Source organism: Diplotaxodon limnothrissa, linkage group LG20 (assembly GCF_057381915.1).
Source record: "Diplotaxodon limnothrissa isolate DT_005_m linkage group LG20, D_limnothrissa_male_GT1.1, whole genome shotgun sequence".
Lineage (NCBI taxonomy): Eukaryota > Metazoa > Chordata > Actinopteri > Cichliformes > Cichlidae > Diplotaxodon > Diplotaxodon limnothrissa.
The window spans coordinates 32,228,483-32,498,129 of NC_140615.1; the positions used below are offsets into that span (position 1 = coordinate 32,228,483).

General features: G+C 40.3%; 19 protein-coding genes, 1 non-coding gene and 1 pseudogene across 24 annotated transcripts; 14 read left to right on the forward strand and 7 right to left on the reverse strand.

The window, feature by feature from the left end:
• Window positions 1-11,434: 11,434 nt before the first annotated feature.
• Window positions 11,435-12,388, forward strand: LOC146611254 (P2Y purinoceptor 1-like). The gene has a single exon (XM_085344704.1). The coding sequence runs from the start codon at window positions 11,435-11,437 to the stop codon at window positions 12,386-12,388; it is 954 nt and encodes a 317-aa protein (XP_085200830.1).
• A 3,848-nt stretch (window positions 12,389-16,236) lies between these two features.
• Window positions 16,237-17,229, forward strand: LOC146611255 (P2Y purinoceptor 1-like). Its single transcript, XM_085344669.1, has one exon. It carries the CDS (start codon window positions 16,237-16,239, stop codon window positions 17,227-17,229), a length of 993 nt encoding a protein of 330 aa, XP_085200795.1.
• An 8,459-nt stretch (window positions 17,230-25,688) lies between these two features.
• On the forward strand, window positions 25,689-32,059 carry LOC146611256 (P2Y purinoceptor 1-like). The gene is made up of 2 exons (XM_085345595.1): window positions 25,689-26,518; window positions 31,909-32,059. Exons 1-2 carry the CDS (start codon window positions 25,689-25,691, stop codon window positions 32,057-32,059), a joined length of 981 nt encoding a protein of 326 aa, XP_085201721.1.
• A 2,609-nt stretch (window positions 32,060-34,668) lies between these two features.
• Window positions 34,669-35,670, forward strand: LOC146611257 (P2Y purinoceptor 1-like). Its single transcript, XM_085344721.1, has one exon. It carries the CDS (start codon window positions 34,669-34,671, stop codon window positions 35,668-35,670), a length of 1,002 nt encoding a protein of 333 aa, XP_085200847.1.
• A 3,636-nt stretch (window positions 35,671-39,306) lies between these two features.
• On the forward strand, window positions 39,307-40,287 carry LOC146611258 (P2Y purinoceptor 1-like). The gene has a single exon (XM_085345596.1). The coding sequence runs from the start codon at window positions 39,307-39,309 to the stop codon at window positions 40,285-40,287; it is 981 nt and encodes a 326-aa protein (XP_085201722.1).
• Window positions 40,288-47,696: 7,409 nt separating this feature from the next.
• LOC146611259 (P2Y purinoceptor 1-like) lies at window positions 47,697-48,710 on the forward strand. The gene has a single exon (XM_085344720.1). It carries the CDS (start codon window positions 47,697-47,699, stop codon window positions 48,708-48,710), a length of 1,014 nt encoding a protein of 337 aa, XP_085200846.1.
• Window positions 48,711-59,162: 10,452 nt separating this feature from the next.
• On the forward strand, window positions 59,163-60,131 carry LOC146611260 (P2Y purinoceptor 1-like). Its single transcript, XM_085344724.1, has one exon. It carries the CDS (start codon window positions 59,169-59,171, stop codon window positions 60,129-60,131), a length of 963 nt encoding a protein of 320 aa, XP_085200850.1. The 5' UTR covers window positions 59,163-59,168.
• A 5,543-nt stretch (window positions 60,132-65,674) lies between these two features.
• On the forward strand, window positions 65,675-67,148 carry LOC146611261 (UDP-glucuronosyltransferase 2B17 pseudogene; annotated as a pseudogene).
• Window positions 67,149-74,790: 7,642 nt separating this feature from the next.
• Window positions 74,791-85,993, forward strand: LOC146611262 (UDP-glucuronosyltransferase 2B4-like). Its single transcript, XM_085345598.1, has 3 exons — window positions 74,791-74,806; window positions 77,368-78,153; window positions 85,632-85,993. The coding sequence occupies exons 1-3, from the start codon at window positions 74,791-74,793 to the stop codon at window positions 85,991-85,993; spliced, it is 1,164 nt and encodes a 387-aa protein (XP_085201724.1).
• LOC146611263 (6-phosphofructo-2-kinase/fructose-2,6-bisphosphatase-like) lies at window positions 85,036-96,427 on the forward strand. Of its 3 annotated transcripts, none has more exons than XM_085344774.1 (14): window positions 85,036-86,705; window positions 91,484-91,609; window positions 91,698-91,794; window positions 92,029-92,095; window positions 92,217-92,291; window positions 93,027-93,083; window positions 93,198-93,319; window positions 93,418-93,625; window positions 93,811-93,957; window positions 94,534-94,638; window positions 95,591-95,720; window positions 95,839-95,901; window positions 95,997-96,061; window positions 96,368-96,427. In XM_085344774.1, exons 1-14 carry the CDS (start codon window positions 86,654-86,656, stop codon window positions 96,425-96,427), a joined length of 1,374 nt encoding a protein of 457 aa, XP_085200900.1. In that variant the 5' UTR covers window positions 85,036-86,653. The 3 variants fall into 3 exon arrangements, with proteins under 3 accessions (XP_085200900.1, XP_085200899.1, XP_085200901.1); XM_085344773.1 differs by lacking the exon at window positions 85,036-86,705 and adding an exon at window positions 86,714-90,362; XM_085344775.1 differs by lacking the exon at window positions 85,036-86,705 and adding an exon at window positions 90,373-90,898.
• A 790-nt stretch (window positions 96,428-97,217) lies between these two features.
• On the forward strand, window positions 97,218-108,946 carry itih6 (inter-alpha-trypsin inhibitor heavy chain family member 6). 2 transcript variants are annotated; one of them, XM_085344771.1, is made up of 17 exons: window positions 97,218-97,753; window positions 98,462-98,497; window positions 99,219-99,373; window positions 101,065-101,175; window positions 101,328-101,578; window positions 101,798-101,967; window positions 102,067-102,183; window positions 102,310-102,481; window positions 102,604-104,178; window positions 104,324-104,356; window positions 105,581-105,598; window positions 105,710-105,757; window positions 105,848-105,868; window positions 105,955-106,050; window positions 106,141-106,254; window positions 106,336-106,719; window positions 107,864-108,946. In XM_085344771.1, exons 1-17 carry the CDS (start codon window positions 97,634-97,636, stop codon window positions 108,124-108,126), a joined length of 3,684 nt encoding a protein of 1,227 aa, XP_085200897.1. In that variant the 5' UTR covers window positions 97,218-97,633; the 3' UTR covers window positions 108,127-108,946. The 2 variants fall into 2 exon arrangements, with proteins under 2 accessions (XP_085200897.1, XP_085200898.1); XM_085344772.1 differs by having other exon boundaries at window positions 106,006-106,050.
• A 2,082-nt stretch (window positions 108,947-111,028) lies between these two features.
• On the reverse strand, window positions 111,029-117,033 carry gdi1 (GDP dissociation inhibitor 1). Its single transcript, XM_085343847.1, has 11 exons — window positions 116,812-117,033; window positions 115,729-115,836; window positions 115,451-115,550; window positions 114,554-114,688; window positions 114,270-114,468; window positions 113,959-114,090; window positions 113,757-113,856; window positions 113,440-113,611; window positions 112,643-112,787; window positions 112,479-112,533; window positions 111,029-111,491 (listed from the first exon to the last, which is right to left on the reverse strand). The coding sequence occupies exons 1-11, from the start codon at window positions 116,854-116,856 to the stop codon at window positions 111,339-111,341; spliced, it is 1,344 nt and encodes a 447-aa protein (XP_085199973.1). The 5' UTR covers window positions 116,857-117,033; the 3' UTR covers window positions 111,029-111,338.
• Window positions 117,034-118,709: 1,676 nt separating this feature from the next.
• LOC146611266 (V-type proton ATPase subunit S1-like) lies at window positions 118,710-124,241 on the forward strand. Its single transcript, XM_085344690.1, has 10 exons — window positions 118,710-118,839; window positions 119,838-119,958; window positions 120,781-120,855; window positions 120,949-121,142; window positions 121,236-121,273; window positions 121,413-121,498; window positions 121,596-121,822; window positions 121,945-121,980; window positions 123,043-123,280; window positions 123,388-124,241. The coding sequence occupies exons 1-10, from the start codon at window positions 118,721-118,723 to the stop codon at window positions 123,598-123,600; spliced, it is 1,347 nt and encodes a 448-aa protein (XP_085200816.1). The 5' UTR covers window positions 118,710-118,720; the 3' UTR covers window positions 123,601-124,241.
• Window positions 124,242-124,835: 594 nt separating this feature from the next.
• Window positions 124,836-130,255, forward strand: LOC146611267 (ciliary microtubule-associated protein 3). The gene is made up of 5 exons (XM_085344570.1): window positions 124,836-124,985; window positions 126,299-126,397; window positions 129,565-129,698; window positions 129,778-129,895; window positions 130,190-130,255. Exons 1-5 carry the CDS (start codon window positions 124,836-124,838, stop codon window positions 130,253-130,255), a joined length of 567 nt encoding a protein of 188 aa, XP_085200696.1.
• Window positions 130,256-130,428: 173 nt separating this feature from the next.
• On the reverse strand, window positions 130,429-137,435 carry taf8 (TAF8 RNA polymerase II, TATA box binding protein (TBP)-associated factor). Its single transcript, XM_085344569.1, has 8 exons — window positions 137,306-137,435; window positions 133,801-133,960; window positions 133,414-133,512; window positions 133,266-133,328; window positions 133,036-133,160; window positions 132,775-132,922; window positions 132,521-132,663; window positions 130,429-130,854 (listed from the first exon to the last, which is right to left on the reverse strand). The coding sequence occupies exons 1-8, from the start codon at window positions 137,351-137,353 to the stop codon at window positions 130,714-130,716; spliced, it is 927 nt and encodes a 308-aa protein (XP_085200695.1). The 5' UTR covers window positions 137,354-137,435; the 3' UTR covers window positions 130,429-130,713.
• A 403-nt stretch (window positions 137,436-137,838) lies between these two features.
• On the reverse strand, window positions 137,839-138,697 carry g0s2 (G0/G1 switch 2). Its single transcript, XM_085344790.1, has 2 exons — window positions 138,631-138,697; window positions 137,839-138,500 (listed from the first exon to the last, which is right to left on the reverse strand). The coding sequence occupies exon 2, from the start codon at window positions 138,480-138,482 to the stop codon at window positions 138,129-138,131; it is 354 nt and encodes a 117-aa protein (XP_085200916.1). The 5' UTR covers window positions 138,483-138,500; window positions 138,631-138,697; the 3' UTR covers window positions 137,839-138,128.
• A 3,165-nt stretch (window positions 138,698-141,862) lies between these two features.
• On the reverse strand, window positions 141,863-154,500 carry camk1gb (calcium/calmodulin-dependent protein kinase IGb). The gene is made up of 13 exons (XM_085343813.1): window positions 154,377-154,500; window positions 152,384-152,495; window positions 148,999-149,124; window positions 148,747-148,821; window positions 148,512-148,650; window positions 146,951-147,074; window positions 146,736-146,811; window positions 146,423-146,535; window positions 146,257-146,335; window positions 143,345-143,432; window positions 142,628-142,977; window positions 142,442-142,540; window positions 141,863-142,306 (listed from the first exon to the last, which is right to left on the reverse strand). The coding sequence occupies exons 1-12, from the start codon at window positions 154,498-154,500 to the stop codon at window positions 142,483-142,485; spliced, it is 1,464 nt and encodes a 487-aa protein (XP_085199939.1). The 3' UTR covers window positions 141,863-142,306; window positions 142,442-142,482.
• Window positions 154,501-160,860: 6,360 nt separating this feature from the next.
• Window positions 160,861-179,379, reverse strand: mical1 (microtubule associated monooxygenase, calponin and LIM domain containing 1). Of its 2 annotated transcripts, XM_085343873.1 has the most exons (23): window positions 179,087-179,379; window positions 178,021-178,228; window positions 177,468-177,575; window positions 177,194-177,289; window positions 176,844-176,999; window positions 176,040-176,140; window positions 175,513-175,770; window positions 174,429-174,544; window positions 173,638-173,764; window positions 173,247-173,325; window positions 172,943-173,090; window positions 172,635-172,825; window positions 171,458-171,564; window positions 171,078-171,140; window positions 170,728-170,959; window positions 170,008-170,069; window positions 165,471-166,284; window positions 165,274-165,383; window positions 165,076-165,189; window positions 164,232-164,325; window positions 163,107-163,200; window positions 162,767-162,840; window positions 160,861-161,472 (listed from the first exon to the last, which is right to left on the reverse strand). In XM_085343873.1, the coding sequence occupies exons 1-23, from the start codon at window positions 179,342-179,344 to the stop codon at window positions 161,279-161,281; spliced, it is 3,804 nt and encodes a 1,267-aa protein (XP_085199999.1). In that variant the 5' UTR covers window positions 179,345-179,379; the 3' UTR covers window positions 160,861-161,278. The 2 variants fall into 2 exon arrangements, with proteins under 2 accessions (XP_085199999.1, XP_085199997.1); XM_085343871.1 differs by having other exon boundaries at window positions 165,274-166,284; window positions 170,008-170,084; window positions 170,731-170,959; window positions 172,629-172,825.
• Window positions 179,380-186,520: 7,141 nt separating this feature from the next.
• Window positions 186,521-217,101, reverse strand: src (SRC proto-oncogene, non-receptor tyrosine kinase). Its single transcript, XM_085344741.1, has 12 exons — window positions 216,747-217,101; window positions 198,212-198,473; window positions 197,994-198,093; window positions 194,562-194,660; window positions 193,335-193,438; window positions 191,329-191,478; window positions 190,996-191,151; window positions 189,950-190,129; window positions 189,507-189,583; window positions 189,271-189,424; window positions 188,857-188,988; window positions 186,521-187,601 (listed from the first exon to the last, which is right to left on the reverse strand). Exons 2-12 carry the CDS (start codon window positions 198,462-198,464, stop codon window positions 187,393-187,395), a joined length of 1,614 nt encoding a protein of 537 aa, XP_085200867.1. The 5' UTR covers window positions 198,465-198,473; window positions 216,747-217,101; the 3' UTR covers window positions 186,521-187,392.
• On the forward strand, window positions 200,272-200,375 carry LOC146611273 (U6 spliceosomal RNA). The gene has a single exon (XR_014905048.1). It is a non-coding gene; the product is annotated as a U6 spliceosomal RNA (small nuclear RNA).
• A 3,041-nt stretch (window positions 217,102-220,142) lies between the features above and the next one.
• kcng1 (potassium voltage-gated channel, subfamily G, member 1) lies at window positions 220,143-223,870 on the reverse strand. Its single transcript, XM_085344703.1, has 2 exons — window positions 223,088-223,870; window positions 220,143-220,922 (listed from the first exon to the last, which is right to left on the reverse strand). The coding sequence occupies exons 1-2, from the start codon at window positions 223,868-223,870 to the stop codon at window positions 220,143-220,145; spliced, it is 1,563 nt and encodes a 520-aa protein (XP_085200829.1).
• Window positions 223,871-269,647: the final 45,777 nt, after the last annotated feature.

The window sequence follows — 269,647 nt, forward strand, 5'->3', positions numbered from 1 at the left end:
GTTTTTCTTGTCACTTGGTTTAGCTTCACCGCTAATCCGAGAAGCTTATTCAGTTCTAGGGTCAAATGGTGGAGAGTCACAGAGCCCCAGTCCAGTATTTGACCCTAGAACTGAAGAAGTCTCTCGGATGAGAGGTGAAACGTCCTCAAGCAATTTAACGAAGTCCAGATGTTTTTTTTTCCATGCTCCTTAGACTACGATGACCTCGATGACGGAGAACCTTCACAGACAGCTTTGAGATGCATTTGTAGATAAAAGGTATGTCCCAATTCATAGGCCGCATCATTCGAAGGCCAATTACGTCACAGCCAGGCGACGAAGGCTGTCCCATTTTAAAGATTCCTCCAAATGCGGCTGACAAATGCGTCCTTCATTTCCCTGAATTTGACGGATGGGTCGAGTGTGTCCTTCGTGGCCCAACCTATCCCAGAATTCATAGCGCAGCCCAGCAAATTCCAGTCTCTAACAATGGCGGCAGCTACTTAGTTTCAATATTACTCCTATTACTGTTTCTGGGTCACAAAATACGCTTTTAGCATATTTTCAGGTGAGAATGTAGCTGTGTAAACTTCAAATATCTGTTCGATTTATTAAGACATCACATATTTGCAAAAGTGCTTCGACGTTTTCTGAGACGTCTGTTACCGACTAGCTCGATAGCTGGTTATAGTTATAGTTTTCACACAGCTGAATAAACGTCAAACAGAAAACTATTAAACAGAAGTGTGAGATGGTCGAGTATTTACTCCAGTGTCCTGTTATATATATCAGTGAGCAAGGAGCAGATGGCTGAGTTTATTAAACTCCACCGAGACAGCTGGTGATGCAAATCTGAAGGCTTGACTGTCCCATTTCACAGCCTCGCACTTCCAGCCTTCTCGGTCTTTGAAGGACAGCCCGTGCAGACCGCAAAGGCCGGGTCCTTCGACCTGTGAACTGGGACATACCTATTATTACGTGTTTTACCATCTTTAAGGTGCTAGCTTAACGTTATGGTGTAAACGTTACCTTATATTGTAATAAAGCAGTTACTGTTTAAACAATGTTAGGACAGAAATATTAGCTTCTGTCATGACTAATTAAGTTACTAGTTAATAAAGTTACCAGTAAAATGATTCATCGCTGCCACAAATTCACAGTAAAGTTTCAGTTATCACTGTGGGACTGCTGAGTCACCTGAAGAACTGATTTCATTCATAGGGGAACTCCAGTAAGTAAGAATTCTAAAAATAGGAACCCAGACAGACAAATGCAGAATTGTGACATAAATGTCAACGTGTTAGCTGACATAGGAGGACAGCTGCATATATATGGGGTGCCGTTTGTAAAGTGAAACATGCTGACATTAACGGCAACATTTTTCTACATTTAGCTCAAAACCTTACAAAAACATGTTTTTTTCAAGTCATGTTTTACAACATTTAGTAAAAATATTTGTAACTTCTTACATTTAAAACACAATTTTAAATGTTAAATCTAAATTTTAAATCTAAATATTATATTTAAATCTAAATGTTAGATTGCCTAACAGCATGTCCAGCGATTTAGCTGGACATGTGCTGCGGCGATTGTGAAATGGAGACTAAATTTGCTAAATGTTAGCTAAATATTCAGTTTCCTGTAACATTTAGATTTAACATTTAGATTTAGAGCTAAATGTGGAAAAATGTTGCCGTTAATTTCAGCATGTTTCACTTTACTAACGGCGCTCCATACAGTGGGGCAAAAAAGTATTTAGTCAGCCACCGATTGTGCAAGTTCCCCCACTTAAAATGATGACAGAGGTCAGTAATTTGCACCAGAGGTACACTTCAACTGTGAGAGACAGAATGTGAAAAAAAAAAATCCATGAATCCACATGGTAGGATTTGTAAAGAATTTATTCGTAAATTAGGGTGGAAAATAAGTATTTGGTCACCTCAAACAAGGAAAATCTCTGGCTCTCACAGACCTGTAACGTCTTCTGTAAGAAGCTTTTCTGTCCACCACTCGTTACCTGTATGAATGGCACCTGTTTGAACTCATCATCTGTATAAAAGACACCTGTCCACAGCCTCAAACAGTCAGACTCCAAACTCCGCCATGGCCAAGACCAAAGAGCTTTTGAAGGACACCAGGAAAAGTATTGTAGACCTGCACGAGACTGGGAAGAGTGAATCTACAATAGGCAAGCAGCTTGGTGTGAAAAAATCAACTGTGGGAGCAATCATCAGAAAATGGAAGACATACAAGACCACTGATAATCTCCCTCCATCTGGGGCTCCACGCAAGATCTCATCCCGTGGGGTCAAAATGATCATGAGAACGGTGAGCAAAGATCCCAGAACCACACGGGGGGACCTGGTGAATGACCTGCAGAGAGCTGGGACCAAAGTAACAAAGGTCACCATCAGTAACACACTACAACGGCAGGGAATCAAATCCCGCAGTGCCAGACGTGTTCCGCTGCTGAAGCCAGTGCATGTCCAGGCCCGTCTGAAGTTTGCCAGAGAGCACATGGATGATACTGCAGAGGATTGGGAGAATGTCATGTGGTCAGATGAAACCAAAGTAGAACTTTTTGGTATAAACTCAACTCGTCGTGTTTGGAGGAAGAAGAATACTGAGTTGCATCCCAAGAACACCACACCTACTGTGAAGCATGGGGGTGGAAACATCATGCTATGGGGCTGTTTTTCTGCCAAGGGGACAGGACGACTGATCCGTGTTAAGGACAGAATGAATGGGGCCATGTATCGTGAGATTTTGAGCCAAAACCTCCTTCCATCAGTGAGAACTTTGAAGATGAAACGAGGCTGGGTCTTCCAACATGACAATGATCCAAAACACACCGCCCGGGCAACAAAGGAGTGGCTCCGTAAGAAGCATTTGAAAGTCCTGGAGTGGCCTAGCCAGTCTCCAGACCTCAACCCCATAGAAAATCTGTGGCGGGAGTTGAAAGTCCGTGTTGCTCGGCGACAGCCCCAAAATATCACTGCTCTCGAGAAGATCTGCATGGAGGAATGGGCCAAAATACCAGCTACTGTGTGTGCAAACCTGGTAAAGACCTATAGTAAACGTTTGACCTCTGTTATTGCCAACAAAGGTTATGTTACAAAGTATTGAGTTGTATTTTTGTTATTGACCAAATACTTATTTTCCACCTTGATTTACGAATAAATTCTTTACAAATCCTACCATGTGGATTCATGGATTTTTTTTTTCACATTCTGTCTCTCACAGTTGAAGTGTACCTCTGGTGCAAATTACTGACCTCTGTCATCATTTTAATCAGAATCAGAATCAGAATCAGAATCAGAATACTTTATTGATCCCTGGGGGAAATTATTTTTTGTTACAGTGCTCCATTTTAAACCAACATTAAGACAAGACAGACAATACGCTAACTAAGAATAGTACAATATATACATATATATACATACATACATACATAAGTCACTTATAAATATTTGGAAAAGAAACATGTGTAGTTGTAGCAGCAAACAGTGTGTTAAGTGGATGCGTTGTACAGGGAGATGGCCACAGTGGGGGAACTTGCACAATCGGTGGCTGACTAAATACTTTTTTTTGCCCCACTGTACATGTAGTCTGAAAAACAGTTTTGTCAGGTTTGCAGGTATATCAGCATGAGACATTTTTACATTGACGAGATTATTAAAATCTCTAATTCAGTGAAGCATTATTGGTCCAGTCTGTTTGGATAAATATAGTAAGCTGATGTATGTCCATTTATTCACACATTTTCTTAAGTGCTTATCCAGTTCAGGATCACAGTGGGGTTGGAGCTGGATATGTTAAATAAATACACCTTACAAAAGTTAACAATAAACCTCCATCCATGTATGTTGTTATCCACAGGATGAGAACATCAAAATGATCAAACTGGAAAACTGTGGAACAGAAGTCTTTCAGAGGAGGCTGGAGGCACTGAAAGGCTTCCCTTATAGTTCCTGGTGAATAAAAGCAGAACCGTAAAGTTTACTGGACTCCTTTACTGAGAAGCCATCCAGTAACGGAGGAACTGGTTAGAAGCTATTTTCTCGACATCCAACTCTAAATTCTGGACATATTTTTCATGCTCATCCAGCTATTTAGTAAATTCAATATCTATCAGCTATAAACTATAATACAAATATAATAAAATATAACTATCTCCTGGTATTTATAGTTTATTGATGTAAGACCAGACATCTGTTATCATATCCCATTCCTCACATATCAATGAGATGCTTTACAGGTTTGCTGTGCAGATGCATGGAAACTGTGAACCAAATGGCGTGACGAAACAGACATGAACATGACCTGCACGGAGCCTCATCGTGCGGCTGTATGAAAAACAACATAAACCAAATGGCAAACATGAACTGCACAGAATCCTGAAAAACACTTAACTTGACTAGAGGGGAGGGACACAGACGACGCAACAATGAACAAAGGAAGACTGAGGACTTAAATACACACATGAGGTGATCGGGGGAAGTGGAGACACATGAGGACACAGCTGACTCGAATGAAACACAATGACAATACAGGGGAGAGTAACACTAACTACAATGAACAAAGAACACCAGACTCTTAGAAAATAAAACAGGAAACACGGAGACATAGACATGGAGATAAAACATGACATGAACTTAACGTAACCACATAGACATGAAACGTAGACGCAGGAACCAGGGAGACTGAGTACAGGCGGAGATGACAGAAATAACTAAGAAATAAGGTCTGAACAGCAACCTAGAATTTAACTAGATTGAAAATGACTACAAAAAATACATAAAACTCAAACACTGGGTCACACGACCCAGTACCATGACACATACATTATGAAATTTATGTATCCCAGAAAATTGTTTTTATCTTGTCATGGGAGACCCACACCTTCCTCCAAAGATAACTGTTAGTGCATGCTAATGTTTGTTTTTGGAAATTTTTCAGTTCTGTTTTCTATTTCGATGACCACCTACACCCCACAATACTGTTTTAAAAGTGTTGTTTTCAGTTCCTTTCTTTTAACATCTATGAAGTGCCTGTTCATTTTTTATTTAAATTCGTTTGACATAAATGTTAGTTTCCTTTATGATCTTTTAATGCTTACACTAAACTGTACAGGTCTACATTAGAGACATTTCTGTTATCTATTTCTGAGACTGGGCTGCTTGACTACAATTTGGAAGTGGATGCAAAATCACATGGAGTGTGCTGTAGTTTCTTTTTTAATATGATGGAATGCAAACAGGAGGTATCCACTTTTGACTATGCAAAGATTATTCTGATCCCATTTCTACCCGTATCTACTGTTTCAAGATTTAACTGAATTTTGCTCAACTATAATTGTCAGGATATATATGTATTCCAGTTCACATAGGGCACAGGAATATAACAGACTTATCAAATGTTCTTTGATTGGGTACACAATATGAAGTTAATAATTTTCTTACAAATAAAACTACACTGACAAACATGAACAGCTGTGCTTATTTTTGAGACATGAATGTTTGTAAACAACTTTATCTTTCAAATGTGTTAATATTTAGACGGTGTACATTTGTAGGCTGTAATGGTGAACCTGAGGTGACGGCCAACAGAAAGTAAATAACAGAAAGAAAGGAAAAACAAAATTGAACGAGTAATGTCTTTACCTTGTGCGGTGTGTGAAGGCTGTGCACACAATCATCCCATTCACTGTTGTAAACAGTCACTGCTAGCTAACATGACTGACCCTGTCTCCGTGGTTACGTCATATCATATATATATTTAAGATAAGATCAGATAACTCTTTATTGTCATTGCACAGTCACACATAGTACAATAATACAATCAAATTGGAAAACTGTCCCACGTCGGCACTACATACAACACGACACGACACAGTAACTTAACTTAGTAATAAAATGAAGAATAAATGTATCTATATTGCACAGTGTTATTATTGCACATTAATTTTTATTGCACCTTGTTCTTTTTGTAAATATAAGTATTATTATTGTCATTGTTGTTACCCCCCCAAACAAGTCCAGGGAGGTGGCCAATCAGGTCCGCTGTTTGCATTGATTAGGGCTATTGCCCTGTTGTAAAGCTATCCTTGAGTCTGTTTGTCCAGGACCTCAGCAGCCTGAATCTCCTGCCAGACGGCAGCAGCTTAAACACCTGGTGTCCTGGGTGTGTGCAGTCCCGTAGGATACTGCGTGCCCTCTTGAGACAGAGAGTACTGTACAGGTCCTTCAGGGACGGAAGAGGATGCCCAATGATTTTATGGGCCATATTAATGACCTAATGCCTTTTTGTGTGCCGTGGTGCAGGTGGAGAACCATACACAGATGCAGTATGTCAGTACACTTTCAAGGGAGCAGCAGTAGAAGATAATCAGCAGCTCCTTCTTCAGGTCCATTTTTCTGAGGATTCTCAGAAAGTGGAAATTCTGTTGGGCCTTCTTCAAAACCGCAGAGGTGTTTGAGCTCCATTAGAGGTCTGTGTCTATGTGCGCACCCAGAAACTTGAAACTGGAGACCCTTTCCACACACTCCCCGTTGATGCTGACAGGCTGCAGCCCAGACTTCCTCCTTCTAAAGTCAACTACCAGTTCTTTTGTCTTGGTGGCATTGAGGTCCAGGTTGTTGTATACACAGCAATGTGACAGCCTCTGAACTTCAGTTCTGTACGCCGTCCCGTCTCCCCCAGAGATAAGCCCCACCACGGTGGTATCATCTGCAAACTTAATGACTGCGTTGTCTGGGTTGGAACTAACACAGTCATGTGTGTACAGAGTGTACAGTTGGGGACTCAACTGTACACAACCTTGTGGGGAGCTAAGGCTGAGGGCTGAGGAAAGATGAGGCCCCACTCCAACTCTCTGGACACAGTCTGACAGTCTCTGATCCAGGCAGCAGGTGGTAGAAGGAAGTAGGATATCCAGCAGTTTAACTATTAGCCTGTCTGGGAGTGCTGTATTGAAAGCAGAGCTAAAGTTAACAAAGAGCAGCCTGGCTCTTAGCTATGGAAACAGCTTCCAAAGATACCACCATAGCTCTCTGCAGCTGTAACAGATTCACTGTTTGCTAATCATTTCATATTTTTGATAGTTATGAGGAAAGACAATGTTTTTTAGGTCATGCTAGGTGGTTGCTGTAGACAAGGGTGGACGGTGAGTCCGATTCCTGTTATTTGCTGTCTGTGGGCTGTGTTGCAGTGGCGACAGCCTGCTGTAACTCAAATTCAAACCCAATTTGTCCTTTAAGAAAAGGCATTTTATAGCTGCTCATGACACACAGGGACATAAAGCACTTTGCCTCACCATGATAATGCAACTTTACTAAAACCTTTAAAGTATCTGATTTAAAATAGAAAAAATGAAGCAACCAGAGGTTTAATGATAATGACTCAGGGGTCTATAGTTCACATTTTATAGTCTCTTTGACTCTTTGTAGATTCATATTATTCACTGAAGTGGGTTTTAGAATGCAATTCGCATTTAGACTCTTACTGCCACAAACTGGAAACATGAGGGAAGTAGACTGAATTGCACAAACTATTTACATGGTAAATGCTGCTCCACATCGAAAGGAGCCAGCTGAGGTGGTTCGGGCATCTGACAAGGATGCCCCCTGGGCGCCTCCTGGGTGAGGTGTTCCAGGCATGTCCCACCGGGAGGAGGCCCCAGGGCAGACCCAGGACACGCTGGAGAGATTATATCTCTTGGCTTGCCTGGGAACGCCTTGGTATTCCCCCGGATAAGCTGGAGGAGGTGGCTGGGGAGAGGGAGGTCTGGGCCTCTTTGCTTAGGCTGCTGCCCCCGCGACCCGGCCCCGGACAAAGCGGATGAAAATGGATGGACGGATGGATGGATATTTACATGGTTTATATATATAGAGGAGTGATCACCTTAAACTAGCTTGGATATTAACAGAAACTATGAACAGGTACCATGGGAAACCAGGGGATTGAGAAAGGTTCAGGCACATGGAACACAAGGAGAAATATGTGGGTGAGATGGATCAAGGCTCCAGGGGGTCCAGAGGGGACAGATAGCCACGATTGACATGAGAGGCAGGGCGAGGTGAATGGTGAGTCTAAAATCCTGAGTCTGCAGGTAGACCAGAGAACTGGGTGGAAATGAGACCAGCGCTGCTGATAAGCACAGCAGGAGATGGATCTGGAGAGAACCAGCGAGCTAACGGCGGCTACAATGCTAACGCTAACCTACCCCCGAACAGAGATATGCACAGGTGGAGAAGGAGGCGCTTGGATTAACATGGGAGTGTGAAAGATTCAAAGATTTCCTCATCGGGAGACACTTCTCCTTAGAGACTGACCACAAGCCACTCATCAGCCTGTTAGGCCAGCAAGCCCTAACCGAGCTTCCACCCAGGATCCAACGATTCCGCCTAAGGCTTATGAGGTACAGCTACACCATCTCACACGCTCCTGGTAAAGCACTCCTCACAGCAGATGCACTGTCACGTGCACCCGTTAACCAAGACCCTGATTCAAAAGCTACAGCCGAATTTCTGGAAGACACAAATATTTATGTGGATGAAATTGTCAAATGCATGCCTGCTACCTCGACATACATCACACAGGTAAAAGAACAGTTAAAAACCGACAGCATATGTTCAGAGGTCATGACTTTTTGTCAGAGCAGCTGGCCAGAATACAGCCATCTCATAGGCCCAATTAAAGCATATTGGCCACACAGAGAGACCTTAACTGTACATGACAATCTGCTACTGAAAGGCACCAGACTAGTAATCCCCACTGCTATGCGCCACTCTGTCCTAAGTGCCCTACATGAGGGGCACCAGGGAATGTCTAGATGCAGAGAGAGAGCCAGAGAGGCAGTGTGGTGGCCTGGTCTGAGTGGGCAAATAAATGAACTTGTGAAAAACTGCACCATTTGCATCAAAGAGCGTACTAACCCAGTACAACCTTTAATGCCAAGCCAACTCCCGGAGAGGCCATGGCAAAAAGTTGGTGCAGACCTTTTTACACTCAATGACAGCAACTATGTGCTTTTGGTGGACTACTACTCGAAATTCGTGGAAATAGCCAAACTTACCCCCACCAGATCGGAAGATGTTATAGTACACCTAAAATCTGTCTTTTCCAGACATGGAATTCCAGAGCTTTTCTACACTGACAACGGACCTCAGTTTTCAGGACAACAGTTCAAAGACTTTGCAGCAACCTATGGGTTCAGACATGTAACAAGCAGTCCTAGATTTGCACAGAGCAATGGCGAGGCTGAGCGTCATGTCCAAACTGTGAAAAACCTGCTAAAGAAGGCAAAAGACCCATATCTTGCACTCCTAGCTTACAGAGCAACACCATTGGCTAACGGATATAGCCCGGCGCAACTACTGATGGGACGGAGACTGCGCACGCCAGTTCCCCAGCTTCCTTCCCTACTCAATCCCAGCCTGCCCAATAAGAATACAGTGTTGGCAAAAGCGAGAGAGAGAAGGGCGAGGGACAGTGATGCGTACAACAGGAGACATCGGGCGACTGAACTTCCTCCACTCGCACCGGGGCAACCAGTGTGGATTACAGACACTAGGCGTGAAGGGACTGTCATTTCCTCTCACTCCAAACCCCGCTCTTATATGGTTGAGACTCCTTCAGGAGCCATCAGGAGAAATAGACGTCACCTCCAGCCATTGCCAGAGTCCACACCAAAGTTACAGACCCCATCTACCCCCATCAGTCCCAGAGAAAATACCCTGCCAGCTCCCAACCTATCGACGTCTACAACTCTGACTCCCAAGACAGAAGTCCCAGGTCTTGTCAGAACTAGAGCTGGCAGAGTTGTCATAAAACCACAAAGATTGAACTTGTGAGATTAAATAAAGCAAAGCTTCTCGAGTTAAAAATAGAGTAGCTATGTTTCTGCAATAGGTTCTAAGAAGTAACGAAAGTACAGTTTCCCTTACGCAGTAAATATTTCAATAAGTTGTTGTTTTCTGAGAAAGGAGGATGTGGTGTTATCTGTTTAAGTATATCCAGTTTTATGTTGAAAGTGTGTTGGGTACCGGAAGTGACAAATAAAGGTCGAAGTTGTTTGCTCTACAAGGTGTCGTCTCTTTCCCTACCGAAAACCACGACAACACGTGTTAACAGAAAAAAGGCGGACATTGAAGTGAATATATACCTGATGCTCAGTCTGTAGCTTTTCGTCACACCTGGGGGAACACGGTGTTATTTCAAGTAGCTATTTCTTGTGTTGTCGAGTTTCAAAAATGTCAGTTTTGATTTTTGACAATCAGTCGCTCTTATGACTCATCGAATGACTCTAGTGACCAGTCAATTGGTAGCATGCAGTCTGACGACTTACATCTTAGGATCTGTTTAGATTACTTGTAACCCAGATTCCAAGCAATTTAAACAGTTTCCCTGGTACCAGATTCTCTGGTACCTGGTACCAGGTACTATGACCTAATGGAAAACCCATTAGTCCCATTGGTCGATCCGAGTGGGTACTAATGAAAAACATTTGCTTTAGTATGAGATTTTTGTGGCCTATGTGTGTCTGCCCACTGTTTAGATGAACTGCTGGACTTCCAGACCAGCAGGTTTAGGGAAGTCTTTATGGGGTCACACTCTGACCACACACACACACACACGCACACACACACACACACACACACACACACACACACACACACACACACACACACACACACACAGTATGTGTGAGTATTGAGTATTCTTTGTTCACATGTATACCTATGTAAGATGTTATATGTTAATGACCCTATGCATATTCATGTAACCACAATAAAAGGAGTGCTATGGGGAACCTGGCTGAGAGTCTGACGGAGGTCAAGTGGTGGAACGACACTTGGCTCCAGGCAGGTCTCCCTCATGCATGAGTAACAAGAAGAACTTTGCCTACTTGGTGTTCAATGCTTTTGCTGTGTTTTTAAATTGTCTCGTTCCAGCGGTGGGCCTGTGCTAGACAGACCCAACAATGTGTTAGAGTAACATCCACGCAAATGATTTTCTGGTTTGTTAATTTAAGTTTTGAAACTGCTTTTTACAAGCTAATTGTGTGGTCATTTTCTGTTGCATAGCAGTCTCATTGTTGCTAAACAGGCAGGACAGAACCACGCTGTAGAACAGGCATAAGATAAATGTTGAAAACCCAGAGATTCAGACTGTGGAAGCATAGGCTAAAAACTAGAGCTGAACTTATTTCACTTTTCACTTCTCATATGGCTTTGTCAGGATGAGAGCAAACAACAGAGTGTATAAACGTGTGAAAACTGCCACTTCTGCATGGTTATATTTTCCTGTTTTCAGTGAAAGAGGTGAGTCAGTTATCTCATAGCCCACAGATGCAACTCAGGAAGTGTATAAATGTGTGTGTGCTTTGATCTGTGCAGTGAAGGCTCTCACTCATCGAGGAGGAGGAATTGTACCGACTGCTATCAAGGACGCAATGAACAAGTCTTCTTGCATCAGCTTTGACTTTACAGAAAAATTCCTGCCACCTGTCTACATTTTAGTATTCATCACTGGCATGGTGGCTAACGGACTGGGATTGAGGTCAGTGCTGCAGAAATGGGAGAAACTGGGGAATGTCTCTGTTTTCGTTTTCAACCTTGGACTTGCAGACATTTTGTATTTGCTCACACTCCCTTTTCTGATGGTGTACTACTTCAAGGGTGATCAGTGGATCTTTGGAGAAGCCTTTTGCAAGACAACAAGATTCTTCTTCAACCTGAATTTATACGGCAGCATTGGATTCCTCACCTGTATCAGTGTGTACAGGTACTTGGCTATTGTCCATCCAATGAGGATGATGGGGAGAATAACTGTGACTCATTTTGTGGCTATCTCAGTCATGGTCTGGCTGTTGGTGAGTGTTCAAAGTCTTCCAGACACGTTCTTCCCCAAATCACCCATAAACAATACTAAGAAGTGTTTTGATACCACCTCTAACGAGTATGTTAAAGATTACCTGAAATACAGTTTGGGACGGACACTCACTGGATTTTGCATCCCCCTGTTCATCACCCTCAGCTGCTATGGACATATGATTGCTGTTCTCTGCCACAATGATAACATTGATGAAGTACTGAAACAAAGAAGCTTAAAGTTGTTATTCATCTTGATTCTTCTGTTCTCTGTTTGTTACATCCCCTATCATATATTAAAAAATCTCAACCTCTTGTCAAGACTAAGCGTAATCAAGGGGACATGTCATAAATGGTCTAATGGAGTCTATATTTGTCATCAGATAAGCCGTGGCCTTGTGTGTCTGAACAGTGCGCTCAATCCTCTAGTTTACCTGCATGTAAGTGAAGATGTTTGTTCTCAGCTCAGACAGCTACTCCAACAAGTTCGCCAAGCTGTCACTAGTCTGTACACCTCTAACCTCACGGATACTTGAAATGTGCCGATGAACATGAGGAGTACGCCTCATCTGAGACTCATCTGAGACTTTTGTAAGAAACACAAAAATGTTGCTTTTTACTAAAAAGCAAAAATAATACTTAAAAAACACTTGAAAGACGAGTTATTGCATTTGTGATGCTTGAATGTTTGAAGAACAAACAGGATATGATGCTGCATGCTTCACTGCTGATAGAAGGTTAATGTTAACAGCATGTCACATGTATGTACACACGCTGAAAGTAAAGGTCAGTTTTGATTATGTTGTATATACTGTATGTCTATACTTTAAGCATTTGAATTCAAGCCTCCTCATTGTTGTTCTGCTGTCTAACTATAATTAAAGGCTTTTTATTCAGATTTCCCTTATTTTTGATAGTAAGTGCATAGTGGATGTTTTTTTAAAGTCTGTCGTTTAAAAGTAAAATAAACTGCTTTGTCCAGATCTCATTTATGTTTTAATGTACTTCCCTTAAAGCCCAACACATTTTCAGCAACTGAAGATAAATGTTCCAAATATTTGAGGAAAATCAGCTTTGCAAATATTTTTAAAGATGGTAAATCAATTCAAGAATACAATTCAAGATTGCAAGAATACACAAGAGTTTTTGTGAAACAGTTAACTGCACTGCAGACAATTATGATATCCTCTGTAAATGCCACAGGATATCTCATATAAAATCATTCTAACACCGTTTTTCCGCTCTCACCATGCCAGTAAATGTTACACAGATGTTCATTTACCACAGACAGCGAAGTAAATACACTCCTAATAAAGGTTTAAAGCCTCTGAGGTTTTATCAGAAGCAATACTACTTTATAGTTTGTTATTAAAGTTAAGATATTCACAAATGTGTTATAATTAGCAGGTTATTTGCTTTAAATTAGCAGAATCATGTTTGGAATAAAGAAAATGCTACATTCCAGCAAAGGAACCTCATCAAACACCAGTGGTAAGTAAAAGTGGTGGGATTATGTTTTTCTCAGTCAAAAATATGGCTTTTAGTCAAAATTTTAGGAGATATCTGTTATCTGAGGTAAATAGGGGCACAGAAAGAATAATCAGTAAATAAATGAATCAATTTATAAGGGTTCTTTTTATTTAGAAGTGTTTATTTATCATTCACACCTCGTTAATAATAACATGTAGGAGAGATTTAAATCTGGTTTTCACTCATGTCACAGTACAGAAACTTCTTTACTTAAAGTGACTAATGATCTTCTAATCGGAGCCGACTCTGGTCTTCTCAACATTCTCATCCTTTTGGATTTGAGCTCAGCCTTCAACACTATCTCTCACTCTGTTGTCTCTTGGCATCTCTGACACACCTTTAGCTTGGTTCCAGTCATATCTTCTTGACTGCTCCCATTTTATTCAACTTAAATCATTTCTTTCTAGTCTATTCCCAGTCACTTCTGGTGTACCCCAAGGTTCAGTGTTAGGCTCTCTTCTCTTCATAATATACATCCTCCCTCATGGTACCATTTTCTTCAGATTTGATCTTCACTTTCACTGTTTTGCTGATGACACCCAGTTATATCTCTCCTCCAGGCCTGATTCCTCCCTCCCACCTTCTTCCCTTATAGAATGCCTAACTGAATTAAAATCCTGGTTCAACTGTAATTTTCTAAAGCTTAATGAGGATAAAACTGAAATCCTTCCTATTGGTACTAAATCCAACCTTTTGAAGGCAAATCATTTCTCTCTCACTATCGATAACTCCACAGTTTTCCCTTCACCTCAGGGTAAGAGCCTTGGTGTCATTCTAGACAGTTCACTATCCTTTAAATCTTACATCAATAATCTCACCTGCTCTGCCTATTTCCATCTACGCAACATTAACAGATTACGTCCTTCTCTTTCCACCCATTCTATGTCCTATCCTATGTCCATTCTTGTCCATAGTCTCGTTACCTCCCGCCTTGACTACTGTAATTCTCTCTTCCGTGGTCTCCCCCAAAAATCCCTTCATAAGCTTCAACTGGTATAAAGCTCCGTTGCCCACATTATTACCAGAACCCCCTCCTACCAGCACATTACCACTGTTCTTAAGGAACTACACCGGCTCCATTCCAGATAATATTCAAACTTCTTCTGCTAACCTTCAAGGCCATTCAGAACCTTGCTCCTCCTTACCTTTCTGATCTGTTAAGCACTACGTCTTCTGCCCACTCACTTCAATCCTCTTCTTCTATCCAGCTTGCTGTGCCTTCTTTCCGCCTCTATTATGTATTGCATGATGAGGAGCTAAATGCAGATTTCTAGGTGAGTTCAACAAAAAGAAAAAAGTAGTTCATTAAAAAAAAACCCAACATAAGCAAAGAGTCCATAAGCAAAAAACACCACCACAACAACAACAAAATCCCCCCACAAGACATAAATGACTACAAAAATAACAGGAAATAACACAACAGGGGAATACAGGCAACAGTAGAAAAACACAGAGACAACAGCTAAACCAAGTGACAAGAAAAACTATGGAGACTCCATGAAAACAAAAACATGAATGAATTCAAAGAAGATGATCGAATATACAAATACAGGCCATTTACAATAGTAATTAAAACTAAAGCTGTGGAATAATAATTAAAAGCAAACTGAAAACTTTCAACAACAATCAGAAATCACAAATAACCCATCAAGACTCCCAGGCAATGACATACTTTGGTCCTGGGTCGTTGACCCAGCGTTTTGTGTTTATTCTGATTTTGTATTGGTTTAGGGTTGAACCTGAAGTTTGGTGTATATTCAGCCCTACCTGTGTCTGTCCTTGGTGCTCTGTTCATGTCCCCGTGTTGTGTTGCAAATCAGTCTGTGTGTTTCCTGCTTTACTTTGAAGGCTCGTGTTCTGGATTTCCTTCTCTATTCTGAAGGTCTGTGTCTGTTATCATTGTGTTCAGCTTGTGTCCTCCAGTCATCATGTGTATTCATGTATACCCGATTACCTTGTGTGTGTATATTTAGTGGGTGTCGGTCTGTGTTCCTTGTCGGCTCGTCTGCATTCATCCATGTATCACTGCGTTCATCTGTGTTTCTTGGTATCCTGTTCCTTAGTCTGCGTCTCTCTGCCCCGCACCCCTTTCGTATGGTCTCAGGTTTGTCAGTTAGTTTCTCCCAGTTTAGGTTTCCGTTAGTAATCTCTCACGATTCGTTGCCTGTTTCTGCCACTGCCACCTTGTAAATAAACGTCACTCGAATCATCAGTCACTGCCGCATTTTGGGTCCTCCTTTTCCTCCACACCACACGGCTCACTCCGCCAGCCGTGACATACTTACTTATGTAAAATGATGTTTTAGGTCATAAATGGTTTAAAATACAGCTACCATCGTGTGCAAAACAACCACAAACGGAGGTTATTAGATGCCCATCTGTTTAGATCACAAAGCTTTTCTGTCAAACAAAGTGTTTACTGATAAATAATAATATGCATCTGCATTTCATATGCTAAACTAACTTTCACACAGAATGTTACATGCAATAAAAATAACCTTGTAATCCAAGTTATAATGAACATTCAATGTCTAGGACTTGAAAATGCGATCTTTTCTGAAAGTTTTAGTTAAAAAAATGTTTTGAATGACACAAATGATAACAATACAATAACAAACATGCTTTTGTGTGGTGCATTGATAGAAAGGTAAACAGTATTTGTGCGCTAGCAAGCAAACAGACAGTTTCACAAGCATGTATAGACAAGGTGTTGCACAATTATTAGGAATCTCTTTCCAGCTTCTCGGTGCTGGTTTACAAGCAGGGACATGACCGATCACTCTATGAACTTGTTTTCTTTCACTTGCCTCATTTGTAATTCTGCCACAGAGGAGTGAGGTTGTACAGACACACAATGCCTGATAATTGTACTTCTGTTGAATATGACTTCGAACGCAAAATTCTACCGTCCATTTACACCATGGTATTGATCATTGGTCTGGGAGCTAATGGATGGGGGATGAAGTCGATCCTGCAGAAACAGAAGAAAGTTGGAAACAATGTGTTTCTTTTAAACATTGGAATTGCCAATTTTTTGTTCCTTCCAACACTACCATTTTTGTCAGCATACTATTTTATGAACAGTAATTGGATATTTGGAGATGCCTTCTGCAAGATCACAAGATTCTGCTTCAACTTGAATTTATACGGCAGCATTGGATTCCTCACCTGTATAAGTGTGTACAGGTACCTGGCTATTGTCCATCCACTGAAAGCGATGGGAAGGATGACTGTCCGTAACACTGTGGTTATCTCAGTTGTGGTTTGGCTGTTGGTGAGTGTTCAAAGTCTTCCAGACATGCTCTACCTCAAAACATCCACAAACAACACCACCAAAACAAATGAAACCGCAAAATGCTACCATACCACCTCTACAAAGTATGTCGAGGATTACCTGACATACAGTCTTGGACAGACACTCACTGGGTTTTGCATCCCGTTCCTTATCCTACTTGGCTGCTATGGACATGTGATTTTGGTTCTCTGCCAAAGTAATACCATTGACAAGGAAGTAAAACAAAGAAGCTTAAAGTTGTTGTTTATTTTGATTCTTCTCTTCTCAGTTTGTTACATCCCATATCATATTTTTAGGAACCTCAACCTTCATGCAAGAGGATTATTAGAAAAGGGGCAATGCCCTACATGGAATAATGGAGTCTTCAGTGCTCATCAGATAAGTCGTGGTCTTGTGTGTCTGAATAGTGTTTTGAACCCCCTGGTTTACCTCCATATCACAGATATTTCTACTCAGTTCAATAAGCTTCTCCTGCGATCTTGTCATATGTTAAATCGTCTGACTGTATCAAGATATGGCAGTGTGCAGGCGACACAGTATACACAAGACTAGTTCATTGTTGACTTTGATCTCATCTTTTACTGCTGTGCTTAACAGCTACACTGTTCATTTGCTGTCCTTTTTTTTATTTATTACATTCTTTTTTATACTATATTATACAATGTTTTAAATAAACTATGGATTCAGAGGAAACAGCTCCATGTGTCTGTGTTATGACAGATCTGTGAAAGGAAGCTAATGTCAACAGAGAATGACTAAAGCTGTGACTGAGAAAAAAAATCAACAGCCAGTTCCTAATGACATTAGATTTTTGATGTAAATATACTCTTATCCACATTTATTCACATATATCACAACAGCAACACTTGCACACAATAAGGTCAGGGCAGAGCACTGGGAGATGATTATCATGATTTATTTTTCAGTGCAATCATTAACAAGTTGTGGTTAGTAGTTAAAACACTCACAAGCAGCCCCTGGGTCATTGGTGTATAAGTGTGTGTATACAGATAAAAAGACCTAAGAGCATAGAGTACAACTGCTTTGTGAATGGGTTCATATGGCTTGTACTTGCATCTTTTTTAAAAGAAGACCGCATGAGTTCACACAGTGCGTTCTAGTGAAAGAAAATAACATAAATCATATAAAACAGATTTTTCTTTAAACCAGATAAAAAACAAAATATTTTGACAATATATTTAATTTATTCTCTAACGAAACTTTGCTTTTCTGTTCTCATATTGCATGCACATGTTGCACAGCGGCAATGCAAATGCAGTTCTAATACAGTGGGGCAAAAAAGTATTTAGTCAGCCACCGATTGTGCAAGTTCCTCCACTTAAAATGATGACAGAGGTCAGTAATTTGCACCAGAGGTACACTTCAACTGTGAGAGACAGAATGTGAAAAAAAAATCCATGAATTCACATGGTAGGATTTGTAAAGAATTTATTTGTAAATTAGGGTGGAAAATAAGTATTTGGTCACCTCAAACAAGGAAAATCTCTGGCTCTCACAGACCTGTAACGTCTTCTGTAAGAAGCTTTTCTGTCCCCCACTCGTTACCTGTATGAATGGCACCTGTTTGAACTCATCATCTGTATAAAAGACACCTGTCCACAGCCTCAAACAGTCAGACTCCAAACTCTGCCATGGCCAAGACCAAAGAGCTTTCGAAGGACACCAGGAAAAGTATTGTAGACCTGCACGAGACTGGGAAGAGTGAATCTACAATAGGCAAGCAGCTTGGTGTGAAAAAATCAACTGTGGGAGCAATCATCAGAAAATGGAAGACATACAAGACCACTGATAATCTCCCTGGATCTGGGGCTCCACGCAAGATCTCATCCCGTGGGGTCAAAATGATCATGAGAACGGTGAGCAAAGATCCCAGAACCACACGGGGGGACCTGGTGAATGACCTGCAGAGAGCTGGGACCAAAGTAACAAAGGTCACCATCTCCATGCCTGCTTCATGCCCTGGGGGACGGGGCTATGGCTCGCTACATCCTCTTGCAGACCATTACATGTGGAAACCATTTGAATACAAGCGCGCTGATCCACACAGGTATGCACACGGGTGTTCACTGCTCGTAGACTTAAATTACACCTTTCTTGGCTGCTACTTCAAAGCACATTGTGCGCTGTCTGTCCTGCGTGCTGCACAACAACATTGAATATTTAGTATTTACTGCTGTTTACACTTAGCTAGATTAATGCGATGGTGTTGTGTTTAGTATGTTGCTTTGGGGTTTTTTTTTTTTGCTTGTTTTCTATTCTTCTTCTCTCAACAGGTTATCCAAGAGATTTTTTTTTCTCCCCCCCTTTCTCACTGTCCCTCTCCCTTTCTGTTTTTCTTTTCCTTCCTCTTTCTTTCTCCCTTTCCTATCCCTCACTCATGTCTGTCCCGTCTGTAACATCTGAAAATAAAATATAATAAATAATAAAAACGGCAGCACGGTGGCACGGTGGTTAGCACTGTTGCCGCACAGCAAGAAGGTCCTGAGTTCAATTCCACCATCAGGCCGGGGTCTTTCTGTATGGAGTTTGCATGTTCTCCCCGTGTTTGCGTGGGTTCTCTCCGGGTACTCCGGCTTCCTCCCACCGTCCAAAGACATGCAGCTTGTGGGGATAGGTTAATTGGATAATCCAAATTGCCACTAGGTGTGAATGTGAGTGTGAATGGTTGTCTGTCCCTATGTGTTAGCCCTGCGACAGACTGGCGACCTGTCCAGGGTGTACCCTGCCTCTCGCCCTATGACAGCTGGGATAGGCTCCAGCGCCCCCCGCGACGCTGAAAAGGATAAGCGGAAGCGAATGGATGGATGGATAAATAATAAAAACAAAGATCGATCAAATGGACCAATACGGCAATGCCACGATGATCCATTTGGCAAAGTAAATCCATTGGGTATCCTTGTTGGTCTTCAGACAACAATTCTGATGGCTAAAGAACCAAATGGGACAGGCAAAAAAAAACAAAAAACAAAGGTCACCATCAGTAACACACTACAACGGCAGGGAATCAAATCCCGCAGTGCCAGACGTGTTCCGCTGCTGAAGCCAGTGCATGTCCAGACCCGTCTGAAGTTTGCCAGAGAGCACATGGATGATACAGCAGAGGATTGGGAGAATGTCATGTGGTCAGATGAAACCAAAGTAGAACTTTTTGGTATAAACTCAACTCGTCATGTTTGGAGGAAGAAGAATACTGAGTTGCATCCCAAGAACACCATACCTACTGTGAAGCATGGGGGTGGAAACATCATGCTATGGGGCTGTTTTTCTGCCAAGAGGACAGGACGACTGATCCATGTTAAGGACAGAATGAATGGGGCCATGTATCGTGAGATTTTGAGCCAAAACCTCCTTCCATCAGTGAGAACTTTGAAGATGAAACGAGGCTGGGTCTTCCAACATGACAATGATCCAAAACACACCGCCCAGGCAACAAAGGAGTGGTTCCGTAAGAAGCATTTGAAAGTCCTGGAGTGGCCTAGCCAGTCTCCAGACCTCAACCCCATAGAAAATCTGTGGCGGGAGTTGAAAGTCCGTGTTGCTCGGCAACAGCCCCAAAACATCACTGCTCTCGCGAAGATCTGCATGGAGGAATGGGCCAAAATACCAGCTACTGTGTGTCCAAACCTGGTAAAGACCTATAGTAAACGTTTGACCTCTGTTATTGCCAACAAAGGTTATGTTACAAAGTATTGCGTTGTATTTTTGTTATTGACCAAATACTTATTTTCCACCCTGATTTACGAATAAATTCTTTACAAATCCTACCATGTGGATTCATGGATTTTTTTTTTTTTTCACATTCTGTCTCTCACAGTTGAAGTGTACCTCTGGTGCAAATTACTGACCTCTGTCATCATTTTAAGTGGGGGAACTTGCACAATCGGTGGCTGACTAAATACTTTTTTGCCCCACTGTAAATATTTAAAGATGGCAACTGAAAAATTGCTCAGAACTCTTTGTAATAAAATATTTTAATATTTTTCTCTGACTAATCAACTCACACACACACACAGAGTCAGTTTTTTCTTTTCTATTGCACACTCCCTCCAACCTCTCCACCACTTGTTTACTGTGGTTTCCTCACACATGCCAGCTGATACACCCCTTTTCTAAATAATTTAATCTTGCTCTGTGGAAGAGACCTAAGCTTCCTGTTTGCATCTAGTAATACGAGTTCTTGTTGACACTGACTATCCTGCAAAAGCATTTGCAACACCTGGTGAATATTTCAATAAGGACAGATCATTAGAAACAATTAACATGACTTTGACTCCAACGGCGAGCAGAACGGAACCCCAGCTGTGACAGGGTTTAGAGCAGGACCTCTGTGAAAGAGAAAGAGATTCACAGGTAAATCTAAAGTATGCACCATGAATGCCGATTGGCTTGGAGAAAGCAGCGAGAAGGTGATTGGACTAGACCAGTGTTGTGTCCACACATACTATTGCATTTGTTCTGTAGATGCATTTACCAGAAGCGCTAGAGGGCGCTAGTGAGTATGTTGTTCTGGTTGTGGTTTTGAAGAAGAAAAAAGAAAAATAAAGAAAGGAGTCAACTCCGGTAATCCTCTGTTCCTACCTGCGTGTGTGTGTAATGCTTGCTGAACTAACACCACACAACAAGTGGCGACGAGAGTAGTGGTGATTAAGTTATGGCTCTGCTCTCTTTGCAACCCCCGGCTGTGTTCCTGGATTGCCCGGGCGAACCGAGAATTCCATTTGCTGCGTGGAAAAAGTTGTTCGATAACTACTTGCTGGCGATCGGGGGTAATGACTTTGCTACGGAGAGGAAGAGGGCCCTGCTCATTCACTGCTTGGGAACGGAGGGACAACGAATCTACAGCGCCTTACCACTCGCTACGGATGATTACGAGGGATCCGTAAAGGCTTTGGAAACGTACTTTCATCCTAAAGTCAATGTTGTCGCCGAGAGATACCGTTTCAGGCAACGAGCCCAAGCTGTCGGTGAGTCTACAGATCACTACGTTGCAGCACTGCGTGAGCTCGTGAAACAATGTAAGTTCGGGGCTATGGAGAATGAAATGTTGCAGGATCAACTTGTAGAGAAGACAAATAATGCTCGTATACGTGAAAGACTGCTAATGGAGGAGGATTTGACGCTCGATCGAGCTTTGGAAATTGCTAGGCGTACAGAGGCTGCAATAGCTGATGCAAAGGCCATTGCTGTCGGTGAAACAAAGCCTGTTGCCGCTGTTCAAGTACAAAAGAAGATGCGCAAGCCAAAATACAAAGCAGCTAAAAAAACGGATACAGCTCCGACGTGCTACCGTTGTGGTTCAGCTGATCACAAAGCCAATGATAAATCCTGCCCCGCAAAAGACTGCAAATGTAATACGTGTGGGAAAATCGGACATCTTTCGAGAGTGTGTAAATCTTCTCATAAGCTTGTTAATGAAGTGACTGTTCCTGAAATGTGTGTTTTAACTGTTGACAATTGTGTCAGTGGTGATCCGGCTAAATTGATGTGCACTGTTGCTGTCACTGTACCAAATACTGCACAGGCATGCACTGTTAAGCTACTAGTAGACACAGGGTCTGGTGTTTCCATACTGCCTGAACATGTTTACAGCACAAATTTTGGCTCAGTTAAGTTAAGTAATCCAGCTGTTCAGCTTATTACATATTCAAAAGAGAAACTGGATGTATTAGGGTGTCTTAGAGCTGACATTACTTACAATGGCAAGAGTGCCTCCACAGATCTCTACATTGTGAGAACAGGAACACCCATACTGGGAATGGACTTGGTGACTGCCCTCCAGCTACACATAAAAGGGGGACAATTAGTTCTTGACAGTCCCAAGGTCTGTGCTGCACTCCAGCAAACCTCGGCTCTGCCCACTCAATGTAAACAGGAATGTGAGTCTCCAGTTGCATTCGGATGTGCAAAGGACTTTGTACATAAAGTGAAGGTGCGACCTGAAGTGAAGCCAATACAGCAGAAACTTCGACGCTTACCCCTGTCAGTCCGTGATGCTGTTTCCGCAGAACTCAAGAACCTTGAGGAACATGGCATCATAGAGAAAATTGATGCATCTGAATGGGTCTCCCCGATTGTAGTCACTAGAAGGAAGACTGGTGGCATACGCATGTGCGTTGATTTGAGAGAACCTAACAAAGCGGTGGTCGCTGACAGTCATCCCTTTCCACTGATAGAGGACATACTGTCTGAGCTGCGTGGGGCTGTCACGTTCTCCACCCTGGATCTTAAATCCGCCGACCATCAGCTGAAACTACATGAAGAGAGTAGAGGGCTCACTGCTTTCATTACACATGAAGGACTGTACCAGTACTGCAGAGTTCCCTATGGGTTGAGTTCAGCACCTGCAGCCTTCCAAAAGATGATGACACAAATCCTACGCGGCCAGAAAGGGGTGCAATGCTACCTTGATGATGTCATCATATACGGAACGTCAGAAGCTGAACATGAGGCCAACTTGCGTGCTGTGTTACACAGAATCAACAATGCAGGACTGAAACTCAATGTTGACAAATGTCAACTCCGTCAAACTACTCTGAGCTTTTTGGGTCAAAAGATCGGTCCAGAAGGTCTGCTGCCAGATGACTCTCATGTCACTGCCATCCTGCATGCTCCGCCCCCTACTGATCCTGCAACCCTGCGCTCATTTCTTGGCTTGAGTGCATGGTACAGCAAGTTTGTGCCAAATTACGCGACTGTTGTTGAACCTATGAGAGCTCTTCTGCGTAAGGACTGTTCATTCCACTGGAACGAAGCAGCTCAAGCAGCGTTTGATCAAGTCAAGCGGTTAATCGTGCACAGCCCTGCCCTGGTGATGTTCGACCCCAGTAAGCCAACCATAGTCTCAACAGATGCCTCAGACTACGGGCTGAGGCATCTGTTGAGACACTGATAAGTGACAATGGCTCTCAATTTCTCTCTGCTGAGTTCACTGACTTCCTGAAAAGCAGGGGAATCCAACACCTGAGATCCTCAGTGTATTACCCAAATGGGGAAGTTGAGAGATTCAATAGATGTGTTAAAGACTGCCTACAGACTGCCTCGATTCAAGGACAACCCTGGAAATCGTTCCTGAGAACTTACCTGATGGACTACAGAGCAACCCCTCATTCAACAACTGGAGTTTCCCCTTCAGAACTGCTCCATGGACGACGAATGAGAACAAAGTTACAGGTAATGGATATGCCTGTTCCTCAGACAGAGAGGCATACCATGTGCGAAAGAGTTAAGAATAAGCAAATGAAAATGAAAGAATACACTGATGCTCGCAGACACGCCAAACCATCCAACTTTCAGCCTGGTGACAAGGTACGGGTTAGGAAGCCGTGGAAGGTAAAGAAAGGCGAGTTAAAGTTTTCCAAACCAAGGACTGTCATGACAAGGAAAGGACCAAACACTTATTTGCTGGATGATGGACGGACCTGGAACGCCTCACACTTATCGGCTCTGTCAGAGCTGAACGCAGGTACTGATTCTGACACAACAATGGACTGTCATAAACCAGGAACTGATCTAGCATCTAACTCTGAGTCTGATAGTAGGCTTAGGCCCACCAGGATGAGGAACCCACCTTGCTGGACCCAAGACTTTGTCATGGGAAAGTGAATGTTACTGAGTAATGTGAAATATGTTAAACGTGTATTAGGTGACATACATCAGAATGAAGTCAGGTTCACATAAGAAATCCTTGTTCAAAGGGGGAGATGTTGTGTCCAAACATACTATTGCATTTGTTCTGTAGATGCATTTACCAGAAGCGCTAGAGGGCGCTAGTGAGTATGTTGTTCTGGTTGTGGTTTTGAAGAAGAAAAAAGAAAAATAAAGAAAGGAGTCAACTCCGGTAATCCTCTGTTCCTACCTGCGTGTGTGTGTAATGCTTGCTGAACTAACACCACACAACAACCAGTGATGACACAAGCGGCTTGACAGCGTGGGAAAGTCTGATAAAGCTTACATTTAGGCGTCAGCACCCAGGAGCTGACACATGTGTGGCCATAGAACTTTCTTATTGAACTTGGGAATAAGCTTCATTTCAAAACCTTAAACATTACTAATTTATTATAATCTATTACTGATTCAGAATAAGTAATATTGACTCACATGAAACTAATAGTTAAACAGTTAAAAACAATCTATCATTTTTTATTTTGATAAATATTTTGGCAACTGTAAAAGTGATAATTTACAGTTGTTTAGCCATGAAAGACTGCAAAAAAAGCACAAAGTTGTCAGGGTGAACAAGAAAAGCGAGGTCTGTCAAAATCATGAAACCTAATAATTTTTTATCAGGTCACTACCTCATAGCAACTATAGTCACTGAAGGATTCAGTTTTCACCTTTTCTATTGTGCACTCCCTCCAACCTCTCCACCACTTGTTTACTGTGGTTTCCCCACACATGCCAGCTGATACACCTACTATCAGTCTATCTCCTCCCCCATCTTCTTTTCCAAATAATTTAATCTTGTTCTGTGGAAGAGACCTAAGCTTCCCGTTTACATCTAGTAATACGAGTTCTTGTTGACACTGACTATCCTGCAAAAGCATTTGCAACACCTGGTGAATTTTAGGATTCCATGCCTGCCCACTCTTGCATGCCACCACCAGACAGGCCTCAAATATTATATTTCTGCATTTCTTTGTTTTGGTTTAAGTGTCTTTGTGTACTTTGAGAACTTGTGTGAAAATGTGAGGATGTTCATTTTTAGATTTATTGAAAAATATAGTAAAAATACAAAAACAATATGCTGCTTGCTTTCATATTCCAAACAATGCCCAAAGGCAAGATTAAGATTGCATGCATATCTATTAGACATGTTGCATTTACTTGCGATCTCAGTCTTATGCTTCAGTGGGCAGGAATTCAAGCTTGAACATGACATATAAATTGTTAAAACAAAAAAAACAAAAATAGGGTGTGTTTTCTTTCACTTTCATGACATATAACTCTCCATGAAGGGGGGAGATTGTGCAGACTTTTGCTTTAGAAGCACAATGAATAACAGTTCCTGTACTTCAGGCAACTTAAAACTCCATGAACACAAAATTCTACCTGCCATTTATGCCTTTGTTATGATTGTTGGTCTGGGAGGAAATGGATTGGGACTAAAGTCTCTGCTGCAGAAAAAGAAGAAACTTCGACACATTAATCTGTTCCTTCTGAACCTTGGAGTTGCAAATTTTTTGTTCCTGCTAACACTCCCATTTTTGTCAGCGTACTACTTTATGGACAGTAAATGGATATTTGGAGATGCCTTCTGCAAGATCACAAGATTCTGCTTCAACCTGAATTTATACGGCAGCATTGGATTCCTCACCTGTATAAGTGTGTACAGGTACCTGGCTATTGTCCATCCAATGAGGATGATGGGGAGAATAACTGTGACTCACTCTATGGCTATCTCAGTTTTGGTTTGGCTGTTGGTGAGTGTTCAAAGTCTTCCAGATATCTTCTTCTCCAAAATCTCACCAAATAAAACTGAAAAATGCTACCATACCACCTCTAACGAGTATGTGGAGGATTATCTGAAATACAGTGTGGGTTGGACATTGACTGGGTTTGTTATGCCACTCCTTATTTTACTTGGCTGCTATGGACATGTGACTCTTGTTCTCTGTCATGCAAATACCATAAAGGAGGTGGTGAAAAAACGAGTTTTAAAGTTGTTATTCATCTTGTGCCTTCTCTTCTCGGTTTGTTACATCCCCTATCATATTTTCAAGAACCTCAGCCTTTATTCAAGAGTTTTGTCAAAACAGGGGAAATGTCCAGATTGGAATGAGGGAGTCTTTGGGGCTCACCAGATAAGTCGTGGAATTGTGTGTTTGAACAGTGTTTTTTTTTTTTTTTTTACTCTTTATTTTGTACTTTTTCCTTTGTATTACATACGGACAAGACATTAATAATAATAACACAACAACAAACACACAAAAAAAAAAAAAAAAAAAAAAAAAAAAAAAAAAAAAAAAAAACCACGAGAGGTCCCGCCCTATAAGGCTGACTGAGACTTATAAATTATCCATTTTGTCCACTGTTTTCGGTGTTTGTCAGATTTCAGTCTCAGAGTGTAAGTCATTTTTTCCATTGTATATATGTCCTCGATTACGTCCATCCAGTCTTCCAGTTTTAAAGGATCGCTTTTCAGCCAATTCTTTGTTATCACCTTTTTGCTTGACAACAACATAATCTTAAACAAATACCAGTCCTCCTTTTTTACATTTTCCCATATTCCAAAATACATTACTCGTGCCTCACACAGTACTTCATACCCCAGCACCTTCGTCATTGTTGCCGCGATTCTTTCCCAATATGATTTAATATATTTACACTTCCAAAACACATGTGAGTGATTGGCGTTCCAGTCTCCACATAATCTCCAGCATTGTTGGGGTGTTTTCAACTGCTTGCTTTTGATATATGGAGTAATAAAAAACCTAATCACATTTTTCCAGCCATATTCTCTCCATCGTCTAGAGCTAGTGGAGTTATGCTGTGTGAGACATAAGGATCGCCAATCATCCTCTGACAACTCAATTTGTAGTTCCGATTCCCACTTTTGTTTAATATATAATGTTTCATTCCTATTCGAATTTTGTAGGCCATCATATAATTTCGACAGAATTCCTGATGGAAGATTTTTATATGCACCTGTTATTGTTCCTATTATACGATTTCTTTCTCTCGAGAGCTTCTTTCTAATTTCTGTATTGTAAAAGTGTCTTAATTGAAAGTACCTAAATAAATCTGATTTATCCAATCCGAATTGTTTCTGTAGATTCTCAAAAGATTTAAATGTTGTCCCATCTATTAATGTACACATTGCTGTAATTCCTTTATTGACCCATCTTAAAAATGTACTATCCCATTTTCCACTTTGAAATTTTCGAGAGTATGCAGGCCAAATCAGCAATTTACAATCTTCTGTAATTCTATATTTCTTCATTATTGTCCACCAGAGTTTAATAGTAAATTCAGTGATGAGATTTTTGTTCGTGGGCTGGGTAGTTTCTTCTCCCAATCTTGCTTGTGGATGACATGATAGGCAATAATTTAACTCTATATGCTTCCATTTTGAAGTATATTCTGATGAACACCAGTAAACAGTATATCTCAGCTGGGCTGCATAGAAATATTCCTTGAAATTCGGGAGGGCAAGTCCTCCTTTTTCTTTTCCTGATTGGAGTATTTTAAATCTTATTCTTGGCTTTGTCCCTTTCCAAATAAATCTACTAACTAATTTATCCCATTTACCAAACTGTGCATCTGTTATTTGGACTGGTAATGAGGTGAATAGGTACAATAACCGGGGAAGCACATTCATTTTTATTACCTCTATTCTTGAGCTAAGGTCCTTGACAAGCGGAGCCCATTTAATCAGATCTTTTTGGATTGTGTTACTAAACTTCACATAGTTTGCCTCGTATAAAGTACTTGCATCACTAGTTAAATAGACACCTAAGTATTTGATCTTATTTGAATCCCATTTTAGTTTAAGTTCATTTTGTAATAATTCTTTGGGGAAATAATTCAGACAGAGTACTTGAGTCTTTACGATGTTTAGTTTATATCCTGCGTTTTTACCAAAATATTTTAATGCTTTAAACAGCCAAGGACAGGTCGTATCAGGATCCTGTAGATATATAATTATATCATCTGCAAAAAGACCTATTCGTTGTTCAAGTTTGGAAACAAAAACCCCTTTTAAGTCTGTACTTTGCCGTATATACTGAGCCAAAGGCTCAATATACAAAGCAAAAAGAGCTGGACTCAAGCAGCAACCTTGCCTAGTTCCTCTAAAGAGCTCAAAGCTGTCTGTCAAGTCCCCATTTATTTTAACTCTAGCCATTGGCCTATGATACAGGGATTGTATACACTTAATGAAGATACTGTCAAAGCCCATTCTCTTCAAAACAGCAAAAAGAAATATCCAAGAGACTCTGTCAAAAGCCTTTTCAGCATCTAAACTCACTAAGGCTGTTGGGATTTTTTCTCTATTAACTTCATTAATTATATGCAATGTGCGTCGTATATTGTCTTGTGTCTGTCGCCCCTTAATGAACCCTGTCTGGTCTTCATCCACCAGGTCAGGAAGGAACAGCTCTAAACGTCTTGTGATTATAGATGTAAATAGTTTATAATCAACATTTAAGATGGAGATTGGGCGATAAGAATCACAGTTTTCCTTGTTTTTACCTTCTTTCGGTAAGACTGAGATGATGGCCTCTTTCCAAGAAGGTGGAATTTTAGCGTGTTTTATTGTCCAATTAAAAGAATCTATCAAAATAGGGGCCAAAACCTCTTTAAAAGTCTTATACCACTCATTGGGGTACCCATCACTCCCTGGACTTTTATTCGTCTTCAATCTCCTTATTGCCTTATCCAGTTCTTCCTTTGTAATTGGTTTGGTTAATAGTTCATTTTGAGTTGTCCCTATTGAAGGGAGGTCTAACTGATCCAAAAACTCTACAATTTCTGGTCCATTTTTCTGATCCGGTTGACTATACAATGTTTTGTAATATTCTTGAAAAGTGTTTTTTATCTGTGTTGGTTCATATAGTAGTTCCTTAGTATTTGGATCTCTAATCTTGTTGACTGCATTAGTTATTTGCATTAATTTTAACCGTTTAGCCAATACTTTAGTTGCTTTGGAGCCAGACTCATAGAATGTTTGTTTTGTGAATCTCAGTTTCTTTTCTATTTCCTCCATAGTCAAATCACTTAGTTGTTTTCTTACGTTTTTGATTTTTTCGGCCAAATCAGGACTCAAATCTGTATGCTTTTTTTTTTTCCAAATCCCTTAATTGTTGTTCTAATTTGGACTGTGTAAGCTTCTTCATTTTTTTGAGGTAGCTGGTCCTTGATATCAAATACCCCCGAGTTACTACTTTCACAGTATCCCAAATTATTGTTGGGTCTATCTGATCATCCTTATTGTGGGCAATACAGGTTTGTATTTCTTTTTTGATCTCTTTTACCTCAGATTCATTATTGAGAATACCAATGTTCAATTTCCATAATAATTTCTTTTTCTGATTATGTAGGTGAATGGTCAAATGAATGGCGTTGTGATCCGACAAGTCGGCTATACCGATATTGCATTCTGTGACTCTATGTTTATCACTTCTATTTATCAAAAAAAAATCTATCCTAGAGTGAACCTTATGGGCTGCTGAGAAATGGGTATAATCCTTCTCCAGAGGGTGTAATTCTCTCCATACATCACAGAGATCCACTTCCTTTATTAATGAGTTAAGAGATTTAGATTTATTATCTTTGCGTCTTTTTTTGCTTGTAGTATCTTTAGTATGATTTAATATACAGTTCCAGTCGCCCCCACATATCAAGGTCCCCTCACTAAAGCTTATAATTTTTTCAGATAGTTTTTGATAGAATTTTGAGTTGTCCTCTGGAGGGGCATACACATTTATCAGGGACACCACTTCATTATTAATCCTCCCTTTAACAGCAACATATCTACCCTCCTTGTCACAGATTTCCTCTAACTTTTCAAAATTTACCGTGTTAGCTAATAAAATTATAACTCCTCTTCGTCTGCTATTCTTACATGAGCTATAAAAAGAATTTACATAGCCAAGCTTTTTAAATTTTTCATGTTCTTCTTTTGACATATGAGTTTCTTGAATGAATATAATCTGTGCCTTGTGTCGTTTCAATTTAGATAGCAATCTACTCCTTTTAACTGGATTCCCCAGACCATTGATATTGATTGAAATAATTTTTATTTTACCTACACCACTCATAATTCGTACAGTATACAATGATCATCCCCTCTAGTTTAAGAAAATAAAATAAAACAATATTACTAGACATTAAACAAAAATTAAACACAAACTTGCGACTCCCAATTAGTAGGAAGAAACTGTCTCCCACCATGACCCCGTTGGTAGATCTAGGGTAAAAAACCTCCGTAAAGGAGGGCCCTATGAAATATTTGAGAACTGAAGAAGTAGTTCCCAAATTATAGTCCAACGTATTTACCTCCATCCGGTGTTGCTCCTCCAGAACTTTGAATTTAAGAGGCCTATAATTTTCTGATCAGTAACAGGGGGAAAATATCCCCCGAACTAATCAGCATTTCTCTGAAATTCCTCCAATTTTTTTTTAACTCTCTGCCTCGGGGAAGAAATTTGCTCTCGATGGGAGATTGAGGCCCGTTTCCACTCTCGACACCTTCTGCTTAGCGCATCGTCCTCCTCAGATGCCGCCGGGATCTGGACATCGTATCCCCTCCTCTGCATCTCCATAGCCGCCTCTCGTACGTTACCGTAGTTTCTGACTCCGTCCTGCCAGTGGATCCGAATGCTCGTGTAGGGAGTTTGGAAGCGCACTCCCGCTTCCTTTAGTATCCGCTTAACTTCTCTGTATTGTTTGCGCTTTTGAACAATATCTGATGCATAGTCATGATCAAAGTAGATCGTCTTGCCATTCACCTGGATTTGCTTCTTTTTCCAAACTTCTCGAAGTACGAGTTCTTTCGTTGTGAATTCCTGGAAATTAATAAGAATCGGACGTGGGAATTCTCCAGGGCGCGGTTTCTGTACAGAGATACGATGGGCCCGCTGGATCTTAAGTTCTAGCCCGGCCGGTATAGGTATCTCGTGCTGTAGCAGCTCCGAGACAAAGTCTTGGACAGATCTCCCCTCGGAGCCTTCCTCCACTCCAACCAGGCGTATATTATTTCTGCGGGATCTTGACTCCAGGTCCACCAGCTTGTTCTGAATAAATTTCTGTGTTTTCAAGCTTTGGAGGAGCGCTTCAATTAACTCCATTGTCACATCTTCTATATTTCCCACTCGATCCTCGGCTTCCCCCACTCTCTTCGACAGAGTTTTTATGTCCTCCTTTATCTTGTCGAGCTTACCGCCCAATTCCCGCTGTAGCGTGTTAATGCCTTCTCTCAGCCTTTCATTATCTTGTTTCATTTCTGATTTCAATGATTCGATGGCTTTTAGTAATTCGCCAGCCGAATCTCCAATTATGCCATCGGGGCTCGTGCAGTCTTGTCCTGTTGCGTTATTGGTATTTATTTTTGCGGCTTTATCATGTCCCCTTGGCATTTTGGCCTCCTTTTGCCTTATTCCTCACCAATTATATTCGTTTTGCTCAATTGAATTGTCTGTTGACGAGTTTTCGGTGTTTTAAATTCCTGATAGGGAGCTACCACCAAACGCGTCCACTCAATCCGCCATGACACCTGAACAGTGTTTTGACTCCCCTGGTTTACCTCCATGTAAAGGATTTCCCTACTCGATTCCAACAGCTGCTCCAGCGAACTCGCCAGATCTTTAATTGGCCGAAATCAAGGAGTGGCAGAATCCCTGTGACACAGTCTGATAAAGTTTAACAAGTTTGCCATATGTTAGAAATCTTAAAAATGTTTTACATAACCAGCTCTACACACATGCATCTTTGTTGTAATTGTATTCACACTGTGTAAAATTCCACTGGTTTTGACTAAGTCAACATTAGCAGCCACTTAATAACAATATTTTATTTCTGATGCAAATATCTTGTGATCCTTGAAATGGACAACTGTGGCATGATTACAGCACCTCCTGCTAAATGCAATCAATAAATAAAGGTGCGATACATAAGTAAAGATCCTTTATTTTCCATGTAAAGCATCCTGGTAAAATGATGTTACATAGACAGCAGTGCCTAGAATTGGTACAGCTAATCATCTAATCAGCTAATATCTATGACACGCTTTCACCCACACCCCTTGGCTTATTATGAGAGGCCACCAAGACCCTCATAACACTATAGTTAAACAGTAATGTCATTATCTTACCTTTGTGGCAAAATATGCTGAAATGATAATGACCTGTACTTTATGTAGTGTCTAAATTATATATGTTTATTGTATTTAGCTTTATTTTGTATTGCATTTTTTCTTTTCTTTCCTAAACAAACTTTTGTATACTGTTTACATGATCAAAAATTAAACAAAAAATCAACACAACACCAACAGTTGCCTTAAGGTGTTTTATATTATAATGTAAAGATCCTACACTGGAAAATAACTCAAAATGTTAGAAATATTCCAGTTAGAAAACCAGCACTGCTCAGTGTTAGTCTTTGTTAATCTTCAAAACTGACTAGGTTACTTTTAAACATATAACACTGTCAAAAGTGTTGATTTAACACTCAACAGTGTTGTATTTAACACTCAGAGGTGTGGACCCATATAGACACTCCCCAGTGTTAATTTAACACTGGAGATTTTGCTGTGTAGCTGTGCCTTATGGTTTATAGGTTTATTCTTAGTTTAGGTTTTCTGTGTGGGTTTTGTTAGAGTTTTAGTGTTCTGGTTTTCTGTCTGTGATCCATAGTTGCTGTCTCCCCTGTCTGCTGTATCCTTGTGTCAAGTCATGCGTCTCTGTGTTATGTTTCCTGTTTTACTTTGAAAGTCCGTGTCTCATGTTAATGTGTCTGGTTTTAATTCCTTTGTCTCGTTAGGCCTGATTTGCCCCAGCTGTGTTTCCCTCCTGTTTCCCATTCCCTGATTGTTCCCTCTGTGTATTTAAGCCCCGTGTTTCTCTGTGTCTTTACTGTGATCTACCCTCATCTTGCTGTGCAGCCTGCCCGCCACCCTTGGAGTCTCAGTTGTGTTACCTTTTTGGAGTTCACGTTTTGCCTCTGAGTGTCTGCACTTTGGGTCCTTTTCCTGCCTGCACACAGCCGTTTCATAACATAAACAATGCACAACACATAATAAATCCATACATACGGCACTGTGCAAAGGTTTTAGGCAGGTGAAAAAAAATATGCTGTAAACAAAGAATGCTTTCAAAAATGGAAGTGCTAATCTTTTATTTTCATCAAGTGAATGAACAAAAGAGAAAGCTAAGACAAATCAATATTTGGTGTGACCACCCTTTGCCTTCAAAACAGCATATACTGCTAGGCACACTTGCACACAGTTTTTGAACGAACTCGACTGGTAGGTTGTTCCAATCATCTTGGAGAACTAACCACAGATCTTCTGTGGATGTAAGCTTCCTCACATCTTTCTGTCTCTTCATGCAATCTCAGACACACTCGATGATGTTGAGATCAGGACTCTGTGGGGGCTGTACCATCGTTCCAAGTACATCTCTGACTTGCTCACTGTCTACAGCTCAGTCAGACCTCTCAAGGATCAGATTCAGATGTTTTACATGTTCCCAGAAATAGATCTCAGTCTACTAAGAGTGCTTTCAGTTATTGTTTTTTCTTTGGTTTTACTGTTTTCATTTCTTGTAGGAAGTTTAAAGACAAATCTGTCTTTATTTTCTGTGTTAAGCACACTGAGTTTTATTTATTTAACATATCATAAAGTGCTGTTACTTCATTACTTAAACAAAAAAGACAAAAAAGTTATCCACAATGATGGATTTTATATTTTCATGCAGTGTTTTTAAAAAGATAAAATAATCTACAGTCTTTGTGAAAAAGCAAGGAATTAGATGCATGAGATGTGTTGAAGAAAAAAATCTGACTTCAGGTCCTTTTTCCTTTTGTTTGCTGTGGTGGTGTGCTTATCAAAGTATACCTTTATAAGATGGATTTACAGACACAGAGAGTGGGTATGAGTGGGTAAACCAGACCACTGTTATTTATACCAGAAGGGTAACAGAGAGTAGTGGAAGGGTTGCTAATTACATACAAAGAACAAAAAGGTAAAAGTTAAAAGGGTTTTGTCACTGATCATGGGGTAACAGGCTACAATAACAGGAATAAAGATAAGGTTCATAAAAAAGCAAATGGCCACAGGAACAGGAGGCCACATTCCAAAGGTTCAGATCTATCAAAACAAATCAGAGGGTTACGGGATGATGCAAAGATGTTTATCTCAGCTCTGAAACCTGAAACTCAACATTTAGGGCTTCAAGCAACAACAGGTGCATTTGCTGTCCCTTCACTTCTTTCACTTTTAATTCTGCTACAAAGGAGAGAGGTTGTGTGGACAACATGTCAGGAATAGCAACTAATAAAACTTCCTTCTTTCGTTCAGACTATGAACATGTAACTCTGCCTGCTGTTTACACCTTTGTTTTTATCATTGGTCTGGGAGCTAACGGATGGGCGGTGAGGTCCTTACTTCAGAAATGGAAAATTCTTGGACACATTAATGTGTTTCTTCTGAACCTTGGAGTTGCTAATTTTTTGTTCCTGCCAACTCTCCCATTTTTGTCAGCCTACTATTTTATGAGGAATAAATGGATATTTGGAGATGCCTTCTGCAAGATCACAAGATTCTGCTTCAACTTGAATTTATACGGCAGCATTGGATTCCTCACCTGTATAAGTGTGTACAGGTACCTGGCTATTGTCCATCCGATGAAAGCAAAGAGAAGGATCACTGTCCGTAATTCTGTGGTTATCTCAGTCATGGTTTGGCTGTTGGTGAGTGCTCAAAGTCTTCCAGACGTGCTCTTTCCCAAAAACTCAACAAATAGAACTGAAAAATGTCACCATACCACCTCTACAGAGTATGTTGAGAATTATCTGAAATACAGTGTGGGTTGGACATTGACTGGGTTTGTTATGCCTTTCCTTATTTTTCTTGGCTGCTATGGACATGTGACTCTTGTTCTCTGGCGCAAAAATACCATTAATAAGGTGGTGAAACAAAGAAGCTTAAAGTTGATGTTCATTTTGATTTTGCTCTTCTCGGTCTGTTACATCCCCTACCATATTTTTAAGAACCTTAGCCTTTATTCAAGAGTACTTTTTTCAACCAACAAGAAGTATCCATCATGGGATAAGACAGTCTTCTGTGCTCATCAGATCAGTCGTGGTCTTGTGTGTCTGAATAGTGTTTTGAACCCCCTGGTTTACCTCCATGTCATGGATATTCCTGCTCAGCTCCAACAGCTGCTTCAGCAGTTTCGTCAGACATTTACTCGTTTGTTTGTGTCAGAATACGGCAGTGTACCCGTGGAACAAACAGTGACCACAACAATATCTTAACAGTAATTAGTGACTTTGACTTTGTCTTTTAGAGTAGAGTGTAAAGACTGTTTTACGTATTATACTGTCTATACTATCTTTTTCGGGATAACGGTTTTGGCTCAAATGGATTTATAAATAAAAAAGCTTTGTTTCTGTGTTTGTTGTTCTTCTGTTGCCCTGCATCGAAAATTGCATTATTGAAAATTGCATTATTCAAATCCTTTACAGCAACATTTTTTTTTGTCACATTGAAAATATAAACAACCACTGAGACATGACTACACATGCGTAGGGGATTGGAGGCAAGACAACAGAAACTAAAGACCAGATAAGAAAGCTAAGGTGATCTCAACAAATGCTAAACAGAGGAATAGCTATAGTAACTAACACAAGGAACTGCTTCTTAACCTGCCATAGAAATGCTGGGTCACAGACCCAGGACCGTGACACTTTTAATTTAAGCAAAGATCAGGAAAGAGCGCTGGCAGATTAGTATCATTTATTTTATGTTCACTGACACAGTTTTCAGGTTAGTAACCACTTTTCTTTAGATTTGTGTAGGTTATGTGTACAGCAAAATAATTTCCCATAAAAAACATCTGCTGGATTATTGCGTTTGTATAGCAGTAGAACAGTGTTGGTGAAATTTAATCAACATTAACTTTTGTTTCATGCCTACTATAAGTCAGCTTGGCAGTGAACATGTGATTCATATTTGACATAAGATACACAATATTTGGCTTTTAGTTTGCTCTGGAATTCTAATGTATAGTATTTGATGTATACTGCTCTAAGCAAGGGCACACACACACACACACACACACACACACACACACACACACACACACACACACACACACCCTAGATTCATTATTTTTATAAGTCATAACATTTTTTGAACTGTAAATGACAGTAAAGAGTTATCCTTTCTAAGAAAGTAATTGATGGATTTCTAACTATAATATTTTTTTATGTATTTCTCTCCATCTTTTTGAACTTAAAAATGTAAAATGTTTAATTGACTATTTTAAAAAAATGTATTTAAAGTCTTCAATTTAATTTAAAGACTTTTATTTAAAGACAAAATTTTACTTTCACATTCTTTTCTTGTTAATCCCATACTGTACAACTAGTCTGTCAAATGAAATAAAGTCTGTTCATTCTAATATATGTTGTAAGTATTTCATTCCTTGACAACTCCAATCTGGGAAGGTAATCATATTAATGTTCTGTATTATGTCACAGTTGTTCCAGATTAGTGTATGTTTGCATGAGATTAATGAAGTCATTTTTAGAAACTTCCACCATGCTTTCAGAGAACTTTTGCTTTCACATTTAAACTCCAAACAGAGGGAGACTTTAACCTTTTGTTTCAATCATAAAACTGCCGACAGGTTGGGTGAGCAGTTTTATGATGTTTTATAATAATAATAAACTTTATTTATAAAGCACACTTAAAACCAAGGGTATACCAAGGTGCTTAATAAGTAACATAGAGAGTAAAAGGAAGATAATAGAAATAGGACCAAAGCAAGTACTAGGTATGCAAGCAGATAACTGTCACTGATACATGGGAGAAGCAGCAGATACAGAACAAACAAGGAATTAAATTAGCATAAAAGTGCATAATATAAAATCATAAGTGAAATGTTAACTAGAAGGAATGAATATATATATCTTAGGGGTGCTACAATGTATCTGTATTGAATGGTTCAATACAGTGCTTTTGGTTCGGCACGCATATGTATTGAGCAATGCTGAATTTTTAATTTATTTTATCAACTTTTCCTCTGACGATGCTGTCTGTGTTGAGAGCTCAGTGGATCTGCGTTCGACTACTCTGCCTAGGCTGCACTGTCGAGCTCAGATCCACTGAGTACCCATACGCATTCACTCATGCTAGCGAGACAGAAGTTAAGCTCGTTGCAACATGGCAACTGCCTCAACGCTACCCGAAATTGAACCTCCTCTACCATCATTGAGATCTGGCGTTTGGAACTATTTTGGTTTTCATGTGAAGCATGACCCTGATGGTAAGCGTGGACAAAACAGTAAGTCGGACGTGCCAGGCAATGCTCAATTACATCGGTGGAAACAGACAAGCACGCATGCTACAAACTTTACCCGAGACAGCCGTTAGCACATGATTCTTAGAGGGCAAAAGAAACAGGGCAATGGCTACTTTTATAGCTGTCGACATGCGACTATTTTCTGTTGTAGAAAACAACGGGTTTCAGGAAAGGCTGAGAGTACTTGAGCCCCGTTACAACTAAGTGCTAGCACTCCAGAAGATGAGTGTGAGGGGAGGTTCTTCAGAGAGTAGTTCCTTTTAAGGGGGCCTGATATGTTTAATATGCTGCTGAGAATATACCCCAGAAGAAGGGTACAGTATAGCTTTTCCACATATGAGTGATTTCTCGAGTTAAAAGAAACATGTATAATTTTAATCAATTACAAATTAAAAAAGGCATGAACATTTTTTTGTATCGAAAAAATATCGAACCAAGACACGAAAGTATTGAACTGAACCGAATACCATTTGCTAAAATGAGATTTACATGTATTAATACTGACTGCTAGCCTTTTAGACAAGGACAAGGACATTCTTTGTCGGCCTACTGTCAACCTCATGTTTACAGTACAGTATTTACTTTTAGAAATCTCTTATGTCTTAAATTACACACCAGGGTGTGTATTAAATTGTTGGTGTAGTGCATTTCAAGAGTCACAGAATCACAGAACGCTAATTCAGTGCTATTCCATAACAGCTAAAACACCGTCACTCTCCGCTAACACCTGAACCGGAATGTTTCCGGTTTATTTTTATTTATTTTTACTTTTTTAATTTTTGTTTTTTTCTCTCTCTCTCTGTCTTCTCTTTCATCCCTCCAGCTCATCCTTCTCCTTGCTTGTTTTTACGCCCTTCTTTCTTTCACTGCATGGATCACCTGTTTCCCTATGCAACCACAAACAACACCCTCTATTTCTACACACTCACACAGCATGATCACACACACATATGTGATTAACGGGAGCACATTCACCACAGCCTCACAGGGACATATAGGTCACGCACACTCAAGCTCATACACTCCTGGTCATATTAGTTAATATGCTCACACATAATCAGACTTATGGAGCCTCTCGCCACACATTTTTCTTCTTTTTATTTACAAACAAGTGATGTTTTTCCATTCTCTTCACCCATCTAAGCGGAACACGCAGCGTTCATCATTACATCATTACATCATTACGCACAGGGGAAAGAGGTCAAAGATATTTAACCAGCTCAAAAAACAACATGCAGGCATTGCTTTATTACAAGAAACTCAGAATTATCACAGGTTTAAACACCTGAGTTTCCTAATGTGTTCGCAGCCTGTTACAATTCTAGACAAAGGGTAGTAGCAACTTTAATTCATAACTTTCACATTCCAAACAAGGCCCAAAGGCAAGATTAAGATTGCATACATATCTATTAGACGTGTTGCATTTACTTTAGATCTCAGTCTTATGCTTCAGTGTGCAGGGTTTCAAGGTTGAACATGACATATAAATTGTAAAAAAATAAAAAAGGGTGTGTTTTCTTTCACTTTATGACATAGAACTCTCCATGAAGGGGGAAGATTGTGCAGACTTTACTTTAGAAGCACAATGAATAACAGATCCTGTACTTCAGGCAACTTAAAACTCCATGAACACAAAATTCTACCTGCCATTTATGCCTTTGTTATGATTGTTGGTCTGGGAGGAAATGGATTGGGACTAAAGTCTCTGCTGCAAAAAAAGAAGAAACTTCGACACATTAATCTGTTCCTTCTGAACCTTGGAGTTGCTAATTTTTTGTTCCTGCTAACACTCCCATTTTTGTCAGCGTACTACTTTATGGACAGTAAATGGATATTTGGAGATGCCTTCTGCAAGATCACAAGATTCTGCTTCAACTTGAATTTATACGGCAGCATTGGATTCCTCACCTGTATAAGTGTGTACAGGTACCTGGCTATTGTCCATCCAATGAGGATGATGGGGAGAATAACTGTGACTCACTCTGTGGCTATCTCAGTTTTGGTTTGGCTGTTGGTGAGTGCTCAAAGTCTTCCAGATATCTTCTTCTCCAAAATCTCACCAAATAAAACTGAAAAATGCTACCATACCACCTCTAACGAGTATGTGGAGGATTATCTGAAATACAGTGTGGGTTGGACATTGACTGGGTTTGTTATGCCACTCCTTATTTTACTTGGCTGCTATGGACATGTGACTCTTGTTCTCTGTCATGCAAATACCATAAAGGAGGTGGTGAAAAAACGAGTTTTAAAGTTATTATTCATCTTGTGCCTTCTCTTCTCGGTTTGTTACATCCCCTATCATATTTTCAAGAACCTCAGCCTTTATTCAAGAGTTTTGTCAAAACAGGGGAAATGTCCAGATTGGGATGAGGGAGTCTTTGGGGCTCACCAGATAAGTCGTGGAATTGTGTGTTTGAACAGTGTTTTGACTCCCCTGGTTTACCTCCATGTAAAGGATTTCCCTACTCGATTCCAACAGCTGCTCCAGCGAACTCGCCAGATCTTTAATTGGCCGAAATCAAGGAGTGGCAGAATCCCTGTGACACAGTCTGATAAAGTTTAACAAGTTTGCCATATGTTAGAAATCTTAAAAATGTTTTAAATAAACCAGCTCTACACGCATGCATCTTTGTTGTAATTGTAATCCCACTGTACAAAATTTCACTGGTTTTGACTAAGTCAGTGCGGCACCCCTGAGTATTTTGGGCATCGAGAACAAGTCTCAGATGTGTTCCTTATGTGTTCGTGCAAGAGGTTGTCAAATGTGCAGAGAGGCTCAGCTTGGTGACCTCTGTAGACACTGCTACCGTTGTGGTCAGGAGGGTCACCTGTCTCAAGGGTTTAGACAGGAAACAGGAGCGGGCTACTGAGCTACATCCCACAGTAGCCCACTCATCATCCAGGTCCCAGATAAATCCTGTCTCTGTGCAAAACATCTCGCATCAACAAGCACCACAAAATGACTCTACACACACTGAAACTGCCCCCAAAGAGCCAAACAGCAACAAATTGACAAGCGACACATCTAATGGTTATATACCCTGAAAACAGCAAACCAAGCTCATCAGTCTCACTGGGAAAAGATGTACAGTTCAGTGTCACCTGGATAAGGCACCAGTAGAGGCCCTGTGGGACACCGGAGCTCAGGCAAGTCTTATTAAGAATGAGTGGCAAAAACAACACCTACCACCTCAGGCCACTTGCTGAGGTTTTGGGAACAGAACCTCCTGTCGCTTTAGCAGCTTATGATAGTGAAATCCCATATGATGGGTGGATAGAGACAGAATTCTATTTGGACTGTAACCCTGAAAATTGTCTTCTAGCTCCAATGCTTGTATCCAGTGACCCCAGTGTTGCTCAACTGCCCATTACTGGATTTAATGTAATAGAGGAAGTTGTGCGTAAATGGGGCAAGTGTCAACCAAGATCACGCAACATTCAAAAAATCTGCCAGATCATGTCAGTATTGGTAAACACTGCTAAATCAGTGCTAAAACTATTGCAGTCACCAGACCAAAGCCAAAGTTTGGGCACAGTACTGGCAGGAAAGAGAGGACGATGTCTGGCTGCTGAACAGATTACCACGACATATGTCCGTGCACATATTGGAGCGCAGTTTTCAGGACAGAGTCTGTTGTTTGTCCCAAATGAACCATCAGAGTTGCCTGAGGGTCTTGTCAACTTAATTCCTCACACTGTTCTAGGACATCTGGAAGAAATAAAAGCAGTGTACCCCATCACCCCTGAAAAGACGCAAGACTCGGTGGAGCAGATTTCTTCACAGTCTCCTATACAGGTAAATGAGGATATTAACACACCCTCCTCCAGCCATAAGCCACCTCAGTGGGACCCACCAGTTAAGATGGACCATCTCAGTAAAAATGAACAACAAACTGTGAGACAGCTGTTAAGAGAGGAATGTCATGCTTTTGCTTATGATGATAAAGATGTTGGGTGCATCCCCAGCTTAAACATGCACATCACATTGCATGACACAACACCTGTTCGAAAGACCTACATATCCATGCCAAAACCTCTGCACCAAGAGGTCAAAGACTATCTTCAAGATCTGCTGAACCATGGATGGATTTCAGAGTCCAGGTCACCCTACTCATCTCCAATTGTCTGCGTTCAGAAAAAGTCAGGTGAACTGAGATTGTGCTGTGATTACAGGGAATTCAACCGGAAGTCAGTACCAGACACGCACCCAATTCCCAGAATTCAGGACATGCTAGATTCCCTTCATGGCAGCTCCTGGTTCTCTGTTCTGGATCAGGGGAAAGCATACCATCAGGGGTTCCTGGACCCTGACAGCCTTCATCACACCTTGGGGCTTATACCAGTGTAACTGCATACCCTTTGGCCTCAGCTCAGCCCCCGCAGAGTTCAGCGGAGCATGGAGGACTGTTTAAGGGGCCTGCGGGATGTAATCTGTAAGCCATATTTGGACGACAACCTAGTCCACTCTCCTTCATTTGATACTAATCTTGAACACATCAGAGCTGTCCTACAGAGATACCAAAAACATGGTATCAAACTCAGCCTACAGAAATGTGACATTTTCAAGAGAAAGGTATGTTTCCTTGGTCGGATGGTGTCTGAAGAGGGATATACCATGGACACAGTGGAAATAGTTTCTGTACAAGCTCTCAGAAACAAACCACCATCCACAGTGGGGGAACTGAGTTGGGTCCTAGAATTCCTGTCCTACTATAGGTCCTATAGTATATATGGATAAGGTCTTCAATCACTTTGCTCTGAACTTTGCTTTCCCAGCACGAATCCACCATGACATGGGCAGGGGATTTGAGAATCACATGTTTTCCCAGCTGCAAAAAAGTCTGTGGTCTGCATGGTTCTCACACTACCCCATATCATCCACAAGGATGGGCAAGTGGAGCGTTTCAACAGAACTTTATTGTCCATGTTGAGAACACTAACTAACCTTGAAAAGGCAGACTGGAAGTAGTCACTGGCAAAAGTAGTGCACGCCTACAACTGCACTCGGAATGAGGCTACAGGATTTTTCCTGTACTCTTTGTTGTTTGGCCGTACTCCGAGACTTCCTTTAGACATCTTGTTCAACTTGCCTTCACAGGAACAGCAATTAAGCTACGTGGAGTATGTGACAAAATGGCAACCCCGAATGAAGGAGGCCTATGAGACTGCATCTATGGCAGCCCAGAAAGAAGCTTCAAGAGATAAACTGTCAGATCTACGGAGCTCAACATCACCCAGGGAACAGTGTCCTGCTCCACAGCCTCAAAGAGCAAGGAGGCCCAGGCAAGCTTCAGTCACACTGGGAGGACACAGTATATGTGGTGGTGAATCAAAAAAGCCCTGACATCCCAGTTTATGAGATCAAGCCAGAGAGGGGAGGAAAAAGCCGCACAGTACACAGGAACCTGTTGCTTGCATGTGACAGCCTACCTGTAGAAAAACCACACAGACAGGAGCAAAACAAAAGATGTAAAAGCCTAAGACAAAAGGGGGTGGGGGTGGGGGGGGAGAAGTTCAACAACATCTACTACAGCAAGACAAGGACATAGAGAGTGAAGATGAGGGTGAGGTTGTCTGAAGGTTTCCACAGCAAAATAGTACCACCAGCATTATCCCTCAAACCCTGAAATCTGAGGTGGGTGAACAACAACTGGGAAAGCCTCAAACCGCTTCTGTAGATGTAGGCTTCCTCACATCTTTCTGTCTCTTCATGTAATCCCCTTCCTGTTGTCCCTTTCTTACAGGACAACAGAATAGGTACACGAACCTGAGTTGCAGACAATAGAGCAACATTACAACCAACAGAAGTCCCAAGATGAGCAAATATCAGATGAACAACAAGATGAGCAAGGAAACAGTGACTCGAGCAGTGAACAAGGGTTGTCACCTGTCCTCAAACACCCCAAGAGAGAGTGACAACAGCCCAAACTGCTGACATACGACGTGTTAGGACAACCCACAGTCAGACAAGCTGATATGGACAATATTAAAACGGGAGCTATTTGCACCCAGGGACTGTGGAGGCCTTGGTGGCCTGAAGATATATACCAGCAAGGTGTGAGAGACAGTAATAAGAAACTGATCCAGAATAAAGACATTAACCCTCTGGGGTCGACGGATGTGACGGCACGTCAAGATCACATGACCAATTTAAGACGAAACAGCTACAAGATGCAGCGAGTCAGAAACTCCATATAACCTTGGGTCAGACTATATACCAGTCTTTAAATTGTGTCGATAGGCCATGTAAAAGCAGAGTTATGAAGAAAAATACACACAATGTTTTTTTCTGAACAAAACAGTGGTGTTTACAGCGGGAAGAAATGGTAAAAACTGTGTTTTCTAAGGACAGCGCCAGCAAACACTCTCTGCTGGCGAGTGGAAAACGAAAAAACACCCCTTCCCTTTTGGTGTTAAAGTGTGCCATTTCAACCAATCAAAAAATGATATGGCAACATGTGGGACTTGGTTGTTTAGGAAGAGGGGGAAATTTTAGGAGTGATGCCCGTGAGAGAAAGCGAGTGAGTGAAAGAAAGAGAGAGAGCGAGTTTTCACATGTGAGACATTAGTGACGTGTAGCGTGTTTGGAGGCTATAGTTAGCGTGTTGTGTAGTCAATGTTTTGTTTTGTGTGTCAGTTATACAAGTGAATGTCACATTTGCTCCAAAAAACCCACCAAAGGAAGATTCTGGTGTAAACACCGTCTCCACATGGAAAACAGGACTGAAACACCTCCTGTTGTCAGACCTGCAGGGTTTAGGCCTGTGGTGTTCTCCTCTGTCTTATAGTGGACACAAATTCTTATTTGATGCAAAACACCTGATTGTTTTGTAAATAGTTTTAAATGGTTATATAAAAAACTCCTGAGGCCATGGCTGCATTTTAGGTAAATAGTACCATATAACTTTGTTTGAAAAACTTGTGAATAATTTTCAGAAATGTACCATTTCTATTTGCATTTCAAGTTGTGAAAATGTTTCGTTTTAAACATGTTTGTGGTTTTTACAGTAAAAAATATAACTTTTTTTCTACTCTGATTTGTATTTTTCTTTGTCTGAATTTAGATCAATTGTTCTAATATAGTATGTCAAAATGAAAAAAATAACTCAAATTTCTGATATTTGAGGTTGTGCTGAAAATAATGATACCATGGACAGCAAGATAAACAGTTTTTAAAAGTAAAATATAGAGGTAAAATCAAAAACGGCCAATTATACCCTGGACCCCAGAGGGTTAACATGAACATTGTGACAAGCACAATAGAGCAAACACACCACCAAAAGACAATGGACAGAATGGTGTGGCTGAACATATGATGGTGATGACCATCTGTAAAAGTGCCTTAATATGTAAACAAATTTAGTGTATTGTTGTCCAAATATTGAGTCTGGTTACAGTTGAAAATTCATAGTAACTTGTTCATTAACCTTGAGGAAGAAAAATTACTTGGCACAACATGAATCATGATTAGCTTCTACTATGAGTTTTAATTTGCTGAATGTAACATAGTGTGGGAAATGTTTCATTGAACAGATGTCATTAGTATGTGTAACCATAATTGTTACTCAGGGATAAGTATACTAGTAGTACAAAAGAAATATACTGATAACAGCAAACATGTGAAAAAAGTTTGGGAAAAATAGAATCCTTTTTTTCTCACACCATTTTTTGTTTTTTGTTTTTGTTGTTACAATAGTTTGCATCAGCACAGAGCAAAAAGCTCATTTGCTCCCACCTGATGTGATATTAGGGCGATATTTAGTTTCGGCAGTAGGTGGCAGTGGCGGCTCAGACAAACGGGTGACAGGCAAAATAATCCCTGACAAAAGTAACGCAGGCCAGTTATTGTAATGGAAGCCGTCAGTAACACAGAACTCTTTTGCTGTGTTTCAGCACAATAAACTGCTCCTCACATACAAGGTCTTAAATAATCAGGCCCCATCTTATCTTAATGACCCTGTAGTACCATATCACCCCATTAGAGCACTTCGCTCTCGCACTGCAGGCTTACTTGTTTTTCCTAGAGTATTTAAAAGTAGAATGGGAGGCAGAGCCTTCAGTTTTCAGGCCCCTCTTCTGTGGAACCAGCTTCCAGTTTGGATTCGGGAGACAGACACTATCTCTACTTTTAAGATTAGGCTTAAAACTTTCCTTTTTGCTAAAGCATATAGTTAGGGCTGGATCAGATGACCCTGAAATATCTTGTGATCCTTGAAATTAACTACTGTAGCATGATTACAGCACCTCCTGCCAAATGCAATAAATAAATAAAGGTGGGATACATAAGTAAAGATCCTTTAATTTCCATGTAAAAATCATGGTGTTACATAGTAGCTAGAAGTGGTACATATTCAAATAATCTATCAGCCAATAACTTGTACTTTATGTAGTATCTAAATTATAATAGAAATATGTTTATTGTATTTTTGCTTTGTTTTGTATAGCATTTTTTTCTTTTCCTTCCTAAATAAACTTCTGTATATTGTTTACATGATTGGAAATTAAACAAAAAATGAACACAATACCAACAGTTGCCTCAAGGTGTTTTATATTGTAAGGTAAAGATCCCACAACAGTACAGAAAAAAATAAATAACTTTAAGAAGAAAGTATTGCCACCCAAAAGGAGAGAAGGGCAATATCATAATATCATGTAGTATAGTAGAGGCTCCTTGCCCCAGTTGGTCTTGTGACATCTTTCTGTCTCTTCATGTATCTCAGACACACTCGATGATGTTGAGATCAGGACTCTGTGGGGGCTGTACCATCATTCCCAGTACATCTCTGACTTGCTCACTGTCTACAGCTCAGTCAGACCTCTCAAGGATCAGATTCAGATGTTTTACCTGTTCCCGGAAATAGATCTCAGTCTACTAAGAGTGCTTTCAGTCATTGTGGTTTTGTTCTTTGGAACAAGCTGCCTGCTGACATAAGATTTGTGCGTTTATTCAAAAACAAACTTAAACCCTTTTTATTCACACAAGCCTATCTATACATTATTGGTGATATGTTCTGATGTTGTTTTATTTTTGTTTGTTTTTTGTTTTGTGTTACTGTTTTCATTGCCTTTAGGAAGTGCAAAGCCACACATGTTTGCCTTTATTTTCTGTCTTTTATTTTATATGTCATAAAGTACTGTTACTTCATTACTTAAACAACAAAAGATAAAAAAAGGTATCCACGCTGATGTTTTCGTGTTTTTAAAAAGATAAAATAATCAACAGTCTTTGTGAACAAGCCAGGAGTTAGATGCATGAGATGAGTTGAAGAAAATAAAATCCAAAAAGAAACAGGGCTCTGTGTGCGGGCAGGCAGAGATGGAAGACCCAATCGCGGGACTTGTGGAGACTCAATGGCAAACTCAAAGAATCTCAGCATTACTGCTGGCATGAAACAAAACATAAACCAAACTGAGAACGCTAAACAAGAACACACATGCAATTCTGAGGGCACAAAGCGACAGTGAGCAAAGGAAAACACAGGCTTATATACACAGAGTAATAATCAGGGCATGGGAAACCGGAGGGAGACACAGCTGGGAGAAATTAGGGCTGAAAAGACACGGGGAAGTAAAACTGAATCCACTGACATAGGACTGAGACCATCAAAATAAAACAGGAAGCAATTCACAAAGACGCAGACTTGACGCTGAACTAAACTTACACTAAAGACGAGGGAACAAGACACAAAATCTAAGAACAAAACCCTAAAGCAGATTAAACTGAAACATGGAATATAATAATCTCCCCCCCCCCCATGTTCAGCACAAAGTTACACCCATGATGGAGTGACGGGCTACAATTACAGGAATAAAGATAAGGTTTATAGGAAGCAAAAGGCCACAGGAACAGAAGGCCACATTCCAAAGGTTCAGACCTGTTAAACAAGCTCAAGCAACAACAGATACACTTGCTGTCCCTTCACTTCTTTCACTTTTAATTCTGCTACAAAGGAGAGAGGTTGTGTGGACAACATGTCAGGAATAGCAACTAATGAAACTTCCTTCTTTCGTTCTAACTATGAACATGTAACTCTGCCTGCTGTTTACACCTTTGTTTTTCTCATTGGTCTGGGAGCTAACGGATGGGCAGTGAGGTCCTTGCTTCAGAAATGGAAAATTCTTGGACACATTAATGTGTTTCTTCTGAACCTTGGAGTTGCTAATTTTTTGTTCTTGCCAACTCTCCCATTTTTGTCAGCATACTATTTTATGAGGAATAAATGGATATTTGGAGATGCTTTCTGCAAGATCACAAGATTCTGCTTCAACTTGAATTTATACGGCAGCATTGGATTCCTCACCTGTATAAGTGTGTACAGGTACCTGGCTATTGTCCATCCGATGAGGGTGATGGGAAAAATAACCGTCACTCTCTCTGTGGCTATCTCAGTTTTGGTTTGGCTGTTGGTGAGTGTTCAAAGTCTTCCAGATATGTTCTACCCAAAAACCTCTGCAAACAACACTCATACAAATAGAACTGAAAAATGTCACCATACCACCTCTACAGAGTATGTTGAGAATTACCTGAAATACAGTGTGGGTTGGACATTGACTGGGTTTGTTATGCCACTCCTTATCTTACTTGGCTGCTATGGACATGTGACTCTTGTTCTCTGCCGCAAAAATACCATTAATAAGGTGGTGAAACAAAGAAGCTTAAAGTTGTTGTTCATTTTGATCTTGCTCTTCTCAGTTTGTTACATCCCCTACCATATTTTTAAGAACCTCAGTCTTTATTCAAGAGTTTTGATAAAATACAGGATGCGTCCAAAATGGGATAAAGGAGTCTTCTGTGCTCATCAGATCAGTCGTGGTCTTGTGTGTCTGAATAGTGTTTTGAACCCCCTGGTTTACCTCCATGTCATGGATATTCCTGCTCAGCTCCAACAGCTGCTTCAGCAGTTTCGTCAGACATTTACTCGTTTGTTTGTGTCAAACTATGTCAGTGTGCCTGTGGCACAAACTGCAAACAGAGCAATATATTAACAGTGATTAATGACTTTACATGCAAAAGTAAGTAAGTTAAAGACTGCTTTATGTACTACAATGTGTTTCATTCTCTTAATTATCACTCCCCTTCTTCTAACAGTTCTTCTAACAGCACAAGTGTTTAGACAAATATATATATACCTTTATGTATCTTTTGTTTCCTATTCTATTGCCTTGTATTCTGTGAATGACTAAAACCTGGTGGAATGCATTTACTCTTTTGCTTTAAAACTCATTCTCCTTATCTTGTATGCAAGATGTCATTGTTATTCCTTGTTATTGCTCTGTATTAGCTTCACTAGCTATTAGCCTTTAAATAATGATGTTATGTATTTGAAAAAAATGTAATTTAATTCTTGAAAATTGCATTATTCAAACCTCTTACAACAACAACTTTCACTTTAATGATAGATCAGGACAGAGCTCTGGCAGATTAGTATAATTTATTTCATATTAGTGCTATTACTGTATTTTTTGCACTTTTCAAGAAACTCAGCCTTCATTCAAGAGTTTTGTCAAAATGAAGGATGAGTCCAGATTGGGATGAGGGAGTTTTTGGTCCTCATCAGATAAGTTGTGGTCTTGTGTGTCTGGATAGTGTTTGGACTCCCCTGGTTTTATTCCTTGTAAAGGATTTCCCTGCTCAGCTCAGGCAGCTGGTCTGGCAGTATTGTCAGATGTTGTATTGTCAGTATTGACTTTGGCTTTCTCAAGCACAGCTGAGTTTAAAGACTGCATCATGTAATTCATTTTATATCATTCTTTTAACTATTATTCTGGTTTTTTTGTTTGTTTGTTTTTTTTAAAATAACACTTTTAACAAAAAGGTCTACATACATACTTTTATACACACACTTCACACTCAATCTACCTTCAAGCCTGTAAAGTTTATTGTGTTTATTGCTGACACAGAGTTCAGATGTATATTCCATGTATTTTGTAGTGGCAACCTCTGTTTTGTTTTCCTTTTTTTATTGGTCAGTTTAAAATTAAAAACCTTAATTTAATTTATTTTAATTAATTTCTTGTTAATCCCATACTGTACAACTGTCAAATGGAATAAAGTCTGTTCATTCTAATATATGTTCTAAGTATTTCATTCCTTGACAACTCTAATCTCGGAAGTTAATCATATTAATGTTCTGTAGAATGTCACGGCTTTTCCAGATAAGTGTACGTTTGCATGAGATTAATGAAGTCATTTTTAGAAACTTCCATCATGCTTTCAGAGAACTTTTGCTTTCAGATTTAAACCCCAACCAGAGGGAGACTTTAACCTTTTGTTTCAATCATAAGATAAGACAAGACAAGACAAGACTTTATTGATCCCACAACGGGGAAATTTTTGTGTCACCTCAGCTCAGGTACAGATATCAGAAGGAAATACAAAAATACAAATAAGTACAATCAGTGAAAAAAGTAAGATAATACACTATATACAATGGTAGCATACACAGTATGTGATTATGGATATGGTTGGAAATATGGAAGACATAAACTATATAGCTTGATATAGCTATTGTACCACTACTATTCCTATTTATAGACATGTACACACACACATGTACACACTAAATATACATATGTATACGTATACAGACATATATACCTGCACATGTCCGTACACATGGAAGGTCCATTATATGCATGAAGTGGTGACCGTGGATGTTCACAGTGTCCAGTGACTTATGACATTGTGATTGAGGAGTTATAGAGTCTAACTGCTGTTGGGATGAATGATCTGCGAAAGCGCTCCTTCCTGCAGCGAGGGTGTTTCAGTCTCTGACTAAAGGAGCTGCTCAGCCCACTCACATACTCATGCAGTGGGTGATTCACTACTGTCAACCTCATGTTTATAGTAGAGTATTTACTTTTAGAAATCACTTATTTCTTAAATTACACACCAGAGTGTGTATGGTGTAGTGCATTTCAAGAATCACAGAATGATTAACAGCATTTGTGCTCAAACAAGGAAGAAGTGTCCATCTGTGCATGGGGCATAGCTTTTACATAACTACAGCTGCCAATCAAAGCTGTTATCATGATGTTGCACCCCAGTTTTCCAGCACAGGCTATGACTACGACAACTGCGTACATTAAACAACCGAGCTATGATCCTGTGGGAATTCGAGACACAGACTGACAAATTGGTGATGGCTATCCAACCAGACATAGAAAATATCTTTTTTTTTGTACTAATTGTGACCCTCATTTACAAAACTGTGTTACTGTCAGTTTTGTAAGCAGTTGATAATAAACCTTTATTCAATGCAGAAATATTGAAAGTAAAAATTCATACAAATAAAAGTGGACTAAACATGAACCCTTTTCCAGTAGTGAAACACTAAAAAACTGTTTGTTGGTATATTTGCCTTTGGTTGTCTAACTAAGAGTAATCAGGGAGATTTTTGTGCTTAAACTTAACCAGTCAACATGAAACTAACCAGCCTCAAGAAAAAAAAGTGAAACAAAATCAAACACAGGGTGTGGACCATGGTATACTGACTCCTAGCGCTGCACCTGGCGCTCCAGTTACCACTTTAACTGCTTTATGCAGGTCTCTGTAATTAGATTGTTATCTCTCGCCAGTCACTGCAGTGTCACAGGTGAAGAAGTAATCGTTCAAACACGTATTCAAGGATTCAAGGAGCTTTATTTGTCATTTGCATCACATGTTAACATGAGGTGGAACGAAATTATGTACACACGGTCCGGAGTGAAAAGAAACAAAAATAATAAATAATATAATAAATAGTTGGGTCTTTTTTTTTTGTTTTGTTTTTTGTTTTTTCAACAAACAGAAATGACAAGTAATAAGACAATACAATAAATAATACTACATACATCTTCTGTTTTTCACAGGCTTCAGCTGTGACACTGGTTTCTCATTTCCTCATCAGTGAAAAGCGTTTAAGTCAATGTTTTTAGACCAACTTGTGCTTCCCTTTTGCTGCCAGATTGTTGTTGCATCAAGGGTTTTAACCCATAAATGGTCTTGGGACCTTTTTGTGGCTTTTGTGTTTTTCGTATTCAAGCCATTTGCACTGTGTTGAATGGAATATAGCCAAATTCTCTAAAAAAAAAGTTTGGTATAATTTTATTTCAAAATTCAAGTCTGACTTCCTTAATGTGGACTTGTTCACAACTAGTTGCTTCTGTCATGATCTGCGGAGGCAGACCGTGCGGAAATGTGTGTGGTGGACCCAGGTGCGAACACAAGCGAAGATACAGGAGTGGATTAAACAAAAGCGGGCCTTTTATCATGGCTGATGAACAGAACAAACCATCTCTTTATTATTTCTTTTACCAAACAATCTTTCCCCCTCAGCTTATTTCCCGCTGTATTCCTACAATACATATATGTATATACAGACATTTATGGCCAATTCCAGGCAGCCTACAGTGTTTCACAATAACAAAAAACAAACCAAAAAATGATGCAGTTCGCGTGACCTTTCAAGCGCGCGCGAACCCACTATTTAAACCCCGGAACACCATACCATCGGCTTGCATAACCCCCGTATAATCGGCGATCACAGCGAGTCTCCGCGACCAGCTTTATTAAAGGTAAGTGGGAAAATATGTTGGCCACCCTCTGCGCTGCTCAAAATATACCTCTCACCCCTTTTTGTTTATCTGCCCGGTCGACGAAAAGACGCGCAGCCACGTTAATTGTAGAAACTAATGGTGGTGGTGCATGTATGCGCCCAGATCAGCTGTCTGCAGCCCGGGACGGCGTAACTCCGTCACATCATCCCCTTCCACCCGGAGGTTGGCGTTGTGCGGCAACCTGGAGAGATAATCTGCCACTACATTGAGTTTGCCTGGTCTGTGACGGATGATGAATCTGAAAGGCTGCAGTGAAAGGTACCAGCGTGTCAGTCGGCTGTTATGGTCCTTCATGGAATGAATCCAGGTGAGCGCTCGATGATCAGTTTCCAGCTCAAACTCTCTTCCAAGTAAATAATACCTGAGTTTCTCCAGTGCCCACTTAATAGCCAAGGCCTCCTTCTCCACCGTTAAGTAGTTGGTCTCCCGTGGCAGCAGCTTGCGGCTTAGGTATAGGACCGGATGCTCATCTCCAGGGTCCCCTTGGGCCAGCACTGCTCCCAGGCCGCTTTTGGAGGCATCCACCTGGACCAGAAATCTCTTCCTGAAGTCTGGGCTCCTGAGAACTGGGGTCGTACACAGGCAGGTTTTCAGCCCTTTGAAGGCTTGTTCACATTCTGCTGTCCATGTGACAGGATTCCGTTGGTCCTTGCTGGTCAACGCAGTAAGAGGGGCCGCAATAGTTGCAAACTGGGGCACAAATCTTCGGTACCAGCCAACCAGCCCCAGGAAAGACCGGACTTCCTTTTTGGTGCGAGGCCGAGGGCAGTTCTGGATAGGTTCCACTTTATCCAACTGCGGGCGCACCTCACCTCTGCCCACTTGGTAACCAAGGTAGCGGGTCTCCTGCCGTGCCCACTCACATTTAGAGGGGTTGAGGGTCAACCCTGCCTTATGGATTCTTCCCAGGACTTCGGACAGGTGCTGCAGATGCTCCTCCCAGGTGTTGCTGAAGATCACTACATCATCCAGGTAGGCGGCACTATAGGGGTCACACCCCTGTAGTAATTTGTCCATCAGCCGTTGAAAGGTGGCCGGTGCCCCATGTAGGCCAAATGGCATCACCGTGAACTGGAACAGGCCGGCAGGTGTCCTGAAGGCGGTGTACGGTCGAGAAGACTCCTCCAGTGGCACTTGCCAGTAACCTTTGCACAGATCCAAGGTGGTGATGTACCTGGCCGCTCCGATCTTCTCCAGCAAGTCCTCGATTCGAGGCATGGGGTAGGCATCAAACTCTGAAATGGAATTAAGCTTCCGGAAATCAATGCAGATGGGTAGGGAGCCATCTTTCTTGAAGATGATGACCACCGGGCTACACCACTCTGAGCAGGACGGCTCTATCACCCCAAGCTCCAGCATCTTCTCCACCTCCTGTCGCAGTTTATCCACTAAGTGTTGTGGAACCCGGTATGGACGTTGGCGGATGGGATGTCCATCCTTTAGGCGCCACCTAATACATTGAAAGTTAAGAAAGTTTGGTTATCCTCCAAAGACATACCTCTAAAATCTCTGTCCAAGAAACTGGCTCCACATTACATGCTTATGAAATACAGACAGTAATGATGCCAGGTTAAACTTGTCTTGTTTAGTCATTTAAGCCTTCCAGCCGACCCCCCACCACCTGTTGCGATTATGGTCATATAGCATACACCCTCAGACCTTCAATACCTTGAGGAGTGGGAAGGACATGATCAGAGGAGTGGTTCTGGATTCCTCAGTTGTTCATCTTGGATCCATCCATCATCACTAAGTCCATCACTTATTGGATGAGTGAATCTGGGTGGCTGTTGACTCTTGTTGTTGGTCCTCTGTTCCTCTGTGCTAACCTGTGTCTGTGTCTCCTTATCTCCAGCTTTACCCCATCTGGCTCAAGAACATATTACTAACCTGTACAATTTACCTGAATCCTTGGAACTGATCTGAACTTTGAATCCCTCACCTGTAGTCTGATTCCTCCTCCTACGCTCTCAACAACGACCCCTCCCCAAAACAAACTCATTCAAGTGAGTAAAAGTTTCTCAACACATTTTTGGTCACCAGAAGAGAAACATCTGGAACTGTTGGATTAACTCCCCTCTGCTGTTCTCCTCTCCTGTACCGGCATCTGTTCACAACAAATTGTGGTTGTGAATAATGAAGACTCTGAATCTTATAAAGCAGTCTCCATTGTGTCTGTATTTGAATGGGAGTGATATTAGATGCCTTCAGTTAGATAACCAGATCCTGCTTCAGCTGGACTTTGTGTGGCAGCATATAGTCATGTGATTAAAAAAGTGGTTAAAGAAGTGCTTTAAGAACAATACAAAAATATAATTCTGATTATTTCAGTTCTCTTTTGTTTAAAAGATGTTAAAATATGATTGTATAATTCTATATTTATAAAAAATAAAAACAATATTAAGGAGTTCACAGATGCTTCAAAAACACTATGTGTTCATATTTTAAATTACCACCAGAGGGAGGCTCATACCTGTACTGTCCTTGCTCTGGTGTCACCCTGTAAACACACTTGAACCTTATATATATTACTATTCGTCTACACTTTTTATGCTGAATTATTCTCTCATAGAGACCTGCGTGTAATACTAACTGCTAATTAAACTGCTAAACCAGACCATAGGACATTCACTGTTGGTTTGCTGTATGAAGATTTTAAAACATAATGTTTAGCAGCACTTTTTATTATGGCATATGACTAGCATTTGACTAATTTCATAAAATGACATTTAATTGCAATTTTATGCCCTGATTTCACAGAAATTTCACTTTAATTGCATTTGCAATTTAATTTTGGAAGAATTACAGCCTTAGCTGTACAGTAGATCAAATTATAAAGTGCTGCTGGTTAATTAATTTGAAAGCAAAACATATCCACCGTGATATATTTTATATTTTCTTAGTACTTTTCAAGTCATAGAATAAAACACTTCTTGTGAACAAGCAGTTTAATCAGTTTTATTTTCATAGTGCCAAGTCATAGAAACGGTCACCCCCAAAGTGCTTTATATTGTAAGGTAAACACTCTACATCAATACAGACAAAACTCTAGCAATCAGACGATGCACTACATGCATGCATTTGTCGAAAAGAAGAAACCTCAAGTAGAATCATGCAGCATAACTAAGGGAGGATTCAGGGTCATCTAATCCAGCCCAAACTATGCTTTGGCAACAAGGAAAATTTTAAGCCTAATTTTAAAGGCAGAGATGGTGTCTGTCTCCCAAATCTAAACTGGGAGCCGTTCTACAGATGAGGGGCCTGAAAACTGAAGGCTTTGCCTCTAAATCTACTTTTATATACCCTAGAAACCACCACTTTATGGATACATAAACCTTGGAATCATATATGCATAGAAATGAAAATGTATACTGTACCTTCTAATAATAGTTCCTAATGGTCACATTATAACGTAAACAGAAAAGGCATGTTGCAGAAGTAATCAAATGGATGCTTGCTTGTGCAACACTTCTTTACACTTACTTGCTGGTGGCTGTAGCTCAGGAGGTAGAACAGGTCATCTACTGATCGAAAGGTTAGTGGTTCAGCCCAGTCTGCATCCAAAGTATCCTGGGCAAGATACTAACCCCAAGATGATCTCTAATGTATCCATTGGAGTGTGAATGTTAGCTTAAGAAAGCACTGAAAAAGCATAGAAGAAAGTGAATGTGGCATGTTGCATTAAAACTAAGTAGCTGCCGCCATTGTTGGAAACTGGAATTGGCTGGGCCGTGCTATGAATTCTGGGATAGGTTGAGCCGTGAGGAATACACCCGGCCCATTCTTCAAATCTGGGGAAAAGGATGACACATTTGTCGGCCGCATTTAGAGGAGTCTTCGAATTTGGACAGCCTTTGCCACGTCGCGGTCACATAATCGGTCTACAAATGCGCCCCCGAAGTGTAAAGTGTAAAGTGTGTGTGTTAGTCCCCATGTTAGTCCCCGTGTTAGTCCCCGTGTTAGTCCCCATAGGGAAATAGTTCCTCTGCATTTAACCCATTCACCCAGTGAAGCAGGGAAGGATGTGGCCCCTGAATTTGGACACAGCTATGATACACCAAAAGCTGCTTCTTCTTCTTCTTCTTTTTTGGCGTTTAATGGCAGCTGGCATCCTTGTAGATGCATTGCTGCCATCTTCTGTTTCAGTCCGTTATTACACTCTACTACTTATTCCTGTGTCTTTCAGGATCTTACAAAGCATCAAACGACGCGTTGACTATTAAATTTGTTGTCGACGATTTTGATAGTCAACATAATTGTGATCCACCTAATCGTGGCAGCCCCATTGAGGAATTGGTTTCCCTCTCCCGTAGAATTGATAATCGTCCGTGAGAGAGGGAAGCTGAACAATGGTCCAGGCTTCAAAGACCTGTGTTGCGTCCCGAGTTCTGCACTGCACCGCCTATGCTCCCATCTGTGCCCGCAGCTAGGGGCGCCCGCTTGGCATCCCCCCCTACTCCAGAACCCATCGGTAGGTGGTCGGTGAACGGTGTTCCCTTGCCAGAGGAAAGGGAACACCGTTTTCGGGCCGTGGACTGCTTGTACTGCGGGAAGCCAGGACACTGCATCGGGGGCTGCCCGGTTTGCCTAAACGAACCAGCCCACTGGTAGGCCCAGGAATACAGGTGGGGAGTGCTTTAAGTTCAGCGAGACCCCCGATTGATATTAACTGTTGCCATAGTGACCACCAATAAGACCTTCAATGGAGTGGAGCAAAATTTAATGGACGTTAAGCTAGCAAGAGAGTTAAAATTGCCACTCACTGTTAGGATACCTGGGTCGTTGAGTTTTGAGTTTATTATATTATTTATCATTTCTAGTCTTTGGTTTCTTTGTTAGAGTTCTGTCTTATGGTTTACGTCTCTGTTCCCTCTGTTGCAGTGCCTGCCTGTGAGTCTGTGTCTGTAAGTTCAGTCTGTGTTATGTTTCCTGTTTTACTTTGAAAGTCCGTGTCTCATGTTAATGTGTCTGGTTGTGCTTCCTTTGTCTCGTTAGGCCTAAGTTGATACCAGCGTTGTTTCCCATTCCCTGATTGCACCCTCTGTGGATTTAAGCCCTGTGTTTCTCTGTGTCCATGTCGTGATCTACCCTTATCCACCCTCATTCATGCTGTGTGTTCTGTCTGCCTGCGTGTGTAAGTTTATTTTGCATTTTTGGGTTTTTGTTACGTTTTGTCATCCAGCAATAAAAGCTGAGTTTTGGAGTGCACTTTTGCCTGTCGTGAGTCTGCACTTTGGGTCCTTTTCCTGCCTGCACACAGCCTTCACATAACACTCACGCCGTTAGAACCTCTTCCATTCCTCATCAGACTGCACCAGTAAAAATTAATCACCTCCGTAAACCATAATGAATTAATTCCCTTCTTCACTCTCCTGACACCCCACTTATTCTTGGTTATCTGTGGTTACAGAAACATAATCATCACATTGATTGGGCCGCTGCAGGTCTCTTCTTTGTGGGGAAAAAGTCGCTGCATGCAACCTTGTATTGATTACCATAAAGAACAAATACCCACTGCCTAATCAATTCTGTTTTTGAGTCTCTTCAAGTGCCTACCACTCTTACTAAGTTGTATCTATGGAACACCTATCACCTTGTTCAGATACATGAGGGGGATGAGTGAAAGACTGCCTATAAAACTCCACTGAGGCACTTTAAGTATATGGTCCTGCTGTTTGGCTTAACTAACTCCCCTGCGGTTTTCCAAAACCTTGGTCAATGACGAGCTTCGGGATTTTATAAATGACCAAGAAGACCAAGAAGCGACACGCACACTATGCTGCACCCCAGCCCCTGAATATTGGCCTGGGCAGAAGGTCTAGTTAGATGCTAAGAACATCCTGCTGCTCGTACATCCAACGTTCCATGTCTCGCAAGTTAAACCGGTCACCACAACCCTTTGTCAAGTCCAGCATTTGAAGACCTCTCCTGCCAGTCCTCCTGCCTGTTTTGCATGTAAGGGAACTCCCTGAGCCTCCATTTCTCCCTCCTCGGACTTTCTCACATGGACACCTTCCCCTCCGAGCCCCACGGTCTGACTCTGATTGTAACCCATATTCTAACTCATGTTTAGTTGTTAACTCACCACTTTCCTGCACTCAGGTAATTGTTCCCCTTTCTGTTGCAGCTTCCCAGGGCATTTCAGTTTCTGGTTTCCTCGGCTTGAGTTATATTATCATTCCCTTTGTTGTTCCTGTTCATTTTTGTCAAAGAAATACATTTGTATATAATTCCTGTGAATTTTGTATTGAGTCTGCTTTTGAGTCACCACTGTGTGTGAACCAAGGATCATGACACAGACTAAGACTTCCACTTTCACATTCAAAACCGTAACTGAAGGGAAATTTTTACCTTTCTTTTCAGCCATAAAACTGCCCACCCACGCATTCAGTACAGCTAACCTGCACCTGCCCTTTGTCTGCTAAATTCGCTCACTTGTCTCTCTTCCTGTTAGTTATATACATTAATACTGACTGCTAACCTTTTACAAAATAACATGTGGATATAGACTGTGGGTTTACACCATAAAGAATTTCAAACAACATTTTTAGCAGAGCACCTATTTTTAGAAATCCCCTTTTCTTGAATTTTAACCAAAAGGGTATATCTTTTTTTTTTTTGGCACTTCCTTTTTTATGCACAAACAAGGAAACAGCCTACATAGAGATTATACGCATGTGTGAATCTGTGCATGAGGCGTTACTCTGAGATGTCAAATAGGATTTTGAGATGACTGAAATGTGTCAAACAGGAAATTTTCTTTCAACAAATAGGTCATACCTTCTCTGCCCCTCAAAAACCACCTCTGCCACTGAAGAGTTTTAATGTATTGTCTTCTTAGGAAACAGAATGAATACAACTCACTGGACTCATTCAGTCTATGAGTATACAACTCTGCCTGCTATTTACACCACTGGCTTCATCATTGGTCTTGGAGCTAATGTATGGGGACTAAAGTCTCTACTGCAGAAATGGAAAATTCTTGGACACATTAACGTGTTTCTTCTGAACCTTGGAATTGCCAATTTTTTGTTCCTGCCATCACTCCCATTTTTGTCAGCGTACTACTTTATGGACAGTAAATGGATATTTGGAGATGCCTTCTGCAAGATCACAAGATTCTGCTTCAACTTGAATTTATACGGCAGCATTGGATTCCTCACCTGTATAAGTGTGTACAGGTACCTGGCTATTGTCCATCCAATGAAAGTGATGGGAAGAATAACTGTGACTAACTCTGTGGCTATTTCAGTCATGGTTTGGCTGTTGGTGAGTGTTCAAAGTTTTCCAGATATGTTCTTCCCCAAAAACTCACCAAATAGAACTGAAAAATGCTACCATACCACATCTACAGAGTATGTGGAGGATTACCTAAAATACAGTGTGGGCTGGACACTCACTGGGTTTGTTATGCCACTCCTTATCTTACTTGGCTCCTATGGACATGTGACTCTTGTTCTCTGCCGCATTAATACCATTGATAAGGTGGTGAAACAAAGAAGCTTAAAGTTGATGTTCATTTTGATTTTGCTCTTTTCAGTTTGTTACATCCCCTACCATATTTTTAAGAACCTCAGCCTTTATTCAAGAGTTTTGTCAAATCACAGGATGCGTCCAAAATGGGATAAGGGAGTCTTTAGTGCTCATCAGATCAGTCGTGGTCTTGTGTGTCTGAATAGTGTTTTGAACCCCCTGGTTTACCTCCATGTCATGGATATTCCTGCTCAAATCAGACAGATGCTTCATCATTTTCGTCAGATCTTTGTGTCAGAGTTCAGCAGTGTACCAGTGGCACAAAATGCAGATGTTTAACAGGAGTTTAGCACAGATGATTCACTTTGAGTTTGTTTATTATACTGTGCTTCATCCAGTTAATTATTGTTCTCTTTTCCTGCAACAACAGTTTGGGCACAAGTTACTATATAAATATATATAAATACTTTTATCTCTTTTTGTTCTGTTGTCTTGTATATTGTGAATAACTGAAAGCCAGTGGAACACATTTTCTCTTTTGGTTTAAAACACATTGTCTTTATTTTGTATGCATGATTGTAATTGCTCTGAATAAGCCTCACTCATTTTGACGGAGTCAGTATCAACAACCAGTTGCTAATGATATTATTTTTCTAAAATAAATGTAATTTAGTCTTTGAAATTTGTGTTATTTAAACACCTTACACTGAGAACTTTTACTTTAAGAATAGATCAGGAGAGAACACTGGCATACTATTAAAATTGATTTCATATTTACTGTATTTTTAATTGCTGGCTCACAGACCGCTTCCGTGCTCTTATCAAATGTTTTTTATGGCTGTTGCTGAGTGCGTGCGGTACAAGCCACAGAGAAGCAGCAGTCATTGCACAACTGTGACACTGACACCTTCAAAAACTGACTGCATTGTACATTACATTGTTTTTCATTCTTTAAACACTGCATTCTTTTCATTATGTGTTGGAATTAGTGGTCACATATCTGTGTTTAGAACATGTTAAACATGTTAAAAATAAATGGATAATTTAGATAAACCTGCACTTGTTATGCCCTGTTGTGTTGGAGTAATGAAATGATTGTTACTGTCAGGGTGGGGGAACATAATGCTCTGCAGGGTTTCTGTCCGTTTGATTTTAACACTTCAAAGCAAGCGTGGCATCATGAAAATTTTAATCCCTTTCTTTACATTTACATTTGTGTGATTAGTAATCCTCCTCAGAATGCTTGCTGTCATTACTGATGATGTAGTGACTGCTGATATAGATACATTTGTTGTACTTTTGTGGGTGTTTGGGTGTAAAAAAAAAAAACCCACAGACCAATAGTTAGTTCCACTTGCAATAATAATGCACAGCACAGTTTTAAGAAGAACTCTAACAGGCAGTTTTGCTTAATCCCTAATTACTAGTTTGGTCAACCATGAACATGGTACTCTATTGCATATTTGCTCTGGCAAAACATAAAAAAAAGTGTTGAAAAGCATGAAAGTGTTTGAACTTTTGAAATTACAACCCAGAAAGGTATAGAAGAGCAATGTTTCCATCAAATAACGGGCTCTTTTAACTTCCCCATTTCTTACTTTTATCAGCTAAGCATGCAGGCTTTAACACTTTAAAAAGGGAAATTGCTTCATTGCTGCCTACAGCATGAAAACATGCAGAGCTTTCTGCTTGTTTTTGTGCAGCAACAAATGACCTTGATCAAGGCCACGAGCCAAAACGCATTGGTTACTTGATAAAGTTGTTTCCTGTTACTTTAGGTGTGGCTGGAGTCTTCACATCATCAGATTGTTTGTGTGCAGCACATGATATAATGGCAACATGTATGCACTGCAAACAAAAAACATGTGCCCTATTTAATACTCAGAAGCAGAGATGGGCAGTAACGCGTTACATGTAACGCGTTACTGTAATCTGATTACTTTTTTCGAGTAACGCGTAAAGTAAGGGATTACTATTGCAAAAACGGTAATTAGATTACTGTTACTTTCCCGTAGGAACGCTGCGTTACTGCGTTACTAAAACCGTGATTTTTTGCGAGAATGTCTCACGACAGTGACGTAAAGCGAGTGCGCCATTAGTGACAACAGCTGTGTGCAGATCAACAATGGATCACATATCGATTGTGGGAGAGAGTATGAGCGTGCAGCGTGGAAGTACTGACCTTACTTTGAGTTTGATTCCATAAAAAGTGACAAAAACATTAGCGTCCATCGTGCGTGGGAAGAAAACTTCTTTTTACAGCGAAAAAAAAACCCTAAACTTCCAAGCAAGCACCGAGAGCGCACCGACGTAATGGGAAACTCACAGAGACACTGCCGTATCCTTCCACTGACCGCTGCACACCTGCACCAGGGTAAACCTCCGCCTACCTCAGTCCTGCTTTACAGGTGAAAATAGAGCAACAGGACCGCTGAGTCTTTGACTTTATTTATGTTCTGCTGTGTTTTACTTGCATCTATTTGAAAGAGTGAGTGTAAACAAAAAAAATATTTTATTTTATGTGCTGGAATGTGCAGAAAATAGGTTTAAATGTTAAACTCATTTATTCAACTCAGAGAATGTTGCATATAATTAAATTTTTGCTTGATGCATAAAGTTAAAAGATTAAAACTGATAAAACAAGTTAAAAAAAGAGACTTTTCCATTTGATTACATTTTGTATGATGGATTATGTAGAAAAAGTAGAATTGGGCTGAAAGATATATCGCTTTATCACCTCTTCAGGTTGTAAATCGTGTTTTTAAAAAGTAACTAAGTAACTAAGTAATTAATTACTTTTGAAAATAAGTAATCAGTAAAGTAACTGGATTACTTTTTTGGGGAAGTAATCAGTAATTAGTTACTGATTACTTTTTTCAAGTAACTTGACCAACACTGCTCAGAAGTGAGACTATGTGGTCAGCAGTGTAAACTGAAACATTCATTTAACAGATGGGCAGGATGTGCCCTGGCCTCATTCTAGGAAACAATGTATAGGTACTTCAGTAAAAAAAAAACCTTCACTTTAATGTTGAGCTGATCTTATTTGCTGGCAGGTTTTAGACTATTAAATGCAAATTTTGCAGGTAAATATTTAATTGTTTTGCCTCTGGTGAAAATAAATACTGAACAACATATTCTCTAAATATGCCGAAAACAAATAAAATGTTTTGCAGATGACTCCTAACCACAAAAAATTATTTTAATTCATAAAGCCAACTCATATGTGAAGAAACTGTCCTGTTATGACTCCCTTATCACTTGAGCTGCACTTTATCTCAGTTTAACACTAAACCACATGTCGATCAATAGCGTATCGGCTGTATCCTAGATGTAGTTGAGCATAATGAAGTGTGCAGTTGTGGAAAAATGCAGCTGTGATCAAAATATGTTAATATGAACTGATAGTTTGTGATGCACTACAATTGCTCATGAATGTTCAGTAGAAAGCGCACACTAGTGATGGTAAATTTGATTCTGTGTTTTTCATTGATCATTTCACCATAGTTTTTCACGGTGTTTGCTGGTGAAAAGAAGATTAAAATACTGGCTAAACATCAGTTGGAGCATGGCCCTTTATTCTACTTCGAACATGAAATACCTTCAGGAGCAGTTACATTTATGGTAAATGGCCTGTATTTATATAGCGCTTTACTAGTCCCTAAGGCACTTTACATATCCAGTCATCCACCCATTCACACTCACATTCACACACTGGTGATGGCAAGCTACATTGTAGCCACAGCCACCCTGGGGCGCACTGACAGAGGCGAGGCTGCCGGACACTGGCGCCACCGGGCCCTCTGACCACCACCAGTAGGCAACGGGTGAAGTGTCTTGCCCAAGGACACAACGACCGAGACTGTCCGAGCCGGGGCTCGAACCGGCAACCTTCCGATTACAAGGCGAACTCCCAACTCTTGAGCCACGATCGCCCCACTATATAAAGGCAGAGGCGTCATGGTGTAATTATATTATCTGTAAAGAGGCAACATCTCCAAAATTTCGGGAGTAGTTAGTCATTATAAGAAGTGTTTGTGAATATGATGGCATGCCATACATGGTAAGCTCCACACCTCACCACCCGTTGATTCACTTTAGTTTAATTTACAGTCACTACTTTAAAATATTCTATTTATTGTTCAATATCGTTTCTTTATTAAATGTATTCATTTTTCCATCACACCTTCCAATGTTTATATGGCGTGCACACATATTAACCTTGCAAGGTCAAAGTTCTGTTTTATGTTATATTAATACATCTTTCTTTGTTTGAGTTACCTGGGGGTTGGCTTCTCCTGTCTGGCAAAAGGTGTGGCAAAGGGCTGCGAGACCTGAAGTACCACTGACAGCCTAATTGGATTGCACCACATGCTTCATTGCCTGGGGGGTGTTTCATGTTTGTTTCATTGTTTTGTATTAGTGGGTTATATGGCAGCCATCTTGTTTTCCCCCGTGTGTGTCATTTGGTTTAGCTAAACCGGTATTTAAGTTCCCCTGTGTGTCATTTCAGGAGGTCAGTTTATCATATGTTTGTTTGAGGTTTTGTTAATTATTATCTTGAGCTTAATCTATTGAGTTGACCTCTTTTATTGGTCTACCTGTTTAAGTTTTGACTTTGTTAAATATGTTTTCATATTTGTGGGTCAATAAAACCCCTTTTTTGAATTAAAACCACCTGTGTCCTTTATGCTTTACTGCTTGGTCCCTGACAGTGAACTAAAAATCAAGAATGTGGGATACTGTTGGTACGTGATTTGGAGAGCCCAGCACGTGCTCCCGACGCAGGGTAAACAAATTCTGCTGGGGAGACCTACCTTGGTACTTGTGTAGGTGAAGCCAAAGGCAAGATATGCCTCATCGTATTTTCTAGTCTTTCGCTTGGAAGAAAGTTAGTTTGGAAACTGGCGATGCTTCATCTTCTGCTTTGTGTAGCAGCTCCGTCAAAAACCTGTCCATTATGCTAGCAGCATCCAAGTTTTCTTTTTTCGTTTTTTATTCATACCCTGAGTCCTGCATCTGGGTAAACATTGGAAAATACCAATAAGCCAAATGATCAGATTTAGAAAAGAAAAGGCATAAATATGTCAAATCTTAATACACCAAACACAAAAAGTCCATTTAAAATACAAAAACATGCTCCATATTCTAAAATAATGTAAACAAATGGACATAACAGGCTTAAACAAAATCATGCACATACATACTGCTTAACAAATACCAAATAGACATACAAATTATAACTAACTTTGTTCCGTCATTCCACTCATCCATCCATCCACTCACCCATCCATCAATCCATCCAGCCCGCAACGTGGACCAAACCCCTGCAGTGGTTGTACAGGAACCAAATGGCTTGCGGCAACAGGCCATTTGGTTGCTCTGGAAGCACCACCAGTGTTGCATTATGAGGGGTCTGGTTAAAAACCCTTGTCCGATTCCACAAAACACATGTAGACTGGTTGGAGAAAATTCCGGACACCCTTGAATATCCTTAAGAGCATAAAGACCTGGTTCAGTGTTCCACAACAAGGACGAAACCTGTAGTTCCTCTGTATCTGAGATTACACTAACACTATACTACTACTACTACTAGTATAGGGTTCCCACTCTGGCCTCTCATGTACAGACTGCACCCAAAACTTAGGGCATTTCCTGTGGGCTGAGCACTCACAAGCATGTAAACACCTCACGGTATCCCATGTAAATTTTGGATTGAATTATTAAAATCGTTATAAATATTCCAGTTTTGTTGAAAAGTAGTTGAGTAATTGTTTGCTTAAACTATAACCATTTTCAACAACAGGGGAATTGTTCGTCTGAAGGTCAAGAACTCATTGAACTCAATCTATTTAATTCAATAATGTGTCTCTTCTGCAGAAATGGGGTCATGTCCAGCCTTGGCATTTTTTGTACTGTTTTCAGCAGCTCTGACTTCCTTGTGTGATGGTGGAAAAGTGCTAATATTTCCAGTAGATGGAAGCCACTGGCTTCACATGAAAGTCCTTGTGGAGGCTCTTCATTCTCGTGGTCAGCAAATCACTTTAATTCGTTCCTCCACCAGCTGGTACATTTCTGAGGTCTCGTCTTATTACACCTCCATCACAATTACCCAGGAACAGTCCCAAAACATAGAAAGGCAAGACTTCATGACCTCATTCCTGAAGACGTCACTTGAGATCCGGAGCAAAAGTTCACTATGGACATTCGTTGAGTTTTACAGCCTTTTTAAAATGGTACATGAAAACCATCAAACTGTGACAAAGCTTGTTCGCAGGATTTTTGAGAATAAGACATTGATTAAAGAGCTGAATGAAACTAGATATGATCTTTTTCTTACTCATCTTGCATTTCCAGGTGTACTGCTACTCGCAAATTATCTTCGAGTTCCCTTGGTTTACAATGTACGCTGGTTTTTCAGTGGAGAGGCGCACTATGCTATTGCTCCTACTCCATTGTCCTATGTTCCTGTATTGTTCTCCCATAACTCTGACAAAATGGACTTTTTCCAAAGAATCAGAAATATATTTTATCACAACATAATGGCTTACATTCACTACTATGCTGCCAGTCCATGTTACCAACCTCTATGTGATCATTTGGAAAAGGTGTCAAGCTTATGTCTCTAGTCCAAAAGGCTGACCTCTGACTCATGCGTGTCGACTTTACATTTGAGTTCCCTCGTCCCACCATGCCCAACGTCGTTTACATCGGAGGCTTTCAAGGTAAGCCTTCAAAGCCTCTCCCATCAGAGTTTGAGGAATTCGTCCAGAGTTGTGGTGAACATAGGGTGATAGTCGTGACATTGGGGACCCTGCTGAGTGACCTTGGACCTGAGTTAACAGAGAGCTTTGCCTCAGCATTTGCCAGCCTCCCTCAGAAGATTGTGTGGAGACATGTTGGGAAAAGACCAGCCACCCTGGGAAACAACACCATGCTGGTTGAATGGCTGCCTCAGAATGATCTACTAGGCCACCCTAAAACCAAGGTTTTTGTCACACATGGGGGCACCAATGGCCTGTACGAAGCCATCTACCATGGCTTGCCAGTTCTGGGCATTCCTCTCATTTTTGACCAGCAGGACAACTTGTTACATATGAAGGCCCGGGGAGTGGCTGAAATAGTTGACGTGACAAAATTGGATGTTGACTTTTCCGGATAGAGCATGTCATGAGGCACAAGGGTGCAGCACATCTACGCAGTGAGTCATATAAGCTGCCTTGGTATGCCTATCATTGCCTAGATGTGATGGCAGTCCTTGTAGTATTTGGTTTGCTGATCATTACCTTCGTTTGGGCTTCTTGTTCATGTCTAATTACGTTTTTGTTGAAGACAAAGAAGTCCAAGCATGAATAGATGTGATAATAAACTTTATCGTGTGAAAACAATTAAAAGCTACAAAGAAACTAAGAAGCAGTTTTTCGTGTTAATTTTATTTTCTTGTTTTCTTTTTGTTTTTATTTCTATTTAAAGTTTCATATCATCACCTTTATTTTCAGAGTGGCCAATATTTTTCTACCTTACTTTCAAAGAACAGAACCAGCAGGTGGACTGGGGTTCGGCTGTTTTTTGCTAAAAATTCAAAAGTCAAATCCCAGATAACAATAAACGTTTGATCCTGCTGAGACCCACATCTACAGTTTTCTATGGCCATAATTGTCCTCGACTGACATCATTGACTCTGGGAAATCTGGTAAATGTTGCTATTCCCCTATTGCTTAAAAAATTTAAGGTCAGATGTTAGATGCCAGGTATCATCAGGCCCATACAATACTACCAGCAACTCAGGTCAAGTTGAGCTTTCAGGCAGTGTTTGGATGAAAAAAATATAACTTAATAGGTTATTCCAATAACCACCTCAGTTATGTCAAAAGTAGCCCACATTAAGCCATTTCAGAGCTCTGGGAAGATGGCAACACTGAAAAGAAGTGCAGCAGAACAATAAAAATCCTTCACATGTAAAAAAAACCAAAAAAAAAAAACCGAGTTAAGCAAACAAATTTAAAAGATAATACAAAACTCAGCACATGTATTACCAACAGTTTGTTTCTTAAAAACCTTCATAGCTTATAGCCTCACCTCCTGGTTAAAGTGTCATCCATTTGTTGTGCGTACATATTGAGCAGAAGAATCTAACTCTTTGGACATGGTCATAAGGTCATGAGGCCAGTGTAGCTGAAAAAGGGAAAACAACCATTGTGAGCACGTGTGCATTTTTGACAACTAGCTGCTGTCTCTGGGGACAGATACGTCGTCATGTGCTCTTCTGCATCTCTCATTTTCTCAAAAGGCCTGACTGGAGCTGCCACACTCTCTGAATAGAGCAAAGTGTCCATCTGTTTTTGAGACACACTTGGCTTCTTAGTGTAAAAACAACGGAGTCACAGATAAATATTGCAAAAGTGGCAGAGTCTGATAACTTTAGATAAGAAAAAATGTACAGAAATCAGTGGCGTCAGTGGATCATTTCGTAGGTTTTGTCACGTGTTTTCACTTCCACTTCCTGGGTTTTTTTTTTTTTATTTAATTTGATTTGTCGTTGCTGTAAGAAACTCATTTAATACAATCTCACCTGTTATGATTTGAAGTTCATTCTATACTATCTCACCTGACAAGCTAGGTAAAATAAGAGGAGAACAGAAGCAACAACAGAGGGATACTTGATTGCTCTCCTGAACACCTCGTGTTAGTATTCAAACATAAAGGTGTTTATGAGAAACTCTGCTACTTTCTTACATCTGTGTATCGATTTTTGTGGTTTAGAAGTGGAGGATCAACAGTTTGTGTGTGCTCACTTTTCACGTTTTTATGCACAGCTTTTTTTCCACAAAGCTACAGGCATCTAATCCACAGCTTCGTACAGCAGATCTAGGTCATGATTTTGTTAGATCCTGTGTATACTTTGCAGTTGGGTGCGGTAATAACGGAAACGACAGAGCTGTGTGCCCAGCAGATATTTAAATCTGAACATGAAAATGTACTGTAAATTTATATATAGAAACTGAGTGTCACGCGCTTCTTAAAACATTTGCATGCACATCTTGTTGTTCATGCTGTAAGTATAAGAGCAAAACTACATGCTTAAATAATGCAGACCTGATACATAAGGATTTGATGCTTGTGCAAGAGCTTTAACTTATAGCCAACTTGTGCTGGTCATTAATTAATAATTAGAGGAAATAACAAGGTAAACATGGCAAAAGCAAGGCATGCAGTGTAGCATAACACCCATATACATCCTTACTAGACATTTTAACAAACTCTGACCATGTAGTTCATTATTCTGAATTGCATTAAGTCCAAACACAATAAACACCTAAATCAGGACAACATAACCACAATGATTAAAACAGGAGAAGGTTATTTTAATGTGACACTTAATGCTCACTCACTAACACGCCATTACGTGTTAGTGAGTGAGTTAGTGAGTGTGTTAATAGATGTTTCATAAAAATTATTTTCGTATTTTAATTCATGGTTAATTCAGGCACCTATTAGATGTTAGGTAAGTATTTTGTGAAAATGAAAGTTCCTCAAGACTTGAGGAAGTCTCAGCTTTCTGCATAACAGAAAAATGACATAAAATTAACAGACAAAGCACAAAGACAACTTACAAACACAAATATTTATAGCCAGATGCAAACAAACCCACCTGAGGTTTGCAGAATACCGAAATGTAAGTAGGACCATAGCCTAAGTTTCTAAAAGAGATTTTAGTGCCTGTTGTTTTTAATAAACACTACATTTCTAAAAATATCTGCATGTGTGTATTAACATGCCGGTCAAAACTGATCAGTGAAACCAGAGGGAGGGCCAGCTTGTCTTGTTCAACCATTCACACTCTAATGGATGATAGAATGATGGAGGAGCCAGGGAATGAACCACCAACCTTCCCATTAACAGATGCTCTACCTGCTCAAATACAGCCACCCCAACCCCTCTGTAAACCACTCCAGTGTCAGCTGGAGTTTGAAGTCAAGGCACATTATCTTCAAAATGCAGAGATGAGAAACCACCAAACCCATCACCCTCTGTAATTTTACCTTAGAAATTCTAATTAGTCTCTATTACTGAAGGGTCTTTAATTTACCATATGAAATGCCCTGAGGTAAGTGTTGTTGAGGTTTGGTGCTATGAAAATATAAATTGTATTGAACTGATAATAAAATACTATGAACAGAATCAGTGTTCATAGTATCCTTGGTTCACCAACAATGTGAACCAAGGTTACACTGTTGTATAGGGAGTAGATAGCCCCTCAAAAGCAGGCCTGATACCACATACCCCTCAAGCCCTCACTTCGATTGTTACATCTCCAGAGACTCACATCTTAGGTGTCAAAGTGCCTGTTTTTGCAACATTCTAGTGATTCAACTTCTACATGCCAAATATCATTGGGAAAGATGCTAACCCCAAGTCCAGTGCATCTATCAGAGTATGAAGGGACACAGATGCTCTTAAAAGAAACAAAAAGAAAAGTGAAGCTATTTATAATCACAGTGCTACTTCTGATAAGTAGCCCAGTATAAATATAACTACTTACGGGATTATTGCAAAACACCGACGTAATGACACATGTGGAAGTGAAACTAAATACAAGTGACAAATAACACATAAAATAAAACAAGAAGTAACTAACAAATGTGATAATATCAAAGGATAGATGCACACTTAAACAAAACATTTTTTAAAATAGGGACTAGAAAATTCGAACAAGAAACTTAAGATAATGCAAATATATTTGATGTTCCAGTTATTGTGCAAATGGACAGTTGTTTGCTAAGGTTAACTATTATCATTTTGGAAGAAGTCCATATTAGAGATCCTGTGTTCAATTCAATTCAATACACTTTTATTTAAACCACCCGCAACAATAGTCACCTCAAGGCACTTTATATTGGAAGTTAAAGACCCTAACAATAACACGGAGAAATTTCCAAAAGCCAACAATCATGTGACCAACTAAGTATGGATACTGTTCTTCTGAAGCCCAAAAACTCTTTGAATTGAAAATATTTGTTGATTCAAGAATGTGTCTGTTTTGCAGAGATGGAGCCATATCCAGCTTTGACTTTCTTACTGTCGTTTTTAGCTATGACTTCCTCATGTGATGGTGGAAAAGTGCTAATATTTCCAGTAGATGGAAGCCACTGGCTTCACATGAAAATCCTTGTGGAGGCTCATTAGTACTATTGTAATAATGAATTACAATAGCCCAGCCTGGAAGTAATAAATGCATGAACTAGTTTTTCAGCATCACCCTGAGACAGGATATTTCTAATTTTAGAGATGTTGCAAAAATGGAAAAAAGAAGTCTTACATATTTGTTTAATATGTGCATTGAAGGACATGTCCTGGTCAAAAATTTCTCTAAGGTTCCTCACAGATAAGAAAAAAAATGTACAGAAATCAGTGGCCTCAGTGGATCATTTCTTAGGTTTTGTTACGTGTTTTGTTTTTTGCTTTCCCTTCATGTTTTTTTTTTTCTTTTTTCATTTAATTTGTGGGGATAGGTTAATTGGATAATTCAAATTGCCACTAGGTGTGAATGTGAGTGTGAATGGTTGTCTGTCCCTATGTGTTGGCCCTGTGACAGACTGGCGACCTGTCCAGGGTGTACCCCGCCTTTCGCCCTATGACAGCTGGGATAGGCTCCAGCGCCCCCCGCGACCCTGAAAAGGATAAGCGGAAGCGAATGGATGGATGGATGGATTCATTTAATTTGATTTGTCGTTGCTGTAAGAAACTCATTAAATGGGATTTCACCTCATATGATTTGAAGTTCATTCTATACTATCTCAGCTGACAGGCTAGGTAAAATAAGAGGAGAACAGAAGCAACAACAGCGGGAAACTTGATTGCTCTCTTGGACACCTCTTCTTAATATTCAAATATAACAATGTTTATGAGAAACTCTGCTGCTTTCTTATGTCTGTGTATCGGTTCTTGTGGTTTAGACAAGTAGAGAGAGACTTAGGTTATCAAGCCGGGGGGATCAACAGTTTCTGTGTGCGCAGTTTTTTATTTCTAGCAGACATCTAATCCACCGCATCTTACAGCAGATCTAGATAATGATTTTGTTACATCCTGTGTATACTTTGCAATTGGGTGCGGTAGTAACGGAAACGACAGTTAAAAATAATGTGATCATTTCTAAAGTACACAGAGCTGTGAGCCCAGCAGATATTTAAATCTGAACATCGAAATGTGCTGTAATTTTATGTAGAGAAATTGATTGTCACACGCTTCTTAAGGTATTTCTAAAACATTTAAAGCTTGGCTATCAAATTAGCCAAGACTCGAGGAAGTCTCAGCTTTCTTCACAGCAGAAAAATGACATGACATTGACAGACAAAGCACAAGGAGAAAATACAAACACAGAAAATATGAATATTTATAGCCAAATGCAAACAAACCCACCTGAGGTTTGCAGAATACCAAAATGTAGGTAGGACCATAGTCTACGTTTCTAAGAGAGATTTAAGTGCCTGGTGTTTTTAATAAACACTACATTTCTAAAAATATCTGCATGTGTGTATTAACATGATCAGTGAAACCAGAGGGAGGGCCAGCTTGCCTTGTTCACACTATTCACAGCCATTCACACTCTGATGGATGCATCAGAGAGTAACTTGGGGTTAGTATCTTGCCCAAGGACATTTGACAAGTAGACTGGAGGAGCCAGGGAATGAACCACCAACCTCCCCATTAACAGATGCTCTACCTGCTCAAATACAGCCACCCCAACTCCTCTGTAAACCACTCCAGTGTCAGCTGGAGTTCGAAATTAAACTATATTATATTCAAAATGCAGAGATAAGAAACCACCAAACCCATCACCCTCTGTCACTCAGTTAGCTTAGAAATTCTAATTATTCTCTCTTACTGAAGGGTCTTTGGTTTGTGGTGGTTTGTCTGAGGTAAGTGTTGCTGTCGTTTGGTTCTATAAAAATTTAAATTGTATTGAACTGATAATAAAATACTATGAACAGAATCAGTTACAAAGGCCAGCCTTAGCCTTATCCCACACACCTCGAAATATGCTCGAGAGTTGGACTAGATCTTTGTTCTCAGTCTGTGCTCATGCTAGAAGAAGATCCTTGAAGTGATCTTTCCACAGCCAAGCTGCATCCTTAGTAAACCTTTCTGGGGGGGGGGGGGGGGGGGGGGGGGGGGGGGTGTTTGTTTTTTAAACTACAACAACTAATATGAAGAGTATGAACATGAAGAAACTAGATTTTGTGTATTTGAATTTATTCTAAACAATAAAGTAGAAAATATATTTTTTTTTATATTAATCCTTTATTTATCCAGGTAAAAATCTCATTGAGATTAAAAATCTCATTTCCAAGAGAGACCTGGCATATCTTAAACTTTGTCAAAATAGTAAGTGTAACAATGACATTTAAGGAACACTGAAGACTCGTAATTAGTAGTGACTCATTATTTCAAAAGGAGTAAAATTTTCCATGTAGTTAAAAAGGAAGTCAATGTGTTGCTGCATGACAGCTCTATTTTTACCCTGCTTTGCACTTTCCCTATATTCATATCAAATAGTACTCTGTGCTTTAAGTAAAAAAACATTTATCTGCATATGTTACCTCTATTGTTACATCTCCAGAGACTCCAGAGATTTTAGGTGTCAAAGTGCCAGTTTTTGCAACACTCTAGTGATTGAACTACATGCCAAATATCTTTGGGCAAGATGCTAATCCCAAGTTGCTTTCTAATGCATCTATCAGAGTATGAAGTATGAAGTATTCTTACAAGGAACAAGAAGAAAAGTGAAGCTATATATACACACAGCGCTACTTCTGCTAAGTAGCGCTGTGTGTATAAATATCTCTACTTACGGGATTATTTGCACACAAGTGCAAATAACCAACGTAATGACGCATGGGGAAGTGAAACTAAATACAAATAGCACACAAAAAAAATCAAGAAGTAACTAACAAATGCAAAGGATAGACGCACACCTAAACAAAACAATTTTAAACTAAGGACTAGAAAATTTGAACAAGAAACTCAAAAACTGCGGTGGATAGCATTTTAATGTTACTGTAACTGTTCCAATGTTCAAAATGGATTTTTTTAGTTATGAAATCTGTGAGATTAGGATCAATCAACTCCATTTTTTAACTTTCACACTATATGCTCAATGATGGTAAATAGTAAGGTCTTGCCAGGGACTTGGGTTTCCAGTGGTGAGGCAGTTTGAACTGAATGTCTGACAATCTCAGTGTTCAAATAGTTAAGATAGCTAATTAATTGAGAAGCAAGAATTAAGAACATGACACGAGCAAGCAAAGGTGCTACACTACTCGTAAGTTTCTGTTTCTATACGTTCTCGTGGTAGTGGTTGTTTTCAAATCACTCCCAATATAAAAAATGCAATGCATACTTGTTTAGCTATACTGTCACAGCTGCTGTTTTTGGCATTTACCGAAAGCTATAGTAATCTTTGGAAGATTTTTTATTTACATGGGTAAAGGGAGCAAAGACTGAACAGACTGAAAAGGTTTAGTCAGACATGTATAGTTATACATTTACTCATCGTTCAACCAGCAGGTCCTCAGTTCTGTTGCACAAGCAGCTCAGATATATAAATTTTCTTTGGCTTGGGCAGGTGGTCACACGGACTGAATGTGATTAGAGTTATGCATCATTCTAGTTCAGGTTAATCTTGTTAAACTGTGAGTTTTGAACATCTGAAAATGGTGGACTGTATAATTTGAATTGAAAATATTTGTTGATTCAATAATTTGTCTGTTTTGCAGAGATGGAGCCATATCCAGCCTGGACTTTCTTACTGTCGTTTTTAGTTATGACTTTGTCATGTGATGGTGGAAAAGTGCTAGTATTTCCAGTAGATGGAAGCCACTGGCTTAACATGAAAATCCTTGTGGAGGCTGTTCATTCTCAATGTCATCAAATCACATTTCTGAATTCTCACTGTTCTCATTCAGTGCTGTGTGGAATTTTGAGATCTTATGGAACAATGCAGTATAAGGGAGGTACGCATGTTGTAATAGCATACTGATGTCATGGTCCTGGGACTGTGACCCAGTATTTATGTATTTTGTGGTTTAATTGATATTCTTTGATTTAGTGTCATTCATGTTTGAGTGAAGAGCAAACTCAGTGACATGAGTTTGCTCTTCCTATAGTTGAATCATTTATATTTCTAGTTCTTAGGTTCATGTTCATCTACTCTGTTCCCTTTCATTGCCCATTGTGTCTCTCGCCCCCTCTGTGTCCCTCGTTTTCTCTGTCTCTTCAGTCTGTCTTGTTTCCATGTGTGTGTCTCCCCCAGTCTCAGTGTCAAGCAATTTTCTCTTAACCAAAGTCCAGTTGAGGCCTTAATTGTTATACAACAATTTTATTTTTCATTTTACCTCCACATTGGTATCAAAGTCCAGTCGAGGTAGTGAATTGGTAAAAAAAATTGAGGACAGTAAAAATAGGAAGTACTCACTGTATTTAAAGTATCTTAATCGAAGAGGATAATGAAAGCAACATCATGAAAATTCTATGGTATAACGTATTTTAAAGCTTTTTGGGATATTGTACTTCTTATAAAAACAGCAAATTGGGGTAAATGTACGTCTTTCACTGTAGTAGTTCTTTGTTTTTCTTTCTAATTTTCTTCCTTATGTTGCACAACCAATAAAACTGGAAGTGGTAGAACGCTAAGGGAAAGTGAAGAAGTAGGAAGCATGGGTCTATTCATCAGAGTGCGACACCCTGTATCCAAAGAGGGTATTACAGCTAAAAGAAAAAATAGTGCCAACTCGTCGGAGGACTGAGCTCATGTGCTATCTGGCTCAATCCAGTGGGAGGGTGATACTGCAGGTCACTCCCCAGTCCCTGGTGGGCGCAGGTGGAACTGAAAATAATAATAAAATGAATAAATAAAATAGAACAAGAACACTAAATAAATTAATTAAACACAATTTTAAGAAAAACTATTTGAAGATATGTCTGTGAAGTTACTCAGTTATCCAGGTCATCACAGTCTAAGGAGCTTGGAAAGAGAAGCGTCTGGACTTCTTTAAGCTACTTAAAGACGTTTCACCTCATTCATGGTAAAATGGTAAAATGGTAAATGGCCTGTATTTGTATAACGCCTTACTAGTTCCTAAGGATCCCAAAGCGCTTTACATATTCAGTCATCCACCCATTCACACACACATTCAAACCATTGGTGATGGCAAGCTGCACTGTAGCCACAGCCACCCTGGGGCGCACTGACATTCATTTGAGGATAGGATTTTTTTTAAGTCATTAATTGATTAACAAAAAGACCGGAGTAATAATAAAGTATAAACAAATACTGATAATTTCCAAAATAATAATAATAATAAGAGAAGTATTTAGAGAAAGAAATTGAAAATGATAATAATAACAAAATAACAGTTGAGGCTGAAACAAGTAACGACAAATTAAAAACAGGAAATAAATACGAAAACAACGACATAATTTGAGTAGGACGAATTCAAAATTAAGACAAAATAAAATAAGAGTAAATTCTGAGAATTCAAACCAGAAGAGTGGAAGATTTTTAAAAAAGAAATTATAATGACAACCGACATCTCTGTACCACTTAAGGAAAAGAACCAGCACCTCCTATCAATATGAGAGAGTTCAAGGACTTTGGAGAAAAGATTACATCTGGAAGATGTGGAAAAAGGAGGATTTGCTTCAACCTATAGGAACACAACTCCTGAACAATGATGCAATAAAAGTCCTAGATCAAAAAGCAAAAGAAGAACATGATAAAATGGCCTGTACTTGTATAGCGCTTTACTTAGTCCCTAAGGACCCCAAAGCGCTTCACACTACATTCACCCATTCACACACACATTCACACACTGGTGATGGCAAGCTACATTGTAGCCACAGCTGCCCTGGGGCGCACTGACAGAGGCGAGGCTGCCGGACACTGGCGCCACCGGGCCCTCTGACCATCACCAGTAGGCAACAGGTGAAGTGTCTTGCCCAAGGACACAACGGCCGAGAACCGGCAACCTCCCGGTTACAAGAAGAACTACCAACTCCTGAGCCATGATCGTCCCTTGCTTCTTGAGCCACAAACATCATTTGCTTCTTGCATAGAGGTCATGCAGAAGTTTACCTCCATGGTAAATAAAAAAATAATATTTAAATTAAAAATAGAACAAATACTGGAAACAGGGAAATAGACCGTAATTTTTTCTTTATCCATTTCACAGCATTTGACACAAGAAATAACTGGTAGATGAGCCTATTATCAAAATATTGGTAAAATGACATGTTTCTGATCCCGTAACTGGTGGTGACAGCTATTTGGCCGTTGAATGTTCTGATAAATTGTAGAAGGAATGACCCTAGGAACATTTGTAAGGTGACCACAAACAAATGTAAATAATTAAAATAAATGCCATGCTTCAGTTATTGTGTAAATGGGCAGGTGTTTGATAAGGTTAACTATTACAATTTTAGAAGAAGTCTATAGTAGATATCATGTGCTCAATTTGATTCAACTGAATTTTATTTATTTATTTAACTCTGACTTTCCCATGTGATGGTGCAAAAGTGCTAGTGTTTCCAGTAGATGAAAGCCACTGGCTTAACATGAAAGTCCTTGTGAAGGCTCTTCACTCTCAAGGTCATCAAATCACGGTGCTACGTTCATCCACCAGCTGGTATATTTCTGAATTCTCACCTTATTACACCTCCATCACGATCATCCAGGAAGAATCTCAGCCCGTTGAGAGTCAAGACTTCATGAGCTCTTTTTTGAAGAGGTCAGTGGAAATTAATAAGAATGCCGGCTCACTCTGGAATATGTTTACCCTTTTGCTACAAAACCAGGAAGTTGTGGCAAAATTTACTTCCACCATCTTTGAGAATAAGACACTGATTGGGGACCTAAACAAAACTGGATATGATCTTTTTCTGACCGATCCTACATTTCCAGGTGGTGTGCTGTTAGCACATCACCTCCAGCTGCCTTTGGTTTTCAATGTGCGCTGGCTTTTTAGTGGAGAGGCACACCTTGCCGTCGCTACTTCTTCAGTGTCCTACATCCCTATATGCTTTTCCCATAACTCTGACAAAATAGATTTTTTTCAAAGAATCAGAAATATGATCCATTACATCATGGTTTTTTACAGGGACTACTATGTCTCCAGACAACCATATCAGGCCTTGTGTGATCGTTATTTTGGAAATAATGTTAGCCTCATGTCTCTAACCCAAAAGGCTGACCTGTGGCTCATGCGGGTTGACTTTACATTTGAGTTCCCTCGTCCCACCATGCCCAATGTCATCTATATCGGCGGCTTCCAAGGTAAGCCTTCAAAGGCCTTCAAAATTTGTGGTTTTCACTTCCATATATCTTTTGTATCTTGTGTTGTGTATCTCCAAGAATTTATTTTCTGTAAACATATGTGAGTGGGAGACACATATGAGTAATCAGTGTTTTGTGGAATTTTGAGACATTGTGGGCCAATGCAGTACACAGGAGGCACACAATCTACTAAAATCAAGTTGTAATAGCTCGCTGAAGTCCAAAAATACAAAGTCCAAAAGATAACAATTGTCCAAACCACAAGTAAGTTTATAGCATGCTGATGTTTCCCCAAATACTACTGCAGGTCAGCTGACTATTGGAAAAGAGAAGCACTTAGTAATCCAGATGGGGGATAAAGAAAGTCATGCTGCCATTTACTACGTGTAAGAAAAGAGAACCTGATTTTGATGAGCAATTTGGGGGGTGTGAATACACTATTTGTTTATCAGTCAACTGCATAGTGTGGCTTTTTCAGATCATTTGCGCAATGACATTTGGCATAACTTGCAGTTCTCAGTTGAGTTTTCTGTCGTTTTTTTTGGACGTCTGTGTCCATCTTGAAGTCTTTAGCAGATGTTATGGACCTGAAGTACAGTACACAAGAGGTACAAAATCTACCAAAACAAAGCTGTAATAACGCACTAATGGCTAAAAAAAGTCCAAAAGATAACAAATGTCCAAAATCACAAGAGATCAGAAGAAGAAAAAACAGTCAAGTGAACATAACACAGGGAGCCAGAAAATATACCAAATATACCAAGGTATACCATATGACCAAGGTAGAATGGGGGAAAATTCACAGGAGCAAAACAAAATTAAATCATCAAAAAGAAGTGAGAGAGAGAGGTGACAGGACTAACTAAACACAGCAAACTGACTGGGTTTTCAACAAAGGAAGATAACAAGAAATGAGATATGCTTGAAAAGTGTGTCCTGTCTCCTTCTCCTAACCACAAAGAAAATTTCAAAACTAGCAAAGAAAAGTGGGTATGGAAATTGTGACAGACCTAGGAAAACAAAAGAGCAGTGTGCAAAGAATCAAAAGTGTTTTCACTAGTCTCTTCAACAATGTGATAGTAGATGCCTGACATTTTGAAGCGGCGATGTGGTAAAGATAAAGAACAAAATGTGCATCTAACTTCACCACAAATGTTCTTACCCTCTTGTTTGTAACAAGAACAAAATACCATGACGAAGGGTGGCATTTTAAAGAACCTCAGGACCTCATGCGCAGTGCCCAGTGACTTACATCAAAAAAAAAATCCCTTAAATCAAAAACACAAATTATGTAAAGAAGAACAAAATACCATTGCAAAGTAAAGGGGCTTACTAACAGTCACTTTTATGATTTAAAGCATTGGACAGGGGGATTTTTGCAGCTGGCTTTAAGGCATATGCCTTTGTAGGAGTTCTCCTTTCAGCAGAATGTCTTTAAATTAATGCATAAACATAATTTAACAAGGTTTGAAGCAAATTGCACAAAACTTAATGACAGAGATGGGATGTCTTATGCCTGATATGCCTGTGATAGTTGTTTCTAGTGCTGCAAAAAAAAAAAAAATCAACTGTTACACACAGATTTCAGGTTTATACATTGGAATATTTTATTTAATATAATGCAGCTGTCCTTTTTTTTTCCATTCAACCCTTTATTTCATTTTTAAATGAAAATCACAGAAAACGTATTTATAAACCACACCGTGATAATGTCACATGAAGATGCAAACACAAAAAGCTAGGTTTGTATACTAACGTTTGTTCCCATCATTACTGAAAAATAAAGAACTTTTTATTTCACAAACGAACAAACAAAAACCAAACACCCCCCCCCCCCCCCCCCCCCTCCCAAAAAAAAGAAGAAAAAGTGTGGTCCTCGTACAAAAAGAAAGAGAATCAAAGGCAAATTAATGAGTTACTACTTACATTAAAGAATTTAGAGACTAAACATGCCACTGTTGAAGACTCTCAAACATTGGAAGAGATAAATTTAACAAAACGTAAATTAAATGATATATATGACAGACAAGAAGAACTAAAAGCCAGATTTGTTAAGCAAAAGTATTATGATTACGGCCCTAGGGCAAAGAAACTATTAGCCTGGAGAATTAAAAAACAACAAGAAGAAAGAGGAATTTACAGTATAAAAGATGATGAGACACAAAAAATGTGTTACACTGCTAAAGAAATACAAAACTCATTTGAAAACTATTATAAAAACTTATATTCAGAGACACAAAAGGCTGACCCTCTAAACATTCAGAAATTTTTGCACTCTCTGGATTTACCTAATATTGGACGGGAACAAAACAAAAGACTAATGCAACAAATTACTAAACAAGAACTGGATAAAGCCATTGCGAAAACAAAAACAAATAAGATGCCGGGTATGGACGGATTTACATCAGAATATTATAAAACCTTTAGAGAGTTATTATCACCGCTATTATTAAAATGTTTTAACTATGTGTTGGAGGGAGGGGAGTCACCAGCATCCTGGAGACAGGCAATCATTTCAGTAATTCCAAAGGTGGGCAAGGACAAAAGGGAATGCAGTTCATATCGACCAATTTCAATTCTGAATATGGATTATAGATTATTCACCTCAATAATAGCAGAAAGACTTTAAAATACTATACCAGAAATTATTGACGAAGATCAGACAGGATTTCTCAAAAACAGACAGATACAGGACAGTATAAGACGTGCCTTACATTTAATGGATTATATGAATAAATCCCAAACGGAATCAATTGCATTAAGCCTTGATGCAGAAAAGGCGTTTGACTCCGTCCAGTGGGATTATTTATTTTTGGTTATCGAGCGGTTTGGTTTCGGAGACCCTTTTATTCAACTGATTAAAAATTTATATTATTTACCTTCAGCAAGAATAAAAATAAATGGGAGCTTAACTGGAGTAGTGGACTTGCAGAGGGGATGTCGGCAGGGATGTCCGCTTAGCCCAGCCCTGTTTGCTTTATTTATTGAACCACTGGCGCAAGCTATTAGAGAGGATGAACAAATTAAAGGGATATGGATACGGAATACGGAATACAAAATGGGATTATACGCAGATGATGTTTTGCTGACCCTCACAGACCCAGAAAGAAGCTTACCTAAGTTATGGTTAAAGATGGAAATGTTTGGAGAACTTTCTGGATATAAAATAAACATACAAAAAACACAGGTGATCACATACAATTACGTACCCACAACAAAGATCAAAAGTATGTCTAAATTTAATTGGAATAATAAAATAATTAAATATCTAGGTATTAAGATTCCTAAAACACTGACAGAAATCTATGAAATAAACTATTCACCAATTATAAGGGAATTGAAAGAAAACATTCAAAGGTGGAACCTACTGCCACTTGATCTGTACAATAGGATTGACCTGATCAAAAGGAATATACTTCCACCACTGCTTTTCCTTTTTCAATCTATACCGGTACACATACCAGCCAAACAATTTGCGTTATGGAACAGAATGATTTCGGGATTTATATGGAAAGGCCGCAAACCAAGAGTTAGATATATAACATTGCAACTACCTAAGGAAAGAGGTGGACATTCCCTCCCAAACTTAGAAAGTTATTTTAAAGCAAACACAATTAAGATATTTAATTTATTGGTGTGATCCAACGTATGAAGCAAAATGGAAATATTTAGATGTGACACAGTTAAAATTACCACTACAGACAATGTTAGGAGATAAAAAATTATATTTGGAACAGAAAAATAATCTAAATGAATGGACTAAAACTCCTTTAAAGATATGGTTTGATGAATGTGAAAGTCTTAAATTAGGAGCTGGTCTCAAACAACTCAGGTGGGTCACACATGATAAGGAATTTATCCCTGCACAAATAGATAGACGTTATACAACTTGGTTAACAAGGGGGATCGGACCATTTTGCTCATTGTTAGGAAAAGAAGGATTACAAAGTTTTGAAAAATTAAGAGACACCTATGGTTTGGAAAACCAAGATTTTGTCAGATATCTCCAAGTTATGTCCTATTTCAATAGTAATATAAAAACTATAGAAGAACGTAATGAAGGCCTAGTCCCCGTTATAAAAGAAGCTTATAAAGGTCAGATTAAAAACAAATTGATTGCTAAACTTTATCAGAACTTACAATCACTTAAGGATCAATCAACCAATTATATCAAAATTAAATGGGAAACGGAGGCTAAAATCAACACATCAGAGGACAGTTGGTTAAATATATGCAGGACACAGATGGAAACTACTAGCTCGGGTTATTGGAGGGAATTCACGTGGAAAAATTTTATTAGGTTTTTTATAACACCCAAAATAAAATACAAACAAAAAGGTCAACTGACAGATGGACACTGCTGGAGAAACTGTGGGGAAAACATGGCAGATCATTTCCATATATTTTGGAAATGCCCAATAATCCTGTCATACTGGAGTGAATTGGTCGAATCAATTTACTTGGTGACTGGTCTCAAACTAAATTTGGATTTTTGTACTGTGTACTGGGGCGATATCCCATCAGCAGCCTCCTTAAAGGACAAATACTTGATAAACATCCTGGAGAAAGCGCCCCCAACAAAGAAAGATTGGATAGGAATAATGGAGGAAATATATAGAATGGAAAAACTTACTTTTTTTTTTACCTTAAAATGGACCAATTTCATAAAAACTGGAGGAAATGGGAGAGATTTGTTGAAGGTGGTAACGTGGGATGAGGTATTCACGCAACTACTGGAAGAAGGAAGGTCTGCTAAGGACGTTTTTTTTTTTTTTTTTAAAGGTAGTTTATAAAAGAGACTGGAAATACCCTTCCGAATATGATCAGGGATGGACTGTAAAGTGCTGAGTGGACAGTAGTAAAAACCTAACGACATGGGACCTGTAAAAAGGTGGAGGGGAGCTCCCCCAGGCCGAGTAGATCTGCGTGGTTCACTGTGCCATTATAATGCAGCTGTCCTATAGACAAATCTTCTTTTGCACCTGCATATCAGTCATCAGGACCTCATGCACAGTGCCCAGTGACTGGCATCAGAAAATATATCCCTTAAATCAAAAATATATTTATTCTCGTCAGCAGCAGTTCTTTAATCTGCATTTCAGAGAGAAACACATGAATAAAATGTGAGCTTACACTGTATTATTTGGTTATTAGGCCTACAACACTCCTTCACCCTAGCTCAGCATTTTGTTGTAAATCTGTCCCACAGCCTACAAAATTAAATACGTTTTAAGTAATATATTGTCCTACTTGATAGCAATACTTTCTAACTTTGGTCCTCGTCCCTGTCTAGGATTTCGATGACCAAAGTAAAATTCCATCCATCACTTGTCCTGGTTGACCCATAGTAAACAATATTATAAACCTTTGGCCTGGAATACAACAGCAGACATTACTGACACAAAGTAAGTTACACAGAAGCTTGACTGAACTATAATCAATTCACATAGATTAATATCTTGATTTGAAATGGTGGGCTAAATATGAAGCTGTGAAAAAAAGTTGGGCATCTTTCTTTGCCTTTAGAGAATAATTCTGATGGTAAAAACCAAACGGGACAGGCGAGGGGGGAAAAAAATGTTTTTTTAAAAAAAACAAACAAGCAAAACCAATCAAAGCAAAAAAAAAAAAATTATTTAGGAACTAAAATTGTTTGATAAATGCAGTTTATCAGTATATGCTACAGAATATGTGACCACCAATTAATAAGGTCATGTCCAATCAGTCTTAGTCTCTCCTCTTTGCGTCTTCTCCAGTGTCACCTGTGTGTAGTCAGTTTTGTCTGTTTACTAGTGTCAAGTTTGTGTCTCTGTCTTGCTCTCACTCCCTTTCCCTCTCTCTCTCTGCTCTTTGCTGTCCACTTTATTTTCTCATCATAGTGGTCATGTTCAATGCACTCACAATCTTAATGACTCCAATACATGGACGTTTTAGAGATTACATCACAGACGCTGGGTTGTTTTTCCATATTTGTTGATCGCTCTGGTTAATTTCAGAATGTTTTTTTATTTACTTTTGTATATACTGATCAAAAAGACCAAAGTAAGAAAAAGTGAACAACTTCAGTCTGACATTTAAAATTATACATCGACTCATCTTGCAATCAGGCCATCAGTTCTTTTGCACAAGCAGCTCTGACATATATTTTCCTTGGTTTGAATACGTGCTCACAGTCACGGCTAGAGGTGAGAATCAGTTTCACTATGAATCTTTACATGAGTCTGCAACATGGTCTGCAATGCACTTTATAAACAATATAAAACAGCCCACAGAGACGTTGCTGTGGTTATACTGTAGAAATATGTACACATGGAACCCACAGTAATACACTACATTACTACATTACCAAAGGTTTATGGGTAGATGATCCTTTTATCAAAATACAAAAGTTTAAAACAGGAGGTGCTGAGTGATTATTCAAGGACTGGCCCTAGGAAAGTTTGACAGGTGGACAGAAACATGGATGCATGACCGCTGGGATCCTGCTGAGTAACATGTTGGCAAAAGACCTCCGAATTATATAATCGGCCAACCTAAAAGCAAAGTTTTTTAACATGGTAAATGGTTTTGCCAAGATATTTATCATGGTGTGCCAGTTCTACTCATAACTCTCATCTTTAGCCAGTATGACAACTTGGTACGTGGGAAGGCCCATTAGTGTGTGTCTTCTGTAAATTTCTCATTAGATGTCTGATCAGGATGAGGAAATCCAGGCATACATAAATATTGTGACAATACATAAATGTTGGCACCGCAAAGGAAGTTTACACTGAACTGGAATTGACAATAATTAATAATAAATGACATGATAGAATGACAGTTTAAACACAACAATATGTTATTCACATTATTCTGATTACATTTGTGTTTTTACAATTTGCTGTTTTCTGTAAATGTAAAGTAGATATGAGAAAACTTCAGTTACACTTCCTGTAAACCACACTCTGTGACATGGGGTTACTGGGAGAAGCTTGTGGACAAAGCCACAAACATCTATGTGCTGTTTCTCATGGGTTCATAAGCTCTCAGGTGTGAAATACAGTTTAAAGTGTTTTTCTTTTTTTTGTGTGTGTGTGTGGGGTGGGGCAAGGGGGAGGTCTGTATCAAGGAAATAATATGGCCTAAAATGTAAATGGACCTAAGAGCAGACCACAGCAACCTCCTACATGAAGAACTACTCAGCAACACAAAAGCAGACAAGCAATGGGTCTCTGGTATGAAGAGCTGGACAAGGACCTGGCATAACTCACACCTACTGGCTGAAGATGCTAGCAGCTCTCCATGAACACCTGACAGCACATATCAGGGTTTTGCTAACAACAGGTACTAATTTAGGAGTGGAGTGGCCATCAGCCACTTCCCTGGGTCTGTGTGGCTTCTCTGGGTACTCAGGCTTCTTCCCTCCAACCAAAGACATGCACAGCATTAGGTTAATTAGTGATTTTAAACGGACCATAGGTGTGTATGGTTGTCTGTCTCTATGTGTTTACTCTGCGCCCTTTTTCTAGTTGCTAGACAGTTCAAAAACCCCTGTGACAAGAAGATCGAGGAAACTGTTCACCCCTACCGGGACCCCACCCTGGAGCCAGGCCTAGGCCTTAGTCCATGTGGCCAGGCAAGGCACAGCCAGAAAAACATGGGCCCACCCTCCTGTAGGTCCAACACCCACAGAAGGTGCCATAGGGGCTGGGTGCAATGCTTATTGGGTGGCAGCCATGGGGAGACCAATCCCCTGTTACCGAGATCACAACTGGGACATGGAAAAAGTCTTTCGGACTGCCTCGAAAGAATTCTGGGCACCTCCTGTGTGGTGTTTCGGGGGGAGACACAGGACACGCCGGAGAGATTATATCTCTTGGCTGCCGTGTGAATTTCTTGGTTTTCCCCTGGACAAGCTAGAGGAGGTTGTAGGGATGTCTGGGCTCCTATGCTGCTGCCCCCGCAACCCTGCCCTGTATAAGTGGAAGAAAATGTATTGATGGATGGCTAGAAAATTAGATAATATAATATTGGGTAGGCTTTAAAGACTTATCTCATGTTTAAGTCTGGCTTTTATATAAATAACACATTATCCCACTGCTTCCAGTGGCCCAACAAGCCTAGTGAGGCCGAACATATATCACACAGTCGATGACAATGATCTCCCTGATGTACTTTAAATCAGACGTGCATGATAAGAGATAGCAATTTAACATGAATGCTGCCATATCTTCATTTGCAAAACAGCAACTACCATCTCAAAGACCTTTGCACTTATTATGATGCATCTTATGAGTGCTGCTTCCCCTTTCATTATGTTTGTTGTGAACTCTGGCCCTGGCAAACGGCAAAGGACAAGCCCAGTGTGCTGCTATCATATGTCAGCATGTTGAGGACTCTGAAGAGTGGGAGTGGGGGTGAGCTGAAAATACTTTGGCACTCTGTTCGGGTTCTTTAAAAAGAGCAGTAATCCTGTTGCCACTGACCATATAATTCTGTCTGTTGATTGTGCTGATGGTCTGTTGGTTGTTTTGTTGGAGTGTTGCACATAATGGAGCTTCCCCAGCTTGAACATACGAGGCTCCGAAGACATGATAGCGCAGGTGAGATCACAGATTAACTACCTTTAAAGAGAGCATGTGTCTTAGCAATATCCAGACAAAATACTGCAAGAAAATCTCTATTAATATGTGATTCAACAACATGGACATACTGAATGCAACATAAATATGAGTAAATAATTGAATGTGTTCCTACGAATCAATGAATCAACTTCCACTTTAAAGGAAGATAAGAATACAAATCGCCCACAAACAATGAGAAATTGCGTGTGCAGCTTGCTTTATTTTTGATCTATACCATCACTGGTTGCCTTGTTTATAGGTAATACATTGATCATGAATGAACAACAAAGAAGTGAAGTAAGGTTATGAGATAATAAAAGGCTCATGCACTTGAACAGGTAAACAAGAAACTAAAACAGAAACTAAAACAAGCAAACAAATAAGTGATCAGTGCGCCTTATCACAGAGATCATGGAGAGATTATTATTATATTCAATTTTTTTACTATTTGGTGTAATTTTCTCACGTGTTAAATGACTTCTTTTAAGTTGGACGAAATATAAAGAAACATTATAAAGCACTCCAATCCTGCATGGCCGTTGTTTTTGGAAGTACCTCTCCTACCAAGAAAAACAGCCAATAGAATAGTATGTTCCTTCTGTTGAGCTTATCCCAAGGCTAGCTGCCCTTTAAACCTGGTCCAGAACTGGGTCACGATGTTCTCTGAAGTTTGAGTAGTTGACATTAAGGTTTGAGTACTTGGACTTGTGCAAGTGTCACAAGCAAATGTCATGAGTGGCTAATGATGGCAGGGAGGATTTTCACAGTACACTGTGTCAAGTAGACTTTTTTTCAGAGGCTCAAAATTGATTAGCAGTTGATTGACAAGTGGTTTCATAGGCAGGTGAGACCAGTTCCTTTGACTTTACATGACAGATGAATTTGACAAAATATCTGAACTTGATTTAAAGCTTCAGATTTGTATTTTGTAGCTTTTTCTTGTAATTTCAAATATGACACCTAATAAGGCTGATAAACAAAAGTAAATCTAAAGAAGTGATAGGAAAATCTTTAGGAGTTTTAAAATCTGGATGGCTGATATATTCTTATAAAGGGTGCACTGACCAGCTCAGCAACACCAACAGGCTTGAAATACCACAAAAGACAACTTGGGGTCACTGATGTTTATTGTCGATGGGAGTGCTGATAGTAGAGGTAGAAGGAATTCTGAGGTGGACAGGCCTATACTCTCTGTTCAGATTCAGCCAAATGTGGCAAAACTAATTGCACAGTCCATCACAGTGCAATAATGAATAATGATCCAAAGCACACTGCAAACCAAACCTGACTATCTCAAGCGTGTATTAAATTACTCCACTTTGGTGTATCAAGGGAAAACTACAAAAATTGTGTCTTTATCAAACAAAGACTTAACTGTGGTGCAGATAGTCAAAGTTTTGCTCAAGTGCTCTGCTCAAAACTTGCAGGTTTTCTCGACACTTGAAATGAGATTTGGAGAAACGTCACACATCAGGAGCTACTGTTAGCACTGAGAAGAGAAACTGAAAGCCACAGGGAACAATTCAAAAATGAGCCACCCCACATTTCTTTATATGTTTGCTAGGAAAATGGGAAATCGGTGCGTTAGTTTATTTTTATTTATTAAATTATGTGCAAACAAACATGAAAGTACAGCATAAAAAGCAAAAACAGACTTTGCATAATTTGAATGATCTTGAAAATATCTGATGTGATCACATTTATTCTTACCAACACAGCCTGAGCTCTCTTAGGCAGCTTTCTTGTTATTCTTTAAGGAGATTTTAGGAATAGTTCTCTAGACTTCTTGAAGACATTCAAAGATCTTTGGTTTTGTTGTCTTTTAAGATGATCTCATAATGCAATCTCAATATTAATAAGGCCCAGGGCCCAAGGAGGCCAGTCCAAGACTGACAGTGTTCGATTGTGTGTTTTTCTATACAGATAACCTTTTAATACATTGGCAGTGTGTTTGGGATTATTGCTATTTCTAAAAAGAAAACAAACCCCTTGCCAATCAGATGCTTTCTAGATGGTTTTACATGTAATGTAATGTAACTTTTCTGGGTTCATAATTCAAAGAGTCTAGCTGAAATGCAGACCCGATCATCACAGAGCCTTCACTGTGTTTTACAGAAGGTTGTAAGCACTCACTGCTGTACTGCTCTCCTGACCTCCTCCATACATACTAACAATAATGTCCCTGTTTACCTTGTTTAGAAATTGCTTCTTGACAGCCGCTCTTCCTTCGAACGTTTCTGATGAGGCTTTAGGGAACCGTACATCTGATTGATCATATGCACCTCTCAGGTCCTATCTCAGGCCTTTCAGGTCTTTCTTTCCTATTTCTTAAAGACCTGGCTTTGAGATGCTGCTTATGTCTTGTAGATACTTTTTTAGGCCTGCCACTTCTTTTTGTCCTCCACTTTTCAGGTTTCCTGAAATTCTTTGAGAACGTACTGCACACCATGCTGATATAATCCAGGTTTTCAGCTAATAACTCTGTGAGAATCACATTGTTATTTAATGCCTATCAAACTATGTTATATTTGCCATTTTTCAGAGATTCAACTCAACAAATTGGGCTAAATTATGTTTTGTGACATGCTGCTAGAAAAAATACCTTATGATACATATTTAAAATTGCTTTGTTTTCTGTTATTGGTGGACACAACACTGATTTATCCTTTGAGTTAGCTGCTGTTTAAATGCTTGAATGATTCGTTGCTCAAGAAAGTGATTGTTCCAACCACATACAGGAACACTCATTCTGTTCTTACACAACCTTTAATTGGGCTTTGACAGGAAGTGGCTGACTTCTTTTAAAACATTATTTTTGCTTCATTGTGTTGCCTTTGTTGTTTGTAGTCCTTCAAAGCTCTTCTTTGTATCTTCTCTTCCCCCTCAACTTTGAAAGCGTAAAGGTAGGATGCCCCTCCCACTTCTGTCTGAAGCCCTTTACTATTGAAGAGTCCCGCCTTTCCACCATTACCAAATACTTGCTCATAGGGGTAATCCGATCTGTCTAATGTTGTCTACTATCGTGATTTCTTCAGCCATAATATAAATAACTGTTTGATGACTGTTGATATGAACTATGTGGCCTAAATTAGGCAGAGCAGTGGTGGTTAGTGCTGTCTAATCGTTGTTGTTGGCTTATATGGAATTATTTAATTATTTGAAATTTTGACCGTTTTGATTATGAGCGACTAAACAGATGGTCTAAACTGCCATCTAGTGGTAAGGAAGGAGAATACTGGCACTGCACTTTCTGTACAGCTTGTGCAGCAGCACCAGCAGTGCTCAGCTCATGAGGGGTCCTTCTGTTGGCAGCTTCTCTCAAGCCTTTTAAATCATGAAACAGATGGAGAGGCAGAGAAGCAGCATGGCCTCAGTTCCTCCCCCTCCTGCCTACCAAGTAGCTTACTTCTCCTTAGCAACTGTCACCTGACCTGCAGTAGTTAGTGTTCAGTGAGGCACAAATATGCACACAGATCACAGGACTGTGCGTCTCAGTCGTTAACTCCTCGACCTGCTTCACAGGCCTCATGGCTTTGGCAATTAATATATCCACAGAGCATAAAAATCTTACACAGACACCTCTGCTCAAGATCTGGGTGCCATGGAGTGGAGGCAACTTGAACCGCAGGAGAGGGTGTAAGTTTATTAAAAGCCTGTCTCACTTTGAGTATGAGATTACAGTACATTATCTTCCCTGATGTTTGTTCTGTCTCTGCTTCAACTTATTTCTTGCTCCAGCAAAAGCTTTCATCAGCATCAAGACGTCCAGCAGTCACAAGTCTGTTTTACACTCTAACCTTTCTCTCCTGTTAATTTTGAACTGAGCTCAGGCCTTTCAAGGGAGACGCGTAGAAAGACAGCAGTGTGAGAGCGACATAGACATAGACACAGCGATGGGATTACAGCCAGCCTAGACCAAACCAGGTCTGAGTTAGCTCTCAGTTGAGTGTCTGGCATGGTCCTTTGAGCATTTTGCTGACGCTGCATACTCCATTCATAATCGAACAGTCTGGAGGCTAACTCTTTCCATGTCCTCATATGGACATATACACAGGCCATCCGGGTACCTGTTGGGGTACAGCTAGCCGGCAAGCAACAAAGCAGTCTACGTTATAAATTACTGAACTTTGAGACACAGTAGTATTGAGACTACTGGACCATTCCTTGGTAAGGTAAGATGCATTTATAAAGGCACCTAATGAAGTTTTCCTTTGCTTGCTGCTCCTTCATAAATAATAGGTGACAAAGTCTAAACCAATTTAGGTTTTTCCAGGGAGATTAATATTGTTACATTTGGAAATTCTTGCAGTAGCTGAGCTGAGCTTTAACAACATGCAGGGACATTTTAACATACTTGGAGATTAAAGGCATTATGTCCTGTCAGCCGTATGGTGCAGTGTGCTTCTCTGGTTGCTTCTAAGATGTGACTACCTAAAGAGTTTTATTTAATTTCTGTTCTGCTTTTGTGTCCGTTTTATTTTTTTTGGTCAGTTGGGCAGTTGTTTTGTGCACAGACAAAACCCATGCAACTTACTACACCAACTGTAAACTTGACATTTGAGCAGCACTGTGAAGCTCTTATTCTCTCTGTTAATGAAAACGACCTCAGCAGCCAGAGACAAAACATGTTCTAGATTGCATGTGACCCACTGAACACAAAACAGATGCTCTAATGCTGAATAACCCAGTCAGCTCACAAGTCCCAAGTGTACCTGAAAGAATTCATTGTGTTTTTTGTGTGTTTACTTTGTTCTCAGCCTCTGTGCCTCAGTTCTGTAACTCTCCCACAATGATTGTGATGGTTGGATTGCCAGCCAGAGGGAAGACATACATTTCCAAGAAGCTCACTCGTTACCTGAACTGGATCGGGGTTCCGACAAAAAGTCAGTTTTCCAAATGAATTCTTGAGTCCTAATCATATAAGTGTCAGAAAGAAACAGTTAATTTTTCTCTGTTTATCGACTCCATCAGTGTTTAACGTGGGCCAGTACCGCAGGGAGGCCGTCAAGATCTATAAAAACTTTGAATTCTTCAAACCTGATAATGAGGAAGCCATGAAGATTCGCAAGTAAGTACGCTAAAGATAAACTACTCAAAGGTGCACCTGTTTACTCATTTAAAACAACAGACTGGCCATTTTTAATATTGGCATTTGTAACAGTATGTAAATAACTGAAGAGAATTTTGTAAAATCATGGTGTGACAGATTTGATTTATCTTCATTTTCACACGACACTCATCAATCATTCATATTTTTGCAGTTTTTGTCTCTTTGCATATACGAGTGTCACTTCTCTCCCAGGGCCTGTGCAGCAGCTGCACTCAAAGATGTTGCTTTGTACTTCACAAAGGAACTGGGGCAAGTAGCCGTGAGTAAGAGGACAACTAAAACTGTCCTTCTAATTTTGAAAAAACTTTCCCTATCTATCTCTATCTATCTAATCGTGTCACTGTTACCAAATGATAACACCTGTGTCCTGTCTCATGCAGGTATTTGATGCTACAAACACCACAAGAGAAAGGAGGGCAATCATTGTTAGTTTTGCAATGGAAATGGGCTACAAGGTAAGTGTTAAACGGCTATTTAAAGCAATTATTTGTGGGGGGGGGTCTTGTTTAGAGTAGAATAAATAAAATGACATCAATTTTCTGTCACTATATATTCATGAATCAAAGACATGCATCACAACCAGTTAACTTAGGTAAGCTAAAGGTCAATACAGGATTTTTACCCGTGTATTACAAGCCCAAAAGTCCACCTATTTTTATCCTATAATTATTTTTCTTCACATAAAAAAAAAAGTAAAAAATAAGAAATAAAAAAAGAGAAACATTAAAGAGACCGGTTTTATGGCTTAATACTGTTTTACCTGTTTAGGTGATTAGTGCATATACAGCCATAGTCAATGTGAGGTAAATTGTTTTCAGCTGTGGCAGTGGTTGAGTCTAGCAATGGAGGCAATCCTGCACAACTAAAAACATCCTATATTGCTTTAGTTTAAAAGCTAAGAGTAACCTAAATATTTATTTGGATATATATTTTTGTGTATGCCTCAAAGAAAAGCCAGGCTAGCTGTTACTTTGTGTTTCTGGGAGCTGAGCATCTGGATATTGTAGCGTTGTATTTACTGTCAAGTCCAAAGAATCATATTGACCTTCTACTTAATAATGTCATTACCTGTGATTTTTGTACAGAGTTATATCAACGCTTACCATGTGGTTCCTTTAAGCTAACCACTAACTATACTGTATTTACTCATGATGTAAAAATACTTTTTTCAACTGACTTCTTGAATGCAGGTGTTCTTCGTTGAATCCATCTGTGATGACCCAGAAATCATTGCAGAGAATATCAGGGTGAGAAGCACATCTGTGCTATAACCTTTTTGTGTGTAGACTTCAGTATGTACAGAAGCTGTTGTGCAATTAAAAAATGTTTTAATCTAAACCTGAATCTTCTTTTCATTTCAGCAAGTAAAATTCGGCAGCCCTGATTATGCAGACCGTGACATAGATGAAGCCATGGAAGATTTCACCCAGCGCATCGACTGTTACAGGGCAAGCTACATGCCTATAGATGATGAGAAAGACAGGTGCGACCTATGACACCTTTCTTCCAGTGATGATAAGAATGCATAAAAAATACTTCCATAACTTTTTTTTTTATCTTCACTGCCATAAATTTGATCAGGAAACTCTCCTACATAAAGATCTTCGATGTGGGCAGTAGATACCTTGTGAACCGGGTCCAGGACCACATTCAGAGCAGAATAGTGTACTACCTCATGAACATACACGTCACACCAAGATCCATCTACCTGAGCCGCCATGGAGAGAGCGAACTCAACCTGTTAGGTCGGATTGGTGGAGACACGGGCTTATCCCCTAGAGGACAAAAGGTAATTTGGCTGACAAATAAAAACATATAAAGAACTGACATTTTCTGAAAAAGCAAAATTAGTTACCTGTAGTTTGTAATCTTATGCATTTCATTTGGTGAGTAAAATTGCAAAAATGTGGTATAAATGCCAGTCTATTTCCTAAAAGGTCAACTAGCTTCTTAAAATCATACTCTTTCTCTTAGTATGCTAGTGCCCTGGCGACCTTCATCAAAGGACAGAAAATCATAGACCTCAAGGTGTGGACGAGTCACATGAAGAGGACTGTCCAGACTGCAGAGGCCCTGGGAGTCCAGTATGAACAGTGGAAGGCTCTTAATGAGATAGATGCGGTGAGTTATAAAACAATAATACCTCAGCAACACTAATTCAATTATTCCAATAAATGATTTATTTTGTTTTTCTAATGCTTGACAAGTTGATATGATTACATAGTCAGTTAGTATGTTTTTCCCTTTGGTTCAGTCTGTAATATACCAAAGTATATTAAAAACATTATAAAATTATCCACAAATGTTTTAAGTTTGCAGAAGAGGCAATTTTGAGTGTAACGTATATGAATATTTGATCAAGTGTCTTGACAGATGACCTGCAACATTGTTTATCCTCTAGCACCATCTTCAGTCCAAAACATAAATTGCAATCTTGGTTACTGGCATCACTATGAGCTTCACTGTGTACTTGGTGCTAGTAAGGAAATGTTGCCATTGCACAGTTATACACTTTGCTTTTTGCTCACATCACCACTTTTTCTAAGTCGCTAGCGTGGATGTTATAATTTTTGTTTTAATCTTAATCTGCGATTAAAATCTCCAAGAGACTGAAATTTCAATACCTTAGAGGTTTTGTGCTTTTATGCTACGGTACACTTGCAAAAAAGATTTTCGTGTTATATTTTTCTCACTAAGGGTGTATGTGAGGAACTAACTTATGAGGAAATTCAGGAGAATTTCCCAGAAGAATTTGCACTAAGAGACCAGGACAAATATCGCTATCGGTACCCAAAGGGTGAGGTAAGCCCTGCTCTGAATGAGTTTTAGAAATATATTTTATGCAACCAAGGAAGCATAACTGTGATTTTAATAAACACACTGCTGACACCTGGAATCTTTCTAGTACAAATAATTTCCTCTGTTGGCCAGTGAGCAGCTTACCAGAAGCAGTTTGCACACTGACTTGATCATTCAGGGAGAGTATTTAGTTTGGAATGTAGAGCTAAAAAAGATTTAAATTATTTTGATATTTGTCTTTCAAAAATAAAGCTTTAGAGTGGCTTTGACAAAACTTTAGAGAGGAAACAAATTGAGGAGTTGTGTGCTCCAAGCTTTCAAAATGTTGCAAACACTGTCGGAGGTCACTTAGTCTTTAAAAATTTAAAAATAATAAAGACTAAGTGTCTTTAAGCAGATTTTCTCCCTGCTCTTGCTTTTTTGTTCTAAATCAGATCAGCATTGATGCTAGCCTTTGGCTTAGTCTACCTGCTTCCTGTTTCCTTCATTTGGGTCCCCTCTTTTTTAGCTCTACAATTTGTTGTCCCTACCATTTCCAGAAAAATGGGGTGGCTGTAGCTCAGGTGGCAGAGCAGGTCAGCCACTAAAGGTCGGTGGTTCGATCCCAGGCTGCCTCCGGGCTGCATTCCAAATATCCTTGGGCAAGATACTAACCCCATGTTTGCCTACTGGTGATGGTCAGAGGGCCCGGTGATGCCAGTGTCCGGCAGCCTCACCTCTGTCAGTGCGCCCCAGGGCGGCTGTGGCTGCAATGTAGCTTGCCATTGCCAGTGTGTGAATGGGTGAATGTAGTATAAAGCGCTTTGGGGTCCTTAGGGACTGAGTAAAGCGCTGTACAAATACAGACCATTTACCATTTTACCAAAAATGTACCTTAAGAGAATCAGAATAAAATGAGCCTGGGTTAGGGTCTGGGTCTTGTGGAAAAATGTTTGAAATTATGTCTCTTGTCCAGTCCTATGAAGATCTAGTCCATCGTCTAGAGCCAGTCATCATGGAGCTGGAGAGGCAGGAAAATGTTTTGGTCATTTGCCACCAAGCTGTGATGCGCTGCCTGTTAGCCTATTTCCTTGACAAACCTGCAGGTAGAACAAAAAAACGTCCCAAACTGTGCACAAACATGTGATACAATATACAACAGTTTGTGATATTGTTTTAATTCCACAAACACTTCTTCTAATATTTACATTTGTGTCTCTGAAGATGAGCTGCCTTATCTAAGATGCCCTCTTCACACTGTGCTCAAACTCACACCAATAGCCTACGGTAGGTGGTAAGAACTTAATTATATATGATATCCCATCTTTAGTGTATCGCACATTCACTCTATGTAAATCTTTTTCTTACATCTTCATTTGTAGGGTGTAAGGTTGAGTCATTTTTCCTCAATATTGAAGCTGTCAACACACACAGAGAGAGGCCACTGGTGAGTTTACATAACTGCACATTTGTTGTAATACTTAGCTTTGCCAATAATTCATCTGTAGGCAGTAAAGTTGTATCATTTGTATGTGCTGATTAAATAAATATGTGTGCAGTTGTGAAGAAACGATGCCTTTGCTTAATTATCCCTTTTTCACTTACATTGAACTTATTGACATTGTAAAGTTGGATTCATAAATGGTAATATTACATACTACTCGTACTAAAGTTAGATCTGATTCATCGTTCTGTTTTTCAGTAACTTCCACTTTAGTCTTGAAAGATTCTTTTGTTGCTTTTATTTTTGCAGAATGTCAACATCACCAGAAACCCAGAGGAAGCTCTGCAGACTGTTCCTGACCACATATAAACACTGTTTGCTGGAAAACTGAGTTATGTGAAACTGGATTTGTTACTACTGATAAGCTTCACTAAGTTTTAGAGATGCACTCCAGTCACAGCTGAATGTGGGAAAATAGAAGACAGGAGGTCTTTGAAGCTGAAGAGGTGATTCTAGACACGGGACTGCATCAACACCGAAGCACAAGGAGTGAGTGAAAAGGGAATAACCTACAGCTGGCTCTGTTTTCAGGATGTCTGTGGAATATTTCTGTCTCATCAGACTTAATGTGGTTTTCTTTTCTGAAAGCACACAGTGTTTACAAATGATTTATAGACAGTAATAATGCACTTTGTCTTGAGCTGAAGGCAAGAATAAAATTGTAGATGTAGATGGGTTTTCATTATCACTCTTAACCTTGCCTTCATGTACATTTAACTGTGGTACAGATAACAAAATGTGTTGTTGATCATCAAGTTATGTAATTAGGAATCAGCACCATGGACAGCACCCAAACAAAACATTTACTTTATACTTGGATGACTGTAACTACTGTAATGAAATTAAATAGCATGGTGAGTTCGAATAAATAAAAGTTGTACATAGAAAATATATAAGAATAATTATCTCCAATATGTGAGAAAATAAATTCGCATTAGAATTCAGGAGTCTTTGTTTTATTCTTCTAATTGCCACGTGCAACAATTAAAGTCTAAATTCTTCCCACATACCTAATGACCAATGTTACTGTTTCCTTTTTTTTTCCTTTTTCTTTTAAATAATGGGTCTTTGAGAAATGTCGCTCGAGTGAAACGAAAACATTTGGCAGTAATTAGAAAAAAAATACGACTGTGATTATTTTAAGGAGCGCTGTTACGGAGAAGCTGGGGAGGGGAGACTGTTTTGGTGTTTTCCTGAAGTTCTCGTTAAGTCCCCAAAGTTTCCAGTATATATGAATGCATGCTGGAAGCGGCCTCCTCCTTTTCCGTGAAAAGTCGTGCAGGTTTCTAAATGAACTTCACTCTCTTTGGCATTTTTTCTTCCACAACACCTCACGGATGTTTGGCTCCTTTCTGAATGTATTTTTATGTCAATATCAAAGCCGCAGTTTAGGTGACGCGAGAGAGGGGGTGGACTGCCCACTGCAAAAAGTGTAAAAATTAGGCGTGTGCTCTGCTTGCTTCAGTCAGCGTGAGACCACTGGACGATTTCCTTATTTTTCAGCACCAAGTCCAAATGATTAAGGGCAAAATGTTTTTAAAGGTTCCCTGTGTTCTAGTCTTCTTCACTTTGTACATGCGAGAGGGATTATCAGAGGATTATGACGCAAAAGTTAGCACGAATATTAATTTACAGGTAAGATTTTGGTTTTTTATTACACAGTTAATGCTGCTTTCTGAAATATCATCCCTATTGCATTAGGACAATATTAATGACGCAGAGCTTTATATTTAATGCATTTTAAACGCACAAACATGCATCTAAATCCAGTAAATCTCAGTCAACCCTTTGCGAAATATTTAAAATTTATTAAAGCTATATTTCCTAAAGTGAAAGTTTGCACAATGGAGAACTATATAATAAGATTACCAAAAAAGATCTTATTATATAGTCCTATTTTTCTGTAACCCGTATAATTAATGTTGCGTAACTTTCTCTTTAGGGGGTTTCCACACTTACTATTTGTTTATGCTAACTTCGCACCAATACACAGGATATTTGGTAATGTATTGACACAGCAATGACTAGTGTATTGAATTAACATTGGACACCGAACCGTGCAACCCTGGCCCGGGCCTGCATACAGTGAAAGCATTTATTTCCAGTTCCACTTCCCCTCCATTCATGAATGACTTTGATTCAAACTGTTATGACACTCAATCTTGACCCAACCCTCACACAGGAAGATTGTACAGATTGATTCAAAAATGGGACATTTTGGACAAGTTATTGAACCAAGAATCTCTTGTTACACTTACAAAATGTGCCATTTCCTAAATGCACTTGAAATACCAGTGTGGTTTGTTTTTTGTTTTTTTATGTGGTGCCTTGTTTCTTTTCCAGAGAGCAAAACGTCAAAGCAAACCAACAAAACCAGTGGTAAGTCTGTGCATTTTTTTGTAATAGTGCTAAGTAATGGCTGTTCTGTGGCTCTAACAGCTGTGCAGATTTCATTCTGTTCTGTTGGTTGCACAACCTGAACTGAACAACAAGCTTCACAGTCAACCACCACTGCCTCTCAGGATATCTTCAGTAACTCCACTGTGGGATTTTTCCTTCAGGTTACTTCAGTCTGTAGCAGTTCCCTGGTAACATACAGTAATTCTTGGGCAAACCACAGCTTTCCTAAATACCGCTGAGGTGGAAGCCTGATGTGGCTGTCTCTGCCCCCTGCCTGTCGCCTTGTCCTGCACTAATGTGGCCAGCATTAACCAGATTGGTCTCAGTAGGCGCCAGCAGTCCCTAAGTAAACAACAGGAGGGCACAGACACCCTGCAGGGAACTGCTTTGTGTTGTTTCACTGGCTTGATGCAGGGGAATCAGTAATATATAAAAAAAGAAAAACAAGGATACCACATTGACAGTAAGTTCATATGCATGTGGCAACTGGGAAAGATTCATACAGGTGGCAAATCTACAGTAAACTGTAATTTATTCATTTTTATTTCTATTTTTGCAGTCAGTTGATTTGATTGACGTCTTGTATTTTTACAGTAAAACAGGGCTTTGCTCCTATGTGACGAGAATCTCCTGTAAATCCTTCAGTTTGCTGCTTTCTTCTCCAACCTTTAAGTTATTCACTTATTTTTTATGTCTCCAGCTGAAGGTGACAGACTACCTTGTTAAGTGTTCAGTGGTGTCCCGCTATGCTGTTACTACAGTCCAGAGTTCAGTGTGGAACCAGCTCCCAATAACTAAGGAGGCTGCCTTTGAGGTGGACCTGCCCTCCTCTGCTTTCATCTCTAACTTCACCATGTAAGTCGGCCCAGTATTATCAAGTCTGCTACCTATGGTATCATTTCTTTGTTAGTGTGCCTGTGTTCTTTCTGTTTCCTTTTCTTCTTCTCTACTTGTTTGCTCTTACTTTAAAAGCCTGAAACAGCACCCAATCTGTGTCTCACTCTTTTGAATAACTGTCTTCCAGTAGTGTTCACTGTATATTGATTAAAATATAATAATGCATAGCTACTAAGTCCCACATTATAGAGTGGACAAGAAAAAAAACGCTTTTTGTCTGCTATATAGAGAGAAGACAAGATACAAATAATAGAAAAAAAGCAGTATCAATATAAATATGTAGAGTATCTCACAATTGAGAAATAACGCAAATTGAAATGAACAAAAGTAATCGTTTTCATTGGTGGCCTGAATCATAAAGTAAAACTTGAGACAAATTAGTAGAAATTAGTACGTGTAGATCATTTTTGCTCTAGGAAACTAGAATTCTGGTCTGGAGTAGATGCATAATTTTATGACCGAGAGGTTTCAAAACCGCTCTCCTTTAAAAATGCTAAATATAAACAAGACAAATAAGTCAACACTGCAGGCCAAACAGCAAGCCCGGAGTTGAATTTGGGAGCGGAAGCAGGTCAGGAGGAGAAGGAACCTGAGGGTACATGAATGCCAAGCTTTGTAAACCCAAGTCCAAAAGTTAATAGGAGTTTGCCCAGTTCCCCTTTCTCCCCCATACAGTTTACTAAGGCACCTTGCCAGTTCAGATATGCTGCATAGACACACACTTACATCAGCTGTCCGTGTGTGTGTGTGTGTGTGTGTGTGTGTGTGTGTGTGTGTGTGTGTGTGTGTGTGTGTGTGTGTGTGTACACAGGAGGATTTAGACTTGAATTTTTTAAGTATGTGTGAGTTTGGAGCTCGTACAGCTTCTTGCACCCATAATTCTTGACATTTCTCTCTCACTCCTTGTCACACACAGACTTGCGTACATTCATAAATGTTTTCACACAGACATTCAGAACTCATAAGACTGCCTGTATGTCACTAAATACCCAGAGGAAAAAAGTTGTGGTATATGTATTGCGTTAGTTCTTTGGCATTTCGGCTTCCAACACTAAGAACTCTATGTGTAGATCACTGACGTACAGCCGTTCCTTCACCCTCTCAGCCAGCCACACATATAAATATAAGCACCTTCATTTTCCACTCTGCTCTCTCATGCCATTCTGCTCTGCTTTTCAAACAAGACCCGCTTCAAGGCTGCGGGTTTATTTTAGTTAGCTCTTGATGTTTTTTTCCCTTTGGATATATTTGTTCTGTGGACCTGACCTTAATTTAGCACCTTGTCACGTGCCAGCAGTGGTCACGATGCCTAGAAAGTGCACTGTGTGAATTTAATCTCATTTTTGAGCGCTGGTTTTGGTTGGGATTTAGCTGGGTGTAGCACACAGTGGCACTCCCCTGGAGGATCATCAGCTTGTGAGCTCTCTCGCTCCATTATTGTTATTTTTACACGAAAATTACTCTTTTCCACTCTTCCTGTTTATAACCTTCACCTCCTTTTCATGTTGTATGAACTCGATATGTATACAAGTTTGTGTGGCAGCTTTGTAATTTCTGTGGAAATACGATGTGTAAAGTAAAACAAATCATGTTTAACATCCCCGTGTGTGTCACACAGAGAGGTATTTCTTCTTTCCTTTTCCCATCAGCACTTCCAGCAACAAGGTGTATGTGGCCCAGGTGAAGGAAAGGGCTGCTGCCAGGAAAATGTACGACACAGCTAAGAAGCAAGGAAAAACAGCAGGACTTGTCGCTACCAAGTCAGTCTTAGGGAAAATTGGAACTTTTTACCACCTTTGATAACTGCAGAATATTATGTTTTGTTTTGGGGGGGTAGTTTTTTCATGTTTGCAGTATCATACTATATTTACAGAAATACAACTTTGCAAATGTTACATTTGTGGTTTTGCAGAGAGAGGGAAATTGAGAAGTTTCGTGTTGCAGTGAGTGTGCCATCAGGGGCTAGGGTGTCCTTCTTCCTGACGTATGAGGAGCTGTTACAGCGTCGGCTCGGCCGCTATGAGCTCACTCTGGGTCTGAGGCCCGGTCAACTTGTCCAGAACCTCACATTAGATGTCTGCATAAGAGAGAGGACAGGCATCAGTTTTCTTAAGGTCCTTCCTCTTAGGACAAGCCAAGCGGTCACCAACACCCCAGCTCAAGGTAAAATCTGAACGGTTAGCCATCAGAATATTTACATGTGCATTATTTGACTTAACATAATGTCTTGTTTTTGCTGGCTGTAATTTCATACCACACAGGGATGGTATATTCTTAAATGGTTGGTGAGAAAAATGCAAATAAGTCTACTTACTTTGATGGAAATTTTGTAAATTCTCTTCTATTGGTTTTGAGTCCAACCTCATGGCATGTTTCCCACAGCTAATGCCGATGCCCCTGCCTCTACTCATGTCGAGCAGAGTCCCGAGTGTGCTCGGGTCCGCTACACTCCGACTCTAAATCAACAGAAGAGCATTTCTTCCAATGGTCTTAATGCTGATTTCATCATCCAGTATGATGTGGATCTAAAAGACCTCATAGGTGATGTTCAGGTCAGCACCTTTCATTCCTGACTTTGTCACACTATAAACATGTAATACCGATAGAAGCAAAGGTTGCTTTTAACAATCTCTTTTCTCACTCACTGTCAGGTGTATGATGGCTACTTTGTGCATTACTTTGCACCTAGGGGACTTCCTGTGGTTCCTAAGGATGTTATATTTGTCATTGATGTCAGTAGCTCAATGATAGGCAATAAGATAAAGCAGGTAAAGTGGACAAAGGCTCATTTGGATAGCTAGACCTGTATTAAGTGTCTTAAGATGAAGAAACTTGCTCACATATGACAGCAACGTCGGTTTTCTGTAAATAATTCCAAGAATTTCTGTCAGTAGACAAAGCAAGCTATGAGCACCATCCTTGGGGACCTTAGAGAGGGAGACCACTTCAACATCATCACCTTCTCGGACAAGGTTCACACTTGGAAAAAAGGCAAAACAGTGCGGGCAACTCGGCAGAATGTATGGGAAGCCAAAGAGTTTGTGAAGAGGATTATAGCAGAAGGATGTGAGTCCAAAACTGATACTGACTGAACTGCTGCACTGTACACAATTTGAATCATTGCATCAGCTGATTGTTAAACTTGTGCCTTCAACTAATTCTCTCCTTTTTCCACTCCTTTGTGTCAGGGACCAATATTAATGCAGCTCTGCTCTCAGCTGCCCAGCTTGTCAATCCTCCATCCTCTGGCCCTTCCAGACGCACCTCATCTCATCGTGTTCCTCTGGTGATTTTCCTCACTGATGGGGAAGCAACCATTGGAGTCACATCCAGTGAGACTATCCTCAGTAATGCCAAGAAGGCTTTGGGCTCGGCCTCTCTGTTTGGCCTTGCCTTTGGAGATGATGCAGACTTCCTGCTTCTCAAACGCCTGGCTCTGGAAAACCGAGGTGTAGCCCGGATGGTGTATGAAGATGCAGATGCAGCCTTGCAGCTTAAGGACTTCTATGATGAAGTAGCTAGCCCTTTGTTATCAGACATACAGCTGTCTTATCTGGATGATCAAGCATTTGATGTCACCCGCTCCCTTTTTCCAAACTACTTCCAAGGATCTGAGTTGGTTGTGACTGGGAGAGTTAAGACCGGGGTCAAAGATTTAAAGGTGCTAGTCTCAGCTATAGATTCAAAGCAGCAAATGAAGCTGGAGAACGACGTGTTTATTTCCCAAGAAAATGGGACAACAGATTCACTTGAGTGTTCGGGAGATTTAGAAGGGATATCCAGCTTTGTTCATCGCCTCTGGGCATATTTCACTATCAAAGAGCTTCTACTGGCTAAACTGAATTCTACTGATCCTGCAACTCAAAAGTTGCTAACAGATAAAGCAACCAACCTCTCCCTCAAATATAACTTTGTTACACCAGTCACTTCTTTAGTTGTAGTTAAGCCAGATGAAGATGAAGCAACTCAAAGTCCAACCACTCCAGAACCCACCACAGCTGCCACTATAACCACAACAGCAACAACTACAGCTACAACCAAAATGTCAGCTTCTGGTGTAGCAAAGAAGTCCGGCTCACCGCCTAACCTTAAGCATAAGAAGTTAAATCCAGGCCTGCCTAAGTCACCTCCAAATACCCTAAAACCCCCCAAAACATCAGTGGTTACATCATCCAAAAAAGCAGCTACAACCTCAAGTCCGAGCTCTATGAAAACAGCCCCTGCACCATTCTCTGCTAAAAAGCTCACTCCTTCCCATAATGGCCTGAAAACGTCTCCTCCTCCTCCAGCTGGAAAGATACCCACTTCTCTGCTAAAGATTTTAAAAACAGCACCACCTCCTGCACCTGGAAAGGTCTCCACTCCCCTGCCCAATGCCAAGAAACCAAATACTCCCACAACCACCCCTATGCTGACATTCACCACCAGTCTCTCACCACCACTAAGTTCAGTCAGAACTAACCCTGCCCCCCTACCCAGTACAGCACGGACAGCTCTCCCTCCTGTCAAAGTGACTCTAAGAGCAGAGAACAGCACATCGTCTGCTCCATATGCTCACCTGTCCGAAAGCACTCCTTCCCTCACTCACTTGTCATCTACACTAACCTCTCCCACTCCAGCTCCAGCTCCAGCAGTGGAAAACAACAACACAAAATCAAATGTTGACACAGACCTGAGGATTGCCACCCTAGTGTCAGCTACCTTTGCTCCCATGCCTGGCGTAACAGATGGGGAACAACTGTGGGAGGCAGCACAGCTTCTGGGTAGGTTACACCTCGTCTCATCTGTTGTGTGCTGAGCTTAATTCACAGTCAAAGCTTTTTTTGCAACCTGGGAGTTATAAGGTGGATGATGAGGAGTAGACTGTTTGTTTATCATTTATTGAACTGTTTATTGTCTCTCCACTAGATGTCTCTTCTTCCATTCAAATTCAAAGACGAGGTAAAACTGGATTTCCTCTCTATAACAAACGCTTTGTTAGTCAAAGCGCTATTTGTATATATTTGTATAGATTTGTACCTGTTTATACTGGAGCTAGTAGTAATAGTTATATCATATACAAGAATAGAATTTACTTAAAGGGGACCTATTGTAGTGCCCTGTACTTTTATTCTTGGATTCTAGAGTAGGTTAACATAAGTCTAAGTTTAGAATAATTCCTGTTCATCTTATACTGGACCTTGACATAGCTCTTTAATTTATCTGCCATCTGAAATCTGTTAATACACGCTTTAATTAAAGGCAAAAAAAAAAAAAAAAACTTGACTGGCAGCACCTCAAAAACAGAAGGGTTCACTGCAAGTGGGCAGGACTAAAAAGTTAGGACACACTCGAGATTATGGACAAGTTTAATAAAAAAACCAAAATGAAACTCTTGTACATAGTGAACATACTGTAGTGGTCAGATATGCTAAATGCGGACATCCTGATCACTCTTTGGGTATCTTTATTTCATATCAGGACCAATTTCCTGGTTCAGTATGGCAAAGGAAGCTCAGCTTACTGCAGGTCACTGAAGAACTCAGCTGATGTTGTTGTGTTGTTGTACATTTTTCCTGTATTATCGAAAGCAGGAAATTTTGAAAAATAAGAAAATGCCTCACTTTGACCGAGTTCATCCAAAGACAAAGAAGGAGGGATGGACAAATAGGATGAAAAAAAATAGAAAGTGATAATTGAGCATAATAGTTCCCCTTCATAAAATTGTCTCTGGAAATTAAAGCATCTGACAACATTGGAGGGGAAATTATTCTCTGGTGGAAATGTTCGCTTTAAAGAATTAAAGAAATGCTTTATTTTCAGTGTTGAAGCAAAAACAACATATTTTATAATTGTAAGTAAGTAAGTAAAATTTATTTATATAGCGCTTTTCACAGATAAAAAATCACAAAGTGCTTTACAACACAGGAAATGGAAATATAAACAATATAACAGTAAATAAAACAAAATTAAACTATAAAACTATAAAAACAACATAAGAGGAAATTAATCAAATGCTTTTCAAAATTGTGTTATATATATTTTAAAATGATAAATTTGCATTTTAAAATACTGTACACAGTTCTTAGATTCAGTAACATTATCTAGCTGTTAAAATACACCATGACAACTATATATATCAGAATATAAATCAGTAATAATTTGCATATCTTTTCTATTAAATAGATATTGACCTGGTGAAAGGTAAGCATCATGATTAAATCATTATATTCTGTTATTTCTAAAATCAGCTCCTTTGGTGAGCAGTGCAGTGTGAAGTGAACCTGCTTTTCATACATTGTTTCCATTTCTCAGACTATGATGCAACCTATGAATATGATTACGATGACGATCAAGATAACTGTAAGTTTTCAATGTATATTGGAAGCAATACTCTACTCTCACTTACGACCTGAAATGTTTCTTTACAATACATGTCTGACTTATTTTCAGGGTATATTACTGACACTTTTGGTGAGTATTTGAGAATGCAAAAGCTGCATATAAAGTCATTAACTGTAAAGATGCTGCTTGCAATACAGTCCTGTCATTGGTTTCAGTGCTTGGGAGTGAGGAGGATTGTCCTTTAGCTGAATGTCTTGTGTTTTTAGAGCCTCAACCCAAAATGGGAGCCATCAGGGGATTCTCCTCATCAGGTTGAGTCAACATTTTATTTATTTTCTCTTTAGTAGGCCCTTAAACTAATTTCAGTAGTTAATGTATATACTAAATATTATCTTTTGCAGTTGATGGAGATCCTCATTTTGTGGTCCAGCTAGCAAAGCTTCACCAAAACCTGTGTTTCACAGTAGATGGCAGGGCTAATGATGTCCTCAGACTGCTGGAAGACCCAGAGAGAAGTATGCAGAGCAATAAGATCTATAATCTGACACTGTAATTTTGGTGTTTAAACGTCTACATATGTCTCCTTTCTCTTCAAGATATCATTGTAGATGGCCACCTAATGGGGGCTCCCTCCAAAGATGGTGTTGAAGACCGTTTGCGAAACTACTTTGACCAGCTCACAATCTCCGCGGTCACGGGCAACTCTGGTGACATCATGATCACACTCACGCTGGACGCTGTAGTTTTGGAAGGTGAAGGGCGGGATACGCTTCCCATCAATCAGCAGGGATCAGTGACGAGGCAAGGCGTGACTGTTACTGTGGACAACCACCAGAGCTGCTGGATCGAGCTGGCAGAGGGCGTGCAGTTCCTGGTCCTGTTCCATCATTATAAACATCCAAGCTACCTGCAGTTGGCTCACCTGGGCTTTTACATCACAGATGGGCGAGGGCTTTCTGACTCCACCCAAGGCCTTCTGGGTGCGTACACTGAAGCTTCCACTGAAAATGAATATGTTGTTTTGTTTTGGTACATATGGCATAAAACACTTAAAATACTTAATTGCAGATAAAAAGCTCCCACTTACAAAACCATTTTAAATACTACACTGTTGGCTACTGTGCCCAGTGGTTTAAAAGAAAGCTGGCCACGACATTCAATTTTCATTTCTTTAGATGTGATATCAGTTATAGAAAGAGAGTTGTTGTATTCAGTCTTACTAGCTTAAAAAAAGAAGACAACTGGACTTCTTTAGTTTTCTGGAAGATGTTTCATCTCAGCCAATAGTTCCCTTGAATGTAATAAAAAAATAAATAGCAAATAAACAAAAATATTCAGGATCAATATCTCCTTCCTGATCTGATTACTAGAAAAAAACCTGCAAACCTCACTGTCAACAGTTTAATGTACAACCTTTCTAATTTCTACCATTGCCAACCTAAACATCAGCTAACTAATGCTACAAATGTTTAAATCCCATCGCAACCGTAAGTGTCAGCGTAGGTTCTCAGTCATCCAGGTTAAGGTAGTCTAAGGAGCTAATGGGATTTGGGGTTAGTATGTCTCTTTGCTTAATCATAGACTCTATATAAAAGATTATGTAGCCACTATTACCATTACTTTGAAGCCTGTTGTTGACCATTTTTACTATTTTATTTGACTATTTTACCATTTAAAGCATTTCATCATCATAGTTTTTTGAAGTATGATGCATCATTAATAATGTAGTGGACCTGACAGTGTAAATGGGGGCTGCTGCATATTCATACTGTACTGACTTGTCAGCCAACTCCAGTACTTGATGTGATGATGACTGTTTTGTAATATACCAAACAAGCATTATGTAAACAATCTCTTGTACACATGGATTTTAAAACTTTTAACAAAAGAATGTAGCACACTACAGAAGGCCTTACTTTTTAGACTCGAAGACACTTTCCATCTTTTATGTACAGTCTATGATCTTAGTGTTAAATGTAAATGATAAATAGAGCAATCAAACGTGCTTATTTACTCAATCAAGTGTCAAAAAATAATAATCGGATACCTCAAATTTATAGATGAATACAGGAAGTGAGTTTAAGTTGTTACTTCTCATCATTTCTGTCCTTTATCCATCTGCAGGCCAGTTTCAACGCGCTGACATTAATATAACAGTGGTGAAAGACTACGTGGATGAAGGTCTTCATCGAGTTAAGAAGGAACAAATTCTGGCCAGAGGGATCCTGAGGTGGGGATCAGAGCAAATGCCAGTTACCCTGCAAGACAAGACGCTGAAGGACTCGGTGCAAAAACGCCACCGAAGCAGCTGCTGGGTGGTGCCCAAGACAGAGATAGAGAGACTACTGGGTCATTCGTATGAGAGCTACGTGGTGAATCATGTGTAATTCTAGCCGAGTCATTTCCACCATGTTGTCTGTTTGCTGCACAGCTCAAGTCACAGCAGGTAATGTGGATAGGTTATCACAAAAGGATGAACCAAAGCTGGGATCCAACTGGGTTAGTTGCCTGAATGGCTTTCTGGAAGGGTGGGACAGATTACAGACTGCAAAGAAAAGTTTCCTGTAAAGAAGTAAATACAGCAAAGGATTGAATGGTGCCCTTGTTCCATCTCCACCACTGAATTTGAACCAGATTCAAGCTTCGTATCTATGACAGAGACGCAATGTACTCCTGGTCGCATGGCAACTACAAAATATCCAATGGTTGCTGCAGCAGTTTGCGCATGCTCCAAAATGTCTTGCAAAACAACCCTGTTTACAAGTTGTTTATCAGATTATTCTTATATTTTATGATTGAATTTTTGATAGTCAAAAGCTATCTTTCAGAATTACTTGTAATCATAGTGTAATTCAATAAGTTGTATTTTTAGTACAAGTGTATATAAAACATTAATGTATGTATTTGTGTATAGATAAACTTCCCGTGTCAGCATTGCATCTTTAATAAGCAACACAAATCAGCCTTTTCCAGGTTTGCCATGTGCTTTTTATTTTTCTGTCATTTCATTCATAGTTTAATTCATTTTATTTGTTACACAAGACATTAGGCATTGTTCACATACTAGTGATCAAACAAGGACAGTAAGTTTTCTACTACTCAGTCTATTTCTTTTGTCAATTTCAAGGGATATTTGTCAATAGTGGTTTTCAAAGGCCATACTAAACAGTACAACCACACATGAGGCTTTTGTTTTCAATAAATAAAAAAGAGGATAGTATCTGATGCTGAGGAAGGGTGGGTGGGGGGCTTCAGATATATCTATGTTCAAGAAGTAAACAGTATTCCAGTTATCACCAGATAATGTGTTTCCAGGATGAAGAGCACACACAATGTTAAATGACGCACAGTGCGAACACACAGCTGTATCGATTTTGACTCCAGATCTATGACTGACTGCTGCTGTTGTCCCTCCATCAAAACCTGTTTCTTAGGAATGCTAAAAATCATTAAATCCTGATGCAACACTGGAATGATCACTAAATTAGGTAAACATAACACATGACACAGCAAATAAACAAACAAAAGAAATCGGTGTGCATAACGTTTTAAATCCATTTTATCATCAGAACGTAAACTATTAGCATAGCATATTCAGCATTTGACGTAAACCCTTCCACGATACGTCAGCGAAATTCAAATAAATAGAGCTCAAAGATAAGACACGTCAACACCCCAGACGCGATAACTTTGTTTAGAGTTGTCAAGGGGTTGGTCGCGGTGGATAAAGTGAAATGGAACCGCTTCAGTTTTCAGTAAAGTAAAATGGATCGTAGCATCTCGTGTTTGTTTTGATCCATAACGAGCCAAGCCACAGATCAATCTGACTGCGAGTGTGCACTGTAGAGATATGAGGAACTGTCTCAGGTGTACAATAACACCTCTGACTCGGTAGGAAACAGCATATAGTGTTCAGCCAGCTCTGCAGAGCAACATACACCACCAAACTTTTAATGTCAGCGAGCTTTGCCAATAACAGAATCACCAGTTTTGGCACAAGACTGGCCTCCCACTACATGTTAGTAAAAACAAAGCAGTCAATGTTTTGAATGGGTCCAAACATTTGAATTAGACCCAAAATGAAGGCTACAACCAAATAAAAGCATCTTGGTTCACTCTCATGGGGCGGCACTTGGAACTGTGGTTTCATACTTATGCTATGCTACAGTCTTTTGAAAATTTCTTGCTTTTCCCTCTATGTCACACTACAATTTTTTTCTGAGTTTTAATCCCAAGGGTAATGACTTATCTCAATGACAAACACAAGGGTTGAAACAACCAAGACACAATCTGGTGCTTCCACTGAGAGCCGAAATTTCAGTCTTCACTCTCTTCCCCCGCAAGTGAAACTTCGCCAAGACAACAATCTCCTCACATACATTCTTATCCTTCACCATTTCAAAAATCTTCCAGATCTCTTCACAGAAACCCTCACCTAACACAAGACAAATCCTCACCATGCCTTTTTGCCCCAATGTTCCCTTTTTCTTGTAAATGTTCAACTCGAAGACCACGGTTTCATCCTCTGCTCTGTAAACTTCATAACTTCAGCCAGTGAAATGTGCACCAAGCATATAGAAATAAAACTCTTCAATAATTTAAAATGTTAGAAAGTAAACTATTCAAATTCAAAAGTGACATCACACAACAGAGATAAACAAAGAAACTTTTTTTGTGTTTTTCTTTTTCAGGAGGGAAGGGTTGACAGTTAGTAGCCACTGATTAGCTTGCCTGCTAGCACAGGAAACACAACAGCATTGCAAAGTGAGCACTATCAGCTGACAGAACAGCCCATTTATATGTAACTTTTCATCACATTTTTTTGTTTTGTTTTTTTTCTGTTTTTGCCCGACCAACAGATTTTGCCAAAATGAGCGGCATCTATTGAAGAAACACAGGTAAAAGACCAAGTAAGAGAAAAGTGAAAGCAGGGTTGACAGGAGTGATGCGTGGAATGGTCCAGCCTTCATACCGCAGTGTCATTTGAATCTATGTACAATACTACTGTGTGTAAAAGATGCATGCACGTCCACTGGAGGTGACCCTTCCAGAGGATTCTACACTAAGCCGTTACACATCTCTCATGTCAGAGCTATCTGTTGAGACCTCTCGGTGCCATCAACCTTCCATCGACCCAACCTCTGATATGAGGAGAACGATGTTACAGGAGGAATGAAATGCTTTGGAAATTGCCAACAACAAGTAATAAATTCACCTCTAATGATAATAGTTAAGACATGATTATACTGTAAATTCTACAATGGAATGAAAAACCATATCAACCCTGCTTTTCAGTGACAGAGAAAGGGAATGTGAGCATTTGAAAAGCGTGTATGTGTGTGTCTGTGAGCATTTATGTGTCTGAATGCGTGCCAAGAGAGGGCGAGAGAGAGCGACGCGAGGAGGTGGAGGCAAACGGCTGAAGACGGGCTCAGAGGCTCAGACGCACACCCTCTCCACCACTCTCACATTTTACCCATTTTGCTTTTAAAGCACTGTTTAGGCAGCCCCGGCCCTCTACTGAAAGCCCCGTTGCCTCCAGTTTTGCATCCACCTCCTTTCCCAGCCTTGCCCTCTCTCAGAAGCCCCCCTCTCTAGCTCACTGCTCATCCTCCCCAAACACATCGTTCTGTTTGCGTTTCATGTTTTCAAAGTCAAAGTCGCTCCCGGTCGTACGTTTGTAGATGTCCTTGATGTCATTGCAAGTGGTCTCGAAGTGAGTGGTGGCATCGTAGGACCTTGATGCGAAGATCTGAGGAAAGAGTTCAATAACAAGAGTTAGATTTTACAGCATTGCTAGCAGGTCTGTGAGGCTGCAGTGCTCATTTCCAGCTTCACATTTTTATTCAAAAATATACAAAAGTAGCTTTGCATGATCCTTATTTATTGTCATACCAGGCCTCTGTGCACCTGCACAGTTTATCTGTTTGAAACAAGCAGATCTATCTCCCATCTCCTAACAAAGCTTTGTAAATGACTGAAAACAGAGGGTTTAAACACAACACAGCTCTGTGTCTAATATGAACATATTAGGGATATCCACTCATAGTAACATTATACAGAGGCAAGAGGGGAAAAAAACTCTGAATCTGATTGTTTAGAGCAGTCTGATGCTTGCAGCTAAAATTTCAAGCTGGCACCTAAACGCCTCACATGCACATACAAGCTGGCTTCAAAAGTGAGTCAATCCCCACAGCCTCCTATTCTAACATTTTAGAGCAGAAACAAATCTGGGCTTTATTTAAGGTCTTTTGGGCTATTTTAAAAACAATTAACTGTCAAATATCTTGCATTTAACTGTATTAAAAGCGCTATGCATTTGGTGAGTGAATTCTATCATTCTGTATGGAACTTAGCACTAATTAGCAGGTGTCTGCATCTATTTTATGTACTCATAGTTTATGGGTGCCTCTTGCTAACCAAACTTGTTAACCCAAGTTTGGTTAGCAACCCATTTATGGGTCCAAAATAACCAAGCGGGCCAGCTGTTGCCCATAAAATTGAAGCTTCCAAAAAGGAGATCACGATACAAGTGACATCACTAGATCATCACTACAGCCATCTTCTATGGACAGTCTATGATAGAATGATAATTACCTATCTAGTACAACATTTCTTTGCAACAAACTGGTCAACTGACCCTTCAACTCAGCCGTATTAGTTGTGGCAGCGTATTAATTTGTTATATTGTAAAATACAATATTTTTTCTGGATGTTACCCTTGGAATAAATGTCTCACCTGGCTCTCAGTACCATCATCTGTGGGCTCATAAAGGTCGCTAATAGCCACAAACCTGTGGGGAAAAAAATGTGATTTATCCCAGTTATATATGCACCCCCCCCCCCATGTAACTAAAAACATACATGAATTTGAATAAGCAAGAAGTAAAATGTGGGACTCACTTTTGGTCGATGGGCTCCAGCAGCTCCAGAGCTGGCTCAATTTCATTCTCAGGTTCACTGGTTTCCACTGTGGTGCTGACAATAGCGATGTACTTCCCCTGGGCCGCCACGTTGTGAGCATAGGAGATCATGCACACATAGATGTCTAAAGAACAGACAAAGGAGTTAACAGGAAGAGATGGTTAAATCAAGAGTTAACTTCAAGCAGGATTAATTGACGTTTTTGTCCACTTGGAGGCAGCAGGAACGAGCTGTATACACACTGACACGTTATCGTCCCAGTTGAGTAAACAGTTGCCTGTTTATATAAGCATTCATCTGGAGTCATGTTTCTAGCCACCTGCTGTGTGTCTCATATCTCATTTCCTTTAGCTTTGCTTTTGTTTCCATAACTTTTTAACAAAAAAAAAATCTCAGGGTTGCTCCAGTATATGCACAAGTTACTTTTTTAAATTGTCTTTCTTCTTCTTGTTGTCAAGCAAGTTGTCTATAGTGCTTATTTTCCTTCCTTCTTTTATTTTTTCCAACTTTACTGTTTAAATCAGGTGAGTAACAGTGATAGTAAATCAAAACAGTACAACTGAAACTATTAGCAGAAAGGTGCTAAAAGGCACCATGGAGCTAAGGGCAACTGCAGAGCTCATCACTTCTAGTTTGTCACATTTAACATGGAGTCTGATGTTTATTGATTAGGGATGTTAAAAAATAATCTAAATTTAATCTGTAGGGGACTAAATCTGCACCATTTCTTTGAAGAATAAAAAGCAGAAATATTGAATATAGAAAATATTGCTCACCTGAGTTGCGATTAACCTGATTCTGAGGAATGATGATCTGACAGGAGTTGGCATCATTAGTGTTTTTGATGGGATGGCTGAGGATGCAGATCACACGGATCACCTGACCCGCTTTACGGACACGGTCTGGGATGTAACTAGGGTCGCAAATGAGCTGCTTACAACGAGCCACCTGCAGTGGGAACGAGACAGTAATGATGTGAGTCTGCTGGCTAAGTACATTTGGCTGAATAAACCTTAGGCGTAACCACTTTAAAATTTGTAATGATACTGTTAAACTTGTGTAGCTGTGGACAATAAGGCAGAATCTGCTTTACCTCGCCCTCAGACTTTACTCCAATCACTTTACCACCTTCCATCACGATCTCATCCACAGGTTTGTTCAGCATGTAGGTTCCTCCATAGATTGCACTCAACCTAAGATTACAAACGAGTATGATCCGTTAACTCGAGGAGTGGTTTATATAGTTATGACAGACTCCATCATAAATATCAGAAGTTTAATTTAAGTTAAAATACCTGGCAAAGCCCTGTGGCAGTTCTCCCAGACCATAGAGGGGGTAGAGATAAGGGCTCTTGCCATACCGTGCCAGTGATTCACTGTAGAGTTTGATACGGTTGATCGTCTCCAAACAAGGAACATCAAGATAGCTGAAGTGGAGCAAAAGCAATGTGAGAACCCCATTGGTATCTGTTTAAGCACATAATAACAATAAACCCTTGGTATTCCCCGATAAGAACATCTGTGACTCATATTTGAAAGCATGCAACTGTGACATTAAGCAGAAATAAACAATTAAACGGTTGATGATGGGTGATGTTGTTCTTACTCATCTGTCCTGTAGAGGGCCAGGGCGTGGCCAGTGAAGTCAATGACATCCTGACCGAGGTCAAACTTCTTGTAAACGTCCCTCATCGTTGTGGTTTTAGGGTCCACGCCCTCAAAGGTCTTGGGGTCATTCTCATCAAAATTGGCCACAAAGACTAAAAACTTTCGAAACCTCCTCTTTTCAAACATTCCCATCAGATCTGTGAATTCAAACCGAGGTTTCAGCACTCTACTGTCGACGTCATCGCGTGCAAAACGTAATGAGACAACATTCAGGTGACTTACTTGAAGCTAGTGCCTCAGTCTCAGTTGATGGCACCTTGTAGATCTTTCCTCCTTTGTAGACAAAGCTGCCTTCCACTACTTTAAAGTCCAGATACCGTGTCACTTCTGTGTATAGCAGCATCTTTACAAGCTGACCTGCAATCAGGGAGGCAAACACACGCAACATCTTACAGGCTCTGTGTTAAATCCACACTACATATACAACATAACCACAAATCCCTTGAAAGCCTACAACATAACATGCTGTAACATGACGCGCACCTCACAGGAAATATAACTATATGTCGCGTTAACAAATCCCACAGCTATTGTATTTCGCCTGCTTAGTCTGGTCGATTCCTCCTATGCATTTCCAGCTACTTTTTTACCCTAGTTTTTGAATGGATCACTAAGAGGACAACAGCCACCGTCTTAATGTAAGAACTCAGAAATGTCATCAGATTCCTGGTGGGGGATTTTGAAAATTACTAGAATAAATATGAGGAAATGCACAAAAAAGTGGAAAAACTTCATGGACAAATATGATGGCCTCTGAAAAAATACTGATTGGAACAAAGATTAAAGGCCAGGAGAGAAAAAAGTCCCAGCATTTTATTTGTTCCTGTCACGAATGGCACTGCTTATAAAACACCAGGACATGGTAAAACACCACCCACAAGCATTAATGCTGGCAAAGGTGTTGGCCACTTAAATAGGTTACATTGCCAGGTCTCCAGAGTCACCTAAACAAGCAGTTAGTGTGTGACCAACCTTGAAGAATTAAAGCATTTTGCAGTCACAGTATTAAGCTCCAGAATTACCCCGTTGAATAGTCTGAAAAGCCCTTTGGCTCTTGTGTACTTATCACGTGCTAACTTTTATGGCATTTCTTTATATAATTAGCAACAGGATTCTAACCGTTGGCCATGAGAAACTTGGGTATGAGGTCAACGTTCCAGTCACGTCCTCTGCCCATTGACTCAGGTGGGGTATCTGGCAGACTGAAGCGCTTGTACAGCTGTGGAAAAGGAAAGGAAAGCCTGTGAGGCCCATCGAATCTGAGGCTTTACAGATAATAAAGCAGTTAGCAAATGAAGACAGTAAAAGGGTGACAGATGGGACTTGAAGTAAAATGAGATATACTGAGAAACATTAAAAGTTTATTGATTGGTTTTATAGATCCCAGAAGTCCTTACCTCCTCCAGGGGGGTAATAGAAGAGCTCTCCCCACCGTAGTAGGGGTTTCGGTCCATGTGCAGAACCTTCTTGCCATTCACGGACATGATCCCAGACAGAATGCATTCCTGCACGAAAACGGATTTATTTATCCAACACATCAATCACATCAATAACTCTTAGGTATAAAACAGCCCTATAATAAATCCTTCTCCTGTCAAGGCTCCAGTGTTTTAGAGATGTGTTGAATCATTCATTGAGGGGTGTAGTTTAAGTTGTCAAGATGAGAAATGTTTCTAGTATTTTGGTCTAGACCTTAGCATATGATTAGAGATAGGCACGCTGCTTAGTTTAGACACTGAATGTAAATGGAAGTAAGGAGGTTCTGACAGAGGGATGCGGGGGACAGTGGAAAAGATGTACGCATGCGTGATTGCATCGTCTTAACAACGTAGCTACGATAATAATAATACTAATACTAATAATAATAATAACAATAATGTAATTAAAAATGTATTACATAAAAAAGAAAAATTGTGTGGATATGCATCGTTGTATTTGATTCCATTTATAAAACTACCAGAATATCCGCTTCCGTGTCTGCAAAGAGCTGGGAGAATAGCACAGAAAGCGCACTTCTGCCGCAGAGGGTGTGATGAGTGAAAGGAAAGTGCGGCGATAGTGGCAGCAGTGAAAAGCTCTGTCATTTAATAAACCGGAGCTCAGGCCTGCGCCAACCTCAGGATGGAGGCCTGCCTATGCAAAGAGGACCATGACACACTGTAGGGTTACGCCTAAAAGATGCTGCTGGGTGTAACACAACACTGAGCCGGCTGTGACTCTGGAAAGCAAACAACTCCCGGTCGAGGAACTATTTTCTTCTCGTCGTGTACAAGCAGATCAGCTGGTGCGGTTTATTTCCAAAGCGCATCTCTTGTGATAAATTTCTAATGTGACACGCACGCCGGGAAGCAAGGGGCTTCCACTCTTTGGCTAGGATAGAGGATATCGGGCCTCTGGTCTGGCTAAAACCATCCTTTGGGAAGCTGACAGAATCAATTCGGTGTGTTTCTGTGCAGACAAAACGAAGCTTGACTACTCACTGTGAGTCCGGTGCCCAAAACGATCACATCATATTCCTCATCCATGTTGTCTCACCGCCTCTCCCGTCTCGCCCTCTTTTTGCCTTGAGAAATGAAGGGTATTGAAAGCAAATAAAATTGGTTAGTCCACAAACCGGGTAACTGTCTCTCACTGTCTCTGCACAGGTCCTTTAAATTGCTCTTCAAAGTAAAATATTATTTATTAATCATTGGGTATAAATGGCCAATGGAATACACAGTCCACACTGTCACCGGCGAGGACGACCAAAGATGGCCCTGATCGTGGAGCAGTCTAGAACAATGTCACTGCGCGTCGGCAAATAGTGCGCATCCTCCTTCCCTATTTCCCATCCTGCCACACAATGGACTCAAGCTGCAAAGCGAGAGACGCCGCTTTGAGCCGGCTTTGGCGATTGTTTATTTTGCACACGGGCTGTGCTGTTGTGGAGTTTGGCTTTTGTTTTTGGCCATTTTGAAACCACAATGTTTGTGTTCTCTAATTTCTTATTCTATCTTTCCTTCCCAGTTGTAGGCGCAGCGTTGCGTGGATGAAGGCAGCGATATCCTTCCGCTGCTACAGCTGTGTGGATGGGAGTTGCTTTCACTGACTGAGCGCACGCACTAGGCCTTTACAGCAGGGGTGTTTCCAAGCTTTTCTTCTTTCTTTCTTTTTAACGGGGTGGTACAGGGGTGTGGGGTGGGGGACCAGGAGTATGGCAGGGGGTCGTAATGTTTGATCGGATTTAAATATTATTAAAGAAAAGTGTCTTTTCTGCAGCCCTGTCTCCCAATAAAGACGGTGTTACAAGAAAAGCAGTGCTGCAAAAGATTTGGATAACCTTTCTGCAAAGTGGCTAAACAAGCATTTAGGCCTCTTTTTTAAGTAAATGTCACATTCCTATTTAAGTAGTCTGTTTTGGCTGTGAAACGCTACCTACAGTCCCAAGTAGCTAAAGTAAAAGTATTTGTTATACAGAGTTAATTATGCAGTCATGATCACTGAATGATTAATATATTGTCCTTTTTATGTTACCGTGATGCTGAGGTTTATATATGCCTTACATTTGATAATATCACATAGGAGTTCAGCAGTAAGATGTTAGCATAATTATGCTTTTTGGGACAGGTAAAATGATAAGTAACTACAGCATTAACATAACTGTTATTAGGCTACCGTTTATTTAATTATTAGTAATTATTCATCTCAGGCTCACTTCCACAATGAATCTTTTGTCCTGGCTTTCTCCCATCACCCCAACCCATTGCAGCACACAGCTGCCCCTCTCTGAGCCTGGTTCTCTTGGAGATTTCTTCCTGTTTAAAGGGAGTTTTTCCTTCCCATTGACACCAAGTGTTTGCTCATAGAGGGTTGTTGGATTGTTGTTGTTTTTTTATTTTTTTTTTGAGGAGTGGCTTTTCAATTAAATAAATGTTTAGACTGATTTATTTATCTATTTATTATTTACTTAATTACTTATATGTAATTGTTAGGACATGAAACAAAGAGGGAATTTAACACTTTAACTCTTAAACGCTTAAGAGTATCTTGGATAATTAGTCTACGCCCTAAATGAAAGTGTGAAAAAAAGAAAATATGAATATAAATGAAGTAATAATGGAAGACTGCCGTATTTGTTTAAACGCACACACATGCACACACAAACACACGCACACCATACTTTAAAGAATCAGTTGTTCTGCTAAGCAATGTGGTCAGCTGGTGGTACTGTAGCGGTTTCTCTCCTGGAAATGCTCAACTGAGAGCAAAGCTGTAGTGTGTCATTGGTGTCAGCAGCTGCTGCGGGCTGTTCGGGCTGAATGAAACAAGCAGGAAGTCATCTCTTCAGCACATGACTGTCAGGTGGTGTGGGTCACGTGAGCATAGAGTTACGGAAAAGTCTAAACGAAAATGGCAGGTTCGAGGAGCTCCACTCGGTTAATGGGTCTTTATATTCTACTTTTCGCCCCTTTTTTCGCCTTGGGGAGCGCCACGTCTCAAGTGCCTTTTCTTATGTGGTCCAGTGAACGGTAATATTTAGTTTTTCTTACTTATTCATTCAGCAAAACTCACTTTAACTACCGGCAAAGTTATCTTGTATGCTAACTCGAATGCTAACTCTTCTAGCTACTTTGCTGCCCAACCTATTCAAATTCAAATTCAAATTTTATTTGTCACACACACACACACACACACAACCATACACAGTATGACATGGGGGTGAAATGCTTGTAGCTGTGCAATTCCCGACCATTAAATGACAGAAAAAGATTTATAGCATTTACAATTTACAGGTTACTACACAAATTTACAAATTAACTTAAATTTACAGCAAACCTAGCAAACACCAATCGTTTAAAGTCTAGATGCTAAATATATAGAGGAGTATTTACACATAAATTGTAGAGATTTGCTTGTGCGTTTTGTTACAATTTGTTCATAATGGCCATCCTTTTATTTCTTAATTTTGAAATAACCCATAGAAGTAACGAGTCTCCCTGATTTAACCCCTAACCTGACGCTCTTTAGCACTAGTAGATATGTTTATTCTGTTGTTGTTGATCTTCATCTGCAAAAAGCAAAGTAAGCTGTAACATCAAACACATTTACACTACAGACAGTGACTTTTGCTAGGGTACTGCACTTCCTTATGATGATGCACACAGGAGTTTAAAATGTGGAAGTATACTACTGTATGAGGTGGTGTGTTAAGCAGGAGGACAAAGCAAGGTTGATATACCAAAATAGTTTTCTTTGATGATAGGATGAATATCCGATTCGTTATTTTTATTTTTGTTGTTGTTATTTAGACATTTCTTATATATGTGCCAGCTTTACAGGAAACACAGGTTTGTTTGGGCCTACTCAAAGGATTCATTTGATTGACTAATGGGTCTCTTTTAAAAATGAAGTACATAAAGCCATAATAAAAGCCGCTGGGATTTTCAGCATTTTCAAAAAATGTGTCAGTGCAACTGAACCACTTAATATCACAATTCATCTTTATTTTTTTTTTCTTTATGTTTAGCTTGCCACCACTGGCCTCACCTACAGCTGGTCATATAGCATCTTATGAGCAGCTGAGTGCCTACCTCACCTCTGCCTTCAGCTCTGGCTCCCACACCGTGCTGCTGTTCTTGCAGGACAAGGTCAGTACCTGACACATAAACTAGATTCTGGCCCTGTAATGAATATGTTTATGTCACTAAATTGTTCACCATTTGTTGATTTGAAAGCTAGTCATTTTATATGCAAGTTGTGCAAAATGGGGTAGTTGTACTGCATTCCCATGTGACACTGCAACAGTGTGGTGTGACAGTGAGTTTTGGCATCACTTCCCATTTCTCTGTTCCTCTGTGATACATTGGGTCTTTTTTGTGGTGGTGGTGAACACTCAGTGTTGTGACTGAGCCATATATTTATATTTTCCCATGTGATATTTTTAATCGTGACTGTAATCGTCATGAAATTGTCATTGTAAATCCTCTATGACTTTTAATCAACTACACAAGCACAAACAAGATATTCCTTTAGATGTAGCTTGCGTGAAAAGTATGAACGTGACAATGATTTCATTCCAGTTTGTTGTCAATTGAGGTATCGTGGAGCCGCCAGTTCACTCATATTTTGGCACACTAGCATACTGTCATGCATACACACAAGTCACTCAAACAGACATTAAGATTTGAAATGTAGTTTTTCCTAGTATTACTGAAACAAAGAAAATGAAAGAAGTAGCAGATAATAATTGTCCAAATTAATGTAATTTGTACAGGCTGTATTTTTTTTTAAGAATGATAAATACAAACTGAGCCATTAAAAAAGAATTCCGTTAAAATAATGTCTGATTATGAATGGCATTCAGTCAATTTAGCTGCTAAATTAATTGCTCGTGAGTTAATGGGACTGGTAAATGTTTTAGTTATTAAAGTCTTCCTGAATTCAAGAATTATTTCCTTTTTTGTATTTAGTTAAGCAAAGATGACTTCACAGTCTTTGGTGGCGTATTTGGGAATAAGGAGGATAGTGCCTTTAAAAACATTGAGGTATGTTTTTATAAACTATATGTTAGTCCAAAATTAATATAGTTTTTTCCTAGACAAACAGACTGATAATTGTGCCCACTTGATCCTTTTCAGGATGCAATGCAGTCTTCTACCTCAAAAGTGACACTGCCTGCCTTGGAGTGGTCTGGTTCCTTTAACATGGCAGCTCTGCTGCAGGAGAAGCTCGGTGTTTCGCCTGTGCTCGTCGATGCAGACACTCTCTCACATCTGACTATCAAAACGTCTGTCAGCAACCTCCTGCTCATCAATCTTCCTTATTGTAGCAGGTGAGATTTTGTTTTGTTCAAAGTTATATTGAATAATCAGTTATCTGTTTTTAATTAATACTTAAAGTCTATTATTTTTAAATTGTTTTGTAGCTTACAGAAGTCATGCAAGGAAGTCCTACATGAGAATGGTATGTTTTTAAGTGCTGAGGATTAAAAACATTTATAACTGTATATGACATTTACAATTACAAACATGTATAATTGTAGTCAGCATTATATGTTATATTTTGATTTGTGTATAATTTGAATGCATTTTGCTGTCAACAGATGAAATTATTGGAAAAGTTCTGAGTTCAATGAAAGCAAAAAACATCCCATACACTGCAATATACACAGGATTCCAGCCATCACGAGTATGTTTTTAAAATTAGTCAAAACGTGCCACATTATAACACATTCTCAATGTTTGGGTATTTTTTGAGAATGAACAACATTTTGATAACTTTGCAGGTGATTTCAGAAACCCCGATTTCTGATCAGCCAGTGGGTCGGTCCTTGCTACAAGCAGATGGACCTGAAGTTAAGCCTCCCATCATGTTTAATGTATCTGGTGGTCCCTGCATAATGCTGTGGGCTCAAAATCTCACTGTCAGACTGAGTCCGAGCTCACCATGGATCGACCTTGCTCAGGATGTACCTTCCTTTGTTGGATCACTGTGTAATGGCAGTACCTCACGGTAAAGTGGCCTTTCATTATTTCCCAAAGCAATATCCAGCCTGTGATGAGTTTAGGTTTTTTTTTTTTTTGTTATTTAAAGAGAAATAATCAGTTGCATGTTTTATTTTTTTCTCATTTCAGGCTTGTGCTTAGTTACCAATCAGGCTTTAGATTAAGGTAAGGCAAAAAGTTGCTTATTAAAGATTCAATATTGTACCTTTTCAATTAGTTAATAACTCTAACATGTCCCCAGGATGTGCTTTTCAATTTTGTGCTCAATGTACCACAGCAATAGTATTTCTATGTATTTGTATTTACTGTTTAGATATCATGCTCTACACACCTGCTTTTCCAAACCGGTTCTTTCAGTGTGTGTGGCTTTAAATCTAGCTGAGCCGCTGCTGCTTCTGCCCACACCCTGTTTAAAAAGAAGTTTGTGAGTGACAGTGTGTACTAATGGGTGCAGCACAGTGCTGGCATGAATGAGGCGTTCTGTTGCTTTGCTTTCTCTAAGAGATCACTTTGTTCTACAATTGAAACACAAAATGACATTTACCTGACATTTAAAATCTTGGAGTCAACAGCTGGTCATTTGGTTCACTTTATTTGTAGCTGATGCATTTTAGTTATTTTTATTTTGCACACATCTTGGAAGCAGTGAGCAGTGGGGGTTGTCACTATGGACATTTTAGCTCAAGGACTATTTTCTGTCTAGTTTCAACATAGAAACTTACACAACTAGGAGGACAAGCCTTTGTGCAAGTATTAAGCAATTTAATGTTTTTACAGCTTTCTTATCACACAACAGAGTTCATAAAATGATCATCTTGAGGCATTTTTATAAATAGGGTTGCTAAATTAATGTGGATTTATGTTTAAGTGATAAATGGGATCTTCCTGTTTAATTCTTAGTAAGAACGCATTTCAAAAAATGAAGTATTTTGTTGAAATTCCTGAAATCACGGCTTCCATTTGAAGACAGTTCTCTTTTTCAAAAACAAAGTTTTCTTGTTTTCTAAAAAGGCAAAAATAACTTTCTCAATCTCTGCAGTAGAGATATTATTTCCATGTAATGTAATATACTATATTTTTAATATCACTGCTAGCATCAGTTTATTTTAAAATCCTTCACGGATATGTAAGAGTTTAGAACAACTATTTTGGAAAGAATAGTTAAACAGTGATTGTGCTTTTTACACTGATACGCTTTCTGACCATCCTTCTCTTGCTGATCTCCAGTTTTTCAATGAGCAAGCGTTTCTATTCTGTCTCTGCACGAGAATGGTTCTCCCTGGATGCAGTTGAGCTGCAGTACGCTAACCTCAGTGCATCTTACATCGCGAGCCGTGACATCTATGCTCCCGCAGAGTATTCCTTTCATTGCCAGTCTGTCGCCAACTTCGGAGATATCCTGCTCCACACAAACACAACAGACACAAATTCATCTCAATGGAGGCTAAATTTTATCGACTTCCAGGTACAAATATAGTGCCGCATTTGCTAATTTTAAAGTCAAACACCAATGCATGAAGAGGTGTGTTGATGAAGGGTTTCTTAAATAATTGTTTTCTGTTTTTTATACAGATTCAGGGCTTTGGGTTGGCCAACAGCACAAACTTCTCCTACGCCAGTGACTGTGCAAGCTTCTTCACCCCAGCAATTTGGATGGGACTGGTGACTGTGCTCCTTACGCTGCTAATTTTAGTGTACGGTCTGCACATGATCATGCAGATTAACACCATGGATCGGTTCGATGACCCCAAAGGCCCATCAATTTCAGTGCCTCAGTCAGAGTAAATCACTTTTTTACTTAAAAAAAAAAAAAAAAAAAGTAAGAACATCCACTCCTCAGTTTTTGAGTGCCCCTTTGTTGATCAAAGAAAGTATCCCTTTGCCTTCTAGCTTTTGTGTTTTTGGGTCTTTTTCTTTAATGTATGTTTCTTTTGAGTCCTTCCACAGTTATTTTGGCACATTCCACGTCATATTGCCATATTTTACAGGTTCCAGAGTGTATTTTTAATGACTATTATTTTAGAGCGTGTGCCAGATACAGCTAGTATTTTTACTAAAATAATTTTCACACATACCATGGAATGACTTCCTTGCCAATACGAATGTGATCGCTAAATGCTGTAGGACCGTTTCAGACCTCAGTTCTTAATTTTTTATTTTAATTTCACTGGCCTAACTGTAATTTAAAAACTACTGTTAATGAAAGAAGTGCCTGTGTATATAAATGATCATTTGTGATGTGTTGTGTAGTGCTGCTGTTTTTCCCAATAACATACCTTGGATTCAGTTCTGTGGCCACTTGTCATGGCTTAACATTGGATATCAGTGTTGCCATTTTTCTTGGCAAGTAATTTATTTGTATAAAAGGACTTCATTTGCCTTTAAGGTTTACCCTTTGCTTCTGGGTTATCAGCTATTTTAATAACAGTGCCTTGTTTTCAAAAAAAAATATTGACGTGCATTTGCAATGAAGTACAATATGATTTGTTTAATTGCAAATAAATCTATAAATTCCTAAGTAATTCTGAAGTTGTGGGCCCCTCAGTTGCAGTTGTTTTATTTCATTATTTTGAGGTCATATACAGGCTGAAAGATACTTGCAAACTAAATGCAGGGTAAAGCGGATGTTTCTGTACGACAGGATGGGCATCGCTACTTAAGTGGGGAAGCGTCTTGAAATTTAGATATGCAAATTCATAAAACGAGAGAGGTTCAATGTTTTGCATAAATCGCTGGGATGAAAAAATGATGTGTATTAACTGAGTGCAGTTTTCCCAACTCTTGATCAAGCATAAATACAAGCTATCCGCCACGCATAATGTAAATTTAAGCCTATCGAAATGTGGGAGCTTTAATAAAGTTGACCAATCAGCGTTGAACAGGATATGCTGCTCGGTTGCCATAGTTACAGCAAGCAGAAACGCTACGACGGTCAGAGGTGTTGGACAGCTAGAAAGTAGCTAGCAGTATTTTTCCTCCTACTTGGGTTTTCGTTACGTTACCAAACGTTTGCTTCAACGATGCTGACCGCTCCTGCTCAGAGAGTATGTTTTGGGAGCTCACTGGAGAGGAGGCTGTTTCCTCTCCATTACGCGCCAGACCGGCTGGGAAACCAAATGTCACAACAGGGACCGCCACATGTCGGCCCGGGAAGCTATGACAACCACGAGGTTTGTGTGAGAGAGAAAGAGTCAAGGGGTACTTTCAGTAGCGGTTTTAGATACGGGCGGTTGCCCGGGGCGGCATCGTGGTGGGGGGCGGCATCACGGGCATCGGCAAAAAAAAAAAAAAATAAATGCTCGTACTCATGCTGCCCCGACGTCAGCCAACGCATATTGGGAATGGCATAGGCACCGATCGGTTTTCTGTCGCCCATTTCCTGGGAGTAAGGGCGCCCTCCGTTTGCGAGGTGCGCCTGCTGCTTGCGGCGCAGAGAGGAGAGGGCGGGGGATTCTCTGACCAGCTGGAGCAGCATCTAATAACCAACTCGCAAAATAAAACAAAATAAAAACAAACCAACAAACACGAAAACACCAGACATTATGATACAGACTTATAATTTGCACCGATGTTTTTTCGAAATTCTATAGAAAAGTGAGTGCGAGAGCCCTCGGTGCACCTGCTTGCTGCTGAAGTCAAAGTAAACTTTATTGTCATCTCCGCTACAGTCCAGTATATAGAGAGACGAGACGACGAGGCCCCAGTTACAGCAGTGCAAGTAAACAAACAATATATATAATATGTTTTGTCTGTTTGTGTGTGGGGTGGGGGGGGGGGGGGGGGGGGGGGTAGAGGGAGTGTTCGCCCAGGGCGCCAAACAGGCTAGGGCCGCCACTGGGTACTTTCACAAGTTGTTTTACCTATTTTTCCCCTTTCTTTCTATGCATGCAGTTTTTATGTCCACGTGACCGTTAAAGTTAATTTAGGTGATGCTTTAAAATAAGTCAGCTACAGTAAGTGCATTGAGATGCAGGCCAGCTGCGAGGTTTGATTTTTCGGCTGACTTTTGGTGAATGAATGGTATATTCAGAATAATTATTTACATACTTGTTTTGTAAAGTAGTGCTTCTAAATGTTTGTTGATAGTTTGCCTTGCTCATTAACATCTGCTTCCTCTTCCTTTAACGGCTGCACCCTTTAAGTATCCATCTGACCCAATATTAATATCCTCTTCTGTCACACAGACCCTCCTCATATCCTCCTTTACTACATTCATGAAGCTGCTCTGTGGTCTTCCTGTTTTTCTCCTGTCTTGTGCTTCACATTCAACATCCTGTCTCACCTCAGCCTTGCCCCTTTTAACTTTGTTTCCACCTTCTCCAAACCACACATTGTAGCAGGTCTCACTACCACGTTGTAAACCTGCCCTTTCAACTTTGCTGCTTTCCTTCTGTTACAAATCAACCTGCTCCACCTTGCCTGCACTCTCCTCTTTACCTCTCTCTTGTATTTTCCATTAATAAACTTGCCCTTTCTATCACAGTTTGGCACCATACTTTATGACATACAGAAGACACCTGGGAGTAAGAAAGGATATAGTCTCTCTGCAAGGACTGCTGTGCGCTTTCCGCCTTGTAACAAGGTGCGTTTACACAAAGAAGTTTCCTGTTATACTGAGAGCACATTAAGAAGTGTATTAACAGCCTTACTGTATATCAGCCTAAGGGTCGTTCCACTTGGACTGTCTACAGTGGGGCAAAAAAGTATTTAGTCAGCCACCGATTGTGCAAGTTCCCCCACCTAAAATGATGACAGAGGTCAGTAATTTGCACCAGAGGTACACTTCAACTGTGAGAGACAGAATGTGAAAGAAAAATCCATGAATCCACATGGTAGGATTTGTAAAGAATTTATTCGTAAATTAGGGTGGAAAATAAGTATTTGATCATCTCAAACAAGGAAAATCTCTGGCTCTCACAGACCTGTAACGTCTTCTGTAAGAAGCTTTTCTGTCCCCCACTCGTTACCTGTATGAATGGCACCTGTTTGAACTCATCATCTGTATAAAAGACACCTGTCCACAGCCTCAAACAGTCAGACTCCAAACGCCGCCATGGCCAAGACCAAAGAGCTTTCGAAGGACACCAGGAAAAGTATTGTAGACCTGCACCAGACTGGGAAGAGTGAATCTACAATAGGCAAGCAGCTTGGTGTGAAAAAATCAACTGTGGGAGCAATCATCAGAAAATGGAAGACATACAAGACCACTGATAATCTCCCTCGATCTGGGGCTCCACGCAAGATCTCATCCCGTGGGGTCAAAATGATCATGAGAACGGTGAGCAAAGATCCCAGAACCACACGGGGGGACCTGGTGAATGACCTGCAGAGAGCTGGGACCAAAGTAACAAAGGTCACCATCAGTAACACACTACAACGGCAGGGAATCAAATCCCGCAGTGCCAGACGTGTTCCGCTGCTGAAGCCAGTGCATGTCCAGGCCCGTCTGAAGTTTGCCAGAGAGCACATGGATGATACAGCAGAGGATTGGGAGAATGTCATGTGGTCAGATGAAACCAAAGTAGAACTTTTTGGTATAAACTCAACTCGTCGTGTTTGGAGGACGAAGAATACTGAGTTGCATCCCAAGAACACCATACCTACTGTGAAGCATGAGGGTGGAAACATCATGCTATGGGGCTGTTTTTCTGCCAAGGGGACAGGACGACTGATCCGTGTTAAGGACAGAATGAATGGGGCCATGTATCGTGAGATTTTGAGCCAAAACCTCCTTCCATCAGTGAGAACTTTGAAGATGAAACGAGGCTGGGTCTTCCAACATGACAATGATCCAAAACACACCGCCCGGGCAACAAAGGAGTGGCTCCGTAAGAAGCATTTGAAAGTCCTGGAGTGGCCTAGCCAGTCTCCAGACCTCAACCCCATAGAAAATCTGTGGCGGGAGTTGAAAGTCCGTGTTGCTCGGCGACAGCCCCAAAACATCACTGCTCTCGAGAAGATCTGCATGGAGGAATGGGCCAAAATACCAGCTACTGTGTGTGCAAACCTGGTAAAGACCTATAGTGAACGTTTGACTTCTGTTATTGCCAACAAAGGTTATGTTACAAAGTATTGAGTTGTATTTTTGTTATTGACCAAATACTTATTTTCCACCCTGATTTACGAAAAAATTCTTTACAAATCCTACCATGTGGATTCATGGATTTTTTTTTTTTCACATTCTGTCTCTCACAGTTGAAGTGTACCTCTGGTGCAAATTACTGACCTCTGTCATCATTTTAGGTGGGGGAACTTGCACAATCGGTGGCTGACTAAATACTTTTTTGCCCCACTGTACTTACAGCCTTCGCCTGTATTAACAATGGTCAATGCCTCCAGGACTTGAAACTAGCTCCACTGCATAAGTGTCTGAAATTTGTGTCATTTCTAAGGCCAGCAGGAGTGGTTACAAACATAAGTTGGTTTGCAAAAAGAGAAGCCTGTGAGAAAGCCACTCTACTGCTCCCTTGATTTCTTCTTTGGAAATCCTCTCATGAGTTCAGTCTTTTTTAAGGTTCAGATTTTGATATATTACGACAGTTTAGCCCAAACCTCTACATTTATTTCCATGTTGCCATGAAGTGACTATCTTAGGACATCTTCATATTGCCCAGCGGTTTCTTAAAGGTTTTTTAGTTGTTATCATGGTATTGTAATTTTTAAATATATTGGGGGTTTTTGAGGCAAAAATGATACTAGGACGATAGAATGTATAAAAGATGGAGGGAGCTTCCAGGTCTGACCTCTGTGGCTGGAAAAGGACTTCCAGTTGGATAGAAATTGGCCTTTGGCCACCTTGCTCTGCATCCTTAGTAAACACTTTCCTGTTAACTTTGGGAACTCGTGCACTAGTTTCTGATTATATTGAACAGAAGATTAAGTCAGTTTTTCAAAATAAGATCATTCCAAGAGTCAGAAAAGAGCTTAAGTTCAATTTGTGATGAGTTTGTGGTTTTACAGTTAAATCCACTCCTCGGTTATCACATCTGATATGAAAACACCAAGGTGGCAAAAATGCCCAGCTCAAGGCCTCATAAGAGGACTTCATCCAAATTTTACACCATTGATAATTAGGATGAGTGAGTAGAGTACTAATTTATCAACTGTCATTAGCAAACAGACAGGACAGGTGCTTTGCAAAGACATATACTTTGTAATTAGTGTTAAGTAACAGACTAACAGAAGACTGGAACTTTGCTCACCTAAAATTGAGTATAAACATGTTGGACAAACCATGTTTTATGGTTTTTTTTTCAAATGCTTCGAAAAGGACTGAGAGGACACAAGAGGTTCAGTGATTCAGATGAGTTCCAGGATGTAAACATGCTTAAAAAATACTGTAAAGCTGGGAATTTTATCATGGAAGTATTTTATGCTTGCAATTTTCATCTTTTTTTTACACAGTTAAAGTTAGCTAAAGTTGTGGGGTATGAAAGAATAAAAGTGGCCCTTCACTTAATATAAAGTTGTTGATGTGAAAATGAAATCTTTTCCTGGTTCTTAATGGGCCTTTGCTCTGACTGTTTACATTAGCATGACTGGTCTGCTTACAGTATTGGCAATAAATCTTCATTACTCTGTCAGCTATCTGGTGAAATTAAAACCAAATTAAGTCACATAGTTAGAAGTCGCTGTATTCTACTTGTTGGGGGGGTTGTCAAAACATTTTCTGTGCAAGTATAAACCTGCTACTGGCTTTTTAATATGTAATGCTTAATACAAGATCTTTATAATCCTTCTGATCACCAGGCAGTGACCCCTTCACCGTGGCAGTACCAGCAGGATCAAAGTGGTTCTAGGGTCTCTCCTCCTGGCAAAATAGCTTTCAGCTCAAAAGCACAGAGGTTCAAAACCACACCATGTACATCTGAGAGGAGTCCAGGGTGAGACAGAGAGAAACTGACACGTGGCAGAAATGTTACGGTGCTAAACTGAGCTGACAGATGTTATTTTGTGACACAGCCCTGGGACGTATGCCCACGACAGAGTGACAAACAGGAAAGTGAGCTGGCCCATGTGCTTTGGGAGACCAGACTGGTCCAGCCTGCCTCAAATAGGCAAGAAGTCACTCAGGGTGAAGGTGAGCGAAGCAAGTTGAGAAATTTCATGGCCTTAATTTTGCTGTTACAAAAACTTAAAAGGCACAGCCAGCTTATACATAAAGACCACAGATATCTCTCTAGTATCAGAAATGTTGTCTCTCTGTAGATGTGCTGATTCTATGCACGATTACTCAGATAAACTCACTAACTGTAAGCCTGTTAGCCTTTAATTTGGTGTAATATTAGGTGTGCTCGTCACCTATACCTGTACAAAACTACATGTTGCTGCACCAAAAAAATAGTGATATACATATTTTATTTTCCTCCCACAGCTTGCCAGTGAAAAGGAGTACCTTAAACAGAGGAACAGAGTGGCCTACCTGAGTTTGTACTATTAACCCTGAAGGTCTTACATGGAAACCTATCATGACACTGGCGAAGCAAGAAGATGTCGTTTTTTGTTTTTTGTCTTTCCCCTTAAAATATAAACAAAATATGAACATGTAAGGTTTTTTTTTCTTTTTTAAAAGAAACTTAATTTCCTTTAATTACAAAATGACAGAATTCCTATGTGACCTGTATGTTACATAAAGATGTTGCTTACAAAATAATGTAGGACAGATTTTTAAACAGCTGAAAAGGTGACACTTAACACAACAAAAAAAAAGCCATCTTCTGTGGAAGTCAGTCTGCAGTACTGGTCCCGCTGCTGAGGCAAAGCAGTCGCTGGTCTCAGCTCACGCAGCGGGTTTCAACCCCGGGCCACTTCCCCTGTGCAGGGAATCACTGACTGGACTGTTGTAAGCACCAAAGACTGGAGCAGATATGAGTCTGTTTCTTTAACTTTCGTCCCTTCTCATTTCTTCCTCCTTACTTTGGGTTTCTTGACCGGCCGGAGGTACGGATTGTCGATTACATTGTCCTCACTAGCCTTGGTGGATGGAACTACGCCGCTGGGAGGAAGCATGGAATTCTCTTTGTCAGCTCCTGGATCATCCTGAATGATGGAAATGTAAAACAATATTAGCAGTGGTATATTTGAAGGGCATTCTGGGAAACTTCTTGCTAACTGTTGGCATAGGTACCAACGTATAACTACATGGTAAATAGAAAACTTGAATCAGAGTTAAGTTAGGGTTGGATGCAACCTGTTATGATGTAGCTCTGGGTGTGGGCTTCATGCAGATGTATAAATGCCACTTTAGATGTGATTAGCTTAGCTGAACATAATGATTGCAATATGGACACACGGGTACCCTATCAACACACTGAAAGTAATTTACACAATTATGAATTCATTGAAATCAAAGTAATGAAAGTTTGATTTCCAGCATTAACCAGGATACTAATGATAAGTAATTAGAGCATGAAACATTACTTGTTTGTTTAATTTTTTGGTATGTATTAAATGAATGAAGCACGTTTCCTAGCTTCAGAAGTGCATTAGCTTTATTTTAATAGTTTAGCTGCTAGCTAATTCATCCCATTTCTAGTCACTCTGTTAAGCTGAGCTGTTCCTTGGCTGTATTTTCACATTTAAAGGGGGGCTGTTATGCACAACATTCAAAATAATCCTTATTAATCTTTTACTGGACTCTTTGTATGCCCCCCTAAATTCAAGCAAATCAATCCCCAGAAAAATCCAGCCACCTTAAATTTGGCAGCACCTCCTAAACAAACTGCAGATGGCTGGGGCTTCTGTGCTCACAGCCAGAGCTATGTGCTCTGTTAAGGATATCCACTCTTACATCTCTCTCACCATCATACAGAGCCAAGACCCTATGAGCGAAAAAGCTCAGGCTTTTGGCTCACAGATCACCTGTGCTGAATCTTTGTTTGAAACTTCTTTAATATGAGCATCCGCCATTGTAACAGACAGGGTAGAAAATAAACAAGAAGCATTATAGGTCCAATTTAAAGGGTAAATATGAGGATGATATCAACTTTCAAGTATACATTTTCAGCATAAACAAAACTCTCCCATTTTAAAACAATTACTTTAAATTGTGTGATGTCTTGATGGCAACAGAACTCAACCAGAACATGGAAATGCACTATGACATCAAAACCCCTAGGTTGAAATTACTTCAGTTTCATAAAGCCTCTTTTTACTTCGAAATTAGCTCAAATAAATGTTCACAAAAGCTCCATTATTAAAGTTTATGGAAGGCTTGAGTAGCTTTCAGTTCCTAAGAAAATCTACTGGTTTTCTGAGAAACTTCTCCCACGTGTTTGCTAATATACTTGAGCATCTGTACTGAGACCAATATTCTCTCTGAAAATCTGATAACCCTGTGCAACTAATGGAGCTTAATACTGAAAAAAATGACCCTGGAATTCTGTTATCACGGTAATGAAATAGATCAGATTCTCACTTAAATTTGTTCAGGCTAATCTGCAACAGATCTTTCCCTGTCACTACAGTAACAGTAAGAGAAGATCCACAAACATTTAGCGATCAGATGATTCTGTACGCCTGCCAGCAGCAGCAATTTTTTTTTCTGTTCCTTAAAATTTCAATGTGTGATACAATTTTAATTTAACAAAGATTCAGGATTTTGTGAAATATCCCAAGAAGATATTAATTTGCTTTACAATTTCTGTTTATACCATATATACTATATATATCTATGGCACACCAGGTCCCGGACATGGAGACTTACAGTAATGGCGTTTCCTGCTGTGTTCTCGCCATCAGTCTGGTCATCCTGCTCAGAGGAGTCCGTCTCCTCCAGAGCCTGCAGTTCCAGCTCTGAGGGCAGGAGGGCACTGAGATATGGGATGGTGCTCGGCTGCGCTGCAATTACTGATGACAATCACAGGAAGCAGAACTCGTGAAAATGCAGCATGCTTCATTCAGTAATCACAAGACATAATCTGGCTTTAAATAAAGATCAGCTTACTGAGAATCACTCACATGGGAAGGTAGTGATGTCATCTTTGAATAGGCTTTGAGTTTCTCCAGTCTTGGCAATGAAGCGTGTAAGTGCTCGTTCCACGTCTCTCCTCTGAGTTGCTGCTTTCTCTCTCACCACTTGGTAGTCTGACACGGGTTCTCTGAAAGTCTACAGGAAGAAAAACTCTTAAGTGGCTTACTTTTTAGCACAGTTCTACTTCTATAATACACAATCCAGCTTTCTAGGGATCTCCATGATGAAGTGGAAAAGTTCTGACTCACAGGTGTTTTGATATACGTGTGAGGGTCGGGGAATTCTGGGAAGTGGCTGGGGATGTGGGCTGGATGTGTGCGCTTCTGTCCAGCTGACAGCGCTTTGGGAGTCACAGGAGCATTTGTCACTGGAGCTGAAATTAAAAAATAAAACATTTTTCACATCTAAAACCACTGGATCAAAAGGTCTCAAGTCATTCATTTTAATACTAATAATGGAGAGCTGAGTTCCTACTTACGGGCAGTTATGACCATCCTTTGTGATCTTTTAGCATATATGGGCAAAGTATCAACATTGAAACCTTTAATGACACAAGCAGAATAAATCTAATCAGTATTGTGTTCCCTTAGCAACGTTTAATCCATATGTGTTATAGGAGGTCTTACCCATTTCAATAAGCGTGACCACTGTGTCTGACAGTGTCGGGACGCTCCTGGCTGTGTGTTCACAGTATGCTTTGGCACATCGACCTATTTCAGTAATATCTAAAAACAGAGAAAAAAGAATCAGTTCTGTAAACATGAATCAACAACCAACTGCAAATTCAAGAAACGTCTGCTCTGAAAATAGTCTACAGGGGCTCAGTTATGTCAGTTTCTCAGCTTTTTTTCACCAACTTCAACCAAAATTATTCCCATTGGTGTTTATTTAAGAAAGTAGGTTAAATAAAGTGAGGTGTACTTGCACTGGTGTTCAGATATATATTGTAAAAGTGGCACTTAAAGATTTACAGCTTTCCCAGTGGATGGTGTACACTTAAAAATCATACATACAGCTCTGCAACATCTCAGTTAGGGTTTCCACAGCTGCCTTCTCCGCACTCTCGAAGCCACTCTCAGTCAACAGGGCGCTGACAACGACCTGCAGAGTGCGACGGCGTGCCAGGAGGTAGTTTTCTGCAGGGCTAGAAGTTGCTTTACCAGCACTTCCTCGCTGGAAGTAAAATAAATGTGAATAAGGGTATACAACAGAAATACATAGACATGCTGTTGTCTTTATGAGAAAAATATCTCACTATAGTCACAACACACTTGGGACTAAAGGATTCTTTAAAAGGCTAAATAAACAGACACATGGTTCCAGAATCTTTAATTGACTTACAGCTAAGGGGCACATGGACATTAGCTTTTGTAATTTGAAGTAAAACAAACAGAGAGTAATGACCCAAGCCTTGCAAATTTACCACACAGTGTATGTTATTCCCTTTGCTTGGTGGGCACACCAATATGCCAACAATGTGCACATACACTACGGTTATGAGGGCTATTACTATAATGTTAGAAATAAATGTGACTTTTAACAAATATAGTGGCAAGGAGCCATTAAACCTACAAAATCGTCATATTTTCTACATTTCACAAACATTTCTCAAGAGTCCTTACTGAACAGACATATTAAACATTCCCAGTGCCGGTGGTGAAAGTGGGAGAATATTTGGGCTCTGGGTGATTTAAAAAGACGTTTTGTTTATCTGAATCAATTCTATAATGATTAATTTTATGTTAATATTAAAATGTATTGTTCTAATTCATCATCCAGTTCTTAGTGAGCTTAGGATGGTGGACATGTTTCTGTAAGATATATTTGTGTAATTGAGAGATTTAATTTTTGCCACTGCAGCAAGCTGCATTGTCCCTGAGGTACTAAAGCAGCTCCAAACTGCAACGCTCACTCCATTGATTACACTGGAGACCCTGCAACAGTTCTGAGTCAAAGTGATAACACATACTGCAAATGCTCACTGAACCTTCCCCAACCATGTGGACAGAAAACACGTTTAAAATCTGCTGCTGTATTTATTGGGGAAAAAAACAACAAACAAACAAACTGGACTGTCCTCAACATTTTGAATCCAGACGTAGTGGCATGGTTAGCTCATGTAAACGTCAGGGATATCAACAAAGATCAAACATTTTTTTGAATTTTCGTTTTTTTTCCGCCAGCATTTTTAGATCCAAATAGGCACGATTTATACTTTATAGGCCAAACAAAACAGACAAACATTAAAGCTGCCTAGGGGTGGTCTGACTGTTGGATTTCTTTGTATTATTGTAGGGTTTTTTGTCTATAATATAGAGCGCCTTAAGGGGGGGGGGGGGTGTTGCTGTGAATTGGCACTATATAAATAAAACTAAACCGTACTGAATGGTTGTGCCACTTTATTATTAATAATAAAGGTGCTACATAAATAAACTGACCTTGTCTAAAATATTATTAATAGCCATCCCTTGTAGTTAGCAGACAGATGGGAACCGCTCGAACGGTTTGTTGGTCTACCCCAAATATCGATGAAAAATACAAGAAGTGTTGCTAAACCCTTCATTCTCCCTAAATTTAGTGTTTGTGATATTGGTATAGACTCTATTTGTTCACACCTGTAATTTAGATGAGGATGTGCCCATATGTTAAGACTAGGGTTGCCAACCGTCCCTTAAAATACGGAATTGTCCCGTATTTAGAAACAAAAGTACACGTCCCGTATTGAGCTAATAAGGGACGCACTTTGTCCCGTAATACAGTGAGACTCAAAAGTAGTCTATAACTTTTAATGGAATTAACACTTTGTTTGAAAACATAATTCCCAGCCCCTCTCCTGCTTTGTGACCAATGAGCTGGGCAAACAGTGTGCGATTTTTTTTTCAGTCACGTTATTCAGCTCCTGCTCAAACTGCACGATTGACTCGCAGGGGTTAGAAGTTGGTAGGTCACGATGCAGGTCTCACACTATACGGCCCGATGCTCTGATGCGACCTGAGTGCTCACACTGTGCCTCCATAAAATGAAGGTTATAGCAGAAAATCTGTCGCTCTCTGTCTTTCACTCACACAGACACACCACCACCATCAACTGTGCTAAATTGCTAATGAAAAACATTGATCAGGCAGCTGTGATTGAGCAGCAATGTAAATCCAACTATTTTCACGGTTGTTGTGGTCGTGATAATTTTGTGAGGCCACATCGAAAAGGCTCGGATGAGCTTTCCAAAGTTCTACAAGTTGTGCCTCCATCGCTTGTGTCCAGATCACACGCTGCACAGCCGTGCTGCTCCGTCTTTTTCACCGACGTTTACGTGTTTGCGCGTGAGCAGTGTGAGCGGCTCACGAGCGATTGATGATCGGGAGCTGCTCGAGGTGTTAATCGCTTCTCGTTACCCCACGTATACTACACGACGCACGACGAAGGCCAAAAAACGGTCCGATCACCAAAACGGTCGCACGACTCAAAAATCGGCTCAAAATGGGCCTAAAACCGCACAGTGTAAGCCCAGCATTAGAGCAGCAATGTTTGTTCCCCTCAGAGAAAGGGAAGAATGGGAAAAGGAAAACACCTGGCTGGAAAAAGTTAATATGGGCATGTGCAGTCAATATCAGCGCTATGTGGCCAGAAGTGTGATAATATCATTTATTTTGTGTAAGAAACAACTGCAAGGATAGATGATTACAACAAATAGATCACTAATACATAAAAGTAATACATAGATGAATAATGATGATGAGTTAAGGTGCGTAATCATGGGAACAGGCGGGTTTACAAACAGGAGCAGCTGATTAGCTTTAGAAAAGCTGAAATAATACCTCAACTGAAGCCAATTGTACTAAATGCACTATATGTGCACTGTTACAAGAATATTTTTCGTTCTATTGCTTTCTATTAATTTATATAATTTTAAGTTAAGCAGGACAGAGTTCTTTTAAAGAAAGATTTACTTATATTCTCAAAAGTTAAGCATGACAGGCTTCTGTTTAAGAAAGAGACCTGTTTTACTGTGTTAATGTTGTCATTTTGAGCTAAAAATAAATGGCTAAATGATCATTTGTTTCCCATATGGTCATATCACAAAGAATATGCATCTGCTTAAATCAAATTCAAGTCAAATGGTTAAAAAATAATTTCACACACACAAAAAAAGAGCTACCACACTGGGAAGGGTGAAGACAACTGGGTTGCCCGGCCCTGGCCACGAGGTGTCCCTTATTTATTTTTCAGGGAGTTGGCAACCCTAGTTAAGACTAAAGAACATGTGAAACGTACCTCTTCCTGTCACTGTAAGGACACAAACGTTTATTCAGACAGGGTAAGCACTGACATAGATAAAGTTAACCCACCTTATAGTCTATAAAAACGTATTTCAAGCTTTCACCGGACTAAATCATATTTATTTAAAGTTGTTAAATCGAATTAGGACTTCAGTGCAGTCTGACTGTTAGCCATGCACCGTGAATCCGGCTCTACATGCTACATCCGCCTCCTCTCCGTGACCCAAAAAACATTTCTTACCGCTCCCGCATTCAGAGGGCCTCCCGACGCCACCGCAGGATCCGCCATCTGCAGTTATTGGAAATCTCCTCGTTGTTTTGAGCAGATTTATATTTGTATCTCTCCGAACACCGTTTAGCCGCCGTTGGTAAACACGGCACGACTGTATGACGTTATTTCCGCCGTATCACGATCGTATCACACACGTTGTTTGTCTGTCGCCCCCGAGTGTTCATCTGTAAAATTACACCTGCTTCAACTTGCTTCTAATTTGTGAAAATCCTCTGCTGTAAAATTAATATAACAGGCTTTTAGTTATTTGTAATACAAAATAAGTACTTGGAAAAAGGTATTTGTGATACTTTTTAAAATATATTTTCCAGTCATAGTTCTAAAATTATTGCATTAAATGAAGAAAAATGAGATTAAAAGATCAGTTGCATCTTTTTAGTTACATTTTCTCTCTTTTTGCTAATTATAACATGAGGTCCGCTCTTTGAAGTAACCTACCCCACAGATTATATTAAAGTCATGGTCTGAGACAATTGTTTGGAGAAAAAAATATATTTTTATTAGGGTGCAAAACAAATTTAATCACACACATTCCACTTTTACATCACATCTATCACATCACATTCACAAATATCTGCTGCCCAGCAGCCAACGTTACTGTAACCCGCAGTCTTCACTGTATCTCATCTCATTTTTTACCCAGTCAACAGGAGCAAACTGCACATTTAACCAATTTTTGAAATAATGAATGGGCCATTTCCGCACAATGACTTGATTCACCAACATTACCATCATCTCTAGTGTCCATTTATGTGAAGAGGAGAAAGTTTCTTTAAGAAGCATGTAAGCGGTTGGCTGAGCTTCTCCGCCTTGAAGTCAAAAGATATTTGGCTTTTTCCTCGGGCATTACTGTATCCACCACATCAGCAACTTCACTATCAGCAGAGGCAGTGTGTGGCTTCAGCACCTGCTTCTTCTCCTTCTTCTTCAGGATGATAAGCTCTGCTGGTTCATCCTCCTCAGTATCTCTCTCCACAAAGGGCAGGAAAGCCATCTCTACCAGTCCCCCGACCATGCCAAGCATTGCCAGAGTAGAGCCGAGCATGTAGATCTTCAGCATGCTCCGGCTGGGCCTCTGTGTCAGCATTTCTTTAGCAAATGGGATGATCTCGCCAAAGTTTTCCATATTGTGTTGTCGATGAGTCTGTTAAAAGAAAAGGAACAATTGTAACCAGATATTCTGTAAAGAGAACAAAGATTTACTCCTGACAACTAATCCATTTAATTAAAATGCAAAAATTCTACTATCCACAAAAAAAGAGAATAATACTTACGTCGAAGCACACGCACAAACTCTCTTATTCTCTTTTTCTGTGCGTTCTGAGTAATCAGGCTTTGCAGGCAGAGGCAAAGGCAGAGCCTGCATATTTAAACCCAAGCAGGGCCAGGTTAACGCCCACACTGGGGACACAATGCATATTCATGAGGCCACTTGTACTCCAATTGTTTTGTTGGAGATTAGAACTTGTTTGGGTAAAAGGGCAGACACATCCAATCCCTGTATGTGATGAAATGCATGTGATGTGACATGTTGCCTGAACTCTGCATGTGCAGTTCATGCAGTAAACATTATATTGTTCTGACAGTAAGTAATGCTTTGCAATATTAGTTGGTACTCATTAACTTCTTCAAGCACACACAGGCACTGTTTAAGAAAAGTTAAAAATAAATAAATAAAGGATGTTAACATTCAGACAGTTAACATGTTACGGACCACTGAACAACAACAGTCCTGGGTTTGTGCTTTGTTACCATGCATATTGATCTTTATCAGGAGAGCTTCATTAGTGTCCAATAAGAGTATGCTAGGCTGTGGAAAGCCAGCCCCATTTATTGGTTAATAGTTATTGTCTGACAACAGTATTGGTTACACATGGAATACCCCCTATTGAACAGCAATAGATAAGCCTCATTAGAAGATAAGGGTCGATAGAATCCCCCAAATCATGCTGTCCTGAGCTGCTCTGCTCCTGTACCTAAATCTGTCCAAAATGCTGACAGTACATGCGTGTGTACGTGTCTCAAACTCTCTGCACTTTGAACCAGTTCCCTGCTGCACGAGAGAAGAGTAGCGAGTTGGGAAATGTGTCTGATCTTTGTCACAGAGACATCATCACTGAGTGAAAATGACAACCACACATTGCTTCAACATCTGTACACCAGATGAATCGTGCTTAACATTTTATCCAGTTTGACTTTTAGCTGTGCTGGTAGTGACCAAATAAGTTACACTTATTATTAGTTTTGTAACTGTCACATTGCATATTAATATAATTCTCTAAGTAAAATGCAGCAGTTATACAGATTACTCATGACATTACATTAAAGTAATGTCTCAACTCTGTATATTTTTATATATTTTATTAATTGTTTACTCTATTTAATTTGTAAACTATGTGTACACACACACACACACACACACACACACACACACACACACACACACACACACACACACACGTAGAAAAATATTTAGTATACACATCCAGAAATGCATATACTATTATATATTGTACATATATTTATTAGTTTCAGATGTAGCCATTCTTGTATTTTGCACAACTCTGTTGCTTGTGAAGCTCGCACACAAGAATTTCACTCACATGTGCTGTACCAATGTACCTGCACATGTGATGTGACAATAAAAGTGATTTGATTTGATTTGATAAAGCATTATTTTTTCAGTACTTTGAGATTTTGAACTGAAAATGGAGGTGAAGATTCTATGTAAAGAATTTCATACTAATACATCAGGTCAGAGTAAAATACAGGAGAAAATGCTAAAAAGTATCCACACTGATTCCACTCTTCATAGCTAATCCAGGGACAACCTTTCACCCCGTTTGTCCACTTTTGGATTGCAGAGTTGCCTAAAATATTGCAGGTAATAACGCAATAATTACGCAGTCGATAATGTTCCTCTTTGAGCAACTCAGCTCTGGGCATTTATGTTTGCCTCTGCTGGGAAAATGTTGAGACTGTTTGGAGACCTTTGCTCCATTTTTTTGTCACTTCTGCTTGAAATGAACAGTCTGTCTCTATTCTGGACTTCACCAAGGCACCATGCTGTGGTTGAGGGGGAAGTTTTATGACAAATGTGGATGTGAAAACTCTTTCAACAGGAGCAAAGGGGAGAAGGAGTTTAGATCCACAGTATTTAAAATGTTTATATGTGAAAGGAAAATTACACACACAGTGACTTTTTTATTTCAGAGATTTTAATAGTGAGTGTTTTACCTGTAACACAGTGTTTGCAGGAAATTCATAAATGGGGTGAAATGAATAATAATCTAAAGCACCCTTTAAGTCAACATACATTTCTCAGCTTTTGACTCCTATTCACATCTTATAATAAAAGCTGTTTAAACCTGGTCACAAAGACATGTTTTGTATCTGTTGGCTTACTTGGCTTAATTTACTCCGTCTGGAACGTGCTGTTCTAAGTACGCTGCTCCTTGTAATCCTGACTGTGCTGGAAAGGCTGAAGTACAGAAGTACAGCCTGCTAATTGGCTTGCTGGTTAGATTAACTGAGGTTACCAGCTCAGGTTAAATGAGTCCCAAATATGGTGTATTTATATTAGGGTGATGCTTAATAACATGCAAGTTTGCAGAAAGTTGCAGAAATTAACAAGAAGAAGAAAAAATCTATTATTAGAAAGTAAACACGTCTGAACAAAGCCTGTTCAAACTGTAGCCGGAGTTTCCTGTTGCCTACCTGGCAGGGATCCAGTGTGGCCTTCTGCTGCTGTAGCCCATCAGCTTCAGGATTCAATGTGGTGCTAAATGTGCTAAAAAGGATCAGTATTTTGTAAAATATGCAGACCAACTCATCTGGCACAAGCAACAATGCTACGTTCAAAGTAACTTACTGCAAATCACCTTGCTTTGTATTCTCATCTTGACCATGCATTGAGCTGCCTGCTGATTATACTGTGATTGATTAGCTAGTGTATGTACTGGCAATAGCTTAATTTAATTTTGCAAAGTCTACCATTAATTTGTTTACCAGGAGTGAAGGTAAAACAACCACAGCAAAACAAATGCAGATCCTTTATTTTTGAGTATACAGGATTCCCAGCATAATACATATATAACATGAATATATGTTAAATCCATCATTACAAAGCACATACCAAGACAAACAGCAGACTGCCCAAAGTAAACCGCTTACAATAAGTGAATAAACATTTCTAACAATAGACTTTACCTGAATGTAAAAGTTCTAGTAGGTTTATGGCATTTAATGAATATACTTGTGGCATTTACACTGTTAATGATAGGTTTGTTTAAATATACATTGTTATATATATTTTTATTTCAAATTTGAATTTGATCTGCTCTATTTTATTTTTTAAAAAAAAGAAGCAAATAATTAAAAAAATAAATTAGCGAAACAATTAACTTAAAGAAAGTAACAAAAATATGAGACAACTTTACCATATTAAATTACATCAGTATGGCTTATTGGATGCAGTAAGCATGCGGTTTTCTTCAAGTACAATAATTGTCATTGACGTCATTGTGTGTATTATTTTAAGCATGGAACCATGAACACAAAGTGTTCGGATGATCTGACTTCTGCCCCATCAAAAACCAGTGGTCAGGAACATCGTCACCATAAACAACATGGATATTCATGCAAAGCCCGGCTAGAGATGAGCCCATTTAATCCATTGCTTTCCGTCCTAGATCACACAGTTCTGTTGAATACTGTCAAAAATGTTCTGGTTAAAAATGAGACTCGTGCATCTGAGCGTGTGAGTTTCGTTGTGGTTTGTGTACTTTGGTGTGGTTTTGGGGAAGCTTCCTAGGCACTCTCTCCAAAATAAAATGCTCCACACAGACTGTGGATCTCCCACACCGCTTGAATCAACCACTTGTCGTTCTCAGTACCTGGGAGCTGCTGACGCAAACCAGCTGTATGCTGGGTCAAAACAGCAACACTGACCTGTAGAGGGCAGAAATACATTCAGGGTGAGAAATAAATTTTTCACCATTAAACTGTAGTTTAATAATAAAAGTGTAATTTAAAAACAGTTTAATGTATTTGTTCATTATATCCACATGCTTTAAGTGTACCTACCAGGTAAAATGTTTTATTTCCATGTAAACTCTGTGCAGCTTTCACATGATGGCGCAAACACCAGTTATGGTCTTGCTATTATTGTTTTTTTTACCGTATCTAAAAGCAAAAGAGAAATGTTTTAGTCAGCCATATTATAAACTCAAAAGGTCAAAGGTCACAATTTGATATAAAACAGCTACAAACCCATTCAGGTTGGCAGGCTCTGAGTGGTACACATGCTTTCCCTGTTCAGCTATTGTAGGTGCGTGTTGTGCACTGCAATGGCTCTGACTGGTCTTCAGTGGGTGGCAGTGGCTCTTTAGTTCAACATGGCTTGTGGGCAAGGACATGTGATGTGTCCCCTGCACACTCCCGTTGACCTCTGGCACCTTGGGCTCAACCTTGTCTGGATCAAGATGTTTCCGGTTTTTCGTTGGGGAGGACACGTCGATGACCCTGATGTCTGGGATGCTGGCCTGCCTCAGGACCTGCTCTGAGTGGGCCAGCTGCAGCTTCTTCATGTGGTTGATGGCAACAGCAGCATTGTAGGCTTGCTGTAAAAGCGAATATAAAAAAGAGGTTGAAAAATAGCCTAGCTTCACTTTAGATGTCCTTATATATGGTGATATTGAGTAGACATTAAATGAAATGTCTTGTTCATTTATCATTGATTGATAAATTATAGATTCATATTTTAGGATCTTTTCTTCTTCTTTTTTACCACTGAGCAGCCAAGTGCATTTGATTTCCTAGGCAGTGTATGCACTACATCAGCCCTTAGTGCCCTCGATTACTAAACAGTATCTTATTAAAGTCTCCCTGGCCAGGAAGGATTTAGGTTGGCACCCGATTAATCTACTATAAACTGCAGGTCTTCAGTAAGGTTACCACACTGAAGCCAAGAAATCCGTGCAGACTAACCTTCCACTTGGACTTGGCAAAGTTCTTTTGAATCTGAACGCTGACGGAATAGTAGATGTCCTGGCTCCGAGCTGTCTTCCCAATAATCCTGGAAAACGAATGACGGCACAGAAAGCTTAAATTTATTTTAGGTAGAGATTAATTCTGAATGCATTTGTAACTGGTGCTGGGCAGGAAGATTGATGCCTCCTGTGTGCAGTGCCACTAAAATGTTAATTGTAGAAAGTTATTTTATGATCAGGCTTAGATGACATTTTATGGACTATTACACATTAACTGTTACAACGTAATAATTCAGTGACAGTTGTGAATTTTGCTCGAGACATGCTACTATACTGCACAAAATATGTACTTATATTACAAAAAGGGAGTCATTAATAAAAGATAATATGTAATTATTGTTTTGTCACAACTATACTGGTACAATGGTGGGTTTTCATGTCTTGATGCATGCTCAATCATCCAGGAAAGTAAATCCCCAAAAGTTGATTCTGTTTATCTGGACGTAGCGTCTTCAGTGATGTCTTCAGTTTCAGCTAGGGTTGCCAACCGTCCCTTAAAAAACGGAATCGTCCCGTATTTAGAAACAAAAGTACACGTCCCGTATTGAGCTAATAAGGGACGCACTTTGTCCCGTAATACAGTGAGAATCAAAAGTAGTCTATAACTTTTAATGGAATTAACACTTTGTTTGAAAACATAATTCCCAGCCCCTCTCCTGCTTTGTGACCAATGAGCTGACAGCACACTTATGACAATTCGAGTATGACAAGTCAGATTACCGCTCATCTCATTGGTTGAGGAAAGGTCGCTTACGGAGAAAATACCGGAAGACAACCGATGACCACAACAACAAGCATGGCCAACAGGGAAACAAACGCTGACACTGCGGTGCAAGTCTCGGACGGCACACTGTGCGTCCATAAAATGAAGGTTATAACAGAAAATCTGTCGCTCTCTGTCTTTCACTCACACAGACACACCACCACATCAACTTTGCTAAATTGCTAATGAAAAACATTGATCAGGCAGCTGTGATTGAGCAGCAATGTAAATCCAACTATTTTCACGGTTGTTGTGGTCGTGATAATTTTGTGAGGCCACATCGAAAAGGCTCGGATGAGCTTTCCAAAGTTCTACAAGTTGTGCCTCCATCGCTTGTGTCCAGATCACACGCTGCACAGCTGTGCTGCAACGTCTTTTTCACCGACGTTTACGTGTTTGCGCGTGAGCAGCTGCGGTGACACCCTCACGAGCGATTGATGATCGGGAGCTGCTCGAGGTGTTAATCGCTTCTCGTTACCCCACGTATACTACACGACGCACGATGAAGGCCAAAATCGGGCTGATCACCAAATCGGTCGCACGACTCAAAAATCGGCTCAAAATGGGCCAAAAATCGCACAGTGTGAGCCCAGCATTAGAGCAGCAATGTTTGTTCGCTCAGAGAAAGAAAAAAAAAAGGCTGCAAAAGTACAGGGAGGAATGGGAAAAGGAAAACACCTGGCTGGAAAAGTGCACTATAAAGCGCACTGCACTGTGTGCTGGCGCACTTTTTCCATAGGCATGCTTCTATTGGTGGGCACATGAAGAACATGAGGGGCGTGAAAGCTCGGGGAACCCTTAACCAATTTTTTGTCCGCCAGGCCATGGCAGAAGCAGATATGGTATGTAAACACTGGTTTGTTTTTTTTAAACCCTCTGGTTAAGGTTAATATGGGCATGTGCGGTGAATATCAGGGCTATGTGGCCAGAAGTGTAATAATATAATTTATTTTGTGTAATAAACAACAGCAAGGATAGATGATTACAACAAATAGATGACTAATACATAAAAGTAATACATAGATGAATAATGATGATGAGTTATGATGCGTAATCATGGGAACAAGTGGGTTTACAAACAGGAGCAGCTGATTAGCTTTAGAAAAGCTGAAATAATACCTCAACTGAAGCCAACTGTACTAAATGCACTAAATGTGCACTGTTACAAGAATATTTTTCGTTCTATTGCTTTCTATTAATTTATATAATTTTAAGTTAAGTAGGACAGAGTTCTTTTAAAGAAAGATTTACTTATATTCTCAAAAGTTAAGCATGACAGGCTTCTGTTTAAGAAAGAGACCTGTTTTACTGTGTTAATGTTGTCATTGTGAGCTAAAAATAAATGGCTAAATGATCATTTGTTTCCCATATGGTCATATCACAAAGAATATGCATCTGCTTAAATCAAATTCAAGTCAAATGGTTAAAAAATAATTTCACACACAAAAAAAGAGCTACCACACTGGGAAGGGTGAAGACAACTGGGTTGCCCGGCCCTGGCCACGAGGTGTCCCTTATTTATTTTTCAGGGAGTTGGCAACCCTAGTTTCAGCGGACTGCAGGTTTGATTGCAGCCATTCCCCAACTCTCTGCAAATGGTACTCATGGCCATTGATCAGTGGTCTTTGATCAATGCTCATTAGAATTTGCATATTAATGATCAAGGAACTGAACTCCCAGCCCATTGTTCCTTCAATGGTGCTAATTTCAGTCATTAGGCAAATGAAACATTTCTCCCACTGTAAAAAACGCTACGTCCTAATGAACAGAATCAACTTTTGGGGTGGGTTTTCATATTAAATATAATCAGAATCTCAAATAATGAGGTTTAAATGCTGTTTTTTTTGTCTGCTTTTGGCATTGGGTCATGTCAGTGAGAGCAAATGTCCCTAATGTGATAGAGGATCTGATAAAAAGAGAGAAAATGCTAAATTGTCTTGTTGAAGACTGTGAATGAACTGATTGTCAGATAAAAAAGGATTACAGTAAACTATAAATAATGCCAAAAAGTCCAAAAAATGTCAACATGGGTGAAAGGAGCATAATAAGTTTCCATAATACAAGTGTAGTGTATGAGTGGTAGTCACCATGGATGTCTGAGCGCTAGGTCTGTAGTGTAGCGCATCTTGGGATTCTTCTGCATCATGTTACGAATAAAATCCTTGGCTGCAGAAAAAAACAATAGATACATTAGAGCTTAGACAACGCTGATTAGAAACACAGTCGGTGTGTGCCATCTTTCAGTGTAATTACCGGATTCAGAGATGTCGTCCCAGAATGGTGAGTCAAACTCATACTGTGCCTTCATGATCTTGGAGAAGAGCCGTGACTCACTTTCTTCATAAAAAGGGGGGTAACCGCAAAGTCTGAAAAAACCAAATAAATACAAACATTTAGCATCTGTGAAAAAAATCCCCTACATGGTACATGCGTGGACTCAATGTGCTCCATTTTTCTGTATATAGGTAACTGTGTCATTGCATAAGACACAGCTGGGGCCTTTAATCTGATCGTCTTGTTACTAAGAGAAAAATCTGGAGCAGGTGGTGAATAGCTTTCTACTTACAGGATGTAGGTGATGACTCCGATAGACCAGCAGTCAACGGCGTTGCTGTAGGGCTTCTGTGCCAAAACTTCAGGAGCTGGTTAGAGAAAATTTTAAAGCTATATCAGTGATTGCTCAAAAGCTCGTGAAGCATCGGTAACATGCAGTATGACCCACTCTGAGGGTCTAACTCAGCGAGTGTGAGATTATTCCTCTAGAATGACATGTTTTCTTACCAACATATCCTGGGGTGCCACAGGCTGTCGACATGATGCCATTGTCTACCATCTTCGACAGGCCGAAATCACTGATCATGATCTTGGAGTTTTCCTCCTGGCTGTAGTACAGGATGTTCTCGGGCTGCACAAGGGAAAAAAGCAGGGACGAGAGCTGTTCACACACTGATGTCCTCAATGAAGAACTTCTCAAATAGTTATTTCACCTGTGGTGGAACAAATTCTTAATATCTTACTTTCTGTCAAAGTGATAATATTGTAAATTAAGCCAAAGCAAGAGGGGGAAAAAATCAAAGCAGTATTATCTATATGATTAATGAGGTCTGGACTTCAAGTAACAGTTGAGCTTTGGGGTACCTACTGTTTTGCAAAGGTAAAACCGCTCTTTAGTTGTATGCTAAATAATGTCAACTATGTCAAATTATTTCTCTAAGAATTTCTCTCAAAGGTTAAGTTAGTTTTTCTGATGAGCTAAGAATTAAAAACCCCTTCAACATATGACCCTGTAAATGATATTCAGGTATGGATAATTACCAGATGGATAAGTCACAATGGCTCTGCCAGGCTGTTCCATCAATAAGCTGATAGTTATAGATCCAGTAATTCATTACCTTTTACGGTTCTAACACACCATCTTACCAGATAGTTTCTATGAATGCCAGTACCTCAGTTCCAAGCACCACTAAACCCTTAAAGCTCACTTTTGACCAACATATGTCTTTTAACCTGCACATAAAAAGTCTCCAGGAGGGCCCTCTTTCACCTGCATAATACTGTGTCTCAGAGTGACACTGAGAAACTAATCAGGCCATTTATTATTTCTAGGCTGGACTATTGTAATTTCTTGTTACCTAACGGCTGCAGCAGTCTCCAGCTGAGCCACACAATGGAGTTAGTAGCTAAAATGATTCTCTTCATTTGCCCATATTAGATTCTTTTCATTGGCTCCCTGTGAAGCACTGAATTGGTTTTGCTTCAACATGTCTTAAAGTCCTCATAGTAGCATATTGTCCCACTTTAGAACTGCTGTCAGAGAGCAGGTTTAATTGTGGTTCCTCCAGTTTAGAAACTACAATGGCAGGCAGAGCCTTCAGAAATCCTCTCTCCTGCGGCTAAAGACTCAGGCTGCTGGAGGATTTCCCATGATGTAAGGAGAATGTCTCCACCACATGTATATCATTCATTTAGATCCTGCTATTGCACATTATTGTTTCTTTCCTCTGAGTGTGTATATCTGTCTTTAAAGCTAAATGTTCCTGATGTTAAAAGTCCCATCAGCCAGCCAAACACCATATCATTTTTCATCTCTCCATGGACATCTTTTCCCTTTTCTCTGTCACCTTATCCCAACCAATTTCCCCCTGAGGTCTCCATTATGCTGCAAAGTGCTTCGTCAAGAAGGCAAATTGTTGGGCTTTTCTTTATAATACTGTATGTTGTGTATCTTTCTATCTAATGTACCCTCGGGTTTAAGGAGTAAGCATGATACAAATGAGTCAAATGTGATGTAAAGGAGAAAAACCATATATTTCACTAGTGTTTGGGATATTATCAGCCATACCTTCAGGTCCCGATGCACTATTCCGTTTTGGTGCAGATAGCTGACGGCCTCCAGCACCTGCTGAATCACTCTGCTGGCATCCTTCTCTGAGTACACCCCCCGATCCAGGATACGGTCAAATAGCTCACCGCCTGAAACCCTGGTACAGAGCCACCGCCAGCATTAAAACTATATGCTCCTTTTCCTTTTATGGTGATAATTTGATAATATTGGACACAAAATCTGGAATACTCACAGCTGCATGACAAGATAGTAATGCGTTCGACTTTCATAGAAATCCTCCAGCCCCACAACGTTCTCATGTTTAATTCTGTAAAAATAACATGATGCTTTCATTATGACATTGCTTTTATACCTATCACAAAGTTCCACATACTTTCAACCCAAACAACATCCAAAAAAACCCGACATCAATGGCAATCCTCCTCCTGTGCTCACGTCTGAGAGATGAAAGCTGGAGGCTCATAAAAATTCACATGTGAATTACCTTCGCAGCACAGCGATCTCATTCTCCAGATTCAGATCCCTCTTCTGTTTCTTTTTCACACACTTCATGGCGAAATTTTTTCCCGTCTTCTTCTCCTTCACCATGTAAACCTCTGAGAATGCCCCACTGCTCATTAACACATAAACACATATTGAAAATACATTACTGATGATGCCTTCACTGATTGCTTTGAAACAACACACAAAGTCTCCCTTGGTAAGGGGAAATAAGCCTTCTCGCTTATTACTAGAGGGCTGTTGTTAATAAAACATGGGCACATTAACAACACAGAACATTGGACTCCTGTGTGTCTACTTTTATATTGCTCTCGTGCAACTGGGAGAAGCTATTGCTTCATTCAGTTTCTCAATTTGTGCATACATTAAATGTTATTGGTTTTCAGCCAACTTTTATTTGAAGGGCTCATGTTTTAAACACATTATTTTTTAATTAATGACACATCCTATTTTTATTTTCTTTATGATTTAAAATATAATAATGCAAGTCCCATTTCCTGAATGAGGAAGTGCTGCAGGGTTAGTAGGACATTGGGAAATAGGCTGTTTTCTTCCTGCAGAGTTAGGAGATGAGACTGGAACATTCATTTCCATTATTTTGTTTGTTTTTCTTTTTAAGAACATAAACGTCAGACAAAGATGTCCTCTCTCACATTACTTCACACAGATGTGTTCTCAGTACTGGAACATTCTGCTTGGTTTAGGTGACTAAGCTCCCTGGATTGAGCATGCAAACACCTACTCTCTAGCTGTGTATTCACCTGTGCTGTTCTCAGGAGTACAATCGGATATACTGATTCATACTGATTATACTGGCTCATATTGACTCATACTCACTTACTGTACTATGAGGTTGGCATATTTATTTATGTCCAGTTTGACATGATACATCTACATACATGCATTCTCACAAGCGTCTCTGGTGGGCAACGTCAAGTTGAAGGTTGCTGTAAACGTGAGCAAATGGTTTATGTTGAATAAATGATAAAGAGCTGGTTAGCTGTGCTTAGTTTGGAAACTGAGATAAGCAGCTGAATTTGCAGAGATTGTGAATAGTGTGGAGCCTTCCATAAACCATATGTATTTTTGTATAGATAAATACTAAAGCTGTAAAAGTCGAGCTAAGCTAACTGCGCATACAGGTTTTGATTCTAATTTACTGTATAAACAAGATCACCAGAAAAACATTTAGTCCATAATTGCATTTAAAGACTTTAAAGGCTTCTGTTGTGTAACCGTCAATAATGACTTTGTTTTTTTCTCCCTGTCGTATTACATCATTTAGGAAAGGAAACTTTCTGATACGGACTTCTTAGAGACCATCTCATTTAAAATCAACTCAGGGCAGAAATAGCAATATCAAAGGGTTTAATTAAGCTCTTGTAAGGACCTCTGTGACTTAACAATTCACATGTCAGGGGCTTATTATTGTGCGCTGTGCTCCTGTGTCCATGCTATCTTCAGCGTTGTCTGGGAATAGTTGTTCTACTGGGTGGATTAGGTGCTTTATCCCTGACGCAAAGGAAACGGTGGCAGGCTCCAGGCACAGAAGGTCAGCAACGGACCATGTGTAGGTCAGGTCACAGGCAGGTGTCAAGAACTATCGGCAGACCACTTTTCCCACGTTCATATAAACTCTAATTCCAGCTCAGTTTGGCAGTCAGGAACAAGCTGTCCCTTTCCCATTATAGCACTACTTTCCCTGAATTGCTTTGATTTTTGTTCCAAGGACCTACTTGAAAAAAATACTTTGACTTTCAAGAAAAATTGCCGGTCAAGACCTGAAAATGAAAGCTAAGCAACAACCATGATCAAAAAGATTAGGAGCGATCAGAAATTGCAAGAATTCACCCGACTGTGTGAATCTGAGTGCTTAGAATTCAGTACAGACTAAAATCGCACTGCTTTTCAATGCACTCTGGTGGTTCTTCTTAACCCCGAATAAACTCAGTCCCTATTTCCAGGAAACCATTAGGATGCTGTTTACACAATGTCTGATGAGGCCCAGTGGGAAAGACTGCAAAATCTCCAGTCCCTTCTGGAGTCTCTTGCTTTTATTGTGACAGAACACAAAAAAACGAAAATGTTCACCCGGGAATAGGCATCATTCAGAGAGTTCACCGAAAGCAAACTTACTGGGTGGCTCAGACAGCAGTAATCCAATCTGTCTTCTCTTCTAGGGGAGGTGCCACAGAAATAACCGCATTACAAGTAATTTTAAAATTTGTTTTCCCACTTTTACGTGAAACTCTTGGGTGTTCAAATTGTTTGGGGGGAATAAAAGTAATTGCTGTAGACCAACAGAACTGAACTGAACCAAATTAGATAACGCTCTTTGCTCAGGAGGGTGTTGCCTCCTTCACAGTCCAATCATTGATGATGTGTTAGATAAAACCTCTTGGCAGCCTCTTCAGCCCTCAGCACAGTAAGCTCTATTTTCTCACTCTGGCAGCACTCTAGCTTACATCATGATTTAATGTTAGTCTCTCACCAGTAGTTCTCCAGTCTATTGCAAAATACTCAACACTGCCACTGGTTTTTATCACCGCCGTGACAAAAATTAGGTGAGCGCAGGTGAGCGAGTGTCGACTGAATGTATACAGCACAAAGTTAGATGTTAGAAAGCAATAACATTAGGTGGATTCTTATTTAGTTTTTATTTTTTAATTGCAAATGTGCCAGCGGTTCTTGGAAGCACTTCTCATTAATTCCAGCTCTGTTCTTCCCTTCATAGAAAATTAAACTGTCCTAACTTTGATAAATACTGCTGCTTTTTTTCATTTAAAGTCACTTCACTAATTGTTTAAACCCGGCACAGAATATCACGTTATCACATTATCACATTTTTCCTGTGCAAGTCTCCATCATATGTTGGCACTCAGTCATGAAAACTTCGAGAACTCCTGACCTCAATAACGATTCTACTGTCTTATTATTTGTGCCAGATTTATAATCAAATATTTACATTTTCCTCTGTTTTGTTTGCATATAAAAACTAAAAAGCAATGATTAGCAAATTTAAAAAATTACAAAAAAAAATTGTGAATGAACTGCTGCACTGATGCCAAAGCCTGGATCCCTCTGGAAAATCAGCCTAGTTGTCTAACAGTTAGAGCATCTTGCTGCCAATACTTAAGTACAGTAAGCCTTAGCATGTTAATCCAATCAAATCAGTAATCTGTCCTCTAATTCAAACAGCATGCTGATGGCTATTATCATGCCAGCCACTGCAGTTCACATCAGTATCAGTAAAATAAACCATCTAATGGTGCAAAGCATTCGCCAGGGAAGCAAAAAACTGTTCAGTTACTTAAACATTTTTTAAACTTTAATCAAAGTCATCTTACAGTGAGTTAAATGATACTTACGATCCCAACTCTTCCATGAAGTCAAAAACCTCTTGGATGTTTTCAGTGTTCTTCTTCCACACATAGTCGGCCTCTTGACGACCCATGTCTGCAGGTGCTTTGCCAGGGAATTCTTTTTGATGTTAAGGAAAAGCAAAAGACAGAAGAATAGATGTCACTCAAAGGAAAAGATCCACATTGCCCTTGTTTCCTTAGTTTATTTGCATACAACTGCAACAAACAAAAACCATCCAGGCTCAGTGTACAGGCTTCCTCGTCATTGTAAATGTAAACAAAAAAGTCATCTGGGATTATTGAAAAGTCCTAACAAAGCAGCTATGAAGGTTGACGCGTCTGCTGAGCTGCTCAGACTGTCTACAGGTGGGAGCAGCCGGTGAGACTGCTTTTGTCAGCCGGTCTCTGTCTGGCTGACAAAAGGTTAGCGCACTAATCCGCGCTGTAACTAGCACACAGGGAGGTGTAAAGCTATGCCGGGCTTGGCCCACATCAGCACCACATGATGCTGTATCATAAAGCTGTGTATCAACAAGGCTGATACACAATCTAAAAGCAAATGGGAATGAAATGTGAGACTAGTGTGTCACTTTTGTTTCCTGACATAAAAAAAAAATCATTTGAAAAAGAAATTAACCTTTATAACTGTTGTAAATGAAACTTTTTAGAAAAGAAAATACCTTGCAGCTCAGGAATATATTCAGTATAATGAGAAAAATGATTGTATTTTCTCAAATGATGAGCATCTAAAACAAGAATGACTTGTTGAGTAGAACTCAATGTACTGAGGAGGATTAGGAACACTTTAGAAGGACAAGTTACTCAGTCTGATTTCCTGCCCCCTTTTCTCTTATATAATGGATTAACTCCTGATCTGTATACCTGACACCATCACAGGTAAAAAAAAAAAAAAAAAAACTAAAAAAAACTTAGAACAGCCTAGAACAAATTATTTTAAATGTGACAATATATCTTAATTAATTAAGTATACTATTGCTAAAGTGGTATCTGCTGACAGTGGTATAAAAACATAAATTATATGAATAAATAAAGCAGAAAAAACAGTTTCAATTCAGTGCATATGCAAATTTACCAAAACCTAAAGCTCAGAAACATATTTATTCTAATAATCCAGTGTCCAGATTTATATACATAAATACATATGTAGACAGTGATGAGCACAGAGGATCTGATATGAAGGGTTTCCTGTTGTTTACTCCTCCCCTGCAGTACTTCTTTTCATCCTGAGCGTGTGTTGTTGTTTTAACAGCACAGATCACAACATAAAACTCAGCAGGGGGATCCAAAACCACAGTCAGCCACGCAAAACCTAATTTGCAAAGTCAAAACCTGCATCAGTGATTTACATTTTAATACATCCGGTTCCCTTTACGAAAACTTTCACCTTATCTTTGTCATTTATTCATCAACTTCACGCTTAAAGCTCAGCCACACGTTTCTGCCATCGTGCAAAAAAAAAAAAAAAAGGTGGGAGAGAAAATCCACGTTATCTCACGCATAGGTACACCGATAAATGACGTGACTTGCAGCACGGAGACAGGCTCCTCTGTCAGTAAATGACAGCAGATATGTCCCGTGCGGTGCCTCGCGATACAGCATCGTGCATCATACCAACAGCTGAACCAAGTTCGCTGCGGCATCCGTGGAAAGATCACTCTGCGGCAAACAGGCGGATGATCAGATATTCAGATCAAGCTTGAAGCACACATCTGCCACGCCTGAGCAGAAACACTTCTGAATATACACACATAAATGTACTCAAGACAGATCTATTCAAGATGCAGGACGTTTAAAAACTACCCAATTTACGCGCAGAATATAAATTACACATCACTGGTCCTCTGCCTCATCCTAGGCCGGAAAAAATCTCCAATCTGCAGCTCTTTAGATGTAATTACTGTAGTGTGAGACATCTGAAGACGTATAGTTAATTTAATAAAGAAGAGGTTCATTCATCAGCACGCTGACTGAGACTTACCTAGAGACTTTGCGCGGTTGGAGCTCTGCTCTGACTCTCCTGCCAAAAGCTCAGCGAGGTCTGGGGAGATTACTTTATCTGGGACCTTACAAGTACCTGTTGTTAAGTCGGAGATTACATCCATGAAGACAGTCGATGGGAGGGGCGGAGAGTCTCACAGGTGCTCATTGAGACTTGTGGCACAGTTGAGGCTGGTGCACTCGCTGCTGCCGCCGCTGCATCACATCTTTCCACACAGTTTCAGGTTTTATAGAAAACTGCGCTTCCTGCGTAGAAACGGCCTCCTATTGTAAAACAGCACGATTCATGTAAAACAGCCCACGCCGTGCTCACGACAAGCAAGTAGGCTGTATTTTAAAATATATGACGACTAATTTTTGATGATGCTCAATATAAAATAATTTTAAAAAAAAATATGACAATTTATAAAAGCTTTATACACAGGTTATGGTTGTTATGCAGAGTCTTTTTAATGTTGTGTTTAAATGCTGAATGAAAGTGGATTTTCTGCAGCTCTGTGACACCAATGAAGAGGAAAGACTTCAGCAACAAACTAAATATTGGTATATACATTAGTTATACATTGGTTAACGATTTAATTAATTAGCAATATTAAATTAAAATAAGTTACTGCCAGTGTAATAAATAATATCCTGGTGTATGAGTGACCTGTCAAAATTAAAGTTTTGTCTGCAAAATTAGATAATAATTCAATTGGATGTAGAGCTAACATTTCAAAACATTTTGTCTACCTGTAAAATATTAATGATTAATTAAAGTGGACCTATTGTGCTCCATCTTCATATTTTCATTCTTGGACTCTAGAGCAGGTTTGCATTATGAAAATACCCCTCATTTATCTGACATCTGTCTGAAACAAGGCTGTTTATCACCATGCCAACGGGAAATTCAGGTTAAAGAAGAAGCCATATGTGAACCTGATCCAGACTGAAGCAACGTGGAAAACAGTTCTGTGCTCAGACACATCTAAATTTGAAATATTTACAGTAAAACCTGGACAGTGCATCCTCTGGACTGAAGACGCGAGGGACCATCTGGGTTTTTGATCAGTACTCAGTTCAAAAGTCTGCACTTCTGATGACATAGGGGGTGCATTAGTAGAATCGGCATCCCAATAATGCTGAAAGGGATGCAGAGATTTTAGAGTAACATATGCTCCCATCCTTACAATGTCTCTTATAAGCAAGGCCTTACACACTTCAGCAAGACAATCCTAAAAAGCATACTACATCTATTACAACAGCAAGGCTTTGAAGTTGAAGAATCCAGGTGCTGATCTGGGCTTTCTGCAGTCCAGATCTTTCACCGAATTGAAAGCATTTTGAACATTATGAAATTGAAAATATAACAAAGCAGATCTAGGATTGATCAATAGCTAGAATGTATTGGACACGTATGGGGCAAATGCCCCGGAGTCCAGCCAGCAGACGTCTCCTCAGTTCACAGACTGTTGTTAAAAGAAGAGGCGATGCTAGAGAGTGATAAATTAGTTATTTCCCAACTTTTCGGAGCTGTGTTGCTACCATCTTTTCCAAAATGATTGTATGTTTTTGTAACGACGCATTTTCTCACTTTAAACATTTAATCTGTTTCCTATTTTCTATTGCAAATATAATATGGGTTTATGAGGTTTTCAAATCATTGCATTCTCATTTACATTGTAAAATGTGTCCCAGCTTTTTTGAAGGTTGAAGATATTTTACACCTGGCTACCAACTGCTTGAAACCACAGTGCACCATCAGGCTGTGACAGTGTTGCATTATAATCTGTAGCCTGAGGAGGCATCCCTTAACAGGTTTATGCATTAATCTGCATTAGGTGCTCATGTAACCCTCCACAGAAGGAACCATACGAAATGCAATGACAACAGACAGGTCACACTAATAATACTGCAGGCCTCTGCTGCTCATGTATTCACTCCAGTGTTTGTGAAATGCAAAAGGTTAATTATTCACAAACAGCCTAGCTAAGCTAAAGGCTTCCTAGCAGACAGAACAAACCAGTTCAGCTTTAATAACCTTTATAATCTATGAGTCCTTTCTGATAAATAAAGAAATGCAGACATAACCTAAAGATAAATCCTGCAGGATTTTATCTGCCATCCAAATCTGCAATATTAACCTGCCAGGAGAAAATTAATCGATTTGACTACCTGCACATTTGTAATGTGCTGCAGCAGAGACTATTAAAATTGGCCTTGTTGTCATGGTTACCAGTTCAAAATGATGCCATGGTCACATTCCATTTCAGATGATTTTTTTTTAAGAATGACAAATAGTTGACGTCTTCTTTAATCAGAAGAGAAGGCACATAGGTCAGCAGTAAAAAGGCCCTTTCATGATGGAAGTGTCACGTTTGATGACAGATCACTCCACATAATTAGCACAGTTGCTAGGCTAGAGTTATTTCACCACGGAGATGAGCTACACAGAAAAATAGTTTTAAATGCCAGGCAGTTTTCAGTACAGCCAAGGATTTATCTCTTAATATTCTTTAAACCCTATATATTCCAACTGACTAACTGGACTAGATTTATTTATTTTTTAAGTGGACCTATTCTGTTCATTTTCAGCTCATATGTTTTATTCTTGGACTTGTATTCGTGTAGCTTTGGACAATTCACATGTGAAAATAATCCTTATTATCTCATACTGGGCTTTGGTGCAGTTAATCCTCTGTTTGAAACAAACTGTTTTCGCTGCTCTCCCCTAGAGGCCACCTTTCCTTTAAGCCAGCTCAAACAAAAGATTTGAGCAGCAGGTGGGTGGAACTCTGTGCCAGAAATCTCTGTAGTAGGGATATCCTGTCTCGTTGATATCCTACAGATCCAGAAGAAAAAAAGAAAGTAGGAAAACATGTTAAGAATGAGTTGAAGGACGATGTTTTGACTCACTTTGGCAGAGTTTAATATGAGGAGCAGTTATAAATAAAAATTAGGCTCATATTAAGTTTACTGTGGGGCACATTTCTGTATAATAGGTTGCTCAGTGTCCACCTTAATCGGCGTTTACAGAGCTTTAAATATTTGCAAATATACATTTTTACTTTTATTCAAACCTCAAATATGTCAAGTTTACCAGGCTAGTCTTAAGAATTGGCAACACATGTGAATGTGAATATGCTGACTCACTGCTGCTTCCTGTGTAGAGTCTGCATATTCTTCCTGTGCCTGACAAGTTCATTCCAGCTGCTTGCACCTTTCCAACAATCATGCATGCAAGCTTGATTGATTATCCCAAACTGGTCGTGAATAGTTGTTTGTTACTCTGTGTTAGCCCTATATTAACAAATAATCTCTCCAGGGTGTACCCTACTGCCTAAAGTCAGTTGGATTGGGCCCCACTCTCTCTTGGATCCTACTGCACAAAATATGAAAATCAATATATCCTGATATGGTAAATTAATATGCAAATCAATTGGAACATTGCTAATGGATACATTATACACAGAGAAAGGACAGGAAACTTAACAAGTTAATTCATTGCATTAACCCTTTCACGCATAGTGGTCATGACTCAAAGGCTGTTTTCTTGTATTTGTGCCAGTGTTGATGGTATACTTGCACATAAACCACGACACTGGACACTGATGTGTCACTTCATACCAAATTCAGTCAAAATGTGTGTTGTCCACCTAAGTAGACATGTAAAAACCTCTTTGAAAAGTCCATGATTAAAAAAGTGAAGTTCAAAAATCTTTTTGTCATGCCTAAAGATGAATAAAAATACTTAAGAAAGAAATCCTATTGAGGTTGTCATAATTCATGCATGAAAGGGTTGCAGGAAAAATCAAATATTCTGATAATAATTGCAGAAAGTTATGCTCATCCATTTGGTCTTTGCATAAATGTTCATTTTCAAGGTTAGCAGGTGTATTTTGGAATTCTTGCATTGTTTTCTGTTACTCAGTTCCCTCACCAAAGTTCTTCTTCAAGTGAGATAGACCCCTAAGATAGATCTTTGAAGGGCGTTTTAAAGCATGATCTAAACATCATCTACATTAAGTGAATTGCAATGGTCACCGGGAAATAAAGACTGCAGGAATGTACATCTTCTGTAAAACCATCTTCAAATACAAAAAAGAAGGAAGAAGCACGAATCTGATTAAATTGTTCCCAGCTCATTTACTCGGATATTACCATCATTATCATTTACCTGCAACAACAAATTCTGAAATAAATTTCATAAAATACTTTTAATTGTGATACTTTTCAGTAGCTTTTCAATTCCCAACACATTATGCAGTAGTTGTTGACAAAGACTGATAAAACAGCGACTCATGTCGCCTTACATCATTCAGTGTGAACTTTTTAATCCCCGCAACAGGGATTATCCAAGACTATGTCATTAAAGGGATGTAAAACAAAGCTCCCCATTCTCTTCACAGGTGCAACAAAGTACCTTACACCACCTCAGGCGCTTAAGATCCATTGCAGCTAAATTAATGGTCAATGGGATTACAATAAATGGATCAAGGAATCTGTGCTCAGAGCTATATTTACACAGCTCCCATGTGGGAAAAAGTCATATAAGCAGATACATCTTAAAAAGATCCAGCAAATGTTACCAGGATTTGAATCCAAACAAGCATGAGTAAAGTGTTTTGCAAGTTATTTTAATCATTGCTTAATATATTAAGTGCTTACATAACCTTAGATTAAATACAAGTGAGTGCTTGCAGAAAACTAGCGACCCGTGTGTGACATTTGCACTCAAATTTACAGAAAGCAATTATTTGCTTTATGTAACTACTCCAAAAAAAAGATGTTTCTTTGTGAAAAGTATTACATAATGCATATTGTTAACATGATCTTCACTGTAAAAAATGTGGGCAGTATACCTGTAATGATGATGATGAGCTGCAATTATTCACTTTTATGTATCAATTCAAAACATCTGACATTGTGTTCATCCTCCGCACTTCCTCCGTGAGATCACAAGGTCTGATAAATATTCCGTTAGCAAACAAACGCGCACTTGTTAATTAACTCAGTAACAACCTTCATTTATATCTGACTTGATGTTGCCCATAAACACTTTTTTAAGGAAAGAAGACCTTAAAATGTACTTGTTAGACATGAATGTGACGCTGCAAAGCTGGTTGTTGCTCACACTGACTAAGGTTTCCCTGCACTTCCAAGTTCTTCTGATAGTTTAGGTGATTATATTTATTTATTCGTTTCAATAAAATTACGATTTGGGACTTTCGCTGCATTTTATTTTACTGACTTGTGGACCTTAATAGGAAGGAGCGTCTTCACTACTTAAATCTTAATCAAGGCCAAGTATGCACCCTAGAGCAGCGGTCCCCAACCTTTTTTGCACCACGGACCGGTTTGTGCCCAACAATATATTTTCACGGACCGGCCTTCAAGGTTTCGTGGATAAATACAACAAAATAAAACTAGTATCGGTACCGAAAAAAAGAAGATTTATTCATAACACACGTGTAAAGATCCATTCAAACCGAGTTAGCGAAAAAACGATAACAAAATAACGCTTAAAAACCGATAAAAACCCTGAAAATCATACATTTCACACCCGAGTCTCACGGCCCGGTACCAAATGACTCCGGTCCGTGGCCCGGGGGTTGGGGACCGCTGCCCTACAGGATAGCAATTAGAATAACAGGCGAGGTCAAGCCTTTATGGCAACACCTTACATATTATGAGTTAGTATTAGTTATACTGCACAGTGCTTCAATATAAGACTAAATGCATAAATAAACAAAAACGACAAAGTGCATGTACTTTATTTGATATGCTGTGAATGGCTGTCCAGATAGCACAAAATGGCAGCAGGACAATGACTAAATAAGGCTCCTTTTCACTTATACAAGAAACGGTCTTTGTTTAGATTTTGGCCATTCATCCTGCACAATGACAGGAATACCTACAAATAATAAATATTGGTTTTTATAAATAGATAAATCTGTCCATATTTGCCCCCCCCCCCCCCCCAATTACCCCGAATTAACTACATCCACTAATAAAGTGCAGCCAACTTTTGAAGACTATCACTGGAAAACTAACTCTGACCCGAAAGGACTGAACAATCAACCCCTGAGATTAACTATCCAATGTGCTTGCAGGACAGGACACGGTGAACAGCTGTAAGTGCTACAAAACATCAACATCGACAAAAAGAAATGAAAAACAAAGTTTGAATATTTGTAATGTTTAAATGTCACTTAGTTTTTCTTTTTTTTCTTTACAATCCCATCACATTTATGTAATACAAATACTAAAGATAGAATTAGGATATCATGTGTTTGTGTACAGTAGCACTCCCCATGATGAAACAAGTAAAATCAACATGAACATCTATTTTCAAAAACACCAGCTGTCCTGTATTATCAGCCTAGAACTATCTCTAAGGAGACAAAGTCAGGTACAGCAGCTTTCCAGCCACTGTGATTTCATACTGCTCTATCTTGGCTCAGTGCTAAAGTCACATATCTGACAGTAAATCAGGCCAAGTCCCAGGCTGGTCACTGATCATCATTTGTGTGATAGATGTTCAATAGTTCAGTATACACTAAAGATAATTTTTCCTATGCGGCTATGTTGCTATGACCCCAATATGGCAGGCAGACTTTAGCTGCACAGACTCTGGGCATGTCAACTGAAAGACTCAGATCTCCAGGCTTATGTCTCCCTCTAGGGGGTGGATTGCAACTGACACTCTCTGAGCCTCCGGGCTCACAAGCCTGAACTAAATCCTATCCGCTGACTGAGTGCTTGTGGTGTGTTACTTTCCATAACGAAGCTCGATCATCTTTGGCTTTTCAAATGTACATTTCAGGTTTCAAGTCTGAAAGCAGCGAGTCTCACACACAGAAGATGTGAAATAATCACCAGCGCGGGACATGCAGGTTCACCCTACGCCCAGTGAACCTGAGATCCTCCCTTTGATTGCCGTTTGGCCTCCATGATGCAGAAAGCTTCTTGCTCCTCGCTTATTTCCTTCTGCCTCTTCTCATCCAGAAACGATACCAGAGAGTCCCTCATGTCCACCACTTCGATCATCTCCTGAAGGATTCGCTCTTCTTCTGCCTGCTGCTCTGATGTCTTATCTGGAAAACGAAAACATATGCACACACCCAATTCTAATTAATAACAGACACAAACATCAAGTCTAAGCTGAATAGTGGTTCTTGCAAGTAAACTCTCGTCCTCTCACTAATTAGGGGGAAAAAATGGATAATTGGTACTGTACCCCTCCCTTCCCAACATCTGCTGACTATGATGCAAAAACCTTTCTGAGTAGAAAGGCTGCCAGACTTGCCAGGAATGTATTTTTATTTTTCCATAGAAGCAAAAGGCCCCTTAGTGAGTCATTTCAAACTTTCAAACAGTTAGATTGCCAAGGCCAAGGTTTGTACTTTTTTATAGTCCCTTCAGTTATTCCTCTCCTGTCCATACTTGCCATGAGGAGAAAACATTTCCAACTAAATATCTATTCATTGCCCTCTTTCAGTGGAAGAACACATTCCATACATTTCACCTAAATCTAATTAAAGCTTAAGCAGACTGGAAATTATCTACTTGATATGTCTGACTCGAAATGCTGAGCCCATTATTGCACTGTTGAAAGTGCTTCAAAGGCAATCTGTGGCCTGTTTGGGCCAAACCGGGGACTCTTTGACCTTTGTTTGATGTTTTCTGGAAATAAAGGCTAATATGAACTTCCTGCTCAGTGCACCAGTCTGTGTTAATTAATTGTAATATATTTAAAAATTCTCATCAGGTAATAGATGATGATTATGGGACTGCATTTTGGCATGTGCATCCCTGTTTTTTTGCTCTTTAAATGGACTGTTTACCTCCATGCAACCAAAACCTGACTAAATGTGATTAGACTAAAAACAGAAGCCGAATGCTTCTGGTGCCAGAAGTCTTATCTCTTGCCAAAAGATTCTGCATATTCATATATTCTTATATTCAGTTATTTGTTTGCAGAAAATGGTCAAAATTTGTTTTACTGCACAATACACTACCTGGAAACCCCAGGGGAAACATTATGAACGGGCGTAAGTTACTAGTTTAGTGGCATTAATGCTGGAAGAAATTATGGTCAATAAATAATCATATGATATGTAATTTAGTAAAAGAAAAAAACATGGTCCAGTAGTGTATAGTGTCCTACAAAATGCAGGACATTGCTATATGCAGAACTGAGTTAATGGGACAACAACAAACGTGGCAAAGACAAAGAAAGCATTGATGTGCTCATTAGTAGGACAAACATGCACTGCAGTACGGGCCTTGCTCGGCCTGGTGCCTGTTTAGAAGTTAGGCTCCTCCCTTTAACTACATCAAAGACACTTTTAGTTACAAGTCTTTCTGTGTGCACACCAAAGTACACACCATTTATCTCCATGTATTTCCTGAGCTCCAGCTCCAACATGCTCTGCTTGTCTTCGAGTTCCAGCTGTCGAGACCTGCAAGAGAAACAAGCATCAGCTGAGTCCTGTCAGTAGTAACGCTGTATGTTATCATGAGGACCGACAACAAACGACATTTCACTGTAAAAAAAAAGACTGGCTTTTAGCATTGTGAGGTCAGCCAGTCACCGCAGTGTTTTGATGTGAGATCTGCTCCGTCTACCATGTCACTTGTATACAGATGCTCTGTTGTATTACTTGTATGACTAGACAAACTTTTACTCCATGAAATAAAGAATGAACCAGTGAGGCTGCAGACTTACGCCACCATGAGTTCAGACTCCTCGGAAACCAATGCATTCTTTTCATGAACGAGCTGGATCCACTGTTCGATCATATCAGGAGAACCGCTGCGTTCTGCAAGGAAAAAATGGTGCATATTTTCTTTAAGAAAACAGGAAGATGTGCTTTTTTTGGGTGGGGTGGGTTCTCAATAAAGTGGTGAGGAGGAACCAGATTTATTTGCAGCATCTGACACAGCACCCATGTGAGTGTTTGTCTACAAGCCCACACGCTAACTTGTATAAGGATTCCAAGAGGCTGTAATAAAAAGAATTCAGCTGACCTACAAATTTAGGGCTAGATTTACTAAACAGACCAAAATAGCATAGGAATGCAATCCCCAAATAGCGCTCATACGTGTGGTTTACAAAAGTTTCACGGCTTTCTAAACAGAGATGCAGTCAGTTCATTTTTATATCAAGGGCAGATAATCAGACCTGCTGGTTTGTTTAGTGTTAAATATCGCCGTAGTTTGAAGTAAATGGTGTGTTGCAAATCTCAGTAATCTCGGTTTGTGCACTTGGTTCGTATAAAATACTGCTAAAAAGTCGATTGAAAATACAGATTCTAGCTGTTCAACAGTCCTGGGTCTTCTATCTCATATTTTTGTGTCATCATGTGCCGAATGTTTTCAGCTGGTGAGAGCTCTAGACTGCAGGCAGACCAGTTCAGCACCTGGACTCTTCTACTACAAAGCTATGTTGTTGTAAAAGCTGTCGTAAAAGCTCACAACAGCACATTCTCATGCTAAAGCATGCAACATGCATAGACAACTTTCAGTACTGATGCCGTCTTTCCGGATGTGCGAGCTGCTAATTCCATAGAAAACATACCATTAGAGAAGCATGCTTTTAAAGTGAAAGCTGCTAACAAACTGGATGTTTGACTCTCCTCTTTAGTCCAGAGGACACACATCATTCCCACAAACAATTTCAAATTTATCGATCTTCCTCAACTATGAATCTTTATTTATGTGGAAGCATACACTTTTAGAATGACTTTATACTTCCAAAATAAGCTTTTTTTCCATCGCAAATGTCCAGAGATATAGAACAATACACCCCAAGTTCTTTAAATATGTATAAAAAAAGAAGATCTGATCTTACCAGCCTCTCCTCGCAGTGTCCGCTCCAGAGTCACACCTTTGTCCTCCAGGTCTTTGTAGGTCACCTCAATCTCCTCCAGTCTTCTCTGGATAGACTGTGAAACACAAAATCAAAAAGTACATCTTGACAAATATTTTAATGAAATTGCTTTAATTTCTTGAAATAGGCTTTGGTGACAAATCTGAATTCCATATAGGGCAGATATATAAAAAAAAAAAAAACATGCAATTGAGCCAATTCTTGTAAAATGGATATGGATGAGTTACACTCAAGGGTTCACCCAGCTTCGTGGCATTGCTCGATGGGGTGTGAAGACAGATGATTGACAAGTACACTCCCTCTCCTGCATACTCTAATAACTGTGCAAACACTGAGGCGCACCTGATTGGATGAATGCCTCTGAAGCAGATGAATGGGCTGTCTGCTTCTGAATTTTAAACGTAAACCAACACGGTGACTCATCTGCAAACTTTCTTTAATATTAAGAACAATTTTCTGCAAAAATTTGTTTCTCTTAACATTTTAGGTGGGATTAACAGCTGATTACAGGCTGATGAATTTGTCTCCACTATAGATTGCCAACTGCTAGCTGTGTTGTGATTTGCATGTGTTTGCATTTACTGGATTTCAATTTTATGCAAACTGTATGACTGGCTGCAGCAAAAATGACTAGTAAGCATGGATTCACATAACTTTACAGATGATAAAAACATATCTTAGAAATGACATAAATTACAATATTGTATAATAATAATAATAATAATATATAATTATGTGCATATTCATTGCTCCACTAAGTGAAGTTGTAGAAAAACGGACCAGGAATGAGTTTTAGATCACTCACCTGAGCTTTGCGGAATCGCTGTAATTCACTCATCCTGGCTCGCCGCTCCAACGTCTTCATCTTCTTAAACTCCAGCTTCTCTGCCTCCACGGGGTCTGATGGCACACTCTGAAACTAGAGGTAAAGTAATAGTACAGTTAGTGCAAAATATCCTCCCCCTGAAAAACTGAAACAAATGAACTCTACCGATATCCTTACTTGGTCATCAAACAAGTCAATGTCTTGTTCATCATCGTCCTCATCATCATCGTCCTCATCTCCTTCGACGCCCTCTTCTGAGGTGTGGTGGACATGTCTGAATGTTGTTTCTGTGGGAAAAAGTAAGAGTAAGTGTTGCAATAAGCCTGGATGACTCCAGATTGAGCTAAAACCAAAGAGATGAGTTGCCAGCTTACCCACTCTCCCCGGCTGATTAACGTGGACACTCAGCCGGGTGTCTCTGCTGATCCTTGGTGAAGAGAGATTCCACGGAGAAAACTTTGATCGCACTCTGGCCTGCCCACTTGGCATCTCTTTTCTTCTGAAGCAGCGTCGATTCCTCTTCTCCCGCATTTGCCCAGCAGTGCTCCCACTCCAGTAGCCCTCCTCTTCTTGCCCATCCAGGCCCTCTGTTTTAGGAGGCCCTGCATTAGCTGAGGAAGAGGAGCAGGAGGAGGATCCGCCATGGGTTTCTGAATCCGAGTCTGCGCTGAAGCTGTGAAGATTCACCAGCTGGGTTTTTTCCTCAGCGGTCAACTGAAGCTTCCGCAGTGACTGTTTAGGACGGGAGTCTGGTCTTGCTTTAGAGCCCTCCTCTGTGGGAGTCGGAGATGAAGGTTCTTCTGGGACGGTGAGGCTGATGAGGTGGACTGTGCGAGGCTTTGCTACTGGGGGAGAGGGCTGATGGCTGGGAGTAGTCTGCCGAGAGCGACGGGGCTTTGGAACTGGACACGGAGTCATTTTTTTTGTCTCCTCCGCCTCCTTAATGGCTGCTGCTACCTCAGATTTAGGTGGATGGTCTGTGGGAGTTTTTGATACAAGTGGTTCTTGGGAGTCTTCTTTTGACTCATATATGCGGTGGTCCTTTTCTTCAGATGTTTGTGATTGTGTGTGAGTAGGAGGACCACAGTCCAGGGTGTTTTCATACTCCTCATCTGACGGCGATGGAGTATATTCATCACTGGAAACTCCGTTTCCTTCTTCTGTCTCTCTCTGAGTTCCTTTGCTTTCCTAAATTGATAAAAAGCATGAAAAACATGTTTAATTTAAATTAGCCCACAGACTATATACAAATTAGTTACGTTTATTTAACTATATATTAACAAATTATTTTAGAGATTTGAAATGAAAGAAGATGCAATTGTAGTTTCAATAACTCAGATGTACAGTAGTTTTCGGGTCATAAGCCGCTACTTTTTCCCACACTGTGAACACTGACTGCGGCTAATGCACATTTTGTTTCATGCCGCCAAAAACATTTTGCCTGGTAACAGTAGACCAATCAAAATGATAAGTAGTGTATATATTTTTATCGGTTGTTAAGAGACGTTGTAATGTTGTTTGTGCATTGTTCTGTAAAAAAACCATAAGCAATGTAATTTGTGTGTTACTGATACGTACGTATACTTAAAGGTAGCCGTGTTACAGGCGCTGTTCGAGGAAAAAAAAAGCATTTGCAGTATGTATTTTTGTATGTTACCATAACGTTTATGTTACCATGTTTATGTTACCTTACGGATTAAAAATACTCATGTGTAGCATTTCTGTGTAAATATCTCATATTACAGGTGAAACGCCTTACGGCTTAAAATCCGGTGCGGCCTGTAGTCCAGGATTTACGGTAATTAAAAGGATTAACAAAAATATTGCATCAACTGTTGAGTGACTGCAGCCATTTTTAAATATATATAAATGTATATATTTAATGTGATGTTACATGAAATATTAGGACTGTCTTTAGTTCAATTGTGTGCATGCCCCCCTAGTTGTATCTTGCGAGACAGGAAAATGAAATGAAAGAAATGTACGTGCAGTTTGGTTGAGATTAGGCATTTCCATTGGCTATTATAGAATAATCCACTTCTTTAGTAATGTAGTCCACTCCACTTTTCTGCATCTGGCTGAATGTGAGCAGGCAGTATTGTACTGTATGCTTCAGATTTCCTCCTGCTGCTTCTGTCATCTGTCACTCTGTCATTTATCATTAATAAATGCTAGTGACTCAGAGCTTTTAGAAGCCATCCATGCATGGATCACACTGCCTACACAGTTTTACTTTGGATTATGAGCAATTTATGATGTCTCCACACTTTTTTTCTTCCCATCACACTGGCACAGGTTAACCTACCCTTCAGCTGTCCAAACAATGCTATTCAGGAGCTGGTCTGGCTTTTCAGGTGATTTTATCACCACTTTGCAGCTTGTGATGAACACTGCTTTTTCTCTCATGACTAAATCCCCATGATCCTAAAATCATACAGCCCTATGGTCAATGGACTAGATTTTTTAGCTTTTTATGTTGTTGAAAGTGCTAGTTCATTTGTCCACTCCTAACATTCCCGCTATCTCTTTGATGCTTTGTTTTGATTTGCAAATTAAGGATAGGCCGCTTCTTTTGCATGGAGAGTACCTTTGAACTCATGTTGTGGGTTTACAGCCGTTGCCTCAAAATCCAAATACTACACTTGGAATATCTTATAACTGTCCACAAAACAGCTTCTGAGTGAATGATACAATTAGGTTTGGCCTCTTGGAAAAAAACTAAATTAAATCTAAAACACAAGGCTACATATAGGCTGTAATTCTTAAACGCTTCGTCCAATTTGGATGCAAATGACCTTGAATTAAAACTGTGTCTGCACTAAGCTTATCTTCATCACATAGCTAAAAATGAAATATGTTAAAAAAAAAAGCCCAAATAAGATTCACCAGCAACTAACAAGTAACCCTTCTTAAAATTTGTATCTACAAGTTCCCTCAGCCCCTCCCTCCTGTTCACTTGTTTGAAACGTACCTCTGTTGTTGAAAAATCAAAGCCATCTACCAGTAAATGAAATCATCCTCCTGCTGTCTTGAATAAACCCTGCTCACCATAATGACTGTCACCATGCGTTCCCCCCTTACCTCTGTTATTGTACACTTTTCTCTTAAACCAGCGGCAGTAACATCTATACTTTAGAAGCCTGCAGCAGACCCCAACAATGTCAATAACTTTTAGTCTAGTGTATTTAAAATTCTAGTCTCTATTAGAATCACTGACACCTCTTTAAACTGGTTTCAATCCTCTCTCTCTCTGGCCTCACTTCAAATCCCACCCATTTCTAAATACTTCTAGTGTTCCTCAGGGATTTGTCCTAGGGCCTCGTCTATTTATCTCCCTCATCTTGGCCATATCTTCCATAAATTCAATATCAATTTCCAGGTTATGCTGATGACACCAGCTCTATCTGTCCACCAAATACTCCTTTGCTGTCCCACCCACATCCATCTGTGTTAGCTTCTAGGAAAATCCAGTTCTCCCCCAACTTTCTCAAACTGAACAGTGATGAAACTGATGTTCTCCTCATTCGCACCAACACCACCATTGACACCTCCTCAGTTTCTCTCTCTCCCATTCCCAGATTAAGAGTCTGTGTGTCATCCTTGACAGCACACTTTCCTTCCAAGCTCACATCAGTAGCGTCACTCCATCCTCATGACATTGATTGGCTCCATCCATCTTTCACACCGAACGGTATTCCTGTCCTAATTCACACCTTGGCTATATCTCTCACTGATTACTCCGAGTCCTGTCTCTTTGGTCTTCCTCTTATTGTTTATAGGATATTGTTGTTATCATCCTTGAACTGATCCGTAACTCTGCTGCTTGCATCATCACCAGAATTCAGTCCGTTGGTCACATCACACCTGTCCTTCAGCAGCGCTCAAGTTAAATATTGCACTAATTTCAATATTCTGTTCCTCAGTTTTAATGCCATTCTTAACCTTTCTTCACAGTACCTCTATGAGCCTCTGCACATCAACAAACCCATTCGCACTCTTACGGCTTACGGCCATACCACCCTGAGCACGCCCGATCTCGTCTGATCTCGGAAGCTAAGCATTTTTTTTTTTTTTTTACCTCTGATTTCTCGGATGGGAGCCCACCTGGGAATACCAGGTGCTGTAAGCTTTGGAGTGGCTGTAGCTCAGGAGGTAGAGCAGGTTAAGCTGCTGATCGGAAGGTTGATGGTTCGATCCCTGGCTCCCCCAGTTTGCATGCCAGATATCCTTGGGCAAGATACTAACCCCGACTTGCTCTCTGATACATCCATCAGAGTATGAATGCTTATGAATGATAGTTAGAAAGCACTCACCGTATGGATAATAGTGCTTGTGTGAATGGGTGTGTGCGGCGTGTTGTATAGTGCTTTGAGTACTCCAGGAGAGTAGAAAAGCGCTATATAAGAACCAGTCCATTACCATTCACTCTCAAGTCTTTTTCTTCTATCCATCTCACTGTGGCATCCATCCACATGACTACCATGGGATCTAGAGCCTTCAGCTGCTCTGGCCGACCCGTGGCTTCCCTCCCACCAGAGATCCATAACATAGACTCTCCCTCTGCTTTCAAATCCTGTCTCAAAATGCACCTCTATAAATTGGCATACTCATTATGATTACCTTCCACCTGTCATACAAATCTGTGTTCCTAATGATTTTATGTATTGTAAACTTGTTTTGTTGTTATCATGATTACTGGGCTCTAACTGTATGTTTGGAAACAAATATTCTCATTAGATGTTTCTCCGCAATCAAGCGAGTCCTGCTGACACAGAACCCGTCAGCCAGAAAGATGATGCAACTGAAGATTGTGTAACAAGAGCATAATGAATAAGAGGACTCAACATGGTGTCTGGAGTCATCAGCAGCAAGCAACAGCATGGTTTACATCAGTTCTCTTCAGTGACCCACCTCACAAGATGTTGCAGGCCCATTTGCCAGCTCTTCAGAGTGTAGCTCACAGTAAAATTTCCCTGTGGAGAAATCAGAGATAAAAAAAAATGTTAAAAAAACAAAACAAGAAAAGTTGAAATTTAGAGACAAGTGAACGCTAAAGAGGGAAACCCCTGCTGCTTTCTTAAATTATTCATCTCCTTTTAGTCTGAGTACAGACCCCTTTGAAAAGGGTCTCAGCGCAAATGATTAATTATACATATAAATAATTAAGCGGTGATTCACTTATAGGAGCAAAATCTGATCTTGGCTTTGAGAGAACAATCACAGTACTGATGCAAGAGCTGTTGAAAACATAGATATAAGCACTTTATACACAATAATACAGCATCAAGCAGTTTCACGGAGGAGTGCTAGATAGGCAAAAAGACAACAAAAGCGAAGGAGTTAGACCAGATATGGACGAAAGCTGCCTCTTTGACAGTAATCACCAGCAAATACTCGAAGCTTCAGTCAGCGTGGGGCGGATATCTAATATTTGATTCTATAACAGCTTTGAGAGAAAAAAAACAACACTTTATAATGATAGTTGCTGTAGAGTGAAGAATAAGATGTTAATCTGTGGTTTTAGCTAAGATGGTATATACACCTATAGGTAGAGCGACAGATATGGATATAGTTGAAAACTTGAGTATAGTCAAAATATAGACATGTATAAATTCAGCAACTAGGAGTCACCTGTATCCTGGTCAAAGGTGTATCCTCCTAGCCTAAGTGTGATGTTGCATCGAGCGCAGGTGAAGCAGGTCCGATGGAAGAACTTTCCCTCAGCACTGATTCGCTCCAGCAGATAAACCCTTTCACCACAGAAGTAACACTCCTCACTGTTTGTCATCAGCGCAGGAGTATCCGGCTCAGGAGCCACCTCGGCGACAGGATCGAGCTCAGAGGAGACGGGAGATGCTAATGTCTGAGGAAAAAGGTCAGACAGCAGACTGAGATTTAACAACAGAGCACGATGATTTTTAAAGATCAGTATCATGCAGAAAGCTTGCATAGTCCAGCACGAGTTGTTGAATCACACTCACACTGTCCTCATCTCCCATTCTTGTCGCTGTTCCAGTGGCTTGTTTGTTAGCTGCCAGCTTTTCCTGCAGAGAAAATAAAATAAACTACCACATGACCTGATTTTGTTGAGGATATCGAGAACAGTTGCAAAACAAACATGATTAAACAATATCAAGGAGTAGAACAGCAAAAGCCACTTCCTCTGAATTAACATCTAACATCTTGTCATCACAAACAGGAATCCCAGACAAAGCAGACATGTGAGTCACCAACAGCTCGAGAACACAGACCGAAGGCCCCGGAGTGAACTCCAGCCAACAAGCTAGTGTGTTTGAAAATATCTTTATCAAAGATTCCTCCGTGCTGTGTAAACAGTGAACTCAAGGCTCAGTGGGCGTACCTTACGTCTTTGCAGAGAGTTGTGCTTCAGCTTGCTCAGGAAAAAGACAGCTGACTGTGTCCGGGAGAAAGACAGAGACTTGGACGATGGCTGGAAGCCTGTGGGCTCTGTTGCCAACAGAAAATACAAAAATGCAAAATGTCAAAGAGGGACACACAGCAAAATCATCTTAAATTAGACTAGAATGCTAATATAAAGACACCTGAATGTGAGTGTTGGCCTACTTGCAGCTCTTCAATACAGCTGCCCAGTATATTCTTAGGGCACCGTTTTAAAAATTGTCTCTATCAGAAATATGACAAATCAGTCTTAGTTGAATTTTCAGTGGCGTCACATCAAGCAGCAGTTGGATTTAACTTGTCAATCTACATAAAAAAAACTCTTCAGCTGCAGTTCTGACTATCACCCCCACTCTTTCATCATTCAGATAAGGTTACCCAAGACTGACAGCTCCCTGCTGTCTGCACATCAGTCAGCGGAGCACAAGCACAGCATCACAGAGTATATCACACCCACCTCAGCTCATTCAGTACCTCCAAAGGCTGAGCTCACATCTACACTGAATAAGTCCACATACTGAAAAAAGAAACTGTACGTGTACCTCTACAAAAAGCCAGGGGAAACCCTTCCTTCAGCGCAGGAAAAGCAGAACCCCTTCTAGAGGCGCTGCTCACATCAGACCCCCGATAAGTCAGCTCTACACGATGACTGATCTGTCTGCTGCTGGGCTGGCTCAAGTGCAGGAGAGCAGCACAACCAGTAGAGGCTGGCTCTGAGCACAGCACTAGCCACTTAAGCCAAATGAATTCTGGGTAATATGCTTCTTAAAGGGGTAGCACTGATTTGAACGTTTCTTGAACATTTTTCAGTGGGAGGACACCTGAACCTTTTAAGGTGATTCTAATGCTGCGCTGTGTCTAGGCAACAGAGTTATGTAAGACTGATATTGCTGTCACTAATAGCTACTAATATATACTACATATATATATATAAATATATTTATAAAATATAAGCTTATATTTAAAGAGACGTTCGATGGACTGTGGAATTTTGCAAATGCACTGATTAAATTTGACTTTCTTAATATTTGCATAGATGATAAATGTCATAGTTTTGTATGTGTGTGTGTGTGTGTATGAATGTGGGTTGATTGATTTCTTTATTCTAAAACTTTCACCTTTTTTTGGTAAAGCGAAACCGCTTTGGATCTGGGTGAGGTAAAGAACCATGGTCAACTTGTCTATGTGATCAGTGTTAGCCAGGCTGTTGGGAGACATGACAGGGGGGATGCCCAGCTCCTTCTCCAGGATACTGAAGGCCAGTTGGTTGTTGTGAACACAATTAGACTCATCCAGGGAGGACATATCACTTGGAAGGAATGAGAAAACAGCAAAGACGGTTTGTTACATTGATTAGATAATGATTGATTGATTAGAAAATCAAAGCACTCTTGTACTGCCGAACAAAAACTAAGCAGGAACTCACATGAGGTCAGGTCTGAAGTGGTGGATCAGAGCACACAGAGCCAAACCGGACCTCCAGGACCGTGTAAAGTCTTTTACATTCACATTTTTATAACCAGCAGTGTGTTTCTGACACCATTTCAATAGCTCCTCAGAACCGCCAGCTGAATCTGGGACAGCAATAAACCAGACAATAAATCAGAGAAACCTCTAATAGCTTTTGCAGTTGCATATTTCATGCCAATGCTAATCGCAATCGTGTTTCCCGGTTCATTTAGCAAGACCAGGAAAGAATAACCAGAATAACCGCTAAAGGAGTCGCTGACCTTGACGCATGTGAAGTGAACTCTCCTTTTGTTTCTTGAACGACGGATGAGTTTTTTCAACATCGTACAGGTGCTGCACCTAAGTTGAGTGACCGGTACATACAAAGAAGATGGAGTCAATAAATCAACGTTTAACCTGTTTAGTTCACATAGATCTATTTGTTTAACACAGCAGATGCATTGACTAGAAGCCGAGGTCTGATAAACTGCTCTCATCAATTTTCACGTTTCATTTCTTAACACAGCTTTGCTTTGAAGAGCACTTGAAGAAGGTACTAGACTGTTTTCTGCCTCCCTAAATGAACTTTAGGATGAAGGCTTTAAGAAATCTTTATTTCTTAAAAGCTTTATTTCAATCTCTGTTGACTAAATAAAAGATAACACCACTAACCTGATGGGTCTGGATGGAGGACAAGTTAACTCTTTGGTACCGTGTTCTGGGGTCGATGCTGTAAGCAGCATACTTTTTGCTGGTGTTCTCTGGTGTTGTTTGGGACAGGAGCTGGTAGAGGCTTTCACTGCATATTTGTAAAGACAAATAAAACCAAAAACAATCAACAACTGTAGTATATTGCAAGTAAGGGATAATTACTGGTTAACTGCCTCTGACATTGTCCATTTTTAGCTGATCTGCAGGTACACACCCTTATTTTTTTAACACTTTGTTGCCAAAGGATGGTATTTTATGAGGAAATAAGCTAAAAGTTCCTTTATTATGTAATTCAAGTTTTAAAATCCACACGAACATTTATCACTAAAAGCCTAATTGTTTTATTCTGGTCACATCAAGGACTCCTGCTGAAATAATAATAATGCTTATGCAATCAGAACAACTATCCATCACGCTGATTATGTCAGGATGGGTAGTGTTGCTGAGGATGAGACCCACAGGCAGGCTGACAAATTCTAGTGCGACATTTCTCTACTTTATTCAGTAGTTTTCAGTCAATGTGATGTATTCCTTTAAAAGTTTAACGTAATTTCCCTGTGACAAAAAATTACATTAATATTAGAACTGTAGTCTTTGCTGTAAGGAAACAAAAAGTAAAGCTTTCTTTTAATAAACATTCAGTGTAAGAAGTAAACAAGCTGGCAGCAACTACATTAGCAAATCTAATCTCAAAATGTGAGATCATGAAATAAAACCGTGTGCAGATTATTAGCTGTATAAAATGTACTTACCGCTCAGCCAGGACTTTGAGATGTGGGACCCCATTACCCCAGCTCCTGACCATCCATGCTGCATCGAAAGCAGCAAAGAACCCACGAGCGATGCCTGTACCCAGAGGCCAGAAAGGCTGCAGAGAACACGCACTTAATGTCACTTTGTAACAAAAAATGTCACTTTATCAATTAATTAATAGTAAATGGAGTATGCCGTGTCATCAACCACAGAAATATGTTAACCGTAAAAGCCTGTGTGGTGTAAAATGAAACATCCTGTCAACCTTATTTTGAGAAAACTTCATGCAGAGGCTTATCTAGTCAGGCAGACGCAGGGTGAGTAGACACGTTAGACTGTGCTTCCTGCAAAAACATCAGCTTGCTAAAGCACTAAAAATGACGGTGCTAATTTTTAGTGTCAGAGTCAGCGCACTCACGCACCATTATAATCGTTATATGGTCAACACTGTTGTTAAAATTGTGGGGCAAGTGTGTGTAAAAATAATTGCTTCATGCTCATCTAAACACATAGTTTCATGCATTTCTTTCCCCACGCTAGGTATAAAAAAAAAAAAACTAATTTCCTCAAGGATTGATAAAGTAGTCTGTTTCTAAATCAGACCCTGATGATGTCAGTGAGACTGGATATCACTAATATGAGGACATCTCTGGCCACAACCCCAAAAATCTGCTGTTTAAAATTTTGTGAAGGGCATCCAATTAAAAAGTTGGCTCAAACAAAGGGCGGCCTTAAAGGAAGAGGAGCTAAAACTACTTGTTTTAAATCGTGAATGATGCAAAACTTCTCTTGTAAAATCCCAAAATTCAAATAACTGTTGTGAAAATGAGCTTAATAAGATGCTTTTATTGATGTGTTAATTCACCAATTTGGTTCTTTGATTCTTTGATGTCTCCAATTGCCTTGCAATTTTCTGCAAGTTAACTAGAGGTTACTTTTATTTATTTTAGTTCCAGTGTTTCATTAACTGTATGGCATTAGGAAGCAGCATAATATAATTCAATACAATATTCTGTCCCACAGTTATCTAGCATTGTTAAGGATATGAATTAAGGGAAAAGACCCCAAATTGCTGCTCCCTACCTCCACTAGGCAGTCTCCAACAAGACCAATTAACAACTTCTTCCCTCTCCTCTCCTTGACCAGCGAGGCATTCTCAGCACGGTGCATGCAGGTGAAGTCGAACATCGCCACATCCCGCTGGCCGGCGTGATTCTGAGCAAACTGGAGGTCAGGCAGTCGGCCGCCAGTGGAGAAGTCGGCAGCATCACACGCATAGTTGCACAAAGCCTCGTAATCCACATTTGCAGGGGCCAGCAGCTGTTCTGCATCATTATGATCCTGCAGATATAGAGGGAGAAGTGTATCGGACGACTTCTGGCACCTTCACTTACACAGATGACATGTCTTACACTTGGTTTGCCGCATTAGCTGAGGGGCCAGGCAGCAGAGAAAGAAGAGATGACTGACAGTTTTTAGTGTCGCTACATTGAAGCAGCAGCAGGGCTGTGTCATCTACGTGGTTTGTTTCTTTTTCTTTACTGGCCAGAGATAGAGCTCGTGCCAATAAGAATCACACTTTTCCTCAGTAATAGATGTGTTATTCTCACCTGTTTAATGACCCCTTTCTTTAACAAGCTCTTCTTTTTGGCAGTCATGACAAAGTAGTGGGTGTCGTCTTTGTAGTAGACAATATTCTCCAAATCAATACCTGGAACGGAGAATGGAGAGAGAAAGTATGGAGGAGAGGTTGAATGAGGTAAGCTGAAAGCAAAAGCATTTCTGCAGTTTCTCTCAGTGCCATATTTCTCTCAATAGAATGTTTGCTATTCTCTTTTGGTTTAACCACTTTGAAAATGTGAGAGCTTATTGGCCTACACAGGGAAAGTCAGTGTGGATTGATTAGACAGTCATTCAAAGGGGTGCGAGCACAGCAAACACAGTTCAGTTCCTCTAAAGCGTTTCACTGATATGAAAGTGCAGTAGATATAAATTAGCTCAGAGGATTCAGGCAGGTTAACCAATAGTTAACAATCTGACAGGAAATTAGATGAGGTTTGAAACGCAGATTAACAGCACTGCTGTTTGTTTCACACTTCACGCTGAACCCGAAGCAGCAGTGTGAACATTTATTTCATGCCTTGAGGCTTGCATTCAGCAAGGCGCGACAAAGGAAAAATTAAATGAAAATAAAAGCACTCATGTTGTTATTAAAAATATTCTGGTTCAGTGACTCAGCTTAGTGAACGCTGCGGAGTAAAACAAGTTAATCCGAAGCCAGCGATTTTCTCTTTTCTTGCTTTAATTTTTAAACATTATACTATAAATAAGAGCAGACAGCTGCTTCACTGCAAATTAAGATGTCCTCCTCTTTTTTTGCCAAACATCACTGCAGATGTCACAGGGATGCCTACCAGTCTCATTGAGTAGCTCTTGGAAAAACTTCTGGTTATAGATGCGGGCTACACCACTGATCTCCTCTACTTGGGTCTCAGCAGCTGTGTGTCTGTTGATGAAATTGGCCGTGATGCCGATCGCCAGTTTTCCTCGCAGCTCTTTGTGCTTGAACCCTGAGAGTTTGGGTAAGAAGAAAAACAGGAAACTTAGCTGATGAAATGCTACATTTTGAAAAAGACTGCTGGGGTAAATTTGGATTGTGCGTAATAACTATGTGTATCAACTAGGCCTTGTGAAATTGCTTAGTAGCCCTTGTTGCATCAGTGGGAAATGAAAGTATTCAAGCATGCATAAGTATTTGTCTCACCATCAGGGACAAACCTGCCTCCCCCAGCAGAGATGAAGACATCAAACTGGAAGGCTGCGGCAGGATGAGACCGGGGCTGCAGTTTTGCCATCCAACCTGTCAGAAACACATCAAACTTTTATGTTCTGCACCTCAGCGGATTTCATCACAAGTTTACTGCTTTACATGTTGGTGGTCTATGAATATTTCCAGTTTTGAGAAACAACAACAACAGTGGATAAAGCAAGCAAACTTAATAGGGAGGATGATGAGGATGGTTGTTAAACGCACATACCATTTTCTCCTGAGGGCTCAATCAAACCCTGGAACTCCACTCCAGTGTGCACCTCTACCCCGAGGAGGAGTGCCACCTTCAATAGAATCAACTGCAGCTGACGGATGCCTAAAAATATATGTGGGTGTTATGAGAAATGTGTGTGTAGCATAACCAAAATGCTACAAATACTATCAGTCGTGCACAGATTAAAAATGGTTGCTAATATTGCAATTCTCTCTTTAAAAACTCTTCTGTTAAGGAAATTCAGTAATGTGATGTCTGAAATTTGCTCGTGCTGACCTACCAGAACTTAAAGGTAATAAAGCCATAAAACATGAATGACAGAAAAATACAGAAATTGTGAATCTGAGAGCCCATTTTGTTTGATTAGCAACGATTAAGTGAAAAAAACAACTACACGGTTGAAATTTGAGATTGTATCATGTAATACTAAAAGTATGGGAGCCCCATAAACAATGATAATGCAGTGAGTTTATTTAATTCATTTCAGACTGGCTCAAAACGGTTTTATATATAGACTCTCACTCCAATAACTGACTGAGGCACTCACTGATGTGATCCAGAGAGCCAGAGCAGAATTTGCCATAGAACTTTTTGGCTCCGAGCTCGCGGAGGTCATAGATGGTGTAGGGCCACAGATGGAGAACATTGTTTCTGGAGAATGTCTCCCGCTTCTCCAGCAACACCACCTGAGCCCCCAGCAGGGACAGTTCAATGGCCACTCTCAGGCCACATGGACCAGCACCCAGCACGAGGCACTAGGAGAGAGGAAATCAGCAAACCCTCAGCATGGACGCGATAATAAAACATTTTTAAAGCAAAAGGTGAGGACAAACGAGAACGATTTTAAGCTGCTCTTGAAGGACAATTAGTATAAAGCCATTTGATGACTGTGAGAGTGTCATGAATTATATATAAAGGGCAAACATTTAACAAGAAATTAAAGGGAAGAGATGCAAAAAACCCACAGAGTCACAGCCCACAATCAAATATGACATCTGAATTGAAAATAAATTGTAGTTTGATGGCTGCAGTTATCGATCCGCAAGTGCAGCAAAGGTTCTTGGAAAGGAAAAAGCACTTATAGATAATCTGTATGATCTTTTTAACAACTTTTTTTGTTATAGTTTTAGGCATAGAATGTTTTCTATAAAAGTAAGGAAACACCATTATTATCACAGGTTGATACATTTATGTTCTGACTAAAATAAATGCATCAAAAAAGCATTCAATGAAGATTAAAATACACAAAGTTGAGAAAGATAAATGTCATAAAATGCCAGAAAGTCTTCGTGGACAGCAGTACTCATGGCCTAACCTAATCGATTAATGATCCACATGTTGCAAACGCTCTTGCAAATTTAACCTACTCGAGTCGAATTTTAACTTTCTATAATGAGCCACGACATAAATGGATAAACTTCCTCTACTAATGAAGATTCTGTGACACGATCCAATCTCTGGAAAAGCTACGAGACGTGATTTAACTCTTTTAATGTAGCTGCGATTAAAGAGGAATCTCTATCATGCAAGTAGTAGAACCACAATCTCAACTTCTTACATCAAAATCTTTTAACTTTTGAAAATGACAATAAATGACCTTTAGTTGTCTGTACCTTGTTTTTAGTGCAGACCTTTCCTTGCTGATAATCTTCATGAGAAGCTCTTTTATCAAGCTTGGTCCACAAAGCTTTGGCCTTCCAGTAGTTCAGTCTTTCTTTTAACTTTGCGTAGAAGCTCCCGAAATCCTCCGGATCGATCTCCAGCTGCCTGCAGAGCTGAGTGAAATGGTGCTTTACATCCTTACAGGTCTGGGCTTGGACAAAGAGGTCAAACGTAGCATGTGAAGGGTTGACAGGACCTTGGCTCGCCATAGCTGAGGATGTCAAGAAGACCAGTTCCTTTTGGTCACTGGGTTGGGTAGCTGTGAAAGAAGAAATTATATCGTGACATCATCTTTTCCTACCTGGAAGTAACACCTCCTCGGGATAGGTTCATGTAAATGATCAAACGTTTTCCCACTGTTTACAGCCTTTGTTGCTGTAATTTTTAGAGGTGGTCCAGTTATGTAAAACTCCTACATGCCTTGTTGTGGGAATTTCCCTCCTCGTGTGCGCTTAATTATAGTCCAGATGTTTGAACACTGATGGCTTTATGTCACCTGGTTGGCTGAGTCATTACTAACTTCCTCCATGGGGCCCCTGTGGCTCTCTCTATCTTTCTTTTTACAACCAAACAGCCCGCCCACAGCTGATGTGTCATTCTCACATGCAGTCTCAGGAAATTTACTTGCTTGTAAGAAAGAGGACACAGTGTAATAGAAACATGTGGCTAAAACACATGTTTTATATGCTTACTTTTCAGTAAACAAAAGGGGTGAAAATTAATATGTAATGTTATACTCAGCTAATCTGTTGATTCTTTTGCTATTAATTGATGACGGGTAGTTAAAAACACATGGTGGGCAGGGCCTACTCCGAAGATCTTGCTTTGTCTGCCTAACAGTTCAAAGTCCAAAGATATTTTATAATATGATCAAATAAAGTATGGGAAAAGGAAAGGCAGTAGACAACAAACTCACATTAACAATCTGGCATTTCAAGCACGGTTTCCTGTGTTTGGTCTGCTGGTAATTCTTTTGTCCTAACCCTGGCAAAACCAAGTTATATACAACTATTTCTTTTTAGGACAGACATGCTTCAGTGATGTCATATGGTTCAAAGAAAAGTGACCAACAAGAGAAGATGAAACATAAATCGAATATAAGAGAACGATAATGGCCTAGATTTTGACTTCTGAAGAATCTTAGCAATTAAAGAAATATGCCCGTGGATCTTTTTTCAACCTTACATCTCTGGTTGCAAGTCATGCACAGCGTTGCGTGAATATGGGCCTGTGAGGGGAGGACCTAACTAAGAACACGGAAACCACATTTCTGTACTATATTACTGCAGATGTAACAGTGAGTACAAAGAGTACAGCTATAGGTTTTCAACACCATCTGACCCTAGTGTCTATCAGATGAAGCCTCTACGATGTGTGTAGAACAAAAGAATGTTAAAAGGAACAGTAAACTCCTAAACAATGCATGTCTCATTGTGGGAAATATTTGGTTTAAAATAGGAGCTATGAGCTCATATATTCTCGGTCAACATTTACCCAATGTTGGCAAAGATTGTTGACTAACCTAAAATTAGTGGCACTCCTAGCAACATGCTAATCTTTTAAGTCAACAGCATCCTTAAGCAACAAATACAATGTTTGAAAGGTGAATTCTGAAAATTTACCACAAGTTAACGCTTTCCTAACAGCAAGCTGAAGAAAATGCAGATGACACCAAAAGTGTGAGGCTGACATTTCCTGTAACTATCACTGTACCATTTACTGGTATTTACGCTTCTCTTCTGTAAAGTTGTCAGCTCTTGCCCTCCACCTGAGACAAAGTCTTTCATTATAGAGAGTACACCTGCATGCTTTGCATGACTGCCCCCGTATGCGTGTGAACACAACTGCATTTTAGCTTTTCCTGAGGCCAACATTCCCGTCCTCACATTTTACTACAGTTTCCTGAAAATGGGCATCAAAACGAGGCAGCTTTTGCGTCCATATGACAAGATGCTAAAAAATTTTAAATAAATCACTCCTCTTATTCTGTTTATTGACTTAATGCTTGTTACTGTGCAGGACAGTTTTCAGTCACTAAAGAGATATCACAACCTTCCATAAACACAAAGATAAACAGTTGTGTTGGTGTGTTAGATAAACCTCCATGGAGATGCAAAACACTAGCTTCAACGAAAAAGGCACAATGCAAATGAAAAAAACAAAAACAGCTCTTGTTCAACTAAAATATCTAACGGTATATTTTTACTTTAATACTCGAATGTTTAACTTGTTACATAGTTTAGAAATATTTATTATTTTTACCCTTTTTGCATTTTATGTAGATTTTAACTTTATTTTCTATTTTCTATGATTTATTAAACCTTAGTACTTTATGTAATATTTTGGCGGCTTTAACGCAGGAATTTTCCAATTACACCTTATATCATCTTATCTTATTTTATTATATACAGCTATCGACCATATATGTGTATATAATACCCTGTGTGTTTCACTCTCTGTGTATTTACACACCAGTCAGTGTTTAATCATTAGTTATAGTTAATCTCTGGCTCTTTTTCTCAGCGTGTCTTTTTTCCTGTCTCCCTGCCCTCACCGCCAACCGGTCGTAGCAGATGGCCGCCCCTCCCTGAGCCTGGTTCTGTTGAAGGTTTCTACCTTTATAAAAGGAGACATTCCTTTCCCACTGTAATCAAGTGCTTATACAATATTAAGTTCCTTGAGTTGAGTGTTGTTGTAATTTGGCGCTATATAAATATAACTGAATTGAACTGACAAGAATACACAGCTACAGGCTATATATAGCAGACACATATGACTTGGTGATTATTTGTCTCCAAGCAGGCTATGAAGTGAACCACTCCTCCCATTAAAAACAGAATATTTAAGAAGAGTGAGGTACTCTTTGAAGACAAAATAAACTGTCAAATCTAAAAACTTAAAATAGCTCACACGGCCGACTTGATACTTTGATCTAATTCTCAGGGAGGCTGCTGTTTTTATAATCTGTTGTCATGTTCTTTTTTTTCCCTTCTTAAACATGTAAAACTGCACAGCTGAAACCACAAGCCCACAGACATATTTCCTTTTTGTAAGTGTTGCAATGTTAAAAAAGAAAATATTCTCACACTAAAATACAAGTTTAAGAATGGCCACGCGAAAAGAAGTGTCATCTGTGACAAAGGTAAGACAACACACAACCACCACCATCATCATCTGACTTCTGTTAAGCAATTCTAGGCAAGAAGCAAGTCTTCTCAGGAATGTTGTTGCTGACAGCATGATCAGACAGAAAATAACAGGACTGAAAGGTAATTTGACCTAATTTCACTCACTGCCAGTGGATTGGATTCGAGTGGATTGACCCACCTTATTTAACGTGTAAGCTCTGTGCACTTTGTTTGGCAGCAACGCTGTGTTTTATCAGACTCGTGGATGGATCATATTCTCTTGTCCAGCCTGGCAGGTTTACAGAAGGACATAAAAGAAGAGAAAGAGAAAGGAGAATGAGTGACGCGAAGAAGACGTGAGAGGAAACAGAGAGATTATTTCCTGGACACGTATCTAGACTTTGTGCTGGCATTTTTTTTTAATACTTATGATCTCACAATCATAGGAAACTGTTAAATGAGCAGGCGTGGCACTGATCGCGTTCTGCTATGCCAAAGCAGGATGCAGTCCCAACATGTTACTGTATGCAAGCAACCAGATTGCAAACTGCACCCTGAAACAGGAGCTGACTTAAGTTCAGAGAAAATATATCTTATAGAGCTGCATCATAAAAACTAAATGATTTAATTGGGTGTTTTATGATGGAAGAGAATTTTAAAAGATACGCTTCAGACAGCAGCACGTAATGACCTACACAATCAATCAATAAACTTGAAAACTTATAGAAAAAGTACCCGCCTCAGAGATCGAGAGGGGGGGAAATACAGGCACAATATACAACATTACATTACCAGCTCTGAGGTCGACCTAGAAGCGGGTTTCCTTGAAACTGTGTCCATGCTGTCGCTCCCATTTTTTCGTGTTTTTTTTTCTCCTTTGGTTACAGGTAAGGACGTGGACTGCCTCACCTGCACCTCGCGCCCGCACTACACTAGTGGAGCCTCTTCCGGGACATTCTGTAAAGCTACACACAGCGCGAGCCCCACGTGACAAGCTGTGAGGCGATGCACGCGGACGACACGTTCTGTGATCACAGCTCAGTATTCATGTTAATACTGCCATAATAATAATAATAACAACAATAATAATAATAATCCAATTATACTTGTGAAACATGTCATCAGTGGGTTTTACACGTTAAGAAAATGCATAGAGCAACCATATCGTGAAACAATGTTTAATGTCAAAGAAGAACTTGGACTCAATTTATTTAACTTGAATATTTCCAACTTTCTACTCCTACTTTATTCTCTTTTACAAGGGAAAAGAAACAAATAAAAGGACACTTGAAAATACATTAATTACAACTTCTACCATTACTTCATAATGGCACGGATAATGTAGGCTACATAGTCCCCCATATATAAAATACTCGAAAGATCTTGGCGACTGCGACAGGAATCCGTATGCATACGGAATAAATATGCATTCTCATTCCGTATGTATACGGGAGCAGGCGAAATAAGCTTCTTGTGCTATATCTATCAAATTATTTTACTTAATTATTTGACTCTATCTGTTAGCCCTACATCTGACTGGCGACCTGTCCATGGTGCACTGTGACTTGTTTGGTATTTAGTATGACCACCTTTATTGATTAACTCTCCTGAACTCTCTCAGGCAAGCTGTCTTGTAGTTTCTTTAAGTAGTCATTAGGAATAATTCTCTTGGCTTCTTGAAGGACATTCAAAGCTCATAAATAGATGTTTTGTTGTCTATCAAGATGACCCCCTAGTACTTCAGTAGTGTTGAGGTCTGAGCCCTTTGGAGGCCAATCAAAGGCTGATAATCTTCCATTATTTGTTGTTGAATCCAGGTTTGGGATCATTTTCCAGCTGAAACAATGAAGCCACTGCCAATCAGACTAGATGACAGATTTCTAACAATTTTGAGAAGATCCCCAACACCACTGGTTGAAATGCATCTGTAAGACATGTTTTTGATGAGGATTCAGTGGACAGTAGATGGAAGCACTGAAGGGCGAAATGCATATCTCAGGTCCAGTGTCAGTTCTTTGCTGGGATTTTTCCAGTTTCTTAAGGACATGACTTTTAGATACCATTCACCTTTTGTACAGACAGACTGTACACCATACTGAGATATGCCTTTTTTTTTTTCTTTTTCTTTTTTTTGCTAAAAATCTTCAGGAATCACATTGCTGGTTCAAAAAAATTTATGCCTGTCAAACTGTATTATCTTTGGTATTTTTTCATTGATTCAATTAAACAAATGGGAACAAGTTACGTGCTCTTGTGACAGGAATCTACTAACAAAATGCCTAAAGATACAATTTTGGTTAGCTGTCAAGTTGTTATGTGTAGACACAATACCGGTTCATCCCGTGAGTTAGGCGTCTATTTTAGGCTTGAATGATTCAGCTCATTGTTAAGTGGCACAATAAACAAAAAAACATTCCTCTTAAAATATTCAGGTACAAGGACTAGACTGAAAATGAGTGAAAAACCAGACAAGATATGCAGAGAAAAACTTTGAAAGAACTATTGCTTAAAAGCACTTTAAAAATTAAGAAAAAATGTGGCTCCTTGGAAACAAAATATGAAGAAATAAAGACTATGCAAAAGTCTTGTAATTAGACTATTTATATGTAGATAAAAAAAATTGACACTACTGTTCGTTGCATGTCGCTATAAATATGCTTTCAAATCTTTTTCTAGGTCAATGGAAGATTACCTTTGTGTCTTAGAAAAGGATAATCAAGTATTTTGTGTACATTACTGCTTTGTGTGAGTATGTTTTTCTTTCTTTTTTAAAGAAGCATTTGTTCAGTTAATAAACAAAAGCGCGTGTCATAGGCAGTATACAAATTTTATTCAAATTTGAACAGTAATCAGTAGGATTTAACAAAGAGTTATTTATGAGAAAATTCCCATTGGATACAGTAGAAAAAGAGTATATATAGGAATATCACTGATTTTAAAATATCTGCATAGCCAGAAAGGAGACCCACAGAACCCCACAGGAAATGTCCTTGGCTTATTAGCAAGGCTGCATACTGACTATATGATCTTTTTCATGCACTTTATCCATATTTTTGCTCAAACATTCAATGAGACAGCAGGAAAAGGGAACGATGCAAACAACCCAACTACACCTGCAGGCCATTGCATTCTTTATCCGTGCAACACAGCAGATGTAACACAGATATCAAGCTCCTATTCATGGCAGCTGCATCATCCTTTTGCGTGGAGTTACTCAGCCTTAACCAGCAGTGCTTTGGGAAATCCCGGCTGGAGAGCCCACTCGAGGAACAACAGAAGGTGGCAGCACAACACTGTCAAACAGATTCATGAAAGCAATATGTCTGACAAGAATGACACGCGATTACCTGCTAATTTCTCAGCCTGTATAGCAGCATCAAAATGATCTAAAGGTCATCACGATGTAAACATTGTGGTATTGATTGTATTATGGGAAGCATCGATGCTGGTAGATTATCAGTATGTGGCAAGAAACAACTGGCACGTTAATGTTCAACTGAGAAAGGTTTCACAGAAATACGTGCACAAGAAACATACCTGTGCTCAGAAGTGTTGCAACTATGATTAATCTTATACTTTAAGATGTTATGTAACCCAGAAAAGTACCAGAAAGCAAAATAAACAATTGGGTTATTCTTTAAAGTAATAAATTATAAAGATATATACAAATATTATCATTAAGAATATTTACAATTAGGTTTCAAGAAGCCAATTTTTTTTTGTTATACCTGCCACCGTGGTCCTGGGAAAGCATTGTAGTCTGCCTCCTATAGGCATCAGGGAGGCATAACCATACTGCTGCTCGTTTATCATATTCAATAAGAACACAATGACAATATCTCCAGTGTAACATTGTCCGAAAACTTGCACTCATTAGTGAAATACTACTGCTGGTTAAAAATCGTCTTCATATCCATGAAGTTGAGAACTGCGCGGGGACATTCACCTGATTTTAATGCGAATGCTTGAAAGTAAATCTACAGATTAAAATGCATGCTGGTGATCCAATTGTGATCCAAAAGTGTACACAGATGCAGGATCTCACAAACAGTGGATTATCCTTTAAGAAGAACAGAACAGCATAACCTCTGTTTAGATAACACAAGCTTCATTGTAAGAAAAGTCCGGAGTATTAAAATACACTTTTACACAGTAGAAGAGAGTAAAAAAGACATTTTTCATTGGCACAAAAATCCTCACAGAAGAATTCTTGTTTTCTCCATCCTGAGATGATCTTTAGTGATCAGTAGCCATTTATCTTTATAGATTAAGAAAAGTCACAATTAGCAAATAGAGACAGGGACGGCCTCTTTTCTTCTTTGCGTTGAGCTGTATGTTGGTCACAGCAATAACTCAATTAGTCCAGCTGGTGAAAGAGACTTTCACATCACTTTCACATCACAAAATCTCACAGCAATCCAGAAACAAGCCTCAATGTTGCACAGGGGAAGTGTGGTGCTAAAAACTGAAGTATTACCATAGAAAATTTCCAGTTAATCCAGGTATAATAGCAAATTCTTTTTAAAGAGATCGATAATATCTTAAAATTTGATGTTGGTACCACATAGATGCTTCTTGAGCAGAAAAATGGAAGACGGCGTCTGAGCGTGTGCGTTTCGAAGGGGATCCCAAAGAAAATGTGGCGAAAAGAGACATCCTGTTGTAACCAATAAACTTAACTCTCTGGACACCCACCCATGTTTGACTGATATGCTGTCTTGTAGGCCATGTTGTGTAATTGATGGTGATAATTATAAGATCAGTCAGGAGAAATAACATAGGAAGAACCCACGAGGAAGGCTTATTAGGACACCTTACAAACACATAAAAGGCAGACACACCTCTTTGCCTGTTTTGGGTTGTTGAAAAATAATACCATACCTTGAAAACAGTCTCTCAAACTGGAAATGTTGGAGAGACTTTGGAAAGACTGGATTTTGCTGATTGGTTTGATGTCACTCAGAATCAATGATTGTACCCAAATATGTGTCAGTTCTTTGCCCCATTGGACAAAAAAACCCCCAAAAAACACAACCGCCCCATACACAATTATCCATGCACTTTAAAGACGATGCACATGCTCAGTTATGCACATCCATACTGTGTGCACAGATATGTTGCCAGCTTGGTTACAGGTTCTCTCCTGGCTGGTACTGAGGCTCTGTGGAGGTAAAGTAATCCTCCAGGAAGCCCTGCAGGTACTCGAAAGTTGGCCTCTCCTCAGGTTCCTTCCTCCAGCAGCTCAGCATCAGCTCATGAAGGGATTCGGGGCACTCTGCTGGACACGGCATCCTATAACCACGCTCCACCTGGTCTAACACCTCCCGGTTCACCATACCTGGTAGAGAAAATAAAGCATTATGAAAGGTATGCAGCTGAAAAACTATATCCATAGTTGGAGTACTAAGTAAGACATCTTTATGCTATACACAGAATACAGAATTATTAGGTAAGTGTGTATTCTGATCTTTTTATTATTTTTATGCATATTTTACAATTATTTTCTTTCACTGAGTTATTAATAAAACTCCTAAGGGCTGACATTACAGCAGCACTTACTCTTAAGACACAAATTTTTTAACTTTTTCATATTTGTATGATGTCACAGAGCATTTAGAGAAGTCAACCAGCTCTTATTATGGCTGTCTTGCAAATCTTTCAGGTCACTCAGTCAGAAACCTTTCTGAGTGCATGCTAACTGATGCCCCCTAGTGGTTACACTTTTTATTTTTATTGTGAAGCAGCCAAACTCTACAGTCTTCCCATTTTTTATAAAAACACAAGACTATCAGAAACCCATTATTCTCTGGTGCCACGATATTCCAGAACTGGAACGCTGAAACACGACCACAAATCAATAAGATTGATACAATGAAGCATTAGGAGCGAGCCAAAAAAAAATAATAATAAAAATAAATATAAACTAAGACTGACTCTTGATGGACGTGGTAGGTGGGCTAACTGATGCAGATGACCACTTTCAAGAATCTGGTTAGGGCTAGTACTATTAAGGATGAGCTGGTGGGAGTTTTCCATTCTGACTAGATAGTCAACAAAGGCCTCGGATATAACCCACATATGAATTCAATCACATCATAAACAAATGCAGGCTTTCTCCATTCTTTAACAGCATTTTGAAAGCTGTGGCTGGTCCTTCAGCAAACACTGACTATGAAGAGACCACGAAACTGACATACTTCATAAACAGAAGGACTCCTGAGAGTTACTAAAAACAGGATGACCTTTTTTTTAAAAAGGGGTTGTGAATATTTTTGAAAAGCCAAAAATGTTACAGTTACCAAATTTAGGAAATGCACAGTCTGTGTAGGTTATCCAGGTCAAATGACCAATAGTGGGTTAATGATCCTCAGAACAACCTCCAAAGGTTGACACCCCTACTGTGGGTTTATAATCTGGGATTATCTGCCCACCAGTGGTTTTAGATCTCAAATGACCTTTAGGATTGATTTTTTTATGTGTTATTTAGTCTCTCACAGGGAAAAAATAAACATACATTTCCTTTAAGCATTAAGTTTTGAGGTTCAAATTCCTTCAACCATAATAAAGCCTTAAACAAAATTATCTATACTTGCCTGGGTATGGGACTCGGCCTTTAGTAGCCAGTTCAGTCAGTAGGATCCCAAATGACCATACATCTGATTTAATGGTAAAGCGGCCATACAGCGCAGCCTCAGGGGCCGTCCACTTGATGGGAAACTTGGCACCTGCAAAAGAACAAGTTTATCAGGAGGCTGAAATTAGATCATTGTAAACAGGCTGAAACAAAAAACCAACTGGCAGAGCTTCCTGCTGTTCAACAGCTGTGACATCACAAAATCACTGATTCCTTACACAAAAGTGAAGAAACAAAATCCAACTAGATATGTGATGCCTTTGAAATACTCTATATTTGGCCTGGTGTTAGAAAAAGAGAGAAAGGCTACTGTGTCACATCGAGAAACAGCATGATAAAATAAATGCTGTCTTTTTTACACTTATGCTTTTACCTTGCCTGGCAGTATATTCGTTATCCTCTATGAGGCGAGCCAAACCAAAGTCAGCCACTTTGCAAACCAGGTTATCTCCCACCAGGATGTTAGCAGCTCTTAGATCACGGTGCACATAGTTCATCCTCTCGACATAAGCCATCCCTGAAGCAATCTAAGAAAGGGGCAAATCTCTGTTTTATAACAGAAAAGTAACAAACAATTAAATAATAAAACGTGATATTATTTGCACTGACCTGTGAGGCCATGTCCACCAGCTGGGGAAGGCGAAGCATCTTACCCATGTCCCCTTTCAGAAAGTCCAGTAGGCTACCTGTTAGTGCGGATTAGAATAAGTTAATCACCACTGAGATTATAAAATTCCTGAAATTCATTTTAAATTTTGAAAAAAATGTATGCAGAAATGATGTTTATTTATAAATAAATTCATTGTCTAGAACTTTCTTTTTTCCCAGGCAGTAAACACATCATAGTTTAGCTCAATTTTTGGCTGTTTCTGCTTAATCACATCCCCTTTTTTAAGACGTGTCCATCTTTTAATTAGACTTAGAAATATGATTTCGATGAGTCATAATCAAATAATATTTTAAGTACAACACATGTTTATTTACATTTACAAATGAAAAAATGTACTCTGAAAAAATATTTAAATGTGGCCAAGTGAGGACCCCACGCTGACCTTGGCCCATGTACTCTGTGACGATGTAAATCGGCTCCTCAGACACCACAGCGTAAAGCTGAACCAGCTTTTCATGTCTCAGTTTCTTCATGACCTGAGCCTCCTGCAGGAAGGCCTCTGGGGACATGGTGCTGGGCTTCAGGGTCTTAATCGCCACCTGCGTTGTACCGTTCCATGTTCCTGATTAAAAACAAATGTTATTAGTATAACATTAGTATTGATTGTTAGAACTTAATTCAACTCCAGCTTTCCCCCATTAAAACTGAAGTCATTTAAGTGTTAAATAATTTTCTAATGCACCTCTGGACAGTCTTGTATATGGTTGCTTTTTTAAATGTTGCTCCATGACCATCCTTTTCTGACAACAAAACATTTCTGCTTAAAAGCTAATTACTGGTAGTTTCCAGTAATTAGTCAGAGCTCAAGCAAATGGAAGACTCCTGTTTTTTCACTATGAATTTGCCCCAAAGGGAAAGACAAATGATTGCTGATTTCTACTGTTATGCCTTAAGACATTTGTGGGAGGACAGTCAGTAGGTATGACCTGAGCATACCTGGGTGTGCCTGAAAACACAAGAGCTTTGTGGTCGCACCAGCACCAACCTCCATTACACTTAATTTGCCTCCCTGTCAGTTCATCCACGTTCCCAAAATGAAATTCTAACTGACAGGTCATTGTTTTCATACACTGGAGAAGATTCATTGCACACTGTAGTGGAAAAAATGCAAAGCGACAGAAACAAAGATCTACTGAACAATTTGAAAAAAGCAGCCACACTGAAAATGTTCCAGAAGTGACGTCGGCATATTTAAAGGGCATATTGGCCAAATTTCTAAAACGTTTGGCATTTTATTTTCCCTGGCATCAACAGTGATCATGCAATAATATTCTAATCAGAATCAGCTATCAGTTACAGCAGTAATAGTTATAGCTGTGCAATTTTTCAGTCATGCAGCGCTAAAATGATTTATGCACTTTGGTCTTACAATAGCTGTGACCAGAGAAAATAACTGAATATCCATTAAAGGAATAAAGCCTGACTCACCCATCCAGACTTCGCCGAAGCAGCCCTGTCCAAGCTTTATGTCAAGACGGAGAGACTCTCTCGGGATCTCCCAGGCGTCCTTTGCTAAGCCCTGAGTCTGAGGCTTCAGTACAGGACATATGTCTGTTAGGCTGTGACACAATCCATCAGCATGCTCTGGGGAGGGAAGATTGTGAAGCTGGTCAGTGGTAAAGCAAATAATGGGCAGGAAACACAGGAAAGGTTTAACTAAAAGAATAAGTGAATGAATATTAGAGCCGCTCTGCTCATTTGTGTAATTACTAAAGACTCTGTTGGGGAAGCTAAAAAGCATTTTGTCTGCACTGAACTCACTGCGGTAATGATTGACAAGCTGCTGTAGGGAGTTGAACTGGGTGCGTGACGTGATGTAGAAGCCTCCACTGTCCAGCTTCCTGATCTTGTAGTGCTTCACATTTAACCCTTTTGTGTTGTCATAATCCAATACAGACAAACAGTAGGCACCTGGGGGAAAATGATAACCAATTAACACAAAGTAGCAAAGACATTGATAGCATTGATTCATCGAATGATGTTAAATCTGTGTTCTTTCTTTTAAATCACCTGGTGGAAAGTAACAGAACATTTGCCATTCAGAATGAAGAGTAATTGGAGTCCATTTTTGTGGGCAGTGTGTTCATTGCAACACCAGAGGGCAGTGCTGGTCAACCAAAAAACAGTCTGAATCACAGATTTGGCCCAAGGCGATGCCTAGCCTTTCTCTTTATTTTTGAACTGGGCAATATGGCCTGTGGTTGTATAGCCTCAGCTCCACAATGACCTAATTCTGTCTCACTCACTCACCCAGTATTTCGCCTCTGCTCCAGCTCACCCACCTACTCCCCTTCTGTCTATCTCTCCCTACCTTCAATCTTTTCTCAGTCTCTCCAGATTCCATATATCTGCTCCATAACAGTAATCCTGTAATGTACCAGTGTGTACACACGACATATACACACAACTGACTGAGCCCGAAGAGACTATTTTACTGCTGCAGCAGCAGCATCAGAGTAGCTTCCTATCAGAACCATCTCTCTACACTGAGTCCCACAGGCATCACATCCAACCTTTTCCCATCTGCCTGATTTGTTTCTCTTCTGTACCCACGTTGCCACATGACTGACACGGCACAGCGGGGAGCACAGTGAGCAGCACGGAGGCTTGCCTTACTGTAGAAAGAATTTGCTTTCTTCTCCTCGGTGCCTTTTTAGTCTGATATGTCACAGAACAGAAAATTCATTTTGAAATCTGAACATTTTACAAGTTCATAGAAAGATACACGAAGAGGTGTAAAAATAACTGCACACTATGTTTCTGAGATTTTTTAAAAAAAAGTTCCCTGGTAGACTGGTTTTAAAAATAAAAATCTACATGCCCAGGCCCTAAAAGTTTTACATTTACAATTACTCTTTCTCATACTCTGTCATAAAGGAAAACTTGTGAGAAAGCCGAGGGCTGGTGTTTGAAGGATATCAGAAGTCACTGATTCAGGAGTAGTTTTGTTCAATAGGAATGAGTGTGCTTTGAAAAAACACTTTTTAAAATCAGAAAAACAATCACAGATCCTAAAAAAATGCAGGCAAGCTTTTAACTTTTTCCTTGTCTTAACAAAAAGTACATGTACACAGCTTGCATGCCTGAAACACCTCAACTAGTTATTGTATGACTAAAAACTGGAAACACTGCACTGCAAACTAACAGATGTTGATGGTGTTTCCACCTACAATAGAGCTCCAATCAGAAACTCTCCTACAGCACATTAAATATTAATATTGTATGATTCTGTGTTTTCAGTTCAGTACACTTTTATTCAAAATATATTAAAAAAACAAAACAATCCGACACTGATGTATATCTACATGCAAATCATATCCCTTTAAAACTGTGTTGTGGATGAGTTAGTGGGAAGATCAGCTAAATCAGTGGGATAACACATGATCTCTTGATTCTTGCTTGTGGTGAATTACCTTTTATAGCTTTCTTACAATTTCCAGAAGCAATAATGTTTTTGTTTGTTCAAAGTTTTTTTTAACAGATTAAGGGATCAGTTTGTACACAAACTACACTTTAGAAAATCTAAAAAGGATATCTAGGTGATGTTTAAATACGATTGAGTAAGGAAGTAAGGAAAGTAATGTTGTAGATGCTGGCACAGCTTTCATTTTTAGAGCTACTTTACGACCAAGACCAGATATATTTAACGAACAGTCTGATGATCAATGCCAAAATAGTAGTTACAGGGAGTTTCTGATTAGAGAACAAATTAACTAAGTCATTCAGATACTTCACCGTATTCCAGTTTCAATTGTGATTCAACTTACCCTTGGTGGTTTCACTCTCTCGCACCAGGAAAGTCCCTCTCCTGTTCTCTAAACTCAGCAGCAGCCTCTCAGAATCGCGGCGTGTGATTTTGCCAAAGTACCACCTGGTTGAGGTCAAGACACAACACATGGGACACAAGGGAGCAGATTGGTGAGGGGAAGGAGATATGAGTGGGAGAAAGAGAGGGAATGGGAAATCGAGGCTGAACTCGCTTATAGTCTCAGAAGGTTTCGGTTATTCCAGATGCAGTGCATACAAGTGCCTACAGTGCAACAGCTGCTTACCTGGACTCTAGAGCCAGTTTGAGATGACTGATGGAGAAAGAGGCAAAGGTGAGAAACGAAGTTGTTACAAAAAGTTAGTTTGTGAGTTTTATTGTAAGCAAGCAGGTTAGCATGAGAGGTTTAGCAGAGAAAGTGGTTTCTGAGCTACAGCGAGTTGAATGGATAGTTTAAGATTTCGGTGTAATGACTTTCATCCCAGCATCAAGCCCAAGATCAAGTCAGTGTTACATTACAAAGACACTCACTTAGTTTAGCTTACCTTAAAGACTGGTAACAGAGGCAAATACAGTCAAATAGTAACAAAGTTCACTTGCCAGCAAGCCCAATTTTTATGCTCTTTCTAGTCCTTTTGCTCAGTTGCTACTACTTTCGTAGCCTCATAGTGAGCTTTAAATGGGATCTGTGACACTCATTTCCAGCATTCTTGGACTTGACTATTTGGTGGTGCTTCTGCCCTCACAGCCAGAGCCGTGTGCCTGATATGACCATATAATAGACATCCACCTTTACACGGAGCACAGAGTATAAGAGACTGTCTGAAATCAAGTATTTAGAAGCCTAAGCATTTGGCTGAAGTATTATTTTCCACATACACTGACCTCATTACTTCAAACTAATAATATGTAGCAGTAGTCGCTTTGAAATGGTTAGGTTCATGTATTTCACTACTTTTAGTGAGAACCTGGCTAGCTGTTGTGAACTCGCTGTAGCTTTGGTGCTAATTTTACATAGCTATCAGCAAAAAAAATGAAATAAAATTACCTCCCAAAATGTAAAACTATTCCTTTAAGGTCAAATTTCTAATTCACAATAAAAGTAATAATACTGAAAGCTCCAAAGAACACAAAGTTTGAGGGTTAATCTTTCCATGCACTTGGTGAAAGACAGATAAGTGTCACATCGAGAGGGAGAGAGAGAGAGAAAAAAAATAAAGGGGTTTACTCTTCTGCTTGGATGGAGTCAGATGGAGCCACATAATTGCTGGGGATATAACCGCTCTCTCCGGTGGTCAGGGAGCGCGCCAGCCACCAGTCCCCTTCTCTGCACAGACGAAATGATAACACACAGCTTTACCAAGGCTCATCACAAGTCCAAAACACAAATGTGAATTTTCGGGCTGTTTATCAAGTGTCTCAGACCATAAATGAAAGGATAGAGTTTGTTTTGCAATTTTAGTAACTGCTGCAATAGCTGTAGTATTTCAGCTCTTGGCTCTTGGAGAAGCTTGATGAAAGTCAGCCCAGGTTCTTTTTCTGTTATGCAATTACTATGGTTGGGAATCGCTGTAACTAACAAAATGATAATATCATAATTTACTGCACACAACAGCAACATGATCTATGCGCCTACAATACAGTGGGGCAAAAAAGTATTTAGTCAGCCACCGATTGTGCAAGTTCCCCCACCTAAAATGATGACAGAGGTCAGTAATTTGCACCAGAGGTACACTTCAACTGTGAGAGACAGAATGTGAAAAAAAAATCCATGAATCCACATGGTAGGATTTGTAAAGAATTTATTAGTAAATCAGGGTGGAAAATAAGTATTTGGTCAATAACAAAAATACAACTCAATACTTTGTAACATAACCTTTGTTGGCAATAACAGAGGTCAAACGTTTACTATAGGTCTTTACCAGGTTTGCACACACAGTAGCTGGTATTTTGGCCCATTCCTCCATGCAGATCTTCTCGAGAGCAGTGATGTTTTGGGGCTGTCGCCGAGCAACACGGACTTTCAACTCCCGCCACAGATTTTCTATGGGGTTGAGGTCTGGAGACTGGCTAGGCCACTCCAGGACTTTCAAATGCTTCTTACGGAGCCACTCCTTTGTTGCCCGGGCGGTGTGTTTTGGATCATTGTCATGTTGGAAGACCCAGCCTCATTTCATCTTCAAGGTTCTCACTGATGGAAGGAGGTTTTGGCTCAAAATCTCACGATACATGGCCCCATTCATTCTGTCCTTAACACGGATCAGTCGTCCTGTCCCCTTGGCAGAAAAACAGCCCCATAGCATGATGTTTCCACCCCCATGCTTCACAGTAGGTATGGTGTTCTTGGGATGCAACTCAGTATTCTTCGTCCTCCAAACACGACGAGTTGAGTTTATACCAAAAAGTTCTACTTTGGTTTCATCTGACCACATGACATTCTCCCAATCCTCTGCTGTATCATCCATGTGCTCTCTGGCAAACTTCAGACGGGCCTGGACATGCACTGGCTTCAGCAGCGGAACACGTCTGGCACTGCGGGATTTGATTCCCTGCCGTTGTAGTGTGTTACTGATGGTGACCTTTGTTACTTTGGTCCCAGCTCTCTGCAGGTCATTCACCAGGTCCCCCCGTGTGGTTCTGGGATCTTTGCTCACCGTTCTCATGATCATTTTGACCCCACGGGATGAGATCTTGCGTGGAGCCCCAGATCGAGGGAGATTATCAGTGGTCTTGTATGTCTTCCATTTTCTGATGATTGCTCCCACAGTTGATTTTTTCACACCAAGCTGCTTGCCTATTGTAGATTCACTCTTCCCAGTCTGGTGCAGGTCTACAATACTTTTCCTGGTGTCCTTCGAAAGCTCTTTGGTCTTGGCCATGGCGGAGTTTGGAGTCTGACTGTTTGAGGCTGTGGACAGGTGTCTTTTATACAGATGATGAGTTCAAACAGGTGCCATTCATACAGGTAACGAGTGGGGGACAGAAAAGCTTCTTACAGAAGATGTTACAGGTCTGTGAGAGCCAGAGATTTTCCATGTTTGAGGTGACCAAATACTTATTTTCCACCCTAATTTACGAATAAATTCTTTACAAATCCTACCATGTGGATTCATGGATTTTTTTTTCACATTCTGTCTCTCACAGTTGAAGTGTACCTCTGGTGCAAATTACTGACCTCTGTCATCATTTTAAGTGGGGGAACTTGCACAATCGGTGGCTGACTAAATACTTTTTTGCCCCACTGTACATCCTGATATCTGTAAGTGAGGAAAAGATATCCCTGAAATGACAAAATGCAGCAATTATGTACACCACTGTGGTGTCAGTGTGGGTATGTATTATCATCCTTATTCAGTTAATATTATTATATAATAACGTGTCGGTTCAGTTAATTAGTTCTCTGATTTGCTTTCCCCCGGCTAGTTTCCCCTCTGAGAGTTTCTTTTCCATCAGCACATGTTAGTTAACTTCTGTTCCCTTCACCCTCTTTCATTTGATATGATCCATAATTAGTTGCAGTAAATGAAGCAGTGATTCTGGTAAGTCAAACTGGCAAAGGGACTCCATCTAGACCCTTTGCACGCTTTAATAAAAATGCTGATGTTTACTGTCAGTGTACTCATGCCATATCACAACAGGGGATGATATTCTTGTGATTCCCATCCCTAGTAATTATAGAAACATATGGATATTGCAAAAGGCAGACTGATGGTGCATGAAGGCTACACTTTACGAGAGGTTGAGCTGTTGAAGCTTTGCAGCACTATATTCACAAGTCAAATTTTAAAGCAATATGTTTATTTGCTTTGATTATTTGCCTCCCATTGATAGTGCTGCAAGGCTTTCAACCAACTGCTACGGGGCGAGGGCAGAGGCATCAGTTTCACATATGCTTCATGTGATACAAAGAACACAGGCTCACAAATGGTAGATTTAAACACAGTCGTAGAGAAGCTTCACAAACCTGCAGTTCACCTTCCTCCTATCAAAATGTGATGGTTTGTGAAGGAGAAATGGGAAAGAGAGATGAAATGGTGAAAAAGAAGAGCGTTGGAGAAATACAGAGAGCATATTATGAGCAGTGGCAGAATAGCAAAGTACGCAGAACAAACAGACTTCAGCACAGCACATATGATAAAGCTTTGAACCTAAACTACTTGAACTACTGTGTATTGAATGAGGCACAGTAATGAGGCCAGGGAGAGAAAAAATTATGCATAGCTTTACTAATCCAGTGAACCTGACCAAACAGAAAACTAGGACAAGCCTATCTGACACTTACATTAACAAGTCTTAGAATTGGTTCGAGCATTCTTAGTATCCTTGACCCATTAATGGGCCAGATCTCTGGCTTAGCGGGTCAATGATAATCCACTATTGTTCCAAACTGCCTTCTTGGTCAGTAATTTGTCAGTAGGCAGGCAGCAATGGGGGTGCATGACTACACTATATGGTTCACTGCATAGCTATTGAGTCAAAGAGCAAGCCCGTACTTAAAAAAACAACAACAGTATAGGGAATAGGAAATGTTTCCCTTGACTGTAAAGACAGAAGTCTTCAGTAGACAAGTGACATCAATTTTGGAGAGCACAGTAACCAGACGGTGAGCAATAACTTATGCCAAAAGACGACAGAGAAGGAGTGTGAATGTTTTACTTACGTATTGTTTACTATCTGGAGCCGTTCGCCCTTCCTAAAAGACAGATCTGTGGCTGTTCGAGATTCATAATCGTATAATGCCACAAAGGTCGTCACCCCTCCTGTGAGACGATAAAGTGTGGGTTTTGATAAAGTGAAGCATACAGAGTGCACAGTTTAAATAGCCAGCACAACAAGGTGGTAACTGTAAAACTGAAAGCTCTCAGCGAAGGTTCTCACCTGCTCGTGCTATGCAGTTTGAAGAGGTGACACTGTTATTGTCCACTCCTCCAAAGAGCGTTAGCTCTGCAGTATTAGCCATTGACTGATTCCCACTGAGACCTGCATCCACAGTAGGGCTGCGGTTTGGTGTTAAGGACTGTTGAGTGGAGTTGAGGTGGTGGCCGCCAGCCCCTCCACCCGAGCTGAGGTTGCCATCGAGGCTGCGTGTTCGTTGGCCTACATCCTTGGACTTGCTCTTGGATCCCCCCATAGCCAAGGCCTGTTGTGCATTCAAAGACAGAGAAAACTCTGTGAGACAGCAGATTAAGAATAAACTTAATTCAAATTGAATTTCCAGGCACTGTAATAGAAAAATTACACTATAATTTGGCATCAAATAGACTTGCTTTCTTATGTGATCTTCTTAGAATACATTCTCTGGAAAAATTCCTCTGACTGCCACAAAGCCAGATGCAGAAACCAGAGACGGACCGGAGACTACTATTAAACCCACAGAGACACGGTGTCACACGGACCACAAGAAGCAAAACATCTCCAGCAGACGTTGGAGCAGCTGCCACTCTTCGGTTTCAACACAGACACGAGATCCACTTTACCCCACTCCCACCAGCAGCATGAACACAGACAGCAGTTATGTCACACATGCAAGCATGAACATGTGTCAGAAGCAGAATAATTCCAGAGAAAGGCTGAAGCATTTTGAGGTGGCATTCCCATTGCGTCAAAACTCACGTTCATGTCTTGTTGAGGGGGAATGAAAAAGTCCTTCATTTCAACAGCAGTGCTGAGTAAGTAAACGATCGACAGAAGATTGGTAAACATCAATTATGGTAATAATTTAGAGCCATTACGTGAGTGTGGCTAAAGTAATGCCCACATTCAGGAGTTTTAGCATTTAAATGTGAGGATTTACAGCATTTAGTCACTACTGAGCGGGCAAGTTTGAGCACTGACAGCTGTCATGAGTACTTTTCAGTACCTTTAACAAAAGAAAAATAAGATATTAAAATAATATAAACACCAAAAAACACAAATGATTTTCTTTTAACTGAAACAAGCTATAGAAGCATTATTACCCATAGTGTTTTGCATTGAATGTGTTAGTAAGTCCAATATACAGTTATCTCTCAGGCTGCTAAATGCTGCACTGTGCACTCTGGTTAATCAAAGCATGTTTGCTTTCAGCAGCGTCCTGCTGTTTTCAGAAACTAGACCTGTGGGCATGTCAGAGTTGTAAAAGCTGTTACCAGGAAAAACAAAAACAAATGTACAATAGAGCTGACTCAGATGATAATTTTCTGATTGACTGATTCTTTAATTTAAAACCCTCCCAAACACAAAGTACACACAAATCATTTTTAGTTGCAAACCTATTTTGTACACCACAACAGTGTTTGTCCTAACCCAGTGTGGCCCTGTGAGGTGTTGGTCTGCATACACTAAATGCAATGACATATCACAACAGGAGACGATATCGCTATTTAGCAAGTCGGATAATCTGACCACTTGGCAAAGTAAAATGCCCAAGAAAACTGAACAATTATCAAAACAAACAAACAAATAAATAAGTAAATAAATAATACTGTTATTACAGTGCAGGTGATCGTCCTCTGGCCCTCAGACTGCGTTGGGGTCCATCGTGCTGCGCAAGCTAACTTGAACAACACAGAAATGGATAACTAAGTCTGAACAGCCAGTTACCAGTTATAACTGATACATTTAAAATATGATGATTTTTGGTAAAATGATAAACTAGTGCATCTTACACATAGCAGATCACTCATCAGTGCTGATGGTGTTCAAGTTGTCAATAAATTACAAAACTGAGAAACTGCACTAAGAAGATGAGAACAGAGGAGGCCAGTTTTGGATTGCTGCTTAGTTTTTATTTCTGAAGCTCCCCCACCTGAGGAGGTTCATGAACTCTAACCACAGCTTAGTGCAGGGAAATCCTTACACTAAGCCCAGAATAATTTAAGGACTGCTATCATGGATAGACATAGCCACAGGCGATCTGCTAAGAAATGTTAATTTAGAAAAGACACTAAGGTGGGATGGCTTGGAAACAAGCGCGTACGCTAAATTGGATACGATACAGAGAAGATTAGCATGGCCCCTGCGCAAGGATGACACGCAAATTCGTGAAACACTTCTGATAAGCAGATAAGGGTAAAAGTGCATTTGGATAGTGTCGAGTTATTTGGCCTGCCTGACCTCTGTTATTTAGGTGGCTGTGAATCTGCTCAACTCAGCCAATACACAGCCCACTGTTGTTAACAAGCGAATGCAAAAACAAAGCCAGCTACAAAACGTTGGATAGCAGCCACTCAAAGCTATGAATGATGACATATGGTGGAAAATATCTTACTATAAAAGGACTGAGTTCACTATGCAAGATAAGGAAATGAAGTTGCAAAGCTGGTTCTTGTCTCTTATTTTGCCCCTCCGCCAGGAGAGGAGAAGCAGAGGTGACAAAAGGAGATGTGGAAGTTATTTCTGTGTTTGTAGTTTGTATACAGTTTAGAAGATGCCTGTGGCCATATGTGCAAGTGCACATATGAGCTCATCCAGGGTTGATTTAATACAAAAAAATATGTAAAGGCATTATAAGGAGAAAAAAATGAAAGGGAGGTGAACATAACATGGGGTTGATTTTTTTGGGGGGGGGGTGTTATCATCGTGAAATGGGAGGAGGGAGGAGAAAGGGATGAGGGGCAGTCCGGCCGAAGAGTCGATAAGTCTACCCCCTGGGTATGTCTGCATTAAGGGGTGGAGGGGGGGTTGCATGGGTTGCAGGTTAACACAAAAACACAGACACAAGAGAGTAGACACAAAGATGCCGGGTGGCTCAGGGAGCTGCTCTTTGTGTGTTCTGTGCTCTCCCCCAGCAGACTGTTTGCATGGTTAATAAGCTGTTTGAGGCAGAGCAGAGACCTCTCTGATCTGCAGTCGTCAGTCTTGTAAGAGGCTTCCCAATTCCACACGCAAGACGCTTATTCTTAAGGGACGCTGCCTTAATAGGATCAATCAGATGGCATTTAAATAACAAATTTTGTGGAGAAACTTTGGTAAACACGGGTGAATTTTACTGACTCAGTAATTATGCTTTTAGGGTTCAGCAGCAGCAGCATAGAATCTGATGAAGTGAACAAATTAAAAAGAGCCATTAAGACCTTTCGCAAATTTCAAGACTGAATAGAATTCAGTTCCTTTGGCCAACAGTGTCCTAGACACAGACAAATACACTAAAACCTCCCTGGAAAGGAAGACTCAATCAAGTAAACATGAAACGGAGCATTAATAGAGTCTCATTTTTTTTCCCTTCACACTCAGTTTCCAACAAAGCCATCTTTTGTCAACTCACAGCAGGCAGCATAAACAAGGCACAGAAACAGCCTGTGGCCTGTGGCTTTCTGGTTGCCAGATCCTAGCGTGTTTTAGCTCTAACAGCCATTAGGCAATATGGAAATGAAGGAAGTCATGAAGCCAAACATTGTCATCATTTGCAGCAGAGTAAGTGGAATCATGTCTCCACGTGTACTATCTGCAGTAGTTAATGATAACAAAAGCCTAAATGCGCTGAGGTACTGTAATAAGCACCAACTGTCTGAGGCATGGCTGCATGAAAATCTCTCCAGCAAGGCAGGGGGTGTGGCTGGGTTGGTGGGAGGGGGGTTTGCTTAATTATGTATAAGATCTGGCAATGAATTCCAAATCCTTCAAGTCTCCTGAGCTTTTGGTAAATGGGTATAGTCTTTTAATATTGCTGCTGGGGTTTCTGCTACCCCAACCAGAACAGGATACTGTCTATCCCTGTTCCGCTTTCTTTATCATTTATTGTGAAACGAGAACAATTACAATTTCTGAATGGTATCCTCTCATCCAAATAAAAAGATGTGTCGTTCATTCACCGCACAAGTCTTTGTCATGGTACTAGTCCATTTCACCAACAACACAGCCTGTCGTGCTCTGGCCCTTTAAAAAAAAGCCTTTTCATCTTTTGGGAAGGATCAAACAGTCACAAACATCAAAATTGAACAAGCTAGCTTAAGATCTTCTGTATGTGAGTTTAATGAGGGTTTTCCCAGTATGAAACTGAAGAAAACTCCAAGTAATACTGAGTCAGATCGTGAAACTATGGTTCTGTGAAGAAGCATGTAAGGGCTTGTATCTTACCATGACAACTGCAGTAGACCCCTCATATCTGTCTCAGGAGACTTGTTCCTGTCGGCCTGGCATCTAATACATGATTGGACAAGTTATGACAGTCGCCCTTATTGGAAAGAGCTGTGTTTCATATAGCCCGCCCAGGTTAAAGGTCACATTTAAGTTATTGCTGTGAATGTATTATTAGTAACATGTTCTTTCTCTCTATTCAACTTTGATGATGAATATTGAGGCCAAACAATATGGGATTTGCTGCAGAGCTTTCAACAGTTTTACTGGCATCACAGACATGCTTTTATTTACTCTTTATGCATTAATGGCCATGTAATTTCATTATCACGCCTGAGGTAAATAAGCTGAAAAAAACATGAACTGATGTGTAACCAAAGCTTAAAATTAATCACTTCATTAAGGACATTGTGGATGATACATGCAAACTACTGTATGTCAAGAGTAATTTAATTTCTTGTTTTAATCGCTCTGTAAACCTTCGGGCCTGAAAAATTAATTTGTAAGCGCCAAGAACAGTTCCTTTTGTGGCCTCCCGAGACTGGCTCCAAATGTGTCAGTAGTTACAGACTTCCATGTTAAGATGGTAGTGCAGAAATAAACATGCTTACAGCCTGGAACAAAGACACACTGTTGATACTGGAATTCTCTCCCATTTGATTGGAGTTACCACAAAAAAAGAGAGATGTTAGTTGAGGATGTTTTCCTGTTGGTGGTCCCATTAAGGACAATTCTCAAATTCTAAAAGGTCACACAGGTCAGTTGCTTGGGAGAAATATGTTTTCCTCGACAGGTTGGCAAGTACCGTATTTTCGGCACTATACAGGGAGTGCAGAATTATTAGGCAAGTTGTATTTTTGAGGAATAGATTTTTTATTGAACAACAACCATGTTCTCAATGAACCCAAAAAACTCATTAATATCAAAGCTGAATGTTTTTGGAAGTAGTTTTTAGTTTGTTTTTAGTTTTAGCTATTTTAGGGGGATATCTGTGTGTGCAGGTGACTATTACTGTGCATAATTATTAGGCAACTTAACAAAAAACAAATATATACCCATTTCAATTATTTATTTTTACCAGTGAAACCAATATAACATCTCCACATTCACAAATATACATTTCTGACATTCAAAAACAAAACAAAAGCAAATCAGCGACCAATATAGCCACCTTTCTTTGCAAGGACACTCAAAAGCCTGCCATCCATGGATTATGTCAGTGTTTTGATCTGTTCACCATCAACATTGCGTGCAGCAGCAACCACAGCCTCCCAGACACTGTTCAGAGAGGTGTACTGTTTTCCCTCCTTGTAAATCTCACATTTGATGATGGACCACAGGTTCTCAATGGGGTTCAGATCAGGTGAACAAGGAGGCCATGTCATTAGTTTTTCTTCTTTTATACCCTTTCTTGCCAGCCACGCTGTGGAGTACTTGGACGCGTGTGATGGAGCATTGTCCTGCATGAAAATCACGTTTTTCTTGAAGGATGCAGACTTCTTCCTGTACCACTGCTTGAAGAAGGTGTCTTCCAGAAACTGGCAGTAGGACTGGGAGTTGAGCTTGACTCCATCCTCAACCCGAAAAGGCCCCACAAGCTCATCTTTGATGATACCAGCCCAAACCAGTACTCCACCTCCACCTTGCTGGCGTCTGAGTCGGACTGGAGCTCTCTGCCCTTTACCAATCCAGCCACGGGCCCATCCATCTGGCCCATCAAGACTCACTCTCATTTCATCAGTCCATAAAACCTTAGAAAAACCAGTCTTGAGATATTTCTTGGCCCAGTCTTGACGTTTCAGCTTGTGTGTCTTGTTCAGTGGTGGTCGTCTTTCAGCCTTTCTTACCTTGGCCATGTCTCTGAGTATTGCACACCTTGTGCTTTTGGGCACTCCAGTGATGTTGCAGCTCTGAAATATGGCCAAACTGGTGGCAAGTGGCATCTTGGCAGCTGCACGCTTGACTTTTCTCAGTTCATGGGCAGTTATTTTGCGCCTTGGTTTTTCCACACGCTTCTTGCGACCCTGTTGACTATTTTGAATGAAACGCTTGATTGTTCGATGATCACGCTTCAGAAGCTTTGCAATTTTGAGACTGCTGCATCCCTCTGCAAGATATCTCACTATTTTTGACTTTTCTGAGCCTGTCAAGTCCTTCTTTTGACCCATTTTGCCAAAGGAAAGGAAGTTGCCTAATAATTATGCACACCTGATATAGGGTGTTGATGTCATTAGACCACACCCCTCCTCATTACAGAGATGCACATCACCTAATATGCTTAATTGGTAGTAGGCTTTCGAGCCTATACAGCTTGGAGTAAGACAACATGCATGGAGAGGATGATGTGGACAAAATACTCATTTGCCTGATAATTCTGCACTCCCTGTAAGGCGCATTTAAAATCCTTTCATTATCTCAGAAATCGATAGTGCGCCTTATAATCTCGTGCGCCTTATGTATGAATTCTGGTTGTGCTTACTGACCTCGAAACGGTGCTCAAAAATCTGTCAAAAAATGTTTTAGTACGACTTTGCTAAGCTACGAAGCCGCACGACTTGATCGATTGCCGGAGCATTACGGCTACTGTCGTCAGGAGCCTCGCAGAGTATTCTGGGTCCAAAACTCCGTCCCTCCAAGTTGAAAAACTATCTAAATTCTTTCATCTGTAATAAAATGATCAGTGTTGCTGCTTTTCCGGGTGTAACAATTAAGTTTAACATCCAGGCATAGTGACATGAAAACAGAATTTATTAAATTTAACAGAGTTAGAAGTTAGCAGGAATTTAGCTTGCTAGTTTCCACCTAAAAATGATATAGCATGTTCTGAAAGAGGGATTTCTGAATAAATTAAAACGTACAGTTCTGTTGTCACTTCCAACGTAAACGAAGACAGAAAACTAAAAGGCAGTGACGTTTGTAGGGTTACTGAAATTGGGCTAGCTGGTATATAAAGATGTGCTACATGATCGCTAGCGACACAGCTATGTTAGCATAACATAAACAGTGAGGCTGGAGGATGAATGCTAATGCTTGTTTCGCTTAATGCGCCTTATAATCCGGTGCGCCTTATGGTCAGAAAAATACAGTAGCTGCGGAAAGTTGCTTCTTGGTATTCGGTGAAACTGGTAGAGATGAAAAGGTTCACCTTCAAAGTAAAAGTTGATGCCCTCAGGGGTTGGTGCGTTGGTGGTTCTTGGTGTCCGGGGCTGGGCGCTCAGGTATGTACCAGCTCACTCCCGGTGACTACTTGGCGGGGCCTGGTGCCTGTTGCTCGGTCAGGCCTCTTCCGGGGCAAAGGGGGCCCTCGGGCCTCCGGCCTCTGGGCCCCCTCTGTGTCCTTTTGCAGTTTGTGTCACACCATCGAGTGAAAGTTTCATTATCACCCCATTGGCTCCAAATAGCAAGATGGTCCCCCCCAGGCTGATGTTTGCTAACATTGTAGTGATGCTGATAAAGAGTGATGATAGTGAGTTCCCTCTGTATTTACACCCTGAGACCTTTATCAGTTAAAATGTATATTTAAACTACAGATCAAAAAACAAGATTTATGCTGAGTTGTTACAATCCTGAATGCAGGCACAATGCTGGAAAATGGGACATATGATATAAGAGAGGCATAGTGACATTTATTATCTGTAGGCCTCCAATAAAAGTCCACTGAGTGAACAACAGCTGCCAGACTGCAGGCAGGAAGATAACATCATGTTGTTATTGCATTTGCATAAACAGACACCACCCGTTAAAGTGGGGTTTTGTGCGTGAGTGGTCTGATCACATGAATTGAAGTGGATGTGTGACCAGGCTGTACTCAGTTAAAATCAGAACTGTGCTAACAAGCTCACACTTGACCAGCTGCAACATCGTTCCAAAGGGGTTTTCTATTTGATCGCGCTACAGTGGAAAAACATCCCTGCACGCTGAAGAGGCTGCTGATAAAGTCAAGGTTTCTTGCTTTTAAAGAATATGGCTCATTTGAATGGAGAGTGAACAGAAGTACAGGGGTTAGGAAGCATGTGTGCACGCAAAGAGAATATGCCTGTGTGAGCGAAAGCATGTGATCCTAATGTCAGCCTGCCTGGTGTATTCCTTCATCTTAATGCTCTCTATGTAATTACTATGGAGGGAAAAGTAGGGAGGCTTTGGCTTCTGCGTCACCAGTCGCCAACTCTAGCATAATCCAAGCCTGCTTGTTCTCTCCAGATTATCAACATCTATTCCCTAATCGTATTCATCAAATGCAGTGAGGACATTCCATCTGGGGCCTACAAACAGCACGAGTGCTGCAATGACAAGATAGGATAAACCGGTCAAACCACTACTTCGGCTGCGGCTGCCGCTATTCCTCCAAGCTCTCGTATCCTGTCCCAACAAATCCATCTGCTGTGGGAAAAATACTAAAAACCTGAACTCAGAGCAGAGAGAACAGTTTACACTCATCATATACAGGTGAGCTGCTTCCTGGTGCTGAACAAACACTGGGTGTAGCTTCATGTCACCTTGTTTCCCCTCTCTTTAAACAAACACGAATAGAGGAAATGGCATATTGGACATGTTTGCACAGCAGTACTACCCCTGCACAGGTTTGTATCTGCGTTTGCCCAGGCTTCACATTTCGTTATTCATTAGGCTGATTATTACTGAGCTAAAATAGAGTGACATAGCAAAGAATACGTCACGAAGCCCCTGGCATTTCACCTCTTTTGTAAAGTACATCCATCCTTTATCAAACTGTGAACCACTCAAAGCCAGAAAGCTTCACCATGTTTGGATATCTGAAGGTAAACACCACCCTCCCCATATCAGGACTTTGCTGAGTCCTGGATAAAGTGTGTACCAAACCCCCCCCCAACCCACCCACCCACGCTGTGCTCCTGCCACGGACAGACACAAGGATGGGGAGGTGATGAAGTCAATATTTACTGCTCCACATACACACACAAACGTTGCCATGGAGGCAATTCCAAGCATTCCTCAAACCAACAAACTGCACAGATGTAGGATAGCTACGCGCAGGCACTTTCTAGGCCAAAACACTCAGAGAGCGCAGCGTGCCTATCTGACAGAGAGAAAGGTAAGATTAGCAGAGGCTCCATCTCGCCAAATTACGTGGGATGTGTCACTTCCTGAAAGCATTATAAAAGGAGAAAGAGAGAGATGAGTGTGAAAGAAAAAGTGGCTCAGAGAAAGATGGTGAGATCACCTGGAGAAATTATTCCCATTGTCGTGTTTTCAGTTATAGCACAGGGCGATTCCCACAAGAAAAAAACAGAAAAACACCCTGTTTACCCATATTCCCTGCCTCTTAGGAGCATGCAGTGCTCTGGCTTCTATAATAGGATCAGAGGCTGTGAGCTCTTATCCCTTTCACTGTGTGAAAATGTATGTGTATGTGTGTGTGTGTATTTCTCTGCAGTGGGTTTTTATTTGTTGTTGTTGCTTTTTTCTTTGTTATCAAAGCAACCTGCAGATCACCTTTTGCTGCCAAACACCACAGCCAACCTGGCCTTGACATCTCTGGGCTCATGGAGTCGAGCAGCTGGCCACTCTGTCTTAAACCCCGTGCTTACAGAGGAATTTTTGTCCACTTCCAAACAACAAACACTGCTGGCAGCAACTGCAGGTTCAAGGATTTTTGTTTATCCCCTGCTCCTAATCTGAGTATGACATATATCAAATTATTTTGGGATTGAAACTCAAAAAGAAAATATCTGGGCCATTTTACATGAGCGATCTGTTGCCTTTTGCAAAGGTTGCAAAGTAACAAAGAGGGAGAGCTACTTACTAAGGATGTAGAAATATATTAAATGTTTCATATGCATACAAACTTAAATGTAAAAGCAACAACCTGTTTTCTAGGTAGATTACATGCAGCAGTATTTCATGGCTTAACTGTGACTTTGACAAATTCAAGTTGTAAAGTACTTTTCTTGAAAAACTATTTAGAAGACATTACTGTAGAGGACCTGGCAGGAGTAAATAGGGCAGTAGGATCGACCCAGTGAAGAAGGTAAGTCTCTTCAATTATACTGAACTATTCCTCCAATAGAACCAGTAAGATAAGTAAACTCTAAGGAGACTTTTTTTCACTTGTTTCCAGTTCCTTCTTTCCATCCTTCTGTTCACTCATGAAAAACCAGCTCCACCATTCATTCCCTACATTATGTCTTGAGCCCAACACTTCCTACTTCCACAGCTAGCACTGTCATTAAAATCAGAGACGTAGCCACGTCGCTCTTGGACATATTTCATATCGACGCTAAACTTCAAACCATTATGTGTTCACATTATAACCATTTTAGCACATAAACCCAGAGTAATTTCCTACCCTGCAGGATTTGGTCTGCTTTGGATATGTTCTAACTACTGGTTTAGGCTAAGGCAGAGCGCGCAGGAAGAGACATGAAAACACATGAAAACACATGACTAGCTATAAATTATCAGTGCATCTTCTCACTAGCGCACCACACAGTTAGGGACCTACATGTAGTATGTAGAAGTCAAATCAAGCTGTATCTGACATTTGTGTTCTTACTTACAGTATAACTCCATCAGGTAAGAGCTTACCTGTACCAAATCTGTGGAAGTCTATGTATTTCAATAATTATTCAGTAAATCATGCCCTCTTTCTACTCCAAGTTTCTTAAATATCTCTCTCAACAGAGTAACTTGAATGTAGCCTTCCTAGTGCAGAACTAGTAAAAAGAAGTATCACCTTTCTTGCACCTGATTTGCCTGAGACCTGTGACTAACCTCCCCAGTCTGGGTGTGACGGGGGCCCAGCTGAATCGAGACAGAGCGATGACATTACTGCAATTCCCTCTGCTTAGCTCATCATGTTTGTTGCAAAACAGCAAATATATTCCAGCACATTAACCCATAGTTAGCATTTCACAGTTTCAACATTTGCAGGTTTATGTTTATGAGGAGGAGATTTTAAGTGGAACATCGCAAGCAGCTGAACCTCAAAGACTGTTTTTGGCCGTTCTGTGTCACCGGTGATGAATACAGACGAGGATCAAAACGAAACAGCGGCGGCTCCTGAACAACTATGAGATCTGAGGCATTTGTGGCATGCACAGTACTGCGACTGCATTTAAGACCCCTGAGGGTGTTCACTTGTGTTGACGGTGTGAGAGGCAGAGCGCTGTTCCACTGTGGCATATTAAATGCCAAGAATAGACTGGTTTACTACTGTATTGTTGCAATATGAGGTACCTCCGCTGACAAACGTCCAGGTTGCGTGGCTTCTGGGACTTACTCCAACATCAGCTTCATATCGTGCAGCTCTCATCTAAATATGGTCATTATGCGAACTGAGATTGATGAGCTGCGGTCATGTGTTCAAACAAGAAATGGAGGAGAAAGAGGAAGGGAGGAGAAGAGAAAGATAATCCTCAAGGGCATTGAACCCCCCACCCCCACTTCCCATCCCCATCTTACTCCCTTACACTTGGTCTATCTCCCTTCTCCCACTCTATCCTCTATTCTTTCTCCAATCCCTCAAGAAATGGTGGAAATAAAGGATTTCATTTCCACTGATGTGTCAGGCACATGTCACGTGAGGTGGAAAAAACAATGTTTTTCTAAAACACTGCTGAACTGGTAGTGAGCTCAAAGCGGTTGAGGAACATATTTGACATGAGAAAACGGAGGGGTCCAAAGACAACAAAGACACTACAGATACAGGATCAGAAAGCCTTCTGCAGTATCACATAGGATGTGTTTTACTGCTTCAGAATATGTCGCCTACAGTTGACTCCACTGCTGTGATAGCAAACCTTAAATTCACCTCATCTCATCACATTTCAAAGAGGAGGTATTTGATCTTCTCAGTTTCCACAGAAACTCCCATGTGCCTCACGCTTCAGTAAGCTAAGGCTTTTTGAGGGCTTCTACCGTTTAACTTCTCATCTGCACAGCCAGGCACTAAGAAATCCCTGCAGCTCCTGATTCACCAGGAGGGAACATGCACCGTATATATGTACTGTTTTACACTGTTTAATGCAGGAAGAAGTGCGCTAGATGTGCATTTTACCATCTGAGGTTTGTTGCAGCAGAGTGACTGAGTTCAGTCATGGCTAAGGAATGCAGAGAGGAGGACAAGACGAGTTTGAACTGCTCTCCTGCTCACACAACCCAAATCAGGAATTTATTGGGAGCAGGTAGAGACACTGTCTCTTCCTAGATGTTCAAAAGCACAAGTTTCCCTCAGCCACGCATAACATCCACTCCAAAAGTTTCCCTCCACTGCCTCTCGGGGTAAGAAACGGCAGCTTCACGCAGGAATTTTTCACACAATTAAAGAACAGGAATGCAATTCAAGGTCGCAACACACACACGAAAAACACCCCCAGACTTCTTATTGTGTCAACAGAAATAAATGTATGCTAAGAATGCCACGCTGTAGCTGATAATCAGCTGATACGCCTCCATTATTAGGTTGTCTTCAGTGATAAAGCTGAATATTTCAAATAGATAGGGCTATAGCTAAAGTTATGCACTTCTGTGCACACCCAGCATAACTAAAGCATGCTCAGTCTACATTTCTATAGCTGCTTTGGCTTTGAATTCAAACTGAAACCAAGACACAAAGAGCCCAGTGTTGAGCACTGCTTCCTTGGAGATAGACAAATAAAAGTATCAGAGATGCAGAAGCAATTAAATATTCAAATGTACCCATGTCACATTTCATCATCAAAACATAACTGCTCCCTGCCATGACATTTCCATAACAGATTGGAGGACGAGGCCCCCAACACTGAAGTGATTTCCTCCAACTCTTTTAAACCAGCCTTTGTTCAGTAGGCCCTGATTTCAATATTCAAATGTTACTCTGTGGGGTGGTGAAGCAGAGACTGAGACACAGTTTGCGAGGCAATCAGTAAAGAGCACTGAGTTGATGGTGCAGTTGGAGGTTTCATAAGCTACAGATGGGTTGGGCCACTAAGATGTCTGACTCACCTAACAACAGACAGGAGTGAAACCAGAGGAAAGAGGCAGGAAAGACGAGGTGCAGCAATTCCTGCTATCTCTGTGACTATGACTGGAGTCATATTTTACATTAGAGATGAGTAAAAAGGAAAAAAAATGATGATGAAGTCATGTTTCATGATCCAAAACTGCCATAAACACAGTGGATTGTGAACATATTCTGAAATGTCAGTGGATGCAGAGATTTTAGTCCAAAGCAGGCGATGAGCCAAAAAGCCAAATTTAAAACTGAGAAATCACATCATTTGGGAAAATAATCCCTGAGTCATCAGTATTGTTTAGCAACCACACACTGATATATTTCAGTTTCGTTACCTGTTTTTACTTGCAACAAAGAAACAACATCTAAACTGCAACCAGTAATTATATGGTGAAATGATTTACCAATTATATCAGCTGGTTCTGTAAAACATAAAAAACAGATTTAGTCAAACCAAGACCCCAGGATATGACCCGGCATGGCCCGGTCGTTTCTGTCGCAACTGAGTCATTTGAGTAGTGACACAGCTGTCGTGAACACAGTAACACTTCATTCAAGCAAATTTCTCTTCATCCGGATTTTGCTTTTCATTGCCTGACACGACTCACTGAAAGGATCACAAATCATATTGAGTACCCTCATCCCTTAGTGCAGCTTTGCTCCACAAATTCCACGCATGCTCCTGTTATCTGGTTTTGGTGAGATTATAAGATTTGCCTGGTCCAGAGGTTGATTCTGACATGGTCTGTGCTCCCTGCCGGAACACGATCTGTGTAAAAACTCCCATGTCGACATATGTGGCGGTGATTCTCAGAGGATGGACAGCCTCACGTTTTGAGGGAGGGGAGAGCAGCGTGCGCTCTTCCCAGCATCTCATCAGCCTGACCGGGCTCGCACAGCTGCGCCTACACAAAGCTACACAGAGAGGCATCTTTTTAAATGCCAAAGACGCTTTTCCTGTCACAAGAAATGCGAACGGAGCGATGGGAATGAGGGTGTGAGAGTGATCGCTTTTCCACAGAGGCAACAGTGGGTGGATTGAGAGAAGATGCGTGGCCTGTGTCACCCTGGCTAATTCCCAGAGCACAGGGGCAGGAAGTGGCCAACGATCCTGGGAGGATACAAACCCTCCTCTGTTTGTCTGTATCAAACCACTATCAGATACTTCATTCAGACGGCCAGCAAGCACAGACCCCTCTGAGTGAAGCCTTGAAGGGATATGTCAGAGCACTTCAGTTCTTCATCTTTATTATTCAAGTGCTTTTACTGGGTGAACTGGACAGCTTTGTAACTTCATGTTTTATTGGTGTATACACGGTGACCCGCATTTCCTCTGCAGACACTAATTCAAGCAGTGACACCGTACGGAGTAGATGAAAAGTAGACTTACAGTTAAGGATTCAAAACTATGCCAATGGTACACAAAGCCCAAACAGAGAGAGACAGACAGCATGTGACAGGGTGGGAGTGATGTAAGACAGGGAGAACGAGAGAACAGGTGGCACTGGCATTCCCATGCTCAACCGTATGCCCTTGAATGTGGCTGGGCACTAATTAGCAACAAATCTGGGCTAGAGCAACAGAAGTTTAGTATCTGCAACATGAAAAATTCAAAGGCTTTTGTCAGCAGGAAGCCATCACAAATTTCATGCCCCCTTTTCACAGATACAGTCTTTCCCGCTTTCTCTCTTTTTGGAGTGCTTCGCGTATCTCGTTGGCAAACCGAAGAGGGGTTGACACTGGCATCAGACAAGTGTTTTGTTTGTTAAGTACTCAAAAGCCAAAGGGGAATAGTATGTTGTTTTAGCAAAGCGCAGCCACACTACTACTCCTATTACTACTGAAGCCCCAGATCATTTAGATTCTTTTTTCATCTCTGGTTCTCTGGACAGTTATGCTTCTTCTTTTTAATTAGTGCCTCACTGATTATACACTTTTTAGACCTATGCCCACAAAAATGTTTAGAGGGTAAAAAATCTGGATTTCAAGAGATTCCGGCTTTCATTCATTCATTCTTTAGTTAAAACTACAGTGGTTAACGAATTTATGAAACCACTTTTCATTAAAAACAAGCAAACTATCAAAAACTTGTTTAAAGCTAAAAATTAGTTATTTATTAGGCAAGTCACCAACTGAATTCATGCTTTATAACCATTTTGAGCCGGCTGAAATTAATCAATCGCTCAACCACTATAACACATTTTCCTGTTCAGGAATGCAAGTAAACAACTGCAATATGGTATTTTTTTTTCTTTAATTGAGAAAGCAGTTGAACATAACAGTAATATGGCTTTCTATGGTACTTTTGCTTTCACATTTTGAAACTTGTAATTGGAAAGAAAGAAGAAAAAATATATAGTAACAAAGAAAATTAAAATACAGTTTGGTATCTTAATATAAAAGAGGTGCTTTACTGTTTGTTTGTTTTTTGGTAAAACCTTAAAATTGAAAATTTATTTCATACAACAATAACTATATTATATTTTAGTATTACAAAATATCATTTAGATTAAAACGCTTTCCCTTGGACTAATAAATTTATTAAGCACTGTATGTAATTTATAGTCTTATTGGAAAGGGTAAATTATTCATTTATTAATTATTTATTATGTTTCTTGATAATTCGCTTTCTTTCCAAGTTCCTATCATGACCTGGATGACTGAGAACTTACACAGACATATTTAATAATTATGCTCTGTGGTCCCTGCTTGGCCACATGAGCATCTTTTTCTGCAATATGTTTTATAAAATGTTTTTAAGGCTTCAAAAATTGCACAACATAAAGATTTACACAATTCATATTATTATTATTATTATTATTACTGCTAATAACTCTCGATTGGTTTGCGATGACTGCGCTTTAGAAATAAAAATCAAGATTGTCCACTGGTAAAATGAGTTTGGTTGGTCCAATTCTGTTAGATAGATCAAAACAGTAAACAAAAATTTAAAAATCAGCACTAAAATATTCTCTGGCGACCCGCCTAATGATTAAGCCGATGTGTGGGAAGAACTGATATAAATGCCAATATTGACATCAGTTTATTTATAATATATAACAACTTTGTGCTTAAGCTCTGTGTGTGCAATTATGTTTTGATATTTAACATTAGAATTATATGGCTTTAATGTAGCTACACCAATAAATATACACAAAAGGCAAATCCTTTAAAAAATCTAATTACAATATGTCCTCAGAGCTCACTGCCAATTAATCCTCATCTGACCTAAAGGAAAGTGGGACATGAGCTAGATCAAATGATGAACTCAGCAAACTGCCAGCTAGAGTGAAAGCTGTTTACTGCCACTGCTCACTTTGCTTCAGTGCAGTTAAAGGCAGAGACAAATACACACATCACTAACAAAACGCTTAGCTGAAACTCCTGAGAAACAGTTTCTCTCTGCAGACCACCCCAAATCGCTTTCCTTCCTTCTCTATGAATAGGTGCACAAAGGCATTTTTGAAAGTGGAAGCAACTTGTCTTAAAGACGCTGATTCTCCCAGTCTGGATAGCTGCGGAAACAAGCAGTTCATTGATGCCAGGCGCAGTGCATCACCCTGACAGACAAACCACTCCAGTATAAGAGGGAACAAAGCGGCCAGTCCACATCCACGTTGCCAATTAGCAGGAATTTCAGCCTCAAGAGCCAGTTTCCACTAGTCTCATTGGAGTTGACATAAACATCTATGGCTTTCACTGAAGACATTCATGGGATTCCAAGGAGCATTAGGTCCCCTCTGCAGAGCCTGAAATCTGGCAGTTAGAAATCACAATGGACCATCTCGTACCACTTTGAGAAACACTTCTCACTCACTGGTTGCAGGAAGCATGCTAATAATAGTGAAAATGGCAACATCTGACCCGTATTTACATTAGCTGAAAACACTTATGAGGAGAGAAGATAGTGGTTAACAGAAATGATCAAGCATGCCCTGCTTCATCTCGAGCATCAGCTTGCGTGTTGCTGGATCAACTTATATTGAACACATGGGAAATAATATGTTCTTTCTGCCTGCTGCCAAGCATTTTAATGCTTTCAGGAAAAGACTAAACATTCACGCACATAGACACACACACACACAGACATGGGAGGGAAAAAAACACTAGAAAATCTGTAGAGGATTAGTCTAATGCACTACTGATAATCAAATGTAACAGCAATTTTATTATCATTAAACCTCCACGCATGTCACTGAAATATGTCTCCCGAGAAATGTTTGAGGTTTCAGAAAGGATTAGAGTGAGAGAAAGAAAATAAGCTGAATGTTTATATACAATATTGCGATCTTAGGCAGACCAAAAAGCTGCGACAACACACTGCAATAGTGGTACAGCAGGTTTAACTGTGTGTGTGTGGAGAGCACAAGGGCTGTGCCAGCTGTCATATCTCAACAGCCATGATAACACATATGCCGCACGGTGACGTCTTGCAGGAACTGAGAGACCAATATTTAAGTGTCTGCAAGAAAATCTCGTCTAGACACTAAATCGGTTTTAATTTTTGACACAAAGGCTAGGTTAGCAGATCCTAGCCATTGGCCGAGAGTCGGGACTGATGTGTACACTAAATGCAAGCCAATGACTAATCACAATGTTAAACATTATGGACTGAAACTACAACTTCTCAGGGGCATGGCTTTCAACGTTATGTTACAGATTGTACAATAACTTTGAAATATGCACACCTAGTTTTTCAGTTATTAGCTACTACACCACAACAGAGTCAATATTTAGACCTTTTGAGTCATGTTGAGTGGGAGAGACTAATCCTAAGCATATGACAGTCATGTCTTTAAACTGTGTGGGGGAATTTGAGAGGGAAAATATGTGTCATGACGAGTGAACAAGCAAAATCCTACTATACATACATACACACATATATGTAATGAATCTAAACTCATTTCAGCTTTCATATAAATAAATCAACTGGAGCAAAAGACAGAAAGTTTCACTTGTGTAAACTCCCATGGCCCTAAAATCAAGGATGTGCAACTAAAAGGTGTGGTGTGATTATTTCCTGAAGCCACGTACAGCAGAGGAGAGACTCCTCACACCTCGTGTAGTTTAGTTATTCAAGAAAAACTGTGATGATAAACTTTCAGACTGCTGTGGATGCAACGTGGTTTAATTTATTACAAGGTGCGAAAACTACCAGCTGCTGGTCACCATTAACAGGAGCACTTGTTTACAAAAATATACGCTGAATAAGATGCTGAGTGTAAATTTAGATTAGAGATGTTTGTTTGTTTTAATGCCCCAAAGAGTGAAGCTTTGTCTGTACTTATTTGATGCACGGCTGAGCTCCAACTGCTCATTCATTTTTTATTAATCCCTGTCTGTCCGCCTGTCAAGCGACTAAAACAACAAGTTGGCTTTACTCACCGTGAAGCGCAGGCTACCGGAGATTTAACGGCGTCGCTCTTCTGTCGATCAGACCGGAGGATTTGGCATCAAAGCATTAATGAACTGATGATATACACTAAAAAGCTTCACTGATTCCTAAAACTGGGGCTTTGGAGAAGACGGGCAGCTGAAGAGAGAGTCGGTGCCAAAGCGAGTGACACAGAGGCGATGAGGAGGGATCCCATTCAACTGGAGGGAGCGCCCGGTGAAGTCATGACGGGGAAAGCCTTTGAAGCTGTGGAAACATTTTTCACTGACACGGTCTAAATGAAGAAAAGCACCGGAACGTCCCTGATTAAAAACTCCGAGCTTTGCGCGTAACAGAAACCCCCGGTTTGCGACAAGGCTGAGCAAAAACACCAAATCATGACCAAAACACTGGGATGTGCTTGAGGCAAGAAAGGGAGGAGACTTCACCGCATCGTGAAAGCTCTGATTGGTGGGAGGGTTTTTGCACTGTGGATTTGCCCGATTGGCGTGAATGGCATGTCATAGAAGCCCCACCTCACCTGAGTAGTGCAGGTTCAAACGCGGTTCGTTGTACAATTACTCGTCCTGCTCTTGGCGGTTGAGACTGTTTAGTTTAGCCTATGACACATGTTACGTTTTGTGATGTGAGCCAACTTCACACCATTAAATCATACCCTGCACACAAATACTGCTGAATTTTCCATGTAAAGTTTCAAAGGCTGACCTAAAAACATGGAGATATTTTAACTATAATATAAATTTAGATCCTTAAAAATTGTTTGAATTTTTTTTTAATCTGACATCATGAAATAATCCCTAATATCACTGAACTAGAATGCGAGGTAGTCTAATTTTCGATTTTGATTATTCTCTTTGTTAGCGTGAAAAATCAAAGATCAGGCTTGCTTGTGATGTTTCTATTTGATGACACAATGCTGCCACCTGCTGGCCATGAAGCAGCATTTCTAAATCGAAGCAGCTGCTGCAGAATTGGAGGCTTCTGTCAACTTTACACATTAAACTCTGAGGAAAGAAGTACTTCAGTTTACCTACAAGTACTAACAATGCCCCTACGATTAAAAAAATAAAACGCATACAAGCAAACATGCTGGCTTGTCCCAGAAGTATCCTGTAATCTTTCTTCTTATACGGAGAGGGAAGGAAACCGTTTATGATTTTCCTCCTTTCCTGCACATGTAGCGAGTTGGCAATTTAAAAACTTGCATGCATGACATGTATGGCTTTTTGCCAGCATTTTAGATGAGTGATGTCGAGGTAAATTTACTTAAACCTATGTTATGCACGTACTAAACACCTTATTAGAACCACTTTAGCGATCGAGTGCATTGAATGCAACCAACCAAACTGTTGTCGAACTGCACCAGATGTATAGGTGTTCCAAATACAGCCCTTGGTTAGTGTGCAGCTACTGCCCTGCCTTTTTTCTCTTCTATTTTGTAATCTGTAGATTTTGTATGAAAAATATTAATAAAGAATGTATCTAGCTGTAAGACGGCTATAATGTAGCAAGAAGTATAATTTGCAGAGACAGGTATTACTGTATTAATTAGGTGAAAAGGAAGCGCATAAATATAACAGACAAATACTTAATTAGAATACTTCAGACAGTCCATCACTGCCTTGTACCTCTTGGCGTTTCATCACTGCATTTATGTCAGTACCCCCATTAGAGCATTTCGCTCTGACATGGCAGACTTGTTCCAAGAGTATTTAAAAGTAGAATGGGAGGGAGAGCCTTCCGTTTTCAGGCCCCTCTTCTGTGGAGCCAGCTTCCAGTTTGGTTTCAGGAGACAGACACTATCTCTACTTTTAACATTAGGCTTAAAACGTTTCTTTTTGCTAAAGCATATAGTTAGGGCTGGATCAGGTGACCCTGAATCCTCCCTTAGTTATTCTGCAATAGGTGTAGACAGCTGGGGGATTCCCATGATGCACTGAGTATTTCTTCTTCAGTCACCTTTCTCACACACTATGAGTCAATAGATCTCTCTGCATTGAATTATACTTGTCATTAATCTATGTTTCTTTTCCACAGCATGTCTTTTATCCTGTCTTCCTTCTCTCACCCCAACCGATCGCAGCAGATGGCCCCGCCCCTCCCTAAGCCTGGTTCTGCCGGAGGTTTCTTCCTGTTAAAAGGGAATCTTTCCCACTGTCGCCAAAGTGCTTGCTCAGAGGGGGTCATTTGATTGTTGGTTTTTTTTTCCTGTATGTATTATTGGAGAGTCAATACTAAATAAATAATAAATTTAGCATCACAATATTTTCAATGCTGTCATTGCATATATTTACCCTAATCGTCCACATGCCACCTGCAGTGAAACTGCCTATGGCCCACAGTTTGAAAACCACTGGTGTAAACCATCAGTAACCGAATAGATGAGAATGAAATATCAATTTATAACAATATAACTGATACAGTCTGGAAAGAGAAGCTCACCAAGAGAGTCTGGTTCCCATGGATGATGTCTTTAGGCATCAGTTTAGTAAAACAGTTTCCTTTCCCTGTTTCTACAGTGAAAAGTTGAAGTTAAAACAAGAGGCATCAATGAATCATCAACAGAAAAAAGGAGAGATTCCACTCAAATCCAATTTAAAGTGAGATATAGTTTATAAACAGCTATGCACAGCAAATGCAGTAATTACAAGCACAATAATGCTGTTTCCAGAACTTGTTCAAAAATTGCATATGAACCCCAAAGTGTAGAAGAAGGACAGTTAGGACATCATAAGTAATGTGTAGATGCTGGCTGTGCCACAGTATTATTAAGGAACCCCAACATAAGTTTCAATGTTTTCAAAGCAGTTAGAAAATAATGAGTTGATCAAGGGTCACATTGTAGTTGGGAAGGAATTTATATCTTTGGGACTTAACAAAAGCAAACAGCATCTTCAGTTAACTGGCACTGTCCTGAGAGCACACAACATCACCAAATCCACTGAAACCAGAGATTAAAAAAAACATCACAATGTTGTTGAATGATGTGAAGCTGTGACTGTGCTCTTCAGGCATGTCTTCTGTTCATAAACACGTTTTAGAATATGACTGTTTTAACACTACAGGTCACCGGTAAGCTCGAGGTTTATGCGTATTTTGTCTTTTTTGTCAGCTGGACTTATGTTTGCTCTTATATGCGCTTAATAAAGAGATCCTTTTTTGCTGTTCTTATTTCTCTCTCATCTCTTCATCATTTTCTTTAAGTGTACACTGCTACAAATCAAGCTGCTGTGTCTCACTTTTTGACGCCCCTTTCAACCAGCCAATCCATCGAATGTCAGCCTCTCTTCCTGTCTTAGTTACACATTCAATCCCATGCGTTACCTCCTTCATCCTTGGTTTCTATTCTAGACCCACTCTCTCATGTCCTCAGTTGTCCTGCAGTCTCAGTCATCCATTTCTCTCATGTCAGACGACCCAATAGGAAAGAGCATGTCGCTCTCTAAGGACAGGTTGCTGCCTAGCCCGGCCATGCGGCTCCGCAGTAGAAAGTGTGTCCTCCTCTGCAGGAGCCTCTGCTGCTCCTGCTTCAGCTCCACGTAGGAGCGTGAGAATGTGTGGAAGATGGAGGTGACGGGAAAGGCCATGAGGAGGATGCCACTTAGGATGCTGCTCAGAGCCACCACCTGACCCGGGATGCTCCTTGGCACCATATCCCCATAGCCCACTGTTGTCATGGTGATGACAGCCCACCAGTAGGTAGCAGGGATGCTTGTGAATTCCTGTGTGGTGGCCATTTCATTCTCAATCAAGTACAGCAGGGGGGAGTATAGTGCGATCGCCACACACAGGAAAAGGAGTAGCAGTCCAAACTCCCGTGTGCAGCGGCGTGCTGTCAGGCCTAGAGTTTGCAGGCCCAGGGAATGGCGAGCTAACCGCATCACGTAGAGGATACGCAGGGCCCTCAGCACACGCAGCACCAAGCCCACTTTGTCCAAGTAGGTGTTGCCTGAGCCCAGCCTCTTCTCTCCTTTGGAAGTGCTGTCCACCACTAGTGTAATGTAGTACGGCAGGATTGCTACCACATCAATCAGGTTCAGGGGCTGTCTGAGGAAGGTCAGCTTGCTGCGATCTTGGATGAAGCGCAGGGTGAACTCCAGGGAGAACCAGGCTACACACACAGTCTCCACAATGAAGATATTATAGCACATCTGGGAACAGGTCCCCTGTTTAGGAAAGAAACAAAATGTGGTCACCAGCATGTAGATGAGGTCGAATCACTAGAGGGAGCCACCTCAGTGTGAAATTCAAACGCTAAACAGTGGTAGGACTCTGCAGCCCTCAGCACGGCAGCCAAGACAATGAAAAAATAAAAATAATTGCTCATTACAGATCAAACCACCAGTTTTGGTTATGGGGGAAAAAGTAATGTCATTAGGCAGTAAATCTTAGGTCAAAGCGTCTAAAACGATACCGCCACACTTCCAGAAGCAGTGTATTTTTCTTCATGATTCAGTGCGTGGTTGAAATATGGTTCAAAGCATTTAAAAGCACATACTGCAATAGCCGCTGAATGCAGTCCATATCAGGGAATAATATCATTATTATGAAACATACTCCCACAGAGGAGGAAGTGGCCTGACCACCTGAAAACTCCAGATAACCTGAAACACTTGTGTACTTTTAATGCAAGGCTTTGTCGTCTTGTTGAGGAGCTGTTAGAATGAGATCATTGGCACTTTATTTTAAAAACAAATGAATTCAGACTCTCAAGTGAGAATACAGTGCAAGGGTGTCAGATGAATATATCAGTGACTAAATCAGACAACAAGCAGCTTTTCATTTCCTTTTTCAATTTTGTTTTTCTTTTTTTCCCCTCCCCCGTTTTCTTAGGCAGTTATTGGTTTAACAGTGTGACAGAGGTGATGTTTAACTCATCTGCAGCTAATGCAGGGGTGGCCAACTCCAGGCCTCGAGGGCCGGTGTCCTGCAGGTTTTAGATCTCACCCTGGCTCAACACACCTCAATCACTTGATTAGTTCATTACCAGGCCTCTGGAGAACTTCAGGACATGTTGAGGAGGTAATTTAACCATTTAAATCAGCTGTGCTGGATCAAGGACACATCTAAAACCTGCAGGACACCGGCCCTCGAGGCCTGGAGTTCCCTCACTCCTGAGCTAATGTCTCACTGTACAGGAGCGAACGTTTTGCACTCCACCCATTTCCCACAATTACTGTATCTGCACTTGATTATCTGAACAACTTAAAACAGAAAGAAAGAAAAAAACAACACAAACTTTTTCCCCCACAGTGGAAATCAAAGAGTTTGCAGTCAATCTGCACTTCTATCAAAAGCCTGCTTTTTTAATTTTCACAAAAGCTTTCACGACAAATCAATTAATTAATTCACAACCTGTTTGCACTTTACTCTGCGAGAAGATTACGTGTGTGGCTCAGATATTCAATTTTCCTTTGATTTGACTAAAAAGGCTGGGGTGCTAATTATGTTTGTGATTGAAGTCAGACATAATAATGGAAGCATTTCATGAAAGCAGCCTGAGACGTCTTCAAACATTTATTCTAATCTGGGGAAAAAATTGTGGCTCTCTCAGCAGCCTTCCTTCTCTTACTGGAATGAGGTTTTAAAATGACGTGACATTATTAGCATTTTCTTTAATGGCTGAGGGGTTTTTGTAAAGCACATAACCTCTTTTTTTCCCTTTGGATACATCAGTTTAAAAAGAATGGATAGAAAAAACGACATAAACCTGCTGGGTTCACATATTCATTGTCAGTATGGTGGCATCTCTTTATGTATTGTGGCTGTGCAAAGCAGTTTTAATGACAAATACATTAAAATGAATTAAAAATATATAAATAGAAATGAAATTAAAACAGAGTACAAGTTTTGGTGAACTGTTTTAACTATATTGGTTTCAAAATGAATTCTTATATTTGAAATGTTTGTCAAATTTAGAATGAAATGACTCGATTTGCAAAGTTTGTGATATTCTCATTTTTTCCTTATTAATACAAATACTTCAAAAATGAACTATATTTAGGCACAAGTTACTTTTCTGCTTCTTCTGTCTTCATTTAGATAATTGGTTAATTATTAATTTAACCATAGCTAAGCAGTTCTTTAATTTTAGACACTGGAAATTGAGTCTTCTGGGCAGCTATTTTGAAAAAATTGGATATCATAACAATATTAACCACATTTATCAGCTGTAAGAGCCTCAGAAGCTTTGGGACAAAACCTGTTGTTGTCCCAACTGTACCTCACAGAAACCATACGTTTTGTTTTGCTTTTGTAGCCTTACAACCTCTTCTTTTTTATATCATTTTTAATCTTCATGTGCTGTGTCAAACACCACGTTTCTACTTACCAACTCCTCCTCCTCCCTCATGGCCGGCATGGTGCTGATGGATAAGTTGATGGCAGTGATGGTGACAAACAGCACGGACAAACAGGCAAAGATCTTCCCTGGGAGGCCAGAGTGAGGCCTCTCCACCATGTCCCTCAGCTTAGCCATGCACCGACTGAGTCTAGATTCAGCCGCGCGTCCCCTGTGGCCACTGTCTGAATCCAGCAGATCCTCCAGGAGTTCTTCCTCCTCCTCTGCTCTCTCCATGGCTTCAAACTCCTCCATGCGCTGCAGCAGACGCCTGCGACAGCACCACTCCAGGCTCTCCTCTGGAACCCCCCAGTACAGCAGCTCCTCTCTGAAGGAGAGGGCGCACATCTCCCTGAGGGACCGCAGTTTGCCCGCCCGCAGAAAGGTCAGGATGTTACGGAAGGCACAGGGGCTGCGGTCAAAGAAGAACTCGTTGTGTGTGACATCATAGTCATCACAGATGCGCATAATCTCATCGAAGCTGCTGCAGAGGTGCAGCTGGCCCAGACGTGACAAGGGGAAGTCCTCTAAGGTGGTCCAAGGCAGCTGGTAGCGCAGGCCACCCACGTTGATAATGGCATGGAGTTTACGGGCACTGGACAGGAGTGTGTTATCGTGGATGGTGCTGAGCTCAGGGGCAGGCTGCGCCCTTTTATAGAAGGCTCCCTTGTGAGCCTCCTTCTCTTGTGGGAGGGGAGGGTTGAGGGAGTTATCAGAGGCACAGCTCAGGGCACTGTAGTCATAGTCAGAGCCGTCACCCGCCAGCAGGGTCATCTTTACCGGTCCGCTCACATCCCTGTGCTCAACCTCCCATCAACACACTGTCACCTTCACAGAAACAATAGAGAGTCTGAAGTTAGTGCACCAGTGCAGGTTTGACACAATCGGCCAAACTAATTAAAAAGCAAAGTTTAAAAATCTCTTTAGCAACAGAGTCCTGACCAAGGTACAGTCAGCAGTATTACACAGACTAGTAATACACGCAGAGAAAGAAAAGTCCATTATTATTTGATAAAGAGTAAAATGCAAACAACAGACAAAGTTATGAGGTTCAATTATAAGGAAGCTTGAGACAAAAAAGTCATGGTGTCCAGGTCAGTTAAAATCATCATATCACTGTTAGAAGTACTTCAATTCACCTGCCAACATACTGAGCAGTACACTCTTACTAAATGAATACCATCACAATGCACTTTACTGCAGCAGGAGGCACTCGGACTGTTTGCATTATGATTCAAATGGATACGTGAAATTATAAGAAAAGCAGAGTGATATGTAAACAATCTCTGCCTGCAGAACAGCCCACTCACTGTAGAAATGAAAGCAAGAAAGCTGCGTGAAACATTACCACCAACACACTTTTCAGCTATTGTAAAGCTACAGCGGGGAAACTCCACCGAGCATAATATTAATATGTGTAAACATATTAGTGAAATCCTAGAAGACTGTTTTCATTAACATTACTTCCATTAAATATGTCACACTGACTTGTAATAAAACCTTAATATTCTTCTTTTTAAACGTGTGATGATTAAATAGATTAAAATATGCGCGTTTCCGCACTTGGATGGTGTTTCCTGCTTGTTCGAGCCTCAGGCTGAAGTTTGAGCCGCACTGAAGTCATGAAGCAGTAGCTTTTATTAACTATGCGCCGCAGAGCACTGTGCCTCAGGGTTTACAGGAATCTGCAGCTGTAGGCATTTGTAAATAAAGTCTTTCTGGGTTTTATAAGGCCTTAATTTAAAAATGTCTTTCAACATTTATTTTGTCATAGTGCACTCTAGTTTAGTATCTAGTCCCTTTTAGAACAGCGCCATTGGAAAAAGTTTAGATTTTATTAGCGTTTTCCTACTTTCCTTATTACTACTTTAATGTTACAGCAAATATTTTTCTTTTCTTTTTTTACTAATTTACCTATTTTAACTTGATATTATTGCTTCTGTTTGCTTCCTTATCTAATGTACTAAACATGAACCTCAAGGAATATTGTTACAACAACAATAAGTAAAGAAAGTATGATGATGATGACAATGATAATATTTATTGCTGTTGCTCTGCCTTGAGGTAAATGTTTAGTATAGTCAATTGCATAACTTTACAAGAGAATGAACTGAGGTGACATTTACATATTGCTGTAGGTTAATTTGCATACTGTTTATTTCCACTCATTCAAACATAACAATAGTATTCTGGTCGTTGAACGATATTTGCAGATATCTCCTTCCAGTGTCTGGCTCGATCACACACACTGGTCTCGGTGAATCCGCCCTGCTATAAAGCCGCAAGATGCAAATCCCAACGCTGGAGAGGTAAGCTGTATTAGCCAATGAATGGCCACTAGGGGGCAAAGATATCTGGTGGACATAAACAGAAATTCAACCCTGCTTTGCTACATGAGATTGTATTTACTGTATTATACGTTTTAAAATAGAATTTGTCCTCAGTTTAATGGCAAAACTGATACCACTCTGAGGTTTCTGTGTTAATTATGGAGTGACAGAGAGGCACTGTTCAACTTTACTTAATATGAGGAGACAAAGAAGGGGAAACAATGCTTTGGCGACAACAGTTTAACTTGTCATATGTTTTGAGTGGAATAAACTAAGCTTTGGGGGACAATATGTGGATTTATGTAACTTTGGAATGAGCCTGACTAACTGTGTCCCCATTTCAAGACTTGATTCCATGTATTTACCCCAAAGTCGTACTGTTACTTCAATTTGAAAAGGAGGGCAAATAACAATGAGGCATTAGTTTCTTTTGACTGAGGTAACAGATCATGATTAAATGTTAAACTCTTAACAGTATACATTTATGTGGGCAACTATTTAACTCCTCACATTTTTGTATAAAGATTTGTCACCCAGTGATGCTGTACTGACTCAGTAATTCACTGATGTAACTGTTATCCTACAGATACTGAAGAGGCTGTTTTCAAACACACTTAATAATCCGTCTGTGCTATTTCTGGCCCTCTCACATTTAGAGCGGGAGGCTTTAAAACGCAGTTAGGTGTCGGTTGAGGTGTGTGTGTACTAACGTGCAATCACACAGTTATGCAGGCTGTTCCGAGTGCCAGCTTATGCACATTTACCAAAGACTCTTCGGCAGAACAAGAGACGAGCACGAGAAGAGGAGCAGCACTATATTGCAATAAGAAAGAGAAGGAACTGGAAAATGTTTACCACTTTATCACCACTTTATCACCAGTGCAGTGACGGCCTTGTGGCCTCTGTCCAAACTAATTTAATCAATTACAGTGATTTAGGGGGAGGCAGGTTAGCCAGTTAGAAATTAAAATGTCAGTGCCTAGATTGCTGCTTGGCCAAATTCTGAGTAAGGATTCTAAAATGGGGATGTGAATGTGTCAACTGAATGGTTATTAGGCACCTGCATTGTCAGCCTGTGTGAGCCACTGATTACAGTCAGCACCATCTTTCACCCCTGAAATCAGAGCAAACCCGCCTGAAGCTTTTCCCTCCAGTGCTCTGCCTTGTTGCATTAACTTCCTGATAATATAGATTTTTGGCTTTATTGGACTCGTCACATGTGGAATGCCCCTGAGGTCAGATCATAACAAAACCCCAGTGCAGTCAGGGAAATCATGCAGGCCATCAGCAGATTCACATTCAATCGCTTCCCACTTTTCTTAAATATAAACGCTGCCTGCAAAATAAACAGTAGTACCATTAAACAAAAGCCAAACACAAGAATGAAAATAAATTTTCAAAAAAGGCAAAATCCCTCCTTTTTGATTCTTCTCACACTCTCCCTCCATGCGGTGGAGGTTATCAATACGCCTACAATGCATCGCCGGTGTGGATGTGCACAAGCCTACGCCACTCTCCTACTAGATTAAATCACACTTAACCCCTTGAGGCTGTTTGATTTCTCACTTTGCCTTTAAACCGATTGTGCTTTTCCATCTCCGCAGTCACAGGAGCATTTTTTTAAACTCTTGTTTTGTTTTGTTTTCCTTTCCGTGCAATGTTGCGCCTCTGATGTTTCCTCTGGGGGACAAAGTCTAGAAGGAGAAGGAGAGATGAAACGCTGCAAAGACAGCGAAGGCTGTTCTCCCCACCAGATCGGCTGAGGTCTGGCCTCTTTCTGTGCCAGCGTTATCACAGCTAAGCCACAGGGCATGTTCTCCAGATTGCCTGGTGAGTCACTGGGTTGTGAGTCTCAGTTGCCTGACAGTATTGTGCATGCATTTCCCATGGTTCCCTCCTCAAGAGTCTTTGGAGACTTTTAATACCACCAATATTGACTGAGATCATTTTAAAGAGCCCACTAGTGATCATGACCACAAGATCAAAGAGCAATTTAAAAAAATTATAAGCTTTTAAAAATAAGGAAATGTGTTGTAACTGTTGAGATCTGTCTGTTATTTTCTTTTTACCTGCCTGCAGAGGCATGTGTTAAAGAATTTTGTTCAGTATGGGTGGTTCATATTCAAATTTAATAGTAAAAATGAACATCTGAAGAGTGTCTATGTGTTTGTGCCCGCAAAGAGATACAAATAGTTTACTTAGCGATGACTATTTATTGCTGCATATCTCCATATTGCTGGAAGTGCTGTGTAAGACAGATTTTACCAATCTGTCTCTGAATCAAAGATTTGCAATTCAGCTTGACTCATTCTGTGAAATACAGACACATGGTAATTTGATGAGTATCGGATTTTTGTCAGTGTTTCTGATGAAAATCGAAACCTCTAAGCTTTCCAGTGGCAGCTGTTCAAAGTGTAGAGTTCGGTCTTATTTTCTTGCATGTAGCCCCTCAACCATATTTAAAGCAATAACGTGCTGTAAAATAAATGCTCTCTATAGAGATGTTCCAGAAAAGCGCATGTCACCTGACAATGAAGTCATGTCAGTCATGTCCTCTCAGGCTTAATGACCATTTAAACCACACAATGTTCCTTTTGTTCTCCCCAACAACCACTTCTGCTCCTATTCCCTTAACAGCTCACTGTTCTCTAATGGACTATAAGAGGATGGTGTTTCCAGAAATGGACCGCAAGAGCTGCCAAGACCCAACTGTCTCTCTCTCTCTCTCTCTCTGAAATCTGGTTAAACACTGAAACAGTCAGGCATGCCAGAAGCAATCCTACCCCGAAGACCTTTCCTTACAGTAATTCAAGCAGGAATAGTTGTAAACAAAAGTGTTTCTTTTTTGTTGGATGTGGGTGGTATTAATGCATGCCGAGAACCCTGGAAGAAGCTACAGTATAGCTCCAGGGCAATAAATGTCTCCCCAACTCTGTCTGTGGTCCACCACAGTGCGCTGCTCTCTACTTCTGAGGTACAGAAGTATTCTGTGCAGATAATATGTTTCAGTAATGAGCTATCTCAGCACTAATGGCTACTCTTTTTCATCCTGTTCACTGTTCAATTCAACTGGAGTGAAAAGCAGCAACAGAATGAAATGTATCTGTAAAATAAACCACCTTTCATTTTATAAAAATGTCGTTTTAAAAGCTTAAAAGTCAATTATTGAAATGCAATTCAAGTACTTCTTCATGTCTCGCTTGGAATAAAATGTCGTGTAACAAAGAGCAAATGAGAAGCATCACACCTCTGTCATTTTCTGTCCACAGTTTATTTTCCAATCTGTCCTCTGCCCGTCCTTCCTTTTTAAAGGGCTCTATTCCCCAGACACGATCTGAGCCGGCCCACCGACTCTCTAGGCTTCTACCTCACTGCTCCATATCATGCCTCAGCACTTCCCGTCCTCTGATCCCTGACAAATTGTGACACACAATATTTAGTCAGCACACAAAACACCTCAACATTACACCCATCACTCACATCCGATGTATAACGACAGCATGTGTTTTTCTTTTTCATCTCAGGAATTTTCCTGAGTGGATGATTGCACACTCTCACCATTTGCGAGTGCTCATCTAACTTGATTATATAAAGATTGCATAACATTAAGTTCTCTGCATCGTTTGCGTGCATTAACCGATACTCACTTTTCATCTCTTGCTGCCCTTTTCCTGTCGAGCTGCAATCATCCGACCACCTAATCTTTCAGGGCTGTGTAAATAATGTGTTTTTCACAAGCAGCAGATAAAAGACAGCGAGCATGTGTGCAGGCATCACAACCTCACTGCAGAGAAGACCCGACTGTCTGTCACTTTGGACAGAGTGTTTCAAAAGACCTCTGCACTAGGGCGCAGCGCAAGTCCCTGCAGGCTGAAGTGACAGAAGGTGCTCGCACCAGTCGCTTAAAAGCTCAGCAAGGAAAAAAGAAGAACTCAACTCAACTTAAAATAAGCTGATGAGATGGTATAAATGGACTGTAAACTAACAGTTGTCCTTTAAGTGGGAAATTAGACACTTGATGGTCAGTGCTGAGTGTAGAAAATAAAAGCTTTCTTGTCAAAGGACACCACATCTGTGTGTTGGTTAAGTTAGTTGTATTTTTACATTTTACCACAGCTTGAACTGGTTAAAAACCTAAACGGTCAAATCAGAACATGAAAGAGCCAAGGGTTTTAGAAGATGGACTAAATTCACATCCAAGTCTGTGCAGATAAAAGACTTCAGAAGGAAAGACGAGGACTTTTTCTTACTTACACTTTCAAAGCACATCCATCGCCCAATTTGTATTGAGTCCGAGCCCTGGCTGCAGATTTCTTTGGGTACCCACTGGTGCTCAGGGAAACAGCAGATCAGGAGATGTCTCTCAAGCACCTTAAACATAAAAGCACCTGAGAAGCATACTATAATTACTTTATGGATCTTTTTTGTGGAGTAGAATCAGAGAGCCACTATTAGTTATTAGAATAGGAAAAGTCATTAGTTCATCTCATTAGAGTCACAATTACCTGGTGGAGGGAGAGAGGATGATGGATTACATATCATATATCACTGCTCCAAGGTCTCCAAAGAGGGATTTGCATTGTGGACTCTAATCACATTATGGGCCATTATCTAAAATCATCTTCAGAATGAAACCATGTGCTGTGTTTGAACTGATCTCATATGGGTTCACTGACAGAAACATAAGCTGTGATACGCTGTTTGAGGACTTGAAGTTGTTCCCACGTTCAAAAGTTTCCCTTGCATCAATTTTCAGTTTAAAATTAGATTTTGAAAAGTGTTTTTCATTTCAAAGGACACTGCAAAGATAATGTATATATATATCAAATATATGTCCCTCCTCAGAGAGCATGCCAGACAAAATCTGTCTCTGCATCGAACCCTGTCTCAGTAAATGTTTACACATCATACAGTGTCATGCTGCTGCACCCTTGTTACCATGGCGTACATGCAGCACATCGGGCATGCAAGTCTCGGTCATCTGTTCGAGACAGATAATTCCTCGTTCAATGAAAAGTGGACCTCACAGGAAACCATTAATTAGCTCAGTCTGATTACAACTGACACTGCTGATGCACCCTTCAAGTTACTTTAAAAGAAATACTGACAGCACATCAGTGTGACCTACGAAAACACTAACAGGTAGGCACATGGCGCACACAGTTATAATATCAAGCCTGAGGAAGCAGCTATTTACATACATGATTTGGAATTTAAACACTGAACGCACGAATGAGAAAAACTCCCAAAGTGTCACTTACAACTAAGGAGTATTGTTTGTTTTTTTCTATACAACAAGCATTAAGTTTAAAAACATGTAAACAAAAAAATCCATACTCACTGCGCTCTCAAATCAGTTCCTCTGCAGCTGTTAGTTTGCTGAAGAAGCCTGAAGGCGATGAGAAGAATGTACATGAGGGAAAATGTGAAGTGTATTTTCAGGCACTGCTGCTACCTCCTTCAACTCTGGTCCATCTATGCAAAGGCACTGGGCTTGTGGAGTACGAGAACGCTATTTGATAATCATGAGCAACAGGCTGCCTCCCCTCCTCTCGCCCTCCCTCCCTCGTTCCCTCCTTCCCTTTCCTTTTCCCTCGACTCTCGCTTTCTCTCTCGAATCCTTCTTCCTCCCCTTCCTCGAGCGCTGACATCAGAAGTGGGATGTGCCATTATACCAAAACCTTTTGAGAGAAATCCATGGCAACCACCATCTAGAAAGAGCCGTACTTCCCCTTCACCTTTAAAATGAGAATAATCACTGTCTTTTGATTGTAGACTCACACAAAGGTTTATATTTGTCCAGTGGGTTACTTGGCTGAGGGAGGAGGGGAGGGCCGGTTGTAGGCTGGCTCACACTCACCAGGGTGTCCAATTTTAGACAAGTGGTGGGAAATGTTAACATGAAGTATGATGATGAGGTGGAACGCATGGCTCATACTGAGAATGTTCATTGCAACCGGAGCAAATGTATATATGCAATTTTCCTTTATTTTTTTTTCTTAAATAAATACTTGTTTTGAATTGCCTTTGGATGATAATGCCAAGTTTTAGCAGCATATAACCACCAGAAGTGAAAGCCAAACATCATCAATAAATCTGTAAAAATAATAAACAAAGAGACTGAGGAAATGAAATCCAAAAGAGTAAACAACATAAAATCAATCCATTCTGATTTATTTAGTTCTGCTATATGGTACCTCCACTGAGAATGATCACAAAACCTATTATCCCTTATTTATCTACTTAAATGGAAACTGCAGAAGTAAAGATATATCCACATGTGACAAGTCAATCTCAGCATATTATTCCCCCTTCGGTTCTGTTATGACCCCATAATGGTGAAAAAAAAAATAAATGTGCACATTTTTTTGTATGTAAGAGTCCAATTTTGTTCCTCAGTCAGCGGTGTGTGACTGCAGTGTGTAAAAAGTACTATTATTTTATGGTTGTGCTCAGTATGTTTTATTCAAAAAGACATATTGGAAGGAAAAGCGTCAGGTGTAATTCCTGTGAGCTATTGTGTCTCAGAATAGAGTTGTTAGAGCTGCTGTTAGATGGGTGACTGAAGGCAACTAAAGATTGTGATACAGTCCTGGAATGGAAATAACACACTCACAACATTTCCTAGAAAGAAAAAGAGCCAGAAATCCCTGTGGCCAAAAAAATCATAATATCCTCATAATAACCTCGCCTTCTACAATGCCGATCTCATACTGAGGGGCATAAGAAATATGTCTCCTCTCAAAACAAACAAACAAGGTTAAATGATTATCATCTCTGTGCGCTGTTGCAATCCAGACTGCACGTCAGTTTACACAGAACCAATCCACCGCAGCAAACCAGAGTATTGTGTGTTATGTGGAGATGTTATATTGGTTTCACTGGTAAAAATAAATAATTGAAATGGGTATATATTTGTTTTTTATTAAGTTGCCTAATAATTATGCACAGTAATAGTCACCTGCACACACAGATATCCCCCTAAAATAGCTAAAACTAAAAACAAACTAAAAACTACTTCCAAAAACATTCAGCTTTGATATTAATGAGTTTTTTGGGTTCATTGAGAACATGGTTGTTGTTCAATAATAAAATTATTCCTCAAAAATACAACTTGCCTAATAATTCTGCACTCCCTGTATGAAGAATGTCAGGTTTATTGATTAAGCAAATTCCAAACAAGATGCACGGTCTAAATGTGTTTGCAAAAAAAGGCAGATCATACATGACAGGAGCAAGGGTGTTACCCACACTAAAAAAAGGTCAACTAAAAACACAAAACGGAGAAGGTAGTACAGCTAAAAGGAATCAAAGAAGAAGGAATAAAAAGGAATAATGACACTAGATTTTAAAATAAGCAGACCGCAATGAATGAATGTGATTTAAAATTGACTCTCAGTATAGTGAGGAGACATTTGTTTGACTGAGTGTTTATTCAGTGACATTGTCAACAATGGAGGAAACTAAGCCAGTCATATAAAAATCCATTACAAGTATGTCGAGCAGTGCTGGAAGAACATTTTATAGTTTCACTGGGGGATTTTTAACACCTGCTTTTGTAAATCCAGGAAAGCAGCATTACAGCAATCTTTACTGGTAATAAATGTTTGAACCCCTTTTCAGACTTTAGTCTGCTTTTAGTTATCTAAATCTCGCAGATTTCAACATCTATCATTCACTCGTATGTTTTGTGGCTTTACATAGTTTACAAGTTTACAAGTATGCAAGAGTTTACAAAGGAGTGAATCTGGTGCCTTAAGCCTTGAGACCTACCTAAAGAGTCTCTGATTCATCCTCATTTACCTGTATTTTTTCCATCACTAGTCATACACAGCTATTTTATTTTATTTTATAAAACTTAGCGAATGAATTCTATAAAACTGACCCAAGTCAAAGCATAGAGAAAATCATCCAGCGTAGAAAAAGCTGTGTTTCTTCAAAAATGAACATTTATTCTGTTGGATCTATTTGGCACAGATGTTTACGTCATTAACAGACTAACACGGTCACATTTAGGGCTATGCTGCTAAAAATATGTGTGTGTTGCAGTCTTTGTCTGCAGAGCATTTTTATTTTCCCATTAAAGACAGCCTGTTGTTTTTTATGACTAAGTCTTAATATATGCAGATATTGGCTTGACACTTGAGTGGGCCAGTTTATGGGTGCTAGGAGAGCTCCAGCTATGCTGCAGCGCTCAAACAAGGGGCCTAAATAGATTCTGAAATCACAGTAGCAACAAATCCACCTTTGTTGGATTTGCAATTATTAATTATTAATCAAAGTATATTAGGATTGAGACACACTGTGCTTTCTCATACATATGAGCAGCAGGCACCGGGTGACTTAGTATGGAACATCATCCAAATATGATACAATAAGAGCTAAATAAAACAAGAATTGGATGCTTAAACTGGATGTTTAGTGAAGTGTTTTCATCAAGCCAGCACTGGCAGTGATTGTGTCTACAGGTGTTCACTTGCTGATTGCTGATTGCTAATTGCTGATACACTTTTAACCTTTTTGTTGAGAATTTATGTACTCTCTGAAATTACACCTCTTCATCACTTCTCTCAATGATTATTATTTTCACCTTGGTTTACTGATTTAAGGGTTGAATTTCCACCCTTCATTGAAGACACTCTGAACCCCTAAAAGTACCTAAAAATAAAATGCAGACCTCAAAGGCAACTTTATCTCCAAATTTTTACAGATAATGAATAGTGACTTCCTGATAGTATCATAGGATCATTAGATACCACACATGATAAAATATAAAAGGGACCTTTTAGGCTGGGTACATGTGAGGAAATTAATCACTTTCTTGCACAGTATTAAAGCTACACCCAAATGGCATGCTGTGTCTCAAATTTTGTACTTCCAAACTTGCATGTGCTATTTTAAGTGTATGCGCATGTTAAAACTGACAAGTACAGTATCAGGCATTATCACTTCACATCTTGTCACAATTTTATGCATGTTTAATTTATCTTCAAAGGTTTTAATCAGTGCAGCGTCTCACTTTCATTTTTAGAGAAAATTGTTGTAGGCAGACGCACATCTGCTAATTATGTCATGGTCTGGTTGGGCACCTGCAGGTCTCAGACAGCGGCTCCTCCTCCTTTAGGCGGAGTCCGGTTGCCCCTCCCTGGCTGACCACCTGTGAGCAATCGTGCCAGCGGTATATCAGACCTGCGCTCTCAACCACTCATCGCCTGAGTATCTGCTATTCCCATGTTAGTTCAGTGGAGCATCCTAAAACCTTGTCTTAACGCCGTGTGATGACTGACCTGTCTTTTCTTATCCTCAGCGATAGCACCCGGAGTGGAGATCTTGTTCCCCTCGCTCCCGTCCTCCTGGACCTGGGCCGCCAGCTGCTCACACAACGTGGCCTGCCGACCCACTGCTCACCTGCCTGCCTCCCCACGCCTCGACCGCTTCCGGGTTTTCCGCTCCACCTGTCCCCTCCATCTGAAACCAAGTAAGGCAATTCAATTCAACTGCGGAGGATTATTGGTTGTCTGCTGGATCCCTCTGATCGTGATCTCCTCTTGTTCCAGTGCCCCGGCCCCTACCTAGTCCTGTTTCTACCTCCCCGCTGTCCCCGCTGTTCAGCCGTCTCCTAGAGGTGTCTAGGTCGCCCTCATTTTCACAGACGAATCCTACGCGCCACTAGTGTGGTGGCGTCGCTTTGTGTTTCACCTTTGTTTTCCCTGTGGGCGGAAATAAATCATTTGTTTTCTGTCACCTCGCTTCCGGGTTGGTTTCTGCGCCTGTGTCCATCCCTGTTCCCTCGTGCCGTTGAGCCGTGACAAATTAAAGCTGAGTAGAAAAAGAGATATTAGAAGTTCACTCAACAAAACTGAAGCAGAAAATTATTCTACAGTCTGTTCCTCACAGCGAGCCATGTTATTTGTTCCAAAACACATTAATGGCACCAGCATGATTGAGAATCCCATTTCAGTCAGTTTGTCTATCTATCATCATGCTTTGCATATTTACCTTCATTCATTTCCTGATGTTGGTGATGTATGTGAGACTTCTGCAGTTTTATGTTTATACATCTACTGGAACTGAAGTTCAGGTAGCATCTTCCCTTTCTATCTTAGACATCCGACATTGCACTTCTAATTAGGATGAGTCTTCGGCAAAAGTGGTTGATGTGAAAAGCACTCCAAAGTTCTGATTACTCTGCAAAGTGAAATAAACTCAGCGCTTTCTGTCAAGTCAGGAAGTTTTTCTTACTCACAGCTATGAAATGATGCTTTGTGAATAATGTCTTTAAAGTGTGGCCGCAGTGGTCTTAAGCAGCAGGGTAAAGCTGGGGCACCACACTCATTATTTCCCTCAATTATTATTTACCCAGGGAATTCTCTCACGTCATCTTGGTGGCTGTTTATGTTCCCCCCTCTGCTAACCCCACAGCTGCATGTGACACTATCCACTCTGCCATAGCTCGGCTACAGACTCAGCACCCGAGTGCCTTTATTGTGATCTCGGGTGACTTCAACCATGTATCACTGGACAATACACTACCAACATTCAAACAATATGTGGACTGTCCCACCAGGGGAGAGAAAACTTTAGACTTACTGTATGCTAACGTCAAGGATGCATACAGCTCCTCCTCCCTGCCCCCACTTGGTAGGTCAGATCATAACCTGATTCACCTCACCCCCCGCTATGTGCCAATTGTGAGGAGGGAACCTGTGACCACCAGGACTGTTAGGAGGTGGTCAGAGGAGGCAATAGCGGAACTACAGGGCTGTTTCGAGGTGACCGACTGGGAAACACTCTGTGAGCCTCACGCCGAGGACATCAATGGGCTTACTGAGTGTATCACAGACTACATAACTTTCTGCACCGACTCCATTGTTCCAGCTCAGACTGTTCATTGTTACCCAAATAACAAGCCGTGGGTGACTAAGGACATCAAAGCCCTCCTCAACAACAAGAAGAGGGCTTTCAGAGGGGGCAACAAAGAGGAGGTGAGGAAGGTCCAGGTGTTACTAAAGGACAAGATCAGAGAGGCTAAGGACAATTACAGGAGGAAGCTGGAGTGGAAACTCCAGCAGAACAGCATGAGAGAGGTGTGGAGGGGCATGAAGACCATCACTGGATTCAGGCCAACCAACAGCAGGGGAACTGAGGGAGGTGAGAATAGAGCCGACGAGTTGAATCTGTTTTTCAATAGATTCGACACCACAGTGTCTGCTCCCACCCCCACAACCTCACCTGCAGTCAGCCTGGAATCCAGAGCCACACCACTGTGCCAGCCTCTCTCTTCACATGTTGCCTCCTGTGAGATTCCTGACACCCCTCCCCCACCCATCACCTTCACTCAATACCAGGTTGAGATGCAAATGAGGAGACTTCACTCAGGCAAGTCTGCTGGACCAGACGGAGTGAGTCCCCTTGTCCTCAAGGCCTGTGCCCCCCAGCTGTGTGGAGTCTTTCATAAACTGTTTATGCTGAGTCTGAGTCTGCAGAGGGTCCCGGTGATGTGGAAGACATCATGCCTCGTCCCTGTACCAAAGACGCCTCGTCCCAGTGGCCCCCAGGATTACAGGCCCGTGGCACTGACCTCCCACATCATGAAGACCCTGGAAAGGCTCATCCTGGACCAGCTGCGACCCATAGTAAGACCACATCTGGATCCCCTTCAGTTCGCTTATCAGCCTCGTCTCGGAACAGAGGACGCCATCATCTACCTGCTCAATCGTGTCTACACCCATCTGGACCAGCCGGCGAGTACTGTGAGGGTCATGTTTTTTGACTTTTCCAGTGCTTTCAACACCATCAGGCCGACCCTCCTGGGTGATAAGTTAGCAGCGATGCAGGTGGATGCTTCTCTGGTGTCCTGGATTGTTGATTACCTGACAGGAAGACCACAATATGTACGTCTCCCACAGTGTGTGTCTGACAAGGTGATTAGCAACACAGGGGCACCACAGGGGACTGTCCTCTCCCCCTTCCTCTTCACCCTCTACACCACAGACTTCAGCCACTGCACAGAGACCTGCCATCTTCAGAAGTTTTCTGATGACTCTGCGGTGGTTGGATGCATCAGCAGGGATGATGAGACAGAGTACCGGGCTGTGGTCGACTCCTTTGTCACGTGGTGTGAGCAGAATCATCTGCAGCTCAACGTGGCAAAGACCAAGGAACTGATCGTGAACTTCAGGAAGACCAGGAAACACTTGACCCCTGTTTCAATCCAGGGGGTCAGTGTTGACATTGTGGAGGACTATAAATACCTTGGAGTACACATTGACAATAAACTGGACTGGGCTAAAAACACCACAACACTTTACAGGAAGGGCCAGAGTCGTCTCTATTTTTTGAGGCGACTGAGGTCCTTCAACATCTGCCAGAAAATGCTGAGGATTTTCTATGAGTCTGTGGTGGCCAGTGCGATCCTCTATGCTGTTGCATGCTGGGGGAGCAGGCTGAGGGTCGCAGATGCCAACAGACTTAATAAACTGATCCGTAAGGCCAGCAATGTTGTGGGGATGGAGCTGGACTCCCTCAAGGTGGTGTCGGAGAGGCGGATGCTGTCCAAGATAAAGACAATGTTGGATAACACCTCCCACCCACTCCATGACATGTTGGTCAGTCACAGGAGCTCGTTCAGTGAGAGACTGAGATTACCGAAAAGCACCACTGAACGACACAGGAAATCATTCCTGCCTGTGGCCATCTTCCTGTACAACGCATCCACTTAACACACTGTTTGCTGCTACAACTACACATGTTTCTTTTCCAAATATTTATTTATAAGTGACTTATGTATGTATGTATGTATATATATGTATATATTGTACTATTCTTAGTTAGCGTATTGTCTGTCTTGTCTTAATGTTGGTTTAAAATGGAGCACTGTAACAAAAAATAATTTCCCCCAGGGATCAATAAAGTATTCTGATTCTGATTCTGATTCTGAAGGCTAATTGACCTCAAGGACACGATCACTCAGACTGCCCGGCACATAAGAATTGACTCGTACCCACAATAACTGTGAAGATGGAGCCACTACGTTTCAAGAGTTAAATATCGATTTTATAAAAGCTTGTGGTTCTAAAGAATAAAGCCTGCTGGTAATTATTTAAATGTGTCCAAGCGTCTCTGCATTTATCCACGGGCATTTTAACATTGAACTGCTACAGGGTACTAAAAGCCTTTCGGCCACTGTTTGGCTCGACAGTTTCAACTATGAAGGGAAAAAGAGGAAAAGATACTCTGTGGGAGGCATTCTTTGAACATGAAAGATCTTTATTTCCATTCAAACAAAACAAACAAGCCGTCTTACTCGCACAACTGCATTGTTTCAACAGCCGCTCTTTCCCTTTTCATTGCCAACAGAGTACCCAAAATGGCTTTGCTTTTTTTAAACAGTCCTTTCAAATAGTTGATGCTGGTCATGTAGCGGTCCTGGTGACACTAATTTAAAAAATCCTCTGCAGTTTGAGTTCGACAAAGGCCTTGAAGCTAATGAGAATCACACTCATTATCTCTGGTTATTACCAGTTTTGACTAAATTGCAACATACTCGAGGTATTACTGTTTGGGCTTCTCATAATAATGCTCTGTATGATCTATCCAGCCTTGCATAATTTAAGATACTGAATGCGAGTAGGTGAGATAAATGAGAGCGGTCGTCTAATTTTCTCATTAGTTGACCTGTTGTGGCGGGATAAGAACGTTTCTCTGGAAGAATTAGCCTGAAGGTTTATGAAGCCAGTGCAACAAGGTGAGATACAATCTGCCGCAGTGGTTACATTATTGAAAGAAATATTCAGATCATTTAACAACATTTGCCAACAAAAGAAAGCTAAAAAAAAATCCATGTCTTCTAGGAAGAATTTTAAGGTAAAAATGTGTCACATTAGGACTAAAATATTGTTCTTCAAGACTAAATATAAATAATATACACTATATGGATAAATATATTGGGGAATACCTTCAACTTTGTTCAGCCCCCTTGCTGCAAGTTTATCAAATCAATCACCTGTAAATGCAGTCTGCCGTGCATTAGTCCTTTGAAAGAGTCCTCACTGCAGTAGGTCAGCTCCTGAAACATCTTCTCTCCCCAATTTTTGTAAGTTGTATAACTGCAAAGAGGAAGTGTTTAGGAACTACCACGTAAAGTAAAGGCGTCTGGTCAGTGTTTGCTGAGGATGCATAAGTGTGGAAAAGTCACCAACGATCTGTAGCATTAACATCGGCACACAGACTTTGTGCCTTCATGCATACATATGCTAATATATGAAGCCACTATTTTTTAAATACTTAATGTAAATATCTTAATGCAGTAGTTCACAATATTTGGGCCTCGCTGAGAGCACACACGATAAATCTGTTGGGCTGTAGAGTTATTACAGTTTTTTGAGGTCTCAAGAATTATTGAAATTAATCTTATAAATCTTAGAAGTTTAGTGAGTGTTAACAGTTTCAACAGTATATCTTTGGTGAAACCACAACAACTGCAACCTGATTACTGCAAGCCAAAATGGCTGGGATCCACTGACTAAATCTTTAGTTTTACAAACGTATGTTTGATTCAATGAAATCACAAGTCACAGTGTATTTCTACTACTTGACGTAACATATTTTATGTAATAAATATTCTCTGTTGATAATTGCATGGACAGTAGCTTATAAACAGATGGATAATTTTCAGGATTTGACAAAAAGCAGTCCAAAATGTGATTTCGCCACCAAAGAATCGCAGCTGTGTCTGTTTGACTGAGATCACTCATAAGTCTTTGCAACTTGGCAGCGCAAGTGTCAATATTGTAACTTCTTTGAGTGTGAGAAAATGGTAAAGATGACCTCAGTATGTGCTGAAACAAAAGAAGAGAGAGGAAAATTAATATACAATAGACCAGGGCCAGCTGTCACAGGGTGGACGAGTATGAACACAATTTATGACAGTGTGTAAATGTGTGGGAGGTCTCTGTGACCCCAGCCTACTTTCCACAGCTAATGGGTCACACAGTTTTTTCAAACAATGCACTGTTAATGGTTTTTACATGTAAAAAACATGCAGTCTTCCACTAATGGCTGCACATTGTAAGCACCTTTGGTTACACAAGACGCTACTGATCAATATGGGAATTGAACTGCCTATTAATTAGTATTTATTTAAGCTAACTTGCAAGCAATTATTATAACTTCTGTTAAAACACTGACTCCACCTGGGTTTAAATCTACCATCTGGGCCTGTGTAGTACTTCAGACTCCTCCCTCAGCCCAAAGACATGCAGTTAGCGGGGTTAAGTTAATTGATGACTCTAAATTGCCCATAGAAGTGCGAATGGTTGTCTGTTTCTCTGTGTTAGCCCTGCTGACGGCTGCTTTGGTACATGTGGTTTGTGGAAGGTGAGTCATCCATCTTCACAAACAGACCTTTTAAAACAAGACAACAGATAAGCTAAATATAACAGAGAGAAAGGAATTGAAAAAGAAACAATATACACATAACGTAAGATATAAAAGCTAAAATGACCACACAGTAAGCCATATAATTTTTCAGATAACTGCATTAAAACACACCATCTTTCTGCACGGGTTTGCTCGAGTCCATAACATATAAAATCATCAACCTGGATGCTCTAAAAACTGCATGTTTCAAAATAACCCAAGGATTTATTTCAAACCCTTTTTTGGCAGATGTAATGGTCCATCTGTTGAGTAAAATAGTTTGGATAGTTTCTAAAATTTGAGCTCAGCTTGAACAGCTTCCTCTCAAAGTAATGCTCTATTAAGCAGGATAACAAAGACTCTGGTGAGCACACAGTGGGCTTAAAAGGCTTAAAAGCAGCCAGAGCACACCGAGGTTGGTGGTAAAAATATGATCATTTATCAGATTCAAGTGCATGGTTTTAAATTATCTTGAGCAGCGGAAAAGTATTATCAACCTATTGGATATGTTAAAACAACCTCTGACAACCTCTCGCCCGACTCACACCTGACTATAAACACCTCTCCAGATTCTGCAGTTAAGGATCGCAGCGTTAATTTACGTATGTGATTGAAAATATCTCTAGTAGACTGACAGTTATGTAATTTTACACTTTGCATCATATCAGATATCGTTATTCCAACGCCCGTATTCAACATTATAAACACCTTGACAGATGGACCCCTGCCTCCAGTTTTATTGCTTTTTTAATAGAAAGATTAGATTGGAAGCGAAGAAACCACAAGAACATCTCCGACTGAAACAAAAGTGAGATTAATTGCTTTCCAAAGTGAACACAATACTTTTCAAAGTTTTAAATGATCTCAACCACAGAGTAAAGATAAGCTCAGCTCTTGGAACCACATTATACGAGGACCACTTTTTATTAAACATCATTAATCATTTACTAACTAGTCATTGTGGAAGCACACATTACAGAGAGTAGAAAAGAAATAAACAAATAAATATGGTCTTAAATCGATGTGATGGCATGCTGGTGTAAGGATCATGATTAGAAACTAATGCACTTCAGTTGGAAGCATGTCTCATGACAACACTATGGCAGTTATCGCAACTCTCTCTCAATTAGAGTGTAGAGCACACGAGGAAAGGACTAAGCACATCCCACAGCACTGCAGGCTTTCAGCACAACTACAGAGAGGTTTACGATGACCTGACCCAGCCCTGACTATTAGCTTTATCATTTTTAATTTTTTGCAGGAACTGACGGCGGCTCCCGGGCCTGACTGATCCCCATGTACCAAATAGAAGTGAAGAAGTTAAAGAATTGAAAGGGGAGGGAGCTTTTTAACACATTACCCCCACATGAGCATAATTACTCTAATGAAAAAACATTTATGCGCAACAATTTTCTCTCATTTTATACATTTTATACATGAATTCTAGTATATATATTTTTTTCTTATTTCTCAGTGACAGTACTGAACATTTTTGTGCCTGGCAGGGAGCTTCACAAAATAAAGTAGTGAACCAGCTCATATAGTTTCCCAAGCAGCAAGCTCGTCATTTCCTTTCTCAAACGACACAGGCCATTAACCAGGACCTGAAACAGAGGAAACAAAAGCCTCTTATTATGCAACTAAGTGTAAGGAGTGCACAATTCTCATGGAAAGTCCAATATGTGTACATGGCTCTTAGAAATCATAGGAACATAACCTTGTATCACTTTGCATTGAGTATATAATAACACACTGATGCACAGGGTTTAAAAGCTGAAGAAGCACATTTTATTAGACACTGACCATTAGACAGGATATCTGTAAATGGATTTTTTGCAAAGAATTTAGAGGAATACTTTTAAAGCACAGAAACCTCCCACAGTTGGAAGCATTGCCCCTGCTCTTTAGTCTCTCAGTATGACTAAGCAGACCTTTGTGTCCTCTCACCAACGCTAGACATTTTCTTAGCCAGGTAAACAGACCTGTGAAGGTGAAAAGAGGAAGTTTAACAGTTTCTTCTGAGTCTCTTTGATCATGTCTTCAGAGGAAAATCAATGACGGGATCGTGGCATTTGAAGACTTTTGGTAGCAGAAGGATGGTAAGCTAACAAATTTAAAATAAACAGAACGAGCATGTGCAGTGAGACGGGAAAACTACTCTCTTAGTGCTGCCTTTGGTATAAACATTGATTTTTAAATTCAAGTCACACACTGCTCAAAGTGAAACCATCTCCCCTTCACAGAAAAATACATCCGTACATCATATCACTTTATAACCTCCACTGATTAACAGCTGCCATGTAACCCTCACATTCTGCAGTGGTAAATTTGATATGCAATTTACATGTCACTTTTCACTTGGCGGGCTGATAGGGGAGTATTGCAGCGCAAATCTTACTGAAAGTCCAAAGTGAGACGTCTTCTGTCAGTCAGGGGAGAGAACAACCTGCTCAAGCTGAACATGACAGTTGGATGACTCTAACCCACTTGAAGCCCTGTCAAAGACTCATTGAGCCACTTTATTATTATTATTTATTTGTTCAATATTTGTTCACGCACATATTTGATCATCACATGGATGGAACTCATACATTTACATTTAAATGTGTAGATTTGGTCAAGATGACCTGCTGACGTTCAAACCAAACATCCAAATGAAGGATGCTAAATATGCTGCTGTAATATTTTGGAAAGCGTGGATTTACTGGGAGTTCGCTAAAGTTTACAGAGAATCGTCTGAAGAAGGGGGAAATAACCAGCGAGCAGCAGTTTTATTTGTGAAAATGCCTTGTTGTTGCCAGATGTCAGAGGGGAATGGCTAAACTGCTTTAAGCTGAGAAAGGAAAAAGTAATCACTACTTACAAGCAACTATGCAGAGCATCTTTGAACACATAGATCAAACCGTGAAGCAGATGGGCTAGAGCAGTGTTTGCTCTAGCCCATCACATTAGAAAGATCACACGGCACACCACCAAACAAGAAATGTCACAAAAAGGATATTGACCTTTTGGCACGCACCAGGTATAGTGGAATTGGCTCTGTTTGTCCCCAGTATACCCCCAGTATTTTTTGCTTTCTTCTGACCACGACTCATGCTAGGGCCTTCATCTCAGTCAGAATTTTCTCCAGGACCAGGTCAGACTGACTACTTTTTCTTTTCAAATATTTATCCATTGCTATTACGTACTGCGTTGTCTCACTCCCAGCATGACTATTATGTAATTTCTTCTGCGTCTTCTTCTGTTTTACTGGCAGTTGGCAATCCATTTAATTAGAGCAGGTAGTTGTACTGCCCTCTAGTAGAAGAGAAGGTAATTGTTCTGCCCATTACTCACACTTCTCGCTTAGATTACTAATCAGGTGGAACCAAATAATCTTCAATGGCACACCTGACCATTTCTCACAGCACACCTATGTGCCACGGCACAGTGGTTGGGAAACACTGGGCTAGAGCAACAGAAGACCACACCGGGTGCCACTCCTGTCAAGTATGACTGGAAAACTGTGATTACAGTTCACAAGGGCTCACCAGAACTGGACAATAGAGGTTTGGAAAAACATTGCCTGTCCTGAGTGTTTCTGCTGAGACATGGTTCCATCCTGGCTTGCATCAGTGGCTCAGGTTGTTGGTTCTTGGCACACTTTGATGCAACTTTAGTAGCAACTAAGCATAAAGTAGCCTACCTGAGTATTGTTACAAATCATGTCCATACCTTTCTGACCTAACTATACAAATCTTTTGATGGCTGTCTCCACCAGTATAATGCAACATGTCATTGCACTCAAATGCCCTCCACAGTCAATGTATCTCTATGGGACAATCACATCATGGACATGCAGCTGACAAATCTGCAGCAACTGTGTGACTGTCCTATCAATATGGACCAAAACTCTCAGAAATATTTGTAGCACCTTGTTAAAATTATGCCACAAAGAATTACGTGGTTGTGAAGGCAAAAGTGGGTCTAAACTGTACCTACTGGCAACTGAGTGTATATGTACCTGATACACAGCACAGTACCTCTAGGAATAATTAAATCTAAGTGCCTAATTAAAGATCTGCAAACCCTCTGCGAGTCCAGTAAGTAGGGTAATTTCTCTCAGATTAGATTTGTTTCAGATTAATTTTACAAATTAAATTAATCATTTTCCCTGTAAGTACCATGCAGTAACATAAAGCATTATTTCATTTCTAATTATAAAACTGAGAAAAGCTATGGATTGTGACAGGTTAGAAAAACACCATCTGAACTACTGAATGACTTTTGTTTAATTAAAGATAAGCTTGGTGATTATGTGTTAAACAAATATGTCTGTAAATGGGAACACACTCACCTTGAAGTCAGTTTGAAAAGTGAAAATATTGCTTACAAATCATAGATTAGCTCTGCTGACTTCCAGTTATTATTTATTCCTTCTGTAGTCATGCAGGAGTAAAGTCGCTGTGTGATAACAGAATTATTAGATTGGTATTAAGTTCAGTTAATTTTTTAAATGTAGAAATGCTTTTTTTTGTCAAAGAAATCTGTGAAACGACAGAAGAAAAACAACAAAAGAATCGTGTTAGGAATTCATTACAGCTTCACTGTGAGATCGCAATTGTAATATAACTTTATTCTTTGTGTTTGAAGCTTTTGTATTAGCAATAATACACATTTTAAAATAAATTGCCCAGAATTCACAAGACCTTATAAAACCGACATGACACTGTGAGGATATGTAAGAATCCAGCACTGGGGAGCTAGCTGCAGCTGTTTGATGACAGAGTGCAGTTATATCACGCCTTCACATAACACAGAGTCGAAAACACAGACACCATGGTTCTGTCATAGCCTCTGTATTGGCAGCACACATGGCCATAAGTCAGGAGCTCACAATTGGGCACCAATAATAGCAAAGTGTCAAAGCCAAGCAAATGATTAACCCGAGATGATGCGTTTGTTGTAACAGAATAATGATTTCTGCTTTCATCACTGTGTTATTAGCTGCATTTTTGCTGTGGACGAACTGTTTTTTCTCTTCCCAGAGAATTATTCTCCTCTCCAGAGAATAAATGTTCAGTGTGACCTGCATAACCTTATCCATAATTCCCCTAGTCCCCTAGAAGGCTAATGCTAGCACTGGAACTTCTGTTAATGCAATGCCATTAGTGGGCTAATATACAGAAAGAAACATCAGAATTGTGTATACAGTACTGTTTATGCTAAAACTGTTTCCAGTGAAGTAAATTATGAGGAAATGTTAGAATATATGGCCCTATTAGAGATAATTGTCAAGTGTTCCACAACTGCAAAAATTATTACAAGATTATTGCAGCAAGCCAGATTTTAACCCCTGTAACGCCAAGTGTATCATATTTGACACACGGGTTTTTTGTGAGTTTTTGAAATCTCTCCATCATCAGTGCGATTTTGTTGTCCCCTGAAAAACCTAAACTAATTCTACAATACCATAAATTGGATAAAACTGCCAGATGTAGACATTTTTCATGTCGTGTTACAGATGGAAAACCCCATTCGGAACTAATAACACTAATGAACCATGCTTCCCGACATTGCTGTGTAACTGTCAGAGTTAATATGATTTGAATGTTAGTTTCAGGATGTGATGTGTGAAGCAGGCAGATTTAGGACATGGAAGCATGACTAAACTTAAAGGCAGCTTTATTTTTGGGCAGAGACAGAACACAAGGAACTTAACTAGGACGCTATAAATGAAATACTGGACACAAAACTAGAGGAGAGATGAGAGAGATCAGAACATACGATAAGGGGAAACAGAAAGCTTAAATGTACATGATGTAATCAGAGAGATGGAACACACCTGGGAACACAGGTGAACTAAATCAGAGTAACAACAGGGGAAGCAAAACTGAACACAACACACACTGGACAAGAAACAAAATCAAAATAAATCAACAACAGGGACAGACCCAGAGTTCAGACATACCAACTTGGCACAGGGAGGAAAGTACCCCAAACACAGAGACGAGATTCAATTCAATTTTATGTATACAGTGCCAAATCACAACAACAGTTGCCTCAAGGTGATTTATATTGTAAGGTAGACCCTACAATGATATATACAGAGAAAAACCCAACAGTGAAATGACCATCTATCCGGTTGTTCAGTGATGACGCGACGAATCCTACTTCCGGGCCTAAAGTAGTCTGCGTTTAATATGGCTTTTGTGTTGTTAGCATGTTTAATGTTATGTATTTTCTTCTATTTGATCTCAAAAAGCTCCTAAAACAGTCAGTGATCACTGTTGACCTCCCTCGGCTTTTATTACCGCTAATCATTTATTTAAGCTCAGTTTTTAAAACCTTAGGATGTAACTACAGCCCAGCCCATGCAGCAGTATATGAATGACTAACCTCGTATTGTGGATGGATTATCTCAGTTGTTCTCCTGGCTGAAGTTTGGTCCTTTTACAGCATCCTGCCATGCGATTACATTTGTTCCTAACCACCGAGAACACTCACGTTAACTTTTATCGAGTGGAAAAAAAGTTAGCTTGTTTATATTATGCTAACATAGCTGTGTCGCTAGCGGTCACGTAGCACATCATTATATACCAGCTAGCCAAACTTCAGTAACCCTACAAACGTCACTGCTGTTTAGTTTTCTGTCTTCATTTATGTTGGAAGTGATAGCAGAGCTGTACGTTTTAATTTGTTTCCAACACCCCGCAGTCAGGACATGCTATATTGTATTTAGATAGAAGCTAGCGAGCTAACTTCCTGCTAACTTCTAACTCCGTTAAATGTCATAAATTCCGTTTTCATGGATGCCTGGATGTTAAACTCAATTGTCACACCTGGTAGAGCAGAACGCTGATCATTTTATTAAAGATGAAAGACTTTAGACAATTTTTCAACTCTCAGTAATGCCATAGTGATCGTTTGATATATGGACCTGCAGCGGCGTTTAGGCCCAGACACGGCTAGTGACGTCAGACTGAACAACCGGATTAGCAAGCACTTTGGCGACAACGGGAAGGAAAAACTCCCGTCCAACAGGAAGAAACCTACGTCACAACCAGGCTCAGGGAGGGGCGGGGCCATCTGCTGCGACCGGTTGGGGTGAGAGAAGGAAGACAGGATAAAAGACATGCTGTGGAAGAGAGACAGAGATTAATAACAGGTATGATTCAATGCAGAGAGGTCTATTAGCACATAGTGAGTGAGAAAGGTGACTGAAGAAGAAATACTCAATGCATCATGGGATAAGGCTGGATAAGGAGATAAGACTCATTTAACAGTACAAAGACAAGACAGAGAAAACAAGATAGGTAAGGGGACACGACAGGAGAGCCAGGCAGGGACCACTAAAAATAACTAAACAGATGAGACAAGGACAGACACAGGAACAAAGGCTGATAAGTAAAACAGCCAAATTTCCTTATGGATTACTAAAGTATTCGGATTCTGATGGTGTGACAGAAGAGGATGCTGATCATAGGATGAGATGAAGGCAGATGATTCACTGTGGCGACTGCTTAAAAGGAGCAGCTGAAAAGCGAAGAAGAAAAAGACTTTTTATTTCTGAGTAATGAAAACAGATGAAGTCATGCTTTACCGGAAAACTGCAATCAAGTGAGAACACACACCCATCCACACAGTCAAAGGCCAAGAGACCAATAAGTAGAGAGGCTGAGGTCACAATAGTTTTTCACTGCAGCTTCATATTAAATAAGCATTACACTTTGAAAATGCTGTTGACAGTCACAGAGTTATTATGCTTTCTGACTCTGGGGACACCTTGGATCCACTTTTTAATATAAGTTTACCTCTTAGTAGCCACTGTGTCTGGATTTCATTTTAATTTCTCTTTTGTCCATTAAAAATATGTATGGAGGGATGACAGTGAGCTACTTTAAGAAATGAAATGGACATGCAATGGAAATTTCAGCCAGCTTCACCCTGGGTTCTCTTATGTTTAACTTGAATGGACTGGAGAAACACCAGAGAGGTTCAGCAACAAGGAATCGATGGAGCTTATAAAAGAGTGTTTAACCCTTTAAGACCTACCATAGAACCAAGTCCGCCAGAGCTTATATTATATTTTTACATGTTGTAGAGCCATTTTTGGGAGCATTTCAAGTTGCTATACATCAATACAACCATTACAGCCTAAATTTTAATAATATGCATGCATTAAGTGCATAGTAATTACATAAATTGCAAAAAAGTGCAATAAACGACAAAAAAATTTAAAATCGTTATATATATTTCTAGTTAGAGAAATTTAAGAGGCTTATCCCTCAAAACTGTAAATACAAAAAAGTTGCACAAACTAGTTTCCCACCACAGGAAATTTATTTTGAGTGTCTTCATAGTTTTGTTTTTGAAATACACCAATTTCTATACACTGCAGGAAAAACGAAAATAAATATTATAGTGCAAATTTGCAAAAAAGCAGCATATGCATCAAAATAAACTATTTCCAGCAGTGCAATATGAGTCCTAAGCATCCCAGAAACGACACAGAAAGTCATAAAGTCAAACATAACTTTTAAAAACACCAGTATAAGCTCATGAGGCCTTGATGGTAAAAACCTACATTTCCGCGAAAATGACGTCACTTCCGGTTTCTGATAAGCTCATGAGGCCTTGATGGTAAAAAACTACATTTCCGCGAAAATGACGTCACTTCCAGTTTTGGGCAGGGACATGCATAGTTCAGCTGATGGACGTAGGAAGTGTTATGAACAGCTGATCGGATCCAAAGCAAGTTTCTGGAATATTATATTTTTGTTGCTGCAAGCGCTTTTTATGCAGTTTTTGCAAAGCTATATGTGGATGGAAACCGTGACCTAGGACAAGCTGATGGCATAAGATGTAAGTACAACTCCTCCGGTTTCATACGCAAAAAAAATTTTTGCGCTAGCTCACATGGTTGCAGTGCTACCAGGATTTAAAAATAGTTACGCAAAACGGAGCGTGCCTGCTCTGACCGGTTTTAAAGGGTTAAACAAATTAATTAAACTCACCAAACCAAGCAAACTAAATGTATATTATATATAGGTTCAATAAGGAAGATCTGTGGCCTCACATCTGTCCACACGCAGGTGGTGCTGGCTAAATCTAAGCTTGCTCTCTCCGACTTTCCCACGCTGTCAAACTGTTTGTTTTATCACTGGTCTAGTCCAATCACCCTCTCCCAGCCTTCTCCAGGCCAATCGGCATTCATGACGCCTACTTTAAATCTCACTGTCCTTCTCCTTTGCAGACGCCTTTGTGCAATCCACCTCCTCCATATCTCCACCTCTCTTCATGTCAGGCTCCATACAAGCCACCTTCATCTCCACCACCAGCATCTAGGCTCCAGGGGTCCTGCTCTAATCCCTTTCACAGCTGGGGTGCAGTTCTGCTGAGACGCACCATCAGAGTCTAACCACCAACCACCTCTACCTAATTTCTGTTCATCAATAAATCACGTTCATGTTCCTTTTCAGTCCCACCAACTCTCTAGCTTCCTTTATGACCTCAGTAAACCAGTGCTGTGGTGTTCTCCTTTTCCTTGTCCCTGGCAGCTCCACATTAAAAATCCTTTGTCCAATATATCCAACATTCCCTCTGCCACCACCGTACAGCCTCCTATCTGTTTCAGATTGCACCTTTTACATACAATTTAGTCCACCTGTGTGCACCTTCCTCCACTCTTCACCCCTGTTCCTCCCTCTTGTTAACATAAGTTTTCACTACAGCCATTTCAGTTATTGCAGCAGTGAATGCAACTATTACACAAGTGATTGTAAAGTTATTCGTTCTTCCCCAGCTCTGTTTTCATTCATGATTCCTTCTCAACAAAAAAGAAGAAAAAAAGTTGCTTTCCTGTTAATCGCTCCACAGGAAAGTGAGAGTTCCCACTGTGCAGCAAGTTTTTAAGACTCTCATCCTGCTGACGGTGAGCAGCTGATGACCTTTGGCTTCATGGACAGCAGCAGGACGCATCCCTGCAGAGACACTGTCATCTGGTCACCGGGAGAGTTGTGAAAACGAGAAACATGTACTGTACATCATCTTGAAAATGGTTTGAAAGATCTTTCAGACTTTTCTTTACAGATATACCTATGAAGCTTCTATAAACAACCAGTCATTCAAAGAAATATAAAGCAAACGCAGAGTGGACTTGATATCCTGCCTACAGTGTCTATAGTCTATAGTGTCTGATCTTCATTCTAAGTATGCAATAATAGAACAGTTTAAATCAATATGTAGGGTGGCTATAATTTTTAAATTATTAAACTTGCCAAGAACTGAATCTCAAAGACCAGAGCTGAAGACTATTGTGTTAAAAACGGTATCTGTTCAGGCTCAGGGGAGTTAAATGCCACTGTGAAGTATTGAGTCCAGTGCGAAGTAAAGTCCCAGTAAATCTATTTAGTCTGTTGAATAATTAACTTCTCTGCTTCTTAGTCTGGAGAATCTTTTAACAAGCTTAGAGCAATAAAAGATTGAACATCCACATTTGATTTACCAATAAAAAAAAAATAGGCAACTCCATCCATTTAGGCAGACTCTAAAATGAGATCTAAATGTATTTTGTTTAAATTAAGGTTTTGTTCAGCTTTCTGTTTTCTGGGTTATTATAAAGAAAGCTATAACTTTAGTTTCAGTTGTCATACATGTATGTAAACCCCAGAAAAATCTGATTTAAAAAAAAATATGTTGAAAATGCTTAAAAAACTTTATGATTCCCCCCTAAATAAAGTTTAAAAACCATTTTCCTTACATTTTTTTCCTATTTAAAATAAAGAGCTTTCAACACTAAATAAAGTATATATATATTTATCTGGTGTTTTCCCAGCATCTTAAGTGAATGAATGAACCATTATTGCGTTCCAAGTTGCATTTTTTATATTGTTATACCTGAAACGAACGACCAGAACATCTCAGGCAGTCCCTCGATGAGTACAAAAACAAAAACAAAGAATAAGCTTTGCTAGAATAGCATTTTCTATTCAGGGAATTTGTTGATGAAAGTTTGTTATAAATATCCTTTGTTATAAATTTAATTCCGTTTCTATGGAGACCAAATCGTTGCTATGTGACGGAGTTGAGGCATGAGCTGAAGAGTGTAGATGTAGTATGCATGAACATGCGATGCACATGCAGTTTGATGAATTTGTATTTTTATAAACGCTGTATTTCCATCCGCCAACAGCAGGGGAGATCCATCTAATGAAACTGGTGTTTTTGGATACTTTTTATGCAACAGACTGAAAACAAATGTGTGTGTTTTTTACTAAAAAATACACATGAGATCTGTTTTCTAATTAGATTAAAGTCAATTGTGGGGATTAACCACTCCTGTTGGGCTGAATACTGAATATGACCTGTTTGGCAAAGGGCTTAGAGTAACTGAATACCCAATTAGTTGTGGTTCATTAATTCAGCAAGGCCAGATCCAAGGTCTTCTCTTGGTTTTTTTGCATTGTTTGAAGCCTCTTTGTTTGCCTGGTTAGGCTTCACAGAAACGCGTAGTGATTAAAAAAAATTCAAATTACCAGGGGAAAGCACAGAGATGCCAAAAAGTCGTTCTCCTCTCTCCTTCTACTCTGCTTTTCTCTAAATCTACTTTAAGCGCCAAGAGCCAACGTCTGCTGTTAGTGTTAAGGAGATGTCAGCTTATAACTCAGCAGGTCTGTTGATCACTATGGCTTTGATTATAGCTGTGCAAAATAACAGCCTCTCCTCTCAGCGCAATCTGTGCAGGCAATACTCTATCAGCTCTGTTGTGTGCCATTTAATGGGGTCCCAGGTCTCTGTGATGATGGCTATTATTAGCAAATTACAACAATCTCATTCTATTAAATGTAATGAAAAATGCATTTACTTATCTATTTTTTATCTTGCTCAAACTTTGTTAGAGAAATATCATTATTCCACGCTGGTCTTGTCACTGTCTCTGTAATTACTGAACGCATTAAAAAGCATTTAAAATGCAGCTGATCAGATTTTATATTTAATCAATGAATGTAAAATTGAAGATTTAGTGGTGGTGCTTTGGTTTTGTTTGTTTGCCAGCTCTCTCTTGGGGAGGTTGCGCAACTACTTAGATTTTTATTTTATTTTTGTCAGATTTTTCACTCATATTCATGTTTCCGCTGGATGTAAATTAGCTCTTGGATTTGATGTATAAGTGAAGTAACAGGACATCTGTGGTGTCAGTTTTCAACTTGACATGTTTTCCCGCTCTTTGCCAGTTTTTCACCATTTTCACCATTGAAGACGATATGGGTCTTCCTTTTTCATAATTAGGAATGATGGTTCAAAAATTAAAACTATAATACACAAATGTAACAAACTGAAAAAGGAACTAATTTTAAAAGCTGTGAATTCTGTTCAAATATTTTTTTTTCTTGTAAAGGAATCAAATACGGTATAATGAAGTATAGTCAACACCAAAATTGAACAAGGTCATCCCAAAAACTGTTAGAGATATTAATAATTTAATGTAGTTTGGGGCCAGATGAACAAAATTTTAAAAAGGCTCCATTCACAATTGTATACCCAGCTCTTTACGGACAGGCAGAAAGGAGGTTTGGCTAAATCAGACCTTCCCAAAGTGTGGGGCCCACCCCCTGGGAGGGGGGGCGCAGTATGAAAAAGGACACTGCTATCACCAGGCGGCCACAGAAACGCAAAACAGGAGATGAAGCATAGCTGAATATGTTTCCAAACCAACGTCATTCTAAGCCAAAGAAGAGAAAATGTGGTGAAGCATATCTGCCCTTTGGTTTCACCTGCACAAGTGCCAAGGTAGGTCTCCCCTGCAGAATTGGTTTTCCCTTCGGCTGCTCAAATCACTAACTACTCCTGACATTTTGGAGATGTTTGCTCTTTATACAGTAAAGTTACAGCGGGATACAAATAACATCAGGCTGGTCCTGCCACGATTTGTTCCCCGGTTCAAATCACGGACAAACAGTATCCCACAGTTGTTTATGTTTTTAAACCCATTTTGTACAGAGAGGCATTTTTTTGAAAAATGCATTGATAGCAATGTTGAGTATTATTACACAGGGGGAAAAAAAACAAACAATACATGTAAAATAATCACACCGTGATGCCTCTGCCTTTCTAAATGGAGGGACAGTAACTGCGTGTGTATGTAAGCATGTAAAACCTGCAGATAGTCATATTAACAGTATTTTGTCTCTATCTGCCATTCTGCAATTCATCTCATGTAAACAATAACGTGGCGCACAGCGTGACGTGAAAAAAGGCACATACCTTTGACGTTGCTTGACGAACTCTGTATTCCTCGTCCACACGTAAACACGTAAAAAGGAGTTTTAAATAATCTCCATTTTCGGTGATTCGAAACGCCGTTTACGTGTGGACGAAACAGCTGCGTTTTCAAAAATACCCATGTAGGTGTGGACGTAGCGTAAAAGAGTTAGTAGTTTACTTTCTTACTACCTGTAATTTATTGCAGATTACTTGTATTTGCTTAATTGTTTACTAAATGTTTGAGGTGTGAAATAAACCGCAATGGAGCAAAATATGGGTGTGCGTGGGTGGAGGATGTGTTTGTGCGTGGGTGGGGGGGACGAACATTTTTCTTGTAAAACAAAGGGGGCCCAGCAAAAAAAGTTTGGGAACCACTGGGCTAAATGATAACGTCTCACACTGGCAGTTATGACAGGGCTAACATGCTAATATCAGCGAACAGTCATGTGAAAAAGAAAGTATATTCTCTAAGGTTTCCCCTCTGGTCTTTACCAGGTTCTAAAATTTTAAATACAACCTTAGATGAATAACAACACATTACATATTGCACTGTTTCATTATTTATTAAATGAAAACTAAGCACATACTCAACAGCTTACAGAAAAACCTTTAGCAGCACTAATTTCAAGTAATTGTTTTTGTATGACCGCAAGTCGTAATCAGAATTCTGACCCACTCTTCTTTACAACATTGCTTCAGTTCATTGAGGCTGCAAGTATTTCTTAATGCACAGCCCTCTTAAGGTCCCACCACAGCATTTTAATCATTTTGAGGTCTGAACTTTGACTGGAATAACTGGAACACCTTCATTCTTTTCTTTTTAGGCAATTCTTTTGTAGATTTTCAGCTAGCCTTGGGGTAATTGTCCTGTTTAATGACTCAATTTAGCCAAGCTTCACATGCCCTGAAATTTGACTGTAGCATACTTTGGTATAGAGAGGAGTTGTCAACTCAGTGACTGGGGGGTGGAAGATGCCCCGGCTCTGTGGCTGCAGGAAAAAACCCAAATTATTCCTCTTTGCACTGACCATTGACAGATGGTAGGAAGTCCTGCTTGGTTTTCACCAAATGTGGCACTGTCCATTAATTTAATTCAAGTTCCTTCAATTTTATTTATATAGCACAAAATCACAACATTTGCCTCAAAGCTTTTTATCGTGTAAGTCAGAGGAGGCCAACTCCAGGCCTCGAGAGCCAGTGTCCTGCAGGTTTTAGATCTCACCCTGGGTCAACACCCCTGAAGCAAATGATTAGTTCATTCCCAGGACTCTGGAGAACTTCAAGACATGTTGAGGAGGTAATTTAGCCATTTAAATCTGCTGTGTTAGATCAAGGACACATGTAAAACCTGCAGGACACCGGCCCTTGAGGGCTGGAGTTCTCCCACCCCTGCTGTAAGGTAAAGACCCTACAGAGAGAACAGAGAAAACCACAACTACCAGTTGACTTCTATGAGCAGTGGAAAGGAAAAACTCCCCTTTAACAGTAAGAAAAAACCCTCCACTAGACCCAGGTTCAGGGAGGGGCCTTCAATTACAGCCTTTCCACAGTGGTCTAGTCTGTCCTCATAAAGCTGAGGCTTTCTCTTGCCAACATTTCCAATAAAAAAAAAAACCACATACTTATTTTATCTTGCCTTTAATTGTACTGTCATTAACTGTAACATCTAACATGCTACCTGATGGATGTCTGGGATGTAGCTTGTAGGTTTTTACAATATCTCTGAACATTACATGGTCTGACCTTGAGGCAAATTTGCCAGGACATACTGGGAAGATCATCTTCAGTATTTTTCACTCGTGAATAATCTTTCTCAGTGCATAATAATGGACCTCAAATTGTTTGAAAATGTTTATAACCCTTCCCAGATGGATGGGCAGCAATAGTCGCTTCTCTAAGATGGTTGCTGATGTCTTTCCTCTTTGGAATTGTGTTGACATACAACTGAATGCTAAAGGTCTGTGTTTATCCAAGTTGCTGGGAAAATTATCATTCAGCTTATTACCATAACTTACTGTAAACACAATAAGTACATTTGGAATGAATCAGTGGTCTAAGTTACTGACTGTAAGTCTTAATCATATAATCATACAAAACAAAATAAATGATGTTCTGGCAATTTTAGTTGTATTCTTGAGTGCAGGACTGGAATACAGGCTATTTATTTTTATTTTTTTCTGTGTCAATTTATTGTGGATATGTTTTTATTTTTATAAGCTTTAATAGCACAAATATATGTCTTCTGCTGCTTTCATGTTTTTACTGAGAGGGACAAATACACGTTTTCCAGATTTTGTAGGGCACATCTCCCCTGCTTCACTCTAGAAAACTGCACATTTAAATAATGATTCCCGAGATAAAACTCCTGATGCCATTTTTATTCTCCTGAGGCGTCCACGCAGTGAGTGCATGTGAAATGTGAGAGTCCATCATAACAGAGGTCTTGACTTACTGGTAGCACTTCACTGAAACACTCTCTATGACAACAACTAGACAGGAACAAGTGCAAAAAAGAAAAAAAAGAAGGAAAAAGCACCATTGTGGGTGAACATCTTCACACCATCAAGTTCTTACTGCTTCTGTGATAACCAGAAATAATTTGAAAAGTGGAGGAAACAGTCATAGATAAGATCTACTAGTCTTACAGCATTATCAGCCATAGCACCACAAAGGCTTACTGTAGTTTGTAGCTTCAGAGTAGCATGGGCTGATGACTTTAAGCATAACTGTGGGTTAGAAAAATCAAGAAGGGGAAATTAAATTAGCTATTGTGTGCTCCAGAAGTCACCCACTCCTCTGCCACAAGAATAAATGCAGAAATACTTATGTAAATGTCACGTAACCCTCAAATGACACCTGTAACACTGTAGGAAAAGTCACATTTATTCTATATTTGCAGCAAGAATGTAGTAAAGATACAGAATTATTGCAGAAATTCCATCATGTCAATATCATGTCAAGGGTAAAATGTTCAGTATGAAAATTCTTACTGTTGTGTCCGTTTTCAATTGTCAAAGCATAAAATGAAAGCCAGCGAGAACAGTCTACAACAATGCTAGGTCTTAGATAACAACACTGAAAAAGTAATAATTACATTTAGAAGTTCAGCTCAGATCAGCAAGATTGTTCAAGAGACATAATTAGCATTAAACACAACTAAATATATCTGTGAATGGAAATATCCATTTCATTCACTGTGGAAGCATCTTAAATGTGTAGTGTTCTTAATAGCCAGCAGGGGGCGACTCCTGAGATTGCAAAAACAACTGCAGAGATTGCAGGGAAGTCTGTGGGAAACCTCTTTGGCTGCCTTCATCTATGAGCTTAGTGAACCTTTTCCTGGTCTCAATTGGTCGTTACTTCTTATTGAATCAATCCACCATGTTTTTTTTTTTTAAATGATGGTCCAAGTTAGAGTAAAAAAGAAAAATAAAGCATGGTAAGGTTAAGTTTCAACCGAGTTTGTGATGTGATGCTACCATATGAGTCTGCAGTGTCCCATGGTTGCTCATTCAGATCCACCTGTCATGTGAGGTTTCAAAACATCAAATATAGTGATGGTATAAATGCACAGCTCAAAGTTGCACAGTACTGAATAATTCAATTTAAATCACAAATATGAAGCTTTTACCAGAATTACTTTCATGATTTTATTATCTTTAATATCCAAAATATTACAGCAATCTCTCCAGTCGCATTGTTTTGAAAGTATTACAATCATCCTTATGATTAAAGAAAGGGATTCGATTCCTCATAGACTTCATTAACAATACAATGTTGTGTATTTCAAACAAAGGCTAAGTCTATCATAAGCTTGCAAAACTAGCTGACCACCAACCCTGCACCCACATGTATGCCCACCTGTAACTGAAAAAAACAAACACACCTACTGACAGATGCTGGAAGTCGGTGTGAAAAACAGGAAATGGCAACGCAAAGAAGGCGGCACACGAAGGAAAAGAACAAAGCAAACACCGATCATAACAATGGAACGATTGATTGCAGCTGAGTGTGTTTTGAGTGTATTATTATTATTTCTTCAGGAAAATATTTGCCTTCGACATACAACAGATGAGATGTCACTAAGCACGGTTTCAAAATAGTGCCTTTTACATAAATCCACATATGTATATATTCAGTGGTTATCCTCCCGATTAGTCCCCTAAGGACTACAGTATGAAGAAAGCATTATGTAAACACAGGACCTTTAACACTGCTTCCTGTGGAAGGAACTATAGAAATGAACTATATATCAGTGCGATGCTTGTGCTGGTGGTGGGCGGCAGCTGTATTTACCAGAGGAGTCTGTTTCCTCTGATTTAATGAGCCTCTGGACCACTTCAGAGCTGATGTCACTGTTAACCTAGGAGCAAGAGTGGGATTTCGCCACCTGGTGATAATAGATAATGAACCATTAGAACAGTTTGTTTTGCTCTCCACATTCACTGCCTTTGTCTTGTTGCTGTAGGTGTAAATTAAAATGTGCTCTGCATCCAGACATTTATCATTTGGCACTAAAAATTTATGTGGGGATGTAGCTCATTGTATAGCATATATACATAAGATCAGCTATCCAGCTGCTATAAACACCCAGCACGCCCCTGCGGGCGGTTTATCCTTCAAGCTCGGGTCCTCTACCAGAGGCCTGGGAGCTTGAGGGTCCTGCGCAGTATCTTAGCTGTTCCCAGGACTGCGCTCTTCTGGACAGAGATCTCCGATGTTGTTCCTGGGATCTGCTGGAGCCACTCGCCTAGCTTGGGAGTCACCGCACCTAGTGCTCCGATTACCACGGGGACCACCGTTACCTTCACCCTCCACATCCTCTCGAGCTCTTCTCTGAGCCCTTGGTATTTCTCCAGCTTCTCGTGTTCCTTCTTCCTGATATTGCTGTCATTCGGAACCGCTACATCGATCACTACGGCCATCTTCTTCTGTTTGTCTACCACCACTATGTCCGGTTGGTTAGCCACCACCATTTTGTCCGTCTGTATCTGGAAGTCCCACAGGATCTTAGCTCGGTCATTCTCCACCACCCTTGGGGGCATCTCCCATTTTGACCTCGGGACTTCCAGGTTATACTCGGCACAGATGTTCCTGTACACTATGCCGGCCACTTGGTTATGGCGTTCCATGTATGCCTTGCCTGCTAGCATCTTGCACCCTGCTGTTATGTGCTGGATTGTCTCTGGGGCATCTTTACACAGCCTGCACCTGGGGTCTTGCCTGGTGTGATAGACCCCAGCCTCTATGGATCTTGTGCTCAGAGCTTGTTCTTGTGCTGCCATGATTAGTGCCTCTGTGCTGTCTTTCAGTCCAGCTTTGTCCAGCCACTGGTAGGATTTCTGGATATCAGCCACCTCCTCTATCTGCCGGTGGTACATACCGTGCAGGGGCCTGTCCTTCCATGATGGTTCCTCGTCTCCCTCCTCTTTCTTGGGTTTCTGCTGCCTGAGGTATTCACTGAGCACTCGGTCAGTTGGGGCCATCTTCCTAATGTATTCTTGGATGTTCGTTGTCTCATCCTGGACTGTGGTGCTGACACTCACCAGTCCCCGGCCCCCTTCCTTCCGCTTAGCGTACAGCCTCAGGGTGCTGGACTTGGGGTGAAACCCTCCATGCATGGTAAGGAGCTTTCTTGTCTTTATGTCAGTGGCTTCTATCTCCTCCTTTGGCCAGCCTATTACCCCAGCAGGGTACCTGATCACGGGCAGGGCGTACGTGTTGATGGCCCGGATCTTGTTCTTACCATTCAGCTGACTCCTCAGGACTTGCCTGACCCTCTGCAGGTACTTGGTGGTTGCAGCTTTTCTAGCGGCCTCTTCATGGTTCCCATTCGCCTGTGGGATCCCCAAGTACTTGTAACTGTCCTCTATGTCTGCAATGTTGCCTTCTGGTAGTTCAATCCCCTCAGTTCTGACTACCTTCCCTCTCTTTGTTACCATCCGACTACACTTCTCCAGTCCGAACGACATTCCAATGTCATTGCTGTATAGCCTGGTAGTGTGGATCAGTGAATCGATGTCTCGTTCACTCTTGGCATACAGCTTGATGTCATCCATGTACAGGAGGTGGCTGACAACTGCTCCGTTCTGTAGTCGGTATCCGTAGCCAGTCTTGTTAATGATCTCACTGAGGGGGTTCAGGCCTATGCAGAACAGCAGTGGGGACAGAGCATCTCCTTGGTAGATCCCGCACTTGATGGTGACTTGTGCTATGGGCTTGGAGTTGGCCTCTAGTGTTGTACGCCACATCCCCATTGAGTTCCTGATGAAGGCTCTTAGGGTCCCATTGATCTTGTACAATTCTAGGCATTCCAGTATCCAGCTGTGGGGCATTGAGTCATAGGCCTTCTTGTAATCAATCCAGGCAGTGCACAGGTTGGTCAGTCTGGTCTTGCAGTCTCGGCTGATTGTTCTGTCTACCAGTAGCTGGTGTTTTGCGCCTCTGGTATTCTTGCCAATTCCTTTCTGTGTCCCGCTCATGTATTGACCCATGTGCCTGTTCATCTTAGCCGATATGATGCCTGACAGGAGCTTCCATGTAGTACTGAGGCAGGTTATTGGTCGGTAGTTGGAGGGGACCGGTCCCTTCTTGGGGTCCTTGGGGATCAGGACCGTCCGGCCTTCAGTTAGCCATTCCGGGTGTCTCTCGTTAACTAGCAGCTGGTTCATTTGTGCTGCCAGACGCTCGTGGAGTGCAGTCAGCTTCTTCAGCCAGTAGGCGTGAACCATGTCGGGCCCTGGTGCTGTCCAACTCTTCATACTGGAGACCCTTTCTTGGATATCTGCCACTGTGATGGTTACTGGACCCTGTTCAGGGAGGTCGCTGTGGTCAGCCCTCAGATCCTCTAGCCACTGAGCATTGCCGTTATGGGTTGCATCCTTCTCCCATATGCTCTTCCAGTATTGCTCCGTCTCCAGCCTTGGTGGTGCTGTTCTCTTATTGTTCCCTTGCCACTGAGAGTACACCTTTGCTGGTTCTGTGGAGAACAGCTGGTTTATTCTCCTGCCTTCTATCTCTCTGGTGTACCTCCTCAAGCGGCTGGCCAAGGCTGTGAGTCTTTGCTTGGCAGTTTCCAAGGCCTCAGGTATGGACAGCTTGCTGTATTTCTTAGGCACCTTATTTGTCGCACCTTTCTGCAACTCCGTTAGTTGGCTAACCTCCCTCCGTGCTACTTTGATCTTGCCCTCTAGCCTCCTTCTCCATGGAGGGTACTGCCCCTTGTCGCTGTTCAACTTGTAGCCAAGCATCTCACTGATCACTGTTGCCGTATTGTAGATCAGCTTGTTAGTGTCGGTAATCGTGGTTGTAGGTATTGCCCGTAGTGCTGCATTAACATCATCTAGCAGACCTTCTGAGGGAACTTCACGTAATCTTGGTAACCGGCTACGCGGGATCCAGGTTTCAAGCTTGGCCATGATCCTATTTTTCAGGTCAGTTCCTCTCGCACTCAACGATCCTTCTCCTATCACACTTGGGGCTATGTACCCAATCTCGGGTGGGGGTGATGATATCTCCCCCCTGACCTGGCGTCCTGACTCCTCCTTGCCGTAGCATTTGTGTTGTACCTCGTCAATCTCTAGCTGTGAGAGCAGTCCCTTCTTTCGAATGTTGGAACACTGAGCTACTAGTTGTTTCGCCGTCATTGTGGATGTTGGGTATCGAAGAATCCATAGGTCCCTCATCCTATTCATGTAGCCCCTTCCGCCGGGGTTACTTGCATAGTAGCATTCCAACAACGCCCTGTTTTCGTCTCTTGCCCACCGATGCCTTCTTGTTCCAGTAGCCCACTTTTCGTCAGGGTGCCCTGGTTCCTCAACACCTGACGCGGACCTTGTTGATCCGGGCGACGTCCGAGCCGGCATGCCTTCATATTTATCTGTCTCGCTCATATCAAGGTAGGCTTGCTTAGCATAGGGGGTCTAGCCTTAGGACCCTTACTGGATACAGACGCCCCAGGCAGGAATCGAACTTGCGATCCTCTGTTCCAAAGGCGTGTAGTCTAACCACTACGCTATCCAGCTGCTCTATATATATATATAGATATATATATATATATATATATAGATAGAGAGAGATCTAGTGGGGCAAAAAACTAACAAACACCCAAAATCTAAAAAGGAGACAGACCCTTGCCGAAGCTCATCCCTCTTTCTTGTAAGCCCCACTAATGACATGACCACAGGCAAACGCACCTGCTTCTTATGGAATCAGAAAGCCAACCCTGAATTCACGGCTTCACAGGGTTGAAACTCTGCTCTCCCTGGTGAAATTCCTCTGCACTAAACCCATTGCACCACCATAGCCTTTTCTGTGCATGAACTGCTTTGCTCTTTTTACTATTTTAATCTGCTTTCCTGATCTGATTTCTCTGATCAAGTGTATAAGATCTGTGTCCCTCACAGGCTACAAGCATGAAAACAAAGCCTCAAGGAGGTGCGCCAGTCTACTTCCCTCTCAGAGCACTTAAATTACACTGTGCTGAAAGGTTATTATTGATTTCTTTTGTCCAGTGATGACAAAACATAAAGTCTAATAGACTATTAAAGTCCGCCTGTGGATGTTTTTGGCCTTGATCTGCACAACTGAGAAAGCATTTATTTTGTTTCATTTGCCTTGAATGCAAGGATACGCAGCCTGAGGCATTATACAGTTCTTTCAGGATTTTCACATTAATGTATTGAAGGTGTTTTGCAAAATATAATTTGAGGATGTTAGGTAATACATCGAGGTATCAAATAAGGTATCAAATTGCTTGATGAGTAATGCAGAATATAAACCTTCTGTTTGTCAAGTCAGCTCCAGAGAACAAACACTAAAAGTCTAAAAGAGACTACAGAGGAGAGGACAGACAGTTGTACCACAGCCAGGAAGCCAGCCGCCCACTGGTGGAACACTGATGGTATTTTACCTTTGAAAAGAACAATGCTAGCCAAAAACCAACCCTGTAACTGAGTGGACTCCCAGTAACCAAACCAGTCGCACCTAAAACAAAGCAAAGCATTTAACTGTATCACTGAAGGAAATTGCCGTCCCGGGTTTCCTCCGTGGCGTGAGCGATAAGCAGAGTTCTGTCCTTTCCTTCTAAGATTCCTAATTATTTAAAGTAACACTCAGGTATGCCATTCAGCGTGTTAGTACGAGCTCGGGAGCAGCTTGGGAGAACAAGAAAACAGAGACTGCTTTAGGTTGCCTTCCCAATCGACTCAAAGGTTTATTTGATACACAGCAGTTTATATAGAGGAAAAAAAGGTTCGTGTGTCAGCAAGTTCTCAGTTCAAACCAGTACAGACCAAATAAGGAAACGTCTTCCTGCCTTGTGAGCAAAGAAGTATCCTGTGTGTAGTTTATCAGTTCAGCTACAATTTATGATCATCCCAGCAAAATACACAGAATACAGAGTTCTTTCATTAGTGAATTCTGAAACGAACCACCTGGCCTTTAACGAGCCTTTTTCTAAGAGATAAGGAAGGGAGGATGGGAGTAAGGAAGTGGTCTCGTCTCTGTGGTGTTTTCGACCTTGGGGTACCAGCCTGTGAGTCTTACACCTTAATTCTTGGGTCACAGAGAAAGAGAAAAACAACTAGTATATGGACCTTATTGAGTAACAGTTTTCCTGTATAAAACAATATCCTGTAAATGCTACTATGGTATCAAAATATCATAACAGTTCTCCCCTTTTATCATGAAATGATAACATAGTATAAAGACAGAATGTAATAACATAATATAAAGACAAATCATAACTGTAACTAGTCCTTTGAGGAAGCTTAATATCAAAATTTTAAAAAGAAGAAAAGAAAAAGAAGAAAACGTCATCCTCTTCTTGAACAATCGAGTAATTCACAATCTAATGCTCAATACATACATCAGGATCATCATCGATGACATCTGACACATAATCTGGGTCAATTTGTGCCAATTGCAAATACATTGAAGTAGCTGTACTAGTAGCTATACGGGTCATCATTGAACGTACACAGGGTACCACACAACAGACAATAATCATCAAAAACATGCTGCAACGGTTACAAAGGCTACAATTAGTTCCTTCCATCTCCCAAACGTGTCCTGTAGCCACTTATGTAGCCACTGACCGTGACCTGTATTGGCAATTAGTTCTATCTTCAATGCTTCAAGTTTATTCATAGCTTGTGTGAATGAACCGTTAGGGGCGGTGTTATTGGGAATGAAAGTACAGCATACATCAACGGTTACTAGACCACAGGTACCGGTCCAATTAACAGGTAAAGCTAATCTAAGGGTATTATTGCACATCCAATAAGCATGTGGGATTGGTCTGGTCAGGCGCGTGACCATGTGTGATTTAACTAACTCCCCCCAGTCAGTATCATTTAAGACACCGTCTGGGGGAACAATGATCGAGTCTCTGCTCGAACTTGAACTGTGTGTGTGTTCCTCCAGATATGATAAAACTTCAGCCATAGAGACAGCTAGCCATGTCTCATTACAGCGTGCACCTGGGGAGTCAGAGAAGAATGTATAGTTATCCTTTGTATAATCTATGTGTGTGTCTGGGCCAGTTAACTTTAGTCTGCGCAGACATATCATACTAGTATTAAAATGGAGAGGGATCTGTCCTAAGGGCAGTGAGGGTTTTAACCTATTCTTAGGGCGTTTCATTGGGGCGCAGGTCCCTGCGGTGTCATTAGATAACTTCAATAATTCGCCTAATGGAGTCTCAGGGTTAGTTGGTGTGTGTGTGTGTCTAAGTAGGCAGTCGAGAGGGCTCAGAGTCAACTGTAAAGCGTCTTTAAAGAGAGCATTATTTCCGCTGATTTTCTCTAGTCCCTCAGTGAGGGGGAAACCGGATATGGGGTATCCTACTATTACCTGTTCTGGATTAGCCTTTGAACAGACATAACAGTTACTGCTGCCTAAATCACGAGCGGCTGTTCTGGCATTTTCATACCAGGCGTTAGCTCCTGTTCTAGAGAGTGCATAAAATGGTTCATTAGTGGCGTCTATGTTGCTATTTACTGATTTTAGGGAACGTGAGGAGTGCATTAAGTAGGTGTCTTGCAAAATAGAGCATGAGGTATAGTCAGCAAAATATGACCTGCAGAAATATGAACATGGTTGCAGTGTACAATACAAAATAGCAAAGAGAAATCCTAAGGTTAATGCGATAGATATGATAAATAACCTAAATATATAAGAAAGACAGTTCTTCAGTCGTCTTCTGGCCTGGTCCCAGGTTCGAGAGACACAGAATAAGCGTCGTGTGATGACAATGGGCATTTCATTTTCTCCATTATCAGGATGGAATGAGTCTGGCTTTATCAGGTTAGACATCATGTGGTACTTTTGGCTTTCTGTTCCTGCTGGATGTTTGAGTACCTTGTTGTTGTTCTTTCAGGCGTTGTGTGTTAATCAGTGATTGTGTGTGTATGTACATTGGATCCTGGCGCTGGCTCGCCGGAGATGTCATCTACCCGTGTGTGTTTATTTGCTCTAGTTCCGGGCGCTGGCTCGCCGGAGATGTCGTCTGCTTGATCCGACGCCTGAGATGGTCCGATTGGGCTGGTCTTAACCCTGCTGGCATGAATCCACTGAGGTTGTCCGTCTGTGAGGATGCTGGTTCTTCGTCACTGCCAGTACAGTCTGGGGCTGGAACACGCGCGGCCTCCCAGAGAGTCCTTGGTTTTAGTGGCTTCTCCAACATGCATCTCCTTGTCTCCACTGGTGGAACTGTGGAGGGGAAAGGCTGAGAGAGACAAACTTTCTGATAGTTATTATTCAGTTTTTCTACCAGGTTGTGAACATCAGTGGACAATGCAATATACATCACCTTCTACTAGCGGTGCCCCTCTGGAAGCTGACCATGGTGTTGGAAATAGTCTTATTTCAAATGGAGATAATTTGGTTACTGTAGATTGAGTCATTCTAATCTCACACAGGACTTGAGTAAGTAATTTGACCCAGGTCATTAAAGTTTTAGCACACTTTTGAATTACTTCTAATGTGAATGAAGATCCTCTATCACTGTTAATCTGGTGAGGTATTCCGAATCTGGGTATTATTTCATTGCTCAACTTTTGACAGACTACTTCTGCAGTTTCTTTTGAGGTTGGATAAGCTTCTACTCATTTACTAAATTGATCCACTATTACCAGTAAGTACTTGATGCTTCCTTGCGCTGGCATATGTGTAAAATCAATTTGTAATGTATGAAATGGAAAATCTGGTTGTGGTAAATGCTGATGTTTTGCTTTTGATTTTCCTACATTAGTTCGTGCACATGTTAAACAGGTTGCTAATATGCTTTTTACTGCATGTGATGTTTTCTCAATTACAAATCTTGATTTTATTGCCCCTATTACCCCTCTTTGTCCGACATGACTCACACAGTGAAAATGTCGGGCAAGGACTGGCATCAGGGAATATGGGAGGGCAATCAAACCCTTAAGATTTTGTATAAGCCATCTCTGTCATCTAAGGTACAGTCATTATTCTCCCAATAGGTGTAATCACATGCAGAGGCTTGCTCTTGTATGAATTTTAAATCAACATTTGTTTCTAAATAGTCTGGGAGTGTAACAAGTGGCAGCTGTAGGGGCACAGATAATACTTCCTGCGGAGGTGGGAGCTGTGATGCAGCTGCAGCCTTGGCTGTCACGTCTGCTAAGGCATTACCTGTTGCTTCGTCTGTGTCAGCTGTACTGTGTCCTTTCGTTTTTACAACTGCAACGGCCGATGGTAGCTGTATAGCCTGAAAAAGTCTTTGAACAAAATCAGAATTTAGCAATTTATTTTCCATCAGCAGATCTAAATCCTCTTTGTCTCCACAATGTGCCAAAGTCATGCACAACGCCAAATGCATAGCGGCTGTCTGCGTAAATTGTCACATGCTTATCCAAATGTAGCTCACAGGCGCGTATTAAAGCCATGAGCTCTGCTTTTTGTGCTGAGTGAAATGGTAATGAGTGAGCCTCTAGTATGATGTCAGGCACTGTTACCACTGAATAGCCACAAAGAAATGAGTTGTCACTCGGCCTTGAACAGGACCCGTCCACATAAACCGTGGCTGAGTCTGGGATAGGTGTTTGCTCTAAATCTGGACGTGGTGCTGTCGATTCCTGTATACGTGTCATGCAGTCATGATCGTCAAGCCTGTCTGAGCCATCCTGTCGGTCAGAAGAACACAGCATAGGATCAATAAATGTGCTGGCGAATTGGGTGTGCTGCTCGCTTTTATAGTGAGATTTGCATATGTTGTGTAGTTATGTTTGCTAGAATGGTCGTGACCTGGTGATTGGTGTGTAGAATAGTGTCATGTGAGAGTGTGAGCTTCTCGCAGTCCCTTATCATGATAGAGCAAGCTGCTACTGCCCTCAGGCAGGCCGGCATTCCTGAACAATTCAGGCAGCACCTTTGAGTGGCGGAGGTCAGCACTCCCTGTAATGCATTGAAAGAGGCAGTCATTTCTGTGGACCACAGTATTCGAGGAGGCTTGTCTTTTTTACAACAGTCACGCAGAATGTGGTCATGAAAAGAACAGTCTGGTATCCACTGTCTGCAATAGTTCACCATGCCCAGGAAGGACAACATTTCCTTCTGTGTAGTGGGACGAGGGACAGAGGTCACAGCTTTGACCCTGTCTGCAGTCATGGAACGTTTTCCGTGAGACAGTGTGAATCCCAAATATTGAACAGAAGTCTGACAGTACTGCATTTTCTTTGCAGATGCTTTGTGGCCAGTCTTTTGGAGGTGCTGGAGAAGCATGTGTGTAGCAGTTTGACATAGTTTTTCACTCGGAGCACAGAGGAGGAGGTCATCCACATGTGGATCAGGGTGCAGCCCTGGAGGAGTGAAGCACCATTGAGAAAGCAGCAGAGCTGTCTATCATGCCTTGGGGCAAACGAGTCCAAGTATACTGCTTATTTCTATGTGTGAATGCAAATAACGGCTGTGTGTCTTACTGAGAAAAAGGAGCGGAGCATAAATCCACCACGGTAAAATGTGTATGCAATGCATGTCAATATGCTGTGAACATCTGAAACGAGAGGTGGCAGAGGAATGTTGACTGCATTAATTTGCCTTAAGTCTTGTATGAAACGCCATACGCCAGGTTTGTTAGGCTTTGGCACAGGATTGACAGGAGTATTATATGGAGATACTGTAGGCTTTATTACTCCTGTAGTCTCTAAATCTCCTATCATGACATCTAGGGCTGCGGCTTTTTCGGCAGAAATGGGATGTTGCTTGACATATACTGGCTTGTTGTGTTTTAATAGGTGTACGTGATAAAGTGTACAGTCAATAAATCCTATATCATTCTCACTTTTAGACCACAATGTCATATTCTGGTATTCAGCTGGCAATGTAACTGCAGAAATAGTACAGTGGATAGGTTAGGTTAGATCTATGTGACGACATGGTGTAGTTATGTCATAACCTATGTCTGAGTTATGTGACAAAATCACTGTTTGACCTTCACTTGTGTGAGCAGTTATCATGTTGTTGAAAAGTGTGAGAGAAACAAAAGTGTGGCTCCCAGTCATGGGATTACCTGTTAGTGGCGTCTGTACACGTTTTTTTGGCACAGTGTGTGACATAGAGTACCGGACAAAAAGGATGTTGAGTTCATTCTCTGCTGAGGGTCCAGCTGACACAGAGGATGTTCCTTCTCCATCATGTCGGTACATAGGGCAGAGAAAACATAAGCTGTTATCAGTGTCAGCAAACATTTCACACTTTATGTTAAATTAAATACACAAATTCATTTTTGCTTTGGGTGTCTGCGGCTGCTGGAAAACTGAGCTAAATTTGCACCTCTAGCTTGTCCAACAGTGCATAAAGCGTTTTATGAATACTAGGATAGATTCATCAGGCTTCTGTTTACACATAGTTACTGCATTTAAGTCAATTTTGTCTCTGGACATTGTTAGCAGGAATTTCTTTAGATTCTTAAAGAAATCGGTGATTTTGTCATTATTTACCCACAAAAACTCTGCAGTTGTGGATGCTTTATCATGCTTTGGGTCTGTTTGTTTACTACCGCGAGTGTTGGCGTGAGGACCTTTGTCATTCCGGCTTTGTTTTTCCTTTTTTCCTTTTAGATAAGTCTTTATTAAAGTTCGGGTAACAGGTATTTCTTTAGCTACCTCTAAACCTCTAGCTACGATATCGTGGCGTTTCATGTGGGTGTCTATTGTGGACACTGCCTGATGCAAAAGTTTTTCTTCATAGTCGTCTAAATTGTTTTTCATAAGTTCCTCACATTCTTCTTTCAAAAGTTTTTCTCTCTTTCTATGTTCTGCTAATTCTTCCTCGCGGCGTATATATTGTTTTTCCTGATCCTGTTTAAAGAGATGGCTAAGATCCGTTGCATATGATTCAGGTTTTTTTGTCACTGTCTTTTAAGCTGGTTGGATCAAAGCGCTGACGTTGTTTGCATGCGGCTGCGGCAGCAACTATTAATTCAGTCTCATCTTCGTAAGGCGGTGGGGCTGTGGGCTGAATGGCTGAACATGCAAGACTAGCTTTTCCTGCGGTAGGTTTATGTTCTTTGCTAGAGCCTGCACTAGTTTTA

Bases quoted from the DNA above. Each gene is read 5' to 3' on its own strand.
- LOC146611258 (XM_085345596.1), top strand. From the start codon at position 39,307: ATGAATAACAGATCCTGTACTTCAGGCAACTTAAAACTCCATGAACAC.
- taf8 (XM_085344569.1), bottom strand. From the start codon at position 137,353: ATGGCGGATCCTGCGGTGGCGTCGGGAGGCCCTCTGAATGCGGGAGCG. The intron at 133,961-137,305 runs GTAAGAAATGTT...TTTTACTTCCAG, and splicing joins GCCCTCTGAATGCGGGAGCG to CGAGGAAGTGCTGGTAAAGC. The intron at 130,855-132,520 runs GTAAGTCTCCAT...TCCATCATTCAG, and splicing joins CAGCAGGAAACGCCATTACT to GATGATCCAGGAGCTGACAA.
- itih6 (XM_085344771.1), top strand. From the start codon at position 97,634: ATGATTAAGGGCAAAATGTTTTTAAAGGTTCCCTGTGTTCTAGTCTTC. The intron at 98,498-99,218 runs GTAAGTCTGTGC...TTATGTCTCCAG, and splicing joins GCAAACCAACAAAACCAGTG to CTGAAGGTGACAGACTACCT. The intron at 101,579-101,797 runs GTAAAATCTGAA...TGTTTCCCACAG, and splicing joins CACCAACACCCCAGCTCAAG to CTAATGCCGATGCCCCTGCC.
- LOC146611256 (XM_085345595.1), top strand. From the start codon at position 25,689: ATGAATAACAGTTCCTGTACTTCAGGCAACTTAAAACTCCATGAACAC. The intron at 26,519-31,908 runs TTTGAACAGTGT...TCCGCCATGACA, and splicing joins ATAAGTCGTGGAATTGTGTG to CCTGAACAGTGTTTTGACTC.
- LOC146611267 (XM_085344570.1), top strand. From the start codon at position 124,836: ATGCTGACCGCTCCTGCTCAGAGAGTATGTTTTGGGAGCTCACTGGAG. The intron at 126,398-129,564 runs GTGCGTTTACAC...TCTGATCACCAG, and splicing joins GCTTTCCGCCTTGTAACAAG to GCAGTGACCCCTTCACCGTG. The intron at 129,699-129,777 runs GTGAGACAGAGA...TTTGTGACACAG, and splicing joins ACATCTGAGAGGAGTCCAGG to CCCTGGGACGTATGCCCACG.
- kcng1 (XM_085344703.1), bottom strand. From the start codon at position 223,870: ATGACCCTGCTGGCGGGTGACGGCTCTGACTATGACTACAGTGCCCTG. The intron at 220,923-223,087 runs GTAAGTAGAAAC...TTTCCTAAACAG, and splicing joins TGAGGGAGGAGGAGGAGTTG to GGGACCTGTTCCCAGATGTG.
- LOC146611266 (XM_085344690.1), top strand. From the start codon at position 118,721: ATGGCAGGTTCGAGGAGCTCCACTCGGTTAATGGGTCTTTATATTCTA. The intron at 121,274-121,412 runs GTATGTTTTTAA...TGCTGTCAACAG, and splicing joins GGAAGTCCTACATGAGAATG to ATGAAATTATTGGAAAAGTT. The intron at 123,281-123,387 runs GTACAAATATAG...TTTTTTATACAG, and splicing joins TAAATTTTATCGACTTCCAG to ATTCAGGGCTTTGGGTTGGC.
- gdi1 (XM_085343847.1), bottom strand. From the start codon at position 116,856: ATGGATGAGGAATATGATGTGATCGTTTTGGGCACCGGACTCACA. The intron at 113,612-113,756 runs GTAAAGCAGATT...TTCCCACTGCAG, and splicing joins GAGTAAAGTCTGAGGGCGAG to GTGGCTCGTTGTAAGCAGCT. The intron at 112,788-113,439 runs GTGAGCAATATT...TCTGTTCTTTAG, and splicing joins TCAGGTTAATCGCAACTCAG to ACATCTATGTGTGCATGATC.
- g0s2 (XM_085344790.1), bottom strand. From the start codon at position 138,482: ATGGAAAACTTTGGCGAGATCATCCCATTTGCTAAAGAAATGCTGACA.
- LOC146611257 (XM_085344721.1), top strand. From the start codon at position 34,669: ATGTCAGGAATAGCAACTAATAAAACTTCCTTCTTTCGTTCAGACTAT.
- camk1gb (XM_085343813.1), bottom strand. From the start codon at position 154,500: ATGGATGTAATCTCCGACTTAACAACAGGTACTTGTAAGGTCCCAGAT. The intron at 147,075-148,511 runs GTATGGCTGATA...TCCCTTGTGCAG, and splicing joins TAGTGCATCGGGACCTGAAG to CCCGAGAACATCCTGTACTA. The intron at 142,978-143,344 runs GTTAGTCTGCAC...TCGCTTTTACAG, and splicing joins TTGCCAAGTCCAAGTGGAAG to CAAGCCTACAATGCTGCTGT.
- src (XM_085344741.1), bottom strand. From the start codon at position 198,464: ATGGGGGGATCCAAGAGCAAGTCCAAGGATGTAGGCCAACGAACACGC. The intron at 191,152-191,328 runs GTGAGTTCAGTG...TTCCCTCCCCAG, and splicing joins GCTTGTCAATCATTACCGCA to AGCATGCTGATGGATTGTGT. The intron at 189,584-189,949 runs GTCAGCGTGGGG...CCGCACTAACAG, and splicing joins CACAGAGTACATGGGCCAAG to GTAGCCTACTGGACTTTCTG.
- LOC146611259 (XM_085344720.1), top strand. From the start codon at position 47,697: ATGTCAGGAATAGCAACTAATGAAACTTCCTTCTTTCGTTCTAACTAT.
- LOC146611263 (XM_085344773.1), top strand. From the start codon at position 90,254: ATGGCTTTGGCAATTAATATATCCACAGAGCATAAAAATCTTACACAG. The intron at 93,626-93,810 runs GTAATTTGGCTG...TCTTTCTCTTAG, and splicing joins TATCCCCTAGAGGACAAAAG to TATGCTAGTGCCCTGGCGAC. The intron at 94,639-95,590 runs GTAAGCCCTGCT...TCTCTTGTCCAG, and splicing joins ATCGGTACCCAAAGGGTGAG to TCCTATGAAGATCTAGTCCA.
- LOC146611260 (XM_085344724.1), top strand. From the start codon at position 59,169: ATGAATACAACTCACTGGACTCATTCAGTCTATGAGTATACAACTCTG.
- LOC146611262 (XM_085345598.1), top strand. The intron at 78,154-85,631 runs GTTTTCACTTCC...CCCTTTTTCTAG, and splicing joins AAAGGCCTTCAAAATTTGTG to TTGCTAGACAGTTCAAAAAC.
- LOC146611254 (XM_085344704.1), top strand. From the start codon at position 11,435: ATGAACAAGTCTTCTTGCATCAGCTTTGACTTTACAGAAAAATTCCTG.
- LOC146611255 (XM_085344669.1), top strand. From the start codon at position 16,237: ATGCCTGATAATTGTACTTCTGTTGAATATGACTTCGAACGCAAAATT.
- mical1 (XM_085343871.1), bottom strand. From the start codon at position 179,344: ATGGCGAGCCAAGGTCCTGTCAACCCTTCACATGCTACGTTTGACCTC. The intron at 177,576-178,020 runs GTGAGTGCCTCA...ATATATTTTTAG, and splicing joins TGGCTCTCTGGATCACATCA to GCATCCGTCAGCTGCAGTTG. The intron at 170,085-170,730 runs CAGGTGACTCCT...TTTTTTTTATCT, and splicing joins ATACACCTTTGACCAGGATA to CTGATTTCTCCACAGGGAAA.